The following is a 286,827-nucleotide window of genomic DNA, read 5'->3' as shown; positions in this document are numbered from 1 at the left end:
GCCGGGCGCGGTGGCTCACGTCTATAATCCCAGCACTTTGGGAGGCCGAGGTGGGCGGATCACGAGGTCAGGAGATCGAGACCATCCTGGCTAACACGGTGAAACCCCGTCTCTACTAAATACAAAAAATTAGCCGGGCGTGGTGGCAGGCGTGCCTGTAGTCCCAGCTACTCGGGAGGCTGAGGCAGGAGAATGGCGTGAACCCAGGAGGCGGAGCTTGCAGTGAGCCAAGATGATGCCACTGCACTCCAGCCTGGGTGACACAGCGAGACTCCGTCTCAAAAAAAAAAAAAAAACACAAAAAACTCACTAGAAAGATACAGGGGAGGGGGCGCCCACTAAACAACTAAAGAGACAGGAGGTGGGGAGCTGTAGGACCAGGTTTGGGAACCTGCAAGAATCAAGACCAGAGCCCCTGAAATAGCAAGAAGCTGGAAGCACAACAACTGTCAGAGCCAGATGGCTGTCATGCAGTCAGCGCCTCTGATTGTTTGTTTGTTTTTGAGATGGAGTCTCGCTCTGTTGCCCAGGCTGGAGTGCAGTGGCATGATCTCGGCTCACTGCAACCTCCACCTCCTGGGTTCAAGCAATTCTCCTGCCTCAGCCTCCCGAGTAACTGGGACTACAGGAGCCTGCCACCATGCCCGACTAGTTCTTTATATTTTTAATAGAGACGGGGTTTCACCATGTTGGTCAGGGTGGTCTCGAACTCCTGACCCCAGGTGATCCACTTGCCTTGGCCTCCCAAAGTGCTGGGATTACAGGCGTAAGCCACCATGCCTGGCCAGTTTTTGTATATTTAGTAGAGACTGGTTTTGCCATGTTGGCCAGGCTGGTCTCAAACTCCTGACCTCAAGTGATCCATCCACCTCCGCCTCCCAAAGTGCTGGGATTACAGGCATGAACCACTGTGCCCAGCCACCTCTGACAGTTTTCATCATCCTCGGGCCACTTGCTCCCAAATCACCGTTCCAGACAAAAGCTTACAAGTAGTCCAGCTTTGGCCAGGCTCCGTGTGATGGTTAATACTGAGTGTCAACTTGATTGGATTGAAGGATACAAAGTATTGATCTTGGGTGTGTCCATGAGGGTGTTCCCAAAGGAGATTAACATTTGAGTCAGTGGGCTGAGAAAGGCAGACCCACCCTTAATCTGGGTGGGCACAAGGTAATCAGCTGCCAGCAAGGCTAGAATATAAGCAGGCAGAAAACTGTGAGAGACTGGCTTAGCCTCCCAGCCAACATCTTTCTCCCATGCTGGATGCTTCCTACCCTCCAACATCGGACTCCAAGTTCTTCAGTTTTGGAACTCAGACTGGCTCTCCTTGCTCCTCAGCCTGCAGACGGCCTATTGTGGGACCTTGTGATCCTGTGAGTTAATACTTAATAAACTCCTATATATATTCCATTAATTCTGTCCCTCTAGAGAACCCTGACTAATATGCTCAGTGACTCACACCTGTAATCCAGTACTTTGGGAGGCTCAGGCAGGAGGATGGCTTGAGCCCCAGTCTTCTTCTTCTTCTCCTTCTCCTTGTCCTTCTCTTCCCTTCCCCTTCCTCCTCTTCCTCTTCCTCTTCTTCCTCTTCCTCCTCTTCCTCTCCTTCCTCTTCCTCTTCTTCCTCTTGTTTGTTTGAGAAAGGTTCCCACTCTGTTGCCAAGGCTGGATTGTAGTGGCACAATTGTGACTCACTGCTTCTCAGCCTCCTGAGAGCCCAGGAGCTTGAGGCTGCAGTGAGCTATGATCACACCACCACACTACTGCCTGGGTGACAGAGCAAGACCCTGTCTCAAAAAACAAACAAAAAACTCTGGTATGATAGAGGTGAATGGTCTGTTTTATCCTGATAATTCTGCTTACTTTAGTCCCGTGGTTCTCAACTGGGCCAATTTTGCTCCCCAAGTGACATTTGGCAATATCTGGGCAGAGGTCAAGGACGCTGCTTAACATCTTTTTTTTTTTTTTTTTTTTTGAGACACAGTTTTGCTCTTGTTGCCCAGGCTGGAGTGCAACGACACGATCTTGCCTCACTGCAACCTCTGTCTCCTGGGTTCAAGCGATTCTCCTGCCTCAGCCTCCCAACTAGCTGGGATTATGGGCATGCACCACCACGCCTGGCTAATTTTGTATTTTTAGTAGAGACGGCGTTTCTCCATGTTGGTCAGGCTGGTCTCAAACTCCTGACCTCAGGCGATCAGCCCGCCTCAGTCTCCCAAAGTGCTGGGATTACAGGTGTGAGCCACCTCACCCGGCCTGCTTAACGTCTTAAAACACACAGGACAGTTCCCTCACAAAAAAAATGATGAACCAGCCGAAAATGTCAACAGTATCAAGGTGAAGAAATTGCCATAAAGGCTTGGTAAACAGGGATGGTATGACATTATTGATAGGCCACATTAAAATACTTAGGGCCATATCCATTATCCCTGTTTTTATGATTTCTTCTTTGTCCCCATGCAGTTTCAGGGGGAAAATAAGGGAGTAAATCAAAGGTGGTTCCAAATAGACATCTGGGAATCTTAGGGTGTAATATGGCCCTCATGGAGGCCCTTGCTGAGCTCAGGGCCTGATTCTGGAATCCCAGCATTGCCAAGAGAGGCAGGCTGGCAGTTGAGAAGACAAATAATGGGAGAGCCCACATATGCTGGAATTCATTTGATGGTATCTAAGCTGGGGTGATTGTCCCCACTAGCATTACATGACTATGGATCCAGTTATTTGGAGAAATCCATTTCCTCCACAGGGAATATATACTACATTAGAACCAAAGATGGAATCCTTAGTAAATGGAATCATTTGGCAAAATTCAGTTGTCTGAAATTTTTGCATAAAATTCTCTTTTTTATTTTCATTGAGCCAAATAAGGTATCAGGTATTTACTAGGGTCACCATTCATTGATTTATTGATTTTTTTTTTCAGACAGGATCTCGCTCTGTCACCCACGTTGGAGTGCAGTGGCATAATCTCAGTTCACTGCAACCTCCACTTCCTGGGCTTAAGTGATTCTCCCACCTCAGCCTCCCAAGTAGCTGAAAATACAGGTGTGTGCCAACATGCCCGGCTAATTTTTGTATTTTTTGTAGAGATGGGATTTCATCATGTTTCCCAGGCTGCGTTTTTTTTTTTTTTTTTCAAATGTCTTAGGGTTTTTGCTTTATTATTTCCTTGATATCCACAGCAGAACTTCAACATTAACAGGTGAAAAGTTCTACAATGACTTGTTGCACTCCATCACATTAGAATAATTGAACTATAATTTCCATACAACACAAGAAAACTACAGTATTTAGTGACAACTGAAAGATACCTGATAAATAAATATATCAACTTACTATTCATGAAAAGAATAGAGCTGGTTATTTCAGCTATAAAAGGGCAAAGCAAAAAGACCATTTTCTAGCCATTTAAAAGTTACTCAAAAAATTGATACAATGGAGTGGAAACGAAAACAAAAAACATCGTAAGCATCTTTAACAATGTTCTTGCATTCTACTGATACACAAACCTCTAGGGTTTCAGTTGACACAATCAAATTCAACTTGTACTGACAGAAAATATTAAAAACCTTCCTATTGAGTTTTTAATATCAAACATGGAGGTTAGTAAATTGTTTTCCGATTCTTCTACAAAAAAAAAGTCTAGAAGAGGGCCAGGGAAGGTAGTGTGCACCACTTATTATTATTCTAAGTAATAATTTTTACTTACGAGATCATCACGAGTGCAAAGGGCTTAGTGGTGCATCTTATTCTTTACTTTTGGACAGTAACACCCTCAGATGGTATTTTTATTGGTTTGTTTTATATCCCCCTTTTCCATTTGCCCTTCTGTTTTGAAGTGCTCTTTCTTAAAACTTAAGTTCTTTGCCTCTATTTTCTTATAAACTCAATTTCCTCTTTAGTGCAACTCTACCATTGGAAAGGAACCTTTCTATTGTAATTTACAAGCTGTGAATAACAGCTATGTAATTCTTTCCAAGGATTAATAAACAGAGATGATTTGAACCAACAGAGGTAGGGGAGGATTAGAAGGGGGATGCAAGTGGCCACAGATCTTAGAGGCGGCCAGCAGAGGGCGCTGCTCCAAGGTGAAGGTCGCACCCTGAGAAGCCATCCTTTTTTGTAGGACCAGCCTGGGGTGTGAAGACAGTGCCTCATCCTCACTACGACAGACCCGTGTTCTGGGTGTGGATTTGCCTCCCTTGCCTGCGGGACTTCTGCTAACACTGCCGTTCCTAGACTTAGACAATGCTAGAATGACTTCAGGAACCGAGGAGAGGAGATGGGAGTGGCTCCTCTCACTGTGGCCCCTAATAATTCACATGAAGAATTTCTGCTTTCCTTGCCAGGGACCCGGGACTCAGTGGGTCCAGAGGTCCTAGTGCCAAAGGAAGAAATGTGTAGATTAGGAAATACTATTATGGAGGCTGGCCATTTATTATCAGGAGGCTGGCCATTTATTTTATTGTATGTATGTATGTATGTATGTATGTATGTATTTATTTTGAGACAGAATCTCACTCTTGTTTCCCAGGCTCCCAGGCTCAAGCGATCCTCCTACCTTAGCCTCCTGAGTAGCTGCAGTCGCATGCCACCTTGCCCAGCTAATTTTTTTTTCTTTTTTTTTTTTTTTTGAGACGCAGTTTCATTTTGTTGCCCAGGCTAGAGTGCAGTGGCACGGTCGTGGCTCACTGCAACCTCCACCTCCTGGGTTGAAGCGATTCTCCTGTCTCAGCCTCGGAGTAGCTGGGATTACAGGCATGTGCCACCACGCCTGGCAATTTTTTTTTTTTTTTAGTAGAGGCGGGGTTTCACCATGTTGGCCAGGCTGGTCTCAACTCCTGACCTTGTGATCCGCCTGCCTCAGCCTCCCAAAGCGCTGGGATTGCAGACATAAGCCACCGCGCCTGTTTTTTTTGTTTGTTTGTTTTGTTTTCTGACAGAGTCTCTGTCACCCAGGCTGGAGTGCAGTGGCGCCATCTCAGCTCACTGCAACCTCTGCCTCCTGGGTTCAAGCGATTCTCCTGCCTCAGCCTCCCAAGTAGCTGGGATTATAGGCACACGCCACTATGCCCAGCTAATTTTTGTATTTTTAGTAGAGGTGGGGTTTCACCATGTTGGCCAGGCTGGTCTCAAACTCCTGACTTCAGGTGATCCGCCCACCTCGGCCTCCCAAACTGCTGGGATTATAGCTGTGAGCCATCAAGACCAGCCCTGCCCAGCTAATTTTTACACTATGGGCAAGTATGTTGCTCAAGGGTGCTCTGGAACTCCTGGGCTCAAGTGATCTTCCTTCCTCGGCCTCCCAATGTGCTTGGATTACAAGCATGAGCCACCTTGCCCAGCCGAAGCTGGCCATTTAAAGTTCCTCATGCTGCTGAATCAATAAGGATGGAAGGCGGCTACTATTATGGGCTAAGTGTTTGCATCCTCCTCAAATTCTCTTTTTTTTTTTTTTTTTTTTGAGATGGAGTTTTGCTGTTGTTGCCCAGGCTAGAGTGCAGTGGCATGATCTCTGCTCATGCAACCTCCACCTCCCAGGTTCAAGTGATTCTCCCGCCTCAGCCTCCCGAGTAGCTGGGATTACAAGCATACACCACCACACCTGGCTAATTTTGTATTTTTAGTAGAGATGGGGTTTCTCCATGTTGGTCAGGCTGGTCTCAAACTCCCGACCTCAGGTGATCTGCTGACCTCGGCCTCCCAAAGTGGTGGGATTACAGGCATGAGCCACCGTGCCTGGCCCCCAAATTGTTGTTTTTTTTTTTTTTTTTTCAGATGGAGTCTTGCTCTGTCACCCAGGCTGGAGTGCAGTGGCATGATCTGGGCTCACTGCAAGCTCCGTTTCCCGGGTTCACGCCATTCTCCTGCCTCAGCCTCCCGAGTAGCTGGGACTACAGGCGCCCGCCACCACGCCTGGCTAATTTTTTGTATTTTTAGTAGAGACGGGGTTTCACCAAGTTCGCCAGGATGGTCTCGATCTCCTGACCTCGTGATCTGCCCGCCTTGGCCTCCCAAAGTGCTGGGATTACAGGCGTGAGCCACCGCGCCCAGCCTCAGCCCCCAAATTCTTACGTTGAAGTCCTCACTTCCGTGTGATGGTATTAGAAGGTAGGGCCTTTGGGACGTAATTAGGCTTGGAGGAGATCATGCAGACAGTGCCCCACGACGGGATGAGTGTCTTTAAAAGAAAAGACCAGGTGGTCTGGCTAGTGGCTCACCCCTGAAATCTCAACACTTTGGGAGGCCAAGGTGGGTGGATCACTTGAGGTCAGGAGTTTGAGACCAGCCTGGGCAATATGGTGAAAAGCCATCTCTACTAAAAATAAAAAAATTAGCTGGGCGTGGTGGCACAAGTCTGTAATCCCAGCTACTTGGGAGGCTGAGGTGGGAGAATCGCTTGAACCCAGGAGATGGAGGTTGCAGTGAGCCCAGATCATGTCATTGCACTCCAGCCTCCAGCCTGGACAGAGAGAGCATCTGAGAGTCTCTGTCTCAAAACAAAAAGAAAAAAAAAAGAAGAGACCAGAGAGCCTTTCTTCTCTTTGTCCACCAAGTGAGGATATAGCAAGAAGGCAGCCATCTGCAAGCTAGGAAAAGAGCCCTTGCCAGCACCCAATCGTGCTATCACCCTGATATGGGACTTCCCAGCCTCCAGAACTGTGAGAAATCAATGTCTGTTGTTTAAGCCACCCAGTATGTAATAGCAGCCTGAGCTGACTAAAACCATCACTGAACTACCCTCTTTACGTATGATTAGCAAGAGGAAAATGGCTCTGTTACTTAGTAGAGGAAGGAGGCTATGTCTGAAAGCCAAAAATTCACTGGGGACACATCTTAGCAGGCCCTTGACCCTAAGACCTGGTTAATGGAAAAGTAGAGTAACCCAATAAAAACAAGACCACCAAGAAGTCAGGTCTTATGGGAATAAAGTATTGAGTGTCCCTATGAGGCACAGAACCCTTCGAAAGGGGATTGGAGGAAGTGGTGGAAGAAGGTGGCTATGATTACCAACTTAGACTTCATGGCCATTTGTAGAAGGAGGCTTCTAACAGCTATGTTTTATGTTAATTGGCTCTTTTCTCTTCTTTTTTCTTTCAACCTTATATTAAGGGCACTGGCAGAAGCTAGCGGTTTTGGTATCCTGTAATTATTAGTTGTATAACCTTGGCCAAGTAACTCAACCTTTCTGTGCCTCAGTTACTCATCTGTAAAACAGAGTAATAAGTCTCAACCTCGTACTTATGTTGTTATAAAGATTTAACACTAGGCTGTGCATGGTGGCTCACACCTGTAATCCCAGCACTTTGGGAGGCTGAGGTGGGTGGATCACCTGAGGTCAGGAGTTCAAGACCAGACTGGCCAACATGGCAAAACCCTGTCTCTACTAAAAATACAAAAAATTAGCTGGGTGTGGTGGCACGTGGTTGTAATCCCAGTTACTCGGGAGGCTGAGACAGGAGAATTGCTTGAACTAAACCTGGGAGGCAGAGGTTGCAGTGAGCCGAGATCATGCCACTGCACTCCAGCCCAGGCAACAGAGTTAGACTCTGTCTCAAAAAAAAAAAAAAAAAAAAAAAATTAACGCTTTGAACAAAAAAGAAAAAAATAATAAAATTTAAAAAAGATTTAACAATTGGGCCAGGCATGGTGGCTCATGCCTGTAATACCAGCACTTTGGGAGCCTGAAGAGGGAGGATTACTTGAGCCCAGGAGTTCCAAACCAGCCTGGACAACAAAACAAGACTTTATTTCTACTTAAAACAAACAAACAAACAAAGTCAGGTGTGATGGTACACACCTGTGATCCCAGCTACTTGGGAGGCTGAGATGGGAGGATCCCTTGAGCCTGGGAGGTTGAGGCTGCAATGAGCCATGATCATATCACTGCACTCCAGCCTAGGCGGAGTGAGGCCCATCTCAAAAAAAAAAAATTATCCCCAACATTTAGCAGCTTAAAACAAAAAACATTTATTATATCACACTTTCTGTGGGCCAGGAATCTGGGAGGGACTTTAGCTGGGTGGTTCTCCTCAGTTCTCTTGGGATGTTTCAGTCAAGCAGTGGCCTGGGGCTGCACTCTTATCTGAAGACTCAACTGGGAGAAAATATGCATTCAAGGTCACTCATTGGTTGTTGGCAGGCTGTAGTTCCTTACTGAATATTGGTTGAAGACTTCATTGGCTTACTACCTGGACTTCTCCATAGACTGCTTGAATGTCCTCCCCACATAGCTAGAATGAATGAACTAAAAGAGAGAGAGAATACACACAGCCCAGGTAAGAGTTCAGTCTTTCTAAGTCATTATATGAAAAAGATTCTTGCACACGCATGTTTATAGTAGCACCATTCACAATTGTAAAAATGTGGAACCAGCCCAAATGCCCATCAATCAATGAGTGGCTAAAGAAACTGTGGTACAGATATACAGTGGAATACTACTCAGTCATAAAAAGGAATGAATTAATGGCATTTGCAGCAACCTGGACAGGATTGGAGACTATTATTCTTTTTTTTTTTTTTTTTTTGAGATAGAGTCTCGCTCGGTCACCCAGGCTGGAGTGCAGTTGAGCAATCTTGGCTCACTGCAAGCTCTGCCTCCTGGGTTCACACCATTCTCCTGCCTCAGCCTCTCAAGTAGCTGGGACTACAGGCGCCTGCCACCATGCCCGGCTAATTTTTTTTTTTTTTAATTTTTAGTAGAGACAGGGTTTCACCGTGTTAGCCAGGATGGTCTCAATCTCCTGACCTCGTGATCCGCCCGTCTCAGCCTCCCAAAGTCCTGGGATTACAGGCTTGAGCCACCACACCCGGCCTATTCTCTTTTTTTTTTTTTTTTTTTTTTTTTTTTACTAACCAGGGGTTGAATATAAATACAACCAGCATAGAAAGACCCAAAACTATACAGAAACCAAAATCAGAATGCCATGTGGTGGAGGCAAAGGGCAGAATTTCTGACCCCTTTGGCTCAGCTGCCCTTCCCCACAAATAAAAACCAACAAAGCGGACAAATCAGGACAATAAAGAAGATTCATGCTAAGCTGTGGCAGAGGGGGGAAGGTATGATCGGGTGGGGGTGGGACAAGGAATGGCCATGGAAGATCACTGGGTCAGGTTGGACCCTGGGCTGGGATGGGGAGGGCAAGGCCCCTCACCACAACTTAAGCCAAACCTAAGCTGCCCCCAGCTGCCATAGGTCCCTGTCCCAGCAAGGAGGCTGATGGGCCTGGGCCCATGCCCCTCCCCACCTTTGGGGGTCAGATAGTGGCCACCCAGGCCTGCTGGGTTGGGGCCTGACACAGGCTCTGCATGCCCATTCGGGCTGCCTGTGGAGAGAGAATGGAGTCACTGTTTAACCATGGTACCTGCCTCAGCCCCAGCAGACCACAGGAGGTTGGCCCCAGACTCACTGAGTGCCTGCAGCAGCCGTACAGACACAGCATCCTTGGCTACCTCATGTCCATCCCGGCCATCTAGGGTCAGCACAACCCAGATGAGGCCGCTGAAGGGCACCGGATGCCCAGGAATCACCACCTAGTACCAGAAGCAGTGCCAGCCAGCAGGTCCTGTGCCCAAACACTTGGTGAGGAACACAGGGCTGCCCAGCTTCATTCGTTGGCACAGCAACTACAGGGTAGCCCGAGCCACTTGGGACCCTAACTTGTCCCTTGCCAAGGCCAACTGGCTGCCCTCTGGCTGTGGGGACCGCAAGGAGGGACCCACAAGCTGCTGGCGAAGTCGCTGCTTCAGGTCTGGCTTGAGCCACTCCACAGCCACCTGCTCTCCACAGAGGTGTGACTGCCCTTCCTCCAGGGCCTTTTTGGCCATGGCAGCGGCCTGGTGCGAGCTGAATTTGAGCAGAGCGATCTGCCCGGGCGCCGGTCCGGGGCTGGGCAGCAGCCGCGCCTCCTGCAGGCCGGGACCCAGCGGCTGCAGCGCGAGCAGCAGCGCTCTGCGGGTCAGATTCGGCGGCAGGCCGTCAACGCTCAGCTCACATTTTTCGGTGCTGCGGCACACGAGCAGCGGGCACGACGGCCGCAGCGGGTGGTTGTGCAGCGTGGCGATGGCGGCCTGCGCGCCGCGTCGCGAGCTGTAGCCGGCATAGGCGAAGCCGCGGTTCAGGCCGCTGAAGGTCATCATCAGGCGGAACTCGTAGAGGCGGCCCACGCGCTGGAACAGCGGGATAAGCTGGTGCTCGTACACGTCCTGAGGCAGCTGCCCCATGAACACCTCTGACCTAGCTGGCGGCGGGCTGCCCACGCAGCCTGGGGGAGGCCCGCCATACTTCCTCTGCCCATTCACTTGCACCAGGCGGATGCCTGTCTCCCTGACCCACGCCTCCAGCGCCGCCTTGTTCTCTGGCTTCACCCTCTCACACCACAGCTCACAATCCCGTTTGGACTGCATGGCTCTCTATTCTCTTTTTTTTTGAAACGGAGTTTCACTCTTGTTCCCCAGGCTGGTGTGCAATGGCGGGAAATTGGCTCACCGCAACCTCCGCCTCCCGGGTTCAAGCGATTCTCCTGCCTCAGCCTCCCAAGTAGCTGGGATTACAGGCATGCGCCACCATGCCTGGCTAATTTTGTATTTTTAATAGAGACGGGGTTTCTCCCTGTTGGTCAGGCTGGTCTCAAACTCCCGACCTCAGGTGATCCACCCACCTCGGCCTCCCAATAGTGCTGGGATTACAGGCATGAGCCACCGTGCCCCGTCTATGGAGACTATTATTCTCAGCGAAGTAACTCAAGAATGGGAAACCAAACATCGTACGTTCTCACTCATAAATGGGAGCTAAGCTAGGAGGATGCAAAGGCATAAGAATGACACAATGGACTTTGGGGAATCAGGGGGAAAGGATGGGAAGGGGGTGAGGGATAAAAGACTATTAACTGGGTGCAGTCTATATTGCTTGGGTGATGGGTGCACAAAAATTTCACAAATCACCACTAAAGAACTTACTCATGTAACCAAACACCAGCTGTTCCCCAATATCCTATGGAAATAAAATTTTTTAAAAAAAAAAGAGTTCAGTCTTTCTGTAACCTAATCTTGGAAGTGTATATTATCACTTCTTCCATATGCTATCAGTCTCCCAGACCAACCCTGCTACAGGGTAGGGGAGACTACATGGGATGTGAATACCAGAAAGTGGGGGCCATTGGGGACTGGCTATTTGGAGGATGGTTACTACAAACTATATTTGTAATTTTTTTTTTTTTTTCTTGAGACAGAGTCTTGCTCTGTTGCCCAGGCTGGAGTGCAATGGCACGATCTCAGCTCGCTGCAACATCCACCTCCTGCGTTCAAGTGATTCTCCTGCCTCAGCCTCCCAAGTAGCTGGGATTATACGCCTGCACCACCACACCCAGCTAATTTTTCGTATTTTTAGTAGAGATGGGGTTTCTCCATGTTGGTCAGGCTGGTCTCAAACTCCTGACCTCAGGTGATCTGCCCGCCTCGGCCTCCCAGAGTGCTGGGATTACAGGCCTGAGCCACGGTGCCTGGCTATATTTGTAATTTTTTAACCACTAAAAAAAAAAAAAAAAGAAGAAAGAAAAAGAAACAAGTATGGGAAAATATTAAGATCTGATAAAACTGGGTTATACTTATGCAGGTATTCATTACATTATTCTCCATAACTTTTTAATGTTTAATAATAAAAGTAAAAATATTTTCCCCTTAAAAATGTGCAGAGCATACCTCAAATAATGTTGACAAAGAATCCTAAAGACAATTATTATTATTACTATTTTTTGAGACAGGGTCTTGCTCTGTCACCAAGGCTGGAGTGTAGTGGTGCCACCTGAGCTCACTGTAACCTCCGTCTCCCGAGTTTAATCAGTTCTCCTGTCTCAGCCTCCTGAGCAGCTGGGACTACAGGCGAGCACCATCATGCCTGGTTAATTTGTATATTTTCAGTAGAGATAGGGTTTCATCATATTGCACAAGCTGGTCTTGAACTCAAGTGATCCACCCACCTTGGCCTCCCAAAGTGCTAGCATTACAGGCATGAGCCACTGCGCCGGGCCTCTCAAACTCCTGACCTCAGGTGATCCACCTGCCTTGGCCTCCCAAAGTGCTGGCATTACAGGCGTGAGCCACTGCGCCTGGCCGATCTTCCTTCCTTTCTCCCTTCCCCTCTTCTTCTTCTTCTTTTTTTTTTAATTAATAGAGATGGGATTTCGCCATGTTGCTTAGGCTGGTTTCAAACTCCTGGGCTCAAGCTATCTGCCCGCTTTAGCTTCCCAAAGTCACGGGATTAAGGGCATGAGCTATTGCACCTGGCCCCAGTAAGGATTCAAAAGCTCAGGAATTATTAGTCAGCTTCCTTTTTTGTTCATCCTGTTGTTTGTTCATTTCAGTCTATTCGCTTTTTATAATTTCCTTCTTCATAAGGACTATTTCTCCTTGTACTTTTGTGAGAATTCCTGTAACTTGTAATCCCAGCTACTTGGGAGGCTGAGGCAGGAGAATCACTTGAACCGGGAGGCGGAGGTTGCAGTGAGCCGAGATCAAGCCATTGCACTCCAGCCTGGGCAACAAGAGCAAAACTCGGTCTCGGAAAAAAAGAAAAGAAAAAAGAAAGGAAGGAAGATCTTTATTGGACAGAGCAAAAAGCAGAATTGATGGCACTGAAAATGAAATCAGCGGCTGATGTATAAGTTCCAGAATGTCTCCTAGAGTAACAAGGAAATCCGGGTGTGGTAGTTTATGCCTGTAATCCCAGCACTTTGGGAGGCCAAGGAGGTTAGTTAGCTTGAGCCCAGGAGTTGGAGACCAGCCTGGCCAACATGGTGAAACTCCATCTCTACAGAAAATATAAAAGTTAGCTGGGTTTGGTGGTGGGTACCTGTAGTCCCAGCTACTTTGGAGGCGAAGGAGGGAGGATCACCTGAGTCCCGGGAGGTCAAGGCCACAGTGAGCCTTGATAGAGTTTTGCCACTGCACTCCAGCCTAAGCAACAGTGAGACCCTGTCTCAATAAACAAACAAGCAAATACATAATTGTAGAGATAGAAGATAAAATGGGACCCGGTGCGGTGGCTCATGCCTATAGTCCCAGAACTTTGGGAGGCTGAGGCGGGCAGATTACTTGGCCCAGGAGTTTGAGACCAGTCTGTCCAACATGGTGAAACCCCATCTCTACTAAAAATACACAAATTAGCCAGGCATGGTGGTGTGTGCCTATAATCCAAGCTACTTGAGAGGCTGAGACAGGAGAATTGATTGAACCCAGGAGGTGGAAGTTGCAGTGAGCTGAGATCACACCACTGCACTCCAGCCTGGGTGACAAAGCCAGACTCTGTCTCAAAAAAAAAAAAAAAAAAAAACACAGGCCGAGCACGGTGGCTCACGCCTGTAATCCCAGCACTTTGAGAGGCTGAGCCAGGCAGATCACCTGAGGTCAGGAGTTTGAGACTAGCCTGACCAACATGGAGAAACCCCGTCTCTGCCAAAAATACAATATTAGCAGGTCATGGTGGTGCATGCCTGTAATCCCAGCTACTTGGGAGGCTGAGGCAGGAGAATCACTTGAACCTGGGAAGTGGAGGTTGCAGTGAGCCGAGATTGTGCCACTGCACTCCAGACTGGGCAACAAGAGTGAGACTCTGTCTCAAAAAAAAAAAAAAAAAAAAAGAGAGACAGGGTTTCATCAGGTTAGCCAGGCTGGTCTTGGACTCCTGACCTCAAGAGATCTGCCCGCCTCAGCCTCCCAAAGTGCTGGGATTACTGGTGTGAGCCACTGCATCTGGCTCCCACCATCTCTATTAAAATAAGATAAAATAAACATAAAATAATGAACCGACAAAATAATAATACAATTCATTGTAAGTAAAATGCTATCCTGAGTTCTGTGAGTCATTCTCGATAATTCAAATTCTCTAGAATTACCACCTCAGCTGGCTTTTTTTTTTTTTTTTTTTTTGTAGAGACCAGGCTGGTCTTGAATTCTTGAGCTCAAGTGATCCGCTTGCCTCAGCCTCCCAAAGTGCCAGGATTACATGTGTGAGCCACTGAGCCTGGCCTACAAATTCTTTATTATACAACACACAGTAGATGCTCAGTAAATATTTGCTAAGCAGAAACATACACTCAAAATACCAGAAATTACCAAGGAAGTTGCCAGTTGGTCTCTTGGGTTCTTGCTCCCAACAGGTGTACACACCTATTGTAAAGATGAACACTTAGGCTGTGAGAAACCAATATTGTTAAACATTCCAATCAGGTGACAAACTCCCTGGGCTCTGGTTTATATTACCAAGCATGCTGATGATAACTTGGCTTCCTGTGTGGCTTGTTTATAGAAAGAGAATGCTACCCAGGCTGACATGAGTTGCATTTCTGAGTTGATTTCTCATTGTAAATTAATAAACTGGCATTCTGGCTACATAGATCAGTCTCTTTGAACTCTTTGTACTTTCCACCATTAGTGTGATTTCTAAGGCTGCAAGCCAGACACTGCCCAAGACCCAGCACTGGACTCTGGTGAGTTCTTCCAGCTGTTGCCACCCCAGGAGCCTCTGGGAGCCCCTGGGAACCATCCAGCTTGCTCTCTGTCTCTACATTTCAGGGTGTGGGTTTCAGGGCATTCACAACATTCCTGCAACAGAAGAGTTTTGGGAACACCCTCAGCAGGATGTGGGTGATTTGAATGTAATCTTAAGAAGGTAGGTCAGAGATGTGGTTGTAACTGAGAAATCTTAAGCCTAGTGAATTTTATTCCACTTGACTTAAAGAAAGAGCACGTGAAAGAAGGGGATCTGAGGACATCTATAAACAGGGCCCCGAGGGCATGAACTTACTAGTGTTTATCTGACTAGTGTTTATCTGGGCCTGTCTAGTCTGGAGAATGCAGTGGCTGTAGAGGTTTACTCTTTTGGAGGGAGAAGATAATTCACTCCTCCAACACTTGAATGAGGGAAGATTAGCCCACCTCCTTCAGCTGCAATTTGGCAAATTTCTTTTCTTTGATTTAATGCTCAACGGACAAACTTCTTTTCTTCTTCTTCCTCTTCCTCTTCTTCTTCTTCTTCTTCTTCTTCTTCTTCTTCTTCTTCTTCTTCTTCTTCTCTCTTCCTTCTCCTCCTCCTCCTCCTCTTCCTCCACCTCCTCCTCCTCCTCTTCCTTCTTCTTCCTTTTTTTTTTTTTTTTTTTGGTTTTGAGACAGGGTCTCCATCACCCAGGCTGGAGTGCAGTGGCACGATCTCGGCTCACTGCAACCTTCACCTCCTAGGCTCAAGCGATCCTCCCACCTCAGCTTCCCAAGTGGCTGGGACCACAGGCGTGAGCCACCATGCCTGGCTAATTTTTGTAATTTTTGTAGAGGCAGGGTCTCTCCATGTTGCTCAGGCTGGTCTTGAACTCCTGAGCTCAAGAGATCCTCCTGTCTCAGGCTCCCAAAGTCCTGGGATTACAGGCATGAGCCACCATGCCCGGCCTCAACAGGCAAGCTTCTGATTAATAATTAGACCTCTGGGCCGGCCGTGGTGGCTGATGCCTGTAATTCCAGCACTTTGGAAGGCCAAGGCGGGTGGATCGCTTGAGGTCGGGCGTTTGAGACCAGCCTGGCCAACACGGTGAAACCCCATCTCTGCTAAAAATGCAAAAATTAGCCTGGCATGGTGGCGTATGCCTGTAATCCCAGCTACCTGGGAGGCTGAGGCACGAGAATCGCTTGAACCCGGGAGGCAGAGGTTACGGTGAGCTGTCATATATAATGAAACAGTTTTACTAAACTTAGGAAGCAGTGACTTGGTTTCTCTAGAAATTGCCTAACACACACATTCCAGGATACATTCTCTGTCATCTGGAATCTCCTCCCTTCCACAAACCCACGCCGTCTTAAGCACTATTTTCCTATTTGTTGTTGCCCTAATCTAGAAAAAAGCGGCCATCACTCTTTCTCCCCCACTCAGTCCCTCAGTCCCGAAACACCCTTATTCTCCGCACTTGTCACCCCACCCTCTGCTGCCCCCACCGCAGCGCGCAAACGCACACGAGTTTAAAGTTTAGGCTGTGATGCTATCCTCGCCCGCAGATCACAGGACAGACATTCTCGGGGACAACTTTGCGAGGCCATGTGCTCGTCCCCCTTAGGAAGGACGAGGGAGAAATCCCTGCGGCTCGGTTTTGTTCCAATGGTCTGCTCAGTGAGTGATTCCCGTTTCCCCAAAGGTTGCCCCTCATTAGCATGAACGGGGATGCGGGTGTGGAGAAGGGGTTAGGGGAGAGAAAGCAAGCAAAAGCCCAGGCTCACTTTTAGAGCCTGGGAACCCTGTCTGCAAAAATGACAGCTAGAGCTTTCTGGCTCCTCTGTTTAATCGTCGGATCATCCCCCGAAGCTCCGGTGGAGAGAAAAAGTAAGATCGGTGTAGTGCGGAGCCCTGGGAGCGGAGCGGGGATCTGGGGAGGGGGCGCCGAGGCCTCAGCCGCCGGCCGACAACGGGCCACCTTCCGTGAGGCAGCACACGCGCCCACAGGCCCGCGCCTGGCGCAAGCCGAGAACCGCGCGTCGCCGCGCCGCGGGCCCGCGTCGGAGGAAGCCCCGAGACGCGCGCGCTCACGGGCCCCACGCTTCCCCGCCGCCCGGCCGCTCGCGCGCGCCGCCAAGGGCCCCGCCGGCCCTGCCCACCCCAACCCGCCGCGCGCCGTCGTGCCGGCCCCGGGCTCACCGTCGGCGCCGCCGCCGCGCCTCAGCCTCAGCTTCGGCCTCAGCCAGCCGCGGAGGGACGCGGAGCCCGGCGCTGAGCCCTGCGCTTGCGCCTGCCGGGCGGGCATGGACGGGCGCGAGGCGTTCTGCAAGTGCGAAATCGGTGAGCCCGGCCGCCGCGCCGCCGCCCCGCGAGCGTTTCCGAGTCCCGGAGAATCCTGCACGCGAGATCCCAGGGCGCCCGACCCATGCGGGCCGTTTCGCTGTTGCTAAAAACCAACGCCCGGGGACTGGGAGAGGAACTGGGGTTTCCAAACTGTTTTTTGGAAGCCGCGATGAACGGGATCGTGCATGACGTGGACGTGCTGGGCGCGGGCATCCGGCTGGTGACCCTGCTGGTGGATCGGGACGGGCTGTACAAGATGAACCGCCTGTACCTCACTCACCCCCGACGGCTTCTTCCGAGTCCACATGTTAGTCCTCGACTCCTCCAGCTGCAATAAGCCGTGTCCAGAGTTTAAACCTGGTATTGAAACTGAGCTGAATGACGCTGCATACGTACTTTATACCACCGTTTGTAACGTGGGTGCCGCAGCTCGGGCTGTGGGTCGCCCAGACTTTTTTTGGGAGGGATGGGGGACAGTATTGTAACATGATTAGGGTTTAGACGACAGGTATTATTTCTGCCACTGCGATGTAAGTACCGTCAGCCCCACCCCCACGGGTGAGAACAGCAGCTGCTGGCACAAAGCAGGCTGTCAATAAATAGATGTTGACAAATGGAATGAGCGACCACCAGACACCATTGCCAGAAGGGACTGTACAGAACTGAGTTTAGAAAAGCTGCTTTTTTGGGGGAGTGGTTTTTTTTTTTTTTAGACAGAGTCTCGCTCTGTTGCCCAGGCTGGAGTGCAATGGCGCCATCTCAGCTCACTGCAACCTCGGTCCCCCAGGTTCAAGCCATTCTCCTGCCCTCAGCCTCCCAAGTAGCTGGGATTACAGGCTGAGCCACTGCGCCCAGCCCCACTCCCACATCTTTCTAGGCATGTGCTCTGGGAAATCCTGATACAATGTGATAAGGACCTTTGTTCTGTAATGTGAGCTGGTTACATATTGCTTTCCCTTCACCCCACCCCGTGCTACTTTTTGTATTTTTAGTACAGATGGGGTTTCACCATGTTGGCTAGGCAGGTCTCAAACTCCTGACCTCAAGTAATCTGCCCGCCTCGCCTCCCAAAGTGCTGGGATTAAAGGCGTGAGCCACTGCACCGGCCTGGTTGGGTTGGTTATCTTCTAAAGGTCGCTAGACTGTTTCCACCTTGCCTGTAGACTAAATATCAGTTTCAGCTTGTGCGGCAAGATAGTAGATTACAGCTTAGGCATTTCTTAAAGGCCTTATATTTGTCTGTTCATGGCATTTAAAAGACACTATGAATTAATGTTCTGGTTATTTTGTCCAGGCAGCAGGTATATTGTGATGGGCCACATCTACCATAAGAGAGGGCAGCTTCCTACAGCTCTGCTCCAGGTCCTGAGAGGCCACCTCTGTCCAGAGGATGGACTGCTGAGGAGCAGCAACAGCTATGTGAAAAGGTTTAACCCAAAAAGGGAAGGGCAAGTTCAAGGTGCAATTCATACCCAATGCATTTGAAACAACCATCCTGGCATTTCTGGATCACAAGAGACATCGGCAACAAGACATGAAAGTTCCATCTTCATGTAATGGGTCCTCCTTTAGAAGAGAGCCCAAAGCTACTCTATGAATGACTTGCATAGTTACAACTGTAATCTCGAAGGTATCACTTTGTTATTTACAAGATGCTTCTTAAATGGGCTCCTCCTGAGCTCAGTGTCAAGGTGATTCAACTGTTGTGCCAGACAGTGATTTACACAGCTCAGATAACTGACCTGTCTAGTTAACAGATCACTGCTTCATGTTTTTAAATATTTTAATTTAATACATTCTTTAGTAGAAATAGTCCACAAAACATTTTCTTGAACTTAAATATACAACTTTTATATCATGTATCAAACCAGATTTTATATTCAAACTATCACATTTTAAATTCTTTACATAACAGTAAGCGCACTAGTCAAAAGACATTTACCTATGAAACGTCATTTAGATCAAACACAAGGGTCAAAGCCCAGGGCAAGTATTAAAATTTTACACTTAAAGAGTACCAAGCTGGGCGTGGTGGCTCACACCTGTAATCCCAGCACTTTGGGAGGCCGAGGCGGGCGGATCACCTGGGGTCAGGAGTTCGAGACCAGCCTGACCAACATGGAGAAACCCTGTCTCTACTAAAAATACAAAAATTAGCCGAGTGTGGTGGCACATGCCTGTAATCCCAGCTGAGGGAGGCTGAGGCAGGAGAATCACTTGAACCCAGGAGGCAGAGGTTGTGGTGAGCCGAGATCGCGCCAGCCTGGGCAACAAGAGCAAAACTCCGTCTCAAAAACAAAGAGTACAAAAGGGCCAGTGTGCAGATGGATGGATTAAAAAAAAAATGTAAAAAAAGTGCTAAAGGGCTTACTTCAGGCAAAAGTGTTCGTGATGTACCAAAAAGTAAGATATAGTTTATTTTCATGCCTCCCTGCTCCTAATAATGTATGTTTTGTGCTGAACTGGCAGCTATCCCAATGTGAACTGTATGCTGGGTGTATCTGATGTCATTTTTCTATTAAGACAAAGTATAATGTTTGCTTGTAAAGCAATAAATTTTGCCTTGAAATCAGATCTTGGATGCACCTGTTTGTTTTTGTTTTGTTTTGTTTTAGCCTTTGAGCCCTAAAGGTTTGAGAAAAAGCCTTTCTCAAATTCATTCCCCAAACCTTGGAACCAATATTAACCAATGACAGCTCATAAGCAAGTGAATTCTAAACATTTTTCAGTTGGTTTTAAAAAGGTTTAATCACTAGCTAAATTAAATATCGATTTTATACCTGAGTCCACAAAGACATGAGAGTATTTTTTTGGAAGATCAGGCTGTACTTCAGTTTATAAGAAGTACGGTGAACAGAGACACCACTAATGCATAGATGAAGATGACTGCCTAGACACAGGAGAAGGAATTTCACTAGAGAGACAGCAGCCTATTTGGCCTCACGGTGATGCACTCAGGAAGGTCAGAACGTGTCCTGACGCTGTCCATGGCACCCAGTAGTAGCACTGTACACATAAAGGACATCCAGGATGGGATGCTAGGGAATCACAGGAGCCAAGAGGCAACAGCCTAACATTACAATACCTGATACTATTATTTGTTCCAATTATGGGTCAGACAGGTAATAAAGAGTTGAGAGGTTCTGAGTGTTCTATGGTAAAGCACTACTGAGGGATTTCTAGAGTATTTTCCAAAAATGAGTTTTGTCCAAATTTATTATAAATTTTACCAGAATTGCTTTTTGGGAGTCAGATGCATTATTGCATGATAGAGTATATAGCTAATGAAGAGCTTCTGAGCTAGTTTTCTTTAAGATAAAAAAAACATTAACTCAGGCATAACTCAGGCCAGTCAAATCAAAGTTGAATTTTTAAATATCAAAAGGCTAGGCCGGGAGCTGTGACTCACGCCTGTAATCCCAGCACTTTGGGAGACCAAGGCGGGTGGATCACAAGGTCAGGAGTTTGAGACCAGCTTGGCCAACATGGCGAAACTCTGTCTCTACTAAAAATACAAAAATTAGCTGGTCATGATGGTGCATGCCTGCAATCCCAGCTATTTGGGGGGCAGGAGGATCACTTGAACCTAGTAGGCTGAGGTTGCAGTGAGCCGAGATCGTGCCACTGCACTCCAGCCTGGGCAACAGAGCGAGACTCTGTCTCAAACAACAACAAAAAGTATATATATATGGCTAATTTCTTTAGTTGAATTTGGTTCAAATTGGATCAAGTGGTATAATCTTCTAAGAAAAGTCTTTTAGTATCTTGCTCCAAGTATCTAGAAGTACCTCAGAATGTTTCAAATTATTAAAAATACTTCTCAGTTGGCTCTTCCCCCCACCTCCTCAAGTACTTCATTATTTTATCCATGAAATATCCCCATTCTTACATTAAGGGCAAGAAATCTGAGACCTATGGTAACAGTTTCTTTTCTTTTCTTTTCTTTTCTTTTTTTTTTGAGAAGGAGTTTCGCTCTTGTTGCCCAGGCTGGAGTGTAATGGCATGATCTCGACTCACCGCAACCTCTGCCTCCTGGGTTCAAGCGATTCTCCTGCTCTAGCCTCCCAAGCAGCTGGGATTACAGGCATGCGCCACTTTGCCCAGCTAATATTTTTTTTTTTTTTTTTTTTTTTTTTTTTTTAGTAGAGATGGGGTTTCTCTATGTTCGTCAGGCTGGTTTCGAACTCCCAACCTCAGGTGATCCGCCTGCCTTGGCCTCCCAAAGTGCTGGGATTACAGGTGTGAGCCACCACGCCCAGCCAGATCATAATAGTTTCAATCATGAAGAGTGAATGCTGAAATAACCATGTAACTGTCTAACTAAGTGTGCAGAGATCTGAAAGGCCACCAGGTTGGCTCTTTAACATAAAGAAGTAGGGAGTTTGCCTAAAGGAATTAACAGAAATAGGGAAATAACTTTTATTTGCAGATCCTAGGAAGGTAGATTACAAACAACAGCAAATCTTAGTGTCTCTAAATAACACTCTAGGCCATTTGGAATATAAAAAGGTAATTATTTTACTTCAGAAAATATCTCCAAAAGTTCACTTTTTTTTCGAGCCGGAGTCTTGCTGTGTCGCCCAGGCTGGAGTGCAGTGGCACAATCTCAACTCACTGCAACCTCTGCCTCCCCAGTTCAAGCCATCCTCCCATCTCAGCCTCCTGAGTAGCTGGGACTACAGGTGCGTGCCACTCGTCCAGCTAAATTGTTGTATTTTTAGTAGAAACAGGGTTTCACCATGTTGGTCAGGCAGGTCTCTAACTCCTGACCTTGTGATCTGCCCGCTTCAGCCTCCCAGAGTGCTGGGATTATAGGCATGAGCCACCATGCCCAGCCACAATTTTATTTAAACCTCCTGTAGAATTTGGATAGGAGAATAAAAGCTTTACCAATAGGAAAATACTGTTCATGAAATGGTTTCAAGGATTGTGAACTTGGCAGGTGAAGCATAACAGTTGTTGAAAATACTTTTAGCCAAGAAAATCTATTGATGCAAATTAAATATATTTACAAGCCCAAGTCCTGTGGTAGAAACATCCTAAGAGTATCACAAATGTACAGTTTACTGCCTGGATTATTGAAAGCAAAATAGCTGTGTTATATAGATCTTAATAGCAGAAGCTTGTCAAAAATTACTCACAGAAAAGCAGCTTTTGGAACTCATTATGTTCTATAAAAATGTATGTTTTTCTTTCTTTTTTTTTTTTGAGATGAAGTCTCACTCTTGTCCCCTGGGCTGGAGTGCAATGGCGTGATCTCGGCTCACTGCAACCTCCGCCTCCCGGGTTCAAGTGATTCTCCTGCCTCAGCCTCCCGAGTAGCTGGGATTTCAGGTGTCTGCCACCATGCCTGGCTAATTTTTGTACTTTTAGTAGAGATGGGGTTTCACCATGTTGGCCAGGCTGGTCTCAAATTCCTGACCTCAAGTGATCCCCCCTGCCTCGGCTTCCCAAAGTGCTGCGGTTACAGGCGTGGGCCACCACACCTGGCCAGGAATGTATGTTTTTCAAAAATTACTTTTGAAAGACTAAAGCTCTGTAGTTGATAAAACTATAAAATGTCTTTATGTATTTGTATGGTAATAGAAACTGTAAAACACTTTATACCGTTAAATACACATATGAAATTAATATCTTCCTGGTCTCAGGATTTCCATAAAATTTACCCTTTTTGTATAATTTGGCAATGCTAACAGCTACAGAAAACATATTAACCAACCAACCGTTGCTTCATTAGAAACTGCACCAAATCCAATGTCAAAAACATTACTTTATTTTTCTAGTATGAAATGTCCTATTACATACAAAAGAATTGCTGTTTAGAATTTGCCACAATTTGTTGAAAACATAGCAATCTATTGCCTGCAGGTAGGAAAGTTCTTGCTGCAACAAATTTTAAATGATTAAGCCCACATATATTTATATATATATATGAATAAATAGTGCAGAAATACTGTGACATGATGAGATGCAGAATAATTTTATAATTCATTAAAATGTAGAATTCTTGCATCAGCACAGTGCATACAATATGTAACATTTTTTAAAAAGTAAAAGGACAAAATAATGCATATTTAACTATTTCCATCTTAATATTTTAAGCAAAAATGTTTTCATGTTTTCATATTGAGTGATTAGTCTCTTCAGTTTGTAAACATAGGTTTAAGTGACATCTTCATGTACAAAAAGGAATGGGCTTCATTAGATAAAATTAAGCCAGAATAACCTGCACACCTGAGCCTGTAATAAGAAAGAATTGGGAACTGTGGAAACATCTTTCTTTTAAGAAACCAAGGTCTGGGAAAGGTTTTGCGTAGCAGGGAAACATTAAAAGGAAGGAAACTTTTAAAAGCAATAATTAGATAAATTCCAGAAGTTGATAGGACAAAGCTAATATGAGTTAGAATCAAATCTAGTAAAATTTTTGCAAAGCTGCATAATCCAGCTATGGCACATTTTATAGAAGCTATTACCACAATGCAGTAATACAATGTGTAAGAACATTGAAAGGAAGAACATGCAAAATGCATCTTCCTCATTTTCTTGCTACTGCTTACACTAATTTTCCTTACATGGAAGAAACAAACAAACAAACCAACAAGCAAAAAACAAACCCAATCAACAAATAACACAGAGGATGAGATCATCTAAAAAAAATGTCCCTCATAAAATATAAGTAGCTGTCTGTAATTGGTAATTTGCCTGGTATCACAGAATGTACAGATGAAGGCAATGTGTATCTTGTCGCATTACCTTTTTCGTTAGTATGATCAACTGATGTGACAGGATTAGCACCCCTGAAGATTTTTCTCTGACGTGATGACAATTGACTGGGAATGATAAAACGAGGGGCCACTGCTGTCCGGGAGAATTCCAGGTACAATTAGATTCTTTTGCCTTTCATGACCTTGCAGCCCTCCCTCCCCACAGAGGCTTACAGATAATCATTAGCGCGCATTCAAAGACACCTCTGTCTGTGGGAGAAAAACTATCTCCATTTATTTTGTTTCACATACATCCATAGTTGAATTTTAATACAAAAAGAAAAATTAGAATCTGACAAATGTTTACAAAGAAGATACCTTCAAATAGATTTTACTCATTTTAACCTGGTGTGGAGTAATTGACAAATTGTACTGTTATATTCAAGGCAACAGAGTCTGTAGTCCAGGACCACTTAGCCCAACCTTTATGCAAGCTTGATTTTTTTTTTTTTTTTTGAGACAGAGTCTCACTGGAGTGAAATGATGTGATCTTGGCTCACTGCAACCTCCGCCTCCCAGGTTCAAGTGATTCTCCTCCCTCAGCCTCCTGAGTAGCTGGGATTACAGGTGCATGCCACCACGCCTGACTGATTTTTGTATTTTTGGTAGAGACAGGGTTTCACCATGTTGGTCAGGCTGGTCTCGAACTCCTGACCTCGTGATCCACCTACCTCGGCCTCCCAAAGTGCTGGGATTACAGGCGTGAGCCACTGCGCCTGGCTATGCAAGTTTGATTTTAATCTACCATGAACAATAAACTCATTGCTGATTTGCAGTTGTGTGTGTGTGCACACGTGTACATAGCAGCTCCTTTCATAGAAAGAAAAGACATCTAGAGGTTGTCTTGTACTTTTATGTACAGGAATCATGATAAGATACGGATGGATTATATGTAACCGTGGCTGGATTTTATAAGAAAAAATAATTAGTTGACAAATGAGGGCAGCAATAAAAAAGCATCTTTTTTGCAACAATAAATAAATACAGTCAAAAGTTTTCTTTGAGACTCTAAACCAGCTTCTTCACTGAAGAGCAGACGTGGCATTTCCATGGAGTCATACTTTACCCCACAGTATAATTTTTTCTTGCTTTCTTTTTCTTTTATTTTTAATAAACAAAGTTTTCTCGCTTCTGCCACAATAATAAAACCATTTGATCTTAACAAGATAATGGTTTCGTTGACTTTTCTTTTTTTCTTTTTCTTTTCTTCCTTTTTTTGTTTTTGAGATGGAGTTTTGCTCTTGTCACCCAGGCTGGAGTGCAATGGCTCAATCTCGGCTCAATACAACCTCTGCCTCCCGGGTTCAAGCGATTCTCCTGCCTCAGCCTCCCAAGTAGCTGGGATTACAGGCATAGGCCACCATGCACAGCTAATTTTGTATTTTTAGTAGCGATGGGGTTTCTCCATATTGGTTAGGTTGGTCTCGAACTCCCGACCTCAGATGATCCGCCCGCCTTGGCCTCCCAAAGTGCTGGGATTACAGGCATGAGCCACCGCACCTGGCGACTTTGCTTTTTTCCTGTCCATTGGACAAAATTGGCCAATAATATAATTGGACTGTTATGACCAATAAAAACAAAGTTTAGGTCAAGTCTTGTCAGGATAGCCTGACTAAACATCTGGCCCCTTAATTTAAAATAGTTCAGGCAACAAGATTCTTGCTGTGTTTTATGTTAGGTTAACATGCTGAACTTTAGGAAGCTGTAGACTGCAGTTTGTTGTTGTGAGACCTAGAGAATATAGAAAAAAGGGAACAATTGAGCACCTTTCATTTTTGAAAATGATGCTTTATGCGGATGCCAAAGTAAATCAGTCTGGGAGAAGAAGCCATGTTCTTTCATTCACCCTTGGCAAGTGAATAGAAAAGAACGATTAAGAAATTTTTAACCTATAATATTAAAACTTTTCACTGTACACTAAGCATAATAGCTCACTGGAAAAAGCCAATATTTAAAATATGTATGTATATATATTTGTCTAATAAAGATTACAACATTTTCAGGCAACTGGACAAATAGAGACATTTACAGAAGCATTACCATTGTGGGGAAAGGTGTGTGTGTGTGTGTATGTATGTGTTCATTTACATGGATGAGGGGAATATAAAGGGAAAAATTATGCTAAAACAAAAGAAAAAGCAATTTTAAAGTCACATTTTTCTATTAAAGTCCAGAAAGTCTCCCAGTTTCACACAGTTTTATTCACAACTTTTTTCTTTTGAGACCAAGTCTTGCTTTTGTCCCCAGGCTGTAGTGCAAAGGTGCGATCTTGGCTCACTGCAACCTCTGCCTCCCAGATTCAAGCGATTCTCCTGCCTCAGCCTCCTGAGTAGCTGGGATTACAGGTGCCTGCCACCACGCCTGGCTAATTCTTGTACTTTTTGTAGAGACGAGGTTTCACCATGTTGGCCAGGCTGGTTGCAAACTCCTGACCTCAGGTGATCCACCTGCCTTGGCCTCCCAAAGTGCTGGGATTACAGGTGTGAGCCACCGAGCCTGGCCTCACAACTTTTGTCAGTAAACCAAATTACTGTACAGTTACCAGGACTAAGTCAAAGGACTTTATATTGCAATAGCAGATAAATACAGTATTCCAATAGTTTACAATTTTTAAATACATTGTTTCACGTGGCTGCTAGAATAAATTTTTTACCACTATACATCTTTAACATTAAAAAATTATATTAGCTAACCTGACTTTTTGGGGGGCAATTTTGGATTAGGTAATCACAAGGTACAATAAAACAGTGACCCCAACATCCGGTTCTGATTCCAATTAAAAATTCAGACTAAAGATATCACAATCTGTAAGAAAAGAAAGAATATGGATGGTATAAATGATGAATTATAACAAAGTGCAGTAATGAAAACAATGTGCAAACAATGCTGGAGATCATAAATTAAAATGGGAAAATATGGCAAAGGAAATTCTGGAAATCCATAATAAAATCAAGTTTCAATAACTGGCTAGTTATGTTTCATTCTGCCTTAGATCTGGAAAGCAATAGAAATTCCCTAAAAATGCAACAGCAAGTTGTCTTTATACAATTCTTTGCATTGTAATTTTTTCTTTTTTTTTTTTGATTTGTTTGTTTTGAGACAGGGTCTCACTCTGTAGCCCGGTCTGGAGTGCAGTGGCACAATCATGGCTCACTACAGCCTCAACCTCCAGGGCTCAGGTAATCCTCCTACCTCAGCCTCCTGCGTAGCTGGGGCTACAGGCACGTGCCACCATGCTCAGCTAATTTTTTGTATTTTTTGTAGAGATGGGGTTTCCCCATGTTGCCCAGGCTGGTCTCAAACTCCTGGGCTCAAGTGAGCTGCCTGCCTTGGCTTCTCAAAGTGTTGAGATCACAGGCATGAGCCACTGAACACAGCCTAATTTGTTTATTTAAGCAGAATTGAGTAAATGTCTCCATTCAGCTCCCATGTGCTTTGTTGAAAATTATGTCAACTCGAGTATATTAAAAAGCTACATAAAATAACCAGGTGGCAAGAAGACATCCTAAGTGGCCCCTTCACTGTGCGGGCCCAGCCTAGGTCTCCTTTGCTCCTTTACCAAATTCCCTTTGTCTTGCCACAGGCCCCAGGACCTCCAGGCAATTTCCTCTCCTTCATCAGCAGTTGCCAGCAGTCATCCTCTGGGCTCTGCCAGCAAGCTGGCAGCAGGGTAGGACTCACACCCCTTGGCTTCTACCTCACAGTTACCACCACAGGCCTTTCCAATTCAAAAAAGCAATTTTAGAAATTGAACCAGAGGAATAACCACCATGTACAAATCAAAAAGCATAGAGGGGCTTATAATGAGAAGTTGTGCTCCTCTGTCCTACCTTAACTCCATCTGAAATCCAGGCTCCCTATGATCAATCCCCTTGACTTTTCAGTTCTCTGGGTAGATTTCTTTTCTTTTCTTTCTTTCTTTCTTTTTTTTTTTTTTTTGAGACAGAGTCTTGCTGTTGCCCAGGTTGGAGTGCAGTGGTGGGATCTCAGCTCACTGCAACCTCCTCCTCCCGGGTTCAAATTATTTTCCTGCCTCAGCCTCCCAAGTAGCTGAGATTACTGGTGCTCGCCCTTACGCCCAGCTAATTTTTGTATTTTTAGTAGAGACAAGGTTTTACCATGTTGGCCAGGCTGATCTTGAACTCCTGACCTAACTGCCCACCTCAGCCTCTCAAAAGTGCTAGGATTACAGACATGAGCCACCATGCCCGGTCTGGGTAGATTTTTTTCTTTTGAGACGAAGTCTCGCTCTTGTCGCCCAGGCTGGAGTGTAGTAGTGTGATCTCCACTCACTGCAACCTCCGCCTCCCAGGTTCAAGTGATTCTTCTGCCTCAGCCTCCCGAGTAGCTGGGACTTACAGGCGTGCACCACCACGCCTGGCTAATTTTTGTATTATTAGTGGAGATGGGGTTTCACCATGTTGGCCAGCTGGTCTCGAACTCCTGACCTCAGATGATCCACCCGCCTTGGCCTTCCCAAGTGTTGGGATTACAGGCATAAGCCACCATGCCCAGCCTGGGTAGCTTTCTTGTACTGCTATTTCTTGTTTTATCAACTTTCATTTAAGCCCTGCCATGGCAAATGAGAACCAAGCTCACTTAACTATTTTCCCACCTCCCTTTTTGAGTCTGAATCTTTTTTGTTTTGTTTTGTTTTATTTTGTTTTGAGATGGTGTCTTGCTCTGTCACCCGGGCTAGAGTGCAGTGGCATGATCTCAGCTCACTGCAACCTCCACCTCCTGGGTTCAAGCGATTTTCCACCTCAGCCTCCTGAGTAGCTGGGATTACAGGCGCTCACCACTGCGACCGGCTAATTTTTGTATTTTTAGTAGAGACGAGGTTTCACCATCTTGGCCAGGCTGGTCTCGAACTCCTGACCTCTTGATACACCCTCCTCAGCCTCCCAAAGTGCTGAGATTATAGGTGTGAGCCACCGCACCTGGCTGAGTCCAAGTTTTATTTCCCTATAATTTAAAAATTATGTCATTCCATGCTTTGTCTGTAGGCTGATTCTAAAAGTTGAAAATCAATGTCATTATTTTTATTATTTTTATTTTTATTTTTTTTGACATGGAATTTTGCTCTTGTGGCCCAGGCTGGAGTGCAATGGCATGGTTTTGGCTCACTGCTACCTCTGCCTCCTGGGTTCAAGTGATTCTCCTGCCTCAGCCTCCTGAGTAGCTGGGATTACAGGTGCCTGCCACCACACCTAGCTAATTTTTGTATTTTTAGTACAGATGAGGTTTCACCGTGTTGGTCAGGCTGGTCTCAAACTCCTGAGCTCAGGTGATCCACATGCCTTGGCCTCCCAAAGTGTTGGGATTATAGGCATAAGCCACTGTTCCTGGCCCAATGTCATTATTTACATTATTACGACAATGTAAACATTTTTCTCTGTACCACCTAGTCCTTTGCTAATAAAGCATTCTTTTTTTTTTTTTTTTTTTTTTTGATTTAGAGTCTCGCTCTGTCGCCTAGGCTGGAGTGCAGTGGCACAATCTTGGCTCACTGCAACCTCCATGTCCCGGGTTTGAGCGATTCACTTGCCTCAGCCTCCCAAGTAGTGAGGATTATAGGCACCCACCACAACGCCCGGCTAATTTTTGTATTTTTAATAGACACGAGGTTTCACCATGTTGTCCAGGCTGGTCTTGAACTCCCGACGTCAGGTGATCCGTCCACCTTGGCCCTCCAAAGTGCTGGGATTACATGAGTCACCACACCTGGCCCTTTTTTTCTTTTTTTTTTTCTTTTTTTTTGAGACGGGGTCTTGTGTCGTCCAGGCTGGAGTGTAGTGGCATGAACATGGCTCACTGCGGCATCTACCTCCTGGGCTCAATCCTCCCACCTCAGCCTCTGGAGTAGCTGGGATCATGGGTGAACATCAACATGCCTGGCTAATTTTTGTATTTTGTAAAGATGGGGTTTCCTCATGTTGCCCAGGCTGGTGTAGAATTCCTGGGCTCAAGCATCCTCCTGCCTCAGCCTCTCAACCTGTTGGGATTACAGGCATGAGCCACCATGCCCGGCCAACAGGCCCTCTTACACAACTTTCTGTTTTTAGTGGTGTTTCTAATTGCCTTTCATTTTTATCCCTGACATTCTTTGGCTTAATCATAGCCTTATGTTTTTCTGTCTTAAACAAATTATCTAATGCATGAGTTATTTTCTTGCCCTACTGACCCTGTGGGGAGTGCTCCATTCTCCTGCTAGGATTTGGACTGATTACCACACAGTCTGCTGTACAAATGTCACCTTGAGTCAGAGTAATTCTCATTGATTTCCTGAACCTCTTGTTTTCTGAACCCAAATAAATAAAAATGTCTGGCCAGGCATGGTGGCTAACATCTGTAATCCCAGCACTTTGGGAGGCCAGGGCAGGTGGATCACTTGAGGTCAGGAGCTTGAGACCAGCTTGGCCAACATGGCAAAACCCCATCTCTACTAAAAACACAAAAATTAGCCGGGTGTGGTGGGCGCCTGTAATCCCAGCTACTTGGGAGGCTGAGGCAGGAGAATCACTTGAACCCGGGAGGCAGAAGTTGCAGTGAGGTGAGATCGCACCACTGCACTCCAGCCTGGGCAACAGAGTGAGACTCTGTCTCAAAATCACAAAACAACAGAAAAATTTCTAGCCCAGTGCAGTGGCTCACGGCTGTAATCCCAGCACTTTGGGAGGCCAAGGCTGGCGGGAGGATCGCTTGAGCTCAGTTCAAGACTAGCTTGGGTCATATAGCAAGACCCTGTCCCTAATTAAAAAGATATATTATTAAAAAGGAAAAAATTTCCTTATTTTTGATAGCACACCTTTTTTTTTTTTTTTTTCTGAGCAGAGTCTCACTCTGACACACAGGCTGGAGTGCAGTGGTGTGATCTTGGCTCACTGCAGCCTCTGCCTCCCAGTTTCAAGTGATTCTCATGCCTCAGCCTCCTGTGTGGCTGGGACTACAGGCCTGCGCCACTATGCCCGCCTAAGTTTTGTATTTTTAGTAGAGATGAGGTTTTGCCATGTTGGCCAGGATGGTCTCGAAATGCTGACCTCAAGTGTTCCATCTGTCTTTGCTTTCCAAAGTGCTAGGACTACAGGCATAAACCATTTCGTGCCTGGCCAATAGCACATGCTTTTAAAAAATACCTGCCAAGAAAGGGTACCCTGAGTCCTTACATGACTGAAAATGTATTTATTCTGACTCTATACTTGACTGTTTGGCTGCACATAGACTTCTAGGTTGAAAATCATTTTTTCTTAAACTTTTAGATTTATTTTTCCATAATCTTCCAGCACTAAATGTTGTAGCAGAAAAATCTGACACCAATCTAATTCTTGTTTCATAGATTGTCTGTTTTATCTAAAAGTTTCTTTTATTCTTAGTGTTTGGAAATTTTATAGTGATGTATGTAGGAGTGAGTGTTTTTCCATTTGTCCACCTGGTTTATAATGTTTATCAACTGACCCCTTGCTCCCCCCACCCCTCATAGAGTGCAGGGGCTTTAATTTATTCACTGCTAAATTCCCTGTGTCTTGCTCAGTGAATGAATTTATTCTGCTAGAATTTAAAGTCCTGTGACTCGCATCAGCTCAGAAAATTTTTCTTTCATTCTTGTCTTTTTTTTTTTTTGAGACAGGGTCTCACTCTGTCATTCAGGCTGGAGAGCGGTGGTGTAATCACAGCTCACTGCAGCCTTGAACTCCTGGGCACAAGTGATCACAGCTCACTGCAGCCTTGAATTCCTGGGCACAAGTGATCTTCCTGTCATAGCCTCCTGAGTAGCTAGGACTACGGGTGAACGCCACTATGCCTGGTTAATTTTAAAAATTTTTGTAGAGACACGGTCTTGTTATGTTGGTAAGGTTGGGAATTTTTTTCTTCTTCTTTTGTGAGAGTCTCACTGTCACCCAGGCTGGAGTGCAGTGGTGTGATCTTGGCACACTGCAACCTCTGCCTCCTGAGTTCAAGCAATTCTCGTGCCTCAGCCACCTGAGTAGCTGGGATTACAGGTGTGCATCACCATACCTGGCTAATTTTTGTATTTTTAGTAGAGATGGGGTTTTGCCATGTTGGCCAGGCTGGTCTCAAACTCCTGACCTCAGGTGATCCACCCACCTCGGCCTCCCAAAGTGCTGGGATTACAGGCATGAGCCATCACGCCTGGCCCAGTTTTACAGATTTCGTAGTTTCTTGTTTTTGGTCTATATCCTGCTGCCTACTTTTCTTGCTTCCTTGCCTATATATATATTCATTTATTTTTTAATTCCTCTGCTGAGAATAAAAATTGGATACTTTAGCTGGGCTTGTCCTTCAGTTTTTTTTTTTTTTTTTTGAGATGGAGTCTCGCTCTGTCTCCCAGGCTGGAGTGCAGTGGCGCAATCTCGGCTCACTGCAAGCTCTGTCTCCCGGGTTCACGCCATTCTCCTGCCTCAGCCTCCCGAGTAGCTGGGACTACAGGCATCTGCCACCACGCCCGGCTAATTTTTTGTTATTTTTAGTAGAGACGGGGTTTCACCATGTTAGCCAGGATGGTCTCGATCTCCTGACCTCGTGATCCGCCCGCCTCAGCCTCCCAAAGTGCTGGGATTACAGGCGTTGATCCACTGTGCCTGCCTCATTTTTTTTTTTTTTTTTTTAAAGAATCAAGGTCTTGCTGTGTCACCCAGGCTGGGGTGGAGTGGCTCAAACATAGTTCACTGCAGCCTCAAACTCCTGTACTCAAGTGATTCTCCTGCCTCAGCCTCCCAAGTAGCTGGGACTATAGGCTTTCATCACCAAGCCTGGTTAATTTTTTTTTCTTTTTTGTAGTAGAGACAAGGTCTCACATTGTGGCCCAGGCTGGTCTTGAACTCCTGGCTTCAAGCGATTCTCCCCACTCGGCTTCCCAAAGTACTGGGATTACAGGCATAAATCACCTTGCCTGGACTTTCACTTTTATTTTAGGTAAACTGCCTTTAAAATACCCTCTTAGTAATCATCTTCCTTGCTACAGAAGAGAGAAAGCACCCCATGGCTTTTCCTCAAAGGAAGATCACTGGGGGGCCGGGCACGGTGGCTCATGCCTGTAATCCCAGCATTTTGGGAGGCTGAGGCGGGCAGATCACCTGAGGTCAGGAGTTTGAGACCATCCTGGCCAACATAGCGAAACCTCATCTCTACTAAAAATACAAAAATTAGTCGAGTGTGGTGGCACGTGCCTGTAGTCCCAACTATGTGGGAGGCTGAGGCAGGAGAATCGCTTGAACCTGGGAGGCAGAGGTTGTATTGAGGTGAGATCACACCACTGCATTCCAGCCTGGCAACAGGGTGAGACTCCATCTCAAAAAAATAAAATAAAATAACCGAGTATGCACAATTCAACTGTAATGGATACTACCAATTTACCCTCCAAAGTGACCATAACAATTTATACCCCCTCCAGACTTGCTAAAAGTATTCTAAGATATTAATTTTATGGGTAATAAAATATCCACTGAGACTTCTGAAAAAACTTCAAATTCAACTCATGTGTACCCATAGGTTCCTTAATAACACCATAATAATCTGGTGCATCATTAGGGTCTACTGGTTCAAGGAAAGGCCGGGCCATCTTATGGGCCTATAATGAAAAAGTAGGCATTCTTATTGTCAGTGAAAACACTAATTCCATTTAAGATTCCCAGTTGAGTCACTACATCAATGAACCCAAAAGTCAGTTTTAAATGCGATACATGAAATACTTTATATTAGGTGATTTCTGCTTTAGTAATAAGTTACCTAAGATGAGCTTCCTCTGCAATAATGGTACTCAAAGGCTGGTCAGAAGACCTTGGTGTGGTGAAGGGGTGGGTTGCCCCTCCACACCTGTGGGTGTTTCTCGTTAAGTGGAACGAGAGACTTGGAAAAGAAAAAGACACAGAGACAAAGTATAGAGAAAGAAATAAGGGGGCCCAGGGGACCAGCGTTCAGCATATGGAGGATCCTGCCGGCCTCTGAGTTCCCTTCGTATTTATTGATCATTCTTGGGTGTTTCTCGGAGAGGGGGATGTGTCAGGGTCACAGGATAATAGTGGAGAGAAGGTCAGCAGATAAACACATGAACAAAGGTCTCTGCATCATAGACAAGGTAAAGAATTAAGTGCTGTGCTTTAGATATGCATACACACAAACATCTCAGTGCCTTACAGAGCAGTATTGTTGCCCGCATGTCCCACCTCCAGCCCTAAGGCGGTTTTCCCCTATCTCAGTAGGTGGAACATACAATCGGGTTTTATACTGAGACATTCCATTGCCCAGGGACGGGCAGGAGACAGATGCCTTCCTCTTGTCTCAACTGCAAAGAGGCATTCCTTCCTCTTATACTAATCCTCCTCAGCACAGGCCCTTTACGGGTGTCGGGCTGGGGGACGGTCAGGTCTTTCCCTTCCCACGAGGCCATATTTCAGACTATCACATGGGGAGAAACCTTGGACAATACCTGGCTTTCCTAGGCAGAGGTCCCTGCGGTCTTCTGCAGTGTTTGTGTCCCTGGGTACTTGAGATTAGGGAGTGGTGATGACTCTTAACGAGCATGCTGCCTTCAAGCATCTGTTTAAAAAAGCACATCTTGCACAGCCCTTAATCCATTTAACCCTGAGTTGACACAGCACATGTTTCAGAGAGCACGGGGTTGGGAGTAAGGTTATAGATTAACAGCATCTCAAGGCAGAAGAATTTTTCTTAGTACAGAACAAAATGGAGTCTCCTATGTCTACTTCTTTCTACACAGACACAGTAACAATCTGATTTCTCTTTCTTTTCCTCACAGTGTGGGAGGTGGAACACAAGCTTAGAAGTCACAAAATCAGTATTCTGGGCCCTACATGATGAGCTGTCACCGAGTGATGCTGGCATTGCAATTGCTTCTGTAAACAGGTGGGATGGGTTCAAAGTGTGGAATCATTACCACAGCTGGTTAATGATGAGGTGGCAGAGATGTGATGTTAAATAACATTCAACCACACATTGAGACTATGATTCCCTTTTTAGTTTCTTCAGTTCTTGTGATTATGATAAAAATAGGAGAAAGTTTCAATCCAATGCACTATATCCTTTTATTTCCCCCCATTGTTTTGAGACAGAGTCTTGCTCTGTCATCCAGGCTGGAGTGGAGTGGCATGATCATAGCTCACTGTAGCCTCCTGTGCTCAAGTGATCCTCTCACCTCAGCCTCCTGAGTAGCTGGATAAACAAGTGCATGCCGACATGCCCAGCTAATTTTTTATTTTTATTTTTTGTAGAGATGGGGTCTCACTCTGTTGCCCAGATTGGTCTCTAACTAATTGACTCAAGTGATCCTCCTGCCTTGGCCTCCCAAAGTGCTGGCATTATAGGTGTGAGCAACCACACTGGCCTTCTATGTCTTCAATACATCTGTATCACTTGCTAATCCTGCAAACCATACCTACCCTGTTTTTCTTTTCTTTTTCTTTTTTTTTTGAGACGGAGTCTCGCACTGTCACCTGAGCTGGAGTGCCATGGCTCAATCTTGGCTCACTGCAACCTCTGCTTCCTGTGTTCAAGCGATTCTCCTGCCTCAGCCTCCCTAGTAGCTGGAATTACAGGCTCACACCACCACCACACCCGGCTAGTTTTTTGTATTTTTAGTAGAGATGGGGTTTCACCATGTTGGCCAGTCTGGTCTCAAACTCCTGATTTCATGATTTGCCCACCTCAGCCTCCCAAAGTGCTGGTATTACAGGTGTGAGCCCCCACACCCAGCCCCCTTTCTGTCTTTCATAAGGAAAATAATAACTATAATCTAATCATACTGTTTCTCAATCCATGGGAGTGAGAGGAAGTTTCTTTAAAATAAAATGTATAAAGAAGTGAGTCATGTTAGATTATCTGAGTGTTAGATAAGCTAAGGTGGTGTGGGGATATGTTAAAGCCCATGACACTGGTATGTGAAGGACTGAAGTTTGTCAAGCACTTCACTAGACTAGCTGAGAGTCAGTAAATAATCACTCTAAGATTGGAAACTTGAAATCCTAACATTGGAAACTTGAAATCCTAGAAATGCTTCCAAAATTATGCTGGCTGATTTCATATTCAAATGCTGCACAAAGAGGGGCTCTCATCTGTAAGGAATGGAGCACCCTCTTCAACCCCTCATAATCCTTCTCTGTTAGTGGTGTGAGCACTGTCATGGCATCCTCTGTTGACTGGCACTGTGGACAGACATACTCATCAATGAGCTCTGCCTCACTCTGCAAGATGCCAATGCAGCACCCATGGTACCAATTCTGACACTGATCACAGCCAATAAAAAATCTGCAAGATCCGAAATGGAAATGTGAGTTCAAAACAGATGGGATGATGTTACTTATAATAAAGCATGCACCTGAAAATTTGCTAAACCCTGGGATATAAAATAGTTTTAGTATTATGGTTTTAATACTTTCAAGATCGACATTCCAGTACATTAATTTAGTATTTTTGATGTTAAGAACAAGCAGTAAAAAAATTTATAAGAACACTGTAATTTTGGAGAAACAATTTAAAGATAAATATGAAACATTCCATTGATTTTAAAGCTGAAAACAAAGTAATAAATCTTTCAACTAGTACTGTACCATATGGGAGTTCAAAATCCTATAAGGTAATAACAGAGTCTCAGAGCTTATACCCAAATTAGTGTTTTTCTAACCTACAATAAAGCACCATTTCAAACACTGATAAAGTCCAAACAAGTCAGGCTATTTTAATCTCATTAATTTCTATGTTACATATTGAAGAATCAAATTTACCATTAAACCATATTTTCCCCAATGTGTCTCAAACATTCACTATGAAGCAAGATAAATTTCGAAGGGTAGGTAAAAAGGGAAAAAGAGAAAAAAAAAAAGAAAAGCAATTTGTAACGTAAGTGTATAACAAATGTAGAAAAAAATCTGCTTTTTATTTTAAAATAAATAAGTAACCAGTCAGAGCAATTTGGCTTCCTAAATTATTAAATATGATGCTCTTATTAGAACTCACTGTGACTGCAGGTGTTCTGCAGATACAGTACAATTCCTCACTGCTGTCCTCTTGTGCCTGTTTACAATCATTACAGATGTACACATCCATTTTCTTAGCCTCTTTTTCTGTGATGCCAACACATTCTCCATGATACCAGTTAGTGCAAAGATCACAGCCAATATAGAACCTAACAGTATTCACAATGAAAATGACAATGTAATTGTCATTTTGAGCTGCATGGTACTTAAATCTGTCTTCCCTGCCTTGTTTCATTTTTTTACAGGATAACTTCCTGCTATGAGTCAGCTAAACATTCCTGAATCCAACCATGCTACCCCTGGCAAACACCAGTATCTGATGCTCTATCACATGTGGAAACAAAGTCACTCGCGTCGGTTTCAACAAGTACACTGCTTAGTGAAATATGGGTCTTTAAAAACATTCTGGAATTTGAAAAAATAAACCACACACTGATGGTAATGTCTTCCTCTGAATGAATGTGTGTAAAACTGTAACAGGCACAAAAACCAAAGCCAAAGAATCAAAGACTTACATCTGTCAAACCTATTCCACAGAAGCCATTTCAATATCAGGGCTATTTCTTAGATAGGTTTGAAAATGTATCTCACAATTTAAATTTGAAAACAAAGCAAAGAGCAAACACCAAGTAGAAGTTACACTACAAGGAACATGCAGGTCAGCCAGGTGTAGAAGATAAATGGTCAAAATATGCTATGAAGAAGAAAACTAAGAAAGGTACATAGAGCAATTCAATCTCTACCAGGTTTTCTGAATAAACGTTGGAATTTAATCGAATTAAAAATAATTTCTCATAATGGAATATGGCATGGGCCAGTTTTTCAGTTAATATGTTTGTGACAATGTGGGCAGTGGCCTGGCTAACTAACGGGAAGGGAACTTGGAAGGAGCTGCTTCAGTTCAACATCTGGGACATGGTGTGGGGAACGATGCAAGGATAGTTATCCAGAATCTGTCTACACTGCTTGGCAGGGTCTACACTGCTTGGCAAGGCGGAGCTGTATAAGTGTGTGATTGTGGAGTGCACAGTGGCCTCTGTAATAAAAGACCTAATGACAAAAGGAAAAGTAAATGTAACAAACGCTTATACAGTGTGTCTACAAGTGTTGATAGGCACTGTGTAGGAACACCATGTCAAAGTCATAGTGAGAATTACTATGAATCACAGGGAACCAGGCTGGCCTTGCTGATACCATTGGCACTCCTAGTTCTACCAAGGCATTTCTTGGTAGATTCACCTAGAGGAATGGAAGTCGTCCTCAAGCTTCAAATTGACCTGCTTCATGAATGTGAAGGAATAATATATGGTTATGTAGTTTATCCTGTTACCACTAACTTTTTTCTTTTTTCTTTTGTCTCGCTGTATAACCCAGGCTGCAGGGCAGGGGCAGGATCACGGCCCCCTGCAGCCTGGACCTCCCAGGCTCACATGATCCTCCCACCTCAGCCTCCTGAGTAGCTGAGACTACACCAGCTGCACCACCAGGCCCGGCTTTTTTTTTTTTTTTTTTTTTTTTTTTGACGGAGCCTTGCTCTGTCTCCCAGGCTGGAGTACAGCGGCATGATCTCGGCTCACTGCAACCTCTGTCTCCTGGCTTCAAGCAATTCTCTTGCCTCAGCTTCCCAAGTAGCTAGGATTACAGGTGTGTGCCACCACATCTGGCTAATTTTTGCATTTTTGGTTTTGCCATGTTGGCCAGGCTGGTCTCAAACTCCTGACTTCGGGCGATCCACGTGCCTTGGCCTCCCAAAGTCCTGAGATTACAGGTGTGAGCCACAGGGCCCAGCCTCTTTTCATATTTTTTTAAAAAAAGTTTAAATGAGCAGTGAGGACGACCAGAGGTCACTTTCATCACCATCTTGGTTTTGGTCAGCTTCTTTACTGCATCTTGTTTTTTCTCTCTCTCTTTTTTTTTTTTTTTTTTTTTTGAGACTGGGTCTCACTCTGTCACCCAGGTTAGAGTGCAGTGGCACAATCTCGGCTCAGTGTACCCTGCATCTCCCAGGCTCAAGTGATCCTCCACCTCAGCCTCCCAAGTACCTAGGACCACAAGCACGTGCCACCAAGCTCAGCTAATTTTTTGTATTTTTGTTAGAGACAGGGTTTCACCATGTTGGCCAGGCTGGCCTTGAACTCCTGACCTCAGGTGACCCACCTCGGCCTCCCAAAGTGCTGGGATTACAAGCGTGAGACTCTGTGTCTGGCCAACATACTATTTTCTCAATATGCATTTTGCCATACTTTTTAAGCACATCTCTTCTGCTATCCTGTAGTACAACTTACTCTTGGAAATGATCAAAGCAAACTATATTACCCTAGGGACAAACCCATTGTGATTGGCATCCACAAACAAACTTGCTGTAAAGAAATCATATCTATGACCAAGAGGATTTCTTTCTTATTTGGAGATAAGAGTCTCACTTTGTCACCCTGCCTGGACTGCAGTGACATAAACACGGCTTGCTGTAGCCTTGACCTGCCAGGCTCAAGTGATCCTCCTGCCTTAACCCCTTCAAGTAGCTACAGGTGCTCACCACCATGCCCAGCTAATTTTTTTTGTAGAGATGGAGTCTTGCTGTGTTGCCCAGGTAACTTACCTCCTGAGCTCAAGTGATCTGCCTGCCTTTGCCTCCCAAAGTGCTGGGATGACAGTTATGAGCCACTTGTACCCGGCCATAAGAATATTTCTTAAAATCTGACTTAAAATTTTTTTAAAAAATTCTTTTAGAGATAGGGTTTCACCATGTTGGCTAGGCTGGTCTTGAACTCCTGACCTCAGGTGGTCTGCCCACCTTGGCCTCCCAAAGTGCTTGGATTACAAGTGTGAGCCACTGTGCCCAGCCAAAATCTGACACATTTATAAATTTCTACAATAATTTTAAATACCAAAAATATTCCCAAAACGTTTCATCATGATTATTTTTCTTCTTAAATCTTATAGTCTCTCAGAAAAATAACTTAGCCCACATTTCCTTTAAAGAGTTTTTAATTTTTTTAATGAAGGGCCGAATTAATTTTATTTTTCCTTCTTTAAAAAAATTCATCCAGCACAGTGGCTCACACCTGTAATCCCAGCACTTTGGGAGGCCAAGGCCGGAAGATCACTTGCGTCCAGGAGCTCAAGACCAGCCTGGCCACATGGTGAAACCCCATCTCTACTAAAAATAGAAAAATTAGCCAGGTGTGGTGGTGCATGCCTGTAGTGCCAACTACTTGGAAGGCTGAGGTTGGAGGCTCCCTTAAGCCTGAGAGGTGAAGACTTCAGTGAGCTGTGATGGCACCACTGTGCTCCAATGTAGATGACAAAGTGAGATCCTGTCTTAAAACAAAACAAAACAAAACTTTTTTTTGGAGATAGGGCCTCACTTGATCACCCCAGCTAGAGTACAGTAGTGCTATCATGGCTCACTGCAGGGTTGACCTCCTGGGCTCAAGCAGTCCCCTGGCCTCAGCCTCGCCAAGTAGCTGAGACTATAGGTGTGCATCACAACACCCAGCAAATTCCTTTTTGTAGAAACAGGGTTTTGCCATGTTGCCCAGGCTGGTCTCAAAATCCTGGCCTCAAGTGATCCACCCACCCCAGCCTTTTAGAATGCTGGGATTACAGGCTGTGAGCCACAACTCTCCTGGCCTATAAATGATAATTTAAGTGAATCTCTGAAGCTACAGTTTTTTCTTTCGAGTTGGTGTCTCGCTCTGTCGTGCAGTGGCATGATCTCGGCTCACTGCAACCTCCGCCTTCCGGGTTCAAGTGATTCTCCTCCCTCAGCCTCTCAAGCAGCTGGGATTACAGGTGCCTGCCACCACACCTGGCTAATTTTTGCATTTTTAGTATAGACGGGATTTCGCCCTGTTAGCCAGGCTGGTCTCGAACTCCTGACCTCAAGTGATCCTTTCACCTCAGCCTCCCAAAGTGCTGGGATTATAGGCATGAGCCATCGTGCCCAGCCTCTGAAGCTATAGTTTTATAGATTCTAAAGCAGAGACTTCATATAGACGTCTATGAAAAGCCGAAAACAAACAAAAAACCCACAGGAAAACCTGATTCCCCCAGCCAAAATTTCAAGGATTTGCCTAAAGGTAAGGTCCATCTGTACCTGAAATAAAGTTTGCCACTTTTTTTGCAGGGTCACCAAACCCTATGCACCAATTATACTAGTAACAATCATTACATGAGCACCTCAGGAACCTTTTAAATATATCACAAATATTTTACTAAATAAGCCTGAATGGCCCTGGTTTAATGAATCTGTTTTTCTGTCTATAGACTATCCAGTCTTATAAAGTCAAAAGAGAAGCAATGTGACAAATTATTCAACAGCCCTTCTCTATTTATAGAGAAAGACTGAACTTCTTCCTTCTTGGTTAGAAAGAAAACCTTGAGTTTCATTTCCTAGTTCATATATTTTTATAACATCATGGGACGGATTTTGGGAAAACCAAGATGGTATAGTGGGCACACACTTTGATCCTCCCTCTCCCTTCAAGAAGATACAAGTGAGAGTAAAATATAAAAAAGAGAAATTGAAAAGACATAGTCGTGCTTAAATAAGTTACAACAATCTCAATGGAACAGACACAAAACTGTGAGCAGGACTAAAACTGCAGGCCTTCTAGACTCCAGATTCAGAAGGAGGAAGTGGTGGCTGAACACTAACAGTAAGAGTTTCTCGGGGGTAAGGGAGACTAACATGCTGTATGTGAGGCAGTGATAAGCGCTGGCTCCCTGTTGGAAGTTAAGAGTTGATTGGGCTACACTGGGCTTCAGGAGAGAAGAAAACAAAACTCCTCTCACTCAAAATAAGCTTGCAAAATTCAAATGTTTGAAAATGAAAATGTGTAATATGAAAAAAAGACAACCAGGGCCCATACGGTGGCCCATGCCTATAATCCCAACACTTGGGGAGGTTGAGGAAGAAGGATCACTTGCTTGAGCCCAGGAGTTTGAGACCAGCCTGGGCAACATGGCAAAACCTTGTCTCTACAAAAAAAAATGACAACAACAATAACGACAAAAAACACCCCAAAATTAGCCAGACATGGTGGCATGGCACACGCCTGTAGTCCCAGCTACTTGGGAGGCTGAGGCAGAAGGACTTCCTGATCTGGGTAGGTGGAGGCTGCGATGGGGTGTGATTGCACCACTGCACTCCAGCCTGGGGAAAAAAAAAAAAAGGAAAAAAAAAGACCAATAAAATCAATGGTCTAATCTGAATTCACTCCAAATGAAATTATAGAGCAATTTGACATGCCGGGCACGGTGGCTCACACTTGTAATCCCAGCACTTTGAGAGGCCGAGGAGGGAGGATCACTTGAGGTCAGGAGTTCAAGACCAGCTTGGCTAACATGGTGAAACCCCGTCTCTACTAAAAATGCAAAAAAGGCTGGGCATGGTGGCAGGTGCCTGTAATCCCAGATACTCAGGAGGCTGAGGCAGGAGAATTGCTTGAACCCGGGAAGTGGAGACTGTAGTGAGCAGAGGCAGCCCTACGCCCTCCAGCCTGGGCAACAGAGCAAGACTCCATTAAAAAAAAATTAACCCTATTTTAAAAAAGAGGCAGAAATAAAAATAGGTAGATGTAAAGAAGCAATCACATATCTTCTAAATTAAAAAGAAAATAAAATATATTTTTAAAATATGCCAGTACTTATACATATTTGAAACTTTAGCAGAGACAGAGTTTCCTCATGTTGGTCAGGCTGGTCTCGAACTCAAAAGCAAATTACCTTAGCAATAATGTGTTTTTTTTTTTTTTTTTTTTTTGAGACAGAGTCTTGCTCTGTCACCCAGGCTGGAATGTAGTGGCGCGATCTCGCCTCACTGCAACCTCTGCCTTTTGGGTTCAAGCGATTCTCTTGCCTGAGTCTCCAGAGTAGCTGGGACTACAGGTGTGCGCCACCACGCCCAGCTAATTTTTGTATTTTTGTAGAGATGGGGTTTCACTATGTCAGCCAGGCTGGTCTCGAACTCCTGGTGCCATGTGATTCACCTCCCTTGGCCTCCCAAAGTGCTGGGATTACAGACGTGAACCATTGCACCCGGCTCCTTCTTTCCCAAAGTATAATTTTTCTTCCTCATTAGATTGTTTTTGTATAAAATGTGTTTATATATGAACACATGCATTAAAACAATATATACAAGATATATTCTAAAGTTGTTTAAAAATGATTGTCTTTGGGGTTTAGATTTAGAGATCACTTTTATTTGTTGGCTTTGAAGTGCAACTGACCTATTTATTTACATATAAAGGATATAAACTACAAATATTTTCCCAGTCTGTACAGAATGTGGAATGGAAACAGTGCATGGCACACCTTAAGTGTTAAATAAACATTTGCTGAGCAAATTGAATGGATACATCATACTATATATACAGTAGTCTGTAATTTGGATTTTTTGTTCAAGCACTTGTCATTGGCAATTTCCTCCAAATAATTAAAAAACGAAAAACACCAATCCCACGTTATTTTCTTAAAATGGAAGTACATTTTTTGGATATTCCAAAATGTATTCCAGTGGTTCTCAGCCGGAAGTGGTTCTGACACCTCCTAGAGAGTGTTTGGGAATGTATGGGGAGCGGGGAAGGTTATCTTTTTGGTTGTAAAAATGATGAGGCTGGTACTAGCCTTTGGTATCCAGGCCCAGAGATGCTAAACTTCTTCCTACAGTGTGTAAACTGGCTTGTCCAAAAGGCCAAAATGCTTCTGTTGAGAAACACTGATGACCAATCTCCTCTTTGTGGTCCTGTGAGACTATGAAACACATATTTGATCTTCCTCCCTGTTTCCTGGCATACAATTCCTAAAACCATCAGAATCTGCAAAATAAGTCTTTTTTTTATGCTAATGATTGACTGATTAGGCTCTCCCAGAGAGCCTCAGGGTTGGGGCTGGTGGTCAGGGCTTTCAGTGCCACTCTCAACCTCTGAGAAAGAGAGAGAGGCTGAAGGTTAAGCTGACCACCAACGGCCAACGGTGTAATCATTAATGACTCTGTAATGAAGCTTCCATAAAAACCCAAATTGAGGCTGGGCACAGTGGCTCACGCTTGTAATCCCAGCACTTTGGAAGACTGAGGTGGGTGGATTACTTGAGGTCAGGAGTTGGAGGCCAGTCTGACCAACATGGTGAAACACCGTCTGTACTAAAAATACAAAAAATTAGCCAGGCATGGGGGCACACGCCTGTAATCTCAGCAACTCGGGAGGCTGAGTCATGAGAATCGCTCGAACCTGGGAGGCAGTTTCAATGTTTATCTTGTAACTGACTATGTTACTGAATTATAACTTTTTTTTGAGACCTAGTCTCATTCTGTCACCCAGGCTGGAGTGCAGTGGCGTGATCTTAGTTCATCGCAACCTCTGCCACCCAGGTTCAAGCGATTCTCGTGCCTCAGCTTCCCGAGTAGCTGGGATTACAGGCATGCACCACCACGTCCGGCTAATTTTTTTGTAATTGTAGAAAAGACAGGGTTTCACCATGTTGCCCAGACTGGTTTGAACGCCTGGCCTCAAGTGATCTGCCCGCCTCGGTCTCCAAAGTACTGGGATTAGAGGTGCGAGCCACTCAGTCCAGACATTTATTTCTTTATTCATTTCACCAGGTGGCATGGTTTCCAGACTTTTCTTGATTTATTTTATTTTATTTTTTGAGAAGGAATCTCACTCTTGCCGCCCAGGCTGGAGTACAATGGCGCAATCTTGGCTTACTGCAACCTCCACCTCAGCGGTTCAGGCGATTCTTCTGCCTCAGCCTCCTGAGTAGTTGGGATTACAGGCATCCGTCACCATGCCCAAGTAATTTTTGTATTTTTAGTAGAATTTAGGAGTTTCCTAAATTCTGGGGGCTTGTCTCCCTGTTCCCCCACCCCAACTAATTTCCCTCGGTCGCTGGCGCTGCCCCGTCCCTTAGATCGCTCGGGCCGCCCCACTCCGAGACTTTTTTTTTCTTTCGCTGGCTCTTTCAGCCTCAGTTTCCCTAGGGGGCGGGAGGGGAATATCTGGGGGCTCTCCTGCCTTCCTCTCCGAGCCGCGGAAGGGGAGACGCAGGGAGGAGGTCCGGCCGGCTTTGGGCTCCAGCCAGGGGTCCGCGGAGACTGTGGTCTCCGAAGGCCTTAGACGTGGGACATTTCGCGAGCTGCGCGTCTCTCTCAGCCGCGCCACCGCGCCCGGAGTCCAGCCGCGCCGCGCTGCGCCCCGCCCAGGCGCCCCAGGCTCTCCGCCCCCGACTCAATGCTCCCGCGCTCCCCCTAACGGCCGCCGCGCCACCTCGCCCAGTCCCAGGCTCGTCGGCGGCGCAGCTCACGTGACCGTGCTCCGGTAGACGACAGAAACAAGATGGCGGGTGAAGGCGATCCGGAGTGGGACCCCAGCCATTTGGATTGAGCCTTCTCCCTCCAACCGCTTCCGCAGGCCGGGCCCCTCCTGCCCGGCCCCTCGGGCCTCCCCACCCGGCCCCGGCCGCCCCCACTGCGCCCATTGCGCCCGCCCCTCCCCGACCGCTTTCCCTTCTCCCTCCGCCTCGGCTCCAACATGAGGGGCCGGCGGGGCAGGCAGACCGGGCAGGCAGACCAAGCAGCTTGCGGCTCCCTCTGCGGAGCGCTGCGCCCCGGCCCCGCCGCCGCCGTCGCCGCTGCCGCAGGCCACGTCCGGACCCATCCGGGGTTCCGCTCGCGGCAACGCGGTAGCAGGTGGGGCAGGTGGGCCGCCGCTGAGCTCGCCCAGGGTGGGCAGCAGTAGCCGGAGAAAGCTGCCGCCGCCGGCCCCACCCCAGCACCAGTGCCCCGGCCCGGGGGAGGCGGGGGCAGCCACTTGGCCCGGAGGGCCGTCAACAAAGTGGTGTACGAGGATGTCAGTTACTCGACGGAAAGCAGCTTCAGGAGCCATAGTACCTACAGCAGCACTCCAGGTACCCACCCAGTCCAATTGCTGCAGACTCCTTCCCCACCTTCTCTGCCCTCACCCCTTGCTCACTCATGTGCTGTGCATCCTGCTCCGATCTCCCCCCAACCCCGCCGACCCCCAGAGGGGAAATGCGAGGGCACATCAAGTGGCAAAAACCAGATTTATAAGAGGAAAGAGGCGCATTGTTCAAAATGGAGATTGCATAGTTGCAGTTTGCAGGCCACACACTCTCTCTCTTCCCGCCCTCCGCCAACCTCTTTTTCCTCCCCAGAATTTGTGCCAGTGTAGTGTCTCCACCGGGCAAGATTGAAACTTGGGCAAAAACATATCCATTGCTTTCATTTTTCTCCCCTTGTTTTGGTATGGTTTTCTGGCATGAAAGAAGCCTCTTGTTTTGCAAACCTCTTTTCATTTCTAATGTGGTTCTTTTCGGATTTTTATTATCTATCTGTTCTTTAAAAGGGAATTAAGGATTTGGACAGATTGTGGCACACAATCTGTCCTGTTTTCACACCCCTAGCTGTGGTTTTAAGATTATGTTAAGGAAACGGATCATATGGGTTAGTAGGGGAACCTTATCTGGTCCTGTGTGTTTGTTTTTAATCTTCGAGTGCTAATGGGCCTGAGCAACAGTTTCTGGTAAATGGCTGATTAAAAAGCAAAGCAGAAAGCCAAACAAGACTTAACCAAATTTGGTAATTCATCTGATTCAAAATTGTTTTGGTTAAATCAAAAATAAAAGTACAAGACCGCAGGAACGCGGGTCTTAACTCATTTGATCGCTTTGCCTTGCTTGGGAAATGCAGTTTCGTGTCACCTGTTGCAGAAGATGTGTAGTTGATCATCTAGGCATAATTGCCTAAGATGAACTTTTGGACCAACTTCTAAGTCACACAGCGTCAGTATCAGATTTATTACACAACGACTTTTTCTTTTCACTCTATTTCTGAGGAAAAAGCCCTCCCGAAATCCGTAATGAATTTCTCCATGGTAACCCCTCTTCTGTTTACACACAGAAAAGTTTCTCTAGGCTGGTGCTGAGATGTATTTTGTTAAACACCCCCCGGCACCGCCCCGCCCCGCCCAAAGGCTGCTTTGTATTAAATACGTAGTTGCAGTGTACTAAATTGTGAAATTAACATAACCGAAGCAACAACCGGCAATACTTTTCCTTTATAATTTTGCAAATCTAGATTAATTAAATTAGAATCTGGTTTTAAAAGCATTTTAAAAATAAAGTTTATGAGGAAGTATTTGTGAGGAAAAAGGACCCTTTTTTGCTTGAAGTGAGGTGTGTCATGTCTTAGAGAGACTAGGGTAGTAGGAGTGGTTAAATTGAAAAGTTTCTGTTTTTTTAATAAATGCTTAAATACTTATTGGAGAAGTAGGGTAGTATTATATTAAGCCAAATGTAAACCCACGTAGGTTGTCCTAACATAAACTGAAAAAAGGTAATTTCTTTTGCCCGATGGTCAGAATCCTTGCCAGACTTGCCCTGGGAGGCTGGCTGGAGAATGAAGGGAATGAATCAAGTGTCAGATATTTATGTCTTATATGTAAAAAGGAGTACATGTAAATTCTTGCCTACTTAATTTTGGTGCTTTTTTTTTTTTTTTTTTTTTAAAGGAGTCTTGCTCTGTCGCCTAGGCTGGAGTGCAATGGCGCAATCTTGGCTCACTGCAACCTCCACCTCCCGGACTCAAGCGATTCTCCTGCCTCAGCCTCCTGAGCAGCTGGGATTACAGGCGCCCACCAGCGCGCCTGGCTAATGTTTGTATTTTTAGTAGAGATAGGGTTTCACCATGTTGGCCAGGCTGGTCTCGAACCCCTGACCTCGTGATCCGCCCACCTCAGCTTCCCAAAGTGCTGGGACTAAAGGCATGAGCCACCGTGCCCGGCCTAGTACATCTTTTATAGTAATAATTTTTACCTTAAGAAATCACTTGTTGGTCTTTGTACCCAGAGCTGGTAATTGAAACATGGAGACTGGATTGCATACACCCCTGGAGGAAGTTTTTTCTGGTTAGACAGAGCTGAGACATTTTGGCAGGGCAGTTCAGCTCACTTTAAGTCGTATTTGAAGGCCTAGCGAATAATATTTAGGATTGATGGCTGTGCATATGCTGACTTAAATTACAATTTGTAGCTAGGTGTTCTTTAAAAAAATGTGTTTACTTTTGATACTTTTGTGACATTTTGTTTTTCTTTTTTTGAGAAGGAGCTTTGCTCTTGGTGCCCAGGCTGGAGTGCAATGGTATGATCTCGATCTTGGCTCACTGCAACCTCTGCCTCCCAAGTTCAAGCAATTCTCCTGCCTCAGCCTCCCAAGTAGCTGAGATTACAGGCATGCACCACCACGCCTGGCTAATTTTGTATTTTTAGTAGAGACGGGGTTTCTCCACGTTGGTCAGGCTGGTCTCAAACTCCCAACCTCAGGCGATCCGTCTGCCTCAGCCTCCCAAAGTGCTGGGCTTACAAGCGTGAGCCACCATGCCTGGCCTGACATTTTGATTTTCTTAATGACACCTGTAGCCTACTGTGTGTCTACTTGTCCTATCCTTATATGAAATTATTAACTCTGTAGAGATTAGGTATTGAGCTTATTCCCCCTGCAGCTCCTGTAACACTGTTTTGCACATAGCAGGTGCTCATCAAAGATTGGTTGGATAAATTATTGTTAGTAGATGAGAACTTGTAATACATGAAGTTTTGATAATTCTGCAGTGGGTGTCATAACCCCTAAATATTTTGGATTTAGGAAACTAAAAATTGTCCTAATTGGTTTTTTGTTGTTGTTGTTCTTTTCTAATTGGATTTTGATGGACAATTTGATCAGTGAATGTCTTGCTCTGTTGTCCAGGGTGGAGTGCAATGGCACTCACAATCTCGGCTCACTGTAACCTCCGCCTCCCGGATTCAAGCAATTCTCCTGCCTCAGCCTCCTGAGTAGCTGGGACTACAGGTGCACGCTGCCATGCTCAGCTAATTTTTTGTATTTTAGTAGAGATGGGGTTTCACCGTGTTGCCCAGGCTGTTCTTTGAACTACTGAACTCAGGCAATCCGCCCACCTCAGCCTCCCAAAGTGCTAGGATTACAGGCATGAGCCACCTGGCCTGGCCCAGTGAATGTTTTTCATTGCAAGAGTTACTTTGTTTTTGAGTTGCTATTTCATATTGCTTGCCAGGCATTTTCCTTGATTGGCTGTGATGTTAATTTGGATGTTTTACCTTTTGCAACACATTATTTCTTAAGATTATGGTAAAATGGATGTGACTTTTTTTTTCCTTATTTCTTCTAAAAACAAAATGGGGTACATGTGCAGAACGTGCAGGTTTGTTGCATAGGTATACGTGTGCCATGGTGGATTGCTGCACCTACTGACCCGCCCTCTAAGTTCCCTCCCCTCGCCCCCCACCCCCCAGATGTGAGTGACATTTTGAGTTCCAAACTTTTAGAACATGCCCACTTGCCTTGAATGAGTAGCAACGCATGACAGTGAGTTGTTTAGGCTAAGTACTAGTTTCATTGGTTTTATAGTCTGTACTTCCTGGGTGGAAGGCTGTCAGGTAAATGTATAGATGGAAGAAAAAAATTTTAGAACTGGTTTAAGATATCTGAATAACACATAAAGAAGTATGATTGATGAACTTGAATCCTGTTGTACTGCGAAGGCTGAAAGAGGAATTTACTTTATTGGTAATTTAGAGTAATTTGATTAATTTTTATAGTTTACAGCGTTGGCTTAATTACTGACGTGACATTCCTAACATAAGAAATAACTCCTAATATAAGAAATAACTCAGTATTTTGTAGGTAATATAACTTAGCAAAGACATTAGTTGATATTACTAAAATCATGAAAGGTTTATTTATTGAAGATTGTTTTCCTTTTATGGAAAAAATGTAAGGATGACAACTTTTTAGTATAAAATTGAAACCACCTAGTTTTGCTTTAGCTGAAGGCATATGGCTGAATAATGCTTTAATTTATTTTTACTTTTTAAATTTAGAATTACTTCAGCCTATAGATTTTATGACATTGCTGATATAATGAGAAGGATTGTATAGGAAGTGTTTTCAATAGGCATTTGGTAAAGTTCTGACAGCACTTTGAAATTAAGCATTTGCTAATTTTAAGAAATTGTATGTAAAACAGAATGGTTCTTGTGTTGCAGTCTCAGTCTTGTGTGAGACTTCTGAGAATACTTACCTGGAATTTTAAAACTTGGAACCTCTGATGACTTCATAAAACAAAAGCCCTGGTGTTATCCTGGGACAGTTAGTGATTTATGTCCTCTAAGGATTGTGACAGTGGAGATCAGTGGCAGAGATGCCATCAATGAACCACAGATTTACCTCAAACAGAATTTGTCACTGGTTTGACAATATTATTCCCACCAGGGTCAACTTAATATCTTTTCAGTATAATTTCTGATCGTTACAAGCGAGGTACAAAGTGCAGTGGGCATTTAAAGGAGGGCGAGATTATATACCCTGTTTAAGGGGATTGGTGTGGGCGCAGGCTTCCTGGATGGGCATGTGGAGAGTAAGGACAGGCAGATGGAGGGAGGGAAGGGGAGACAGCGGGAGGGAGCGACAGGCACTGATAGTAAAGTGTGGTCAGTCTCAAGTAACTCGGTTTAACAAGAGCCTGAGTGTGTGAATAGGAAATAAACCAAAGCTCCCTTGTATGTTGTGTTGGGCAGTACTTAGAGGATCAGGCTATAGCAACTGTACTTTCCCCCTCTTCTGTAGAATAAGGATTGGGCTGGATCGTGATCCTCAGGCCTTTTTCACTCCTGACACCCCGAGAAGATATGCTGTATTCCCAGCAGCACCATGCACAAACATGAAACAGAACCACAGGTGTAGCCCTCTCTCTCAAATCTATTTCAAATCTGTTTAATTTTGGGTATTGGGATGATCAGAAGATCTTGAAGCATAGCTTCTGTTCTGCAGGATGGATTGACAAGGACAAGATAGCTGGTGGGTTTTGTAGTCCTGAATGGAAGATCAGTCCAGGAGGTGCTTTAGAGTTCTTCTGGCCTTGACACATAGAATGTAGAGAGAGGAATGCATCACCTTTGCCTCCCTAAGAATGGTAGTACTTTCAGTAACAACAGGGAGGTCAAGATTATAAGGGAAATTAATGACATCTGTTTTTAGGTATCAGTACCTCAAGAGATTAAACATGAGAATTAAAGTGAGAGCCAGAAGGGTTTTGAAAAAGTTGGGCAACATGATTTGTGAGTAGTGGAGAGGCATGTCCTAGTTACGCAGTAGTAGTAATAGTCTTGCATACAGTTCGTGCTTTTCTATTCTGCTCACCCATGGGCGTGTTTGGAAGTTTATGTTGAAACATGCATATAACAGGACTGGGGATGTTAAGACCAGGAGCTCTGGTCTCTTCTGTTAGGTCCTCCTTTCCTCAGTCCTCAAGACCCTGTGTCTTCCCTTTGACTAAAGACCCTTAATGGTGGAGACATGGGGGTGAGAGAGTGGTAGTCATGGTGAGCAAGTGGTAACCTGGGTGACACAGGAACAAATCCTAGCTGATGCCCTTTTCCCTTCCTGCTCCTTAGCCAGGCTCGAATCCCTCTTCCTGGGAGATCTTCCCTGAGTCCTGTTGCGCACCTTGTTCTTCCTTCTCTTTGAGTGCCTGTTGACAGTGGTTATGATCTCAGCACTAGCTTAACACTGACACTAATTATTCTATTTTTTTTTTTCTTTTGAGACGGAGTCTCACTCTGTCGCCCAGGCTAGGGTGCAGTGACACAATTTCAGCTCACTGCAACCTCCACCTCCCGGGTTCAAGCGATTCTCCTGCCTCAGCCTTCTGAGTGGCTGGGACTACAGGTGCCCACCACCACACCCGGCTAATGTTTGTACTTTTTAATAGAGACTTGAACTCCTGACCTCATGATCCACCTGCCTCGGCTTCCCAAAGTGCTGGGATTACAGGCCTGAGCCACCACGCCCGGCCTCTAATTTTTTTTCATGCTTTTGGTTCTTTAACATAAGTATCAGGAGGCAGCATGTTTCTTAACTTAAAAAAAAATTATACATTAAAATGCACTTTACAAGATCGAAAGTGACCATATAGAAAGAATTAAAGTGCGCGTAATTAAATATATTGTTTCACTTGTTTTGTCTGCTGGTATGTATCTACAATTTTTATGTTTTTCTAGATATCTTCAAATATTATTTTGAGATTGTCACATTTTAAAAATAGTGACAGTAATAGTTAACATTTATTGAACATCTTTTAAATTGCAGAATGATTTTCAAGCAATATTTATGAAAATTCAGTTTTTAAAAGGTAACAGCTTTATGGAGATATAATTTACATACTATAAAATATACCCTTGTAAAGTATGTAATTTAGTGGTTTTTTTTAGTATATTGACAGAGTTGTGCAACCATTAACACTACCTAATTCCAGCTCGTTTTTACGCCCCTGCAAAAGAAGCCCATGCCTATGGCATCACTCCCTGTTCTTCACCTCCCTCCTGCTCATCCCCTGGCAGCCAGTAATCTACTTCCATTCGCTGTTGATTTGCCTCTTACGGACATTTCTTATTAAGTGGAATCATATAATGTATGGCTTCTGCCATTTAGCCTAATGTTTTCAAGGTTTATGCATATCTTAGCATGTATCAGTACTATATTTGAATAACACTTCATTGTATGGCTATACCACTGTTTTTTTTTAAATGGAGACAGGGTCTTGCAATGTTGCCCAGGCCGACCTGAAACTCCTGGGCTCAGGCTTCCTGCATTAGCCTTCCAGCCTCCAGAGTAGCTAGAGTTACAGGCACACACCTCTGTGCCCAGAGACCACGTTTTGCTTATCCATTTCGTAAGTTCATGGACATTTGAACTGTTTCCACTTTTTGGCTATTATGAGTAATGCTGCTGAGCACATTCATGTGCATGTTTTTATCTATACATATATTTTCATTTCTCTTAGGTATATAAATAGGATTATTTGCTGGATTATTGCAAATTCAATTTTAATTTCTTTTCTTTTTTTCTTTTTTTGGACACAGAGTCTTACTCTGTCGCCCAGGCTGGAGTACAGTGGCATGACCTTGGCTCACTGCAACCTCTGCCTCGGTTCAAGTGGCCAGGCTGGTCTCGAACTTCTGACCTCAAGTGATCCACCTGCCTTGGCCTCCCAAAGTGCTGGGATTACAGGTGTGAGCCACAGCACCTGGCAGAAAATAATTCAGGCGTTAGAATGAATCCTTAATGAGATAGATTGGTTAGGCTGGGATGTGGTGAGTGGGAGAAAAGGAGTCAAGGATGACCTGACTTCTAAATCTCCTGTTTGAAATGCTTGTTCCCCGGTGCCGTGAAGAAACAGCACTTGAACATAAATTTAATTTACTTAGTAAGGCCATTTTTACTTCCTGCAGAAAGGGTACACTCACCAGCAGTTTTGCCGTGAGAGTACACCCAACAAAGGAGGCAGGGTCATTTATAACCTGACGCGTCTACCCTACTGCTGTTTCCGGTTTCCTTTGGCTGGAACGGGACCTCACATTCTGTATTTGTCCCGATTGGCTAGTAACTTAGAACTTTTTAAAAGAGGCAAAGGTAGAGGGGAACAAAGGAAGGAGGAAATAACTTGTGGAATGTTGAGAAAGGTAAAAACACTTTTAAATAAGGAAGAGGAACAGGCTATGACCTAATGCTTGCTTGGACCAGTCTAAGGATGCCAGGGCAAATATTTAGGCTAAATTGTGGGAGCTAAGAACATAAAGTACATTGATTTCTTTATTACGGCTAGCAGATATTTAAGAATGTTAGCACAGGTCTTTGAATAAATTTTGCTTCTAAGAGAAGTTACTATTTATTCTTAATTAGGAAAGTCTTGAAGAGGAGCCTCTACTTTTTACATCTCCCTTATTTCTCTTTTCCTTGTTCACTCCTTATTTCTTCTTTTCATCTCAAATTGATCTAGTAATACTTATTTCTTTGTAGTTCTTACAGACCCAACTCCTAGTCACCCATCCATCACCTTCTCCAGCCTGCCTTCTCTGATCACCATTCCCTTTACCCCCAGGTGAGGCTAAGTTCCTTTGTTTCCCACCCCTTTAACCTCCGGGACCTTGTACATTAATTGTTTTAGCCAAATATTTGGGGATTTTTTTTTTAGGTATTTTTCAGTTACTGGTTTCTAATTTAATTTCATTTTGTTCAGACAGCATACTTTGTATGACTTTAATTTTGTAAAACATTTTTAGAGGTTTGTTTTGCACCCCAAAATTTTGTCAGTCTAAGTGAATATGTACTTGAAAAGAATTTTGTATTCTGCTCTTGTTGGGTGGAGTATTGCGTAAATATCAATTAGGTCAAGTTTGTTGATAGTGTTATTAAGATCTGTCTGACTTTCTACTTGTTCTGTTGATTACTGAGAGAAGTGTTGAAGTCTACAGCTATTGTGAAGGATTTGTCTGTTTCTCCTTGAAGTTCTAGCAATCTTCATGTATTTTGAGGCTCTGTATTCATGTATTTTGAGGCTCCTTCCTAAAGTCCATAAACCTTTAGGAAGGATTGTTTTATCCTCTTAATTATTTAACCCCTTTATCTATATCTTTATCTGTTAAGAGGTGGAACTGAAATGGCCTGTTAATGATCTGGCCCTTCCTTCATTACAACCTACTTTGGGCAGGGAAAGTTCCATTCAGTCTCTGGAGTGCCTGGTTAAATCTCTTGAACGCAGTAGGCAGCAGAGGTAATTGCGGAACTGAACATTGAGTCAAAGAAAGCCTGTGGGTTGTTTTCACCCTCTGTACTGTCCAGTATGGTAGCTACTAGCCACATGTGGAGGGTTAAATTAATTAAAACTAAGTAGGCCAGGCGTGGTGGCTCACACGTGTAGTCTCAATACTTTGGGAGGCTGAGGTGGGAAATCACTTGAGGCATCAGTTAAAGACCAGCCTGAGCAACAGGGTTTTGTAAAAACCCTGTCTTCACAAAAGAATTAAAATAGTTGGGCATAGGATGGCATGCCTGTAGTCCTACCTATTTGGGAGGCTGAGGTGGGAGGATTGCTTGAGCCCAGGAGTTTGAGGCTCTAGTCAGCTATGGACTGTGCCACCACACTTCAGACTGGGTGACAGAATGAGAACCCATCTCTTAAAAAAAAAAAAATTAAGTAAAATGAAAAATTCAGTTTCTCCAGTGGCACTAACTGTTATACATTCATTTCAAGTGCTCTATAGCCACGTGTATTGCACCACACAAATGTAGAGCATTTGGGGCATTTCATATCATTGCAGAAAGTTCTCCTGGACTCATTGTAGTCAGTCTGCCTCTGTTAGACCAGTGAGAATTTACCTAACATCTCCTTTTCTAGCCTTTTATTTGCCCTAAATCCTGCACAGCTTGGGTAGCCCCAGCGGTCTGGCTGAGTGAGGTCCTCCTTTGTGGAGACTCTGGGCCCAGCATTATTTGTGTATGTGATGGTATTGCATTTCTGCAATAAGATTTGGGGTCATGTGTGAGATGACTTTCCATTATTTGTTGTTCTTGGTGGTAGGGTGAAGAGGCAGTCAGTTAACACGTAATTAGAAAATCTGCCACAGTCCTGGTAAAAGTAAGCTAAGAGTCATATATGTAGGGCAGAAGGGAAGGAAGGATTAGGATTCAGAAACTTTTGGTTGAGAAATTAAATTTGATAACTCATAGAATTTCAGTGTTATAAAAGTGTAAATGTTGATATGCAAACTGAATTGTGAGATGTTAGTATGTCCTAGTATGTCTGGGTTCTCCTATATAAAACCTCTTTCTCAGGAGTCACTGGCCAAATTATTTGTCTATGGAACCCCCCTGAGATTTGCTAAGAACGTTATGCTTAGACTCCTCTCTACTCATGGATATGTTCTGTAATTCCCACACTTGGGAAACGGCATGGCCATGTGATTCATACCAAATGGCAACATTCAGTGGGTGCAGTTTATATATTTTACTAGAAATATGGTTTCTTGCTCGATTTCACTATGTTCATAGTGCCTCTTTTGAGGTCTGTGTGTATATTCTATTTATGGAAGTTAAAAAGTATTTCAGAAATGCATATATTATTAATCTATGTGGAATTTCTCTTATCGTTTTTCCTTTAATTCTTGCTTGGATGTTTGTCTCAAGAGATGGTCCAACATTTAAAATAGTGAATAATATCTTAGCCCATCCTAAAATAATCCTTCCTAAAGGTTTATGAACTTAATAACATAGCCTCAAAATACATGAGGACTCGTAGAACTCCAAGGAGAAACAGACACATCCTTTACAATATTGTAGACTTCAACACTCTTCTCACAGTAATCAAGAGAACAAGTAGACAGAAAGAAAGTGCAGTTTTCCCTGTTTTTGTAGATATCAAAACTATTTCACACACTTCTGAAAGTCTTATTCAGTAAGTTACTCATTTCTCCACCTTATGACTGTACTGTGCTTTCAAAGTTCTGTGCAAAGCATAAAAAGTTTTAAAGTGGCTTTACTGTAATTTCAGATAAATATTTGAACTTTTGAGTCTGAATTATCCAGGTGAAATGCATTGGATTTCTGATCCTCTGTAACTTGGAAGATTACTGTCTTCCAGGTATATTGGTTGTCCTTAACTGCCTTAATGGCGTAAGTTGTGAATCTTCTCTGTCTCGGAAGAAACCTAACAGTGGAGATTGTTTATGGCAAGGGTCACAAATTTACATGCGCAGAAGGTTAGGACCCTCTGTAAGGTAAAGGCATGAAGTGCCCCCTTCTTTATTAACATATAACTGCATTTGCCGATAATAGTTATTTGCCTAGAATTCAGGCCCTTTTTGCTTTTACAGACAGTGCTGTCCTAAATGTGCTAGAGATGTTTATTTAGTCACTTAAGCTGGTGTTTCTGTAGGGTAGGTTCCTAGGTGTGGGATTGGATTGTTGGGTTACAGTGTGTGCTATTTAAAAGACTGAACCAGATTATACTCTCAGCATCTGTTTGTTTTTAAACCTTTCCTAGTCTGTGCTTATGTGTTTTGTTTGTTTGTTTTTTGTTTGTTTGTTTTTTGAGATGGAGTCTCCCTCTGTCACCCAGGCTGGAATACAGTGGTGTGATCTCAGCTCACTGCAACCTCCACCTCCCTGGTTCAAGCAGTTCTCCTGCCTCAGCCTCTCAAGTAGCTGGGATTACAGGCGCATGCCACCATACCCGGCTTATTTTTTTGTATTTTTAGTAGAGACAGGGTTTCACCATGTTGGCCAGACTGGTCTCAAACTCCTGACCTCAGGCAATCCGCCTGCCTAGGCCTCCCAAAGTGCTGGGATTACAGGCGTGAGCCACTGCGCCCAGCCTATGTGGTTTTAAATTAACTTTTTCTAGTCTACTAAGGTTTACTCAGACCCTTAGCAGGTGTTCTTGGTTACTGACTAGGCCCAAAGTCCTCTTCTCATCAATGTATTGGCAAATACACTCACTTGCGATGTGATATGAGACCCTGAGTTTTACCTCCCAAACAACAGGATGTCTGTTTTGAGAGTTTCCTGGCCAAGTGGTGGAAAGTACCATGGAAATGGAGTCTTCCTTGCTTCTTACTTAGCTTGAGTTTGGACCATAGAGAAGTCATTCTTGTGTGGACCTCAGTTTACTCACCTGTACAGTATAGGATGGACTAGATGATCTAATGGTCAGGGGATTGGCAAACTTGTTCTTAGGTCACCAATTAGTAAATATTTTAGGTTTTGCAGGCCACCTGGCTATGTCACAGCTGCTCAGCTCTGCCCTTGTAGGATGAAAGCAGCCATAGACAATAAGTAAACAAATGAGTGTGGCTGTGTTCCAATAAAACTTTATTTATAAAAACAGGCTGTGGCCAGCCATAGTTTGTTCACCCCATTTTTGAGCTCTTGACATTCATTAGTCTGTGATTTCAGTAATTAGTTTAGGAAAAAAGCTTTGACTTTCATAAATAATGCTTCTGGAAATCTAGTAAAACCTTTAAATTTTGGCCAGGCGTGGTAGCTCACACCTGTAATCCCAGCACTTTGGGAGGCCGAGGCGGGTGGATTGCCTGAGCTCGAGAGTTGGAGACCAGCCTGGCCAACATGGCAAAACCTCGTCTCTACTAAAAATACAAAAAATTAGCCGGACGTGGTGGTAGGCGCCTGTAGTCCCAGCTACTTGGAAGGCTGAGGCAGGAGAATCGCTTAAACTCGGGAGGTGGAGGTTGTGGTGAGCCGGTATCGTGCCACTGCACTCCAGCCTGGGTGACAGAGTGAGACTTCGTCTCAGAAAAAAAAAAACAAAAAACTACATTTTATTTTTGCTTTTTCCCTTTATCAGGAAAGTAATGTACAAAATTTAGAAAACCCAGAACATTAATATTTTGGTTCCTCTCATTAGGTAACCATCTTTGGGTGGACATGTGTATATACATACTTTTTTTTTTCTTTTGAGCAAAAAAATACATACTTTTTCTTTTTTTCTCTTCTGTCACCCAGGCTGGAGTGCAGTGACGCGATCTCGGCTCACTGCAACCTCCACCTCCCGGGTTCAAGCGATTCTCCTGCCTCAGCCTCCCGAGTAGCTGGGACTACAGGTGCTCGCTGCCACACCCAGCTAATTTTTTGTATTTTTTAGTAGAGATGGGGTTTCACTGTGTTGCCCAGGCTGGTGTCGAACTCCTGAGCTCAAGCGACCCGCCCGCCTCAGCCTCCCAAAGTGTTGGGATTATAGGTGTGAGCTACTGCACCCGGCACATGTGTATGTTCATACTTTTTACAAAATTGGGTGAAGTATAATTTATTTGCTAAATATTTTCACTTATGCCATGATACCTTATTTAATCTTTAATTTGTCTATAAAAATACCTACTCTCCTAGGGGGCTTCTAGTTGAAAACTCATTAATTTAAAAAATTAATTTTGAATTCAGCCACCTATTCTTTTTTCTAATTGTTTCTTGTAGCTTTTGCTTTGATTGGAATAACTTTATTCTAGAAATAAAGTTGTGTCATCTGCAAACATGAATCATGTACACATCTGATTTTCTTATATTTATATCTCCTTTTTCTCTTCAAATTACATTGCCTTTACCATTGATGGGAACCTGGGTAATAAAGAAAAAGAAAAAAATTGCATTCCCTACCACCTCCTCCAAAACAATGTCAAATGTTAGTTATAATGATAGGCATCTTAGTATGCTATCCCAATTTAATGGAACTGATGCAGATATTTAATGGTTAACTGTTGGTTTGAGACCTTTAATGTGTTGAGTGTATTCACCTATTTCAATTTTTTTTCTGTTTAAGTTTTTTTTTTTTTTAATCAGATATGGCTATTATATTTTGTCAAATGACATCTTAGCATCTTTTAAGATGATCATATAGTTTTCCTCCTGCATGCTACATATTAATTACAGTAGTGTATATTCATAGAATTATATTAGTAGATCTTATATTGATTCACCCTTACATTCTTGCAGTGAGCCTGTCTTGATCATATTATTTTTTCATGTACTGTTTGACTTTATTTATTTAGTTTTGAGATGGAGTTTCGCTCTTGTTGCCCAGGGTGGAGTGCAATGGCGCGATCTCAGCTCACCACAACCTCCGCTTCCCGGGTTCAAGTGATTCTCCTGTCTCAGCCTCCTGAGTGGCTGGGATTACAGGTGCCCGCCACTACACCTGGCTAATTTTTGGTATTTTTAGTAGAGACAGGGTTTCACCATGTTGGCCAGGCTGGTCTTGAACTCCTGACCTCAGGTAATCCGCCGGCCTCGGCCTCCCAAAGTGCTGGGATTACAGGTGTGAGCCATCGCGCCCGGCCTGTTTGACTTTTAAAAAGGTATTTTAATTTTTTAGTTTATACGTGTACAGTGCATAATGTATTTGAGATTCATCTATGTTGTATCAGTAGTTTCTTTATTGCTGAGTAGCAGTCCCTTATATGAGTGTATCACAGTGCATTTATGTGTTCAATAGTTGAATATTTCAATTATTTCTAGTTTTTGGCAGCTATGAATAAAGCTGCCCTAAACATTTCCATAATGTTTTTTGTATGAACACAATACTTGTTTCTCTTGAGTAAATACCTAGGAGTATGATTTCTGGGTTGTATGTTTATAAGAAGCTGCTAAAACTGTTTTCCAAAGTAGCTGTACCGTTTTACATTCTTACCTGCAAATGTATGAAGAGTTCCGGTTGCCCTGTATCCTCCCTAGCACTTGATATTGTCAGTTTTTTGTGTTTTTTTTTGAGATGGAGTCTGGCTCTGTCACCCAGGCTGGAGTGCAGTGGCTCGATCTCGGCTCACTGCAAGCTCCGCCTCCTGGGCTCACGCCATTCTCCTGCCTCAGCCTCCCGTGTAGCTGGGACTACAGGCACCTGCCGCCATGCCCGGCTAATTTTTTTGTATTTTTAGTAGAGACGAGTTTTCACCATGTTAGCGAGGATGGTCTCAATCTCCTGACCTCGTGATCTGCCTGCCTCGGCCTTCCAAAGTGCCGGGATTACAGGTGTGAGCCACCGCGACCGGCCTCAAGTTTTTTTTTTTGCCACCTTAATAAGTATATGGTGGTAGCTTCTTCTGGTTTTAATTTGTTTGTCCCTAATGACTAATGGTTCTGAGCCTCTTTTTATGTGCATCTTTTTATTTGCCATCTGTATATCATTGTTTATGGAAAAATACTAAAATCTTTTTTTTTTTTTTTTTTTGAGATAGAGTCTTGCTCTGTTGCCCAGGCTGGAGAGCAGTGGCACAGTCACCACTCACTGCAGCCTCCACCTTCTGGATTCAAGCCATCATCCCACCTCTTGGCCTCCCAAGTAGCTGGGATTGCAAGTGCGCACCACCACACCTGGCTAGTTTTTTTTTTTTGATAGAGATGGGGTTTTGATATGTTGCCCAAACTGATTTCGAATCCTGGGCTCAAGCAGTCTGCCTGCCTCGGCCTCCCAAAGTGCAGAGATTACAGGCATGAGCCGCCATGCCTGGCCAAGATACCAGAATCTTTATTTAAGATGTTTAATTGGGTTGCTTTCTTTAGTATTATTCTTCTTTTATTTATTTATTTATTTATTTATTGAGACGGAGTCTCACTGTGTCGCCCAGGCTGGAGTGCAGTGGCGCGATCTTGGCTCACTGCAAGCTCCCCCTCCCGGGTTCACACCATTCTCCTGCCTCAGACTCCCAAGTAGCTGGGACTACAGGTACCCGCCACCCCGCCCGGCTAATTTTTTGTGTTTTTAGTAGAGACAGGGTTTCACCATGTTAGCCAGGATGGTCTCGATCTCCTGACCTCGTGATCCACCTGCCTTGGCCTCCCAAAGTGCTGGGATTACAGGCGTGAGCCACCACGCCAGGCCTCTTTTATTTTTTTAGACAGAGTCTCGTTCTTTCACCCATGCTGGAGTGCAGTGGCATGATCTTGGCTCACTGCAGCCTGTCATTCCCCTCGACTCCGGGTTCAAGGTGATCCTCCCACCACCTCAGCCTCCGAAGTAGTTGGGACCACAGATGCATGCCACCATGTGTGGCTAATTTTTGTATTTTTAATAGAGATGGGGTTTCGCTATGTTGCCCACGCTGGTCTTGAACTCCTGAGCTCAAGCAATCTGCCTACCTTGGCCTCCCAAAGTGCTGGGATTACAGGCATGAGCCACCATGCCTGGCCAATTTCTTACTATTGGGTAATAAGAGTTCTTTATGTATTTTGGATATAAGTGCTTTGTTACGCTGTGTGATGTTCATATATTTTCTCACCATCTGTGCCTTGTGTTTCATTGTCTTAGCAGTGTCTTTTTCCCAGAGCATAAGTTTTAAATTTTGGTGAAGTCTGATTTACCACATTTTTTCTTTTACACATTTGGTGTTCATCTAACAACTCTGCCTAACCCAGACCTTGCCAGACTTTTTCTGTAAAAGGTCAGATAGTAAATATTTCAGCCTTGCTGTCCCTGTTGCAGCTCTGCCATTGTAGCAATGAAAGCAGTCATAGACAATATGTAAATGAATGAGAATAGCTGTTCCAATAAAACTTTATGAGCACTGCAGTTTGAATTTCACATAATTTACAAATTATCAATTATATTGTTTTGATTATTACAAAAACAGGTAGTGGATTGGCCATGGTTTGCTGATTCCTGGCCTGACTAACCCAAGTTCACAAAGATTTTCCTCTTTGATTTTGTTGTGGTCATTGTTGTTCCATACCTTCTTTTTTCACTGTTTCCTTAAGGTAGAGTGTACATATTTATAAGGGTACATGTAATATTTTGATAGGTTCATACAATGTGTAATGATCAAATCAGGTTAATTAGGGTATCTATCATTTGAGATGTTTATCCTTTTTTTTGTATTGGGAAGATAACAAATGTTCTAGCTATTTTAAAATATACACTGAGTTATTGTTGACTCTAGTCACCCTACTGTGCAATCAAAAACTAAAATGTATTCTTTCTATCTGACTGAGTTTTTATGCCCATGAATCAACTTGTCTTCATCCCTACCTGCTTCCCAGCCTCCGGTAACCATCATTCTACTGCCTGTCTCCATGAAATCAACTTCTTAATCTCTCATATATGAAAGAGAATATGTGATACTTGTCTTTCTGCCCTTGGCCTATTTCACTTAACATAATGTCCTCCAGTTCTATCCATGTTGCTGCAAACAGGTTTTATTTTCCAAACCTCAAGCTTTATAGATGATTTCACTTTTTAAATGGCTGAATAATATCCTCTTGCGCATATATACCTCATTTTCTTTGATTTTTCTTTCTTTCTTTTTAAATAGAGATGAGTTCTCACTATACTGCCCAGTCTGGTCTTGAATTTTTTTGCTCAAGCAATCCTCCTGCCTTGGCCTCCCAAAGTGCTGGGATTCCAGGCTAAACCACTGTGCTCCTTTATGCGTGTTTTTGTTTTTGTTTTTAAAGACAAAATCTTGCTCTGTTGCCCAGGCTGGAGTGCAGTGGTGCGATCTTGGCTCACTGCAGCCTCCACCTCCCAGGTTGAAATTATTCTCGTGCCTCAGCCTCCCAAGTAGCTGGGATTACAGGCGCCCACCACCACGCCCAGCTAATTTTTGTATTTTTAGTAGAGATGAGGTTTCACTATGTTGGCCAGGCTGGTCTTGAACTCCTGATCTCAGGTGATTCACCTGCCTTGGCCTCCCAAAGTGATGGGACTACAGGCATGAGCCACTGCGCCAAGCCCCTTTTTGCACTTTTAAAAACATACCTTCAATTTGTGATATATGTTTTATTTTCATTTTCATTTGGTTCACAATATTGTAAAATTTCTACTATGACTTACTCTTTGACCCATGATTTGTTTTAAAACGTATTGTTTAATTTTCAAACATTTAGGGATTTCCCAGACATCTTTGTTGTTGGTTTCTAATTTAATTCCATTATGGTTAGGGAACATACTCGTTATGATGAATTAAAAAAAATGTAGAGGTTTGTATATGGCCTGAAACATTGTTTGTTTAGGTGAATGTTCAGTTTGTAATAGGAAAGATGTGTTCTGCTGCCGTTAGGTAAAGTGTTTCATAAATAATAATCAGGTCAAGTTGGTTGATTGTGTTAAAGTCTTCCCTATCCTTGCTGATTTCCTGTCTGCTTGTTCTAGTGATTACTGAGAAAGGAGTGTTGAAGTCTGCAACGATTGTTATGGGTTTGTTCTCTTTCTCCTTGAAATTCTGTTTATGCTTTCTGTATTTTGAGGCACTGTTATTAGATGCAGAAACATTTACAGTTTTGTCCTCTTGATTATTTGACCCCTTTATCACTCTGAAATAACCTTTATTTCTGGTAATAATCATTATATTAAAAACCATTATTTGGCCAGGCATGGTGGCTCATGCCTGTAATCCCAGCGCTTTGGGAGGCCGAGGCGGGTGGATCACCTGAGGTCAGGAGTTCGAGTTCAGACCGGACAACATGGCGAAACCCCATCTCTACTAAAAAGAGAAAAATAGCCTAGTGTGGTGGCACACGTCTGTAGTCCCAGCTACTCAGAAGGTTGAGGCAAGAGAATCACTTGAATCCAGGAGTTGGATATTGCAGTGAGCCGAGATCACGCCACTGCACCCCAGCCTGGGAAGCAGAGCAAGACTCCACCTCAAAAGAAAAAATAAATAAATAAACAAAAACAGGCCCAGTGCAGTGGCTCATGCCTGTAAACCCAGCATTTTGGAAGGCCGAGGCAGGTGAATCACCTGAGGTCGGGAGTTCGAGACCAGCCTGGCTAAGATGGTGAAACCCCGTCTCTAGTAAAAATACAAAAATTAGCCAGGCGCGGTGGCAGGTGCCTGTAATCCCAAGTGCTTGGGAGGCTGAGGCAAGAGAATTGCTTGAAGCCGGGAGGCAGAGGTTGCAGTAAGCCGAGATCATGCCATTGCACTCTAGCCTGGGTAACAGAGCAAGACTCCATCTCGGGAAAAAAAAAAAAAAAAATTATTTAATATTAATAAAAAATTAGTGTTTTATATTAGTAGTATAATACTGTTTTTGACTAGTGTTAAAATGACATATCTTTCTCTGCCCTTTTGCTTTTAACCTAGATATCATGATATTCATTTATTTTTTAATTTGTAAAAATGGAGATGGGGTTTCGCCATGTTGCCCAGGCTGGTCTTGAATTCCTGGGCTCAAGCCACCTGCCCACCTCAGCCTCCCAAAATGCTGGGATTATAGGCATGAGCCACCATACTTGGCCATATCATTATATTTTCAAATGGTTTCTTGTTTTTTCGTTTTTCTTTTAAATGTAATCTGACAGTGTCTTTTAATTAAAGTGTTTTGGACCATTTACATTTAATATGATTGATAATGATTGGATTTAGGTTTCCTTTTTATTATTTGTTTTCTGATTTTTTTTGGGGGGGGTTTCTTCTGTTTCTTTTTTCTGCCTACTTTTGGATTAATTGAATATTTTTTAGTGTTATGTTTTGTTAATTGGCTTTTGGTTATATCTGTGCTATGTTTTTGCTGTAGGAATTACAAAATATATACCTAACCTACCTACTTAGAGTTAGCATTTTACTTCTAAATAAAATGTAAAAGTATTGCAAACATATAGGTTTCTTTATTCTAGCCCCCCACATATGTGTGTGTGTGTGTGTATGTGTGTATATATCTATATACACTTTCAATATATGTAGATATATAGATATGTATCTATACTTTCAATGTATATTATATCTACATGCATACATTTTGTATGTATGTAGACATATATTTATATACATTGAAAGATATATATCTACATACATACACAATGCATGTATGATACCTTTGGCTACTACATCCTTCTTAAATTTCCTGTTGCCACTTATGACCCGATTTCCTTGACCAGTTATTCCTCCTTCAGACATCCCTCTTACATGTGATAGTCCTCAGCATTTAGTTTCCCCAACTTTCCCCTAATCATCAGTTGACTCAATTACCACCAAAATATCAATGACTTTTTTGAGACAGAGTCTCACTCTGTCACCAGGCTGGAGTGCAGTGGCACGATCTTGGCTCACTGCAACCTCTGCCTCCTGAATCCAAGTGATTCTCCTCCCTCAGCCTCCTGAGTAGCTGGGACTACAGGTGTGTGCCCACACACCCAGCTAATTTTTGTATTTTTAGTAGAAACGGGGTTTCACCATGTTGGCCAGGATGGTTTCAATCTCTTGACCTTGTGATCCGCCTGCCTCAGCCTCCCAAAGTGCTGGGATTACAGGCATGAGCCACCGCGCCTGGCCAAAATATCAATGACTTCTAGATCCATTTTCCTACCTAGACCTCTCTTCTAAACTCCAGATATGTATTTCCAACTGCCTGTGCTGTCTGCCATAAACTCCACCTTGTAGGAAATAGAAAGGAGTTATAAAAGTTTAGGTTCAAAGCAAAATTTAAAAACTCATAAATGAGACAAAATTTTGTGATGATAAAGGCTATGGTCCACAATGAAGATATGAAAGTAATGAACCTTTCTATAAAACGTGTATGTGATAGAGCCGGTCCCCAACTTTAAGCCTTTCCGCGATTCGAGTAACTACAGAACATCGTTAAAGTACTGAGAGAAATGTCAATCCAGAATTCTATATCCAGCAAAAATACCCTTCAACAATTAAGGCAAAAAGAAAAAGAAGAAAGACATTTTGGGTGAAGAAAATCTAAGAGAATGTGTTGGCAGAAGTTCTGCTCTAAAATAAAAGTAAAAGAAGGTCTTTAGGCCAAAGGAAAATTATACCAGTGGTAATACTAGAACTTCAGAGATAAAGAGCGGCAGAAATGGTATCTGGGAAAATTTAAAAACGCAAATGGTTGTTTCTCATCTTAAACTCTTTAAAATATGTATAGTGGTTGAAAGCAAAAGTTAAAACACTGGTGAGACTTTCAATGTATGTAGATATATGTATATATAGATACATATATCTATATACATGTAGAGGTAATAATGGTAGCTATTTTATGGAGCTGATCTGAGGATAAAATGAAATAATGCATTTTAAAGTGCTCAGCACAATGTCTGGCAAATAGAAAGCACTCTATAGGCCAGGCATGGTGGCTCACGCCTGTAATCCCAGCACTTTGGGAGGCCTAGGCAGGTGGATCACTTGAGGTCAGGAATTTGAGACCAGCCTGGCCAACATGGTGAGACCCCGTCTCTACTAAAAATATAAAAATTAGCTGGGTGTGGTGGTGGGCTCCTGTAATCCCAGCTACTTGAAGTGAGGCAGGCGAGTGGCTTGAACCTGGGAGGTGGAGGTTGCAGGGAGCCAAGATTGCACCACTGCACTCCAGCCTGGTCGACAGAGCAAGACTCCAGCTCAAAAGAAAAAAAAAAAGGGGGTGGGGGGACAATGTTACACTTCTTCCTTCTAGAAACATACATTTTATAGAGAGTTGTTTTTTGAAGTCTAGAAGTCTGAAAACGTAGGAGTCAACTCTGAAAAATCTACAGTGGTTTCTGGGATTTAATCTTGGCATGACTTTACCCCTGCATCTCTGCCCTTGGCAGGTAGTTTTGTTTATGGGTGTCATTGGTTGAACAAATAATTGTTTTAGTTGCTACAATAAATAAAACATGATCTGTGCTCTAAAGGAGTCAACAAATGAGCCAGGGGGGCATGAGTAATTGCCTGTAATATAATTGTGCTCACGCTGTCATGGAAGACCGTACAAAGTGTCAGAAGCACAGTGCCAGGAGGCACAGCAAAGGGTAGTAGAGGTGACATTTGAGCCCAGCCTTGAAAACTGTCTAGGATTTCTCAGAATTTCAGCTAAGGCAATTTCTGTCTAAAATATATAGTCAAAGTTTTTATTAAAAATACAAGAAATTAATTAAATAACAGATTATGACCACAATGCAGATTTAAAAACCAAGGTATGATGAGTGCCGTTGACCAGTTCATCCAGACAGTTCAGAGAACAGAACTTCCATGTAGATCTTTCTTGTATTACAGAATACAAAGGAGCGGAAAATTTTGCCTCAATAACTGCCAGGTCATTCTAATTAAAGTACCTATACATTGTAATATAATTCCTCCATTAAGGTAACAACCAATCAGGTGGTACAGAGTCTGTGTCATTCAGTCAAGAAATTCACTCCCTTAACCTAGACTGTGCTGGAAATTCATTGACAAATTTTGTTCTTTGGTTCTCCATTTTTCTTCAGAATTCATGCAGACCACTTGACTTCCTTAGCATTTTCTTTTGTGGGCGTATATTAATGTCTTTGGTTAAGCTTCAGCTTCTGTTTGCATCAATCCTGTTGTAATCGTGCCTCCTGAGGCATCTTTTTGCTTCCCTTGCATCAGTTTCCAAAATCCTACTTTCTGCTTGGTAAGGGGAGTATCCATTTTCTTTAAAGCAGTGGTTTCCAAACTGGCCTGCACATCAGAATTATTTGGGGAGAAGGATAAAAATACAGATTACTGAGCTTCACCTGGGATTCTGTAGATTTGGGTTGCTTTTGGGATTACTTTAAACAATTTACCAGATGATTTTTGTGGCACCTCCACTTCAGTTTTAGGAAGGACTGTTTCAAGGCAGCTTTTCAAACTTTAATGACCATAGAAATCACCTGAAGACTGTGAGAAACTGCAGATCCTAATTTAGTAGGCCTGGGTTTAAGCCTGAGATTCTGAATTTCTCTGAAACGTGATAATAGCAAATCACTTGTTGAGTAGCAAGGTTGTTTTTTGTTTTTTTCTTTTTTTTCCAATGTCTTCATGACATTCAATGAGTAGCAAAGTTTGAAGATAACTTCTAGAATTTCATCTAATGTGTATTAATTTTTACTTATCTGGATCTTAGGGGAAATAACCTATCAGGTTATAGGGAGGTGTTTCTCAAAGTATGGTTCCCCAAACAGCACAACCTGGGAATTGTTAGAAATGCAAGTTCTCGGCTGGGTACTGTGGCTCATGCCTGTAATCCCAGCACTTTGGGAGGCTGAAGCGGGTGGATCACCTGAGGTGAGGCGTTTGAGACCAGCCTGGCTAACATGGTGAGACCCCATCTCTACTAAAAATACAAAACAAATTAGCTGGGCGTGGTGGTGGTACTTTTTAAATTTTTTTAGAGACAGAATATCCCTGTGTTGCCCAGGCTGGTCTCTAAATCCTGACCTCAAGCAATCCTCCTGCCTCAGCCTCTTAAGTAGCTAGATACAAGCCACCATGCCCAGCTATATTTACTTGTTTTTGAGACGGAGTCTCTGTTGCCTAGGCTGGAGGGCAGTGGTGCGATCTTGGCTCACTGCAACCTCCGCCTCCCGGGTTCACGCGATTCTCCTGCCTCAGCCTCCTGAGTAGCTGGGACTACAGGCATGCACCACCATGCCTGGCTAATTTTTGTATTTTAGTAGAGATGGAGTTTCACCATGTTGGCCAGACTGGTCTCGAACTCCTGACCTCAAATGATCCACCTGCCTTCACCTCCCAAAGTGCTGAGACTACAGGTGTGGGCCACCACGCCTGACCATATATTTACCTTTATGTGAATTTAAAATGTGTGGGTGTGACGAAGTCTTCTGCCAGCTGTTATATAAAGGAGACTTTTATCATCAACATGCTCATCATCAGTCACAAACTGCCTATTTGGAACTCCCTTCAGTTCTCAGAGGATGGAAACATTCTTTAAGCGGCCTTGTAGAAATCCTATTCCATGTTAACATGCCAACCAATTTTACTTTCCCAGAGCCACAGAATGATATCTCATTGTATGCCTCAATTCAATCACCTTTCCATTTTCAAGGACCGATTTCAATTCCTGATTGGCTACTTGATCTGACTGCTTCCTGCTAATCTTGCTGCCTGTTGTCTATATTCCATTCCTCATTGAATTAACCTTGATCAAATCTGAGAACTCTGCTTAGTAATGACTCCAGGTATAATATACCCACTTTTGTAGCTTATTCAACACCCTCTTCAATCCTGGTTCCACTTCCTGTGACTGAAATGATTACCTGTGAGATATTATTCAACTTTTGGACTATGATGTGTTTCTAACCTGTGACCATTTCACATAGCCACTCAAATATGGTAAAGGTACGGTAAAGATGATGAAACAGTTACTTGGTATCATTTTGTAAGTAATGAGTTTTTAGTGCGCTTTGGACCTTGAGACCACTTCATAAGCTTTAGATTTTGAGAATTTCACAGCATAAAGCTCATCGCTGATGCAGTAATGAAGGAAATGTTCTACGAGTTAATAGATGAGTGAGAGGAGAGGGCATTCATAATAGATTTATTTACTTACTGAACTCAGAGCCTTGGGTTACTACTTGACCCCCACTGTTATGTAGTTTAAGGTTCGTTTTCTTTTTTGTTTTTTGAGACGGAGTTTCACTCTTGTTCCCCAGGCTAGAGTGCAATGGCCCGGTCTCCGCTCACTGCAATCTCCACCTCCCAGATTCTCCTGTCTCAGCCTCCCAAGTAGCTGGGATTACAGGCACCCACCACCACGCCCGGCTAGTTTTTGTATTTTTAGTAGAGACAGGGTTTCACCATATTGGTCAGGCTGGTCTCGAACTCCTGACCTCAGGCAGTCTGCCCACCTCAGCCTCCCAAAGTGCTGGGATTACAGGCATGAGCCACTGCTCCTGGCCTTAAGTGTTCTTTTCTACTTTAGCGCATACACCTAGTTCCTGTCTTTTTTGCTTTTTATAAATACAGAAAAGAGAATAAGGTTTTAAAATCAAGGAAAGGCCTAAGGCACCTGTGAGGGTTTTTTGTTTTTGTTTTTGTTTCAGTGAAATGAAGGGAAATGGTTGCCAGCAAGAACTGTGGCAACGTTATCCAAGGTGACAACTGTCTGTACCACCCAGGGGCTCAGAGCCCTTCTGAAGTTTCCTAGATGTCCTGAAAGTCTCCACTGTGACTCATGATACAGGCTGGTCTCCGCGGTAGCACTCAACATTTAAAAATTAGTCTTCATTGCCAGGCGTGGTGGCTCACGCCTGTAATCCAGCACTTTGGGAGGCTGAGGTGGGTAAATCCCGATGTCAGGAGATGGAGATCATCCTGGCTGACACGGTGAAACCCCGTCTCTACTAAAAATACAAAAAATTAGCCGGCAGTGGTAGGGGGCACCTGTAGTCCCAGCTACTCAGGAGGCTGAGGCAGGAGAATGGCGTGAAGCCGGGAGGCGGAGCTTGCAGTGAGCCGAGGTCGTGCCACTGCACTCCAGCCTGGGCGACAGAGGGAGACTCTGTCTCAAAAAAAAAAAAATAGTCTTCATTTCTCCTTCCCAACAAGTGTTTCTCTTTCTCTTCAGTGGGAAAAAGTAATTTCATTTTTTACTTGCTCATTGTTTTATTCATTCACTCAATCAACAGATCATCTATACTGTATTATATGCCAAGAACTGTGCTTGGTTCTGGGAATGAAAAAAGAATAAGATATGTTTTCCTCTGGCACTTATGGAGCTTATAAACCAGTGACAGAGGAAGGTGCATAAACAAGTCAACAAAGAATTAACTTTATTATTAATTCTTATTAATTTTTAATACAATAAATTTGACTTTATTTGTATCATTTGAGTTTCATGAATATAATCATATACTGCACTTACAAAATGAAATAGACATATAAGAAAGAACTGATGATGTAAGAAATTCACAGAAATGTGTAAAATATTTCAAGAATTAACACTCAGTAGATATTTACATTGTCAAAGAAGCTTATAAATGCAGATGAACCTCTAGTTGTTTTAGTTGCTTGTAAAATGTATAGAGGTATGTGTATTTCCTCTTTAAACAGGGGTTAGTAACTTGGGGCGGGGGATGGGTGGGTTCATCTTATCTATTCTTCAGGTCATGTTCTCAAGAAGGAGCTACTGAATGGGAAGACTGACAATTTCTTTTCTTTGCACAGTTGGTATTGATAAATCTCAGGTGTATCCAAAATAAAATCTCTGGCAGGCTGTGATATTTATGGGTCTATCTCTTGTGACTTTAGGTTCCTCTTGGCACCAGACATAAGAGGCCCTTGCCTGAAACAGCTCCTGATGCCAAGAACTGGTGAATTACTACTTTGGTTTCAATGGATGGTCAGAAAGGATCATCAGGATAAACTTTGTAGATTTTCTCTCACTAACCACGCTCTCCTTTCAACATTGAAATTCTAGACTTTAGACAGAAGTATTGAACTGGGTTACATGGAGGGGATGTGAGAGGCCTCCTGCCATTGAGGATAAGTGGACATGTCTGAATTGGCCTGCTACCTAAAATTAATAATCTCAATCACTTGGATGGTGGTGTCCATAATTTTCTCCACTGTTTGTGTGGCATGTAATAAAAAATGGTTGTATCTAGCAATTCATTTGCAAATCTTACTTGATTTTGAAGCCATAGAACACCTCAACTGTTAACTTGAATGACTGGAGTTTAGTTTTTATTTCTGAGAACAAAACAGTTTGAAGCCTAATTAACATCCTCGGAAGGAACTTAACACTAAAACTCCTAACAGCTTCAGTTTTCTGACCTTGAAGAAAGGGAAAATGAAGAGACCGTGGTGCCACTTCCGAAGCAAAGCCTGAAGTTCTGTGCTTTAGAGGTGGTGTTGCCATCCTATGATTGCGGGAGTCTGGCGTTGGCTTGGTGGAGGAGCCAGTGGATAAGGCGGAGGAAGGTCTGTTTTCATTGGGGGTGGAGGAGGGTAAGGAGTTGAAATGGGAAGGATCTCTCTCTTTTTTTTTGCTGTCTAAAACTCGTCTTTTCAGACACATATCAAGCCCTTCCCTCTCTGAACTACTGAAGTCCTGGGCAGAGGTTTTCTGTCTTACAATATAGACTTTTACCTTAGGCAATACCTGACAGAGCCTTTAAATAAATAAATAAATAAATAAATAAATTTATTTAATAAATTTATTTAATAAATTGATTAATAAATTTATTTAATAAATTGATTAATTAATTTATTTTGAGACAGAGTCTTGTTCTGTCACCAGGCTGGAGTGCAGTGGCATGATCTTGGCTCACTGCAACCTCCGCCTCCCGGGTTCAAGCCATTCTCCTGCCTCAGCCTCCAAAACAGCTGGAATTACAGGCGCCCACCACCACGCCCAGCTAATTTTTGTATTTTTAGTAGAGATGGGGTTTCACCATGTTGGCCAGGATGGTCTCGATCTCCTGACCTCGTGATCTGCCTGTCTTGGCCTCCCAAAGTGCTGGGATTACAGGTGTGAGCCACCCCACCCAGCCAGAACCTTTAAATTTAAAATTGTACAGTGTACTTCCTGCCAAGAAGCGGAGGAGGAAGAAGGAAGTAATGTTTTTCCAGTTTTTGGTTAAGAACTTGCTTTGTATTAAAATAGTCCTTCAAATATGTATCTCTTATAGCCTTCAGTTATCCCAACAAAATTATCTAAAGATTTATTTATCTATTTATTATTATTTTTTAGAGACAGGGTCTTGCTCTGTTGCCCAGGCTAGAGTGCAGTAGCATGATCATAGCTCATTGCAACCTCAAACTGCTGGGCTCAAGGGATCCTCCCACCTCAGCCTCCTGAGTAGCCAGGACTACAGGCATGCACCACCGCATGTAGCTAATTATTTTTTCTGGAGATGGGGTCTTGCTGTGTTATCCTGCCTGGTCTCAAACTCCTGGCCTCAAGTGATCCTCTTGCCTCAGGATCCCAAGGTGCTGGAGTTATAAGCATGAGCCACCCACCATGCCAAGTCATCATGTAAAGATTTGTAGAAAGTTTTGTGTAAACATTGTCTTTTTTTTTTTTTTTTTTTTTTTTTTTTTTTTGAAGCAGAGTCTTGCCCTGTCGCGCAGGCTGGAGTACAGTGGTGCGATCTCGGCTCACTGCAACCTCCACCTCCCAGGTTCAAGTGATTCTCCTGCCTGACACTGCTGGGTAGCTGTGATTACAGGCATGCACCACCATGCCTGGCTAATCTTTGTATTTTTAGTAGAGATGGGGTTTCACTGTGTTGGTCAGGCTGGTCTCAAACTCCTGACCTCGTGATCCACCTGCCTCAGCCTCCGAAAGTGCTAGGATTACAGGCATGAGCAACCGTGCCCGGCCCATTCAGCCTTTTTTTTTACTCATAGAAGGGCTTCAGTGGAAAAAGAGTCTACTATAGATACCTAGAAAGGATACTCAATTGATATTGACGTTGAGATTTTTTTCTAGTATTCATGGCCCTCAGGCTTAGGGTTTGAAGTCAGAGGCAGGGCTGTAGGCTAATGGAGGGGAGTAGGCTTTCATGGATGATGCCCAGGGAGGAGCCAGATTATCTGTACCAAACCTTTTTTGTTTTTTTGAGACGGAGTCTCGCTCTGTCGCCCAGGCTGGAGTGCACCGGTGTGATCTCGACTCACTGCAGCCTCCACCTCCCAGGTTCAAGCAGTTCACCTGCCTCCTGCCCACCACCACACTCAGCCAATTTTTAATTTTAAAAAAATTTTTCAGTAGATACAGGGTTTCACCATGTTGCTCAGGCTGGTCTCAAATTCCTGACCTCGAGTGATCTGCCCATCTTGGCCTCTCAAAGTACTGGGATTACAGATGTGAGCCACTGTGCCCAGCCTCTTTTTGAAAATAGTCTCACTCTGTCACCCAGGCTGGAGTGCAGTGGAATGATCTCGGCTCACTGCAACCTCCGCCTCCCGGTTCAAGCTATTCTTGTGCCTCAGACTCCCAGGTAGCTGGGATTACAGGTGTGTGCCACCACACTCGGCTAATTTTTGTATTTTTAGGAGAGATGGGGTTTCACCATGTTGGCTAGGCTGTTCTTGAACTCCTGGCCTCAACCTGCCTTGGCCTCCTAAAGTGCTGGGATTACAGGCATGGGCCACCGTGTCTAGCCAACAAAACTTTTTTTCAGTGAGTGATTCCAGCCCTTGATGCATAGGAGGGTGGGGTCCATAGGAGTGTAGCCTTAACTGATGAATTTGAAATCTCTGGGTGATGTGAGATATGTGCCAGGTTCTTGGATTGTGTCTCCCTCTAGTACTTCAGGAACTTCCCAACTAGATGGAGGCAGTAAAAATGGGCCTTGCCAGGATGTACCTATAACAGAGACATTCAACCATACCCTTGTGCTGTCTGCCTTTAATCACGAAGATTATGAGCTAAGATTCGTGGATGCATTTTTATTTTTTAACCAACATGTAGCAATTATCACTCAGATAGGCATCTTAAATCCATTAGTTTTGGTTGGATTTAAGACCGTTGTCATTCCTATGAAAGGGAAGATAGCCCAGATTGCTATTCAGAAGGCTTTGTCAGATGCATTCCAGAAATTGTTGATTGTGGTTCTAGGTAAAACTTTCTTAATCGTCGTTGAAGTACTTCAGTTTCAATGAGCAAATAAACTCATTTTGAAAAGTTAATTGGATAAAAATATCGATATCTAAAACACTCCCTAGTATGCTTTCATTTGCTAAATTCTTTCACAGCAACAGGCTCAAATTTGTTGTGACATTTGTAGAAAAAATGACAGCAAATATTGTCCCTAGCTTATAGATATAAAAGGACTTGCCTCAGGTCACACAGAAAATGTTTGAGGCAGGTCTTCTTTAATTGCATGCCTATCATACAGAATAGTGATTATAAACCCTGGACACATGGATTTGAGTCCTAACTGTGTCTCTTAGATTTTTGTATGCAGTTTTAGGTCTTATAGCCAGAGAGATTTGAAGATATTTAATATCTCTAAGCTGCAATCTTTATCTGCAAACTGGGGTTAGTAATCCAATCAACCTTATCACGGATATTGTAAGAAAAAATGAGATGACAAGTGTAAAAACTCAGAACTATACTTACAAGGCAAGCAGACAAAATATGCTATTGTTGTCATTGTTTTCTCTCTAAATAAACTCTCTGCTGAAGAATTTATTAGATTATGTTTCTTGAATCGAGAATTCAGTTCCAGCTCTCATTTCTGGCACTGACATTTTGGCCAAATATGATTTTTATACAATAATCAGCTGCTTTGCTGTGAGCCTTGGAAGTGGTCATGCTGTTGAATGGCATTGCTTGTATTCCCTATTCAGTTCTACAGTGGCACAAATGTCATAGCCTGTGCCCAAAGGAAACCTGGTGTTTAGCAAAGAGTCCCTGAACAGAGTTGCCCTTCTGCTTCACAACCCTGAAGGCTTAGAGACTGAGATTCTAATTAAGTTACTACAGACCTTTATTTGCTTGTAAGAGGTGGCCCTGATTGCTCTCAGCTTTCCAACCTGGGCAGCCCTTCTAGTGAAAGTCTTACTTCCTTGGTCATCAACTGTCAAGTCTGAGTAATGACATTTAATAACCAAGCTAAATGTGTGGGTGGTCTACCCCTCCCTAGTATGCAAAGGTATCCCTTGCACACACTCAAAACTACTTAGACCAAAAGCCTTATAGTTCTAGTTTGCCTTGAAGGAAATTGTATTGTCTATAGAGTATGTGGGCCATTTTCTGCCCATAAAATGTTCAAATGTTTTCTCTCTCTAAAGCTTTGTTCATTGTATCTGGTGGAATTTTGGTTCTCAGGGAGTGGACACCTAGCCGTGCTTCTAATGTGAAGTGTCTACTAGCCCAGTGGTCTCTATTTTGGGTTTTAACTTACTTCGACCCCCAACCTGGTGCCTTACCATTTAATCATATTATGATTGAACATTTTTATTTCCACATTTTTTATTTCTTATGTTATTATTCCTTAGTTCCTATCTGTAAGATCATAAAGTCCTTTGAACCAAACACAGTTGATATTTCATACATATGTTAAAAACTGAGCTGTGAGACCAGACATGATGACTCACGCTTGAAATCTCAGCATTTTGGGAGGCCAAGACAGAAGGATCACTTCAAGCCAGGAGTTCGAGACCAGCCTGGAAAACAAAGCGGGACCATGTCTCTAAAAAAGAGAATTAGCTGGGCACAGTGGTGTAGTGCCTGCTACTCTGGAGGCTGAAGCAGGAGGATGACTTGAGCCCAGGAATTCCAGGCTACAGTGAGCTATGATAGTGCTACTGTACTCCAGCCTGGGTGACAGAGTGAGACCCTGTCTCAAAAAAAAGAAAAAAGAAAAACAAAAATCGAAGTGTATGATAAGGAGATGAGGAAACTTCCAGGAAAATGCTTATTTTCTGCTTTTAGAAACCAAAAGAATGTCTGTCTCATTGTGGGTTGCTACCATTATATGCAGGCAGTCTTAGAATGAAAAAGATTCTGAATTCATCCTTGCTAACTTTATTTCAGAAAGTGGTAAAATAGCTGTGGAGTACAGACCCACTGAAGAGATTATAGATGTCAGATGGGAAGAAGAACTACACGGTTTAATATAAGTATGTGGAGATAAAAACTCAAAGGTAACAGGGCCGGGCACAGTGGCTCACACCTGTAATGCCAGTGCTTTGGGAGGCCGAGGGAGGTGGATCACCTGAGGTCAGGAGTTCAAGATCAGACTGACCAACATGGAGAAATGGTGGTGCATGCCTGTAATCCCAGCTACTCGGGAGGCTGAGGCAGGAGAATCGCTTGAACCCGGGAGGCGGAGGTTCTGGTGAGCCGAGATCACACCATTGCACTCCAGCCTGGGCAACAAGAGTGAAACTCCATCTCAAAAAACAAACTAACAGGCCAGGTGCTGTGGCTCACACCTGTAATGCCAGCACTTTGGGAGGTCGAGGTGAGCGGATCATGAGGTCAGGAGTTCAAGACCAGCCTGGCCAATATGATGAAACCCTGTCTCTACTAAAAATACAAAATAGGCTGGGTGTGGTGGTGCGCACCTGTAAGCCTAGCTACTTGGGAAGCTGAGGCATGAAAACCACTTGAACCCAGGAGGCGGAGGTTGCAGTGAGCCGAGATCATGCCACTGCATTCCAGCCTGGGTGACAGAGCAAGACACTCTCTCGAGGAAAAAAAAAGAAAAGAAAAACAACTCAAGGGTCGGATAACATAGCCAGTATAACCATAATTCAAAACAAGCAGCAGAATTTGGAGGATAATTTGTTTCATTCTTAGGAAAATGTGAAACTCTGAAACTGCTTTTTGAGTGCAGGGTATTTCTGGGGCTTTTCCTAAAGTCTTGACCCTTGGCTCTGACCCCTTATTTGAAGTTTGGAGAGCAGAACTGAGGATTGTATTACTACAGTTGTGGACACAGGAGAGGGGTTAGTCTCCTCCCGCTCCAGGAGTAAGGGATGCTGGGCTGCTCGAACACAGGCCTTTTTATAACCCCCTTCAAACAGGATCCCGGAGATGTGGGGAGAAGGTAACTGGCCTTAAGAATGATTGCTCTACAGCTTTCGAAAACTATAATGCCTTTCAAATATGGCTTATTACTTGGATCTCAATATCTGTCATGTATCTTGGGTGGAATATTTTGCTGAAGATCTTTCTGTCAATCATTTACAATCATGTGCTGCAAAATGAAGTTTGGGTCAACAATAGACCACATATATGTTGGTGGTTCCATAAGAGTATAATGGAGCTATCCCTATATAGGTATACCATTTTTATCTTTTTTTTTTTTTGAAATGGAGTCTCACTCTGTTGCCCAGGCTGGAGTGCAGTGGTGCAATCTCAGCTCACTGCCACCTCCACCTTCCGGGTTCAAGTGATTATCCTTCCTCAGCCTCCTGAGTAGCTGGGATTATAGGCACGTGCCACCACACTCAGCTAATTTTTGTATTTTTAGTAGAGACTGGTCTTTGCCATGTTGGCCAGGCTGGTCTCAAACTCCTGACCTCAGGTGATCTACCCACCTCGGCCTCCCAAAGTGCTGGGATTACAGGCATGAGCCACTGCGTCCGGGCCCCATTTTTATCTTTTATACAGTATTTTAACTATACCTTTTCCATGTTTACATACACAAATACCTGCCATTGTGTGACAGCTGCCTTTAGTATTCAGTACAGTAACATACAGTACAGGTTTGTAGCCTAGGAGTCCTAGGCCATACTGTGTACCCTAGGTGTGCTGTAGGCTACACCACCTAGGTTTGTGTAAGTATATGCTATGATGTTAGCACAGTGGTGAAGTCACCTAATGACACATTTCTCAAGCTCCTCACATGGCAAGAAATGCATGACTGCATATGAAAGCTCTTAAATAGGGACTGTTTCTAAAGTAATCTCAAAACAGTCATTATTTACTATTTATGGATTTTTTTTTTTTAAAGGAGCAAAAGTATCATTTCAGTGGGAACTTAACTTGGGGCTACAGTGTTTTATTTAACTTTCACCCCAAAGTTGCAAGGTGTTTTGAAGTTTTTCCCTGTAAAATAATTATTTTAATTCAGTTTAAATTAAATCCACCAAGGAAACTTCAAGCTTTAAGAAGTCTAGCTTCCTGTGAAATGTGAGAGGAAGTCAGCACTGATTTCAGAAATCTGATTATAACAATAGATCCATCCCTAAATGAGATGAATCTTGGAATCTCTTCTATTTTATTTTATTTTTTGAGACAGAGTTTCTCTCTTGTTGCCCAGGCTGGAGTGCAATGTTGCGATCTCGGCTCACAGCAACCTTTGCCTCCCAGGTTCAAGCGATTCTCCTGCTTCAGCCTCCTGAGTAGCTGGGATTGCAGGTATGCACCACCACACCTGGCTAATTTTGTATTTTTAGTAGAGATGGAGTTTCACCATGTTGGTCAGGCTGGTCTCGAACTTCTGACCTCAGTGATCCCCCCACCTCGGCCTCCCAAAGTTCTGGGATTATGGGTGTGAGCCACCACACCCAGCTCCCCTTCAATTTTAAAACCCTCACTGTGTACCCTATGCCTATGCTAGGCACTGGAATAAGATGAAGCACCTTCTTGGAGTTTACATGCTGGTAATTATGCCAGACAGTAATAAAATAAGTAAGAATGGCTGTGGGGGAAGTCAGCTGGGTTCTAGTTACAGTCGCATTTCAGGAAATTATTTAACATGCTGACTTTAACAACCTAAGCCTCTTCCCCATGTGTGCACACAGGGTAGATCTCTGAAGGGTGACGCTGTAACTTCTAGGGTAATGGCTGTGTTGAGTCAAGGCAGGATGACAGTTCAGCCTCCTCCCAGCCTAGTGCAAAGGGCTCTTCACTCGGATTAAAACCTTCTCTCCCAGACCGAATTGCCAATTCCCAACACCCCTCCTACAGAAAATTTGGAGTCCTAGCTTATTCCCTGGCAGCCCCTACCTAATAGGGTGGTGAATTAATTATCAAACATGCAACAGTTTAGCAAAAATGGCAACACTTTGGAATAAATGACTGTAATGTGCTTCCTGCCTGCCACCCTAACTGGCGCCCATTTTGCAGGTCGGTTGCTCTCCCTGGAAGGAAGAGTATTCTCAGATTTCACCTTGAAGGAGGAAGGTTGCCAGAACTGGACTAGCACTTCTGAATATCCCGAGGTGAGGTCCCGTGACTTCCTTGGGAAGCTCTGCCGCACCCCCACCCCAACCTACCCCACCCTACCCCACCCTACCCCACCGCAGCAGGCCACTGGAGTCCTGGGACCACCCGGGTCTGCAGCCCAAATCCTTCCTAAGGGGAGGGGAGGGGTGTTCCCGTGGGGCGGGGTGGAACAGAGTGCTTGCGCAGCGTTGTGATATAAGAGTGCCCTGGTGACATGGAGCAGATCTGTGGCATAAATAAAGGTGTCATAAAGACAGGGCGGGGCACACGCTTATAAGGGGCACAGGCGTCTCGGGGCTGCCAGAATGGCTCCCACTCAGTGCGCGGCACTAGCGTGTCATGTCCCGGCTGCATTTCTGGGGCCCATGGCCCCTCCTTACGTGGCAACTATTATGGCTACTAGTCAAGGAGGCTCAGCCTCTGGAGCGGGGACATTCTACAGCCCTGGAGAAGACTACAGCTCCTCATCCAGATCAGGTTCAGACTCTGCATCGAAAACTGACTGAAGTCACAGGTCCCCCTACTGAGCTAGAACCTACTCAGGATTCATTGGTGCAGTCTGAAAGTCACGCCCAAAATAAGGCTTTAACTGCACCAGAGGAACAGAAGGCCTCCACAAGCATCAACATATGTGAGCTCTGTACCTGTGAAGAGAACATGCTGTCATGTATTGATCTCAACCCAGAGCAGAGGCTCCGCCAAGTGCCTGTACCAGAGCCCAACACCTACAATAGCACCTTCACCATCTTGTAAGAATCACCTTTCCTCAATTGTCCTCTGTGTCCTGCCTGACATGGCAGCCTTTTCTTGGAGGCCTTCCTGGGCCTTCTTTATCTCCCCAAGCCATACGGACAACTGACTTTCTGCTTTCACCTTTGCTTGTCAACTCTCCCTTCTCCTCATTCTCCTTTAATGTTAGGCCCCTTCTCCAGTCTTTTACTTTTACTCTAGTCTTTTACTCGTTTTCATATCCATTTTTATTTAGCCCCATCACATCATTGCTTAACCGCTGCTCTCCTCCCATTTTCGCTTCACCCTCTTTACAGCATCCTGTCCCTCTCCTGATCTCAGTGATGATGCTCTAAGTGGTTAAGAGTTGATTCCGGAGCCAGGCTGCCTGGGTTTGAACCCAGGTCTATTTATTAGCTTGGTGACCCAGAGCAAGTTATTCTGCTCTGTGACTCAATTTCCTCGCCTTTAAACTGGGGATTATGCTAGTTACCATTTCATAGGATTTTTGTGAAATTTAGGTGAGTGAATATATCAAACACTTCATCAGTGCCTAGCGTATGTAGGAGTGTTGGCTGTTCACATGATTACTCAGTCCTTTAGTTTTGCCCAGAACTCATCTTTGTCCCTAGCTTTCTATATGTAGAACTCGTTTTGTGTCAAACCCAGGGCCAAGTATGCTACTGTCTCCAGAACACGAAAATAATAGGAGGGAAGAGGCTGGGCGCGGTGGCTCACGCCTGTAATCCCAGCACTTTGGGAGGCCGAGGTGGGCAGATCACGAGGTCAGGAGATGGAGACCATTCTGGCTAACATGGTGAAACCCCGTCTCTACTAAAAATACAAAAAAAAAGTAGCCGGGCGTGGTGGCGGGTGCCTGGAGTCCCAGCTACTCGGGAGGCTGAGGCAGGAGAATGGTGTGAACCCAGGAGGCAGATCTTGCAGTAAGCCGAGATCGCGCTACTGCACTCCAGCCTGGGTGACAGAACAAGACTCCGTCTCCAAAAAAAAAAAAAAAAATGATAGGAGGGAAGAAAGAGAATAGGCATAAAAAGGGGGGTATATATAATTAAGTTCTAAAAGATAATGCAGACCATTGGTGCTAGAATTTGCCAGAATCTGTGATCCTTGAGGTGTGGAGATCAGGGAAAGCTACATGGGTAAGCTAAAACTTTACTTGGGTCTTAAAGAGTAGCTATAATTTGTTAAATAGAAAAAAAATGGGTGTACAGTCTAGGCAAAGGCATGGCTACAGGTGTGGTTGGAATTCAGTAGACCAATGTGGCTACAAAGAATTAGGTGAGGGAGCAATGAAGATACGATTCTGTAAAACCTTGATTATCAGCAATAGGAGTTTGAAAGTTACACAATGAGGTATGAAAAGCCATTGAAAGTTTCCAAGCAAGAGAGATTAAATGATTAAAACAGGAAGATTATTTATTTTATTTTGTTTTTTGCGTTATGTGCAAGTGTAGACATGCAGAGGATTATTTTAGAATCCATATATAAAGTGCCCAAAAGGAAAAGCTTAATTCAGAGAGACAAAATAGAAAGGTCTAGCAAAATCTAGGAGTGAAGTGTGAAGGGGCCAGATCAGATCAGTTGTAATAGGAGTGGAAAGAAAAAGCCTAGGATGTTTCAACAGAGGGCACTGGGCCAAAGATTTGGTGTTACCTGGCATAGGGTTTCTTTCTTCTCATTTGTTGATAATGATAAGCTTTTGCCCATATTTCTGTGGAATTATTTACCATTTTGGTATTGATTTGTAGGAGTCTGTTTAGACACATAAGTGCTTTTAGATAAAATACTTACATTCAAAGTAATTAACTGGCATCATCTGTCGAAGAGATGGGATGGATAGGAAGTTAAGCTTCCGGGAGATGCCTCACCATTTGTGCCAGTGGCCCCGCATAATTTCTTGATGAATTGTGCAAACTGGGAAGCTGATAGCTCTGGAAATGAGAAAGCAGGTGTTACTTTCTGTTTCTGAATATCCCCGACAAGGTTGCAATGATTCTTTTACTTATCGTGTTCATTGTTTTCCTACCTATTCAAGGATATAAACTGTGTTTCTTCACAGAAATTTCCAAGGAAACTATATTTCTTACATTGATGGAAATGTATGGAAAGCATACAGTTGGACCGAGAAACTGTGAGTATATTCTCTCCAAATATGACAAAAACTAACTGCATTGTAAGATCCTTTTTGGTCCAGAATTTTGAGGTCAGTACCTCTGAGGAAAGATATTTCTCCTCCATACCCCAAATCAACCACTGTTGATTGCAATCGTATGGTTATTTTAAAATTAAATTTGGTAGGCTCTCTTTAAGAGGCAATTTAGATTTATTTTTTATCATACAAATAATACATTGTTGTATTCCTTTTTGTTCTCTTTTTTTTTTTTTTTTTTTTTTTTTTCAGAGACAGGGTCTTACTTTGTCAAACTCCGGGCTGCAGTGCAGTGGCACAATCACAGCTCACTGCAGCCTTCTCCTCCCAGGCACAAGTGATCCTCTCACCTCAGCCTCCCAAGTAGCTGGGACCACAGGTGCATGCCACCACGCCCACCTAATTTCGTATTTTTGTAGAGACAGGGTCTTCCTATGCTGCTTAGGCTGGTCTTGAACTCCTGGGCTCAAGTGATCCTCCCACCTTGGCCTGTTAAAGTGCTCATATTACAGGCATGAGCCACCACCCGCAGCCCATGATTCTATTTTCAATGTATAAAAATGCAATAACAGATAGAACAAAAACCCTCCTTGTGCCCTACTCCCTCATCCCTGAGGTAATGCTACTCTGCATTTAGTATACATGCTTCCAGACTTTTCCCCATTTACCTACATACATATTTACATAAAGCAAAAGGTTTTTAAAATTTTTTCTTTACATAAATGGTAACATCTTGCAACTTGATTCTTTCACTTCATGATTGCCTTAGATTTCTTTCCTTCCCAGTACTTAGAGGGTCACCCCATTCATTTAAACTCCTGCATAATCCATAGTATCGATGCATCATAGTTTATTGAATAATTTCCCCATTGATGAATATTTAGATTATGCTTAGTTTTCTTGTTACATGCATTGCTGCAATGAAATCCCTGTACATGCTTCTTTGTGAACATGGGCAAGTATTCCTGTAGCATAGATATCTAGAAATGGAATTGCTGGGGTGAAGACTATGTAGATATAAAATTTTAATTGCCTTCAAAAATGTTGTGCCGACTTACTCTATTATCAGCAGAATATGACAGCATTCATTTCCCAACACCTTTTCTCCACTGGGTATTCTCCAACTTTTTGCTGAGTTTATGAATGAATAAAAGGGATTCCATCTAAATTTGAATTTTTCTGATTACTCATGAATTTAATTAAATATCTTTATACGTTTATTGAACATTTGTGTTTCCTCTCTGAATTTTCTGGCCTTTGTTCATTTTCCTGTTGAATTGTTTTATCATTTTCTTACTGATTTATAGAAGGAATTGGTTTAGACACATAAGTGATTTTGGAAAAAATGCTTACATTAGAAGTAACTGACATTTTTCACAACAGTTTGTGTGTCACATCATTAGTTCAATGTATATAGACAAGTCATGATGAATTCTAAATTAAAAATAAAACACATGCTAGGCGTGGTGGCTCATGCCTTTAATCCCAGCACCTTGGGAGGTAGGCAGATCACCTGAGGTCAGGAGTTTGAGACCAGCCTGGCCGATAGGGCGAAACCCCGTCTCTACTAAAAATACAAAAAGTAGCCAGGCATGGTGGTGGGTGCCTGTAATCCCACCTACTTGGGAAGCTGAGGCAGGAGAATTGCTTTATTTATTTTTTCAGATGGAATTTTGTTCTTGTTGCCCAGGATGGAGTGCAATGGCACGATCTTGGCTCACTGCAACCTCCACCTCCCGGGTTCAAGAGATTCTCCTGCCTCAGCCTCCCGGGTAGCTGGAATTACAGGTGCCCTCCATCACACCCAGCTAATTTTTATATTTTTAGTAGAGACAGGGTTTCACCATGTTGGCCAGGCTGGTCTCAAACTCATGACCTTAGGTGATTCACCCACCTTGGCTTTCCAGAGTGCTGGGATTACAGGCATGAGCCACCACTCCAGGCCAGAACTACATTTTAAAAACAAGAAAATTATTACAAAGGTCAGGATAGTGGTTACCTGTTAGGGTTAGAGAGAGGGATGTGATTGGAAAGGGGCACACTGGGGCTTCTGGCATGCTAGCAATGATCTTTTGTAACGATGTTTACATGGGTATCTGCTTCATAATTATTAAACTGAATATTTGGCCAGGTGAGGTGGCTCATGTCTGCAGTCACAGCACTTTGGGGGGCAGAGACAGGAGGATCACTTGAGCCAGGAGTTTGAGACCAGTCTGGGAACAGAGTGAGACCCTGTCTCAAAAATTAAATTAAATTAAATATAAACAACATTTATGTTATGTGCACTTTATGCACATTGTAGTTTTCAAATTTTTTTGATGGGTGAAAAAGGTTGAATGGCTTCACTTGCAGCCCTGACATGGTTCCATGTGGGGCTTTCATAATAAGGTTTGGGAAAAGAGAGGAGGAAATGGAGGTTCTGCTGATCTTGGTGCCACCCAGAGTTGGATTCTAAAAGGGATTTTGTGATCTAGAGAAGAGGCATGAAATAATACAATTTGGTGGGAAGAGTGGGTAGGGGTGTGCTTGTGTCTGTGTGTGTGTGTGTGTGTGTGTGTTTGTGGTGGTGGTGAAGAGAGATGGACACAAAAAGGAAAATGCAAGAACAGGTTTGAATGAAAGCAGAGCAGATCCCACCATCTTGAAGTGACCATGACCCAGCTTTCCTCCACATGCAGGAGACAGTCCTGTGTAGCAAATAGTTGTAGTTTGCATTTTAATCTAGAAATAACTTCTTCATTTTCCAGAATTCTCAGTGAAAATAACTTGACTGAATTACATAAGGATTCATTTGAAGGCCTGCTATCCCTCCAGTATTTGTAAGTTAGTTAATTATATTTATGAGTTTTTAGTCATAAAACTAAAAACTATTGAAACTTTGTTTCAATAGTATACAAAAACTTTGCTTCTCTAAAGCTCCACTCTCACCCCCTCCTTTATACTGTTATTGTCACACATTACATCTTTATATACTTCATGTTCATCAACTAGATTTATAATTATTGCGTTATGTAAGTATCTTTTTCTTTTTTTTTTTTTCTTTATTTTGGGACAGAGTCTCGCTCTGTTGCCTGGGCTGGAGTGCAGTGGCACAATCTTGACTCGCTGCAACCTCTGCCTCTCAGGTTCAAGCAATTCTAGTGCCTCAGCCTCCTGAGTAGCTGGGACTGCAGGCATGTAACACCACACCCAGCTAATTTTTGTATTTTTAGTAGAGACAGGGTTTCACCATGTTTGCCAGGCTGGTCTCAACCTCTTGACCTCAAGTGATCCTCCAGCTTCAGCCTCCCAAAGTGCTGGGATTACAGGCCTAAGCCACTGTGCCCGGCCAGTGCTTTTTATTTCTTTGTGCAGATTCACGTTAGTACTTCTTATAGGGCAGGTCTTCTAGCAACAAAGTCTCTCAGTTTTTATTTATCTAGAATATCTTAATTTCTCTTCAATTTCAAAGGTAGTTTTGCCAGGTATAGAATTATTGGTTGACAGTTTCTTCAGCACTTTGAATATGCCATTTCATTGCCTTTTGTCCTCCACTGTTGTGTGTGGTTGCTTTGTTTTTAGACAGGGTCTTGCTCTGTTTCCCAGGCTGGTGTGCAGTGGTGCAACCACTCACCTCGTTGCAGCCTCCACCTCCCAGGCTTAAGCAATGCTGTCACCTCAGCCTCCTGGGTAGCTGGGACTACAGGCATGCACCACCACGCCCAGTTATTTTTAAATTTTTTGTAGAGACAGGGTTTTACTATATTGCCAGTGCTGGTATCCAACCCCTGGCTTCAAGCAATTCTTGAGCCTCAAGCCTCCCAAGGTACTGGGAGTACAGGTGTGAGCAGCCATGCCCAGCACCTCCATTGTTTTTGAAGAGAAATCAGCTATTAATCTTATTGAGGATCCCTTGTACGTGATGAGTTGCTTTTCTCTTGCTGCTTTCAAAATATTCTGTCTTTGGCTTCTGTCAGTTTGATTACAGTATGTTTAGATGTGGATCCCTCAGTTTTTCCTACTTGTAGTTCCTTGAGCTTCTTGAATATGCAGATTGTTTTTCATCATATTTGGGAAGTTTGGGGCCATTATTTCTTCAAATATTCTTTCTCCTTTTTTCTGTTTTTCTTCTCCTGGGACTCTCATTATGTGTATGTTAGTAAGCTTGATGATGTGTTCCACAAACAGGTCTCTGAGATTCCATTCACTTTCATTCATTTTTATTTCTGTTCCTCAGAGTCAACAATCTCAATTAACCTTCAAGTTCCCAATTCTTTCTTCTGCCTGCTGTAATGTGCCATTGAGAACCTCTAATAATTTTTCCATTTCAGTTACCTTACTTTTCAACTCTAGAATTTCTATTTTGCTCTTTTTTATGGTTTCTATCTCTTTATTGATATTCTCTATTTGATGAGACATTGCTTTCATACTTTCCTTTAGTTCTCTAGTCTACAGAACTGAATCGTTTCTCTTATCTCTTTGAACATATTTTAAATAGCTGAATTAAATCTTTCTCTAGGCCAGGCATGGTGGCTCGTGCCTATAATCCCAGCACTTTGGGAGGCTGAGACTGAGGTTGAGGCTGAGGCCAGGAGTTCAAGACCACCCTGGGCAACTTAGCAAGACCCCACCTATAAAAAATTAAAAAATCTTTGTCTAGTAAGTCTAACATCTGGTCTTTCTCAGGGACAATTTCTGCTTATTTCTCCCCCCACCACGTGTTTGGGCCATACTTTGTTTCCTTGCATCTTTCATAAATTTTTTTAAAAATTGAATATTTTAAATAATATAATGTAGCAATTCTGAAAATCATATCCATGCTGCCAGGGTTTGGTGTTACTGCTGCTTGTGTTAGTAGTTGCTATTTATTTAGTGACTTTTCTGAACTTCTTCTGTAAAGTCTTGCATTATATGTCATGTGTTCCCACAAAAGTCTCTCCTCGGTTAGCTTACCGATCAGCTAATGATTACATGAAGATTTACTTAAATTCTTGGAACTGATAAGTCTCCTAGTTTTTGCCAAGGGGCTCTGTGTACATGTTGGGGCATACCTTCAGCACTCAGCAGACAATTTACAGCCATGCCTTAGCTTTCACTTCTTGTTTGTGCAGAACCTCAAGATCAGCCAGGGGTGAGAGTTTATGAACTTAGTAGGTCTTTCCTGACCATGCTGACAGCCTGCCCTATGCATGTGCATGACATTCCAAATTGCCAGGAATATGTCTTATGGACTTCTAGTTTCCCAAGCATATATCAGAGTGTTTCAAAATTCCTGTGGACATCTCATTCCTCAGCTTTTCCTATTAAGCTTTTTGATTAGGCTTTTTTTCCCCAAACTGTTATTCATTGCCCAATACAGTTGCCGTGTTAAAACACTTGTCTGTAATTGTTTTCCAAAACACCCTCTGTGGAGAGGCTTTAGCACTAGACAGCTTTCATTCTGGTCAAATAAAGACAAACCTTTCAAATGAGGTCTTCCAGGGAACCACCAGACAGATGACGTCATGACAGTTAACTGAGAATAAGGCTTTGAAGGAGCTCCAGCTCCATTCTGCTCCCTCTGGTTGGGGATGTGGGCTGTTTTTCAAGGCGACTACTGAGCTAGAGAGTGAGGAATGGTCTAAGGCAAGTTAACACAAATCTCACTGTTCTTACAGAAATTTTTCTTGAATAAATGCTCCTTGGGTTGCTGTAAGACTTTGGTTACATTTCTAGAGTTCTGAAAAAGTTTATTCTGGTCAATTTTTTTTTTGTTTTGCCGTTTTTTTGGTGTTTGTTGCTTTTATGAAGGGATGAATTTTTGGATGTCTTTTTTTTTTTTTTGAGACAGAGTCTCGCTCTGTTGCCCAGGCTGGAGTGCAGTGGCGCAATCTCGTCTCACTGCAAGCTCCGCCTCCTGGGTTCACACAATTCTCCTGCCTCAGCCTCCTGAGTAGCTGGGACTACAGGCGCCTGCCACCACGCCCGGCTAATTTTTGTATATTTAGTAGAGATGGGGTTTCACCTTGTTAGCCAAGATGGTCTCGATCCCCTGACCTCGTGATCCGCCCACCTCGGCCTCCCAAAGTGCTGGGATTACAGGTGTGAGCCACTGCGCCCAGCCTGGATGTCTTTATTCCACCATTTTCACTGATGTCACTTACAACATGGTTTTAAATCTCTGAAAGCTCACCGGGCACATGCCTGTAGTCCCAGATACTCGGGAGGCAAAGGAAGAAGGATCCTTTGAGTCCAGGAATTCTGGGCTGTAACATGCTATGCTGATTGGGTGTCCGCACTAAGTTCAGCATCAGTATGGTGACCTCCCCAGAACAGGAGACCACCAGGTGGCCTAAAAAGGGGTATACCAGCCCATTTCAGGAATGGAGCAGGTCAAAACTCCCATGCTGATCACTAGTGGGATCGTGGCTGTGAATAGCCACTGCTCTCCAGCCTGAGCAACACAGTGAGTGAGAATGTGTCTCTTAAAAAAAAAAGTCTCATTGACCATAGACTAATTAACTATTTAATCATGGGAAATGATTAGGGGAAAGACATAAAAAGAGAAACTGTAATCCACTTTTTTTTGCTCTATCGCCCAGGCTGGAGTGCAGTGGCTTGATCTTGGCTCACTGCAACCTCCGCCTCCTGGGTTCAAGCAATTCTCCTGCCTCAGCCTCCAAAACAGCTGGAATTACAGGCAAGCGCTGCCATGCCCTGCTAATGAGAAATTGTAATTCTCACAGAGGTCCTCCCAGAGGAGTAGAAGAAGGTTGAAAGGCACTTCTGTATTTAGTTTTCTCAAAATTAAGTCTGGGCCCAGTGGCTCACACCAGCACTTTGGGAGGCCAAGGCAGGCGGATCAGTTGAGATCAGGAGTTCAAGACCAGCCTGGCAAACATGGTGAAACTCCCATCTCTACTAAAAACACAAAAAATAGCCAGGCGTGGTGGTGCGTGCCTATAGTCCCAGCTATTTGGGAGACTGAGGAAGGAGGATTACCTGAGCTTGGGAAGTGGAGGTTGCAGTGAGCCAAGATCACGCCACTGCACTCCAGCCTGGTCAATGGAGCGAGACCCTGTTTGGGTGGGGAGGGGAGGGGAGTGGAGGGGAGAGGAGAAAGGAAAGAAAGGAAAGGAAAGAAAATGGAAGGGGGAGGGAAGGAAGGAAGGAAAAAGAGAAAGAAAAAGAATGAATGAAGAACGAAAATAAAAATTTAAAAAAAACCTAAGGTTAAAGTAAACCCTTTTTCTTCATACAGATTAAACACATGAGTTCAAATTACAGCTTTGCTGCTTAATAGCTTGGTGACCTAAGACAAGTTATATAACCTCTCTGTGCCTCAGTTTCCTCATTTAAAAATAGGGCAATCATAATATCTACCACGTAAGGTATTTGCTGATCACAAATACCTGGCAACCCAGTAGATACTCACTGTAATAATTATTATTTTTATAATTTCTGCAGAAGTAGAAAGATGATGCTTGGGTTAACCTAAAGGCAGATTTTCTTTTATTTCTTCCTGTTTCTTTTTCTTGTTCACCTTAAAGAATTAAAAAGAAAATCGATTCCAGCATTTTGGAATAAAAATTTGCATCAAAATCAATTTATTCATTTTATTGACATATAAACAAAATGTCATTTGTTTATTCAATAAACATTTGTTAAATGCCTAATACATTTCAGACATCATTGCCAGGCACAGGGATGACAGGGCATGGTGGCGGGCACCTGTAATCCCAGCTACTCGGGAGGCTAAGGCAGGAGAATTGCTTGAACCTGGGAGGCGGAGATTGCAGTGAGCCAAGATTGCGCCACTGCACTCCAGCCTGGGCGACAGAGTGAGACTCCGTCTCAGAAAAAAAAAAAAAAAAAAATTGTGGTCTCTGCCCTCAAGGCGCTCATAGTCCAGGAGCCTGACAAGTGGACAGGTGATTACATGCAATGTAAGAAAGGCTGTGATGTCACACAAGAAGACAAGGGGGAGTATGGTTTTCACCAGTTCCTCCCTTAGATTTATTCCTTCTTTGGCTATAAAGCAAAATAATTGGTCCTATTTTTTTTTTAACTGTGCAAATTAAACCATAAATTTTAAAAACTTTATAAAGATAAAACACAAGCAGCCAGCCACAGTGGCTCACCTCGGTAATCCTATCAGTTTGGGAGGCTGAGGCAGGTAGATCACCTGAGGTCAGGAGTTCAAAACCAGCCTGGCCAACATGGTAAAACCCCGTCTCTACTAAAAATACAAAAATTAGCTGGGCGTGGTGGTGGGTGCCTGTAATTCCAGCTACTCGGAAGGCTGAGGCAGAACAGGAGAATCGCTTGAACCTGGGAGGCGGAGGTTGCAGTGAGCCAAGATGGAGCCATTACACTCCAGCCTGGGCAACAAGAGCGAGACTCCATCTCAAAAAAAAAAAAAAAAAAAAATAGATGAATAACTTGAATTATGATGAGCAACTTGAATTATGGAGGACGCTAGAAATAGTGTTTCCTCCACAGTCAGGGCTTCCTACCAACATAGTCACTTTTAGGGTTTTTGACCTGAAAATTTCTGTGGCATATTTTTTCTTTGCTATCCACTTTTTTTCCTTGTAGTTCTTCCCCGTGTTCTATCCTTTATCTTCTAGAGACCTCGGTAGTTCCCAGAGGAATAGTGCTTTATAGAGTCTAATGGTGATTTCTTAGGTAAAAACAGGAAACATTTTTTTCTTTTTTACCTACAAGTTCCATACCAAAAAATGAATATAAACTTTTCATGCAGTTTTACACGTTGAAAATGCAGGTTATTTTAATTCCATTCCATTTTTCAGAATTCTCAATTGCAATCCTCTGACAACTGTTGAAGATCCATATCTCTTCAAATTGCCAGCATTAAAATATCTGTAAGTACTATAGTACTCTCATGAGTCATGAGATGATTTATGCTTTTTAAATTTTTCATCAAAGCTTAAGTATTTTGCATTTAGGCTAAAATGTCATAATTTAAATTTTAACTGAGTTATTGAAAAAAAGTTATTGGCAAAGAAAAAAATTAAAAGGATGTATAATGGTCAAGACAGCCAGCAGGGGAAGAGAACAGCACTGAAGAACCCATATAGATTTGGAACATGTAGACACATGGAGGAATATTATTTAACCAAGAAAGCAAAGGAGAAAAGGTGTTCGTTATTCTAAAAATGAAGAAAAGAGTAAATAAGATGGTGAGTGCAATATGAAAATGAGAAGATAATGGTAAAAAAAAAAAAAAGGTGTAAGTTCTGCTCTTGAGTATCATTAATTTGATGATGCAAATCAACTTTAATTTCTTTAATAAGAGCTCCCTGGAATTCTACAGCAAATAAACTCTTGAGCTGGCTTGTTTAATAGAGAAGCCAAAATTGAATTGTTAAGTACAGAATTTTTTATTGGGGTTCATGTCATGAATGTTTCAGCTTCTTCAGAGACATGGGAACAATGCTAGTCCCACTTACAACACTTAAGAACATTCTCATGATGACTGTTGAACTGGAAAAACTGTAAGTTATTTTTTCTGAGATTTATTTTTACTTAGTTGGTTCTTTAGGTTTGTTTTTATTATTTTTTTTTAAGTCAGGTTTATTGAGGTATAATTTTCATATAATAACATTCATGTTTTTTAAGTGTACAGTTTGATGAGTCTGACAAATGTATAGTTACATAACCACCACCACATTCCCAATATAAGGCATTTCTGATGCCTCAAAAAGGCCCCTCCTGTCCCTTTGTAGGCAATCCCATCCTCCCACCATCAGCCCGTTAGCTACTAATCTGATTTCTGTTCCTATACTTTTGCCTTTTCCAGAATGTCTGATAAATGAAATCATATAGCATGTAGCCTCTTGTGTTTGCCTCCTTGCACAAAACCTATTTTTTTTTTTTTTTTTTTGAGACGGTATCTCACTCTGTTGCCCAGGCTGCAGTGCAGCGGCATGACCTAGGCTCACTGCAACCTCCACCTCCCAGGTTCAAGTGGTTCTCCTGCCTCAGCCTTCCGAGTAGCTGGGATTACAGGCGCATGCTACCATGCCTGGCTAGTTTTTGTATTTTTAGTAGAGACAAGGTTTCACCATGTTGGCCAAGGTGGTTTCGAACCCCTGACCTCAAGTGATCCGCCCGCCTCAGCCTCCCAAAGTGCTAGGATTACAGATATGATCCACCTTGCTTGGCCTCACTCAGCAGAAATTTTTTTGAGATTATGCTACCATCCATGTTGTTGCACCTATTACTACAGCTGGCCCTCCATATCTGCAGGTTCCTCATCCATAGATTCAACGAACCATGGATGGAGAATATTTGGAAAAAATAAAATATATAAAACAACAATACAACAGTAAAAACAGTAGAAAATTTAAAATACAGTATAATTGTGTACATACCATTTACACTGTATTAGGTATTTAAAGTATACCTGAGGCTATATACAAACATTATGTCATTTCATAAAAAAGACTTCAGCATCTGTGGACTTCGGTATCTGCAGGGGGTCCTGGAGCCAATCCCCTGCAGACACCGAGGGACAACTCTTCACTCCTTTTTATTGCTGAGTAGTATTCTGGTTGTGTGGAAATGCCGTCTCTACTAAAAATGCACAAATTAGGCAGGTGTGGTGGCACACGCCTGTAATCCCAGCTACTCAGGAGGCTGAGGCACAAGAAGTGCTTGAACTTGAGAGGTGGAGGTTGCAGTGAGTCGAGATTGCACCACTGTACTCCAACCTGGGCGACAGAGTGGGACTCTGTCTAAAAAAAAAGTAAAAAATAAAAATGTTTTCTGAAGACCAGAAGTTTTTAATTTTGATCAGCTTTAAGTTAGCATTTTTTTCTTAAATGACTTGTGATTTTTTTGTTTCTTACCTGAGAAATCTTTAAGAACCTGTTGTCTAATCCAACATCTAAAAGATTTTCTTGTATGTCTTCTCCCAGAAATTATATACATTTAGGTCTATGATCCATTTTGAGTTAATTTGCATATATGGTGTATCTTTTTTTTTCATCTTTATTTTTATTTTTTATTTTTTTGTAGAAATGAGGTCTCAGTATGTTGCCCAGGGTGGTCTCGGACTCCTGGTCTCAAGTGATCCTCCTGCCTCACCCTCCCAGAGTGCTGAAGTTTATATATATATATAAACTTCTTTGCAGTTTATATATATATATATCAGCCAGGTGTGGTGGCACACACCTGTAGTCCCAGCTACTAGGGAACCTGAGTCAGGAGGATCACTTGAACCCAGGAGGTGGAGGTTGCAGTGAGCCAAGATGGCACCACTGCACTCCAGCTTGGGTGACAGAGCAAGACCCTGTCTAAAAAAAAAATATATATATATATATATACACACACACACATATATACACGTATATATATATATAAAATATATATACATACATATATAATATATATAATATATGTATGTATATATGTGTATATATGTATGTATATATATTTTTATATACATATATGTATGTGTATATATACATATATGTATATATACACATGTGTATGTATGTATATATGTATATATGTGTGTGTGTACATATATATATACCCATATATGTTCATTATTGGAAGTCTTCAGGAGTTTACATATTTATGTACAAAGTAAGTAGGCCAGCTCATTTGAGTCTTGGCTCATGTGTAATGATCTTTAATGCGTATTGAAAAATTATTCTCAAGTATACCTCAGGTCATTTACAGTCTCAAAGGTTTGTCAGTATACTTTAAAACAATCCTGGGAAGAGTTCTAGATTGAAGGAGACTAAAGAATCATGTACTAAGTGTAACGTCTGATGTTTGATTGGATGCTGAATTTTTTAAGCCATGTTATGATTGGGACAATTGTGAAAATGTGTATATGGACTGCATAGTAGACAATGATAATATGAAGTTCCATTGGGTGATGATAGTCCTCTGGTTATGTCGGAGAATGCCTTGGTTCTTAGGGACTGCACACTGAAGTCTTCAATGGTTAAGGGTCATTATGTCTGCACCTGATTCTCAAATGGTTTTGTCCAGAAAATGTATAGACATACACACACGGAAAGCAAATGTGGCAAAGTATTAGCAACTATTGATTCCAGATGAAAGTTATACAGGTGTTCATTATACCATTTGAAAATGTTTCCCAGCCATCCTAAGGCTTAAAGGAAAAAAAGAAAATGTTTAAAATAAAAAGTTGGGGGCAGAAAAAGAATAACAAAAATTTTGGGCTCATGCATGTAATCCCAGCACTTTGGGAGGCCAAAGAGAGAGGGTTGCTTGAGCTCAGGAGTTCGAGACCAGCCTGGACAACATAATGAAACCCCATTTCTACAAAATATACAAAAATTAGCCAGGCATGGTGGCGCGCATCTGTAGTTCTAGCTACTCAGGAGGCTGAGGTGGGAGGATCACTTGAGCACAGGAGGCAGAGGCTGCAGTGAGCCAAGATTGCACCACTGCACTCAGCCTGTGTAACAGAGTGAGACCCGGCCTCAAAACAAAGAAACACCTTTGTGTCAGAGTTAAGGTTGCTATATAATAAAATGCTGGGTTACGGTTCCGGGTCCATTCCATATGAAGATCAGAGGCTTCCACTGGACCCAAAGGAATAATACTAGTCACTTGTGAGTATTCCTCTATAGATTTGAAAGATGTGTCAGGCCAACTTATTGGATGCAGTTTTAATCTAAAACTCTATACATTGTACCCCCAACTCATAGACTTCTTGTATCCATGAAACCCTCTTCTGTTTTCACAGTCTTAATGTGGCCCTAATAAAGCCATCCTTTTGGAGGACTCAGAAAAGGCCCCCCACAAGCTCTGCAACATAATAATTATAGTAGTTAACTATTATTGAGCACTCACTGTGCACCAGGCATTTTTCAGGTATTGACTCATTTCATCCTCAAAATTTATTAGAGGTAGGTACTATTATAATGACAAGGCCAAGGAACAGAGATTAAGCAATTTGCCCAAATTCACATTATTAGCGGAGCTGAGATTTAAGCATAGTCTGGCTGTGGAATCTGTATTCTTAATGACCATGCTATACTGCGTTAAGATTAACCTTTTACTTCAGTTACAGGGATTGTTTTTATCTCTCTGAAAGTGCCCCCAATAAGCCATAACAATAAATTAATCAATTGTCTTGGTTATCTCTTTTGCCCAAATTTACGTATTGAAAAAAATTCAAACAAGCCAGAAAGATGAAAGAATAGTACAGAATCCAATCAAAGATCAGGCACTGCATGTCATGTCTTCATTTCCTTTAATCTAAAACATGCCTCTACTTTCTTTGATCTTTCATGACATTGGCATTTTTTAAGAGTCAAAGATAGTTGTCTTGTAAATTGTCCCACAATCTGGATTTGTCTGTTTCCTCATGATGAAATTCAAGTTAAGCATTTTTGGGAAAAATACTGCATAGGTGATGTATCCTTCCTGCCTCGTAACCGCAGGTGGCCTGTAATACTAAGTTTGATCACTTGACTAAGGTGATTTTCCAGATCTCTCCATTGTAATTATTTTGCTGGGTGCAGTGGCTCCCGCTTGTAATCCCAGCACTTTGGAAGGCTGAGGTGGGAGGATTGCTTGAGCCCAGGAGTTCTACACCAGCCTGAGCAACATGGGGAAACCCTGTCACTACTGAAAATACAAAAGTACAAAAAAAAAAAAAAAAAAAATTAGCTGGGCATGGTGGTGCAAGCCTATACTCCCAGCTACTCAGGGGGCTGAATTTGGAGGATCCCTTGAGCCCAGGGGGGTTGAGGCTGCAATGAGGTGTAATTTTGCCACTGTATTTCAGCCTGGGTGACAAAAATAAAAATAAAAAATAATAATTTTCCCTTTGGTAATGAATAAATAATCTGTGGGTTGTTACTTTGAGTTCAGTGAAGATCCTGTTCTCAAATGTCTTTTCACTCAAATGTGCATCAGTGATAATCCTTGTCTGAATGAATTTGTATTACACTGATGGTTGCAAAGTGACACTTTTTAAAATTCTGCCATTCCTTCTACATTTAGTAGCTGGCATTATTTCATTGAAGAAGAACTCCCCCTCTTTCTTTTTCAATATCACTCTTCGTGGATTCTTCTTTATATTAAATATGTTGTAACTTATTGTTGTTATTCTTTTGAATGCTCAAATGGTCCAGATTTGGCCAATGCAATCTTTGTTATTTTTTAACCCCACAATCCAGGTTAAACTAAGCTATTTTTAATGCCCAGAGTAATTTATAATATTTCCCACTCCCAACAGGAATTGAGAAAGGGACTCCAGAAGTTGGGGGCTTATTCAGACTTCTTAAAAGTCTACCTTCTTCCACTGTACTTTCAGCCCAAAGTGAGACTTTTGAGTTGGGAAGAGATACTTCTGAATTAAACTACTAATCACTGTCACCCAATTCTAATCCCAACCACCTTTATTCTAGGCATACCATATTCACTGCCATGCTTACCCTTCAGTTGGGTACCTTTGCCCTCCTTCCTATTGGCCTTCTGGTTCCTAGCCAACTGTCCAGTCCATAGGCTTCAATGACACCTTTTCCCCACCCCTGTGGTAGCGTTGGCTGCCTCCTTTACCTACTCAAGTAACCGCTTTACCACTAATTTATTGCTCTCTGTTTTCATCTATAGGATCTTACCTAGCCATATGGCCTGCTGCCTCTGCCAATTTAAAAACAGCATTGAGGCTGTCTGCAAGACAGTCAAGCTGCATTGCAACAGTGCATGTCTGACAAACACCATACCTTGTCGTGAGTCCAAATTGCCTGGTGATAAATTATTACATTATTTTAAGTATTTGTTTTTAAACTTTTTATTTTTAATGATGATAAAATTTTAAGCTAATGATACAATTGCCTTATTTTTATTTACTCATTCAGAGTTAAACTCCCTCAATTTCTGAACTACTCCCTTGCTGAGAGTCAGGTTCTCAGTTATTATTACAAAATTTAATAATAGAACTGTTCCATACACACAAAGGACCAAGACAAAGGAGTGGGAAGGCTAGGGAATAACATTAACATCCACACACTGTGTACTGTGCTCTCTGCTTGATGCTTTGCCCACAGTGATAATTTCTTCATATAGTGCAATGTAGTTTGTAAGCTGGTTTTAAATCCATGAGGTCTCAAGTACTCTCTGCCTTATAGGACAGATGTAGATCCGGTTTTGGTTTTTTCTGTTTTTACAGTTTTATAAGAGTACAAGTGATGCTGTTTTATTTGAAGCCTGAGAGCTTCTGGTTCCATAACCAGAAATTGCTACCTGGCTCTTCTAATGGAATGGAGGGCTTTTCCATTCTTAGACCATCCAATTCTGAACATGCTCTGAATCTTAAACCTTTCTGTTCACAGAACAAACGCTCAAGGGCTTTCAAGAGTGTTTCTGTAGATTAGGTTTATTAGCACCAACTTCATGACTTCTAAAATGTGACTGCTTTCATGTCCAGATAGCTTGAATACAGGTATCTACCAGTGATATGGGGTGGATAATTAATAATGCTTGGTTACATAAAGTCAGTGTTGCTTATTTTTAAAAACTTTTTTTTTTTTTTTTTTTTTACCAATTATATTATTCCCTTCTCCCCAAGAAGTGGACAGAAAAGCTTTGTTAACCTCCTTTTGCAGATGAGGAAAAACAAGATCAGAGGTGCTAAGTGCTGTAGCCTAGTGCCAGGTCTTCTGGCCCCAATTCTGGATTCTCCGCAAGCCCATGTTTCTTCCCCTTTCTCACAATCTTTACTTCTTCCTCTGACCCTCACCACCACCTAAAATACTTTTAATTCTGGAAAAGAAACCCAGCTGCACACTGGCACACTTGACCTTCACACAGTCAGAAGCTTTGGATGATTCCCTATCCAAAATATTAGAGATGAAATGAAAGCAAAGTAGGCATCTGACAAAAATTGCTTTTTCCCTTCTGCATTTTAGGACCTCAAGTAATGTTTATCCAGAAACTGCTATCATACCAGAGATTCATTGTGTATTTAACAACATAGGGATACTATCTGGCAAATTTAAAAAACTCTTAACCTACACCCCAAATCCCTGCCCAAATTTAAGAACTAGGGTGGACACAGTGCTTTTTTTCCATGTCGCATCTTCTGTGATGGGGCTACGATGTGTGGGAGCAGAGAATGGGGTGGGCTGGTGGAGCGCATGCCAGATGAGGATCTATCAGCAATGGGAGGGGGCCTCCACTTTAGCATCTCCACCCTGCTCCTCTCAGAGGACCGCCTTTCATTGCATTCAGTTGTGATGGTAGCAAGAACACAGGCGCACCGAGGACGAGGAGAGCGGGAGCCTTGTGCTCTCTCTGCATCTGAGGCAGGACAGCACAGGGTACGGAGCAGTCTGCAGAGAGGCCAGTTCATCAGCTCATCAGGGAAGCACTTGTCTTCCACCTTGGGCTTTGACTGAGCACTGGGCAATTGGCCCCTGGGGATCAACGAAATAATCCTAAGCAGAGTTACTCTATGTCACACTATGGAATGTTCCAAGTAGGTGGCCATGTTTTCAAAAGATTTATTTTCTCCTTTTGTTGTTGCCATTTCATAGGTTTAGGATTGGGTGTGTGTTTCTCCTCTCTGAATGGCACTCGAATGTTTGCTGACTCCTACTCTGTATGACTGGGGTGTACAGCTATGGACTGATGCATCCCGTCCCATCATCTTTCATGATCAAAGCAGTCTCTTCTTTTTTCACAGCTGAAGAAGCATCTGTAGGGAATCCAGAAGGAGCGTTCATGAAGGTGTTACAAGCCCGGAAGAATCACACAAGCACTGAGCTGACTGTTGAGCCGGAGGTGCCCTCAGACAGCAGCGGCACCAACTTGTCAGGCTTTGGGAGTGAGCAGCTAGACACCAATGACGAGAGTGATGTTATCAGTGCACTAAGTTACATCTTGCCTTATTTCTCAGTGGTAAACCCAGATGTGAAATCAATGTTATTACCGTTCATTAAACTGCCAACCACAGGAAACAGCCTGGCAAAGATTGAAAGTGTTGGAGGCAAAAACTGGCAGAGAGTGAACAGAGTCCTCATGGGCCCAAGGAGCATGCAGAAAAGGCCCTTCAAAGAGGTGGGAAGGCAGAGCATCAGGAGGGAACAGGGTGCCCAGGCATCTGTGGAGAATGCTGCCGAAGAAAAAAGGCTCGGGAGTCCAGCCCCAAGGGAGCTGGAACAGCTTCACATACAGCAGGGGCCTGAGAAGTTAGCGGGAAACACCGTCTACACCAAGCCTTCGTTCACCCAAGAGCATAAAAGGCAGCAGGCTCTGTGCTGAAACCCTTCTCCAAGGGCGCGCCTTCTACCTCCAGCTTTGCAAAAGCCCTACCTCAGGTGAGAGACAGATCGAAAGTCTTAACCCACGCTATTTCCATTTTAGCAAGTGCAAAGGCTAGAGTTACAAATATGAAGGCTTCTAAACCAGTCGTACATTGCAGAAAAAAATACCGCTTTCCCAAAACTCGCTCCCGCATGACCCACAGAACACCCAAGGTCAAAAAGAGTCCAAAGTTCAGAAAGAAAAGTTATCTTAATAGATTGATGCTCGCAAACAGGCCTCCATTCTCTGCAGCGAAGAGCCTCATAAATTCCCCTTCACAAGGGGCTTTTTCATCCTTAGGAGACCTGAGGCCTCAAGAAAACCCTTTTCTGGAAGTATCTGCTCCTTCAGAACGTTTTATAGAAAACACTAATATAAAAGACACAACTGCAAGAAATGCTTTGAAGAAAACGTTTTTATGGAAAATACTAACATGCCAGAAGGTACCATCTCTGAAAACACAAACTACAATCATCCTCCTGAGGCAGATTCCGCTGGGACTGCATTCAACTTAGGGCCAACTGTTAAATAAACTGAGACAAAATGGGAATACAACAATGTGGGCACTGACCTGTCCCCCGAGCCCAAAAGCTTCAATTACCCATTGCTCTCATCCCCAGGTGATCAGTTTGAAATTCAGCTAACCCAGCAGCTACAGTCTCTTAGCTGCAACAACAATGTGAGAAGGCTCATTTCTCATGTTATCCGGACCTTGAAGATGGACTGCTCTGGGGCCCATGTGCAAGTGACCTGTGCCAAGCTCATCTCCAGGACAGGCCTCCTGATGAAGCTTCTCAGTGAGCAGCAGGAAGTAAAGGCGTCCAAAGTAGAATGGGATACGGACCAATGGAAGACTGATAACTATATTAATGAGAACATGGAAGCCCAGAGTGAACAGAAAGAGCAGCAGTCGCTTGAGGTGAGGACCACACAGAAACATGAGACCCAGATTTCCCATCATTTAGCATATCCCAGGAAATTGCCCACACAGGAGAACCTGGGACTCCCAGGCCATAGCTTTTCTTGGCCATGTAACTTTGGCTATGACAGTGATCTCCCACTTTGCTCATGTAGAGAGTGAAATAGATTAGGGCACAAGATGAACTGTAGGCCGGGGGTGGTAGCTCACGCCTGTAATCTCAGCACTTTGGGAGGCCAAGGTGGGTGGATTACTTGAAGTCAGGAGTTTGAGACCAGCTTGGCCAACATAATCAAACCCTGTCTCCACAAAAAATAAAAAAATTAGCTGGGGTGATGACACGTGCCTGTAGTCCCAGCTACTCGGGAGGCTGAGGTGGGAGGATCACCTGAGCCCAGGGATGTCGAGCCTAGTGAACCGTGATTGCACCACTGTACCCCAGCCTGGGTGACAGAGTGAGACCCTGTTTCAAAAAAATAAAAATGAACCTGTAAGCTACTCACCTGGAATACTGGGTTTTGAATAGTTAGCTCTCATTCTTTTTTTTGTTTTTTTTCTTTTTTTTTTTTTTTTAGCTCACAAAAGAAGTTCCAGGATATAACTTTGACAACAAACTCATCCTGGCATTATGTGTGATCATTACACGAATGAAATTGTTTGCGATTTTCCACTTCATTTGGGTAAAGACAATAATTAATTCAGGTTTTCAGAATGCAGTCCTGTCTTTGTGTGGATTCAGAGCTCACAAACTGAAAACCAAAGCCACTTTCCCACCTGCTACTACTTGACATACTTCTTCAGTCATTTAAGGCTGAGGTGTATGCTTTGTTCTTTTACTGCAGTGTATATTTCAGGATTTTTAAAGGATCCTCGCTTCCAGATCTCTGTGAATTGAAACCAAGTTAATCCCACTAGACTATTTTAAGAAGTCGATATAATAGCAAAATTTCTCCCGTCCAAAACTATGTCAACAATTGGATGTACTCACCAAGTCACCCTTACTCTGCCACTAATTTATTTCCTTGTTGCTGAAATGATGAGAGAGGTGTAATCTCCACCCTCACGGAGTTGTCATCACCCTGGAGAGGAAGGAGAGAGCCAAAAGAGAGAAGTATTGTCTTGTAGACTTATTAGATTTACACAGTATCGTCCTCCAGTGTGTAAGGCGTTGTCTAAACAGGTCCAGTTAAAGCACTACAGAGTAGCCATCTTTTAAAAAAATTGTTGGCCACATTTTGAAGTTCACAGGAGAGGGGGAACGTCTCATACTACAGCCCTCCTGAGCCTAGACCCTCTGTGAGATGTGACACCATTTCTTGGACACCATGTGAGACATTCCCCCTCAGATTAGAGATGCTCAACCTGCATCAACTTATCTACAGCCTACATCTGGCTACTCTGGGGCAAGTCCTGTTTACAGTGCCCATTCCTGGAGCTTGCCTCTGTTTGTCTTTTGTTCGATTACATGGTGTATTACTTTTCCCAACAGGCCAGTGCTAGCATATTGGAAGAGTGATTTAATAAGCTGGCAACCTTGACGCTATGCTACCAGTCCAACCTTACTTGCCTCATTTACCATTTCCATTATTGTGGCAGCCCTCCATTCCAGCCAGAGCAGCCCCTCACCATACCCCAGTCACACCACCCGCATTTCTGCTTTTGTCTGTGTGTTTGTCCATCTAAAATGCCCTTATTTCACTCTGCCTGTGGGAGTCCTATGAATCTCTCAAAAGCCAACTCAAGTTCATCTTTCTTCTTGACACCTTCCCTGAATATTCCAGCCCTGCTGAGCCTAGTCCCTTTGTGAGATTTGTCACCATTTCTTAGACACCATATGAGAGACTTCAGAGGCTGGAGTGGGAGGATTGCTTGAGCCTGGGAGGTCCTCAAAGGGCTCCTAGACTGGGGGGAGGGCTGGACATCTGAATACATCCTGAGGAGACAGTGTGGAATGGCATGGTGGCAGTGGAGCCAGCCGTGGTTCTGCTCTTGGTCGACTGGAAAGGAGTAGGTGTAAGGGATGGTTTAGAAGAAGGGAAGTGGAAGAAAAGTTTTCTGAGCTGACAAGAGGAAGGAAAGGCCTTCTAGACAGGACATTACAAAGGCAGAGAAGCCCTAAGCAGAGTGAGCACCAGACTCCACAAGTTAAGGGCTCAGTCACACAGGACCACCCCCACGTCAGACCCCAGATGGAAGGCCAAGCATCACCTATGCATCTGACCAACTGGCTATAAATTGGAGGTCCCCACAACTCCCTCCTCAGGTTTGAACATTTGCTAGAATAGCTCATGGAACCCGGGAAAACAGTTTTCTTACTATTGCTGATTTATTACAAACGATATTTTAAAGGACACAAATGAACAGCCAGATGAAGAGATACACAGGGTGAGGTCTGGAAGGGTCCTTGTGGAGTTGGGGTGCACCACTCTCCCGGAACATGGATGTGTTCGCCAACCTGGAAGCTCCCCAAGTCCTGTCTTTTTAGGATTATTCTGGAGGCTTTGTCACGTAGGCATGATCAAGCTTCAGCTCCACTCCCCACCCCAGAGGATGGGGAATTGGGCTGATAGTACAATGCTTCCAACCATAGTTAGGTCTTTTTGGTGACCAGTCTCCAAATAAGGAGCCCACCAAGAGTCACCTCATGAGAACAAAGGATGCTTCTATCACCCAGAAAATTCCAAGGGATTTAGGAGCTCTGTATCAGGAACCAGGTTTAAGGACCAAATGTTAGAACAAAAGATGTGCAACCATAAAAAAACAGCGAGATCATGTCTTTCACAGGAACACGGATGGAGCTAGAGGCCATTATCCTCAGCAAACTAAGACAGGAACAGAAAACCAAATACTGCATGTTTTTATAAGTGGGAGCAAAATGATGAGAACTCATAAACAATAGACACTGGGCCCTACCTGAGGGTGGAGGGTGGGAGGAGCGAGAGGAGCAGAAAATACTATTGGGTACTAGGCTTAGTACCTGGGTGATGAAATAATCTGTACAGCAAGCCCCCATGACACAAGTTTAGCTATATAACAAACGTGCATATGTACCCCCTAACCTAAAAGAAAAGTTTAAAAAGGAAAAAACACGTAGGAGAAAAGAAAAATGATAACAAAAAAAGAAGACAGTGCTCTTAGCACCATCATTCAGGAATTTCCAACGGTTTTAGGAGCTTTGTGTTAGGAACTGTGGGCAGAGACCAAATATATATTTCTTATGTTACAGTACCCCAGATAGGAAAACAGAAATTACTCTAGATATTTCAAACAAAAAAGGGTTGTATGTAGGCAATTAGTGCTTATCACTGGAGGGGCTAGAGGTGGTGAAGGTTGTGGGGATGGGGTTGCACCACTGGCTTTCAGGCTACTTTACCACAGCTGATTTCCGGAGGATGGAAGAAGTCAGGAAACTTGGGAAACTGCTGCTGAGGTCCTTGCAGCCCCACGGTCCCCAGGCTGGTGACTGGTGGGGGAGTATGGAGTCCAGCTGACCACCAGAGCCTGCACACCTGCTGCTACGGAGGAGGAAAGGATGACTTCTACCTCCTTTCCACATTCCAAATTCCACGTGACTACATTTTATTGGCAGCACCCCACTGGCAAGCGAGCCTTGATGTGTGCTTCCTGGGCTTCTGGCACCTCACAGAAAGGGGTGAAATGAGTGTCATGAGCAGCCACCACTCTGCATCACACCTCCACGTCCAGGCGTGCTGGAGAGCCCCACTTATACTTGGAGGTGTCCTGGCACCTTACTCACTTTTGGTAGGTGTTTGGGTGTCCGAGGCTTTGCAAAAGAAGAAGGCGTGGAGTCTACGGTGGAGTCACATGGTGGAGACCTAGCTAAGTCAGAGGCCTGGAGAGGTGTCACTCTAGCTGGGCAGCAGGTGACACACAATCATGCCCTGAGTTGATTGGAGAAACACTTGGAATTGATTCAGAGTTTTTTCTGGAATGTTTTCACTGGAATGAAAGCTGAGTGGTCTGCAGGCCATATAGTATTGGAGAAAACATGGCCCTCATTGAAAAAGGCTGCCAGAGAAAAGGTATCCACAGGGAAATTCAGGAGTTTTGTTTTTTCTTTTGAGATGGAGTTTTGCTCTTGTTGCTCAATCTGGAATGCAATGGTACGATCTCAGCTCACTGCATCCTCTGCCTCCTGGGTTCGAGCAAGTTTGCCTCAGCCTCCCTAGTAGCTGGGGTTACAGGCATGCACCACCATGCCTGGCTAATTTTTGTATTTTTAGTAGAGACAGGGTTTCACCATGTTGGTCAGGCTGGTCTCGAACTCCTGACCTCAGGTAGTCCACCCGCCCTGGCCTCCCAAAGGGCTGGGATTACAGGTGCGAGCTACCATGCCTGGCTTGTTTTGGCTTTTGGGGTTTTTTGTTTTTTGGATACAGTCTCACTCTGTCACCTAGGCTGGAGTACAGTAGCATGATATCGGTTGACCGCAACCTTGCCTTCCGGGTTCAAGTGATTCTGCCTCAGCCTCCCGAATAGCTGTGATTACAGGCGCCTATCACCACGCCCGGCCAATTTTTATTTTTTTCTAAAATCAGTTTCACCATGTTGGCCAGGCTAGTCCTGAACTCCTGACCTCAAGTGATCTGCTCACCTTGGCCTCCCAAAGTGCTGGGATTACAGGCATGAGTCACTGTGCCCCGCCAGGAAATTCAATTTCTGAAAATACACCTGTGGATCTCTAGCCTTGAACATCCTTGGATGCTGCTTTAAATGACTGATCCTCGATGCCTTCCTTCTAACTCACACTCCCCTACATCAATCTCCCAGAAAAAGGGACCTCTTTTATTCTTTTTTTTTTTTTTTTCCCAGAGATGGGCCTCACTTTGTTGCCCAGGCTGGTTTTGAACTCCTGGCCTCAAGTGATCCTCCCGCCTTGGTCTCTCAAGGTACTGGGATTACAGGTGGGAGTCCTCGCGCACGGCGAAGCCTATATTAAGCCCTTTTATGCTCACTCGGCGGTACTGCAGAGAGGGGAGGGAGGAAGCAGAGGTGCCTTGGCATCTTCAGCTGGAGGTGGGCAGGGCGCTGAGGGTGGGAGAGGCCGGGCGCCGGGGGATGGGAGGCAGGACCGCACCTTCACAGGGACGCTGCCACCCTACCCCGGAGGTCAGGGCCTCTCGCCCAGCTCTGGCTCTGAGGTCCTAGAGGGAGGGAGATGCTGTTGCGACTCAGAAGATTGGGGGAGGGCCACCCCCATTCGAGAAGAGTGAAAATCCTGAACCTGAAGAAGTGGAACCGGTTGGAGCCGAGGCTTTGGAGGATGGCGTTCGGAAGAGGGTCTGGCGCCGCCCTGTGGACTGTTCGGGCTCGCAGGGCTGAAGGCTCTGAAGACTGAGACCTGTGAACCATGGGCTCCATGCGGATGGGGGCTACAGCCCCCGCCGGAGCCCCCACACTAGCCCTGGACTTCTCCACTGGCTTAGGACATGAGAGCTCAATAAGCTCCTTATTTAACGCACTGTTGTATCAGGTTCCTGTGGGAGCCACTGGCTCTATAGCCTAATAAAGGAGCGGGTGCACGCATTGGATTGGTGAGCTACCGCCACAGCAATGCGTCCTAATCAACCATCCTAAACGGCGGCTGGAACAAGGTTCTGGCAGGCCTGTGCTTGGGCTTGAACGCTGGACCAGCCGCTGCGCTCTGTGGCTCCCTGTAGGCCTGCGGATTGGCCAGGGGGCTCCGTTCCTTTTGGGCGGAGACTGAAGAAGCGGCTGCACCAGAGAAGGCCCTCTGGGTGAAGGTGGGAGCGCACGGGGCCCGCGGAACCACCTAAAGCGACTTCAGACGTGGACTCGGAACTGGCAGCCTTTCGTTTCTGCTTCATTCCATGGCCAGAGCAAGCCACGTGGGCAAACCCAAAGCCAGGGGGCAGGAAAGTACCCTCCACCCACAACGAAACCATGGCAAGTGGTGGGTGCAGGTAGGGCCAATAGTCTATCCCGGTGAGTGAGGAGAACTGCTTTGGGGGTTGCACAACCTGGGTGTGCTTTTACAGTAGTGCCTGTCACTATGAAGACTCCACCATGGGTCGCCATCAGGTCAGGGACCCTGACAAGGCAAGAACTGCATCTTCCTCTGCACACAGCTCTGCTCCCTTCCCCGCCATGCCTAACACCAAGCCCAGCCCTGAGGAATGACTCAGCAATATTACTGAGAGCATTTTAGGCCATTCCTTCATTACCCTCATGTGACTTGTTATGAAATATAGACTGACTTCCTGAAGATCAGCACATAGTGCTAAGTATTTGGCTTGTAATCTGTAGACTCTGCCATTTGGAGCTGGGATCTGTCCCCAGATCTGTCAGACACCAAATCCCGCATCTACTGCCACCCAAAGGGACCTCCAGAAGAAAGGGGTTATACAGGGTCAAACACCAAGGCAGGTTAGTGAAATTTCTCTAGAGGCCATTTAAAGCTGGAGTCTCACCACCTGAATTGTCCTCAGAGGAAGGCTGTCTAGGACACAAACCTAGTCAGGGGTCCACATGGACTTAAGGACAATTTTTTTTTTTTTTTTTTTTTTTTTTTGAGACAGTCTCATTCTGTCGTCAAGGCTCGAGTGCAGTGGTGTGAACTCAGCTCACTGCAAGTATTAACCTCCTGGGCTCAGGTGATCCTCCCACCTCAGCCTCTCGAGTAGCAGGGACCACAGGCTCGTGCCACCATGCCCAATTAATTTTCTTTTAAATTTTTTGTAGAGATGAGGTCTCCCCATTTTGCTCAGTCTAATCTTGAACTCCTGGACTCAAACGATCCTCCTGCCTCTGCTCCTCAAAGTCCTGGGACTACAGGTGTGAGCCAACACACCTGGCCTCTTAAGAATAATTTTAAAAACAATGAGGTTCACCGTCAGAGCCCCTGCTGCTCTACCAAGTCCCTTGGCCCCTCTCAACAGGGCAAAAGCAAGATGAGCCCCAAATGTTCTGCTTAATGACCACCTTTCCCAGGAGACTTTGCTCTTTAAAGGAGAACCACTTAGAGATATGAGCAACCTTAAAGAATGCCACCAGCACTAGTGAATGCCAGGCATGGGCCACGTGGGTGGAGAGTATATTTTAGGGCAGTCACTCATGGTAAATTATTTCCGCCAGCCCCCAAAAGTGACTATTCAATGTCCAACTATGTCAGGCCCAGGCTGATAAAAGTAGAGGCATGAGGAACCTAGGGTTGTTTTGAAGTGCCTTGGTTATGGTATATGTGGAAGATTTTAGAGCTTGTAAAAAGTGATGACCCATGGCCCCCCAGGCTGGGTCTGGGATTGCCTTTGTGGATTACAAGAGGATATTATGCAGCAGTTTTTAAAAATGAGGCAGACTGGGACAATCTATCTCCAAGATGCATAGGTGCAGTTAAGGGAGCAAAGCAAGATTTAGTAGGGCGTGTATAGTATGCTACTGTGTACTGTGCATTATCTGTACAGAACTGTGAGGTCTGATACAGTAGCCACTAGCCACATATGGCTATTTACATATAAATTTAGGTTGGCCACAGTGGCTCATGCCTGTAATCCCAGCACTTTGGGAGGCCAAGTGGGAGGATAGCTTGAGGCCAATAGTTCAAGACCACCCTGGGCAACATAGTGAAACCCCTTTTCTACAAAAAATTTATTTATTTTTATTTTTTTTGAGACGGGTCTCACTCTGTCACCCAGGCTGGAGTGCAGTGGCGCAGTCTCAGCTTATTACAACATCTGCCTCCTGGGTTCAAGTGATTCTCGTGCCTCAGCCTCCAAGTAGCTGGGACTACAGGCACGTACCACCATACCCAGCAAATTTTTGTATTTTTGGTAGAGACAAGGTTTTGCCATGTTGGCCAGCCTGGTCTCGAACTCCTGACCTCAGGTGATCTGCCCGCCTCAGCCTCCCAAAGTGCTGAGATTACAGGCATGAACCACTGCGCCCAGGCAAAAAATTTAAAATTGTAAAAATCAGCCAAACATGGTGGCATGCATCTGTAGTCCCAGCAACTTAGGAGGCTGAGGTGGGAGGATTTCTTGAGCCCAGGAGGTCAAGGTTGCAGTGAGCTATGACTGCACCACCGCACTCCAGCCTGGACAACAGTGAGGCCCTGTCTCAAAAAATAAATAAATAAGAGTTTGAGGCCATGTTCACACACCGCTGCAGTCCAGTCTGGTAAACAGAGCAAGACGCTGAGTCTTTAAAAAAAAAAAAATTTTTTTTTAAAGTCAGCTCCTAAGACACACTAGCCACATATCAAGTGCTGAACTGCCCCGTGTGGCTAATGGCTACCAAACTGGGCAGCACAGGCAACTGTTTTCATCATTGAAGTTCTGTTGGACAAGAATACCTCTGGAAGCACACATGAGAAACTGGTAATGGTGGTTGCCTTCAGGGAGGGAAACAGAGGGTGCAGGGCTGTATGCCCTTTTGTACCTCTTGAATTTCATATCATGTGTTTGTACTAGGTGTTTACAAATTATTTTAAAAACAAACTGGGAATTAGGAATCCCCATATGGAATAACTGCAGTGGGACACTGATTCCCAAAAAATTACTTTGCAATTTGCCTAAAACAAATTAAGCTAATAGCTATTATGATTTCATATTTAATATTTTTTCACAGCTTAGAGTTTTTTAGCTCCTGTTGCTATCTCTCTGCTCTTATGAGCTCACAGGGTGACAAAGTGAATTAGTAAGTAGCAGGAAAACATTAAAGGAAAAATTCCTGGGCAACATGGCAAAACCCCGGCTCTACAGAAAATACAAAACATTAGCCAGGCATGGTGGCATGCGCCTGTGGTCTTAGAGACTTGGGAGGCTGAGGTGGGAGGATCACTTGAGCTTGGAAGGCGGTAACTCAATCCCAGCAGAATCCCAGGGAGCGAAGGTGGCTCATCTCAAAAGAAAAACAAGAAGGAAATTCTATTACCAGAAGACAAAGGGATGAAATGAGGGATGGAGAATCAAAGACTGAAGCTACTAGGGTTTGTTTTTATTAATATTTAATTTTCTCAGAGGGGAGGGTCTCACTATGTTGCCCAGGCTGGTCTTGAACTCCTGGCCTCAAGCAATCCTCCTGCCTGAGCCTTCCGAGTTGTTGGGATTACAGATGTGAGCCACTGCATCCAACTTTAGTTCTTGTTTGTTTGGTTGGTTTTGTTTTGTTTTTTTGACAGAGTTTTGCTGTGCCACCCAGGCTGGAGTGCAGTGACTCAGCCTCGGCTCACTGCAGCCTTGACCTTCTGGCCTCAAGTGATCCTCCCGCCTCAGCGCCACCCCCCACTGCCCTCCAATATCTGGGACTACAGGTGCGCGTGACAGCGCACAGCTAATTTTTAAATTTTTTGTAGAGATCGGGTTTCGCTATGTGGCTCAGGTTGGTCTCCAACTCCTGGACTAAGCGATCTGCCTGCCTTGGCCTCCCAAAGTGTGAGCCGCCGCACCCACCCATTGAACATTGAAGCTAGACTGGGCAAACCCTTAAGCCTAAACCAGTAACAGTTTTTCACAAGTTCATAAATGTTGCTGTGGTTAATAACACACAAATTCATTTAAAAGCACGTGTGTCCGCATGGTAATTTTTGGTCCTTATTTTTATTTTTCAGTTAATGGATATTAAAGATACAACGTTTTTTTCTTTTTTTTTGAGACAGGGTCTCACTCTGTCGCCCAGGCTGGAGTGCAGTGGCATGATCAGAGATCATTGCAACCTCCACCTCCTGGGTTCAAGAGATTCTCCTCCCTCAGCTTCCTGAGTAGCTGGGATTGCAGGTATGTGCAACCACACCTGGCTAATTTTTGTACTTTTTGTAGAGATAGGGTTTTACCATGTTGTTCAGGCTGGTCTTGAACTCCTGAGCTCAAGTGATCCACCTGCCTTGGCCTCCCAAACTGCTGGGATTACACACGTAAGCCACCACGCCCAGCCTAAAGATATAACTTCTATCATGAGGAGGTCCAAGAACTATTCTCTTTTTCTTTTTTTAATGTTAGAAAGGGATTCTTAACTGAGTATGTGCTGCAGCAAAGGGAGGGGAAATTAAGCAAGAAGAGAAGGGAGCCAAGAAATAAAGGCCCCAACCCAGGAAGCACTTAAGCAAAGTTCCAGGATGACCACATGTGACAAGTTTAGGGGATGACTTGAGCACATGGAGGACAGAACTTGGAGAGGGCACTGTGGGCATGGGCCCCACCTGCTCCGCCAGAGCACTAGAAGAGAACGAGGGCACGATAATGGCAGATGGCACTGAAAGAAAAGGAGAGAGCATGAGGCACCCTTGGGGGAAGCAGGCATCATCAGAGTGTATTTTATTTTTATTTTATTATATTTTGAGATGGAGTCTCTGTTGCCCAGGCTGGAGTGCAGTGGCATGATCTCGGCTCACTGCAACCTCCGCCTCCCAGGTTCAAGTGATTCTCTGCCTCACCCTCCCAAGTAGCTGGGACTACAGGGGGGCACCACCACACCCAGCTAATTTTTGTATTTTTAGTAGAGATGGGGTTTCTCCATGTTGGCCAGGTTGGTCTTGAACTCCCGACCTCAGGTGATCTGCCCACCTTGGCTTCCCAAAGTGCTGGGATTACAGGCATGAGCCACCGTGCCTGACCTCACAGCACATTATTAAGCTCTGTGGTGAATACTATTTATATAGTCACAATTCTGTAAACACGGTTAATTTTCTACAAATTGTGGCATAACCAAACCTCAAGAATGGACAGGGCTGGGGTGTGAAAGAGCTAAGTCCTTGCCTGGTTTACTAGGAAGGCAACAGACAGTGTCTAAAACTATGAGACAGCTGGGCGCGGTGGCTCACGCCTGTAATCCCAGCACTTTGGGAGGCCAAGGCGGGTGGATCACATGAGGTCAGGAGTTTGAGATCAGCCTTGACAACATGGTGAAACCCCGTGTCTACTAAAAATACAAAATCAGCTGGGCGTGGTGGCACATGCCTGTAATCCCAGCTAGTAGGGAGGCTGAGGCAGGAGCATTGCTTGAACCCAGGAGGCGGAGGTTGCAGTGAGCCAAGATGGCGCCACTGCACTCCAGCCTGGGTGACAGAGCGAGACTGTGTCTCAAAAAAATAATAAAATACAAACAATGAGACGTGCAGGAGATGTGGGGAGAAGCACCAGAAGATTCCGCTGAAAGCCTGTTCCCCAGAAGGGTGGGAACAGTGGGGACAATGAACTGCTGTTGTTCGTTATGTTTCATCCCCATTCCGTTTCATTTTATTGAATTGTAAACTGTGTGTATAACAACACTTTTTAATCAATTTTTTTAAAAAGAGAGAGTGGAAAGAAACAGCTTCCTACAACAGAACTGAAGAGCACACCAGTGATTCCAGTGTCCAGAGAGGAGGGTGCATTAACGCTAGTTTTATGATTTCAATCAGATGCCAAGCAAGAATATATCTGGGGTTCAGACAAGAAAGGCTCTCATTCAAGTGCTTACAAGAGCAATGGAAGGCAAGGACCTGCCCAATTGGCAGGGTGAAAAAATTAGCCAGAACTAGAATAGTAACAGCTGTTCATCTTTGAGCACTTACTACAGGCCAGAACTTGTATTAAGGATATCATCTTTTTCTTTTCTTTCTTTCTTTCTTTTTTTTTTTTTTTTGTTGTTGTTTTGGAACAAAGTCTCACTCTGTCATGTAGGCTGCAGTGCAGTGGCGCAATCTCAGCTCACTGCAACCTCAGCCTCCCAGGTTCAAGCGATTCTTGTGCTCCAGCCTCACAAGTACCTGGGACTACAGGCATGAACCACCACGCCTGGCTAATTTTTGTATCTTTGGTAGAGATGGGGTTTCACCATGTTAGCCAGACTGGTTTCAAACTCCTGGCCTCAAGTAATCCACCCACCTCAGCCTCCAAAATTATGGGATTACAGGCGTGAGCCACTGTGCCCAGCCAGGATATCATATTTAATTCTCACATCAACTGACATTAGCCCCTATTTACAGATGAGGAACTGAGGCTCAGAGAGGTTTTGGCACTTGCCTGAGGTCACACACTCTGGGCTCTCTGCTTGGGGCTGAGGGCCAAGGGGTGTTGTGACTTACTTCTCTTTCCTGAATATCAATAAAATTCAATTTAGAAATTTCTGTCTTCAGTGCTATCTCAAGGGGCCTGTGAAAAATGCTGACTCGGTGGCAGCTGTCAGCTATCTTAGCCCCATACTCATTGGGTTGCCCTGGGCCCCACACTGTTTTAAGGAAGTCCCAGCAAACAATATGGGATAGAGGTGAGATTCAAACCTAAGCAGCCCTGGCTCTAAAACCCACTGAACAAAGCTGAAACTAGAATCAGAAAGAACTAGGTAAGAACCCTACTTTAGCACTTACTACTTCTGTGGCTGTGGCCCCCCCAAGTTACTTAACCTCTTTTTTTTTTTTTTCTTTTTTTAGAGATGAAGTCTCGCTCTGTCACCAGGCTGGAGTGCAGTGGCTTGATATCGGCTCACTGCAACCTCTGCCTCCTGGGTTCAAGCGATTCTCCTGCTTCAGCCTCTCGAGTAGCTGGGACTACAGATGCGTGCTACCACGCCCAGCTAATTCTTTGTATTTTTAGTAGAGACAGGGTTTCACCATGTTGGCCAGGATGGTCTGGATCTCTTGATCTCATGATCCACCCACCTCAGCCTCCCAAAGTGCTGGGATTACAGGCGTGAGCCACCACGCCTGGCCACTTAACCTCTTTTAAGCCTATTTTCTCATCCATGCAATGGAGATAATGGCAGCACCCGCCTTTCAGGTGGCTGGTAAGGAATATAAGGTGAACACAGGTGCCTATGTGGGTTCCTCCATTTTCCATAAATGTTAATTCCCTTACCCCTCATCTCCTAGGTTAGTCCCGGAGGACAGACTTGAACTTTGAAAACAGAAAGTAACTGCCAAAAGAGATTATTTAGGGCACAGATTCCCCCCTTTCATTATCCTTTAGGTCCTCAGTGATGAGGGCAGGGGACAGGAGAGGTGGGGTCAAGCCCAAATTCTTGGACCTCATCCTAGAGTGACTCTTTAGGGTTAGTGTGGGGCTTAGGAATCTGCATTTTGGACCTGTCCCCAGGGCATTCTGATGCCTGCAGTTCTCCTGTCTGGCTTTGAATAACTCTGGGTAGTGCTTTAAATCTAAGCTGACAGACCAGTGGGATGTGAACCATCCTTGCAAATGGTTTGAGCCCTTCCTGCACTGGCCTCCAACTTTGCCTTGCTCAATCTTCAGCTCCCCTTCCATTCTGGCCCTCTCCCCTTACCCTTTCCTTTTTCACTTCCTTTTATTTTTATTTTTTATTTTATTATTATTAAAAAAATTTTTTTTTTGAGACAGGATCTCACTCTGTCGCCCAGGCTGGAGTGCAATGGCATTATCTTGGCTCACGGCAATCTCTGCCTCCCGGGTTCAAGCAGTTCTCATACTCAGCCTCCCTAGTAGCTGGGAATACAGACGCACACAACGACACCTGGCTAATTTTTGTATTTTTAGTAGAGATGGGGTTTCACCATGTTGGCCAGGCTGGTCTCGAACTCCTGACCTCAAGTGATCCACCCGCCTCGGCCACCCAAAGTGCTGGGATTACAGGCATGACCCACCGCACCCAGCCTCCTTTTTCACTTCCAACTTCCTCCCCACCTCTGGGTGCACCCTCCCCTGAGCTCAGCCTGTATTCCTATCTGCTGGCCACTTACCAGCCAGTCCCTTCACCTGTGATGCCCTTTACTCACCTAGAAAGCTCATATCAAAATTCACCTCCTCCAGGATACCTCTCGAGTTCTCCTCTCTGGTCCCTTGGCCCTTTGCAGGTACCTTTTTTCTTGTGCAAGTCACATGATAATGTAAGGGTTTTTTAATCCCATCCGGAGCCTGCCTGCTGGGCTTATGGTCCATTTGTGGAAACATGCATTTCCCTCTCCTCCACCCCCCTCCTTCATGATCCATGCTTTAAGAGCTTCCCCAAGGCATGCAGAGCAAGCTGAGAAGAGGTAGACAAGCCTGCAGACCTTTCAAAGAAGCGGGGTGGCTTGGGAAGTAAGAGAAGTCCTGGAGATAGGGGCTCCTAAAAAGCAGACAAGAGATTACCGAGGGGTTCCCCACAGCTCCAGCACACAGCAGCTGCACAAAAATGCAGTGGAATTACTGAGGGACATGTGCTTGATGGGGGACAGGGAATGCTTGTGTCAAGCCACCAAGGATCATGCTGTGCCAGTTGTATACTATCCTTTTGCCAAGGTGAAAGGATTTCCCTACTAAATCCCTTACTTTCCACTTTGTTTAAAATGAGTTTAACACCAAGAGAATAGTTTGTCTCTATGTCCTTATTTCTAATCTTCCTGCTCAACCATGAACTGCACTAAACACACTCAGACCCATCTAGTCTAAAATTGAGAAGGGGAGGTTCTCACTCCTGGAGAGAGAATTACTGAAAGGGCGGCCCTCATACAGCTCAGGGTCATACCCCCAAGTGCTGGTTTTATACTTGAAAGCAGACAGTGGGACTCTGACCTTTGCAGAGATAGGAGGGACACCTTCCTACCCAAAGAAGCCAAAAGAGCACAGGACGCCCAGGCCGAGGGCAGTGAAGCTTGCTTCCAAGAACTGGCCCATTTCCCAGCCAACCCCTGTGCCCACTTAGGACTGGCATGTAGCAGTACCTCCCCTCATCTACACTCAGGCCCTAGGCTCCCAATTGACCAAAGCCTGCAAGTATAAAGTGTCCAGAGCATGGGTCCCTGCGAACACTCCCTGCCCTGCTCTTCACTAGCTGTGGTCACCACTTATGACATTTTGTTCCGAGTTCATCTGAAAGAGAAATGTCACTTTTGCATTAGAAAGACGACATACAGGCCAGGTGTGGTGGTTCATGCCTGTAATCCCAGCACTTTGGGAGGCCGAGTCAGGAGGATCGCCTGAGGCCAGGAGTTGGAGACCAGGCTAGGCAACACAGAGAGACCCCTGTCTCTACAAAATAAATAAATTTTTAAAAAATGAAAAAATTAGCTGGGCGTGGTGGTACATGCCTGTAGTCCCAGCTACTTGAAGGCTGAAGTGGGAGAACCACTTAGTCTGTGAGGTCAAAGCTGTGGTGAGCCGTGATCGTGCCACAGCACCCCAGTCTGGGCGACAGAGTGAGATCTTGTCTCAAAAACAGAAACAGGAAGAAAGAAATCCTCTACACGGGCTAGAAGAGAATAACCAGGCCCCTAAGCTTCAAGCCAGGCGGTGCTAATGGGCGAGTTACACACGGGAGATTGCCCAAGGGGACTTCAAGGCGTTCCCTTGGGATAAAGTCTGGTCAAAACAACTATGTTTATCCTGAAAGCGCAAGGCGGAGGCTCCAACTTGGGCCCGGGCTCCGCCCCACGGGCTGCACTGCTGCCCTCGGGGAGGCAAAGATAGGCCAGGCGTTATTAGTCCCACTCACAAGTGGGAACTCTTCAACTGAGGGAGGCGAAGTGACAGCCCCAATGTTGCACAGATGGTTCTGAGGCCAAACGAGGTCAGGAACCCAGAAGCCAGGATCTAGTTTGACGCAGACCTGCGGGAGGCGGGCGGTAACGAATGCGTTCTCCCTGACACCGGTGCCTTCGCCTCTCTGCGCCCGGCAGGCGCCCACAGTTCCCCAGCCTCCAAGACCTCGCTTCTTGCCCCGGGGCTCAGCTCCCAGGGACTTCCGGGAGCAGCTGGCCCCGCCCCCAAGGCTCCTTCGGGCAGCGCGATTGGTGCCGCGGGCCGGGGGCAGGGCCGGAGCGCCGAGCCAACGTGATGGCGTCAGGGGCCGGGGCGCCGCTTCCTGTTGTCAGTGGCCGAGAGACCGCATCGTCGGCTCGGAGGCTGAGGGGCTGCAGCGGCCGGGAGCGCCCCTCGCCTCGCTTCTCGCCCCGCTTGGTGAGTTAGGGGGTCAAGATGCGAGGAGGGCCGCGGAGGGGTGGCAGGGCTGAGGCGCGAACGGGCGGTGGGCCTCCCGCTCCCTCCGCGATTCCCAGCCCCTGGTTACCCTGAGACTGCCCGGCTTCAGAGCCATCAGCCCTGCCTAGCCCGCGCCCGCCCCACTCCGACCCAGCCTTCCCCCTGCACCGCCGCTGTGGCCCGGTCCCCTCCGTCTGTCCAGCCCCCAGCCCGCGCACGCATCCCCTCACCAGCGGTCTTGCTTAAATGCAGCTTCTCTCGTGACCCCACTTTACCCCAGTTCCAACCCCGATCTCGGCCACGTCCGTTCGCCCCGCCCTGACACACCTCATCCTCTCTGCGCACCCCTCTGGTAATCCCGATGCTCCGCGCTCACCTCCCAGAGATCCACCATTCAGGTTTCCCCTTTTCTGTCTCAGCTTTCTTATCCCAGTCACCCCCATCCCCTGTCCAGCTCCCCAAGATCTGCTCATCCCAAACATTCTACCTCTGCCCTCTCATCTAAGACCCACCCCCAAAGTAGGTGCCCTGTTGAGCTCACCGCTTTCTTCTGGATAACTCCGATCTCAGCCTTATTCCAAGTCTTAACTGTGTCTTCTCGTCCTTAGTCTCCTAGCCACTGTATACCTTCCTTTGCGTCTCCTGCCGTACTGAGGACAACCCATCCCTAAGTCTTTGCTAAACTGTCCCGAACTCTTGCTGCCTCCTTTCCGACCACCCTCACCCAATCTTGTTAAAAATGACATCTCCATGTCCTTTCACCCCCGCTGGCCCACCGCAACTCTTCACCCCAACTCTGCGTCCATTCCTTCCCTCGACTCAACTCCCATTCAACCTGAAAACTTAGTGCAGAGTCGCCTGCCAACTCCACCAGCTGCCCCTCAACAGCCAAATGTAGGTGCTCACTCAGACCCGCAGTTAGAGACTGAGCAGCATGATTGGCGGGTGCAGGGCCTCAGGTGGTAAATAAGGGTGGAGGAGCAGTGGGCTCTCCCCAACTCTTGGGTCGGCCGGGGTTTTTCCTGGCATCTGGTCTCCTGTACCTGTCCTCAGGGATTGTGTTTCTGGCATTCATATTAAATGAGTTGTGCTGGCTGCTGGAATGGTAGGTATCATTCAAATATCTGGAAGGTGAGAGATGGCCACTCACTCAGCTCACTGATGGAAGCTGTCACTTCCTTCTGGCTGGTGTTCTGGCCCTGGAGAGCCTCTGAGAAGTTCTGTGTGGTGTTGGCTGTGGTCACAGAATATTGTTCATGTTCCTTTTCCTGGCACTTGTAAGGGCCTCTCCCTGCCAGAGCTGATGGCAGATCAATCCTGATGCTGAATTCAGGGGATATGATGGGTGCCAGAGGCAATGTTACCTGTTGTGAAGAGTATAGGTGAGTAGGTCCTGGGGAGGCTGAGGCCTAGGTGGGTACAGAGGCTCTTGAATCGCTTTCTTTTCTTGTAAATGCTGGATCGTTGACTTTTGGCCATTTGGGTTCCATGAACACAGGGAACCATGATATCTCAGAGTAGCTGAGGCAGAAGGACATTCCAGAGGCACCCAAGTCCCATGCTCAGCGTTTAGTTTCCTGGGGGCTTTTGGTACACATTTTCTCTGAATCCTGAGGACCCGGCATCAGATGGGTGGGCCATTTGATTACAGGTTTTTTTTTCTTTCTTTTTTTTTTTTCGACGGAGGTTACTCTTGTTGCCCAGGCTGGAGTGCAGTGGCACGATCTCGGCTCACCGCAACCTCTGCCTCCCAGGTTCAAGCGATTCTCCTGCCTCAGTCTCCCGAGTAGCTGGGATTACAGGCATACACCACCATGCCCAGCTAGTTTTGTATTTTTAGTAGAGATGGGGGTTTCTCTGTGTTGATCAGGCTGGTCTCCAACTCCTGACCTCAGGTGATCCACCCACCTCGGCCTCCCAAAGTGCTGGGATTACAGGCGTGAGCTGCCGCGCCTGGCTGATTGCAGTTTTAAAGGGCCCCAAAGAACATTGTCTCTGCTTGCCATTTATAGTCGTATTCCTTTGAAAAGTGAATGCTGTTTACCTTCAATGTCCTCCCATTAATATGCCGTATATTTAAGTTGTTTTCAGCCTTATTGGCAGCTTGGCTTAATGACAGGAGCTCCACAGTTGCCCCAGCACTTAAGAGTTATATACCCCCACTTTCCACAGTGTATGAAGTGGAGGTACTTGCCCTGTGCCTTGTTTTTATTTTATTAATCAATTCATTCAACAGCTTATTTTTTGAGCGCCAGTGTGTGCCAAGCACTGTTCTAGGTACTAGAAATACAATGGTGAATGGGTCAGGCAATGGTCCTGTTTTCATTCATTCAGAGTTTGGTCCTTGTTAGAATCCTCTGGGATATGGGACAAGAATACAGGGAAGCTGGGTGATATTGGATGGAAGGAAGGAGGGAGGAAAGAAAGATAGCCAGTGTTCACTGACTCCACAATTCTGCCCTCATCCACTAGCCCTGAGTCTGGGAATCACAGGCTAGAAGTTTCTCACCCTTCATCTGGTATTTAATTGCTTCAAAGCTCCAACCCCCACCATCCCACCCATCACAGAAATCCAACTTTCCTCAGGTGGACAGAGGTGCAGTTTCCTCAGTCAGCACTCACATGCCTGAAAGATCAGCTGCCTTTCTGAATCAGAGGATAACTTTGTCATTCTTTTCCAATTGAAAAAACATGACTCATCAATTGGTACAGCAGTTGGATGGCTTAAAGCCAGGCTGTGGCTCTGAACAGCCAGTTACACAATTCAGCCAGTGGAGAGAAGGCCGTGGGGAGTGGCTGAGGAGTCCCTCAAGAGAAGAGGTTGCTGTTCACTGATGGTGGAGTGTTTTGAGAGTGGTGAAACCAGGTTATCCCTTTCTTCTTTTAACGTAAGTCTCATCCAAGTCATTCTCTTTTTTTGCTTCCTTGATCTCTGGAGGAAGTGAAATTGGACATATAGAGAAGGCCAGGCAGCATAATGCAGGAAACCAACTGGAACTGTTCCTTCCTAACTATGTTGGAACATTTAAGAAAGTATAGCTCTGAGACTTTAGGAGCATTGGTAGGACCTGGGCTCAGCTGGTTGGGGCTATAAACCTGACTGGCAGAACTATTTCTTGTTGGTTTTAGACCTTCTGTAACGAAATGGAGCTTCCGAGTACCTCTAAAGAAGAAGTAATAGTTTGCCTGAATTTGAGCCAAAGACCTGAGGCCTTTTGTTCCAGGGAAAGATGCAGGAGTTGGGACGAAGAAACCAGAGAGTTCTGTCCCTTACCCAAGGCCAATTGCTACTGAGCCTCAGTTTTGTCCTCTGTAAAACAGGGATAATCACTCTGTCACGGGATTGCTGTAAGAATTAAATGAGGTTAGAGAGAGACATCGGAGAAGCTTGCTTTCTGCACTCTGGAGAGCTATGTGAGGGTGAATGAATACACAGGGTGGCAGTAGACTTGGTGTGGTTTGGGGCTTCCTAAATGGCACCAGTCACCTTTCCCCTGCTAAGCTTTCACCAGTCATGTTCAAGAGCCCTTTGGTACTGTTGCCCAGCTTTGCCTTACTCCCTTCAGGTAGGTCTCCTTGAAGCCACACCTCTCTTCACTTTGGTTCTTTGTGTCAATGAAGAGCGTTTTGAGGACAGAAAGTGGAACCAGTTCCATAGGATGGTAGATTCAGAATCTGGGCCACCAGGGTGGGTGACGCAGTGCTGTCCCCACAGTCAAGAGACACAAAGCCTCCTTCCGATTCCCGCCATGGGTTCTTATGTCACTGACCATCTGAGCCCTGCCTCCCTGAGCATGATGGAACAGATGCGGATAGGTGGGGTGCTATGGCTGCCTACAAACAGAGGTGTCCTGCATTGTGGCCGGAACCCCAGAGGCCCAGTCCTATCTTGTGAATTTTCAAGTGGCTCTTCTGCTGGATTTCTCTGAGCTCTTGTCAGTCATTTTGTGGCATTTCTGACTCTGTTTTAGGCCAAGTGACCCTTTTCTTGTCTGGCCCTGTCTCTCTTAGCTTCAGTTTATTATTATTAATTTTTTTTTTTTTTTTGAGATGGAGTCTCGCTCTGTCGCCCAAGCTGGGGTGCAGTGGCACGATCTCGGCTCAATGCAAGCTCTGCCTCCTGGGTCCACGCCATTCTCCTGCCTCAGCCTCCCGAGTAGCTGGGACTACCACGCCCGGCTAATTTTTTTGTATTTTTAGTAGAGATGGGGTTTCACCATGTTAGCCAGGATGGTCTCGATCTCCTGACCTCGTGATCCACCCGCCTCGGCCTCCCAAAGTGCTGGGATTACAGGCGTGAGCCACCGCGCCCAGCCAGCTTCAGTTTATTATTTATTTATTTATTTATTTTGAGACATAAATAATTTATTTATTTATTTATTCTTGCTTTGCTGCCCCAGCTGGAGTGCAGTGGCACGATCTCGACTCACTGCAAACTCCGCCTCCTGGGTTCAAGTGGTTCTCCTGCCTCAGCCGGTATGGTAGCTGGTATTACAGGCATGGGCCACCATGCCCGGCTAATTTTTGTTTTTTTTTTAAATTAGAGACAGGGTTTCACCATGTTGGCCAGGCTGGTCTCAAACTCCTGACCTCAAGTGATCCTCCTGCCTCAGCCTCCCAAAGTGCTGGGATTACAGGTGTGGGCCACGGCACTTGGCCTATTTTGTTTTCTTAGCATACTGTTACTTGGCCAGAGCACTCACTTACCAATGGCCTGCTCCTCCCAGTGAATACTCTGTGAATACTCTATTACTCTCAGCTAATTAGTTAATGAGGTCTTAATGGGCCTGGGCTATAATTCAAATTACTGGGTCTAAGTCCTTAGGGTCCCCGCCCTGTAGCTGGTTAAGGGAAGGGCAACTTTGGGGCTTTGGGTTCTGTCTAGAAGGGTGGGCCTGAGGGCCTCAGGCCACTGGAAATTGTGGATTGGGATTGGAGCCCAGGGTTTCGGAGCCAGAGAAGCTGGACGTGGCCTGCTGAGCTGCAAAAGGGTAGCCTTGATGGAGCCTGACCTCAAGACCAGGCCTGTTTCTGGAAGTGACCCTAGATGCAGAGTCACTGCAGCATACAACCCCCTTTTCCTGTCATCCCGTGGCCAGAATGTGGAACTGGTCTCCGGAGGAGGGCCCTGAGAATCCCTGGGTAGCTGGGAGCAGACTATGGTGAAGGGTGAGGCAGTCAGATGGGGCTGTAGTCAGGACTGAGGGCTCTTCTGGCCATCTGCAGCACCCGGCCTGTTACTGGGTCTGCAGGAACCATCCTCCATACACGCCTGCTTCCTCCTGAGGGGCCTGACTTAGGGAGGTTGGCTCTGGGTCCTAACTCCCTGTGTCCTGTTTGCCCTCTGCTATCCCCAGAAGCCAGAGATCCAATCAGAGCACCTTCCACCATTTAGGGCCAGCCTGCCTGTCTGCTTTCCAAACCTCATGCTGCTCCAGGGCTGTCCAGGAAACCTTTCCTGCCACACTGGCCTTAATGTTCTCCTGCACCCCCTGTTCCCGGCCCCCAGTGAAAGGGTCTTCCCAGACCACCCCTGGAATCCTAGCTCTGAGGTGATGGCACTGTTGATGAAAAAGCCAAACTCTGTTAAATATTCGAAGAGGTTTATTCTGAGCCAAATGTGAGGGCCATGACCCATGACATAGTCCTGGGAGGTCCTGAGAACATGTGCCCAAGGTGATTGGGGTACAGCTTGATTTTTATCCAAGTTACAGGCAGAAGTTACAGGCAAAGACATAAATTAATACATGTAAGGTATACATTGGTGGGGACAGGGTAAGGTGGATGAAAACATTTCCTGGTTGGCAATTGGCTGAAAAGGTTAAACTTTGCCTAAAGAGTTAAAGTCAGCAGAAGAAAAGCTTGGGGTTAAGATAAGGTGGGTTGTGAAAGCCAAGGTTCATGTTAAGTAGATGAAGCCTTCAAAAGAATAGATGGTAAATGTCTCTAAGGTGTCAGACTCTTAGTTAAATCTCCCCTAAATCAGGAAAAGACCTAGAAAGGGAAGGGAATCTCTGCAGGATATAAATTTTCCCCACAAGAGATGGCTTTGCAGGGCCATTCCAAACTATGTCAAAAATATACTTGGGGGTAAGATACTTTGATTTCCTTAGGGCCTGTCATCTCCCATGTGATGTTAGACCAGCGTCAGGTTGGAGTTGGTGTCTTAACTGCTGAGAGTCTGTTCTGTCAGTCTTAGGATTCTGTTTTAATGTTAACAGAATCGGTTATGTCTAAGCTGGTCGGTTGTGTCTAAGCTCCAAAAGGGAAAGGCCAGGATGAGGCATGGCCCACGCCCCACTTCCTGTCATGGCCTGAACTCAGTTTTCAGTTTTTTCGAAATCCCTTTGGCCAAGAGGGGGTTCATTCAGGCAGTTGGGGGGCTTAGAATTTATTTTTGGTTTACAGCACTCACTCAGGAGTCCGGTTTTCCTAGAGCTGGGGTTTGCTTCCTCCTGGGGGCTGGTGGTGGAGTCAGGCTGCTTATCAGCCCTAGGACCTCAGGAACTTCCTTGACCTGGGTCAGCTGCCATTTCCTTATCTGTCAAGTGGAGACAATAAAACAGAACTCCTAGCGCTATAAATTAGGCAATATATGTAAAGAGAATCGAGCCCATTTAACTTTTCTTGGTTTTGTTAACTTTGTGTGGCGATTGTTTGAGAGCCGAGACAGCCATCACCTTTCCCGGTGTTCCCCTGATGCTCAGCCAGGAGTTGGCTAGAGATTTGTTTATGTGTGAATGTGCCTGCCTGGTCCAGGTCTGTCCAAGTTGCTGTGGTGGGGCCAAGCCAGTCAGCAGTCCCCTCAGGCTCAGGCTGAAGTCCCCACCCCACCCCACCCCACCCCACCCCACCCCACCCCACCCACTCCCAGGAGGAAGCCAGCAGCCCTGAGGGATTTAACCACTCACTGACTTCAACTCTTCCTGCATACTCATTTAGGCGATGACATTCTTGGTCTGTAAGTTTAGCTGGCCACATCCACTGGGATGACAGATACCAAGTACAACATATCAGGTACAGGTACATATCAGGCCCCGTGACAGGCATTTACAAATTCTCCATCTGAGAGGTCTGAGCATGCCTACCTGGTTAGTGGCAAACTGCGATGAGACCTCGTGGTCGTCCCGGTTAGAGAAGTCCCCCTGTCTGTGCTGCTCAAGCCAGACCCTCAAAGCCCAAATGAGGAGCAGAAGTGTAGCAAGGGAGCCCTTTCCTTTTGAAGCCATTCCAGTTGTACTTTTTACTGCTGAGCTGCCAGACGTTGGACTGGGACAGTAGTGAGGGGTGGGGGCAGGGTGTTGCAGGACCCAGTACCTGAATGTGATGTGTAAGCCTGTGAGCCTCTGCTTCCTGGTCCCAGTGGGTTCCTGCCACCTTCAGCTGCAGCCTCCCTCTCGAACCTGCAGCTCCGTATCTGAATCAGCGTGTTGTTCCCTGCCTACAGATTTCGATCCTACAGGGCCTTGGCTTTCTGGGCAGCATTTGATGTGAAGCGCCCTTACCACCCACTCCTTGGGGTGGACCCACCCCTGGCACCCAGGACTCCTTGCCTCCCAAGTACTGAGCCCCCTGGGCTTTCCTTCCTTGTTTCTTTCCTTCAAATCTATTATCAGTTTTTACTTTTGTGTTCTTCAAAGGCCTTTTTGGTTGCAGTTTGAGTAAGAGAGGCTGACCTCCTACTGCTTGCTGGGAATGGACTCTGGCTGGGGGAAAGTTGCCTGCCCATTCATCTGGCTGCCATCTGTCTCTTCAGGTGTCATGTGATTCTCTGAGGGAGCAGCTGCGTGAGTGGAGATGCTTTCAGTGGTGGAGGATGGACTGGACCCCCAGGCTGCCATCCCGGTAGGTGGGCGAGGGAGGATCAAGGGCGGGGAAGGGCTGCAGGGGACAGTCGTATCATCAGCTTGCCTCACTTCAAGCTGTCCTTTCGAGTCCAACACCTTAACCACTCGGCCATCACAGCCCGCTAGACCCTGTCCTTTCTAGATCACCTTATTGGTGATAAGATGGAGATTTATGAAAAGCAGTGGGAATTTAAGATCAGTAACCTGAAGACCAAGGATTTCCATTCAGCCCTTCAGCCCTCTGCCCTTAGGCCATGATTTGGTCACAGTCTGATCAAAGCACTGAATGGGTGGGAAACAGATATTCCCAGGCACTGGTTTGTTGTTTCAGTAATGGGGGTAAATTGGTAACTTACATGTATCTGAACACTTACCATTTTCTAGGATATTCTAAATGTAATGATTTGTGAGCAGTTCACTGGAGCCCCCTAGGACCTTTTCTTAGACAGCCCTTTGCACCCTCCTGGGCTATCTTGGGTACTCTGGATGGAGCTCTCTGTTCTCTTGGAGAGGCAGGAAGTCAGGTAGCTTTGGGGCTGGTCCCTTAGCAGCATCCTGAGATGGCTTTCGGGGAGAAGCCAGGATTTCCCTTTCCTCCCCACTGCTGCTTCCCAGCTCAGAGAACTCTCTGCTTGAAAGAAACTGTAGCCCTCAGAGACATGCCTTTCCCCGTCCTGGCCACAGGAGAGTCCAGCTCTACCTGTTTCCCAGCTGGCTTTCATGCAGAGGCTCTTCCCTCCCCTCTGCACTCCCACTCTCCCACCCCCAGTGCCTGCCGAATCCCACCCCAGGACCCTCCAGAGCTAGGGCAGAACCCTGGCCAACTCAGCCTTCTAACAACAGCTGCACAAACTGACTCCATGAGGGTATGCCTTTCTTGAGGGTATGCCTTATTTCTCCCTGTATACCCTAACCCAACACCTAGTTAGGTGTTCAATTGAACAAAGTATGTATGTACTTTTAAAATATAATATACTAATAACATCTTGCGTTTAAAAGAACATTTAAAATTAGACTATTTCAAGATTAAAAACTTTTGAGCCTCAAAGGATACTATCAAGAAAATGAAAAGACAACCCACAGAATGGGAGAAAATACTTGCAAATCAAATATCTGATAAGGGTCTGGTATCCAGAACATATAAAGAACACTTATAACTCAACAATAAAAAGACAGATAATCCAGTTATAAAATGGGTAAAGGATTTGAATAGACACTTCTCCAAAGAAGATACACACATGGCCAATAAAGATGGTTGTTATCATTAGACATCAGGGAAATGTGCATCGAAACCACAGTGAGATACTACTTCACGTCCCCTAGTATGTCTGTGATAAAAAAGGCAATAACTAGTGCTGGCAAAAGTGTGGAGAGATTGGAACTCATATATTGCTGGTGGGAATGTAAAATAGTGCAGCCACTTTGGCACACAGTTTGGCAGTTCCTCGATAAGTTAAACGTAGGGTTATGTATACAATTCCACTCCTAGATATATACCCAAGAGAACTAGAAATATAAGTCCACTCAAAAACTTGTACATGGATGTTCATAGCAGCATTATTGATAATAGCGAAAGAGTAGAAACAACCCAAATGTCTATTAACTGATGAATGGATGAATAAAATGTGGTATATCTATGCAGCGGAATATTTTCTGGCAATAAAAAGGGATGAAGTCCTGATACATGCTACAACATGATGGAAAATATGCTAAGTGAAATAAGTCAAAGGGTCCTATATTGTATTGATATCTATTCATGTGAGATGTACAAAATATGCAAAGCCACAGAAACAGAAAATAGATTAGTGACTGCATTCACTTCGTATTCCCTTTTCTCCCAGCCCCTGGCAATCACTAATATACAGTATTTCCTTTTGGGGTGATGAAAGTCGTTTTTGTTTTGTTTTGTTTTGTTTTGTTTGTTTGTTTGTTTTTGAGACAGAGTCTCACTCTGCTGCCCAGGCTGGAGTGCAGTGGCACTATCTTGACTCACCACAAACTCCACCTCCCAGGTTCAAGCGATTCTCATGCCTCTGCCTCCCAAGTAGCTGGGATTACGGGTGTGCACCACCATGCCCGCCTAATTTTTGTATTTTTGGTGGAGCTGGGGGTTTCACCATGTTGGCTGGGCTGGTCTTGAACTCCTGACCTCAGGTGATCCACTCATCTTGGCCTCCCGAAGTGCTGGGATTATAGGCGTGAGCCACCGTGCCCAGCCAGAAAATCTTCTAAAATTAGATAGTGGTGATGGTTGCACAATTGTGTGAATATACTAGAAACAATTGAACTGTATACTTTAAATGGGTGTATTTTATGGTGTATGAATTATATCTCATTAAAACTGTTACCTTTTTTCAAATTTAACTTTTCAAAGAATGTTAACATTTATTGTTTTGGCTGAAATCAAAATAAAAGATTAAAATATGTATCCATAATCCTATCACCCAACAATTCAAACCAGTTTTTCTTTAATCCCTTCCAGTCCTTTTCCACTTATGTGATTTTCACATACTTATAATTATGCTCATTTTTTTTTTTTTTTTTTTTTTTTTTTGAGACGAAGTCTTGCTCTGTCGCCCAGGCTGGAGTGCAGTGGCGCGATCTCGGCCTCACTGCAAGCTCCGCCTCCCAGGTTCACGCCATTCTCCTGCCTCAGCCTCCCGAGTAGCTGGGACTACAGGCGCTGCCACCACGCCTGGCTAATTTTTTTGTATTTTTAGTAGAGACAGGGTTTCACCGTGTTAGCCAGGATGGTCTCGATCTCCCGACCTCGTGATCCGCCCGCTTCGGCCTCCCAAAGTGCTGGGATTACAGGTGTGAGCCACGGCGCCCGGCCTAATTATACTCAATTTTTACTCTATATTTCCAAAAGACTCTATGTACATTTTGTGGTGTATTCATTTAACAAACATTTATTGAGTATTTCTATGTGCCAGGCACAGTGTCAAGTGTCGACACAAGGATGAATAAAACACTAGTCTTAGTGCCACACTCAGCTCTTTTATATATATGTGTTTTGTTTTGTTTTGTTTTGTTTTGTTTTTTTGAGATGGAGTCTCACTCTGCCACCCAGGTTGGAATGCAGTGGCATGATTTTGGCTCAGTACAACCCCCACCTCCCGGGTTTAAGTGATTCTCCTGCCTCAACCTCCTAAGTAGCTGGGATTACAGGCACTCACCACCACACCTGGCTAATTTTTTTTTTTTTTTTTTTTTTGAGGCGGAGTCTCGCTCTGTCGCCCAGGCTGGAGTGCAGTGGCGCGATCTCGGCTCACTGCAAACTCCGCCTCACGGGTTCACGCTATTCTCCTGCCTCAGCCTCCCGACTAGCTGGGACTACAGGTGCCTGCCACCACGCCCGGCTATTTTTTTGCATTTTTAGTAGAGACGGGGTTTCACTGTGTTATCCAGGATGGTCTCGATCTTCTGACCTCGTGATCCGCCCGCCTTGGCCTCCCAAAGTGCTGGGGTTACAGGTGTGAGCCACCGCGCCCGGCCCACACCTGGCTAATTTTTGCATTTTTAGTAGAGACAGGGTTTCATCATGTTTGCCAGGCTGATCTCAAACTCCTGACCTCAAATGATCTGCCTGCATTGGCCTCCCAAAGTGTTGGGATTACAGGCATGAGCCACCACACCCAGCCTCTTTTTAGAATTTATCTAGTACGTTTTCTGGTTTTCACCAGAAACCACTTCCCTAAAAAAAAAAAAAAAAAAAAAAAGGTAGTCCTGTCCTCAGGAGAATCCTCATAGTACTATAGATCAGAAAGTATTATTTCCACTTTAACAGATAAGGAAATTGAGGCTCAAAGAGGTTAAGTGGAATGTCTGAGGAGGCCCGTTTGGTTACTGACAGCTAGGACTGAGCCTAGTCCTCTGGCTTCCAGGCCTAGGATCTTTCTTCTTTTGAGACAAGGTCTTGCTATGTTGCCCAGGCTGGAATACAGTGGTGTGATCACAGCTCACTGCAGCCTTGAACTCCTGGACTCAAGCAGTCCTCCTGCCTCTGACCTCCCAAAGTTCTGGGATTACAGATTTGAGCCACCACGCCCAGCCTAGGATCTTTCTTAAAGTAAACCATGTTCCTGTTCTCCTCATGTTTTTATTGTTCTAAAGCAGTGTGGGTGTTTTTTGTTTGTTGGTTTTTGCCTCGTAGCTTATTGATTCTCTACAGAAGCTTGTCGGTGTAAAAAAGGTGGGAAGCCCCCCACCTTGTCCTAGATGGATTTACCCAAGCTCCCATCACTGCAGCTATGATGGGGCCAATATTTAAACACAAGATTATATGGCTCTAAGTTCACTTAAGTTTGGTCTAAAAAACAAAAAGTATCTACACTAAAGGACATATGAAACAACAGTAACAGTAATTATCTCTGGGTAGTGTGTGTGATTTTCCTTTTCTTCTCTATGCTTTATCTTTCTTTGCTATAGTTAACAATGTGCTAATTTTGCAGAAGGAATCTACAGACACACCCATAGATGTGTGTGCATGTGGTTGCATATGTATTTGGCACCAGCTAAAGGATTACACTCTAGGGACTCTCCATAGGATTTTCCGCTAAAGGCCTGTGTTCTGTGTGGTGCTGCCTAGGTCATCAAGAAGAAGCTGGTGGGATCCGTGAAAGCCTTGCAGAAGCAGTACGTGTCCCTGGACACAGTGGTCACTAGTGAAGACGGAGATGCCAACACCATGTGCAGTGCCCTGGAGGCCGTATTTATCCATGGCCTGCACGCCAAGCACATCCGAGCTGAGGCCGGAGGAAAAAGGAAGAAAAGTGCCCACCAGAAGCCTCTGCCCCAGCCTGTCTTCTGGTCCCTCCTGAAAGCTGTCACTCACAAGTGAGATTTAGCTGGAGAGGTTTTGCTTTGCGGAGGAGCAGCAGAGTATGGGACACTTGGCTTTTCCTCCCCAGCTGTTCAGGAAGCCAACAGAGGTGCCCTGTGTTCTAGCATAGAGATAGGGTGAGGTAGGGGTTGAAAGTGTCTTCTAGAAAGGCTTATCTCTAGACCAAGCTTCCCAGCCAGTGTGCCAGCAGATCTTGAGACCCTCAGCACTCAGGCAAGAGCCTGTGGCTGCTTTGAGACTGGTCACAAAAAGCAGGTGAGACTGGTCACCTTTAGCAGGAACCACCTTTTTTGCCACACTGGGGCAGAGTTACATAGTTACAACAGAGGTTGTGTGGCCTGGAAAGCCTAAAGAATTTACTATCTGGCCCTTTACAGAAGACGTTTGCTGACCCTGCCTTAGATTATTCGAACATCCGAATTGTAAATCTTTTTTTTTTTTTTTGGGACGGAGTTTCGCTCTGTCACCCAGGCTGGAGTGCAATGGCATGATCTCGGTTCACTGGCACCTCCGCCTCCCAGGTTCAAGCAATTCTCCTGCCTCAGCCTCCTGAGTAACTGGGACAATAGGCACGCACCATCACACCCAGCTAATTTTTGTATTTTTAGTAGAGATGGGGTTTTGCTATGTTGGTCAGGCTGCTCTCAAACTCCTGACCTTGTGATCCGCCCACCTCCGCCTCCCAAAGTGCTGGGATTATAGGCATGAGCCACCGCGCCCAGCCATTAATGTTATCTCTTAAGGAGGTATGGGGTTATTTTTATTAACAAGTGGAATCAGGAAAAGCATATGAATATTCACCCTGAGACACTTATCTCTTTGGCCCCTAACTGTCTGGGCTTTTGAGCAAGTAGCTGGCACTGTGCCTCTAAGGACTACTAAATGCCACCTTCAGCCCAAAAGAAGCCTTGTCAGTCTCTAATCTTCCTTTCCATGCTGACTGCCACTGCCTTGTCTCACGTTCTTTCTTCTTTCCTGAGTGACACTGGCTTTCTATTTGTCCCGCTTATCTCACTCTGTCTTTCCTTGAGTCCATCATCTGGTCAACATTTACTGAGCTGAAGCTCCCTGGAGCTTACTCACTGAGCCTAGTAGAGTGCGGTCTACGTTCCCATGGAGGAGATAAACCCGCGCCAGGGACTGTGGTACCTCAGAGGGGCATGTACATCAGACCGAGGCATTCCGGGACTGAGTTTGGTACACCTGGGGTCTGATCGCCTTATGCAGAACATCTACCCTGCAGTCTGCATGACTATGGTCAAGTCACTTTTCTAAACAAAAATCTGTAGCCCACAGGCTCCCAGATGCTAGCCTGGAGACTGATTCACTAGGTTGGGGTCCCAGAACTTGTATCCTGCTCAAGTTCCCCAGGGGATTCTGGTGCATGGCTGGGTGTGGGGCCATTACTCCCTGTTGCCTTATTGATTTGATATTTAAGACCCTCTCTTTCCTGGCCTTGCAACCAAACCACCCACTCTTCCGCCATATGCTGTAATTGGAGCGCTCCCCAATCCTCTTACAGGGTTGTTGATTTCCTACCCTTTATGGCTTTTTTCATCAGTCCCTTGTGCCTGAGGGCAGGGACCATGTCTTTACCCTGCGTCTTCATTGCTCCAAGGACTTTGCACTTAAGGAGCTCTGACAGCATGCCTTGGATGAGCAGATATGTCAGGGGCCCAGTGGTAGTTGGAATGAACATGGAAATTATCTTTCACAATTCCAATCTCAAAAAATATATATATATATAATATATAAATATATATATATATTGCCTAGGCTGGAGTGCAGTGGTGCAATCTCCACTCACTGTGACCTTTGCTTCCCAGGCTCAAGCTATCCTTCCACCTCAACCTCCCCAGTAGCTGGGTAGCTGGGACTACATGTGCAAGCCACCACATCTGGCTATGTTGTTGTTGTAGAGACAGAGTTTCGTCCTGTTGCCCAGGCTGGTCACGAACTCCTGAGCTCAAGTGATCCGCCTGCCTTGGCCTCCCAAAGTGCTGGGATTACAGGCGTGAGCCACCACATCTGGCCTAAAACACTATTACCCAATATTTTTTCATGGCTGTATCTATTTGCAGTGGTTATTCCTGGTTCCTGCTAACAAGTAGATAAAAGCACATCTCTGTGATTTGGGGTAGTTTCTTGAAACACGTCTGTTCTCCCTTCCCAGACACATCATCTCAGAGTTGGAGCACCTGACGTTTGTCAACACGGATGTGGGCCGCTGCCGGGCATGGCTGCGGCTGGCCCTGAACGACGGCCTGATGGAGTGCTACCTGAAGCTGCTGCTGCAGGAGCAGGCCCGCCTGCATGAGTACTACCAGCCCACCGCCCTGCTCCGGGATGCTGAGGAGGGCGAGTTCCTCCTTAGCTTCCTGCAGGGCCTCACGTCCTTGTCCTTCGAACTCTCCTACAAGTCTGCCATCTTAAATGAGTGGACGCTCACCCCACTGGCCCTGTCTGGGCTTTGCCCGCTTTCTGAGCTGGACCCTCTCTCTACCTCTGGTGCAGAACTACAGCGGAAGGAATCTCTGGATTCCATTTCCCATTCTTCAGGCTCTGAGGACATCGAAGTCCATCACTCGGGCCATAAGATACGGAGGAACCAGAAGCTGACTGCCTCCTCCCTCAGCCTGGACACGGCCAGTTCATCCCAGCTGTCCTGCAGCCTAAACTCTGATAGCTGCTTACTCCAAGAGAATGGCTCCAAGAGTCCAGACCATTGCGAGGAACCCATGTCCTACGACTCAGACCTGGGCACAGCAAATGCTGAGGACTCAGACCGGTCTCTGCAAGAGTGAGTACCCTGCCCCCACTCCTTCCCATCTTCTCTTCTCCCTCCTTTCTTTCCTCTCCTCCTCCCTTTCTTCCCACAGCATGTGATTGTCTGTTACTGAACTCTATTAGTAATTAAAGAAAGCCAAGGGAGTCATCATCGACTTCTCCAGGGACTGGAGTCGCTGGGAACTGTAGCAGGCAATACAGGCATAGTGGAGAAAGTGGACTTAGAACAGCTTAGAGCTGGTTTGGGCTCCAGCTCTGCCCCGGTGACTTTTAGCAGGTTACTTGGCCGGGTGCGGTGGCGCATGCCTGAAATCCCAGCACTTGGGAAGCTGAGGCAGGAGGATTGCTTGAGCCCAGGAGTTCGAGGCCAGCCTGGGCAATGTAGCAAGATCCCGCCTCTAAATTAAAAAAATAAGATAAAATAAAATAAAACAAAAACTGAAAACAAACAATAACAACAAAAAAACAAGATACTTAGTCTCTACAAGGCACAGTGTAAAATATTGTTGTCTTCTTCTAGAAGGAAGGAAACTAATAGGTCAAGGTACATTTAAAACTTCCAACAAATAGATGAAACATAACGCGTAAGAGTGTGACTTCACAGGATACCTCCTGGGGGACACAGGACCTGAGTGCTGCATGCAGGAGGTGGTGGACAGGTGGGGACAGACAGATGTGTGGAAGAGTATGAGGGGCAGATGAACTAGGCTGAAGAGAGAACTGGGCAGAGCCTTCTTCACACAGCCTTTTAAACATTTTTTTGCAGCCGGGCACGGTGGCTCACGCCTATAATCCCAGCACTTTGGGAGGCCAAGGCAGGTAGATCTTGAGGTCAGGAGATTGAGACCATCCTGACTAACATGGTGAAACCCTGTCTCTACTAAAAATACAAAAAATTAGCCGGGCGTGGTGGCGGGCGCCTGTAGTCCCAGCTACTCGGGAGGCTGAGGCAGGAGAATGGTGTGAACCCGGGAGGTGGAGCTTGCAGTGAGCTGAGACCGTGCCTCTGCACTCCAGCCTGGGTGACAGAGCGAGACTCTGTCTCAAAAAAAAAAAAAAAAAAAAAAAAATTTGCATAGATAATCTTTTTATGGTTAAAAAAAAAATCTAAAACATATACAGTGAAAGCCTTTCCCATTCCTGTTCTCCCTCTACTCTGTTCTTTCCTCCCACCTCTAAAACCATAATAATCAATTTCCTGTATATTCTTCCAAATTTCTAAATGCATCTACAACAAATACCAGTATAAAGATTTTCAGCTGAGCGCAGTGGCTCACGCCTGTAATCCCAGCACTTTGGGAGGCCAAGACGGGCGGATCACAAAGTCAAGAGATCGAGACCTTTCTGGCTAACACGGTGAAACCCCATCTCTACTAAAAATACAAAAAATTAGCCGGGTGTGGTGGCAGGCACCTGAAGTCCCAGCTACTCAGGAGGCTGAGGCAGGAGAATGGTGTGGACCCGGGAGGCGGAGCTTGCAGTGAGCCGAGATTGTGCCACTGCGCTCCAGCCTGGGCGACAGAGCGAGACTCTGTCCTCAAAAAAAAAAAATAAAAGATTTTTAAAATTTCTTCCTTATTTATTACTTTCTCGCCTACAAAGGCAGTATATACACACTGTTCTATATCTTGTTTTGGAGAAGATCTTTTCATATCAGAGCTTCTTCATTCTTTTATTTTTATTTTTATTTTTATTTTTTATAGAGACAGGGTTCTCACTGTGTTGCCCAGGCTGGTCTTGAACTCCTGGGCTCAAGAGATCTTCCTGCCTCAGGCTCCCAAAGTGCTGGGGATTACAGGCGTGAGCCACCGTGCCCAGCCTCATTCTTTTTTTTCCATTGCATATTGTTCTAGTGTATGAATGTACCTTAGTTTACTTAATCAGCCCAGTATTTAATGGGTGCTGGGGCCTGTGTTTTCATAAATAACCTTGTGTATGTGGTCTTTTAGTTCTGCATAGCTATCTCTGTTGAGTAAACTCCCGGAAGCAAAATTGCCGAGCAAAAGGATAGACTAATATGGAATATTCACAGATTATTGCCCATTTACACTCCACCAGGAATGTCCTTGTTTCTTAGCCTTGCCAGCTGATGGTATTAGTGAACTTTTGGATATTTGCTCATCTGATAGGTGGAAAATGGGAACTTCTTATTAAAAGCCTCCTTCAGCTGGATCCATGTTGCATCAGCGGAAAAGAAGGTCCCACGTGTTTGGGACCTTCTTTCCACTCATCCTGTGCCCTCGCCTTGGTTCAGGTCCCTCCAGGGTTCTCACCCAGCATGGAAAGAGCACCCACATTGGGTGGTGTTACGGACTGGGGTTGGAGCAGACCTAGTTTCAAGTCCTGTTCTACCACTTACAAGCCCAGGAAGGTCAGGCACATTGCCTGTTAGTCAAACACATATAGGAGATTGTCTCGTAGGCCCAGAAATGGCTTCTGAGCACATTAGGTGGAGTTTTCAAATGTTAAATGGAGGAATTTAGATAGAATACATTGGGGAGGAGCAGTCTCTGCCTCCCGTGACCACTGGGACCATGGCATGACAGGCCTGCAGTGTGACCCGGGCACAGGGCATGACCTAAGTTCACTCACCTGTCTTAGCCCTTCCTGTGTGTCTGCCTCCTCTGCAGACCAGCCAGCCATCCCCTTGTCATATGTCTCTCCTTTATCTCATGTGTCTTGTGATTGGAAAATTCCAGCTTAAGGTCACTGAATCAGTAACCATCCTCTCTGTGCAGGAAGTGTTGTCCTGGCTATTATGGGGAAACTGGAGGGGCAAGGGTCAGGATGTATAGACAAATGCCGGACAGTGGTGTGAGTAACTGGCAAATGTAAGACATACAGATGCACCAACACACAGGCAGCACCAGCATTCGTAGAGCTGGGCCTTGAAGTTAGTCCTTGAGCATCCACAGAGACCAGCATTTCTTGAAGTGTATATTTCAAGGGTAAAATGTTCTCACCGACACTTAGAGTTCATCAAAGTTATTACATTATTTAAATATTTGTAACTTTAAATTAGACATAAATTCCTTGTGCTTATCATTACACATATAAAATCAAAACATCCACAAATTAAACATAAAGAAAAGCATAAAAGACACAACACTCAAAATGAAATTTATTAATATAAAGCGGTTCTGTTTGGCAGAAACCAAATTGCAGTTGGTCTAGTGAATTGACTGTCCTGAATAGCTTCTTCCGTGTAGATTGGATCTGTATTATAATCATCACTGAGTGGCATAGATATAGTCTGGAGGGTTTAAGTACTTAGATTTAAGTACTTAGAATGGCCCCTGGCACAGAGGCATCAATAGTGCTCAATTGATGGTATTGTTGTATTTTATTTTATTCTATATTTTATTTATTTTTTGAAACGGAGTCTCGCTCTGTCCCCCAGGCTGGAGTGCAGTAGCGTGATCTCGGCTCACTGCAACCTCCGCCTCCTGGGTTCAAGCGATTCTCCTGCCTCAGCCTCCCGAGTAGCTGGGATTATAGGGGCCTGCCACCACACCAGCTAATTTTTGTATTTGTTGTAGAGAAAGGGTTTCACTATGTTGGCCAGGTGAACTCCTGACCTCAGGTGATCCGCCTGCCTCAGCCTCTCAAAGTGCTGGGATTACAGGCATGAGCCACCATGCCCAGCCTGGGTAGACATGTTTTTAATTCTCTTAGTTACATACCTAGGGGTGGAATTGCTGGGTCATATGTAACTCTATGTTTAACTTCTTGAGGAACTACCAAATTGTTTTCTGCAGTAGTTGCGTCATTTTACATCCCCACCACTAATATATACGAGCTTTAATTTCTCTACATCTTTGCCCACCGTTATTATTTTCTATCTTTTTTATTATGATCAACCCAGTGGGTATAAAGTGGTATTTCATTGTAGTTTTGATTTGCATTTCTCTGATGACTAATGATGTTGAGTGTCTTTTCATGTGCTTATCAAACATTTGGATATCTTCTTTGGAGAAATGTCTGTTCAGATCATTTGCCCATTTAAACATTTAGTTATTTGTCTTTTTATTGTTGATTTATAAGTGTTCTGTATCCTTTAAAACACAAACGTTTTGGCCAGGCACGGTGGCTCACTCCTATAATCCCATCACTTTGTGAGGTCAAAGTGGGCGGATCACGAGGTCAGGAGATCGAGACCATCCTGGTTAATATGGTGAAACCCCATCTCTACTAAAAAAAAAAATTCAAAAAATTAGTTGGGCATTGTGGCGGGCGTCTGTAGTCCTAGCTAATCGGGAGTCTGAGGCAGGAGAATGGCATGAACCCGGGAGGCGGAGCTTGCAGTGAGCCGAGATGGCACCACTGCACTCCAGCCTGGGCGATGGAGTGAGACTCAGTCTGAAAAAAAAAAAAACCACACAAACGTTTTTTATTTTTGTTTTTTGAAACAGAGTTTCACTTTGTTGCCCAGGCTGGAGTGCGGTGGTGTGATCTTGGCTCACTGCAGCCTCCCCCTCCCGGGTTCAAGTGATTCTCCTGCCTCAGCCCCCCAAGTAGCTGGGATTACAGGTACACACCACCATGCCCAACTAATTTTTGTATTTTTATTAGAAACAGGGTTTCGCTATGTTGGCCAGGCTGATCTCGAACTCCTGGCCTCAGATGATCCACCCGCCTTGGCCTCCAAAGTGCTGGGATTACAATTTATTTTTTATTGCTTTCTTATGCTGTAGATCTCACATCTAAGAAACCATTGCCTAATCCAAAGACATGAAGTTTATACCTCTCTTTCCTTCCAAGAGTTTTACAGTTTTAACTCTTACCTTTAGGTCTTTAATCCACTTTGAGTTAATTTTTGTGTACAATGTGAGATAGCAGTCCAGCTTTTTTCTTTTGCATGTGATTATCCACTTATCTCAGCACAATTGTTGAAAAGACTATTCCCTCCCCATTAAAATGTGTTGGTGTCTATGTTGAAAATCAGTTACTTTTTTTTTTTTTTGAGATGGAGTCTCGCTCTTTCACCCAGGCTGGATTGCAGTGGCACAATCTCAGCTCACTGCAACCTCCACCTCCCGGGTTCAAGCAATTCTCTGCCTCAGCCTCCCGAGTAGCTGGGATTACAGGCGCCTGCCACCAAGCCTGGCTAATTTTTGTATTTTTAGTAGAGACGGGGTTTTACCATCTTGGCCATGCTAGTCTTGAACTCCTGATCTTGTGATTCTACCCGCCTCAGCCTCCCAAAGTGCTGGGATTGCAGATGTGAGCCACCACACTCGGCCAAAATCAGTTGCTTATACATGTATGAATTGGCCACCTATTCTTGACTATAAAGTCTTGAAATGTTGTTTGGGGTTAAGATGGTGCAGAGCTCACTGGGAAGACAATCAGGTAAGCAACTTGAATTCTAAAGTCCTCATTTCCATAAGCCCAAATTAAGCAGAGCTTCATGTATCTTCTGGACCCAGTCCAAGCCATCAGGGCAGATGCATGGAGGCTTTGGGGCCTTAGACAGCCTGTGGCCACCTGAACCTGGCTTTGCCCATGACATGCTCCACTGGTTTTATAAGCAGAAGAGATAGCAAACGGGTTTATTTTCAAAATGGAGCTTGGATCCTCAGAAGAAGCCTCAGGAGAGGGAGGAGCAGTTGCTAGTCAGTGCACATTCCAGAGGTCCCAGGGCATGTTTCTGTGCAATGTGTATGTGTGAGTGTGTGTGTGCACGCACGTGTACCAAGGCAGTAACATTTGCTCCCTGTGGCCCCAGGAAGCAGCACGGAGGAGACAGGGAGTGGCAGTCCCACCATGGAGAGTGAGCAGGGGCACATCTCGTGTGTACTCATATCCACCCTCACACACCTGGTATACACTGAGCTCCAGCAGCAGTTTCTGGGGATGTGAGGCTTCACTGTCTCCACATCCAGTCCAGCTCTGAGGGGACCAGCCCTTGTACCTCCCCTTGCTGTCCCAGTGCCTGCACAGGAACAAAGTATGACCTCGCTTAGGAAACCTGCCTAGCCCTCGCTTCTCCTAGTCCCTGCCCCAGGGCACAGAGGCCTGGCATCTCTACTTCCTGTGCTGTGGAGGAGGAGGCTCTGCTGCATACCATGTTTGGGGAAACGATTGCCCACACAACCATGTGTTTGGCTGAGCAAGCTCTCCAGGCCCACAGCTAGCCTGCTCAGAATGCCAGTAAGTCCTCATTCACACCAAGTCCTCTTTCTCTGCTGGGGAGCTTTTTCGCCTGAGATCCCAGGCTCCACAAATCACCTGTCCACCCAGTCTGCCTAAATACTGGCCAGGAAAAACGTGGTGGGAGTGTCAGAGGAGGACTGTGTGAGGGGGAGTGCAGTGGATCATTTAGAGGGTGTGGGTTGTTTTAAATCATAAAACAGCAGTTTTGCATTCTTCCCTCTGCCCCAGTTGCCTTGCGCATTATCGCAGACAACCTGTCACACAGGTTTCTTTGTTTAAAACTTCTAGGGTATTGTTGGAATTCAGCAAAGCCCAGGTAAACTCTGTGCCAACCAACGGACTGAGCCAAGAAATGGAGATCCCCATACCACAGGCCTCGCTGTCCCTCCATGGCCTCAACACCAGCACACACCTGCACTGTGAGGCACCTGCAGAGCCCCTTCCTGCCCAGGCAGCCTCTGGAACTCAAGATGGTGTCCACGTGCAGGAGCCGCATCCCTGGGCGCCCAGCGCCCTGGACTTACAGCAGCCTGTGGAGAGCACCTCAGGCCAGCAGCCTTCTAGTACTGTCAGCGCGACAGCCAGAGAAATGGGCCAAGGGAATGGCCTGCAGAAGGCCCGGGCTCTTGACGGAGCTGGTCTGAAGCTGGTAGTTTCCTCACCCACCAGTCCGGTGAGTGGTGCAAGCCGTTCAGGGGGCAGTCTTGGGAAATGTCAGCTGACACAGGGTTTCCCCAGCTAGTGACCCTGAGTGGTCTCTGCCTTCTCCCTGTTAGCCTTCCTCTCCCTGCATAGTGATAGTGTTAATAGCATCATGATGATGGGGCTCATGTTTCTTGGCATGTGAGCTGTAGATATAAGCCTGGCACTGTGCTGATCACTTCCCGTGTGTATCTCCTGTCATTTTCATGTCACTTTGTGAAGGTCGTTCTCATCTGACCGCAGTCTCAGCTCTTTAACCACTACCACTCACCAGCATAAGGCCTTGGGCAAGTCACTTCAGCTCTCTGAACCTTCATTTCCTCCTTAGTACTTGTTATTATTAAATTAATATTTTTTTATTTTTGGTTTTTGGTATTTTTTTCAGATGGAGTCTTGCTGTGTTGCCCAGGCTGGAGTGCAGTGGCACAATCTCTGCTCACTGCCACCTTCGCCTTCCGGGTTCAAGCAATTCTCCTGCCTCAGCCTCCCGAGTAGCTGGGATTACAGGTGCCCACCTCCATGCCGGGCTAATTTTTGTATTTTTAGTAGAGATGGGGTTTCACCATGTTGGCCAGGCTGGTCTCGATCTTCTTGCCTCGGCCTCCTGAAGTGCTGGGATTACAGGCATGAGCCAGTGTACTCAGCCTATTAAATTAATATTTTTAGAAAATACTAGGCCTTGAACATACTCACTTTGCAACATGACCCAGGTTTTAGAGCTGTGCTGTCTAATATGGCAGCTACAAGCCACGTGTGGCTGTTGAACACTTAAAATGTGGCAAGTCCAAATGGAGATGTGCCATGTGAAATAAGCGCTGGATTTCAACAACTTAGTATGATGAAAGAATAGAAAATCTCATTTTTATGGATTACAAGTTAAAATGAAAATATTTGGGGGCTGGGCATGGTGGCTCACACCTGTAACCCCAGCACTTTGGGAGGCCAAGAGGGAGGATTGCTTGAGCCCAGGAGTTGGAGACCAACCTGGGCAACAAAGTGAGACCCCATCTGTACAAAAAATACAGAAATTAGCTGGGCATGGTGGTGTGTGGCTGTACATATAGCATGAGGCTGTAGTTCATTCTTTTCCATTGTTCTGCAGTATTCCATTGTAAAAATATATCACAACCTATTATCCATTCTCCTGTTAATGGACATTTGGGTTGTTTCCAGGTTTTGACTATTATGAAGAAAGCTGTAGCGAACATTCTCGTACATGCTTTTGGAGAACCTCGGTGCTTATTTCTGTGGGTATATATACCTGGGAATGGAATTGCTAGGTCCTTGGGTGGCTTATGTTTAGCTTTAATAGATACCACCACCAAACAGTTGTCTAAAGTGTTTGTGCTAATTTATACTCATATTGGCAACAAATGAGCATTCTAGTTGCTCGTTATCCTGGCCAATGGTGTTACCAATCTTTTTAATTTTAGCCACTCTGCTAGATGTGTAGTGGTTTTAATTTTCATATCCTTGATGACTAAAGATGATACCTTTTCATTTGCTTATTGGCCAGTCAATCCTCTTTTATAGAATGTCTGTCCAAGTTGTCATTCCGGTCTTAAATTGAGTTGTATGTGTATGTGTTGATTTGTAGGAGCTCTTTATATATTATATATATAAGTCTTTTATTGGACAAAAACAGTATATATATCAAGTATCTTTTTCTAGTCTATAGAGCTTGACTTTTAAACCTCCTAATGGTATTTTTATTGAACAGAGATTCTTTTAATGATGTGCAGTTTATCAGTCTTTTTGTTTATGGTTTGCTTGGTTTTTGTCCCATTTAAGAGATATTCATCTCCCCCAAGGATCTGAAGGTATTTGCCTATATTATCTTCTAGAAGCTTTAGTGATTTATTTTTCACAGTTAGGTTTATGATCTTTCTGGGATTAATTTTTGTGTGTGGTGTTAGAGGTCAAACCTCATATTTTTCCATATGGATATCTGATTGGCCTTGGTCTGTTTCTTGAATATGACCATGTAAATCACAAAACTGTCAGTGTGGGTCAGTCTTCAAATTTGCTGTTCTGAAGATGCTTCAGTACATCCTGAAGATTTACTTCCTGAAAATGAATGCTCTAGGACCCTGAAGGTTGTGACTGTGCACCTCCCAACTCAAGCTGAAGGCTGAAGAGGAAAGCTCTGCAGCCCCTTCCTCGAGCTGGAGGCAGAGTGACGTCTGCTGGGGATGCAGGCTGTGTGCCCCACAGGACTCCAGAGTGGCACTAACCATGTTGAGTTCACTCCTGCCCAAGGTCTAGCTTCTGCTTTACAGGCTCAGGCATCTTATCTTGCCAGGGCCTCAAAGCTGATGGGACAGAATAGCATCTTTGCTCACTAAGCTCTGACCCACCGGCCTCCTTGCAGCTCTGTAGTCCAAGCGAACTCCTTCCAACATCAGGCTTCTTTTAAAAAAAAATTTTTCTGAGGCAGAGTCTCACTCTGTCACCCAGGCTGAAGTATAGTGGTGCAATCTCAGCTCACTGAAACCTCCGCCTCCTAGGTTCAACTGATTCTCATGCCTCAGCCTCCCGAGTAGCTGGGATTACAGATGCCTACCACCACGCCCAGCTAATTTTTGTATTTTTAGTAGAGACGGGGTTTCACCATGTTGGCCAGGCTGGTCTCAAACTCCTGGCCTCAAGTGATCTGCCCACTTTGGCCTCCCAAAGTGCTGGGATTACGGGCATGAGCCACCGTGCCCAGCCCAGCCTCAGGGTTTTACATTTGCTGTTCCTTCTCGACTCACTTCTTTGTTGTCTCAGCCTTCCCTGACTGGACCCCCATAGCTCAAAAGCACCATCCCCAGTGACTCTGTCCCATTCATCTGCTTGACTTCACTTATAACACTCATCACTATGTGCAATTACAGTATATTATCTCTTTGTCTCCTTGTTTATTTTCTGTCTTCCTTACTAGAATATTAGCTCTATGATACAGAGCACCAGGCCTGTTCACTTCTGTATTGTCAGCACCAAGCACTGTACCTGGGAGAAAGTAGGCATTGATGAATAGTTCTTGAACTCCCAAGAGACTCTTGAGATGCCAATTCCTAAGTTTATTTTGTTCCCCCATCCTAGCTATAAGGCTGTTTGGAATGGTTGTTTTTCTTGGTATCTCCAGCAAGTACCTGGCCCAGAATCATACAAGATGTGTGAATAAATCATGACCATCCCAATGTCTTTAATATAAAATAACAAAGATAAGTCAAGGGGACTGGAAGGAAGGAGACAAATGTGAAATTTAAGATTGTGGACATTCAGGCTGGGCGTGATAGTTCACGCCTCTAATCCTAGCAATTTGGGAGGCCAAAGCGTGTCATTGAAGTGTACCATCAAGTGGACACGGTGGTCAGGTTGGTGTGATCATGGCAGGCTCTGCCTCTGTGCCAGCTACAGGGGACTCTGATTGCTGGAAGGTTGCTTAGGGAATGTGACATCTAAGTGCTTGGTGCTGAGTCTGATGTGAGAATCTCGGATCCTGCCCCCGTCCTGTGTCTGTCTCATAGGGAAGTTGTGGATTCATTCACTGCTTATTCAGTAGGTAGTTACCAGGTGCCACTGAATAGCCTGCCAGCTCATGTGGGCCTGCTGGGCTCCTGGCCTGTGGACAGTGCCAGGCTGTGCCCTGCATGTCTGCCCCTGTGGTCCTCATCTATCTATACTTCTATCAGTTAGCCACGTGCTTTTTATTTGATGTTATTTTAGGAGAGATGTTGGGGTCACTGTCAAGTTTTATAGTGTAGAGACCCATTCAGTCTTTCTTTTAAAAACATTTATTTTTAATTCATTGAACCCAAAGCACCTACCATAAGCCAAGCACCATGTTAGGTGCTAGGGGTAGAGTGATACAACAGGACAGACAAAGGCCCTTTGGGGACAGACATTAAATTAGACAAATGATTATCCACATCATAATTACACTTGTGCTAAGCACTAGGAAGGAGAGGTGCAGGGAATAGGGGTCTCTCAAGGGTGACGCATGTCTGGGATCTGGGGGTTGTGGGTTCGTTTCAGTTTAACTCCCAAAAGGCAGTGTGAGTTCTAGGACTTGCTCTTAATCACCGTCCCCATGGACCATCTTCCCATGGTATGTGGTTCCTCTTCCACAGTTATGAGTACAGGCAGTTCCTTTGCCTGGCATAATGAGGACAGGCTGGACAAAGTCTCATCCTTCTGAAAGTGTCCCAGAGACCTTTGTCTCACTCCTCAGCCACACTTCTCTCGGGGATTCAGCTGTTGTATATGGCATCATGAGCCCTTTAGTAACGCAAGGTGGCATTTCTCTGTCTTGGGTCCCTGGTGGCAGTTGCAGCTCTGATATAGATCCTTAGTCGGTGATGGTTTCTCTCCACTGTTAAAGGGCAGGGTGCTGGCCAGACATGGACCCTGAGTGAGCAGGTTGTCGGAAGGTGGTGGGAAAAAAGGAGAGAAGGGGGCCGGGTGCAGTGGCTCACGCCTGTAATCCCAGCACTTTGGGAGGCCGAGGCAGGCAGATCACCTGAAGTCGGGAGTTTGAGACCAGCCTGACCAATATGGTGAAACCCCGTCTGTACTAAAAATACAAAAATTAGCCAGGCATGATGGCGTGAGCCTGTTATCCCGGCTACTCAGGAGGCTGAGGCAGGAGAATCACTTGAACCTGGGAGGCAAAGGTTGCAGTGAGCTGAGATCACTCTACTGCGACCCAGCCTGGGCGACAGAGTAAGACTCCATCTCTAAAAGAAAAAAAGGAGAGAAGAGAGAAACAGTGGTGTTCATGCGTGCACTCTCTCTCACACCCTCTCCCTGCTCCCCACCTGCCTGGGGCCAGGGGCACACAGCCTCAGAGCTCTGTCCAGGCCCATGTGCAGAAGCTCTGAGGAACCTGCATTTCCACTGTTTTTTCCCGGTTGCTTAAGAGAGTAAAAGATGTTCCCTAGTTTCATTTTCTGGCAGCTGTGCTCAATGGACTGTGTCTGAACATTTCCTAGTAGTCTCTTCCCTCAAAGGAGAGAGAATTCCTCCCCAGTGAATGTCCATAAACTTTTTTTTTTTTTTTTGAGACAGATTCTTGCGCTGTTGCCCAGGTTGGAGTGCAATAGCTCCATCCATCTCGGCTCACTGCAACCTCTGCCTCCAAGGCTCAAGCAATTCTTGTGCCTCAGCCTCCTGAGTAGCTGAGATTACAGGCATGCACCACCACGTCCAGCTAATTTTTGTATTTTTAGTAGAGACGGGGTTTCTCCATGTTGGCCAAGCTGGTCTCAAACTTCTGGCCTCAAGCAATTTTCCTGCCTCGGCCTCCCAAAGTGCTGGGATTACAGGCATGATCCATCACGCCCATTCTGAATGTCCATAATCTTAAAATTTACATTTGTCTCCTTCCTTCCAGTCCACTTGACCCACCTTTGTTATTTTATGTTAAAGACATTGGGATGTTCATGATTTATTCCCTCATCTTGTATGACTCTGGGGCAGGCACTTGCTGGAGATATCAAGAAAACCATTCCAAACAGCCTTATAGATGCTAGAATGAGGGTAAGCACAGAATATTGTGGGATCCCAGTAGGGGCCCTAACCCAGCTAGGGGGTGGGAAGGGGTGGAGGCTGGGGAAGGGTGAGAGAAGCTTCCAGGCAGAGGTGATGGATGTCTTCTGAGCTGAGTCTTCAGGGACAGTGCCCTCTCCCACCAGGCGCTGGAGATCACATAACTTCCCAGGTATATGTGAGGCTGCCAGGACAGCCACATGGTTGCCGGGGAGCTGTTTCTTCCACCCATTTTCCTCAGGGAGGTCCCCCAGGTCTTGATGACCTAGGCAGGCTTTGCTCAGAATCTAGTGTTGTGGATGGTCCCCAGTGGCTGCCCTGACTGACACATCATCTGTCACTGGCAGGGGGAAGCACCTGCCAATTCTGAAGGCCCCATGGAGGAGTCTCTGGGGACCTAGTTCTGTGAGCCACCCCCCAAGTCACCTGAGTCAGAACTTGCCACCCTTGGCTTGAGGAGTCGTGTAGCATCTGAATGGATCCAACTGTCCAAACCAACCCTTCCCTGTTTACAAAGCAGGGAGTGCAGTCTTGATTCAGGGACTGGAAATAGCGATGTCAGGGTGAGGTTAGTGGCACTTAACAAAACAGCGGGGCTGGTCCCACTGCTTGTGTGACTCATTTCCTCTGTGTACACAGCCACTTAGCGTGGCCCAGCCAGCTTCCTTGCCTCTGCCCTTCCATGTTGAGGCACAGAATGCCAGGGAGGACTTGAAATACTGGAGAAAAGGAACCAGAATCCATTCCCACAAGCCCACTCACCCCAGATGCTCCCCGCAATCCCATCTTCCCCAGCCAGTGAGCAGCTTCAGATTCAAAAGAGAACAATGAAGGGAAGGGGCAGGGCCTGGCTGCCTGGGGTCGCAGGGGCCTGCACAGAAGCGGGCGGCAGAGAGAGAGGCGGCCAATGAGGACCCTGAGGCCTGCTCGTCAGGACTCCCTCATCTCAAACCCAAAAGCAGGACTGAGAAACCCTACATGCTGGGACAGCTGAATACCCACATGCAAAATAATAACACCCCTTCCTTACACCTTACACAAAAACTAACTCAAAATGGATCAGAAACCTAAATGTAAGAGCTAAAACTATACAGCTCTTGGCAGAAAACACAGAAGTAAATCTTTGTGATACTGACTTAGGCAATGGTTTTTTAAGATACAACACCAGAAGCACAAAAACAACAACAAAAATAGATAAACTAGACTTTATCAAAACTAACAACTTATGTGCTCCAGAGGGCACACCATCTGGAAAATGAAAAGACACCTCACAGAATGGGAGAAATTATTTGCAAATCATAAATCTGATAAGGGTCTCATATTCAGAATATATAAAGCACCTTACAACTTGAATTAGTTCCTAGGGCCGCCATAACAAAGTACCATACACAGGATGGTTTAAAACAACAGACATTGGCTGGGCGCTATCGCTCATGCCTGTAATCCCAGCACTTTGGGAGGCCGAGGCGGGTGGATCATGAGGTCAGGAGATCGAGACCATCCTGGCTAACATGGTGAAACATCGTCTCTACTAAAAATACAAAACAAAATTAGCAGTGCATAGTGGCAGGCACCTATAGTCCCAGCTACTCAGGAGGCTGAGGCAGGAGAATGGCGTGAACCCAGGAGGCGGAGCTTGCAGTGAGCCAGGATTGTGCCACTGCACTCCAGCCTGGGCGACAGAGCAAGACTGTGTCTCAACAACAATAACAACAACAACAAAACAAAAAACAAAAACAGACATTGCTGGGCAGGTGGCTCATGCCTGTGACCTCAGCACTTTGGGAGGCAAAGGTGGGCGGATCACTTGAGTCCAGGAGTTCAAGACCAGCCTGGCCAACATGGTGAAACCCCATCTCTACTAAAAATATAAAAAATTTGCTGGGCGTGCTGGTGCATGCCTGTAGTCTCAGCTATTCAGTGGGGCTAAAGCAGGAGGATTGCTTGAGCCTGGGCAGTCGAGGCTGCAATGAGCCCTGATTGTGCCACTGTACTCCAGCCTGGGCAAAGAGCGAGACCTTGCCTCAAAACAAAACAAAATAGGCCAGGCACAGTGGCTCACGCCTGTAATCCCAGCACTTTAGAAGGCTGAGGCAAGTGGGTCACCTGAGGTCAGGAGTTCAAGACCAGCCTGGCCGACAAGGTTTTGTCTCTACTAGAAATACAAAAATTGGCCAGGCGTGGTGGCAAGCATCTGTAATCCCAGCTACTCGGGAGGCCGAGGCAGCAGAATTGCTTGAACCTGGGAGGCGGGGGTTGCAGTGAGCTTAGATTGCAACCATTGCACTCCAGCCTGGGTGACAGAGTGAGGTTCTGTCTCAAAAACAAAACAAAACTGATATTTATTCTCTGATAGTTGTGGAGGCTCCTTCTGGAGAATCTAAGGAAGAATCTGTTCCCGCCTTTCTCCTGGGTTTTGGCGTTACAGGTGCTCGTTTGCATTCCTTGGCTTGTAGACATGTCACTCCAGTCTCCCCTCTGCTGTCACACATGTTCTTCCTCTGTATCTCTGTCTTTACTTGGTGTTCTCCTCTCTTTGTGTATCTTTTCTCCTCCTCTTATAAGGACATCAGTCATACTGGATGAACAGCCCATTCTACTCCAGCATGACCTCATCTTCACTAATTACTTCTGCAAAGACTCTATTTCCAAAAAAGGTCACATTCTGAGGTACTGCGGGGTAGGGTTTCAACATGTCCTTTTGGTGGGGGGGGGGTCACAATTCAACCCACAACACAACTCAGCAACAAAAAGCCCCATTTTAAGACAGACAATGGATTTGAGTAGATTCCAATGGATTTGGATAGATTTCCCAAGGAGAGAAATTGGAACCCTCGTACATTGCTGGTGGGAATATAAAATGGTGCAGCCACTTTGGAAAACAGCTTGGTGGTTCCTCAAGAAGGGAAACATAGAGTTACACATGACCCAGCAAGTCTACTCCTAAGTATATACCCAAGACAATGAAACATGTCTACACAAAAACTTGTGTATAAGTGATCATAGCAGCACTATTCATAATAGACAAAAAGTAGAAACAACCCAAATGTCCATCAGCTGAGGAGTGGATAAGCCAAATGTGGTGGATCGAGACAATGGAATATTATTTGGCAATAAAAAGGAATGAACACTTAAACATGTTTATATAACATGGATGCACCTTGAAAACCTTCCACTAAGAGAAAGAAGCCAGGCACAAAAGGTCACGTATTGTATGGTTCCATCTATATGAGATGTCCAGAACAGGCAGGTGTGTAGGGACTGAAAGTAGATAAGTAGGTGCCTAGAGTTGAGAGTGGCCAGGGGAAATGGGGATGACGGCTAATGGGTGTGGGTTTTCCTTTTTAGGTGAGGAAAATTTGCTAAACTTAGATGGTGGCGACAATTGCCCAACTCTGTGACTAAGCCAAAATGATTGAATTGGACACTTTACTTATTTATTTTTTTAGGGATGGGGTCTCATTCTGTTGCCTAGGCTGCAACCAGGCTGGAGGGCAGTGGCGCAATCACAGCTCAGTGCAGTCTTGACCTCCCCGGCTCAAGTGATTCTCCCGCTTCGGCCTCCTCAGTAGCTGAGACTACAGGTGTGTGCCATCACACCCAGCTAGTTATTTTTTGTAGAGATGGGTTCTCACTGTGTTGCCCAGGTTGGTCTCAAACTCCTGGGCTCAGGTGATCCTCTCAAAGTGCTGGGATTAGAGGTGTGAGCCACCATGGCTGGCCGAATTACATACTTTAAGTGGGTTAATTTTATGATATATGAGCCATATCTAGATAAAGACTTTAAAAAAAAACAAAAACTTCAAGCTGGGCACAGTGGCTCACACCTGTAATCCCAACACTTTGGGAGGCCGAGGCAGGTGGCTCACCTGAAGTCAGGAGTTCTAGACCAGCCTGGCCAAGATGGTGAAACCCCGTCTCTACTAAAAATACAAAAATTAGCTGGGCATGGTGGTGGGCGCCTGTAATCCCAGCTACTCAGGAGACTGAGGCAGGAGAATCGCTTGAACCCAGGAGTCAGAGGTTGCAGTGGGCTGAGGTTGTGCGATTGCACTCCAGCCTGGGCAACAGAGCGAGACTCCACCTCAAAACAAAAAAACAAAAAAAACTTTAAAACAAACAACTGTTGTCTTCTTTCCCAACAGAAAAACAAGAGCTGGATCTCAGAAGATGACTTCTACCGGCCTTCCCACGAGCAACCCCTGGAGAGTGCTTCAGACCACCCAATAGCTTCTTCCAGGGGGACTCCAGAGTCAAGGCCTGGTCTCCACAGGCGTTTTTCTCAAGGACCAAGAAAAAACTGCTCCCTAGGGGCGTTAGACCAAGCATGTGTACCTTCCCCAGGAAGAAGGCAAGCCCAGGCAGCCCCATCCCAGGGGCATAAGAGCTTCCGGGTGGTACACCGGAGGCAGATGGGTAGGTGACCAGGAGGGTCCCAGGTGGGTCCCATCTGCAGGGACCAGGCCTTTCAGAAGGCAGCTCTGAAGTTCTGTTTTCCATTGCTAAAGGGGTAGTGTGTTCCCACAAGTGTTATAAAACCTCATTCCAGAATGCCATCATAATCATGTTCATTCAGGGAAGCATTTCAGGAAAAGTAGTATATTGTCTCAGAACTGCCTACAGAGGACAAAAATACTGTTTCACCAGTCAAATAGGAAAATATTTTCCCTGAAAACTATGCAATTTATGATTATAGAAAACTCTTGATTCCACCTGTAACTCAGAGCACATCTGGCCCCATGAAGCCCCAGGTGTTTTAAATGGTCCTTCCAAACGTGTTTACCCTCAGTAGTTGGTTTATGTAACAGCTCTGGGGAGCTTGATCAAATCTGCTATTTGTTTTGTTTGTTTGTTTGTTTGTTTTGAGATGGAGTCTCCCTTTATCGCCCAGGCTGGAGTGCCGTGGCATGATCTCTGCTCACTGCAACCTCAGCCTCCTGGGTTCAAGCAAATCTCCTGTCTCAGCCTCCCAAATAGCTGGGATTACAGGCACCTGCCATCACACCTGGCTAATTTTTGCTTTTTTTTTTTTTTTTTTTTTTTTTTTTGAGGTGGAGTTTCCCTCTTGTTGCCCAGGCTGGAGTGCAATCATGTGATCTCAGCTCACCACAACCTCCGCCTCCCGGGTTCAAGCAATTCTTCTGCTTTAGCCACCCGAGTAGTTAGGATTACAGGCATGAGCCACCATGCCTGGCTCATTTTGTATTTTTAGTAGAGACGGGGTTTCTCCAAATTGGTTAGGCTGGTCTCCAACTCCCGACCTCCGGTGATCCACCCGCCTCGGCCTCCTAAAGTGCTGGGATTACAGGCATGAGCCACCGTGCCCGGCCAATTTTTGCATTTTTAATAAAGATGGTGTTTTGCTGTGTTGGCCAGGCTGGAGGATCTGCTATTTGTTTAAGGTCCTCCAGTGCTGCTTCTTTTTTTTTTTTTTTTTTTCTGAGACAGAGTCTTGCTCTGTCACCCAGGCTGGAGTACAGTGGTATGATCTCAGCTCACTGCAGCCTTTGCCTCCCAGCTCAAGTGCCTCAGTCTCCCCAGGAGCTGGGATTACAGACATGCACTGCCACACCCAGGTGATTCTTGTATTTCCAGTGGAGATAGGATTTTGCCATGTTGGCCACGCTGGTCTGAACTCTTGGCCTCATGTGATCCACCCACCTTGACCTCCCAAAGCGCTCGGATTACAGGTGTGAGCCACCACACCCGACTTCCCCAGTGCTTTTTACAGCAAGGTCAGCTTGATCTCCACACCCTGTGAAATTACAGAAAGCCTTAAATAACCATAACCAAATTTTTCGGTAACCCTCATGATGGATTTCCTCTTCAAAACAAACAAAAAAAGTATGCTCTAGAATTGGTCTCTTTCTCTCCTCATTTTCTGTTTGCAGTGACCCGGCAGAGAATCCTGCCCAGCTCAGGGGGCCTTGCTGTGGGTAGCCCTGGCATGGGCTGTGTGGGTAGAGCCCAGTCTCTGGTCTGGCTTCTGTTAGGTTTGTCTGTCGGCCCGTGTGATGGCTGTGGTCTCTAAACCTGCCAGCAAAGCTGTGCTTCAGGTCTAGGCCATCAGGTTTCTTGAGGGGCAGGGAGCCCCTATACAATAGTGTGAAATCTCCAAGGCTATTCCAGGCTGGCAGAGAGAGAATTATGTGTCCTTTGGACACCCTGGTTGTTGTCACACCCCAGGGAGCAGGGAGCTTTGGGCAACATGTGATACATAGGCACTCACCTGCTCATTCATTCAGCAAATATTATTGAGCCTCTGTGATGTGCCAGGCACTGTTCTAAGTGCTGGGGACATAGCAGGAAGCAAAGCAGTGTCTCTGTCTTCATGGGATTTAGATTCTAGTAGAGGAGACGGGAAATAAAATTAACAAGTAAGCATAGTGTGTGGTCAGGTGGTAATAAGTGCTATGGAGGACAGTAAATCTCTACCTGTCTACAGAGGTAGAGAGTGGACCATTGCATATAGGATGGCCAGAAAAGCCCTCACCAATAAGGGGATGTTTGAGGAGATGCGAGGGGAGAGAGGGAAGGAGGCATGAGGCGATGTACGTGTTTCAAGCAAGGAGAACAAATGCAAAGACCCTGCGCTGGGGCTGCGCTTGACACATCCAGGGACAGTGGAGACCAGAGTGGCAGGAGAGAGGAGATGGGGGCGTGGCCGCGAGCCATGAGGTCAACCTGACGAGGCCTGTGGGCCACTGGAAGCACTTTGGCTTCTGCTAAGGGAGATGGCAGCCACTGTGGAGTTTTGGGGCAGAGGGACATGCTCTGACTTCCCTTTAAATGGGTCATCATGGCGCCTACGTTGAGGGACTACGGGGGAGAAGGGGAGAAAGACCAGTTAGGAGGTTGTCATCACAAGCCAGGCCAGAGATGACAGTGGGTGGGGTGTGGCTGGGGAGAGGCGAGGATTCCGGATGTGTGGAAGGCAGAGCCAATGGGATTTGCTGATGTAGGCTGGGAAAGAGAAAACCTGGGGTAACACCAAGATTTTTAGCCCAAGCATCTGGAAGCATGAATTTTGCTATTTGGTGAGATGAGGATCATTCAGGAGGAAGCAGGCTGGCAGCAGGAATTCATCCTGGACATGTCAGCTGAGATCCTAGTGGACATGTATGGCACAGGTGGATATATGAATGTGGATTTCAAGAACAAGGTCCAGGCTGGTGATAAAAATTGGGAGCTAAAGCCTGCGAGCAGGTAGAGTGGTGAGAAAGTGGCATCTACAGAGAGGAGACAAGGACCCAGGACTGACATCTGGGCATTCTAATGTGAGAGGCCACGGGGAGGACCAAGCCAGAGAGAAGGGTTGGGGCGAGGGCTGAGGAGTGGCCTGGGGGTTGGCAATGAGGAGGGCATTGGCCATCTCAGAAGCAGTGTCAGTGGAATGAGGGGAGAGAAGCCTACTTGGAGCAGGTTCGAGAAGGAATGGGAGCAGGGAAACTAGAGACCAAGAGGTTTTTTCTTTTGTTTGAGATGGAGTCTCACTCCTCTGTCGCCCAGGCTGAAGTGCAGTAGAGTGACCTCAGCTCACTGCAACCCCGTGCCTCCCGGGTTCAAGCCATTCTCCTGCCTCAGCCTCCCTAGTAGCTGGGATTACAGGTGCTCACCACCACACTTGGCTAATTTTTGTATTTTTAGTAGAGATGGGGTTTCACCATGTTGACCAAGCTGGTCTCAAACTCCTGACCTCAAGTGATCCACCCACCTCAGCCTCCCAAAGTGCTAGGATTACAGGCGTGAGCCAGCGCTTCTGGCCAAAACCAACAGTTTTGATGCCTCTTCAAACAGGTTTTCTGTAAAGGGGCCTGAGAAACATGGTGGTCATTAGGGAAGTGCGTGGAGACGAGAGGTGTTTCTAAAGATGGGAGAAATGACAGCGTGCATGTGTGCCGATGGGAGTCACCCCATAGAGAAGGAAGAAAGCAGCGACAGAGGAGAGAAGGACTGCTCCTTGTCCTTGAGTAGCTGGCCAAGGGAGAGACCTCCTGCACAAAGGGAGGGTTTGGCCTCACACAGAAAGAAGCACACTTGGTTCGTCTCTGGCAACGGAAGGGAAGGTGTGGGTGTAGGGAACAGGGCGTGTGGAGGTGATCTTTTGGGTGCTCTTATTTTCTCAGTGAAATACAGGACACAAGAGCAGCAGTGGACGGTGAGAATGGGGATGTTCCCATCCAGCTTTCAGGGTCCCATGTGATAGTGCCCCATGGCTGGCCTGTGTTCTGGGGACAGTCACTGGCCACACGCACTGCAGGGCACCAGGCAGCAGAGGCTGCCTTGGGCAGGACAGAGACAGACCCGTCAACTAATGTGCCCATTTTTGCCTCTGCCTCCAGGACTGTCCAACCCATTCCGGGGTCTCATGAAGCTGGGCACCGTGGAGCGGCGGGGGGCAATGGGCATCTGGAAGGAGCTCTTCTGCGAGCTCTCCCCGCTGGAGTTCCGCCTCTACCTGAGCAACGAGGAGCGCACCTGTGTGGAGAACTGCTCCCTGCTTCGCTGTGAGTCTGTGGGGCCAGCCCATAGTGACGGGCGCTTTGAGCTGGTCTTCTCTGGCAAGAAGCTGGCCCTGCGCGCCTCCTCCCAGGACGAAGCTGAGGACTGGCTGGACCGGGTGCGGGAGGCCCTGCAGAAGGTCCGGCCTCAGCAGGAGGATGAGTGGGTGAACGTGCAGTACCCAGACCAGCCTGAGGAACCCCCCGAGGCGCCCCAGGGCTGCCCCTCTCCCTCAGACCTGCTCTTGGAGCCCGCGGCTCTCCAGGTCACACAGTTTGACTGGTCGTCCGCCCAGGTTCCAGAGCCAGATGCCATCAAGGAGTCCCTGCTGTACTTGTACATGGACAGGACCTGGATGCCCTATATATTTTCTCTGTCCTTGGAGGCTCTAAAATGTTTCCGCATCAGGAACAATGAGAAGATGCTGAGTGACAGCCACGGCGTGGAGACCATCCGGGACATCCTGCCAGACACAAGCCTTGGGGGCCCGTCCTTCTTCAAAATCATCACGGCCAAGGCTGTCCTGAAGCTGCAGGCCGGGAACGCCGAGGAGGCCGCCCTGTGGAGGGATCTGGTCCGCAAAGTCCTGGCATCCTACTTGGAGACGGCCGAGGAGGCAGTGACCCTAGGTGGGAGCCTGGATGAAAACTGTCAGGAGGTGCTGAAATTTGCCACCCGGGAGAACGGCTTCCTGCTGCAGTACCTGGTGGCCATCCCCATGGAGAAAGGCCTTGACTCCCAAGGCTGCTTCTGTGCAGGTGCCGACTTGCTCTGCTGCCACCCCCAGCCTGCCAGCCTCACTCCGCCTCCTGCGGGTTCCTGATTTAGGCTCCCCACCCTTCTGCCTCCCCGCAAATGCCCCCATCCTTCCCCTAGGGATGAGGCCACAGATCAGGCTTGCCCTACAGCTTCTGCTCCTCCCCAGCCCCGGCTGGGGCCAGTGCCCTGTTCATAGGCAGTGGGCCCTGCTCACCCGTCCCTCTCCTGCCACCTCCCACTGATGGGCAGCAGGCTGGCTACTCACTGCGCTGCGCAGGGAGTCCCAGCCTGCTTCATTTTCTTCTTGCTCTACTGTCCTGTTCTTTCAGAGCAGGGGCATGGTTTCCTTCCAAATATTTCTGCTGCTTTTGTAAGTGTACACCCTTTTTTTTTTAATTACAAAAATGGGCTCGTGCTATTCAGTGCTGTCCAATAGAACTTTCTGTGATGATGAAAATGTCCTAGATCTGTGTGTCCAGTGCCATAGCTGCAAGCCACGTAGTGCTACCAGGTGCTTAAAGTGTGGCTAGTGTGGTTAAGCAACTGAATTTTCCATTTAAATTCATTTACATTTAAAGGGGACACATGGGGTTTTTGGCTGCTGTGTTGAATGCTGGATATATTGTTCCACAACTTGGTTTTTTCCTACACTGTGGATGTTATTCCAAGTCAGTACATCTGCTATGTCTTCCTCATCATCAAATCTAATACTTCTGTGCTGGGTACTGGGCCAGCTGCTTTATTTGGATTATCTCATTTAAGTTTCATAACAACCCTGTAGAGATAGGCGCTACTATTATCATCTCTGTTGATAGGGGAGGAAACTGAAGCACAGAGCTGGTAAGTACCTGGTTGGTGTCTGCTACTGAGCTCACACAGCTAGTAAGTGGCAGAGGCAGAATTTTCCTTTGTTTGTTTGTTTGTTTGTTTGTTTGTTTTAGTAGAGATGGGGTCTCCCCCTGTTGCTCAAGCTAGTCTTGAACTCCTAGGCTCAAGTGATCCTCCTGCTTCAGCCTCCCAAAGTGCTGGGATTACAGGTATCAGCAACCATGCCTGGCCAGAGGCAGAAATGGGACCCTGACGGTCAGGCCCCAGAGCCTGTGCTCTTAGGCAGGACCCTAGAGGACATTCCTCTAGGGTCTTATTCAAGGTTGAGTGACATCTCCCTGCCCATGTTCCATTGTTAGCTCCTCCCACTCCCCCCACCATCCGGGGCAGATGGCATCCCATCACCGTGGGACCCTTAGGTGACCTGTGAAGGGGTTGCCCTGCTGCAGAAGGCCAGAGCAAGAAGCTGAGCCTTGGTTTGGGAGCTGTCCTGTTGGCACAGACTGGAGGGAAGCCTGTTTCAAGCGTCTGAAAGGAAGCGGTCTGCGGTTGGCCCCGGGAGGATGGGAGAAGCTAGGCAGAACAGAGCTTCCTGCAGAAAACACCTGCAAGCCTCGCTTGGCCTCTCCCCCGCCTGCCCCAGCACACTTTGCTCTTCAGCCGTGGAGGCCAGGCTCTGAGGGGGCTGGGACTCCAGGGCTTGCAAGAAAGGGTTCCTCGCCTGTGGGTGTAAATGCTGCGGGGGCAACTCTCACCATGGCTGCCACCCACCAGCGGGTGGGACTGTGCCACCAGGGAGTTTGGGTTTCCTTTCTACCCAGCAGGCCTGGCTCAGTGGCAGACACCAACCACTGGCATCTGGGTTGTATCTCATAATTTGCAGGATACTTGCAGAACCTTGTCTCATTTAAGCTTTGTAATAACCCCACAAAATAGCTGGTAGTAGCTGAATTTTACAGTCACTGAAATGGAACCTTGAAGAAATTAGGTGAAGGTCAGGGTGAGGCAGCTGGTGAGCAGCAGAGCCCGCCCTCTGGTCCCAAGGCCCGGGGACCCTTCTGCCTGCCCCTGGAGGAGTTAGGGCACATGTTCAGGGTTTGAGTCAGGGCCTCTGCTTTTTGCCCAGGGCATATCCCACTCCTATTCCCACTGGCCGCGGCTGTGGAGACACCTCCAACCAAGTGGGCTGAAACCAGCCCTGCCCCACAGTCCCGAGGCATCAGACACTGTGCAGACTCCCCTGCCCACTGCTGGCTGCCCATCCGCTCCCTGTTGCCTGCCCCGACCCCAGTCCCTGTCCCCCAGCTACTTTGCTGCTTGCCACAGCCCCTACTCTGCTGCTTCCATTCTGGGGCCCGAGTGGAGGGGTAGACCTAGAGGAGGCTGGCATTGCCAAGCCAGCAGTGGGGACACTGGACACAGACAGCAAGGGGTAGTGGAGCAGAACTCAGGCTCTGGAACCAGCCAAACCCAGATATGAATGCCAGCCATGCCACTTCATCGCTATGTGACCAGACAGATTTCCTGGTCTGGTCTCTGAGCTCTCTGAGCATCCATTGCTCTCTGAGCATCCATTTCTTCAGTTGTAAAATAATGATAGTTCTTACAGTGTGTTGTTGTAAGGATTAATTAGTAGCGGAGTTCTGAGTGATGGAAATACGAGTGGTGGTTATTCTTGTGTTTGTGCCTACCTTAAAAAAAAATCAACTAGCAGATCCTTTCCACCACAGCAGCTCCCAAGTTACTAGGAGCTGACTCTGGCCACACCACTCACTCTCCACCCATCTCCCCAGGCTGCTCCCGGCAGATCGGCTTCTCCTTTGTACGACCCAAGCTCTGTGCCTTCTCTGGCCTCTATTACTGTGACATCTGCCACCAAGACGATGCCTCAGTGATTCCGGCCAGGATCATCCACAACTGGGACCTCACCAAGCGCCCGGTAAGTCTTGAGCCCAGCCTGTCACAGCCACTCAGGGCTGCTGAGGGACAGAGGGGTGTTCACTCCTCTTTGCTGCTGCTGTTCATCTGTTTAGAGGAGTTTGGCTCCTCTAAACAAGGGAAGCCAGGGTCACTGGTTCAGGCACTGTGACGTTGGGGAGCTAACCAAGAGAAAAGCTTGGTGCCTGTCCACAGCCCTGGGCAGAGCTCTATCGGTGGCTGTCTTGGTCCCCAGGAGGAAAGAGTTTGAGGATGGTTTCCTGCAGCTACAAACATAACTGCTTAAGGCACCAGCAGATAAATGATAAATAGAGAAATAGATAAAATAGATAGATAAAATAGAGAGATAGATAAAATAGATTTGATAGATTAGATAGATGGATGGATGGTGGATGGGCAGGTAGGTAGGTGGATGAGCAGGTGGTGGCTAGGTGGATGGTTAGGTGGATGAGCAGGTGGCTAGGTGGATGGTTAGGTGGATGAATAGGTAGGTAGGTGAATGAGCAGGTGGTAGCTAGGTGGATGGGTTGGTAGATGGGTAGGTGGATGGGCAGGTAGGTAGGTGGATGAGCAGGTGGTAGCTAGGTGGATGGGTTGGTGGATGGGTAGGTGGATGGTTAGGTGGATGAATAGGTAGGTAGGTGAATGAGCAGGTGATAGCTAGGTGGATGGGTTGGTGGATGGGTAGGTGGATGGGCAGGTAGGTAGGTGGATGAGCAGGTGGCTAGGTGGATGGTTAGGTGGCTGGGTAGGTAGGTAGGTGAATGAGCAGGTGGTGGCTAGGTGGATGGGTTGGTGGATGGGTGGATGGGTAGGTGGTTGGGTAGATTGGTGAATGGGTGGATAGGTAGGTAGATGGATGCCTAGATAGGCAGATGGTTAAATGGTTAGGTGGATGAGTGGATGGGTTGGTGGGTAGGTGGATGGGTAGGTAGATGGGTAGATGGGTGGGTGAATGGGCAGATGGCTAGATGGGTAGATGGTTAGGTGAATGGGTAGATGGGTAGGTAGATGGGTAAATGGGTGGACGGTGGGTAGATGGTTGGGTGGATGGGTGAATATGTAGGTGGATGGGTAGATGGGCTGGCCAGCAAGCTGGCTATACCTTGGAGCAGTCATCCTTGCCTTTGCCAACCCTGTGAGGCCCAGGTGACTGCACTCCCCTGTAGGCCCTACATGGGCTTATTTATTTCATGTTTTTGAAAAGCACTTTTTCTGTGGCTCCCCCCATTATTAAGATAATACACGGTTATTGTTTAACATTTTAAAGTTACAGAAAAGCCCAAAGACCAATCAAAATTCTGTGTCATAACCGAGAGATCACCATTATTAACATTTCGGGGTATACCCTTTTCTGTGCATTTATTGACATATACATCTACTTTTTATAAAGTTGGGATCACACAGGACTCATACTGCTTTATAAGAAGCTTGGTTCTTAATATTATGCCTTGGGTACTTTTTTATGTTCACCAAATGCTTTTGAATAAGATATATCCTAAAGTCTTTCAGAATTTTCCTTTTCGCCAGCTGGACTTAGCCACTTTCCTAGCTGTGTTACCACGAGCAAATTAGCTTCAGTTTGCTCATCTGTAAAAGGAGGGTTAACAACAGTGTCTGTGTCGGGGTTGTTGGGAGGGCAGGTGTGGCAGTGTGTGCCTGTCAGAACAATATCCTTTCCCTCCCAGCGGCCTGTCACACCTCCTGCCTATATTCACCCACCCATCCACCCATCTACCTAATTCACTTGGTCAGTGTCTGCCTCAAGGGGTGCAAATTTGGTTTTCTTCCAAGGGCACAGATTTCTACTAAGATAGACACAGAAACACAATGAAGAAGCTGTTTGCTCCTCTGGAGAGCCAGGGCCTGCCAGCTATGTAGTCCTGATGTGTGGATGTGTCTTCGTCATAGTGCAGGGTGATTCTCTCAGTCAGTTCTACCTCAGCCTCCACCTCCCTGGGGCAGGGAAACCCCACAGAAGTTGGCTTCATTTTGATTTTTTTGTTGTTTGCCTTGTCCCCACCCTCGCTCTCAGTGTTAAATATTTAACTAACTACGTAGAGGAAATTAAGCCTCAAAATCACCAAAAATGCAAAGAACCCTTTGATCATAAAACACGTTAACTATTTACAGGACCCTGATACTTCCGTTGAGCCATCTCCTTATTCACTGCCCTCATCCTTGTGCCACTTCCTTTTCTAACTAGAAAAGTACAGTCCTAGCTGGGCACGGTGGCTCACGCCTGTAATCCGAGCACTTTGGGAGGCTAAGGTGGGCAGAACACCTGAGGTCGGGAGTTCGAGACCAGCCTGACCAACATGGAGAAACCCTGTCTCTACTAAAAAATACAAAAATTAGCTGGGCGTGGTGGCACATGTTTATAATCCAGCTAATCTGGAGGCTGAGGTAGGAGGATCACTTGAACCTGGGAGGCGGATGTTGCAGTGAGCCGAGATTGCGCCATTGCACTCCAGCCTGGGCAACAAGAGTGAAACTCCATCTCAAAGAAAAAAAAAAGAAAAGTACAATCCTTCTCTAGGCATATCTGAGATCAGGAAATCCTCAGCTCGCTCTCCCTCTCAAAGATTGCTGGCCTAGGAAACACAGGGAAATTCAAGATAGAAAGTGGCTGGCCCACGGGTTTGGAGCCTTATTATTCACCGTTGCTATTCTGGCTGACCCACTTATGCTGAGGCCTGGCTGGCACTGACAGGGTGTCAGCCCAGGAGTGGGGCTTCTTTCTGTCTGTCTCCTCCATTCCCGCAGGATAGGAACAGTCGCTGGGGAGCACAAAGCCCCTGCCCATCTGCAGTGCTTGGCAGTGTTCAGCACACATTCCTGTGTGTTATTTCATTGGAGCCTCACCCCAAGGCCTGGGGCCAAGTCATGGGAATAGCTGAGTTAGGGTTAGAGAACAGCAGCTTGACCCAAGTCACCAGGAGTTTGCCATTGGGCTGTCCCTAGGCTGGGGGGCTGGTACCTCATGGCCCCAGGCTACGGGAAAAGAAGAGGTTGTCCATTGCTGGGGGAGGTGAGAGATGCTGGTGGAGCTGGGAGACAAAAGGTCAGAGGCCCCCTCAGCCCCCAAATACAGGGGCAGGTCTCCTGAGGGCCAGTTTAGTCCCCCAACCCTCAAGGGGACAACAGGGCCACACCAGGCACTCACACAGCAGCTGAGAGCAGCTCACATTTACTGGGGATGTGCCACCTGCCAGGCCCTGTGCCAGGAGCTCTCCTGGAATACCTCTTTTAATCTGAATTCAAAATAATCCCATGAAAAAGAAGCCCCAGTCCTGGGCTAACATCCTGCCGAGTGCCGGGCCTCAGCATTAAAGCAGCAGCAGCAAACGAAAAGGCCCCAAACCCGTGAGCCTTAATTGCTCTCATTTTCCCCATTTTACAGATGAAGAAACTGAGTCACAGAGAAGGATAAGTTTCACCAATTCATATAGATATAAAGTGGTGGAGGCAGGATTCAATTCCATTCTGACTCCGAAGCCAGACTTTTTTTTCCCTACACAATTTATTAGAATTTGAAAAGGTTGCTGGATACGACAGTCAAATAAATCAATTTCATTTCTATGTATCAGCAAACAAATTACTATTTTAAAAGATAATCATTTATAATAGTATCAAAAACAAAGCCACCAGAAATAAAATATGTAACGAGAGGACTAGTTAAGATGTTAAAGATCTGAGCCAGGCCAAAGCCAGACTTCTAATCACTATGCACTTGTCAGCTGTGGAGACAACGGCTCCTCCGTCCTTATGATGCAGGGAGGCCGCTGCAGGGGAGGGGGCTTCTGGTTAGTGCAGCAGCCTGGTGTTCAGAGATGACACCTCAGCTCAGACCTGGCAGGTTCTGCAGGCAGGTTGTATAAGCTACGTTAGCCCCTTTAAGCCTCCGTTTCCTCATTTAGAAAACGGGGACAGGGACACCCTCCCTAACAGGCTGTTCTGAGAATGACGGGAGGATGTGGTCAAGTTCCTGACCCGGTGTTTTGCCAATAGTAGGCGCTCGATTATTGGCGTTGGTGTTAGGATCAGGGCCAAGGGTAGAACCTTCAACAAACACCCTGTCAGCCAGGAGAGACTGAGATGGATCACTCAGCTGCACACGGAGTCCCGGTGTTGCTACTGGTGTGAGCCGAGGGAGCTCAGGGAAGCCTGTTGGTGAGCTGTGTCTGATCTGTAGCTTCCTGTGGCTGGAGCCTGACTCAACCCGTCACCTGGTTCCTGAGTCAGGGCACAGAAGGGAGTGCCTGTTTCCTTTAGTCGGGGGAAATAGGGGCTGGGAGGACAGGAAAGAGTGGGAAGGATCTGTGAGGCCCAGAGGGAGGGGGCGTTACCAGAGCAGTCCCTCCCTCATCTCAGCATGATTGGGGAGGGGGCAGTGACCCTTGCCATTAGAGGGAGAGTGGGTTTGGGAGTTAGATAAACTGGGTTCAGAGCTTGACTATACCATTTACAAGCTGGGTGACCCTAGCCAAATCTCTTCATCTCCTTGAGCCTCAGTTTCCCCATCTGTAAAATGAAGATAGCCCCTCAGGTAAGTGAGCAGGTCATGTGGCACCTGGCCAGGCAGTGCTGACTGAACAGCCATTCCTTCCCATCCCCAATGCCTGGTGGTACCCCCAGATCTGCCGGCAGGCCCTGAAGTTTCTGACACAGATCCGGGCCCAGCCCCTCATCAACCTGCAGTTGGTGAACGCGTCTCTGTACGAGCATGTGGAGCGGATGCACCTCATTGGGAGGAGCCGGGAGCAGCTGAAGCTCCTGGGGGATTACCTGGGCCTGTGCCGGAGCGGTGCCCTGAAGGAGCTCAGCAAGAGGTGAGCAACCTCTGCGTGTATGCGTGTGAGTACACGTACACACGCACATGCATGCAAACACACATACTTATATGCACATGTACACACAGACACACATACACATGTGCACACACACCCACACACATAAATTTATACACAAATGCATAGACATCCACACCCATGCACATATGCACAAATGTACACACATGCAGGCACTCTTGCACACGCACACACACATGGGGGCAGTGCCCAGGGCAAGGCATCCACCTGGAGGAAACCTGGGCAGAGATCTTCCCATTGGGCCTGGGAAATGATCACATCTTTTGGGGGTGATTTTGGGGTTTTGTTCATGTATCCATTTGTTCACTCAAAAACAGGGACTGAGAACATACTAAGCACTGCACACCTGGCGAGGCATGTGGGCTCCAACACTGAGCAGGGCAGAGCCAGGGCCGACCCGCTGGAAGCCTCTGGCCTGACAGGGAAGACAAGTAGGAAAGCCAGCAACTCCATCCGGGGGTGAGGGTGAGAGGGAGACAGGTGGGAATGCCAGCAACTCCATCCGGGGATGAGGGTGAGAGGGAGACAGGTGGGAATGCCAGCAACTCCATCCGGGGATGAGGGTGAGAGGGAGACAGGTGGGAATGCCAACAACTCCATCCGGGGGTGAGGGTGAGAGGGAGACAGGTGGGAAAGCCAGCAACTCCATCTGGGGGTGAGGGTGAGAGGCAGGACGTCCTGGAACCACAGAGGCTTGACATCCAGCCCAGATCAGAGGAGGACAAAGCAGGAAGGACTTCCTGGAGGAAGTGACTTCTAAGGTAAGACTTGAAAAATTAGGAAGAATCAGAAAGGAGAAGCAAAGGGGGAAAGAGCGTTCTAGACAGAAGGAATGGCATGCACCGGCCATGAAGGAAGGCACCGTTGGTGGAGAGCCCAGGGAGAACTTTGGCTACAGTGAGGAGGGAAGTGGGGAGTGTGGCGAGAGGCAGGCGAGGGCCAGATGTTCCCGCCTCTTCCCTGTCCAGCCAGTCTGGCCCATGCCAGCATCCCTCCTGAAATTCTCCAAAGAAGACGTGATCGGGGCGGGGCCCTCAGGACGCCCTTCAGGAAGCTTCTCTTACCCAGGGCCTGGGGTCTTTGGTGCTCAGGAATGGGATGTGGTGCTGGACTTCAACAGGGACTTAGGCCTCTCCATGCCTGTTATAAACGCTTCCTAGTCCTCAGGTCACGCCCAGGCTGCAGTCTTCCCAGGGCTGTACTCTCCCAGCACCCTCAGGAGGGCAGACCTCAGGCAGAGAAGCCTGCCGGTGCCTACTGCCCAGAATGGGTTTCGAGTCCACCTCTGCTGGGTTTCTGGGGGCAGGGACCAGTTCACAAGCCCCTCCAGGTTCCCCCGTCTGGCCTTCCCTCCCCACAGGGCTGGGCCAGAGAGCGCCTCTCTGAAGACTGCCTCCTCCATCCTGGCTGCAGTGCTCCCAGAGCCGGGCCTCCTCAGGGCCAGGGTGTGCCTCAAGCAGGTCCCCAGGGGCTCTCAAGGGGTGCTGCAGGGGGCTCTCCCCTAGGCAAAGAGAATTTGGCCCCACAGCTGCCAGCTGAGCCTTGGTCTCCTCTGCAGGGCCTGGAAGAACAGAAAGCCCTCCAGGGACCACCATGTGGGACCCTAGATACTAGAAGGCTTCACCCCAGGAGGCTCTGCCCATTCCAAGTATCGCGGGTGACTGGGTCTCCACCTCTTGGCAAGCACTCACTCCCTCCCTACCTCTGAGAGTCCATGACCCAGGGCTCCAGAGAGACTATCCTCCTGCCCACCTAACCAGGTGGTGAAATCTCTGGGGTCAGGTGGGGCCTCATCACCCTCCTTGGTCAAGGAGCCAGGTACCTGCACAGGCCTGCAGACCTGTGTAGACCAGATGTCTGTGGGGTGGGTTGTGGACCCCAGCCCCATTCACCCATCCCCGCCCTGCTGAGAGAGTTTGCTCATAGGCTTTACTGACCTGTCTCTGTGGGCACCAGGGGCAGCCCTGTCTCTCTCTCCCTGGCCCTCCTGCTCCATCCCTGGGCAGCAGCGCTGTACTCCTGCTATGCGCTCAGCCTGCTTCCCGTGCCTGTGGAAGTCCCATGGAAACAGCATGGGGCGGGAAAGAGCGTGGGAGGCCCTCACCCACTGTGAGTCAGGAAAGTTGCTTCACTTCTCTGGGTCCAGCTTTCCCATCTATAAAATGGGCCAGTGATTCCTCCGTTCCTGTGGCATCCTGAGCAGTGGTGAGGGCTGCATGAGGGACCCAGAGTCTGGGCCACAGATGGCCCTGGGTCTGCATCGTGTGTGCCCTGAGGGCACCTGATCCAGCCTTGGCAGGGGCCAGAGGAGCTCCCAGAGGAGATGACATCTGAGCTGACGGCGTGCAGAGATCTTTTCCTTTTTTCTTCTAAAATGTTTTTCTTCTTTACAAAGGTCAATCTTCCAAGTGAGGAAAACTTGTGAAAGGGAATAAAGGAGACCATTCAATCAGCCCTTCTCAGAGCCCACCACCACCTGCTCCTGCACCTCACTCCATCCACACACACGTGTTGCCACACCAGTGGCATTGTGTGTCTGTTGAACTGGGGCTTAGAAAAATGAGAAAAGAGTAGAAAGGGCAGGGGAGATCCTGGCTTTCCTGGCTAAGAGACCGGTAGCAAGAGGCTGGCAGGAGCACAGCTCACTGACACCCTTGAGGGGCTCTGGGCAGCTGGGCTTCAGGTGTAGGGCCCAGAACTCAAGGGCCCTCGAGGCCTTTGGATTTGGTCTGCCACCTGTGGGGAACCATTGAAGGGTTTTGAGCACAGGGTTGTCACTTCCGGTCAGCGGCTCAGAAAAGACCACTCTGAAAAGACCAGGTGCGGTGGCTCATGCCTGTAATCCCAGCACTTTGGGAGGCCAAGGCAGGTGGCTCACCTACGGTCAGGAGTTCGAGACCAGCCTGGCCAACATAGCGAAACCCCGTCTCTACTAAAAATACAAAATTAGCCGGGCGTGGTGGCAGGCACCTGTAATACCAGCTACTAGGGAGGCTGAGGCAGGAGAATCACTTGAACCCAGGAGGCAGAGGTTGCAGTGACCCAAGATCACGCCACTGCACTCCAGGCTGGGAGACAGAGCGAGACTCTGTCTCAAAAACACAGAACAAACACACAAAAAGACCATTCTGGCCCCAGTGGAGTACAGTTTGTGAAGGGGAGAGCCCTGGGTGGCAGCTGGTGTTAGTAATTAGCCCAGGGAGCTGGGCCTGGACTGAGTCAGCCAGAGGGAAGGTTGAGAGGAGAGGGCTGAGGCATGGGCAGGTCTTGGATGTCAGGGAGTCAGGGAGGAGCTGTCCTGCACTAGTGGCAGCTGCCTGGCCAGGTTCTCTCCAGCAGACCTGGGACATGTCTCCAAGGGCCAGAGAAGCCCCTGAGAGTGTCCTCTCCAGCCCTTGGGAGGAAGCCATCACGGAAATGCCCCACACCCAGTCCACCCACCAGACCTCATTGTCCCTCCCGACAGCCAGGGAGGGGTGAGCAGAGGAGGAGCCAGGGCTCAGGAGACAGGTGACACCCAGGCCCCCCACCCATGTCCCCCCAATCTTCCAGCCCTTGCCTGGCCCTTTCCTTCCCCATCACTTCATCGGTTCCAGAAGCTAAGATTTGACCTTTCCCCTCATCTTCCTCTCTCCCAGAGAGCCCTCCAGATTCCTCTGGTCTCTTTCCCAGGTAGCCAGCCTCACACCAGAGGACAAAGAGGGTTCTCCTCATTGTGTGGGTGGAGAAACTGAGGCCCCAAGTAGGCCTGGCTGTGCCCCAGTGCATGAGAGTTTCTCTCCTGGAGGCCAGGAGAAGTGGCCTCTCACCCCGGGTCAGTGCCCTCTCCCCTCTGGCCTTGACTGAGCACTGCGAAGAAGCCACTTGCAAGTCCTTGCTGAGAGGGTGACAGGCCCAGGGCACAGGGGCTCCCAGGGCTTCCACAACTGTGGTCAGAAGACAGATGGCATAGCTAATTCTCCATCCAGATCAGCCTACCCTCCTGCCAGCTGAGGGCCAACCTGTGTCCCCCCAGCCCGCTGTGTCCCATGTTTTCTTGGTGACAAATGGCAGCTTCCCTTCCTAGAGTGCAGGAAGTTTACTGGGGACACCAGCATGGTAAACTGAGGTGCCAGTTGGCATCTTGGCCTGTGTGGCTGCTTGGTGAGACTCACCCTCTCTACCCCGGATTGGGCTTCCCTGGACCACAGCTGAGGCCACCAGCTGGGACAAGGCCAAGTCCCCATTCCAGATGCTCCACAGCTTGCACCCCGGAGGCCCAGACCCAGGGCTGGCACCATCCTGTCCCCAGATGTCTGGGGCATCCTGGGGCAGGTTCCCAAGCATCCTCTGACTTGGAGTAACCTCCCACCCCCAGTACCCATGTAAACACACACAGCCAGGCCAGGCAGGTTTTGCACTAAGGGACTTTCTGCAGGTGTTTCCTCCCTATCAGGATGGGGCCCGTTGGATCCCTCCCATTGGTGTGGTGGAAACTAGAGCTGCGTTGGTGGCTGAGCCCTTGTTCTCTGCTCCCCCGGCCACCTCTGAAATGGGATCTGCTGTGCTTAGGACACGTCTCAGTTGCTTTCGTGTAGCACTGAAACCAGACACTTGAATGTCTGTCCCTCGGCCAAACCAGGGGTCACAGGAGGGCAGAGGCCATATCCTGTGCATTGCTGTCCCCAGCACTGTCCCTGGTATGTAATGGTGGCAATAATGACAACAGCCTGCATCTCTAGGCATTTGCCAGGTGGACAGGGGTGCAGGCTCTGGAGCCAGGCTCCTGTGTTCAAACTCCAGCTCTCCCACTAGCTGTGTGACCTCAGGCAAGTGATTTAACCTCTCTGTTTCCTCTTCTCAAAGTTGGGATTGGGATAGTACCAGCCTCACAGGATTATTGTGAGGATCAAATGAATGAATGCGTATGAAGCTCTTAGCCCAGTTCCTGGTCCCAGGTGTTTGCACCCATCCTCCTCCTCATGATTAATTACGTGTTTACTGTGAGCTTGGCACCAAGCCAAATGCTTTAAATAAGTTACTTAATCCAGACAACTCCATTTCCCAGAGAGGGAAACCCAAGGTTCAGAGAGGTTAAGTAACATGCCCAAGGTCCCACCAGCTAGTTAGTTACCTTGAAGACCAGGCCCCAAGCCCAGGCAGGCAGAATTACACTCCTAGCGCCTGCCCCACCCAGGCTGGGGGTGTCTGCCTGGTGAGCAGCGCCAGGGGAGTGTAAACAACACAGGTTGGCCGGGTCGTGGAAACCTTTCTAAAGAATCGCTTGTGTTTTGTTTGAAGGCTCAACCACAGGAATTATCTCTTGGAGTCTCCGCATAGGTTCAGTGTTGCTGACCTCCAGCAGGTGAGAGGATCATGCTTCCCCCACCCAGACCTCTAGAGAGATTTCATTCCCAGAGAAGTCAGCAAGGAAGATGGAAGAGGGGGTGTCTGTAGTTTACTGAAGAAGACAGCAGTCTGTAGCTTTTCTGCAGCTCAGGGTGGGTTGCCCTGCTGCCCCAGCTTCCTGGGCAGGGACGGATTCCCCCAGCACCCCTGGAATAAACAAGCACTCCAGCAACCCCAGGATCACAGGGAAGAGAGTTTGGAATACTCCTTTCCCCAAGGGGAGGGTACAGTGAATTTGGGTCTCATCTATAAATCCCATTAGCCCCCAGTGACCTCAGTGCCCACGGGCTGGACGCTGGCATTGCTCAGCCTGATTCAGGGAGGTTTTCTTTTCTTGCCCGTGTGGAAACTGGGGGTAGAAGTTCTCCAGGCAGGGTGCCATGGCGCCTCAGTGCAGCTGCTTGAAAGGCCTGGGGCCTCAGTTTACCAGCCCTCCGCATATCGCAGACAGGGTGTATGAGGGATTCCTACTTGCCCTCCGCAGATCGCAGACGGGGTGTATGAAGGATTCCTCAAGGCCCTGATTGAATTTGCCTCCCAGCATGTCTACCACTGCGACCTGTGCACCCAGCGCGGCTTCATCTGCCAGATCTGCCAGCACCACGACATCATCTTCCCTTTTGAGTTTGACACCACAGTCAGGTATGCGGGACACCCAGCCAGCTGCCTCCCAGCCCCACCCTTCCCCACACCCACAGCCTGGCCCAAGCACGCAGGGCAGCAGGCTTCGCTCTGTGGGCAGGAACGTATTGAACATCCACTTTGTACTGTGCCAAGGGGTGGTACAGTTGTTGGGGCAGCCCATACTCTGGGCAGTCATGGCCAGCTCCAGTCCAGCTCAGGGGACAAGACAAGCTTTCCCAGGACTCCTCTGCCTCTAAGGAACCATCTGTCTTCCTAAAGAAGAGGTGGCTACCGGCTCTCTGAGTGGAGCCTCCTGGCGCCTCAGTGTATGCATGGGTTGAGGAGGGTTGTATGAGTTACCACCCTGCACTATTGGGCACAAAGTGGGCACCTGGTGGGTGGTACCTGCCACTGCCACTGTGTCGCTGAAATGATCACTCTTGTTCCCAGTTATTGCTCATTATCCGCAACCTCTCAATGGAAAAATTTGTCCAGACCTTCCTGCAACCCATGTGGGAGCAGAAAACTGAACTGGGAACATTAGTTCTTTTTCTGTCGGTGTCCACTGGTCGGAATTCAGCCCTGAATGGGCCTGGGGCTGAGTTTTTAAAATTATACCATCTTGGCCAGGCGTGGTGGCTCACGCCTGTAATCTCAGCACTTTGGGAGGCCAAGGCAGGTGGATCACTTGAGGTCAGGAGTTCAAGACCAGCCTGGCCAACATGGTGAAACCCCGTCTCCACTAAAAACACAAAAGTAAGGCAGGTGTGGTGGTGGGCACCTGTAATCCCAGCTACTTGGGAGGCTGAGGCAGGGGAATCACTTGAATTCGGGAGGCAGAGGTTGCAGTGAGCCGAGATCGTGCCACTGCACTCCAGCCTGGGCAACAGAGCAAGACTCTGAAAAATAAATAAATAAAATAAGTAAAATTTTCTTTTTTTCTTTTTGAGATGGAGTCTCGCTCTGTCGCCCAGGCTGGAGTGCAGTGGCGCAGTCTCGGTTCACTGCAAGCTCTGCCTCCCGGGTTCACGCCATTCTCCTGCCTCAGCCTCCCCAGCAGCTGGGGCTACAGGCGCACGCCGCCACGCCTGGATAATTTTTGTATTTTTAGTAGAGACGGGGTTTCACCGTGTTAGCCAGGATGGTCTCAATCTCCTGACTTTGTGACCCACCCGCCTCGGCCTCCCAAAGTGCTGGGATTAAAGGCATGAGCCACCGCGCCTGGCCGTAAATATTTTTTAAATATAGGCAAGAGATCTTTAATGAATCTCAAGCAGCATTTATAAAAAATGCAGTAGGACAGAGAATATCAGTGTGCATTATGTGACGTATGGGTAAGCACTGTTTAGAGAATCTCCTGTTCCGGGATGGAGAGGCATGGCGTGTGTGCATGGGTTACACAGTACGTCACAGCCGTATCGTGGGTTCTGGTCAAAAGGGCTGGCCAGCGTGGCCACAGGGCAACCTCCAGCCCAGCCGGCACCAGCAGGCGTGCTGCTCTCTCCCCAGGTGTGCCGAGTGCAAGACCGTCTTCCACCAGAGCTGCCAGGCTGTGGTGAAGAAGGGCTGCCCCCGCTGTGCCCGCCGGCGCAAGTACCAGGAACAGAACATTTTTGCCTGATGCCCACCTGCTGACCCCGCTCTGAAGGCCGGGGGTGAGTGTGGCTCAGCCATCCCAGCTGGGTTTGCCATCAGCCCAGGATACTCACCGTGTCACAGCTCTGTCCCCTTGTCAGGAAGACCCTCAGATGTGACCAGAGCACCGGCCTCCCAGAGAAAGCCCAGGAAGTCCCTGTGATGTCCCCGGCCCTCCCCCTACCCCTCTGCTGCAGGAGGCATGGCCACCACCAGATGCTCTCTGTCTGGGGTCAGACAGGGCCTTTTACTTACCAGGCCCTGGCTCACCAGCGTCCTGGCACCTCCGTTAGGGCTGCCCAAACACTGTGGAAAGGGGACTTGGGGAGCATTTTCAATTCCACATTCCTGATTAAAAGGTCTAGTTTTTTAAGGTGGGTTTTTCCCATTCATATTTCAACAGAAAGTATTTTTTTATTCTTGACCCTACGTGAGTCACCCATGAAATCCAGACATTCTCACCCCCAGCGGATGCACAGGAGCCACTCAGGCCTGGCCTAGAGGCAGTGGGTGGCTGGCGGGCAGGCCACTGCTGGGACAGGGCCTGCGGGCCCACCCGGTGCCTTTCCTTGGCCCTCACTGCCAGTGCCAAACCGCCCCCCGGCAGGGCAGGGCCAGTCCTGGTGACCCCACTTCCTGTCTCCTCTTTACTCCCCACCCCAGTGCGCCTCACCTGCTGAGCCCACCCCTTTCTCAGCGTCAGAGCCCCTAGCTCTTCTCTAGCCTGGGGCCTCGGCCCCATTAAGAGAAGGAGAAATGACTGGAAACCAGCACTGTCAGCACTTTGAGCCCTCCTCAGTTTAGGGAGGGTCGCCGTCTTGCCCACCCCCGATCCCCGTGTGCTCCTCACCCCTCTACAGACAGGGCACTGCTGCAGATGTTCCAGGCCCACCTTGGTGGGTGCCCGGGGTCACACTCTCTGCCTGACTGACCCCTGCCAGTGCACAGATAGGCAGGACCCCAGAGAGGGCAGGCAGCCGCGCCCTGCACTGTGGAGAAGTGACCCGGTCCTTCGCTCTAAGCTGTGCAGGGCGTGCGGGGGAGCTGCCCTGTGGATGCAGCCGCCGCCTCACAAAGCCATGAATTCCCACAGCATCAGTGAACTTGCCCAGCCAGGACACGGGAGACTGAAGAACTTCCCCGGAGCAGGACTGCCTTTGAAGGGGCCTTGGGGCTGGGGTGGGAGCCTGGAATTGTTTTCAAAGTGATGGTCAGACCCTCCAGGTTTCGGGGAAATGTGGGTTTGCTGGTCTCTCTGTAGCCTTCCCCCACCTCTTCTGGACCTAGCAGGCCCTCAGTCCTAGCTGTCTTACCTGCGCTCAGCTTGGAGTCTGAGGCCTCAGGTGGAGATGCGCCTGTCACTGTCAGAGATGAGCCCACCCCCACCCTTCCCTGGGGGCGATTAGCTGCTGAGTCACCCACCCAGCCTTGGAGCTGGATGCCTGTGCAGCAGAACAGAGGCGACGGTGGCAGGCAGGTGGAGGCTGTGCACAGCTTCTCCCGGTCATGGCGCACACCTGTGCCCAGATGCCAATGCCTCCTAAGCCGGGAGCTGGGTTATGCACCCCATGGCCCACATTAACGCTCCACCACAAGCCTGGCCTAGTCAGAGCCCTCATTGCCCCATCCCTGAGTGGGCAGGAGCCTGGCCTGGGGAGGGCTTGGGCCTGTGAGGATTCTCCCTGAAGGTGCCCTCAGAGGCAGCAGGGTTGAGGCCCTGGGGGGCCCGTTCCCCAGAAGCTGCCAGTGCTTTCTGATGCATTGACTCTTCCCGCCTCTCCTCCCTCAGAAAGGTAGTGCCCACACTATTTTTAAAATGTTATTTTATGCAATACACTGTTCCTAGTGAGCGGGGCTCTGGCCCTGAGGAGTCTTTGCAATGTATTGAAGGAATTGCTGCCGTGTGAGTTTTGAATGATTTTGCAGTAAAGACCTGATCTTTCTCATCACTGGTCTGGCTTCTGAATTCTAACACTGCCACTGCCTGGGGGGAGACCACCAGCCATCCGTTACCATCTGTCAGGGTCCCCTACGCTCATGTTAGTCCCTGGCACGGGGGAAGGCTTGGGAGGTCCGTGGCAAACACTTGTAGGCAGAGGGCTTGCATGCCAGGAGTGGGCGGGGAGAAGAGAGTAGGCAAACCACCTTGCCAAGCCCAGCAGTCAGGCTCTTCCTGGGGTAGGATCTCAGGGTCTCTGGGGAGGTGTATCCACACTTGTGTAACAACTCAAGCTGATCCCATGCCGGTGGCTTCTTTTCCTGCGACTTAAATGTCAAAGCACAGACCCTTGACACTGGATCATGTGAAACCCCAGGATACAGGGGACATTTCTCAGAGGAGAAATAAAGGAGAGATGGGGCTCAGGAAAGATGGGTTATTTAAGCGGAGCCCCCGATTCAGGGCTCATGGTTTTAGGGCTCAAAATGACTTTTACTTGGCTGCTGACCTTCCTCAGAAGTTCCAGGAGAAGCCCAGGGGACCCCTCCAAGGGGAGGCCCACACCACTGTCCATTTTAAGAACAGGAGCAGGAAACAGACTTAATTCTTAGGGAAATCAGGTTGCAGTAAAATGGGATGGAAACAGACAACATTCAGGTCTGAGATTTCCTGTCCTTAAAGGCCCCTTTCAAGATTACAAGGTGGCACCCTCTGCCAATCTAGGTGCCCCAGCTTCCCCCAAGGGCCTCACCTCCCTCCAGGATAGTAGATGGTAGGCCCGGAGAAGAGAAGAGAAACTGGGAGAGGGAGGCCCAGTGGAGGGCCACAGCACGTGACCTGGTGCTGCCCTGCCGGTGGGTTCAGGCCCTCTCCAGCCTCAGCAAAGCACCCCTGAGGCCCTGAGGGCACTTGTTTCCCCTTCTCCCCTCCCTTTTTTTTTTTTTTTTTTGGATGCAGTCTCACTCCAATGCCCAGGCTGGAGTGCAATGGCGTGATCTTGGCTCACTGCAACCTCTACTTCCCGGGTTCAAGCAATTCTCCTGCCTCAGCCTCCTGAGTAGCTGAGACTTCCCCTTCTCTTCTCCCTGAAGGAGGACAGGTGGTTTGGAGATTCCAATCCAACCCCCAAGAGATTATCACATAATATAAGTAGTCATAATAGCTGATATAGCCCAGCATGGTGGCTCACACCTGTAATCCCAGCATTTTGGGAGGCCGAGGAGGTTGGATCATCTGAGGTCAGGAGTTCAAGACCAGCCTGGCCAACATGGTGAAACCCCGTCTCTACAAAAATACAAAAATTAACTGGGCATGATGGCGGGTGCCTGTAATCCCAGCTACTCAGGAAGCTGAGGCAGGAGAACCACTTGAACCCGGAGGCGGAGGTTGCAGTGAGCCAAGATCGTGCCGCTGCTCTTCGGCCTGCGAGACAGAGTGAGACTCCGTCTTAAAAAAAATAGCTGATATATTGTGTGCACTGGGCATGTGGTAAGCACTGCTTAGTGGACCTCATTTAATCTTCCCAATAATCCAGTGAAGTGGGTGTTACTATCCCATTGACAGGAAAGAAATCTGAGCTGCAGAGATAAGGCAGAACTCCCAAGGCCTACCAGCCACCAAGCAGCAGAGTGGGGCATCAAACCTGCCTGACCCCACGCAAAGACCATCACCACTGCCAGCAGCGGCTGTGCTGCAGGTGGAGAGGGACCTAAAAGGTAGGGAGGGAGAGAGGATTCCTTCAGCCACGATTTTCTTTTTTTCTTTTTGGTTGTTGTTTTTTGAGACGGAGTCTTGCTCTGTCGCTCAGGCTGGAGTGCAGTGGCACGATCTTGGCTCACTGCAAGCTCCGCCTCCTGGGTTCATACCATTCTCCTGCCTCAGCCTCTGGAGTAGCTGGGACTACAGGCTCCCGCCACCACGCCTGGCTAATGTTTTATATTTTTAGTAGAGACGGGGTTTCACCGTGTTAGCCAGGGTTTCTCCATCTCCTGACCTCATGATCCACCCACCTCAGCCTCCCAAAGTGCTGGGATTACAGGCATGAGCCACCGTGACCGGCACCAGCCACTATTTTCTAAACATGTCGGGCACCGAAGACCAATGCTGAGTTCTGCTGTGTGCCCACCCTGGAGGGTCCCAAGGTGCCACCAAGGCTCAGACACACTGAGATTCTCAGAGGAAGTGTGGACTCACAGGTGGGCAATGCCTAGCAGAGGCAAAGATATAGAGGTAAGGGAGTTCCAGAACGAGTGTGGCCAGATTCAGCTTCCCACCCAACCCTGGGTCCCCAGGAGGTGGTGTCAAGAGAGGCCATGGCCTGGGATGCAGGCCCTTCTTCCTCCCAGAACACTGGCCTGAATCAGCCAGCTCTTGGCACACACAGCCAGGTCCACAGGCACAACTGTTCCCTGGGGCCCCTGGGGGCAGGTGGTGTGCTGGGGCTGTGGCTTGTAATGTCTGGAGTGAGTGCAGGCTCAGATCAGGGCGAGGCTGCTTGTCCAGAGAGGCAGAAAATTCCCAAACAGAAGACCCCCAAGGCGGAGGGCCCTGCGGCTGGACTCCTGGAGGTTGTTCTGAGCTTACCCTGTGGACGGATTGGAGGGTGGCCCTCCTTCCCCACAAGGATCAAGAAGGGGTGGAGGATGGTGGGAGGGCAATCTGGCCGGGAGAAGCTGCGGGGGAGGCTCCCGCCCTCCCCAGTCCCACCATCTCAGCCTCGCAGCCTCTTTCTCCCTGGAGACAGCCAGGTGTGGCCCAGGATCCCGGGAAGTGCAGGGGAGGGGGTGGCGTCTTCGCTCCTCAGGCGCTGGCCCGGCCCAGAGGGTACAGGAAGCCAGGACACCGGGGATTGTCTCTCGCAACCGCAGCCCAGCCCCAGTCCGGGAGGAAGTTCTGTCGGGCGCTCTCCGCCGGTGCCTCCCTGGTCATATTGTTGAACAGGAAACCGGGCAGCGCGGGAGCCGCACAGTCGAGGAGGGAGCGCGGGACGCCGAGCCCACGCGCGCCTGCCGGGGCAAGTGGAGGCGAAGCCGGAGAGCGGACGCCCCGAGGTGCCCGGGCAGGCAGGGTCGGGATTGGGGCGCCGAGCGGGGGTTGGGGGTGGGAAGTGGGGTGGGGGTGGGGAAAGGGCAGGGTGGGGGAGGGAAGGGTGCGGCAGGTGGCGGGTCCGCACCCGGGAGCTCCGCGCGCCTGCTCCCCTTGTCTCCGCGCTGGGGCGGGAGCTGCGCGGGCCGCATCCCACGGGGAGAAGGTAGGCGAAGGGCTGCCCTCCATCTGGGCGCTGGAGGGGAGCAGGCCCAGGCCCCCAGCGCCGACCCAGGCGTTGACGCCGCTGTAGCTTGAGTCGCCTGGGCAGTGGACGCAGGGGACCTCTTGGCGACTGGTGCGCTCTCGCGCTCCAGGGATCCTCCCGGCTTCCCCAATCCCTCCCCTTCTCTGCGTTTCCCCAGGGTCGGGGAAGGAACCGAGGCCGGGTCCCCTTCTTATCCAGCCCGAGACATTGAGCTCCGGTGGGCGTCCCTACGCTGGGAATCCCGCTCGGAGTTTTTCCAGGCCCGGCCGGGCTGCGCCGGGAAAGGCCCTGGTGAGGGAGGAGGTGGGCCCGGAGCGGGCGGGTTTGCAATCCGGTTGGAAGGGCTCGCAGTGGGTGATTCAGGGTGCAAATGACCTACCCGGGAACGGGAACGCCCGCACGAGACAACCAGCCCTAGCCCGGCATTCCCAGAGCCGCGCACGGGAGGGACGCAGGGACTCCCGGACAGCAAATCCCGGGGGGGGGGGAATGGAGGGGGAAGGCGGAGCAGGGGCGGTCCCATCCTCCTTGGGCTCCGCTCGCGACCCGCCAGTGCCCCTTCAGACGCAGCCGTCCCGGCTCCAGGTGCCGGCCTTCTGCTCTGGGCTTCGTCCCAATGCCCCCCAAGGTCCCCAGCAGAGGCATTCAGGCTCCTCCTCGCCCCACCCAGATACGGCTGCTTTGGGTATCGGTGACAGCACTCCTGAGCGTCCCTGTCCCTCTTCGCTCTGCTTGCCAGCTCCTGTTCCGCGCAGCCTCTCCGGCCTCGCCCCTGGAAACCCCGCCCAGGGCGATGGTAGGGGCCTAACCTGCAGCCACCGCCGGCTCCGCCCACCCAGCCCATGGGCTCCCTGAGGCCCGCCCAGCCGACGTGAGTGCGCTGCGGGGTCCAAGGGGAAGGGGCGCCGGGGGAGTGTCCTGCTTGGGGTTTGTTGGGTCAGCACTGGGCAGCTCGATGACCCCGCCTCCGGGGCCCAATGTACTTAGTGACTCAGTTTACACCCTTTCCTCGTCGAGGAACGCTTGACAAAGTGGCGGAGGAGCCCTGCTGGGGCCCCCGTTGGAACCTGCTCCTCTGCCTCGGCAAGCGGCGGTCTCCTGGCCCCGGGTCCGGGCCACCTTAGGGAGCAGGAGGAGGTGTGGTCAGTGTGGGAGTTTGGAGGGGCCATGCACTTCCGGAGAAAACCACCGACTCATGGCTTTGGTGGAGGGGCGCAGGCAGATTTAGTTAGGCTCTCCCCCATCCCTGACACCCCGAAGCCCGGGTGGGAGCGGGGCTTATGACCACCACTGCGGAGAGCTTTGGGTGGCCCTGCTCTGGGACTCCGCACTTATAGTCACTGTCTCAGAGTGTATTCTCCAGGAGCCACTCGTGGGGACACTGTAGGGTCACAGGGCAGGTGGGCAGGCCACAGGGGCAGAGCCTTTCTCGGGGGGCGGCGTGAGAGCCGGAGAGCAGGGGGCGGTGCGGGCCGGGCTGGGCGGGCTGGGCTCGGGCTCACGTCTGCGGTGATGCAGCTGGGGAAGGAAAGAGAAACCGAGAGAACCGGTTCCCCCGCATTGGCAGCGGAGGCCTCTACATCAAGGCCCTTGGACTAAGCGGGGCAGGGTCAGCCCCCAGGTAGAGCTGTTCGCTGGGCCCCTTACAGAGCCCGCATTCCAACTCTGACCAGGGGGTCTGGGCGCAAGCTCCTGGAGGGAAGCAGTGCTATGAGACCCTCTGCGGATTCTCTGCGGGCAGGAGGCTTCGGGACAGAGCCGGGGAGCGGCAGTAAATGGGGTGTTCTTCCTACTTGACTGACGGGAAAACTAAGGCGCAGTCAACTATTAAGCAAGCTTGGTGTCGACCTTAGAGCGGGCAATCACCCCTCGTTTTCAAGCCAAGGCTTCCCTCGCAGTCGATTTGGACCAAGACTACCCACAATCTCCCCACCGCAGGACTGAAGCAAGGGTCAAATCTTATAATCAACCCCACAGAACGAAGGGTTGTCCTAATTCCAGCACTGAGTGTAAGAATGGAAGCCTTAGATGTGATTTTATGCAAGTTGCCATTTTAGAGATGGGAAAACTGAGGCCCGAAGGCGAACGGCGAGTGCAGGATCGGGACTCGAACCCAAGTCTGTCCCCGAGTGCGGGGCTATTCCAGGCTCGGTGGTCTTGACCTCCCCGGCCCTCTTTGTTGCCCGCAGGAAAACGCCGCGGCCGCGATGGCGGCGGACGTGGAGGGGGACGTGTACGTGCTGGTGGAGCACCCCTTCGAGTACACCGGCAAGGACGGGCGCCGCGTGGCCATCAGGCCGAATGAGCGCTATCGGCTGCTGCGGCGCAGCACCGAGCACTGGTGGCACGTGCGGCGTGAGCCCGGCGGCCGCCCCTTCTACCTGCCTGCGCAGTACGTGCGCGAGCTGCCCGCGCTGGGCAACCCTGCCGCCGCCCCGCTGCCAGGTCCCCACCCGAGCCCCGCGGCCCCTGAGCCGCTCGCCTACGACTACCGGTTTGTGAGCGCGGCGGCGGCCGCGGGCCCCGACGGCGCCCCCGCGGAGTCCGGAGGCCGAGCCAGCTCCCTGTGCGGCCCTGCGCTACGCGGCGCCGCGACCCAGCGCAGCAGCCCGGCGCCGGGCCTGCCAGCCTGCCTGTACCTGCGGCCCGCGGCGCCCGTGCGGCCCGCGCAGTCCCTGGACGACCTGGCCTGCACCGCCGTCTTGCCTCCCGCCGGCCTCCTAGGAAGCAGCGGCAGCTTCAAGGCCTGCAGCGTGGCGGGCTCCTGGGTGTGCCCGCGGCCCCTGGCGCGCAGCGACTCAGAGAACGTCTACGAGGTCATCCAGGACTTGCACGTCCAGCCGCGGGAGGAGAGCGCAGAGCAGGTACCTCCCCCGGCGCGGGGGCGCGGAGGCGGGTGGCGCGCTAGGGACCGCGCCGGCACGGAGCCGGGGCGCTAGGAGACCCGCTCCGCTCAGCGTCGGGCACTACGCCCACCTCCGTCCGAAGACTTCGGATGAGCTCCCTCTCCCCAACGCGAAACGTGAGGGGTGCAGGCCCGCAGTCCCTCATCAGCAATTCCCAAGCTCCAAAGCTCCCTGGAAGCCCAGAGGTTTTTCGTAATCCAATTGGTGGCAAAATTGCGCTTGAACTGATGTGAGGCTGCTGATGGTCTTTATTTATCGCACTTGTGTGAATATTCATGTTTCGCTGCAGAAATGCAAATGAGCTCGATGGTCGGCTGCTGCCCCAAGCCCTGCTGGGAGGTTATATAACCTACTGCAGGTGTGTGCCCCATATTATCTTTCCAAGTCCCAGCTGTTCTGTATTCCGAAGCGCATCTGGGCACGGAACCGGGGATTGCGGGCCTGCCCCGGCTCAACCGCCTTGCCGGTCTCCCAGGATCCTGGGGTCAGATGAGAGGGTGGATGTGAAAGTCAGGCGTCTTCTTCCCTTTGAGGGTGCTTCCAGCATTTCAGTTCCTTTTTTTTAAAGAACTCTTGATGGGTTTGTTTCAGAAAGACGTCCGGTTAAGTGAGGTTGTTTTTTTTTTTCCCCTCTTCAGAGTCCAATTGTGTTAATCTGGGAAATCGAAAATAGAGCACGTTTTAAAAACAGGTCTTACATCCTCAGAACACTCTGGGCGACCCTGACATTTTGAACTTTAGGAACTTTTCAGAGAGGGGCAGCCCAAGGGGGAAAAAAAGATGCTCAGAACCGTTCTGCCATCTGCCACCGGCCGTGTGACGATCTAGGGGCAGTTCTTTTCCTCTCTTAGGGTCTCGGTTTGTTCTTTAGCTCAAAGGAAGGGGTTGGACAGATGACCTCTGATCCCTGGGAGCCTCTGATTTCTTTCGCTGTGCCTGATGTCATTACCATGAACATTGATGCCCACCATGTGCCAGGACTGAGTCCGGAATGCCCAGACGAAGGAGACACGCCTCCGTAGGCCCGCTGCTGGGTGTTCCCTCCGCCCGACTCGTTACAATGCAGAGCTCAGGTTTTGAGACTAGGGAAAGGGGAACTGGATTCTGCTGGGTCACCTGCCAGCTGCTGACAGCCACTTAACTTACACGCGAGGACGCTCCCCCAGGTCCAGCGTCCTCCGGTGTAAGCACAATACTTAAGGATTAGGGTTGTGAGCCTTAAACAAGGTAAGGCTTCGAAGCGCTTGGCAGCAGCAGGGGGTCCACCCAGGCCGTCTGGGTAGTCCTCGGTTGGCTTCCCTGGGTCTCCGCCGCCTTCACTCGGGCTTCTGCAGCGGCAGCCCGCCGCCTTGTGGCCAGGTTGGAGAATGGCACCCGGCGGGCGGGGCTGGGCACCGCGGCGTGTTCCTGTCTCGCGCCCCTGCCAGCCGGCCAGGCAGCTTCTCTGGGATGGGTGGTTGGATCCCAGCGCTCTTTCCCCCCAGCGCCCCTCCGGTTCCTGAGCAGGTTCCTGGCGGCGCACTTCTGGGCCTCTCCACATTCTCTGTGCTGGTGACGGTGGGAGGGTGCCTGCCCATCTGAGCGGAAGCCCTGGAGGTGGGGGAATGGCCTTGCTCTTTGAACCTCGCATCTGGCCCAGGGTCTGGCTCAGACAGAGTGCACAGAGAGTGTGTGTTGAGGAGCGCAGAGGTGCGGCAGCCCTTTACCTATGAGCCAGGGCTCTGTAGGTCTGCAAGGGCCAACACCCCAGGCCCCAGGACCAAAGAGGAAGGAGACTGCCCAGGTCCTGACATCTCCTGAGAAGACAGATCACCCCGGCTGCCAGGGCGCCTGCCAGGTGGCCTCTTCTGTCCATCCTTCCTCCAGCTCCCAGCAGGTTCCCAGTTGCAGTGGCATATGGGGGGAGGGGCACAGGTGATGGGGGTAGGGGACTTACCCGGGGGGGGGGGGGAATCTAGGACATTGGCCAGAGACAGGCTGCTCCCTGGCCCCACTTGTGGTCCTAATTCACTGTGTGACCTCCACAAGTCACTTTGCATCTCGGGTCCTGTTTCCTCCCCTGTGCGATGGGTGCAATAATACCACGTTCCCTGCCACGGAGCTTTATTGAAGAGGTAGCTGTGGGTCTCCCTGGCGCTCCACCCCCAACAAAGTCCAGGGTAGGGAGTTGGCCCTGCCCCCCGAAAGGGAACCCCACCCCTGCCCTTAGTTGTCCCAGGCGGAGTTTCCCCACCATGATCCTCCAGGCCCATTCACTCGTTCATTAGGCATGAACTAGCCGAATACCTGCCAAGCCCTGGTGAGCCTTCAGATCTAGAGAGGACTGAGGCACAGCCACGGTCCTGGGGGACTCACCCTCTTGGATAGGAGGCCAGCAAGAGAAGACATGGGGCCGGGGCTCAGAGTGGAGCATGGGGTTGAGAGTGGGTGCCCACCCGGGCGGGGCCTCATGGGCCCTTGCCAGGAATGTGCACGTTATCCTGCAGCCGCTGTGAGGCTTTTAGCAGAGACAGGAGTGGGATTGAGAAAAAAATCCCTGTGGCCAGGGCTTCAAGAATGGCCGAAGCTCTCGGTGGTCTTGTGGGCATGTGGTGGAAACAGAGGTTTGGGAGGTGGATGGGCAGGGTCTGGGGGCCGAGGGAGGTGGGAGGGAAATCGGGTTGAGTTCAGCTGGCACTCGTGGGCAGACAGTGGTGCTGCTTACTGAGGGGGGGATGACTTGGGGAGGAGCAGGGTGGAGAAAAGATGGGGCCCGCCTGGATTTAGGTGCCAGACAAAGGGAAGAGAAGCATGAGAGTGCTGGCTCAGAGGCCAAGAAGTGTCCAGAAGAAGGACGCACAGGAAGGGCATGTGAGAGAAAGGCCACATAACACTTATCCGAAGTGGCCACTAGAAGCTCAGCTGGTCAGGGGGTGCTGAAGGCAGAGGGCAGTGGTCAGTAGTGAAGTGAGGGTGCGAATTGAGCGTGTACACAATAGGCAGAAGGAGAGACGGAGACACAGTGTGGCCAGAGGGGGTGTAGGTCATGGATGGAACCATCCCCAGGTTCAGGTGGGTGGGCAGGAGATGGGGAGGCTGAAGATGGGGAGGAGGTTGTTGCTGAGAAGGGATCTCGGAAGAAAGTGGGTGCAGAACAGAGGGGACAGGATGTGGGGATGGCATGGCACGGGGGCACTGGGGAGTGTGGGATGTGGGGATGCCCTTCTGTCAGGCAGCAGCTCAGGGCTTAGGGCAGGCTACCGGGCAGAGCCAGGGACCCCCAGAACAGAGGAGCTCCTGCCATGGATGGTGTTTTACAGCCTTGTCACTCCCCATGCACTCTAATCGCACATATTGAGCACTGGGGGTGGGCTGGTCACCGTGCTGGACACTGGGGACAAAGTGTGGTAAGACGCAGTCCCAAAGGGGCTAACAGTCCTGTGGGCTCTTGCTCAAAGGCTTGTAACCCAGGGTTAAGTTCCAGCAGCTTGGAAGGCAGGTGTAGGTACCTCCATTTGCCCTGAGTACAAACAGAGGTTCAGAGAGGTTTAGTGACAGGACGAAGCTCACACAGCCAGGAAGTGGCTGTGTTCAGGACAATTCCAGGCCCCCTGATCCCAAGCCCCACCCTGGCCACCAGGTTCAGTTTCAGCCAGGTGGCCTTTAGGGTTGGCCACCCTGTTCCCCGCAACAAGAACAGTACAAGCCAAAGGCGGGCACGCGCTCCTTCTTCTGAGCATCCCGTGTGCCCAGCCCTGTTGTGGAAGAGTTGATGTCCCAGGAGAGGGACATCTCTTGTTCTTTTGCTGCCCAGGAGAGGGCAGAAGCAAACCCTTCTGAGAGGGGAGAGAGGGAGACAGGGGAGGTCAGCAGGGATGACTCCTCTCCCCCAAAGAGGCCACTCAGGGAGCCCTGGGAAGCCAGGCCAAAGCCGGTGCAATAAAGGGGCCTCTGAGACTCTTCCCGTGGCTGTGGTCCTGGCTCTGGGATCTCAGGGTGCGGTCACCATCCCCGCCCAGAGGTGGGAAGGCCCAGGCAGGTGGAGCTGGCCTGGAGCCCGCCCCTGCTGCTGGGGCATTGGCCGCTGGGAGGGAAGTTCCAGCAGGGCCGCTACACCTTCTTATACAAGCAGCCCTGGAGGCGCCGCACCTGAGCAGGCAGCCCCGACTGGAAGGAGCCCGGGGCCCTCATTCCTCCTCCTTCGCTGGGAACTGAGTGAGTCCTCGCCCCTGGGGGACTAGGGGGCGGCCACAGCAGTTTCCCCACTCTCTCCCCTCCCTTTCCCGAATCCTAAAACCCACCTAGGGGCCCCTCCCCTCTGGATCCAGGCCCAGCACCCACTTCCTAGGACAAACTCCAAGGGCAGCCCGAGGCCACTGTGATTGAGAGAAAGGAACTGGCTTCAGGACAGACCCTCCTGTCCCCCTTCGGGGCCAGCTAGGGGGACTTTGGCAAGGGGCATTGGTAACAGCAGGAAGCTGAGGCCAAGTTGAGGGGACTCCAGCTAGCCCCTTGCTTGTACTCCCTCCTCCGGCAACCGCCACACCAACCCCCAGGTGGGGCAGCCGCCCTGGGGTGGCCCTGCTGGTTTCTTTACACCTGACCCAGTTCCCTCCCAGTGACTCACCTGCAGCCCCAGGCTGTCCCAGGAGCCCCTCTGCCTGCCCAGGACCTGACTTAGGAGAGAGCAGCTTCTTGGATCTCCCTCCCACCCTCACCCCACATTGCTGTCCCCCCAGAGATCTCCCTGCACACCACCCGCACCCCCCAGCTCTCCTGCAGGCCCCATGATCTCTTCAGGTCTCGCTGGAGCCTGTGCCTGGCTCTCACCTCTTAGTCCCTGGCTCCCTTCAGTGCCCAGGGGCCTGAGATGGGCCCCAGGACAAGCCCACCTGCCCCCTCACTTTCTTCCCAGGCCTCAGCAGTTGACCTCACTCTAGACCTATTTTTTGTAATGTTTATTTCAATGGTTTTGCAGAGCAGGTGGTGTTTGGTTACGTGAATAAGTTCTTTCGTGGCTATTTCTGAGATTTTGGTGCACCTGTCACCCGAGTGGTGTGCACTGTACGCAATGTGTAGTCTTTTATCCCTCACCCCGCTCCCACCCTTCTCCCACTTCCAAGTCCCCAAAGTCCATTATATCATTCTTAGGCCTTTGCGTCCTCATAGCTTAGCTCCCATAGACCTATTTTCTCTGCTCTTCTTAGAGCTGACTGCGTCCAGTACAGGGAGGGGTGGGCATCAGTACTGAATGCCAGCCTGGATGGGTGGTCAGTGCCAGGCCCTGGGGAATGGGAAAGTCCATGATCGTGACTAGGGCGTAGCTGATGACCAGGGATGTGGTCGAGACTCCATGCCTGAATGTTAGGGAGATTGGGCGCTGGATCTGTACCGGGGAGTGAGAGGTCAGTGGCTGTTGGTTCATATTGAAGGGGAAACAGGGCTGCCAGGACTAGGGCTCTGGGGCACAGGGGCACAGGTGCTCATGCTAAAATTTGGGAAGCTCTGTTTCCAGATTGCAAAAGGATTCTGGTGTTGAGGGAACTTCCAGAGCTGTTGCCTGAGCCGGGTGAGGCCCGCAGAACCCTTCTGTCCAGCTGAGGCTGCTGTGGGTGCCCACCCTGCCTCCTCGCCTTCTCCTGGCTGGGGGTCCCCTGTGAGGCATGAAAGGAAGGGGGCAGGGGCCCCTGCCCAGGCCTCCATGTCTGTCTAGGGGCTGGGCCAGAGAGAGGAAGCAGAGGTAGCAGAAGGGCCTGCCTGCAGAATCCTCCCAGCTTCCCCCTTCTTTCTCCTCCTTGGCCCAGTTAGATGTGTCAATTACTTTCCCTCCCTATAAAAATAGCTTCACTCCATTACAAATATTTGAATAACAGGAGGAAATCTCAATCGAATGACTGTGAGCATGTTGGTTTCTTCCCATTTATTCTGCCTTCTTATGCATATGTCTTGGGCAGTTCCCATAGAGACATTACAACGTAATGACGATTGTGCCTTCTGCTTTTTCACTTACCATATTCACCTAGTCAGTGAATGTCAGCCGCTGTACTGGGGGCTAGGGAGCAATGAAAAATAAACGACAGCTCCTGTCCTCAGGTAGCTTACTGTCCAGGAGAAATTGAACAGCAGATCCAGTTATGATATTGTATGGCATGGCAGTTATGGTATGGAAGATATGATATGATATGATATGATATGATGTGATATGTCTGCAAAGAACTGTGGGGAGCATGTTGGAGTAGCTGCCCTCCCAGAATCTTGTTGGCAAGAGGGAAATCCAGGAGTGCTTCCTGGAGGAGGAAGGTGTTGGCAGAGATGAATTCAAAAGGTTTCTACAGTTCCCTCTCATGAAACCCTCTGGACCGGGTGCCTTTTTCAGTGGCAGATTTTTTTTCTCATCAGTGGTAATTAGTTTATTTAAGTTTCTACTCACCTTCTAGTTAATTTTGGCCATTTTATATTTTACTAGGAAAGCATTCGTTTTCTCCAGATGTATAAACTTTCCACTTTTAAAATTTATTATGAATTTCTTTGTGACCAAGTAAATGATTTTGCTAAGTTTTTCACAGACATATAAGAAAAATGCATATTTTCTTTTTTTATTTTTATTTTATTTTTTTGAGATGGAGTCTTACTGTGTCGCCCAGGCTGGAGAGCAGTGGTGTGGTCTCGGCTCACCGCAACCTCCACCTCCTGGGTTCAAGTGATTCTCCTGCCTCAGCCTCCTGAGTAGCTGAGTAGCTACTGCTAGTAGCTAAGTAGCTGTGCGCCACCACGCCGGGCTAATTTTTGTATTTTTAGTACGGAGGTGATTTTGCCATGTTGGCTAGGCTGGTCTGGAACTCCTGACCTCAAGTGATCCACCCACCTCAGCCTCCCAAAGTGCTGGGATTACAGGTGTGAGCCACCATGCCTGGCTGGAAAAATGCATATTTTCTATTTAAGGGATATAAGGTACTATCTGCATCAAATCATGTTTATTGATTATATTATTCAAACTTTCATTTCCTTTGTATCGTTTGCTTGGGGGCAGGGGTCTTTTACTCTAATTCTGATAGAGATGTGTTATGTTAAACCTTCCACTCAAATTTTCTCTATAAAGCTCTTCTGGTGCTTTTCCTAGTTTTTGCTTTTTATATTTAACTATGATGCTGTCGGGAGGATGCAGATTTCGAGTGTTCTGTCATTACAAATTGTGCTTTTCTATCATTACGTGGTGTCCCTCTTTACCCTATTATAGTGCTTAACCTTAAATTTCACCCTTCTATTGTTAATATGACCACTCCTTATTTTACTTTATCTTTTTTTTGTACTTGCTTAGCATTCTTTTATTTCCTACTATTATCATTTTTTGAAACTACTAATTTCTTGCGTACGTCACGTCACTGTTTTGTTTTGTTTGAGACAGGGTCTCCCTCTGTTGCCCAGGCTGGAGTGCAGTGGTGTGATCATGGCTCCCTGCAGCCTCAGCCTCCCTGGCTGAGGCAATTCTCCTGCCTCAGCACCCCTAGAACCTGGGACCACAGGCCCGTGTGCCACCATGCCCAGCTAATTTTTTTTTTTTTTGGTATTTTTTTGTAGTGATGGGGTTTCTTCATGTTGCCTGTCGCCACTGTATTTTTATTATTTTCATGGATTTTTGTTTGTTTTTTGAGATGGAGTCTTGCTCTGTCACTCAGGCTGGTGTGCAGTGGTGCGATTTCGGCTCACTGCAACCTCTGCCTCCCAGGTTCAAGTGATTCTCCTGCCTCAACCTCCTGATTAACTGGGATTACAGGCACACGCCACCACATCCAACTAATTTTTGTATTTTTAGTAGAGACAGGGTTTCACCACATTGGTCAGGCTGGTCTCAAACTCCTGACCTCAAGTGATCCACCTGCCTCACCCTCCCAAAATGCTGGGATTACAGGTGTGAGCCACTGCACCCAGCCTATCACTGTATTTTTAAACCCAAGCTGACTCTTTGTCTTTTAGTGGGAGAATTCAATCTGTTCACATTTCATTTAACAATTGATCTATTGTACTTGATTTGATTACCTTTGGCTTATTTTACAGTTATTAGTTTACCTTGCAGTTTTTTCCCTCTGATCTGGTTATCGATTTCCTTTTTCTTCCCGTTACACTTTCCATTTCATTATTGGCAGCTGTCCCTTCTCTGGGGTTCCTAATCAAACACATATTCTTTAGCACATGCCTCACTGGGGATTCTTTTCTCAGCACCCTCATCTGGAGCTTACAGGACCTGTCACTCTGTAGACTCCGGTCTTTTTTCAGCTTAGGAACATCTATTTGTTGCTTGATTTGATTATTGTTTCTTTATTTTTTATTTTTTTGAGACAGGGTCTTACTATGCCATCCAGGCTGGAGTGCTATGGCACGATCACGGCTCACTGCAGCCTCGACTTCCTGGGTTCAAGTGATCCTCCCACCTCAGCCTCCTGAGAAGCTGGGAATACAGGCACACGCCACCACGCCCAGCTAATTTTGTTTGTATTTTCTGGAGAGACAAGGTTTCACTATGTTGCCCAGGCTGATCTTAAATTTCTGGGCTCAAGCAATCTGCCTGCCTCGGCCTCTCAAAGTTCTGGGATTACAGGCGTGAGCCACTGCCCCGGACTGTTGCTTGATTATTGCTTCTTTTACCTTTTCTTTCCTTTGCATGTGAGTGCTCCTGATGGGTCCCCCCCAGTTTATCTTTGGCCTCTTTATTTCATTCTTGTTGTACTTTTGCTCTGAGGTTTGATATTTCTTCTTGACCTTCCAGGCTGCAAATTTGAATCTCAAGAGTGAATTTCTTCTCCTTCAAGTAGTACAATAACATATTTTAAGTTCTAAAAATCAGTCCTTTTTTTTTTTTTTTTTTGAGATGGGGTCTTGCTCCGTCGCCCAGGCTAGAGTGCAGTGGCAGTGGCGCAATCTCGGCTCACTGCAAGCTCCGCTTCCCGGGTTCACGCCATTCTGCCTCAGACTCCTGAGTAGCTGGGACTACAGGTCCCCCCCAATACGCCCAGCTAATTCTTTGTATTTTTAGTAGAGACGGGGTTTCACTGTGTTAGCCAGGATGGTCTCAATCTCCTGACTTCGTGATCCGCCCGCCTCATCCTCCCAAAGTGCTGGGATTACAGGTGTGAGCCATCGCGCCCGGCCAAAATCAGTCCTTTTTAAAAACTCTGCTTGATTTGAGTCTCCTTAAGAGTTTGTATTCAAGTTGTAATTGCATTCTCCAGCCCCTCTATTTTGCCAATAGCCTTGAATTTATTTTACTAGATAGTATATTTACAGGGTTTTTTAAAAATCAAAGCAATATTTTAAAGTCTATAGTAAAAATCTCCCATGTACACCGTTTCCCTGCTCTGTTCTCCATCAACTCAAAAGTCACCCCTTTCATTCATTCTTTCTTCATTCTTCCAAAGTTTCTGAGTACAAACTAGTATAACTATGTATCTGATTACTTAATTTTCTCTCTCTCTCTTAAGCAACACCATCCTGTGTGTAAAACAAGGTAAAAAACAAAACAAAAACCTTGTTTACTTTTTGTTTTATTTCTTTGACAATGTAGCTTGGAGATTGTACCTAGAGAGGTTCTGTCTCCTTCCCTACAACTACAAATAATCCATTTTACCAGTCTCCTGTTGACGGGCATTTGGAATGTTTCCCATTTTTTGCTGTTACAACAATGTCATAATGAATACTCTTTTATATACTCTTTTATATATGTACAGGTAGAAGTAGGAAAAATTCCAGAAGTGGGATTTTGGGGTCAAAAGGTAAATAATAGATATCTGATGAGTATGTCCCATGAGGCGTATACCAATGTGCCCTCACCAACACAAATTAGAGCGTCTGGTCCCCAAAGCCTTGCCAACTGACTGTTGTCAAACTTTTGTTTTCTGCCAACCTGACCATAAAATGTATTATCTTAAGGTACTTTAAATTTGCATTTCTCTTTCCAGTAAGATTATCTTTTCATACATTTAAAGGATGTTTGTTCCCCCCCTTTTTTTTTTCTGTGAATGGTCTATTTATATCCTTTGCCTGTTTCTGTATTGGGTTGTTGGGCTTTTTTCTTATTGAGTTCTAGTAGCTTTTTCTATACTAGGGAAAATAATCCTTTGTCTATTATTACATGAGTTGTAATTCCCTCCCCCACCATGAGTTGTCTTTTGACTCTGCTAATAGCATTATTTTGCTACACAAGTTTTCTTAAAATATACTTAGGTAGTCCAATGTATCACTCATTTATTTTATGGCTTTTATATTTTGAGACTTTGTTACAAAGTCATATATATATATATATATATATATATATACACACACACACACACACGCACAGCATATTTAAGTCTTTTATATATATACACACACAGCATAGTATATATTATATATATTTATATGTACATACAGCATATTGAAGTCTTTTATCTATATAAAGAGACACATATATAAAATATATAGGTTTATATATATGTATATACATACAGCATATTAGATTTTGTTTTCTTCTTTGATTGTATTTATGGCTTCATTTTTAAAAATTTAAATCTTTAATCCTTTGAGGGTTATTGTGCATGGACAGAGTGGGATGTGGACTCTCCCTTACTTATATACTTGTTTATTTATGTTTATCTCTGGATGGGCAGCCAGTTGTCCTGTGACCTTTCACTGACAAGTTTGTCTTTCCCCATGACCTGTGATGGCATCTTTAGTGCGTCCTGGGTCCCGGCTGTGCTGGGGTCTGGTAGCGGCGGCTGGTTTAGTGCGTCCTGGGTCCCGGCTGTGCTGGGGTCTGGTGGCGGCAGCTGGTTTAGTGCGTCCTGGGTCCCGGCTGTGCTGGGGTCTGGTAGCGGCGGCTGGTTTAGTGTGTGTCCTGGGTCCCGGCTGTGCTGGGGTCTGGTGGCGGCAGCTGGTTTGATGGTTCTCTCTGTTCCCCCTGCTGAGCTGTCACAGAGTGAGCTTATATGACTTTGCTCCCCAGAGCTGGGGTCGAGCTGCAGGAGTACCCCACTTGGTGGGGGGGCCCTAGAGTGGAGAAGGGATGGTGGTCTCTGCCACTGGGCCTGTGGGCATGGGACATCCGTGATGTCAAAACGCCAGCAGGAATTCTCCCTGTCTCCTTGGTGCCCTGGCCTTATGGGTGGAGACTACCTGGCCCACCTGTTTGGCCCCCCTCAGCTCCTGGGCGCAAGGGTACGAAAGCCACCCTGCCTTCTCCCCGGGGTCCCATGATGGGCCAGCCTGCCCCAAGGTTCCCCTGGGAGCCTCCACCTCGGACACAGCCTCTCACCTGTGCCAGCCAGGTTCCACCCACCCACTGCCCCAGCCTCTGCTTGACTCAGGCAGTAGCAGGTCGCAGTTGGCAGCAGAGGGGAAACAGGGTGTGTTTAAGTGGCCTTATTCCCAGAATCCCGGCTCCAGAGCTGTGTCTGAAAGGGAGAGGAACTACTTTGTAACACTTTGGGGGCAGGGGGAGCTGAAAGGGCAAGTCTGTTTCCAGGTGAGAAATAATGAACAACTTTCTTTTCTTTTCTTTTTTGAGACAGGGTCTCGCTCTGTCACCCAGGCTGGAGTGCAGTGGTGCGATCACGGCTCACAGCAGCCTCAACCTCCTGGGCTCAAGCAGTCCTCCCACTTCGTCCTCCCAAATAGCCGAGACCACACACTTATATGGTAGTGACAGTGAGGATGGAGAATAGTAAAAAAGTTTAAGGGATTTTTTTTTTTTTTTTTACTTTTTATTATGATAATGTCCAAATAGGCTGGGCCTGGTGGCTCACACCTGTAATCTTAGCACTTTGGGAGCCGAAGCGGGAGGATTGCTTGAACTCAAGAGTTCGAGACCAGCCTGAAAAACGCAGTGAGACCTCGCCTCTATATTAAAAATAAGTAAATAAATTTAAAACTAAAAAAAAAGAAAATGTCCAACATGAAAAAAGTAAAAAAAAATTTTTTTTTTTTTTGAGACAGAGTCTCGCTTTGTTGCCCAGGCTGGAGTGCAGTGGCACGATCTCGGCTCCTGAGTTTACGCCATTCTCCTGCCTCAGCCTCCCAAGTAGCTGGGACTATAGGCGCCTGCTACTGTGCCCGGCTAATTTTTTATATTTTTAGTAGAGACGGGGTTTCACCACATTAGTCATGATGGTCTCGATATCCTGACCTTGTGATCCTCCTGCCTTGGCCTCCCAAAGTGCTGGGATTACAGGCATGAGCCACCGCACCCGGGCAAAAAAATTTTTTTTTTTTGAGACAGAATCTTGCTCTGTCACCCAGGCTGGAGGGCTGTGGCACAATCTCAGCTCACTGCAGTCTCTACCTTCCAGGTTCAAGCGATTCTCATGTCTCAGCCTCCCGAGTAGCTGGAATTACAGGCGCGTGCCACCACGCCTGGCTAATTTTTGTATTTTTAGTAGAGACGGGGTTTCACCATTTTGGCCAAGCTGGTCTCGAACTCCTGATCTCAGATGATCCACCTACATCTGCCTCCCAAGGTGCTGGGATTACAGGTGTGAGCCACCATGCCCGGACAAAAAGAATTTTTTTTTGATACTGAGTTTTGCTCTGTTGCCCAGCCTGGAGTGCAATGGCACAATCTTGTCTTATTGCAACCTCTGCCTCCCGGGTTCAAGTGATACTCCTGCCTCAGCCTCCCAAGTAGCTGGGATTACAGGCATATGCCACCATGCCCCGCTAATTTTTGTATTTTTAGTAGAGGAGGGGTTTCGCCATGTTAGCCAGGCTGGTCTTGAAAGTCTGACCTCAGGTGATCTGCCTGCCTCGGCCTCCCAAACTGCTGGGATTACAGGCATAAGCCACCACGCCCAGCCAAAAATAATTTTTTTTTTTTTTTTGAGACAGAGTTTAGCTTTTGTTGCCCAGACTGGAGTGCAATGGCTCGATCTCGGCTCACCACAACCTCCGCCTCCTGGGTTCAAGTGATTCTCTGCCTCAGCCTCCCAAGTAGCTGGGATTACAAGCATGGGCTACCATGCCCAGCTAATTTTTTTGTATTTTTAGTAGAGACGGGGTTTCTCCATGTTGGTCAGGCTGGTCTCAAACTCTCGACCTCAGGTGATCTGCCTGCCTCAGCCTCCCAAAGTGCTGGGATTACACACGTGAGCCACCGCGCCCAGCCAATAATATTTTTAAGACATGGATACAGGCCGGGCGCAGTGGCTCACGCCTGTAATCCCAGCACTTTGAGAGGCCAAGGTGGGTGAATCACAAGGTCAGGAGTTTGAGACCAGCCTGGCCAAGATTGTGAAACCCTGTCTCTACTAAAAATACAAAAAATTAGCTGAGTGTGGTAGTGGGTGCCTGTAATCCCACCTACTCAGGAGGCAGAGGCAGAGAATTGCTTGAACCTGGGAGGCAGATGTTGCAGTGAGTCAAGATTGCGCCACTGTGCTCCAGCCTGAGCGACAGAGCTAGACTCCGTCTCAAAAAAAAATTGAAAAAAGAATATAGTTACTTATTGCCTAGATTTAACAATAGCAAGGAGCCAGCTCCTTGCTGGCTGCTCTACTAGAAAAAAAAAAAAAAAAAAAAAGAGAAAAGAGAAAAAACAATATTTGCCATGTTTATTTTTATTTATTTATTGGTGATGAATTATAAATTCTAGACATCATATTTCACCCCTAAAAACTTCAGCATGAGGCTGGGCACAGTGGCTAACGCCTGTAATCCCAGCACTTTGGGAGGCGGAGGTGGGCAGATCACGAGGTCAGGAGATCGAGACCATCCTGGCTAACACGGTGAAACCCCGTCTCTACTAAAAAAAAAAAAAAATACCAAAAAAATTAGCCGGGCGTGGTGGCGGGTGCCTGTAGTCCCAGCTACTCGGGAAGCTGAGGCAGGAGAATGGCGTGAACCCGGGAGGCGGACCCTGCAGTGAGCCGAGATCGTGCCACTGTACTCCAGCCTGGGCAACAGAGCCAGACTCCATCTCAAAACAAAACAAAACAAAACAAAAAACAAAAAAAACTTCAGCATGCATCTCTGAAAAGTGATGTCTTTCTCCCTAAACACCTACCATTATTATATCTGAGAAAATTAACAATAATTCCTTAGTGTCATCTATGACCTAAGCCATCGTCAGATTTCTGCCTTATCCTAAAACATCTCTTTCACAGCTGGTTTGTTTGGTTCAGGATCCTGTCCAAGTCCATGCCTTGTATCTGGCTGTCTCTTCAATCTCCCTTGAAGAGCCCTACCCTTTCCTTCTGCCTGGACATTGACTCATCGCCCTGCCTGCAAAGTGTCTGTTTGCTTCCTTGCAGTAGTTTCCGTCTTCCTCTAACCCTGTGTTACCTGAGAACTAGGAGGCAGGTCTGCAAGGCTTAGGCTGGTCGGATCAACGGGGCTCAGCGTCAGATGAGGCATAGCTAGCAGGAGGCAAGGATGATTCTACCTTGAGTGACAGAGGTAGATGTCACTCAGATGCTGAGATCGGGGAAGGAGGAGGAAGAGGACAAATTTGATTTGAGGCACACAGTTTTCGACATGTACAAAGGACATCCAGATGGCAGTGGGATATGTGAGCCTGGAGACTTTGCTGTGAGTTGTCGATCTACAGCCGGTGGGGCTGGGCTCTCCCAAGGCGGTGGAGTGAGAAGCCAGGTGAGACACCAAGCATGAGGCCGTGGCAGAGGAGGTGGAGCCTGGGGGCCTATTGCTGAGCAGTAGCAGAGAAAAAGAAATAAAACCAGGAGGCCTGGCCTGAGGAAGCCCAAGAAGGAGAGAATTTTAAAGAGCAAACACTGGAGAGAAGTCAGGCCAGAGGAGGACCAGATCTGTCATCAAGGAAGTGGTGGAAGGCCTCTAAGCAGTGGGCTGGTTATCTAAGTGAGGGGACAGAGAAGCTGGCTCAAAAAGGAGGAAGGGAAAAAGGAATTAGTTGTTAAAAGGGGATGCAGAGCTGGGTCCAGGGAACAAAACTTTTTTTTTTTTTTTTTACAGATGGACTCTCCGTCTGTCACCCAGGCTGGAGAGCAATGGTATGATCTCTACTCACTGCAGCCTCTGGGGTTCAAGTGGTTCTCCTGCTTCAGCCTCCCAAGCAGCTGGGACTACAGGCACCTGCCACCACGCCTGACTATTATTATTTTTTTTTTTTGGTATTTTTAGTAGAGATGGGGTTTCACCATGTTGGCCAGGCTGGTCTTGAACTCCTGACCTCAAGCGATCCGCCTGCCTCAGCCTCCCAAAGTGCTGGGATTTCAGGCGTGAGCCACTGGGCCTAGTCAACATTTTCTTTTTAAGTTGGAGAGACCAACTGGGTGCAGTGGCTCACGCCTGTAATCCTAGCACTTTGGGAGGCTGAGGTGGGAGGATTTCTTGAGCTCAGGAGATCAAGACCAGCCTGGGCAACATAGTCAGACCCTATCTCTAAAAAAAAGAAAAGAAAAGAAAAAAAAAATTAGCCGGGCGTGGTGGTGTGGGCCTGTACTGCCAGCTACCTGGGAGGCTGAGGCAGAAGGATTGCTTGAGTCCAGGAAGTCAAAGCTGCAGTGAACTGTGATCGTGCCACTGCCCTCCAGCCTGGGCGACAGAGCAAGACGCTGTCTAAAAAAAAAAAAAAAAAACATGGAGAGGCCTTGAGTTTGTTGAAATGAGAAAGGGACAAAGGTAGTCAGCAGGGAAGGGTTGGAAATTTGAGGTGAGGCCACTTCCAAGCAAGTGGGAGGCTATGGGGTCCTTCAGGACTGGGCTGGAAAGGTTGGCTTGGACAGCAGGCCCCTGTGCCTTCCACTGGGGGAGGGGGAAGGAATGGTGGGTGCAAACACAGGTACGTTTGAGGGGGAGGGCAGAAGGTGACCACTCCTTGGTCTCATTTTCCCACCTCCCTAGTCTAGCTCATCCCTACAGCCTTTGCTGGCTGGGAGGTTCCCTCATGGACCATTTCTTTTTTTTTTTTGAGATGGAGTCTCGCTCTGTCGCCCAGGCTGGAGTGCAGTGGTGCGATCTTGGTTCCCTGCAACCTCTGCCTCCCAGGTTCAAGCAATTCTCCTGCCTCAGCCTCCCAAGTAGCTGGAATTACAGGCGCACGCCACCGCGCCCAGCTAATTTTTGTATTTTTAGTAGAGACAAGGTTTCGCTATGTTGGCTAGGCTGGTCTGAAACTCCTGACCTCAAGTGATCCTCCTGCCTCGGCCTCCCAAAGTGCTGGGATTACAGGCCTGAGCCACCGCGCCCAGCCCCTCATGGACCATTTCTGATCCCTCCTGGCCCCAGTGGCCCTGCTGGGTCTCTGCCAGCCTTAGAGCACAAGCGGTGTGAGCCTTGTGGAGGCCCCACCCTAGCTCCCACCCCGCCCTGGAGGAGCAGGCCAGGCAAGCAGCCCCATGAGGTCACCCAGAGGCTGGGGACAGAGTCCAGAGCCGAGGGCACCCAATCGAAACCCGAAGCCAGAAACGCAGAAGTGCAGGCCTGCTTTCCCCTAATCCCAATGGGTGTGGGAACCTAGGGCCTGCTTGGTTCTTTCATAGAACCAGCCCTGTGACGGAGTAGGGTTGACAGCTCTGTTCTACACATGAAGAAACTGAGGCCCAGAAATTCAAGCAGCTGCTCAGCAAGAAGCTGAAGTAGAGTCTAGACAAGAGTCCAAGTCTCTGGACTCCGACTCCACTCTTTTTCCCTCTGAATCAATGGAAGCTTCTGCCCCAAGTCCAAGAAGAGGGTCTCACCTGAAACCGTTACATTTGGAATCTCACCCCACATCCATGCAATAAGATTACACTGAGTCAGCCAGGCTGCTCATGCCTGTAATCCCAGCATTTTGGGAGACCAAGGCGGCAGATCACTTGAGGTCAGGAGTTTGAGATCAGCCTGGCCAACACGATGAAACCCCATCTCTACTAAAAGTACAAAAATTAGCTGGGCATGGTGGCAGACACCTGTAATCCTAGCTACTCAGGAAGCTGAGGCAGGAGAATCACTTGAGCCTGGGAGGCAGAGATTGCAGTGAGCTGAGATCGAGCCACTGCATCCCAGCCTGGGTGACAGAGTGAGACTCCATAAAAAAAAAAAAAAAAAAAAAAAAAAAAGATTATACTGAGCCGTGGCACCACACCTGGGAGGCACAGTCAAATCACCCAAGGAGGCTTAAAATTAAACGCTTTCCCCAGGTCCCGGCCCAAACCACTTCCACTGGAATCTCAGAGGGCTGAGCTAGGCATGGTTCCCCAAAGCCTAGTGAGGTCTGAGGCCCAGGACCCTGTGGGGTCACCCCCAGCTCCCCTGATCCTGCCCCTGAACATGTAGCTCTGGGCCAGGCCGGGATGGTTAAAGGGAGACCCAGTTTCTGTCCTGGAGAACATGTGTTTGGGGGAGGGACCTGTTGTGTGGACATGGCTGAGCTCCTTGAGGCAAAGATCACCATTCCTTCCGGCTCTCCCTCCACCTGGCCTGGGTGGCATAGAGCAGACTCACTGAGTCAACAAAGGACACCATGTCCCCTCGCCAGCCCCTGAGCCAGTTCCTGGGCCAAGTCCTCATTTGGAGGCGTTCATTTTGCCTCTAGCCCCAGAGGACTGGGTCGTCCTAGTGCACCTGCTCCTGCCCCAGCACTTCCTATGAGGGTTTGGGAGGGAAGAGTGAGGTCAGAGTGGGGAAAGGAGGGGTGTTGTGCAGCTGGTTTGTTCTAGAACCTCTCGTGACCCTCCCTCTTGTGCCTCTCAGAGGCGTGAGGGTGTGGTGGAGGGAGGCGGACCCCTCTGGGGAGTCACTGTGGTCATCACCTCTTCTCGCTGGGGGAAGAGAAGCCCAGACAGGGCCTGAGAGCCAACTTCTGTGGCCAAGAGCAGGCAGGAACTGTGTGAGTTTGTTCACTCCCTACAGTTTGGGGCTGGAGCCCCCTGGGAGACCCCCATCATGGGGGCCCAGCTTCCTACTGGGGAACATAAGCAGGTGAGATGCCAGGTGAGTTGCTGGCTGCCCATTCTGCAGTCCCAGCCCTGACACTGACACTCCTGGCCCCTGCCATAGGGAGTCCCTGCCCCCCATTCTACCTGCAGGGCAGTAGTTCGCACCTGTCCTCTTCTCTCCCCTCTCCACCCAGCTCCTCCCTGGTGGCTCAGAGCTTCTGGCCTCTCTGGAATTTACAGAGGCTCTTCCTGTCTCTGGGGCCTGTTGCATATCCCTTGGTGACCTGTCATATGCACGCACACGTGTGTAGTGTGTGTGTGTGTGTGTGTGTGTGTGTGTGAGTCTGCATCCCTGGCCTCAGGGTGGGGACAGAGAGATGGGTCAGGTGTGTGATAAGCATGAGGCCTCCAGCCTTCTGTGATTCCCGCTGTCCTCCACCCTGGTAGGGAGGAGGTGATTAGTCTACCCCTGGGGTCTGGGCTTCTGAGTCAGGCGCAGGGGATGGGACACTGGTATGAGAGCTTTTGCGGGCAGAGCAGGGCATGGGGCCCAGTCTTGCTCCTAGTGTGATCTTTCCATGTGTCTCGTGCCCCACATTCACGCTGCGCCTGGCTCTGCTTAGGTTCCTTGTCCCCAGCCCACAGTGGGTACAGGAGAGGAGGGGCTGAGAGACATGGCAGGGGAGAAAAAGACAGCCTCCTTCCGGAGGAGGAAGGATGGGCCTAGAGTGGGAGGGTGGGGGTCAGAGCCTGACCAGGAAGGGAGGTGGCCTTAGCAGGGGTGGGCTGGTGGGCTTAGTGCTGCCTGGCCCTTAAGCCTGGGGAGGAAGCACTTCTAAGGGAGGAGGGAAGACAAGATGGACCCATGGGCTCAGAGGCGGGGCTGTAACTTCTGACTCAGGGCGTGTGTCCACTGTGCGTGGCTGGGGTCTGTCACCCCCACACGATGGGGGGAAGGAAGAGAGGCCAGGAGGAAGATCTAGCCTTCCTCCTGGAAGAAGCTGGTGCCTGGCCCTCTTCTCTGGGTCCTTAGAGAGGAGGGGACAGGCACGGGCATACTTGTGCACGTATATGTGGACACGCAAGTGGGAGTGGGCGCATGTGGGCATGCAGGCGTGGGAGGGCACATGCATCTTGGTGACCGAGTCTGGAGGAAACAGACCCAGGTGGTCAGGTGGGCAGATAGTGGTATGGTCAGAATCCTTCCTGTCCTCCTCGGGGCTGGCACAGTCCAGACGCCAGCTCCCTGTGATATCACATCTGCCCAGACCCCTTCCTCTTTGGGAACCCTTCCCCTTCCCCCCACAAGCTTCCTCTTTCCCATCACGCCCTCCCTGGGCCTAGAGGGAGTGGACAGCCACTCATTGTCCTGTTTCCGCCCCAGGAGCCACTCCAGGCCAGCCCAGGCCCCCAGCACTCAGCGCCCCCTCTGCCCGCCCTGTCTGTGCAAGCGCGCCCCTCCCCCACAGGCTCAGCCGTGATTCTCTGTGTGCAGTTCATGCTGTGGCTGGGTCTGGCCGTGATCTTCCCCTGTGCAGCCCACACCATGGCTATGTCTGGGCCTGGGATGCGGCTCACTGGTCATTAGAGCACTGAGTGTGGCAGCCAGCAGTGTTTCTAGAAGCATAAAAAAACCCTCAACCTGAGGCCCCTCCACCCCACCCGCCCCAACTTAGGCAGCACTTCCGCAGCCCTGACAGGAAATGGGCTGGAGTCTCAGCCTCCCGCCATCTCGGCAACTTCTTGTTTCCCTGTTGCCCTGTGCCAGCACTGGGGTAGTGCCCCTGGGCTTCACCCCCAAAAACTTCCCAGGGCTCTGTCCCAGCAGCTCAGAGGGGCCAGGATGGTGGACGTGATCGCCAAAGTGACCAGGAGGCAGAGTCGAGCATTGCGGGCACAGGTAGGGGACGCTGGGGTCAAGGGGTGCCCAGTGGGCCTCTACCCCAAGCCCTGTTAGGAGGTGGGTGAGCTGGGGTTCAGAGCAGGCAGCCTCTTAGAAGTTGGGGCTCATACTTCCTTTTCTCTTTCCTTCTCGGAGGCCCTGCCCATCCAAGAGGTGGTCAGCTTGGGGCAAGAATGGCAGGGCTGCCACCCGCTTGTGGACAGGGGAGGGAACTGGAGACAAGGGGTGAACCACTGTAAGGAAGTGCCAGGGGCCTGGGCCGCCTGGAACCTGAGAGCCGGGTCCCTCTTGGCTCCTCCTCTGGCCTGAGGTGGGAAGGCCACTTCTTGTCTCTAGGATGCGACCCAAGAGCCATTGATCCCGTAGTCAGGCCCCTGCTTATGAGCTGCGTCTGGGTCTTGTCTGGGCCTCCATGAACAGGAGCAAGGAGGAGGGTAGGGGTGGCAGGCGCTGCTGTAACTCCTTGAAGGCCAGAGGATGTGGAGGGCATGACTGCACCTGGCCCCAGGAGCTGGTTAGAACCCAGCTGAGGCTCTGCCAGGAGAGGAGAGCATCTCTATCTCAGCACTGTGCAGGGTCTGCCAAGAGTTCTAGAGTTTGAAGGGGCCTGAAGGACACTGCAGTTCAACACCCACCACAGGGCTGTGCCTTCCCTAACAGGGAGTAGACTCTGCTCAGTCACCTCCAGTGAGGGCCCCTTACTACCTCCAGAAGCAGCCTGTGTCTCTGGCAGCCCCAGTCCTCAGAATGCCTCCTTCAGTGGAATGCTGCTGTGCCCCTGCAGCGTGATACCACATCTTCTCTTCCTTGTGACAGCCCTGTCATGCTGGGGACCTAAACTTCTACTTCCCAAATCTCCTCTGTACCTGCTGGGGACATTCCTTCGTGTGAGGACTCCATCAGCCTCACTGGCCTGGGACTCCTCGTGGACTCAGAACCATGGCCCACAGCCTGCCGAGTAGAAATTCCTGCTCCAAAGAGCCTGCTCCTTATCAGCTCATCCACCCCTGGTGGAGCCTTTCAACCCCTGCCCCAGTGGGTTCAGCTGGGAGGATGGGAGGTGTGTCTGGTCCCTCTGCCTTCCTCTCCCCGCTGCTTCCATCCTGCCCTCCCCAGGAATCTCCTGTCTGTGGCTCCAGCCCTCCTCCTCAGAAAGCTCAAGCTCATTCCAGGCTCTCCTGTCATGTCAGGCATGTTTGTTGCTGAAACTGGGCATGGGTTAGACTTGTGTACTCAAGCAGTTTGTGGCAGACCTGCTGTGTGCTTCAGGGCATTGGCCCAGCTGCTGGGGGGCAAATGGAATCAGCTACATTATCCTTAGTCTTGCTCTCAAGAAAATCCTGCCTTTTGGGGCAGAGGAGGTGGGCAGGTGGTTGGACAACTGGCTGCCCACCAAGGCAGAACGCCATTGGGCCTCAACAGAGCAGTGAGCAGAGTGCCAGCAGGTTTGACCTCTCCCTGGAGAGGCTTGTCAGCTGAGCACCGTGAGAGAGCAGGATTTGGGTAGGCAGAGAACCAGAGAAGGGAATTCCAGGCTGCGGGAACAGCTGGAGCAAACGCATCGAGTTGAGAGGATGCCTTTTCTGTTGGGGGCCAGTGAGAGGCCTGTTGTGGTTGGACTACAGGATGCCACATCGGAGCTATGGTGGGGGCAGAGAAAGGACAAGTGGGGTGGAGGTCCCCTCTCAGCCACACAGGAGCCTGGAGGAAGCGGAGAGGAGCAAAGAACTGATGGGCTGGGATCCCCAGCTCTCCCTGCCCCCCCGGCGCCTGGGGACCAGCACCCTGTCTAAAACTGTAACATCCTCTTCTTTGACAGTGTTTTCATTTCTTGCTTAGCAGTGATCAGCACTGACATGCTGTCCATTTGCTCATCACCCCCATCATTTACACACAGGTGCACTTGAGTGCCAGCTCTGCCAGGGAGGGATTTGTGTCCCTTTCTTCCCTGCTGTATTCCCCGTGACTCAAACAGTGCCTGGCACAGAGCAGGCGAATCTTTGTTGGGTAAACAAATGTTCTTCTTTTCCTTCTTCTTTTCATTGTTTTGGTTTGGTTTGCTTTTTTGGCATCAGTTTGGTGAAAAATGAATTTTTTTTTTTTGGCATCTGCCTAAGGCTCAGGGAGAGGCCACCCTGAACAGGTGCTTCCTCTTTCGAGGAGTTTACAGCTTAGTGACGGTGTCACAGTCAGCAGAGGAACCTCTGTGAATTTTTTTAAGTTTTAAAAGTTTTGCAGTACAAAATTTTGAGGCTGCAGGAAAGTTCAAAGAAAACAAAACAAAAACAAACCCCTATAATCACAGTGCTCAGAAGGGACCTCTGTTAGCATTTTGGAAAGTTTCCAAAAACACAAAATTGAAATGTGGAAATCTGCTTTCCCCTGAAGTATTGTGAATGCCTAGAAAATAGTAGTAATCGACCGGGTGCGGTGGCTCATGCCTGTAATCCCAGCACTTTGGGAGGCCCTGGTGGGCGGATCACCTGAGGTCAGGAGTTCAAGACCAGCCTGGCCAACAGGGCAAAACCCCATCTCTACTAAAATACAAAAATTAGCCAGGCATGGTGGTGCGTGCCTGCAGTGCCAGCTACTCGGGAGGCTGAGGCACGAGAATCGCTTGAACCCAGGAGGTGGAGGTTGCAGTGAGCCGAGATCACACCATTCCATTCCAGTCTGGACGACAGAGCGAGACTCCGTCTCAAAAAAAAAAAAAAAAAAGAAAAGAAAATAGTAGTAATTTCCGTATGCCATGCTGCTGCCTGGGGTTTGAGAATGTAGTCATCTGTCCCTCTGTGGGGCCGAGGGTGCTGGGGTGAATGTGGGGGCACGGGGATGGGGGGAATCTCGGGAAAAAGCTGGAACCGGGCACCTGAGCTGAATCCTGAAGAAGGAATTGGAGTCAGCCAGGCAAAAAAAGGGGTAGAGATGGGCCTGGGCAGGCTGCAAATGAGCCTAGGCCTGGAGGAAACACAGCAGGGAAGGTGGGGACCTCTAGCAACTGGTGCTACTGGAGCTTAAAGTTCAAGGCAAGGGGCAAGGAGTGGCAGGAAATAATAGTGGAAGCACAGGCCGGTGAGGGACTGTCTCTTGTGCCTGGTTAAGGGCTTAGACTTTGCCCTGCAGCCAGCAGGGAGCTCTGAGGTGTGAATCAGGAGAGCCTCTGTTCCGGGAGGCTTACGCATGGCTAGGTTTATGTTCTCTGTGATTGAACCCCCAGCTGCCCTCACTCTCCTTTGGGGTGGAGTAAAACAATTCACCTCTCTTTGCTCCTCCATTCTCCAGCCCATCTGGCTGTCCTGTCTCCCTCTCTTGTCTGGAATTGGTTCTGACACCTGTAAACTTCACCTTGGAAAGTTCAGTCCTCAAATCCAGACAGGGTACTGATTCCAATCCCAGAGCTTTCTGGGCTGGGAGTGGGGTGGGGTGGGAGCTCTCAATGGAGCTGTAAGAATGCAGCTTGAATCCAGGAGGCGGCGGTTGCAGTGAGCCAAGATTGTGCCACCGCACTCCAGCCTGGGTGACAGAGCTAGACCCCGTCTCAAAAAGAAGAATGCAGCAAGGCCCTGAATGGGCACCATAAACAGGGGCACGCCCCAGGCCACTTCTCAGTTCCTGCCCAGCCTCTGAGTTGCCTCTGTGAGTGCACAGTTGTGAGAACTGGGTTATCGATGTTTTATTATTATTGATAAATATAATTAATGTAATTGACCCACCCGTCTGGGGCACTAAATACTTCACAAAGTACTTTCAAGAGCATTTCCTCATTCAGTCTTCACTACAATTTCCGGAATGGACAGAGCAGACATTTTACACCCAGGAAACTGAGGCAGAGAGGTAGTGTGACTTTCTGAAGGTCGCCCAAGGGGCTAAAGCTCAAGAAGAGGCCACTTCTAACAGGTACTTCCCCTTTCAAGGAGTTTACGGCTTAGTGATGGTGTCACAGTCGGCAGAACTTACGTGATTTTTAAAAATCTTTGTTGTACAAAATTTTGAGGCTGCAGAAAAGTTTAAAGAAAGTAAAACAAAAACAAATAAACCCCTATAATCGCACTGCCCAGAGGGGACCTCTGTTACCATTTTGGAAGGTTTCTGAAAACACAAAATTCCTCCTTTCTCCTCCCGCAGGTGGACGACCCCCCGGAGCCCGTGTACGCGAACATAGAGAGGCAGCCCCGGGCCACTTCACCGGGTGCCGCTGCAGCCCCCCTTCCCAGCCCGGTGTGGGAGACGCACACGGACGCGGGCACCGGGCGCCCCTACTACTACAACCCAGACACGGGAGTTACCACCTGGGAGTCGCCCTTTGAGGCTGCCGAGGGTGCCGCCAGCCCAGCCACCTCCCCTGCCTCGGTGGACAGCCACGTGAGCCTTGAGACCGAGTGGGGCCAGTACTGGGATGAGGAGAGCCGCAGGGTGTTCTTCTACAACCCGCTGACGGGCGAGACGGCCTGGGAGGACGAGGCCGAGAACGATCCCGAGGAGGAGTTGGAGATGCAGCCGGGCCTGAGCCCTGGCAGCCCCGGGGACCCGCGGGTGAGGGGCAGGGCCAGAGTGGGCGGTTCTACCTCGGAGCGCCTCTGATCCCGCCTCCTGCTCCCAGAGGCCCAGGGACACACGGGTGAGGGGTGGTGATGGGTGGGCGGGGCTACCTCTGAGAGCCTTTGACCCCTTCTCCTGCTCCCACAGACCCAGGGAACCCAGGGTGAAGGGCGGGGCTGGAGTGGGCGGGGCTACCTCTGAGCGCCTCTGACCCCACCTCCTGCTCCCACAGACCTAAGGACCAGAGGGTGAGGGGTGGGGCAGGATGGGTGGGGCTACCTCTAAGCGCTTCTGACCCCTCCTCCTGTTTCTGCAGACCCAGGGACCAGAAGGTGAGGGGCAGGGCTGGAGTGGGCGGGGCTACCTCTGACCCCGCCTGCTCCCGCAGCCCCAGGGACCAGAGGGTGAGGGGCGGGGCCAGGGTGGGCGGGGCTACCTATGAGTATCTCTGACTCCACCTCCTGCTCCCACAGCCCCAGGGACCAGAGGGTGAGGTGCAGAGCAACCTCTGAGCGCTTCTGACCCCGCCTCCTGCTCCCACGGCCTCAGGGACCAGAGGGCAAGGGGGTGGGCCTGGTCCAAAACTGCGGGGCTGGCAGGCAGTACTGGCACTCAAAGCCTCTGACTCCACCTTATGTTCCCCGCAGCCCCCCACTCCCGAGACGGACTACCCCGAGTCACTGACCAGTTACCCCGAGGAGGATTATTCTCCCGTGGGCTCTTTCGGTGAGCCCGGCCCTACCTCTCCCTTGACTACACCCCCCGGCTGGTCTTGTCATGTCAGCCAGGACAAGCAGATGCTCTACACCAACCACTTCACCCAGGAGCAGGTAGGGGCAGGGGGCAGATGGGCCCGGACAGCCTCAGAGTCCTCCCCACAATCTTCCTCACTAATAGGTCGCCTCAGTGCTCTAAATTGCAGCTCCCACACAGAGCCTAAACGAGCCAAACGCAGTCACCTGCACCTGCCCCTCCAGACTCCCTGGTGCTGTCTTGGAACCTGGTTAGAGGGAACCTTTTCCTCCCCTCTCATGAGCTGGGCTGGAGGCCCTGACCGTTCCTCTCCCCACAGTGGGTGAGGCTGGAGGACCCCCACGGGAAGCCATACTTCTACAATCCAGAGGACTCCTCTGTTCGATGGGAGCTGCCCCAGGTAACAACCTGGGGAAAGAGGGGTGTTGGGGAGAGAGGAAGAGATTACATACGGCTGTGTCTTTCTCCCCAGGTCCCTGTCCCTGCCCCTCGAAGCATCCATAAAGCCAGCCAGGATGGTGACACCCCAGCCCAGGCCAGCCCTCCAGAGGAGAAGGTAGGGGAGGAGCCATTGAGGTCCTGGCAGGACCACCACATAAGCAGTGGGGGGCTTCTGGAGGTCCTGGGAGGAGGGACTTGGTGGGATATATCTGTCTCCCCCATAGGTCCCAGCAGAGCTGGATGAGGTTGGGAGCTGGGAGGAAGTCTCTCCTGCCACAGCTGCTGTGAGGGTAGGCATCACCCCCTACCCCCAGCCAGGTGGTGGGGCTGGCGAGGAGGGTTCAGTGGAGACACGGGCCCAGACCATAGAGAGTGGCAGCTGAGCAGGTGACCAGCCTCTACTCCCCATAGCTCACCCCTTAACTACCCACTCTTGCACCTGCTCTCTCTTCTCTCTCTTAGACCAAGACCTTGGACAAGGCAGGGGTGCTCCATCGCACCAAGACGGCAGACAAGGGAAAGCGGCTCCGGTGAGAGCCCATCTACACTCAGGCCGGGGCAGGGTGGACCTTGGTGACGATGTTCACTGAGCACTTCCTGTATGCGAGGCTCTTATTAATCCTCACAACAACTTCGTGAGTGGTCCTCAGTGGACCCTGAGACACTGTGAGATAAAGTGACTTGCTCAAGATCCCTCGGCTGCTAGGTGTTAGAGTCGGGATTCCAGCCCTCATAATGGGGTACCCTAGCCTGTGTTCCTAAGCTCTGACTTGTTCCTGGGGTAGGAGGGGCCCTCAGCCCAGGACCAAATCTAAGTCCTGCCACCCCCACTTCCCCACCCCTACCTAGGAAGAAGCACTGGAGTGCCTCCTGGACTGTGCTGGAGGGTGGCGTCCTGACATTCTTCAAGGACTCAAAGACCTCGGCTGCAGGCGGCCTGGTAAGGCCAGGCCCTCAGGGCAGGGACCACCCCATCTGCTTTTTTTTATTTTTATTTTTATTTTTTTTGAGACGCAGTCTCGCTCTGTCACCCAGGCTGGAGTGCAGTGGTGTAATCTCGGCTCACTGCAAGCTCTGCCTCCTGAGTGCTCCTGCCTCAGCCTCTCGAGTAGCTGGGACTACAGGCATGTGCTACCATGTGCAGCTACTTTTTGTGTTTTTAGTAGAGATGGGGTTTCACTATGTTGGCCAGACTGGTCTTGGACTCTTGACCTCAGGTGATCCACCCACCTCAACCTCCCCAAGTGCTGAGATTACAGGCGTGAGCCACTGTGCCCAGCCCCCATCTGCTCTATCTAATCTGGCTTGGAGATGACCAGGTCTGAGAGAGTGGTCCATGAGTGTCAGAGGAGCTGGGCCTTGGCAGGAAGGGGTTGATACTGGCAGATTCACTCCAAGACAAGTAGTTTTAGCCCATTGGAGATGGGGAACAGTCTTGAGGGTGGCCAGCTCCAGCCTGGAGGGCAGGGAGGCTGGGGGCGGGCGCACCTGCTTGCAGGGATGCAGACTGCACTCCTTTCCTGTCCTCCCCTGGGTGGGTGGGCAGCAGTGGACATGCCAGCCAGCAGGCTCCATGGTTAAGAAGCATCAGGGTCTCCGCATTCAGGAACCCTTGGGGCTTTTTTCCCCAGAGTTGTTTCCTGGCCATGCCAGTGACCCCATCCTATTCCTAGGGTCGGAGTGCCACAGCAGACACATCTGAGCTGAGGGCTCCCTGTGACCTTCCTCCCTCTCCCACAGAGGCAGCCTTCCAAGTTTTCCACCCCTGAATACACAGTGGAGCTGAGGGGGGCCATTCTCTCCTGGGCCCCCAAAGACAAATCCAGTAGGAAGAATGTGCTGGAGGTGAGTGGCAGAGTTGGGGAGAAGGGGGAAGGGGCTTAGTGATGCCTGCCAGCCCTCTGACAACTATTGACCTGGAAATGACCTGGGGGTTTTTGACCCTTAATTCCCTATGAGCCAACACTGAGTGCAGCTTTTGGCTGTATTATAGATGTAGGAATCTAGAGCCAGAGAGGTGATACTGGTGCAGTTGTTGGCAGTGCTCTGGGACCCTTACTGTAGGCAAGCCCCAAGAAGGAGGACCTGGGAAGAATTGGGGCTACCATTCTCAGGGCTCAAGGCCAACACTGCACCCCCGCCCCAGGGGACCTGTCCTGTATTTCTAACATCACAGATTCTGCAGTTCCCTCTCCAGGAGCTGAGTTAATAATAATCCTTGCCCTGGAGGGTAGTGAGGAGTAGGGCCTCCGGGAGAGGAAATTCTCATGACTAGAATGGCAGCCCTCGTCCCAGCCTGAGAGAGACAGGAGGCTCCCTGTCCCTGGCTGCTTACTGTGACAGGCCTGGTTGGGAAACATTTTTCTACCCAGATCTCCTTCCCTGCCCCTGAGCCAGAGCCCCATTTCCGACTGGACTGCATCCCCAGTGAATAAACTGGGGCAGTGGAGAGGACTACCATGCTACCCCCGCAGGAAGGGAGAGAAGACCCAGAAAGGGTACTCCCAATGCCACATCCTTCACTGTCCACGTGTTGTCTTGTTTTTAAACTACTCTTACCCTGACCTCAGTCCCTAGAAGGTTTGAGGCAGAGCACAACAGAAACACATGTGGTGAACTGGCAAATTCACTGAAAAGCCAGGACCACGAAAAACAAGTAAGAGATGGGACTCAAGATGGAGAGGAATTAGGGGGCAGATGATGTATGGGTGCTAAGGTGGTGGTTACTGAAGAAAATTTAGCTCCGACTTTCCTGCTAGGTAAGGTGAAAAGAGAGGGGCTATCAGGTGCATGTCTCTTTGTTTTTGAACAAATAATAAAACCCACCCAGATGTTGAGGGAATCAAAGCTTTTTCCTAACTCTTCACTCTTAAATTTCATGTGTGTAGCTCCATGAACATGGGATCTGGAAGCACAAGGCAGGTACCCTGCAAAACAGCTCCAGGGAGGTTTAATTCAGGATCCGGGGCTGCTTCAGGTAGCATCATTATGATGAGGGCCAAGAGCATGACCTCATGTCTAAGCTTGGAAAAAACAATTCTGCAAGGAACCTGAGTGTGTAGTTTCCTGATTATTCACCAAGCTCCATTCAGTTCTGGAGCCAGGATATCTACAAAGCGAAGTTGGAAAACTGGTTTCATCTCATGAGCTACTCTGATGAGTAGGTCTGGAGTCTTGTGGGATTTTGTTTTTGTTTTTATTTTTTGTTTTTGTTTTTAGAGACAAGGTCTTGCTCTGTTGCCCAGGCTGAAGTGCAGTGGCACGGTCATAGCTCACTGAAACCACAAGCCCCTGGGCTCAAGCGATCTTCCCACCTAAGGCTTCCAAGTAGCTAGGACTACAGGCGCGTTCCATCACATCTGGCTAATTTTAGTTTTTATAGAGATGGGGGCTCACTATGTTGCCCAGGCAGGTCTCAAACTCATGGCCTCAAGTGATCCTCCAGCCTCAGCCTCCCAAAGGGTTGGGATTATGGGTGTGAGCCACTGTGCCTAGCCTGGAGCCTTCTTGAGAAGAATTCTGAAGCCTTCTATGGGCTTGGCAGGATAGAGTTCTGTGATCAACTAACAATATCTGCTATGGTGTTAAATTGAGGAGAGACATCACCTTTATTATTATTATTATTATTATTATTATTATTATTATCCAGAGTCTCACTCTGTTGCCCAGGCTGAAGTGCAGTGGTGCAATCTTGGCTCACTGCAACCTCTGCCTCTCGGATTCAAGTGATTCTCCTGCCTCAGCGTCCCGAGTAGCTGAGACTACAGGTGCCTGCCACCATGCCTGGCTAATTTTTTTGTATTTAGTAAAGACAGGGTTTCACCATGTTGGCCAGGATGGTCTCAAACTACTGGCCTCAGGTGATTTACCTGCCTTGGCCTCCCAAAGTGCTGGGATTACAGGTGTGAGCCACCATGCCCGGTCTGAGACATCACCTTTGCTAGTCATGTTTCTCCCCTGACTTTGAGGGATAGGGATATCTTTCAAACAGTTCTCAATGAAGGTCATCACTGATGGACTTTTGATGACAGTTTCAGAATAGGGCTTTTTGAGTTGTCTTTGCTGGCAAGGACTGGAAGGCAGGTGCTGCTCAGGCCAGTGGGAAGGTGGGCAGGCCTGAATGGAAATCACAAGCCCCTGCCTCCTGGTTGACTGCTGACCATCCTCCCTCCATGCAGGGTGGCCTGTAGGCAGCTCCAGGGTTTTCCTCAAGAGACAGCCCCAAATTTTATATCATTGAGGATGGATGGCTTTGTTGGGCCCAGGAAATTTTCACAGCAGGTCTTCCTAGTTACCCCAAGTTACAGAAAACTTCAGCAACAGTCCCCTGAAAGCTGCTAGCATTTGCCTATGCAGTCAGCAGGATAAATGTTTTGTTTATTTGTTTGTTCTTAGAGATAGGGTCTTACTGTGTTGCCCAGGCTGGAGTGCAGTGGCTTGATCATAGCTCACTGCAGCTTCCAACTCCTGGGCTGAAGCGATGCTGTCGCTTCAGCCTCCCGAGTAGCTGGAAGTATAGGTGCACACCAGCATGCCTGGCTAATTTTTAAAAATTTTTCTAGATATAGGGTCTCACAATATTGCCCAGGATTGAACTCCTGATCTCAAGGACTCCTCCCATCTTGCCCTTCCAAAGCACTAGGATTATGGGCATGAGCCGTTGTGCCTGGCTGGGGGTGAATATTTTGTGAAATACATTGCTATGTAACGATACAGCTTTGCCCTCTATATGAAACTTGCAAATACGAACTGATTATGTTTTGAGAGAGCTGCCAAAAGTCATGGCTGTTGTTTTAGAAGTGTTGTCAAGCCATTCTTTGGGATAATCTTGAGCAGGGCTCTTGTCTGCTTTGATTAGAGTGAGGCTGTGTTATCTGCCTCTTGAAGGTGCTCTATCCTTTGCAGGGGAGGGCTAGGGGATGGGATATGCCATTTTCTTTTCTTTGAGACAGAGTGTTTCTCTGTTGCCCTGGCTGGAGTGCAGTGGCGCGATCTCGGCTCTCTGCAATCTCTGCCTCCTGGCTTCAAGCGATTCTCCTGCCTCAGCCTCCCGAGTAGCTGGGACTACAGGTGCGTGCCACCAGGCCCAGCTAATTTTTTGCATTTTTAGTAGAGGCGGGGTTTCACTGTGTTAACCAGGATGGTCTCCAACTCCTGACCTCATGATCCACCCGCCTCAGCCTCCCAAAGTGCTGGGATTACAGGCATGAGCCACCGCGCCCAGCCTCTTTTCATTTTAAAAAGCAGTTTAAATAGTCTGCAAGTATAAGTTTAAAAGGACAGCCGAAGATAGTCCATTCCAATTCTAGAAGTTGTGTCCTGGGGTCTGAGACAGTTTCTGTTGTCTCTGACTCTCGCTGAACCGAAAGGGCAGGGTTGGTGTGAGCTGTTGCCGCCAAACATTCACATTAACCTGGAACACTGGGTCCTCAGAGCCAGAGGCTGATAAGGAATCCATCTAAGCTGCCATCCAACTCAGAAAGGGCTTTGAGCATCAGTCCTGCGGTGGCAAGTTTCCCTCTGGTGTTTTGTTTGATTTCTGCTTCATGATGAAGCAGGCTAACAGAAGATGTGTTGCCCAGGCTGGAGTGTGGGAGGTGGTGGGGACTCCTGGCTGCAGAAGGTGGGACAACGTTTCTGAGTCCTCAGTGTGTGTATGGGGAGGGGCAAGGGGAGACCTTGCTTTTACTGGGATCAGCCATGATTGGCTTTCAAATCCTCTCTCCCTATATTCACTGTTGCTTCTAGTAGACAGGGGTCTCAACATAGGAAGCTTCTGGGTTTTTTTTTTTTTTTTTTTTTTGAGACGGAGTCTTGCTCTGTCGCCCAGGATGAAGTGCAGTGGCGTGATCTCGGCTCACTGTAACCTCCACCTCCCGGGTTCAAGCAATTCTTCTGCCTCAGCCTCCCAAGTAGCCGGGATTACAGGAGCCCCCCACCATGCCTGGCTAATTTTTGTATTTTTTAGTAGAGACGGGGTTTCACCATGTTGGCCAGGCTGGTCTCAAACTCTTGACCTCATGATCTGCCCTCCTCGGCCTCCCAAAGTGCTGGGATTACAGGTGTGAGCCATCGCGCCTGGCCTCACATAGGAAGTTTCTTTCACCTAGTTTGCAGGCCAGTGCTCTGCATGAGGCCTGCCATGTTCTGTGGCTTGCAGGGAGGCAGGATGGGGGAGGGAAGGTGTACCAGACAATTGAGCCATGTAGCTCTGTGCTCATCACTCACTAGCTGTGTGCCCATGAGGAAGCAGCTAAAACTTGCTGAGCCTCAGTTTGCTCATCTGTAACACAGAGATGCTGTCAGCCACTGCTTTATGTGAGGCAGAAGATCCAAGACTTGGCCTGGGGTGAGGCCCTTGCTCCATTAAGCTCTGAGTGCCTGGGGTCAGGGACAGGTCACCTCTATCTCTGTACCTACCCCCAACTAGGGCCGACCCCCAGGGCAGACCCAGGGTACCAGAGATGACCCACTGACTTGTGTCCCTCCAGCTGCGGAGCCGAGATGGCTCCGAGTACCTGATCCAGCATGACTCAGAGGCCATCATCAGCACCTGGCATAAGGCCATTGCTCAGGGCATCCAGGAGCTGGTAAGCAGAGCCCAGGGCCTCTAGGGGTGGTGGGGAGGGGGTGGCCATTATGAGTGGGGCCCTCTGCTCAGGCTCAGGGAGCGCTAAGGTACCAGTGGGTAATGCAAATGCAGTCCCCACTAATGGCTAGGATGGCAGGGTAGCCTGCTGAAGAAACTGCCTTCTGTAAGTCTGTGAATCCAGCTCTGGGGCTGGCCCTGCAGGAAGACTCTCCAGGTGAGGGTAGGGGCACATTCTAAAGGAATTTCCCATTTCACACGAGGCAGAAGGCCAAATAAATACTCTGCAAGCCAACCAATGGCAGGCTGAAACTAGCAGATACAATTTTAAAGGATTGATTTCAATAGTCGACCATTTTTTTAAGGCTCAAAATACCAATTGCATAAGTAGAGCTAGGACAGGGGCCCTCTGACAACTACTGACCTGGAAATGACCTGGGGCTTTTTGACCCTTAATTCCCTATGAGCCAACACTGAGTGCAGCTTTTGGCTGTATTAATAGAGGTAGGAATCCAGAGCCAGAGAGGTGATATTGGTGCAGTTGTTGGCAGTGCTCCGGCCACAGCTGGAGGTGCAGGCTCAGAACTGGGAGCCACGTATTGAGCAGAATGCTGACCTAGTTAGAGGAGCTGAGGAAAATAGAGAAAGAAGGTACCAGGTGGGTAGGAGTCGCCAGGATAGGAAGGGGTGTGGGAGAACAGGATGACTGTGTCTGCACCTTAAGGGCTCCATGCAGCTAAGGGAGGTGAATGTTCTCAGGCTCACTGGTGGAGGTAAGGAGAGTTAACCTGGTTAAGGGAAGAGAGGACTCTTCGCTGAGGGTCTCCAGGCCATGCCTGTTGGGAGTGCATTTCGGGTCCCTTGCCCCATCCTGGAAGGACCCGCAGCTGGCTCAAGGCCCCGCCTCTCTGAGGCTATGGGAATCCAGTCCGCAGAGCTGCCCCCAGAGGAGGAGAGCGAGAGCAGCAGAGCGGACTTCGGGTCGAGTGAGCGCCTGGGAAGCTGGCAGGAGAAAGAGGAGGACGCGCGACCGAATGCAGGTGTGCGCAAGGCAGGATGGGGTGGAGGCTCCAGGAGGCCTCTCCTGGGGAATGACGATTGCTGGGGCCTGCCTGGCCTGCCCTGGCGCTGCCTCCTGACTCAGTCCTGCCTTTCCCCGCGTCAGCCACGCCCGCCCTGAGCCCCGGGGGCCTGGAGAGCGACGTGAGCAAGGTCCGGCACAAGCTCCGCAAGTTCCTCCAGAGGCGGCCCACACTGCAGTCGCTGCGGGAGAAGGGCTACATCAAAGGTACCCGAGGCCTGCGGGGGGCGGGGACCCGGGGACCGGGACGGGGCGCAGGCTGGGCAGGAGCTGATGAGCCTCTGCCCTAGACCAGGTGTTCGGCTGCGCGCTGGCCACGCTGTGTGAGCGCGAGAGGAGCCGGGTGCCACGCTTCGTGCAGCAGTGCATCCGCGCCGTCGAGGCCCGCGGTACGTGCGCTGCGGGGGTGAGGGCGGCAGGCAGTGGGGTGCCCGCAGGCCTCCTGCCAGGACTGCAGGCTGGAGACCTCTGGATGGACGCACGGTCCAGGGGGAAAGTACGGGAGGCCCCGAGTGGGAGTCATAGCAGGGACCCGTAGCCCCACTCTACCCCCATCCTTGAACCCGGTATCAGCGCCTCCCTCTGGCCCAGGGCTGGACATCGACGGGCTGTACCGCATCAGTGGAAACCTAGCCACCATCCAGAAGCTACGCTATAAGGTGGACCACGGTGAGGCCCGTCCCCAACCCCTGCCCCAGTGCCTGAAGGCGCGAGGGGTACTGACTTCCCTCCGTCCTCCTCCTTTCCTCCGCCACAGATGAGCGCCTTGACCTGGACGATGGGCGCTGGGAGGACGTCCACGTTATCACCGGAGCCCTGAAGCTCTTCTTTCGGGAGCTGCCCGAGCCCCTCTTCCCCTTCTCGCACTTCCGCCAGTTCATTGCGGCCATCAGTGAGCACCTGGGGCAGGTGGGGCGGATGGGGTAGGGGCGTGGCGGGCCACCCCTTTAGCAGGCTCCCCTCGCCCAGCCGACACCCCCTACCTCCCATTCCGACTCCCTCCCTCTAAACCTTCCCTCACCCAGAGTTGCAGGACCAGGCCCAGCGCAGCCGCTGTGTGCGTGACTTGGTGCGCTCGCTGCCCGCCCCCAACCACGACACTCTGAGGATGCTCTTCCAGCATCTCTGCCGGTGAGCCGGGGGGGCCGCGCGGGAAGGGGGAGGCAGGTCCCGGCTGGAGCCCCCAGAGCCTCCCCGCAGTTCGGAGCCCTGAACCCACCCACCCCTGCCACAGGGTGATCGAGCACGGCGAGCAGAACCGCATGTCGGTGCAGAGCGTGGCCATTGTGTTCGGGCCCACGCTGCTGCGGCCCGAGGTGGAAGAGACCAGCATGCCCATGACCATGGTGTTCCAGAACCAGGTGGTGGAGCTCATCCTGCAGCAGTGCGCGGACATCTTCCCGCCGCACTGACTGCTGGCCTGTGACTGGGGCGGCGGCCGCGGTCCTGCCACACAAGCTGGGCTGCGGAGGCCACGCAGCCGGGCCTTCTCTCTGGGACCCTCCGCCAGTGCATAGCCGCAGGCCGGTGCGACTTCTGCACCCTCGGTTCTGAGGGTACGGTGACCCCTAGGGGGCAGTTTGCAAAATGTGATTCCTTCCCCCCAACTCCCCATCCCCCACTCCCCTCCCCGTTACGTCCTGTTTGGGGGTTAATTAGGTTTTTTCTCTGTTGCATCGCGCCTACTGTGCGTGTGCGATAGCGTGTGTGGGAGTGAGAGTTTGTTTTCTGGAATGGTAGGTGCTGGGAGGAGGAGTTTGATGGGGGGCTTCCTGGCTGCTTCTGGCCCTCACCTCGTGGAGGCCTTCACAGAGACCCTGTGGGCCCTGGCCCTGTGCTGGCACTGTGCCAGTCCTGAAGCAGCTGTGATCACTTCCCCACTGTGGAAACAGGACTGACCCAGCCTTCGGCGTGGGCGGCTGAAGCTATCCTCCTGAGGCCTCAGGGATGACCTCCTGCCTGAGCCTCTCACAGGCTGGCTGTGGGCCAGTTTCATCTGCTTTCCTGTTGGGGGTCCCGGGCCTCTGCTGTCCCTGACCCACTGGTGTTCTGTGCAAGGCTTCTTCCCATTCACCAAGTGCACACCTTGCGTCTGCCGCTCCGCGTGCAGCAGTTCCACACGCCATCCCATTTCACAGACAAGGACGCTGAGGCCTGCAGCAGCAGTGTGACTTGCTCAAGGTCTAGTGAGTGACCTCCTTCCCCAGAAAAGGCTCCTCCCACACCAGAGTATAGCCTGGGTAGGGGGGAAATCAGTTCTTTCAGCTACCACCCCTCCAACCTTTGGGCCTATGCGAAAAGAAAGGAACTAAGCTGGGTGTGTTCTGTCTGGACCTGGGGAGGCCCCTGAAGGCAAAGAGGGAACCTGTCCCAGCTGTTCTGTCCTAGGGGAGGGGGACATAGCCCTAGCAGGAGCTCCCAGCCCCTCTTGGCACTCTGACACACAAGTACGCCCATTTGGGGCCCGCTTTGCCATGAAGATCTGGGCAGGCCTGCAGGGTGTGGGGAAGGAGGACACAACCTCAAGAAAGGAAGCGTGAACCCCAGGGAACAGCGGGTCCCTTCCCTCCTCAGACACAAGCCATCTCAGCTTGTGGCTCTTGGCCCCCAGCCCCACCCACCCACCTGTTCATTTATTCAACAGACAATGACAGCTGATATTTATTGGACATTTGCACCATGCCAAGCATTCGGCTTGGATTATCCCATTTGTTTCTCACAGCCGGTATTTATTGTCTGCTCTTCTGTGCCAGGTGCTGTGGCTCTGGGCAGGGGCACTGCATGAGCTACCTGCCCTGGTGGAGCTTGTGGTCTGATGGGTGAGGCTGACCCCAGCCCACCCCATTGCCAGCAGGGCCAGGGCAAGAGTACACACAGGGGCTTCATACCATATGTCTAAATATTTAAAAGTTATCAATCAAGCTAACAACCTTTAAATAAAATATGTTCTATTCTCCTACTTTGACAAATGTGTCTTGATAATGACCTGGAAGGCCAGGTTCTAATTTAAACTCCTTTGACTTTTCCAAGTTCCATGCCCAAATGTGGTGGCCGAAGAAGGGCAGGCCCTGGGCTCAGCCTTCCCTCTCATCTTCCCCACCACAGAGCCCTCCTCCCCCAAGCAGAGGCTCACGGGCACATATGTGGACATCATAGTCCATGTGTCCAAACTGCCCATACCCCCTGCAGCCAGCTGCAACTTGGCTACCCCACTGGTGACGTAGTCCCCCTTGAGGGAATGGGCTTGGAGCTATTTGGGCAGGGCATGCTGGGGCCCCATGTATCAGAAGCACGTTCTAAAGGGCGGGTCCAGGCTTCAAGAGGGCTCCCCAGATTCCTCATCCTGTGGGGAGAGCCACAGACACAGGAGCCTTCTCCTGCAGAGGACCCATGGCAGGGACCCCTCTCATTTGAGTCCAAGGGTGAAACTAGACAGACAGTAAGCAGCTAATTACTTGGCTACCACATTTGCACAAGAGCTAGCGGAAGTGTAGAGTGCTCGGAAGGTGTGTCATGGGGTGTGAATGTTGCCCAGGGACCTGAGATGCTTCTGCAGAAGCCACATTTGAGAGAAGCAGTAAAGAATGAAGAGGAGTCGAGCAGGGGAGGGGTTAAGGGAAGGGTGCTAGTCAGTGGGAGTGGCACGTGTAAAGGCTCTGGGGCAGGAAAGCTTGTGGGGAGAACAAAATCTGAGAGAAAACCATTGTAACTGGAGCCCAGAAAACCAGGGAGCATGGGTACGAGGTGAGGCACTGGAGAGCTGTAAGGCACAGAGCGTGTGGGGCCTTAAGGCCAAGGACATTGGGTCCCCAAGACAAGGAGCTGAAAGGCAGGGAGATCTGGAAGGTGTCCGCTCACCATCTCCTTCACCACCCCAGGCTTCTGACCCTGCCAAGGCCTCAGTGGGCAAATAATACAGCAGCAGGCAGAGAGGTCCTAGAATTATCACATTTTTGTCATGAAGGGGAGCTTCAGAAATCACCCACCACCAATGAGGAAACCTCTAGAGAGAACATCATAAGTCACCTGCAGCCACATGGCAGGTTGGTGGCAGAACCTGGCCCAGAGCTTCATTTGCACAGTCTAGGGACCTACCGTGCCCCTCACTAGAAGTCCGAGGCTCAGTCATTCGTCCCCAGCCCTGAGCACAGGCATGGTGAGCACTGTAGGTGTGCATCGAATAGGTTTGGAATGAATTGGATTGTTCTGAAACACAAAGAATGTAGAAGTGGTGTCTTCCCTCTTGAAGCTCCGTCTGGTTGGGGAGAGCTATAAAAAGGAGCGACAGTGGCACAGCTGATAAGGGCTGCCACGGGGATCTCTCCCCAAGCCCACTGCCTCTCAGCAGATGCCCTTAAGTCCTCCTGCAGCCTATAGTCTGCCCCTGAAGCTACTCTCAGAAAGGCCATGGTGCCCACTTGGTTGCTAAGTCGGGGGACATGCCCAATCCTGTGCAAGTAAACACATGGACTGTCTGTTGTCCTTCTTGAGACATGGACTGTCTGTTCCTTTGCCTGCAGCAACATGGGGTTTCCTTTTTCTTTTTCTTTTTCTTTTTTTTTTTTTTTTGTTTGAGACAAGGTCTCACTCTGTTGCCCAGGCTGGAGTGCAGTGGTGCGATCATAGCTCACTGCAGCCTCAACCTCCCAGGCTCAAACCATCCTCTTGCCTCAGCCTCTCAAGCAGCTGGAACCACAGGCACACAGCACCATGCCTGACCTTTTGTAGAGATGGGATCTCACTATGTTACTCAGGCTGGTCTCAAATTCCTGGCCTCCAGTGATCCTCCTGCCTCAGCCTCCCAAAGCACTGAGATTACAGTATGAGTCACTGTGCCTGGCTTACATGAGTCTTCTCTACCACTCCACCCCTCCCTTCTCAGCTCCCTGTGTGCTCTGCTTGCCCTATAAATGGTGATGCCCCCACCCCCAGATTGTGCCCTTGGCCCGCTGCTCTCTCCCTTCCACCATCCCTCATCCATTCCACCCTGCAGACTCAGCCACCAAGCCTGCACCCGTGTCACCCAAATCTCTAGCACCAGCTTGGAGTCCCGTGTCACCCAAATCTCTAGCACCAGCTTGAAGTGCTCTCTCGCGAGTCCTGTGCAAAATCTACCTGCTCAGGAGACACTTCCATGTGGATGGCTGCCAGACACCCAAAGTGCAACCCATCTGCAACAAAGCTCAAACCACCCCTGCTCCCTGTCTCTGAGCATGGCACCCCCAGTCCCCAGAGTCCCAATCTTCTACTCCTAAATATGTCCCATCCTCCATCAGTCTCCCTCATCTGGGTGATCACAGCAGCCTCTGAATGGGCGCTCTCCTTCCCATTTAATCCTCCACCCAGCAGCCACCCCTCCCACCTATGCACACCAGCTGTGCCCATGCTGCCCCGGGACACTCCAGGCTGCTTCTTGCCTCGATACTTTTGGGCCAACAGTCTTCCTGCCTCCTTCCCTTTCCCCTGGCCAGTTCCTCCTCCTCCTCCACCAAACCTCAGCTCACACCTGCCCCTACACCCTCCTCAGATCTCACCCGTGTGTCTCTCTCATCACACTTAGCTCACTGGATACGACTGTGTTTCCGTGGCCAGGCCTTCCCACTGGGCTGTGGGCTGGCAGAAGTTTGCAAGGTTCATCCAGGTCATAGGCTGCATCATTACCGCATTCCTTTTTATTTTATTTATTTATTTATTTATTTTTGAGACAGAGTCTCACTCTGTCACCCAGGCTGGAGTGCAGTGGTGCAACCTTAGTTCACTGCAACCTCCACCTCCCAGGCTCAAGCAATCTTGCCATCTCAGCCTCCCAAGTAGCTGGGACTATAGGCGTGTACCACCACACCTAACTTTTGTATTGTTTGTAGAGACAAGGTCTTACCATGTTGCCCAGGCTGGTCCGATACTGCTGAGCTCAAACAATCCTCCGGCCTCTGCCTCTCAAAGTGCTGAGATTAGAGGCGTGAGCCACCACACCTGGCCCTCATTCTTTTTTATTGTCAAATAACATTCCATTGTATGGATATATCACATTTTGTTTATCCATGTGTCAATTGATGGACGTTTGGGTTGTTTCCACTTTTTTTTTTTTTTTTCTGAGATGGAGTCTCACTCTGTCTCCCAGGCTGAAGTGCAGTGGCATGATCTTGGCTCACTGCAACCTCCGCCTACCGGATTCAAGCAATTATCTGCCTCAGCTTCCCGAATAGCTGGGATTACAGGTGGCCGCCACCACACCCGACTAATTTTTTTTTTTAATTTTTTATTTTTAGTATTGACGGGGTTTCACCATCTTGGCCAGGCTGGTCTTGAACTCCTGACTTTGTGATCCACCTGCCTCGGCCTCCCAAAGTGCTGGGATTACAGATGTGAGCCACCGCACCCAGCCAGGTTGTTTCCACTTTTTGGCTAATATGAATAATGCTGCCATGAACACTCACGTACAAGTTTTTCTGTGGACGTATCATTTCGGTCAGGTAGGGCTACCGTAACAAAATAGCATAGACTGGGTGGCTAAAACAACAGACATTTATTTCTCACAGTTTTGGAGGCTGGAAGTTCGAGTAAGGGGCCAGTACAGTCAGGTTCTGATAAGGGCTCTCTTCCCGGCTTGCGGACAGCCACCTTCTCACTATGTCCTCATGTGGCACAAAGACAGCGAGCTCCAGTCACTTCCATTTATTACAAGGAAACTAATCTCACCTTTATGGTCTCACTTGAACCTAATCACCTCCCAAAGGCCCCACCTTGATACCATCACATTGAGCGTTAGGGCTTCAACATATTAACGGAGTGGGAGACACAAACACTCAGTCTATGACTCATGTTTTAATTCTCCTGTGGAATTTCCAGGAGTTTGCTGGATTAAATTGCTGCAATAAAAGGTAACTCTACCTTTAACCTTTTGAGGAACCATCAAATTGTTTTCTATAGCTGCACAATCTCCCACCAGCTGTGTTTGAGGGTTTCTCTTCCCTCTCGCCTTCTGCAACAATTGTTTCGGGTCTTCATTCCCTCCAACCCCTGGCCCTCCCGGCCTTCCCTCTCTCAACAGGTGACCCACCTCCACCTCCCGGAATGGTGGACACACTTAACATCCCACCACAAAGCTCAGCCCTCCCTCCCTCACCACGGCCTCGCTGGCCTCCTTTCCTCGGTACCTCAGAGCAGACATTTCTCCAGGGTACAGCTCATCTGTTTTTTCAGGAGATATCCACGATCACTGGCCCCTCTTCTTGCTGTTTAGCTGCTGTCTCAGGTTGAATGTCCCAGGAAACAGAGACGTTGGCAGGGGGCTTGCTGGGTGTGATCTCAGGACCAATGCCTGAGGGGTGGAGCCAGCAGGAGTGGCTGAGGGAGAAGCTGAGCTGGGGCGCAGGCCCATCTAAGGCCTCAGCCACCCCATGGGAAGCCCTGGAGCTGGGATAGCCTCAGCCTTGTGTCCGATTATGGCCAGGGGGCCAGGCCACTGGATATGGGCTGTCTTGTAAGGTAGGAGAAGGGAGGGCATGGATTTGGGCAGAGCAGCTCTCTTCAGCCCAGGACACATCCTGGAGAGAGGCTCAGATGAGTGCTATTGGCCGCTGACCCTCCCTGTCCTTTGGGAAATCCTCGCTCAGTCCTGGAGGAGGGCATCTGAGCAGCACCCACAGTATCCACTGCATCTACTGGCCACTTCCCCTTGCCACAGGAACACGCTGAAGTTCCTCTCTCTGAAACCCCCCACAACCCCACATCTCTCTGCAGCTGCCACCATCCTCCTCCTCCTCCCCTTTGCAGCCAAACTTCTCAGAAGTCATCTACACTCACGGTATCCATCCGCTTCTCTTGTTCGCTTCTCAACCCCACCCCTCCCCGCCCACATCACACCACTGAGTTTTTTCCCCTAAACTCACTGATGATTTCCCATTGATAGCTGCTGGATATTTGGGGGGTCTGTGTATTAATTGCCTTTTTAGGGGCACCCTATCCTCTGCTGACCACCCCATCCTTGGAAATGTTCCCTTTCTCTTGGCTTGCAAATTCCCCTGGTTTTCCCCCCGCCTGGGGCCATGCGTCTCATTCTCTGCGGCACAGCCAGTGCAAGCAGAGTCCTTGGGGTCCACCCCTCCTCTACTGTCCTCCCTCCCTGGATGAGACTGTCTACACCCACGGCATCAGCGACTCACCAATCCATAGTACCAGGCCTGACTGCTCTCTAAGCTCCCAATCCTGGTGTCCTCTGACCTGACATCTGCTCCTCTGGGACGGTCCTCAGGCCAAGACTGGATTTGTGATTTTCCCCAAACCTTGTACTCCTCCAGGGTTTTACCTGTCCCAGGCAAAGGCTCCATCATCCCCCAAGTCAGGTGAGCCAGAAACCTGGGAGTGTGGCCTACTCCCTCCATCTCAGCTGTCTCTCTTGCCTCCATACCCGATCTGTGTCTGTCAGTCCTTCCTGTCTGATCCACCCCTCTCTATCACTAAGGCCCCTTCCTGGTCTAAGGGGCTAATATCTCCGGCCTGGACCCTGCAGCAGCTCCCAGCCCCCTCCCCATCCTGCATCCAGCCTCATTTCAAAACACATGTCTGATTAAATTATCACCCTGCCTAAAAACCTTTCCACTCATCTAAGGAAAAGACCAAGCTTCAGCATGGCCTGCCTTCTCTCGTGAACCAGTGTGAGGCAGTGGCTCAGAGGGTGGGCTCTCGAGTCAGGCTCCCTGGATTCAAATGTGAGCTCCACATTGCCCCTGCCAGATGGTTCTGGATAACTGACTCATTCCTTTGTGTCCCAGTTTTTTCATCTGGAGAATGGGGATGCAATAGCAGCACCAGCCTCACAGGTGGTTGTGAAGATGCCATGAGACGATACTCACAAGGCTCTGAGAACACACTCTGGCTGCAGTGAACACTTGCTGGGTCCTGTGCCTTACATGCTCTTTGGTTTCCGGACAGCAGCTACACTGGCCTCCCATCGATTTCACAAATGTTTCACACTCCCCTCTGCCCCAGGACCTTTGCATGTGCTGTGTTCTCTTTGTAGTTCTCTTCTCCCTTTACTTAGTCATCTTTTAGCACTGTGCTCAGGTAACTTCCTTGGGCAGCTCCTTCCAATGCCCAGCTAGGTCAGCGTTGTTTGTTACACACCATCAAAGACCCATATGCTTCTCTTATCTAAGTTAGTCATTTTACACTCATATATCATGATTATTTATTGCTGTCTGGACCTCCCCGCCATGATACTATAAGCCCAGGATGGTGGGGACTCTGTCGTTGCTCACCATCGTATGCACAGTGCCTGGCACATATATAAAGTGTTTAAGAGGCCAGGTGCGGTGGCTCATGCCTGTAATTCCAGCACTTTTGGAGGCCGAGGCAGGCGGATCACGAGGTCAGGAGATCGAGACCATCCTGGCTAACGCGGTGAAACCTTGTCTCTACTAAAAATACAAAAAATTAGCCGGGCATGGTGGCGGGCGCCTGTAGTCCCAGCTACTCGGGAGGCTGAGGCAGGAGAATGGCGTGAACCCAGGAGGCGGAGCTTGCAGTGAGCTGAGATCGCACCACTGCACTCCAGCCTGGGTGGCAGAGCAAGACTCTGTCAAAAAAAAAAAAAAAAAAAGTGTTTAAAAGATACGCATTAATGAGCTGATACATGAAAAGGAAGACAGCTGGAGTTCAATCCCCAGCTCTACCATTTTCTATAAAGTGATCTTGGGCAAGCGGTTCACTTCAGTGTGCTCATCTGTAAAGTTGGGACATTCATGTCTACCTCAGAAACTTCTCACCATTATAAAATGACATGTGCAACACGCATGGCCCAGCACCTGGTGGTGGAACATTTGCACCTGGAACATTTGCAAAGTCTTGATAGTCTTTGTTCCTCAGGCCCAAGGATAGTCCTGGGTCCTGGGGTAAGACAGCCTCTGTGGTGGGACAAGACGTGGAAGGGCTGTAGAGGAGCCCCTGGAGTGCAGCCAGATCGCCTGGTGGACAGTAGAGCACAGTGAGCCAGTGACTCTTTGGTTTTCAGAGCACTGGAGCCATCCTTTCTGAAGTCTTCAGTCCAGCAGTGTTGTAGGGAAAGGTACTTTTGTCTGGTTTGGTCAAGAGCATCAGAAGCAGATGACTGTCTCCTCAGGCCAGTATAGGAGGGGACCCACTGGTATCAACAAGAGAGGCCCTGCCGGGTAGAACTGGAGATGTGAGTGAGGTACAGCCCCCTGTGTCCTCCAAGAGTGGGTATTCTTGTTTTGTTGCCAGTCTCAGAGCAGGGCTTGGTATATTAAGGGAGATGGCAAATGTCATTCCAGAAGAAAGGGCCAGCCCATGAAGGGTTCCTGTGCCCTGCTGGGAGAATGGACTTCATCCTTTATGGCCCAATGGGTGCCACTAGGTGATGACCAGGTGGACAATATGGCCAGGGATGCTTTTCCCTTTTTATAAACTTTTCATTTTGAAAGAATTATTGACTCACAAGAAGTTACATAAATAGTACAGAGAGGCCTGGTGCAGCCAGCACCTGACTTCCCCTGGTGGTGCCGTCTTACGTAACCATTGTGCCTTATCAAAACCAGGAAAGCGATGTAACTAACTATAGACTTTGCTTGATTTCACCATTCTTTGCATGCACTCATTTTTGTTTGTCTTTGTGTATAATTCCATGACATTTTATCACATGCACAGATTCATGTATAGCCAGCACTGCAGCAACCAAGATACACAATGTTCCATCATCTCAAAAGAAACTCCTTATGCTTCCCTTTCCACTGACATCCTCCTGCTCCTTCCCTAATCCCTGGCAACCTTGTCTTTATCCATCTCTATAATTTACTTCTTTTGAGAATGTTAATGGATGGAAATATACAGTATGCAACCTTGCAAGGCCGGCTTTTTGCACTCTGCATAATGCCCTTAGGATCCATTCAAGTCATTGTTGGGTATCAATAGTTCATTACTTGTTACTCCTGAGTGGTATCCTACAAATATGCTTTTAAAGAGATTTTCCCAGCTGTGGCTGAAGGGGGGAGGGAGGGGACCAATTAGGAAGCTGCTGGTGTTCAAGTAAATATCACAAGACTTCCATCCTGGCCCAGCCCCCACACCACCTCTCTGCAGCCTGGAATTGGCCCTAGAAATGTTCAGGCTGGACCTCACTTCAGATAGGGTTGAAGCCGAAGAAGGATTGGGAGTCTTGAAGCTGAGCTGCCAGTAGGGGGCGCTAGAGGCCTTTTGCCCAAGGGGCGATTCCGAGGCGGGAACAGCAGGGAGGGTTAGAGGGAGCTTTGGGCTGTTATGCATGGGGCCAAGAGAATCCTGAAGTCTTGGCCCTCTCTCGACCCCAGCCCCCATGTTTCCGGCCAATCCTGAGCTTCGAGGCTGGGGGATGAAGCTGATGACATGTAGTCGAGGAGGAGACAAGGTGAGGTGAGGCTTGGACCAGGAAGAGGCGGTCTGGGGTCAGGCAGAGGGAGGTCCCTGTGGGCCTGGGGTTCCCCATCAGAGGGCGGATCTGGGCTCAGGCCACCGGGCCGGGCATTGGCACCTCTGCCTCGCCCATCCTTCCCATCCTCAGCAACCAAGGATTCTTCCAAGAGAATCCCTCTCCCAAGAGAAGTCTCCCCAGACCCTGGAGCGTGTGCTAGCCCCTCTTTGCTCCCGTGCTCTATACCTGGCTCTTGCCTCCCTGAAGATGCCTTTCCAGATGCCCCACCGCCCCCCACTCAGTGCCTTACCCAGCATGCTCTGGGCTGCATGGATCCCGCACTTGTGCAGGGCGCAGAGTGGGCGCTTACTGAGCTCTGACACCTGCTAAGTGCTGAGGAGCCAGGAAGAGGTGCCCTGTCCCCAGTATCCCAGGGGCCTTGGCATTCAGCCGCCTCTGACTCCTGTCTGCTTGGTGGAACATTCCTGAGCAGCAGGTACTCTCCTCAAAACCCGCACGGGTCCTCCATGCCCTTCAGAGCTCAGCTCGCTCTCCCTGTGCGATCTTTGCCCCATCCTCGGCTCCTTGTCCTCTGGCTGACTCTCTCTGCTCTCACGCCTATGCCCAGCCTCCTGGGATGCCTCTGCTGTCCGTGCAAGCCCTGTGGGTCTCGCCGCCACACCCTCGCCCCCATTCTCTGCCTCCTGCCCCACCACCATGAAGCCTTCCCCAGGGCCTTGCACATATCAGGCTTAAAAAATGTGAGCCCCCATCCTCTTTGTCCCCACAATGCGTGGGCATGTGGACTTCATAACAGAATCTCCTTCATGTGGCCCGGTCTCCTCACTGGCACCCAACACACCTGTCGCCTCCAGAGGCTTCTCATTCATTTCTGATCACCCAGAGCCTGGCACACAGAAGGAGTCAAGTGAAGTTAGATTGAATAAATGCATGAATGTGCCAGTTGTCATATCTTTGAACCCTCCTCCTGTGACTGGTTGCCCCTCTGATTGCTCCTTGGTGGTTTTCCTTGTGGGCACTCCTTCCCCTGTAGCCTGTAAACGCTGGCAGGCCGCCCTCTCCTCTGCTCAGCTCACTCTGCCCCCTCCCTAGGCAAGCTCACCCATCCAGCCAGCTGTAACTGCTGCCCTTCTGCTGCCAGGCCCCATGTCCACTCCACAGCCTGGAGCCCTGAGCCCCAGGCATACCTCCTACCACTTCCTCTTTATTTGCTTGTCTTTATCTGTCCTTCCCCCTGTCTGTCTTTCCCACAAACGTTAAGCTCCATTAGAGCAGGAATTTTGTCTGTCTGATGGACAGCTGCATGCCTGGTGCCAGCACATGTTCGGTAAATATGAATGAATGAACGAATGAATGAATGAATGAATCTCCCTCTGAGATCCTGTAAACACTTCCAATTCAATGTATCCAGATTGATTTTGTCATCTCCTCTCTCCCCATAATTTCCGTCTCCTGTCTTTGCTACCTCCCTCCTCACGGTCCTCCAGTTTCGAAATCCCACTGTTGGCCGGGCGCGGTGGCTCACGCCTGTAATCCCAGCACTTCGAGAGGCCGAGGCAGGTGGATCACGAGGTCAGGAGATTGAGACCATCCTGGCTAACACGATGAAACCCCGTCTCTACTAAAAATACAAAAAATTAGCCGGGAGTGGTGGCGGGCGCCTGTAGTCCCAGCTACTCAGGAGGTTGAGGCAGGAGAATGGTGTGAACCCAGGAGGCGGAGCTTGCAGTGAGCGCCACTGCACTCCAGCCTGTGTGACAGAGTGAGACTCCATCTCAAAAAAAAAAAGGAAATCCCAGTGTCACTTAACACATCAACCCATCAACCAGTCACTGCTTTCCCAGATTCTACCTCCAGTCTTTCCCACCCCACCCCACTCCAGCCCCTGGCTCACTCCTGGCTTAGACCCTCCCCATTTGCCACCTGGATCTCCTCAACTGCTCCTCCGTCGGGCTCCCCTCCTCCACCTTTGCTTCTGTGCTCATTGCCACTTGATTTCTCTAAAACACCACTCTTATTATGTCAACCCCTGCTTAACAACCTCATTGCATCCATATCCCATACAGTTGTGTTTCCCTAAGTGGAGGACTCACAAAGTGAGTGGCACATGGCATGATTCTAGGAGGTTCAAGGACCCCCATACCATGTACCAAAGGTTCACTGCAGTGATCTTTTGTAGTTGCAAGATGAGGAACTTGTTTCTTCTCTAACTCTGTCCAGCCTTTTGCATACACCAAGGAGAGTCTCCCTGTTATCCTTCACATCTGTTTTTCTCTTGCTAATCTCTTGTTTTTGCAGGGATCAGGATCCCAGCCACAGCCACCAGCAGCAAGATATCAAGCTAGAATGGAAAGATAACATGGTCTTAATTTTATTTATTTTACAGTTACCTACTATATGTGACATGTGATATTGGGTCTTTAGTTATGGTAGTAATGGTCCATAAAATAAATTTATTTGGGAGACAATATTGCAAATTGCATATCTATCAAAGAAATAACATCCCAAATATATCAAGAACTCTTGGCGGAGTGCGGTGGCTCAGCCCTTTGGGAGGCTGAGGCTGACGGATCACTTGAGGCCAGGAGTTTGAGACTAGGCTGGCCAACATGGCAAAACCTGTCTCTACTAAAAATGCAAACATTAGCTGGGCATGGTGGTGCATGCCTGTAATTCCAGCTACTCAGGAGGCTGAGGCACGAGAATCACTTGAGCCCAGGAGGCGAAGGTTGCAGTGAGCCAAGATTGCATCACCGTACTCCAGCCTGGGTGACAGAGTGAAACTCTGTCTCGAAAAAAAAAAAAAAACTCTTACTTATCAATTTAAAAAATCAATAGAAATAAAAATGGGCAAAGGCCTTAAAACTTAACAAAAGAGGATATGTGAGTGGTCAATAAACATGAAAAGTGATCAGTTTCATTAGTCATCAGAGATATGCAAAACCACAGCATGATATCACTATACACCCACAGGGCTAAAGTGAAAAAGACAGTATCAAATGTTAGCAGGGGTGTGGAACAATTGGAATTCTGATTTACTTCTAGTGAAGATATAAACTGCAACAACTACTTTGGAAACTGGCCATATCTACTGAAGCTAAACATATCTACACTGCCCTATGACCCAGGAATTCAATGCCTAGGTATAATTCCAGGAGAAATGAGTACATGGCATTTACCAAAGTCATACACAAGCATGTTCACAGCAGCTTTATTCATCACAGCCAAAAATGAAAAATAACCTGTATGTTCATCAGTAGAATGGGTAACGTGGTATATTCACATAATAGAATACTGTATCAAGTGAAAATTAATTAAGCCACACAAATGTTGAGCAAAAGAAGTCAGGCACAAAAAAGAGCAGTTGTTATGGTTCCATTTATATAAAACTCAAAAGCAGGCAAAATTAATCTATGCTGTTAAAGCTTGGAGAGTGGTTACCCTGTGGAGTTGTTCCTGGGAGGGGGCTGCTGAAGACTCGTAATATTCTGTTTTTGACCTAGTGAAAAATTATTGTGTTCTTACACAAATGAAAAGTGACTGATTTGTGTACTCTTTCATATGTACATTATGTATCAAGAAAAAATTATTTAAATTTTTTTTGAGACAGAGTCTTGCTCTGTGGCCCAGGCTGGAGTGCAGTGGTGCTATCACAGCTCACTGCAGCCTTGACCTCCTGAGTTCAGGCGATCCTCGACCTCCTGAGCTCAGGTGATCCTCCTGGCTCAGCCTCCTATGTAGCTGGGACCAGAGGCGCACATCACCACACCCGGCAAATTATTTGATTCTGTATAGAGATAGGAGTCTCACTTGGTTGCCCAGGCTGGTCTTGAACTCCTGGCCTCAAGTAATCCTCCTGCCTTGGCCTCCCAAAGTTCTGGGTTTGCCACGGTGGTAAGCCACCGTGACCAACCAAAATTACTTAAATTTTGGGTTTTTGTTTGTTTGCTTTTTGTTTTTTAACGTGAAACATTTAAAGACAAACATTAAGAAAATGATGCCGGGTGCGGTGGCTCACGCCTGTAGTCCCAGCACTCTGGAAGGCCAAGGCAGGCAGATCACCTGAGGTCAGGAGTTCAAGACCAGGCTGCCCAACATAGCAAAACCCTGTCTCTACTAAAAATACAAAAAAAAAATAGCCAGGCGTGGTGGCGGGTGCCTATAATCCCAGCTACTCGGGAGGTTGAGGCAGGAGAATCTCTTGAAACAGCAAGGCGGAGGTTGCAGTGAGCTGAGATTGCGTCACTGCACTCCAGCCTGGAGCAACAAGAGTGAAACTCTGTCTCAAAACAAAAAAAAAAAAAAAAAAGAAAAGAAAGAAAGAAAATGAAAGTTCTAGGCTCTGACAGCTTTAACTTGAAGGTACAGTGCAAATAGCAGGTATTTGAGGGAACTTTGCCTTGGATCAAGTCCAAATTGCCATGCCTGGCTTATGAGGTCCTGCATCATATTGTGAAGGCAGTTCTGCATGGTAGCTCAGAGCACAGATTTGGGAAAGGGGAGCTTAAAAAAAAGAACACAGATTTGTGAAGTTGACAAACTTGACTTTGAATCTGAGCTGTGCCACTGGCTGTGGCACTCTAAGCAAGTTACCCAGCCTCTCTGAGCATCAGCTTCCTCACCTATAAATCACCTTAGAGGATGATGGACTTGCTAAGTGGGATGAAGGGGCCCGGCACTAAACACACTGGGTGAGTGGGATAGCTGCCTGCTGCTCCCTGAACCAGCCCTGCTGTTTCACACACACCTCCTTGCACCCCCAGCTGTTTGCACATGCCGTTCCTCTGTAATGCCTTTCCACCTGGCGATCACACTGCTCATCTTTCCATGTCTAGCTCAAGCGCCTCCTCCCATGTGATGCCAGCCCCAGGTGGGGGCTGCATCACCCTCTCTTCACCATTCCACCCATGACATGTGCACGTCCAACGCTAATTATATCCTATTTGGGCTATTTATATGGTTTGCTATTCCTGTAGCTGTTGGCACCGTACTCGGCTTCTAGGAGGAGGCTTTTAGTACCTACTTACTAGACAAATGAAAGAATGGACAACTCTTCAAATGATTCTAATTTCCCTACGGCTTCCTGGCAGGGAGGGCCTGGTTCCTTCTGCATGCTTATAAGAACATCAGACATGCAGCCCTGTGTTAAGGACCTTATCCATCTTATGGAGAACTGGCACCACAAGATGCGTTGTGGGTGAGTGGTTATCACCATGACGTCAGCCTCAAAGGTTAGGGATGTCCCCAAGTCATTCCAGTTCCCTTTAGCACCCTATATGGATAGGTCACCCATAAGAGCACCTCCAACTTCTACTTCATTGCAGAAGGGTAACAGGTTCCCTAAGCCAGGAACTTGCTGCATAAGAAAGGGATGCTTTTATTTTTTTTGAGATGGAGTCTTGTTCTGTCACCTTGGCTGGAGTGTAGTGGTGCCATCTCGGCTCACTGAAACCTCCGCTTTCCAGGTTCAAGCCATTCTCCTGCCTCAGCCTCCTGAATAGTTGGGACCACAGGTGCGCACCACCACACCCTGCAATTTTTGTATTTTTAGTAGAGACAGGGTTTCACCATATTGGCCAGGCTTGTCTTGAACTCCTGACCTTAAGTGATTCGCCCGCTTTGGCCTCCCAAAGTGCTGGGATTACAGGTGTCAGCCACCACACCCAGCGCTTTATTTTAAACTTTTATAAGTAATCAGCAGGTGCAGGGGGAAGAAAGGGGCATCTTGTTCTGATATGACTTTGCGTGTGACTGAGTTCACAGTTCCCTTTGTGGTTTGATAAATTGGGCCATATTCCTTTAACAAGAAAATTGCCATAGAACCCTTTTGAAACCTGTGCTGCCCTCCAAGATCTGGTGAGACAATGAGCATCTCACTTCACCCCACTCCCCTGCACTCCTTGCTCTCCCCAAATATGCAGGCACTTACACAGCACCTGGCCGTGGCCATGCCCATCCCTCAGCCCCACCTTTTCCACCAGTGGAAGTCAACCCACAGGTACAGTTACCACCAAGTGCTGGCCTTGTGCTGGTCAGAATAAGATGGAAACAGCAAGAATCCTGTCTTCTTATCTCCCAGGCGGAGTCAGATACAGGCAGAAATTCACAGTACAGGATGGTGCGTGTCGTGGGGGAGGGGCATGGGGCCTGAGGGAGACCAGAGATTTGGGGACAGGAGTAGGGAAGGCTTCCTGGAGGAGGCTGACATTTTGATTGCTGGTGAGTTTGCTCTGTCCCATTAGAATGTGAGCGGCATGAGGGCAGGGCCCTCCATCTTGTCATCAGCTGTTTCCCCAATTATGAATGCTCAGGACCATGGTGAACATACAGTAGCTGTTTAATCAACAACTGCAAAGGAATTGGGCAATTGCTGAGCTAGCTTGGGAGGGCTCCGTGAAAGCTGGCCCTTCTGAAGGCATTCTAGGATGGAGGTCCTTGGTGAACACAGGCCTGGCACGGGGAACCAGCAGGATGTGTGAGGGGGATGGGATGCAGTTGGAGTAGACAGGCAGAGGCTGGACTGCCCAGCAGGCAGGGCAGGGCCAGGCAGTGGGAGCCCTCACCCTCCCTCACCCCCTTCCTATTCTGAGACCCCACTGCCCCTGGCTCTTTTTGTATACTTCCTACACACCCTAAATCCCGCCTCGTGTGACACAAGTTCATTTATCAGCACTTATTGAGCACTTACTCTGTGTCAGGTGTGGTGCCAGGGCAAAACACCTACCATGTGCAGCATGAGGCAGTTTCCAGAGTGATATCCCATCCAGTACCAGCATCCCTAGAGAAAGGGATCCATCCATCCACACATCCCTTTATTCATGCAATCAATGACAGGCGGGGAACACAGCAGGTACAAAGGTCCTGGGTGGGACAGTGCTCAGGCACTGGAGGAGGAGAGGAAGGTGGTCGGTGTCTATGGAGAATGGGAATGTTTGATGGGGGTGAAGTGGGAAGTGGAAGGTTTGAGGTAGGAGCCAGCAGCCAGACTGGGAAAGGCTTGTAGACATCTGGATTAATTCTGCAGTGAGAAGCAAATCCACAGAAAGCCTCTACAGAGGTGAGGGATGCATTCTGGTTGACATTTTAACAAGACCATGGGGCCAAGCTAGAGTTAGAGGATGTAGAAAGACTGGCATTAGCTTAGGGTCTATGCAGGAGGTAAAACTGTGGAACCAACTGCGGAAGCCATTGTTTCTCTTCCAAACCTCTTTCTCCCCATCATTTCAGAAAATGGTACCACTAGAACCCTATTGCCCCAGCCAGAAATTTCTAATTTCTGCATCCTTTCTCTCTTTCACCTCTTACATTCGATCAGCTCTGTCAGTGTCCAGCAAGAAAGTGGAACAGCTTCCAGGCAGTGCCATGCATGCATTGCAGGTTAATGTGCACCATCAGGCAGCCTGGCTATGAGATGGGCTCAGCAACTTCGGCTTCCCTGGTGCAGCCGGGGGGAAAGTGCACAGTTGGCTTTGCCACAGTGAGGTTCTGCCAGCTGAAGATGACAAGGGGAGCAGGAAACAAGAGCTGGGACTGTTGCAAGACAATAATCAACATGGTAGACCACGGACCCCAAGGTAGGAAAGAAGGGAAAGAAGCAGGGGATGGCCGGAGAGAAAGTAGAACTTTAGAAGGAGCCTGCCCCAGAGAAAGGGAACTGGAAGGATAAGAGGTGTGGTCAGGGTAAAAATTCAGGGATGATGCTGTGAGAAAAGAGGACAAGGTCTAGGATGCGACCATGGGAGCGGACAGCTGGGTACAGTGGTGAAAGGAATGTCTGGAGGCAAGGAGGTCAGGATGCAGACGAGGCACCGTGTGGATGTTAGAGTCATTTTGAATCAGGCTGGGTGGACCACAGGCAGTGAGCCAGGAGTTAAAGCTGCCCCAGTGAGGGGGAGTGGCTGGGAGGTGGTGGACACCAGCACTGGCAGGGGCATGGGTGGTTGGTGTGTTCAAAGGAACCGAGGGGCTGGGCAAGGTGGCTTACACCTGTAATCCAGGCACTTTGAGAGGCGGAGGTGGAAGGATCGCTTGAGGCAGAAGTTCAAGACCAGCCTTAGCAACATAGTAAGACCCCCCGCCGTCTCTACACATAGTTTAAAAATTAGCTGTAGGCTGGGCGTGGTGGCTCCCGCCTGTAATCCCAGCACTTTGGGAGGCTGAGGCAGGCAGATCACGAGATCAGGAGATCAGGACCATCCTGGCTAACACGGTGAAACTCTGTCTCTACTAAGAATACAAAAATTAGCCAGGCGTGGTGGCACGCGCCCGTAGTCCCAGCTACTCGGGAGGCTGAGGCAGGAGAATCGCTTGAACCCAGGAGGTGGAGGTTGCAGTGAGCCAAGATTATGCCATTGCATGCCAGCCTGGGCGACACGGCGAGACTCCATCTAAAAAAAAAAAAAATTAGGTGAGTCTGGTGGCATGTGCCTGTAGTCCTAGCTATGCAGGAGGCTGAGGTAGGAGGATTGCTTGAGCCCAGGAGTTCAAGGCTGCAGTGAGCTTTGATCACCCCACTGCACTCCAGCCTGGGTGACAGAACAAGACCCCGCCTCTAAAAAAAAAAGAAAAGAAAAGAGCAGGAGCAGCCAAGGGTTGAAGGAAGAAGGGTTTGGAATTGGCCTACCTCCACGTCCTGGCAATGAGGTGCTTCCTCTGAACAGGGCTGCTGGGACGCTTCCCCCCAGGGCCAGGAGTGAAAGGTGGGGGTAAAATAAGGATGTGGGGATGGTGGGAGGATAACACTGGAGGGAGGGAGGGTCCCAAGGAGGGTGCAAAGTTAACTAGCTGTTAGCACAGGCTAGCTTTTCTAGGATGGCCTTTAACCCCTAAACTGCTCAAATTGAGTTTTGCCGAGGTCTTTCCAGGCCAACAACACTAGTCTCCCCCAGTTCACTCCCTTCCTCTACACTCCGGGGCAGACCCAGGTGTAAACAGCTGAAGGGCACAGGGGGCAGGCCCCATCCCTTCAGCCCTGCTCCTTTGTAGATAATCTCTGCAGGCGCCAGAGAGGTGCCACCTAACGGCACAGAAACTGCTCTTCGACCATCAGGAGAGTTGGGGGAGCTTGGGGCTCTGTATTAGCCACCAGGACCCCCTCATTCTCTGCTCTGTTTGAAGAGAAAGTAGGTGCCTCCCAGAGGGCCACCGCTACCTTGTCTGTGTGTGCAGGTGGGGCCTGTTTAACGTCAGCATTTCCTTTGTCCTGATAGGCTCAGCATGAGATTCCTACCTTCTGGGCAGGAAATGAGAAGACACTGGCCGTGTGATCCGTCGTCTTGGCTTTTTCTTTTTTTTTTTTCTTTTTCTTTTCCTTTCCTGTCGTTTCTTTCCTTCCTTTCTTTCTTTCATCAGGTGATCTCAGGGGACGCTCTGAACAACTCATTGTCCATTCTCCAGCGCTGGGCAGGAGTGGGGATAGACCCTGGGATAAAGGGGATGAGGCCTGGTTCTGAAACCCCAGGATTTCAACAAGTGATCAGTGGGCCAGAGCTGGAATTGGAGTACAAACAGGGAGGGAGTATGGGATCTCTAAGGAAGCTCACAGGTTGGGTGTCTTCATGGAGTCTGGGCCAGGGGCAACAGGAAGCCTGGATTTGTCCTTCCAGATGGAGGGACTCACCTAGTGGCCCTGTGACAACTGAGAAAGGCAACACTCCCAGCAATCCCCATCTGAGCATTAGCAACGTATTAGGTCACCCTCTCCAGTGACCTCACCACAACCCTGATAGGTAGGCAGTGCCGCAGCTTCCATTTCACAGAGGAGAGAGCAGTGCCCAGTCTACAGCTGGTTTTGGCCCCACAGTAGTGGGCATGTTATGCATCCATTCACTTATGCATTCAGGGAATGTTTATTAAGCACCTATTATGCGCTAGGCACTGTTGTAGGCATTAAGGATGCAGCAGATTACAATGCAAAGAAACCTCCCTGCCTTCATGGAGCTCATACTCTAATGGGGAGAGAGCTAAATAGTAAAAAGAGCTGACGTGGTTTAACATCACAGGCCACCAGGCACAGTGGCTCACGCCTGTAATCCCAGCACTTTGGGAGGCTGAGGCAAGAGGATCGCTTGAGCTCAGAAGTTCGAGATCAGCCTGGGTAACATAGTGAGACACCCCCCAATCTCTACAAAAAAAAATTTAAAAAATTAGCTGGATATGGTTACGCATACCTGTAGTCCCAGCAACTCCAGAGGCTGAGGTGGGAGGATCGCTTGAGCCCAGGAGCTCCAGGCTGCAGTGAGCTGTGATTCTGCCACTGCACTCTAGCCTGGGTAACAGAACAAGACCCTGTCTCAAAATAAATATAAATAGGCCAGGCACAGTGGCTCACCCCTATAACCCCAGCACTTTGGGAGACCAAGGTGGGCAGATCACTTGAAGTCAGGAGTTCAAGACCAGCCTGGCCAATATAGCAAAACCCCATCTCTCAAAAGTACAAAAATTAGCCAGTTGTGGTGGTGCACACCTGTAATCCCAGCTACTCAGGAGGCTGAGGCAGGAGAATTGCTTGAACCCAGGAGGCAAGGGTTGTAGTGAGCCAAGATCGCACCACTGCACTCCAGCCTGGGCAACAGAGCGCGACTGTCTCAAAAAACAAAAACGAAAACAACAACAAAAAGAAAAATCAATCAATAAATAATATAAATAAATAAATAAATGTCTTCCTAAAATGAAATATCTAAAGATACTGACTAAAATAGAAATACAACTCCCATGTAACTGCCAAACCCAAAAAATAAATAAATAAGATGACTCCACAAATGCTGACCGCCCTGAGGGAGTCTGAAGGCTTATAAAAAGCAAAGGGTTTGGGATTGAAGAGCCAGAGAGACCCAGGAGAAAAGGTCTTGTGCCGGCTTTGAGGAGAAAAGACAGACTTCAGTTTCTTTCTTTTTTTTTTTTTTTGAGACGAAGTCTCACTCTGTTACCCAGGCTGGAGTAGAATGGCGTGATCTTGGCTCACTGCAACCTCCACCTCCCAGGTTCAAGTGATTATCCTACCTTAGCCTCCCGAGTAGCTGGGATTACAGGCACAGGCTACCACACCCAGCTGGTTTTTGTATTTTTGGTTGAGATGGGGTTTCGACATGTTGGCCAGGCTGGTCTCAAACTCCTGACCTCAAGTGATCTGCCCGCCTCGGCCTCCCAAAGTGCCGGGATTACAGGAGTGAGCCACTGTGCCTGGCCAGACTTCAGTTCTTGATGGGGGGGAGTGCCAGATAATTTGCAGACATTTAGAACTGCCAAACAGTTAGGAGTGGTGGCATCAGAAGGTGAACATGGGGTGTCTGATGACAGAGTCTGCACACTAGGACTCCACACGCTGCCAGGCTGCAGGGAAAGAGAGGAGAGGGTCTCTGCTAAGGCGGTGGATGTGTGGATGGGGATGGAACAGAGAGGAGACATGCTAGGACGGTCAAAGTGTTGTCCTATCTGGCATGGACACCCCAGCTTGGGCATGCAGAGGCTGGCGAACTGCTGGGTTGGAAGGGGGGCTCTGTGGGCTGGAGATGTACATGCTCAGGAGGCCCCTTCTCCCCTGCTGGGGGCCTGGATCAGTGAAGGGAGAAGGAGGGTCCTGCATTCAGTGAGCCTGGCGGGGTTTTGCAAGGGCCTGGCGGGGTTTTGCAAGGAGCTGGCGAGAGAGCACTGGGGATGCCGCTGCCCAGATTGTAGCCACCACAGCCCTTGGGAAGTGAAACTTGTTCAAAGCCAGCTTTCTCATTTGTTTGAGGTTGGCGTTCAGTGGCTCTCCTGTTCAGGGAGGCAGACAGAAGCCTCATGGCCCCAGCTCAGGGCCTGAAACACACTGAAACTTGCGTGGGGGATGTGGGAGAAAGGAGGCCTCCCAGATGACCCCCGCTCCCAGTGGGGATTCCCAGTTGGGTAGGGGGGAGGGCTGTGAACTCCCAGGGCCTGAATTCACTGGATCCTTCTCCTTTAACACCATACCCAGGGGGTAGGGGTGGGGGTGGGGCAGGGACTCTGGACTGGCTGTTGGTAGCCGCTCCACCAGGAAAGATTTTTGTGACTTTCATAGGTCACTTTCCTCCTGAGTACTCAGTTTTCTCATCCACCAAATGTCAGGTCAGGCGACCTTGAAGGTCCTCTGCTCCCCCAGCATCACCAGAAAGATTATTCACCTCAAGCTCTTTCTCTTAACCCCCCAAAACGGTCAGCTGACTGGACGAATGCCCAGGAGGTGTTCTTAAAGATGAGGGTAGGGTCAGCCCTGATCCAGCATGACCTCAGTCTGGGCCTCACCGCAGCTAGACCTGCCACCTCCCAACTTGCTCCATTCACAAGCAAAATGGGGAGAGAATGTGGGTGGCTTGGGGTGGGCTCAGGCCCCCTTCATTTTTTTTTTTTTTTTGAGACAGAGTCTCACTCTGTCGCCCAGGCTGGAGGGCAATGTCACAATCTTGGCTCACTGGAACCTCTGCCTCCCAGGTTCAAGTGATTCTCCTGTCTCAGCCTCCAGAGTAGCTGGGATTACAGGCACGCGCCACCACACCCGGCTAATTTTTTGTATTTTTAGTAGAGACGGAGTTTCACCATGTTGGCCAGGCTAGTCTCGGACTCCTGACCTCAAGTGATCCTCCCGCCTTGGCCTCCCAAAATGTTGGGATTACAGGTGTGAGCCACCACGCCTGGCTGGGGGTATCATTATTATGTGCCTTTATGGATGCGGGAACTGAGGCACAGAAGGGCTAGGTAACCTGCCCAAGGTCACACAGCTGAAAAGTGGCCAAACCAAGGCTAGGGCCTGGGGAGCTGGAGCCCTGAGTCTGGGCTTAGTCACCGAGATTTCTTGTCTCCCAACAACTGCCTGTAACTGGTAGGCATTGGCTCTGTGACCCAAGAGGGGAAAGGTCGTTTGCCAAGAAGGATGATGTCTTTGGCTGTAGTGGACAAGGAGAGCTTCCCAGACGAAGGACAGGAGAGGGAGTGGGACAGACAGGGTAGGCAGAGCCTTGTGTGCAGCCCCGTGAGGAAGACTCGGGCTTAGATCCACTGGCTTGTTTCCGGCTGTGACTTGACCTCTCTGAGCCCGGGCTGCTCTGTAAAATGGGTATAACACAGACCCACAGTTTCTTACTTAAAACCTTGGGGCCAGATGTACTTTGGAATTCAGAATTCTTTAGATTTTAGAAACAAAATTTGGTGCGTGTATAGAATGGCACCCTCAGGGTACCTGGGACTGCATTCTTGTAATCAAACATGTACTTTTTTTTTTTTTTTCCATCAGCAAACATGTAAGTATTCACGTGCAGCCGGATAAGTGAAACTGCAACTTAATCTCAGGTTGGTTCAGGTCAGATTTCGCCATCGTGTAAGCTCGGTTTTCAGGCATTTGGGGATTCTGGAATTGAGAGCGGAACGTGGTTCCTTAGGAGATCAGGCCTGCGAATCCCCGCACAGAGAGAGAGGGCGCTTCTTCCGCAGGCTTCCCTGCAGGGAGGAGACCAGCTTGTTGGAAGCGGAGGCGTCTAAGGAGTTTCCAAATAGGAAAACCAGCGGCTGCAGGCCTCAGGACGTGGCCGGGCGAGCCGCAGCCTCATCCCGCGAGCGGGCGTTCCTGAGCTGCCTGCACCGTGAGTCACCCGGGCGGCCGCGGGCAGCGCGCAAGAATGCGGCCCGGCCAATCGGCGGGGAGCGGGTGGGCGGCGGGCAGGCGAGGGCACCTCCCGGCTGAGTCGCTGCGCATGACTCAGCAGGGACCCCGTGCGCGGGCGAGCCGGCTGCTGCCCTGAGGGGGACCAACCGCTGGGACCTTGGTAGGGGATATGGGAAGAAACTGTACACCTTCCATTTGTATTTATTTGTATTTCGTCCTTTTACGTTTAAATTTATTTTCAAATAGGTAGTACCTTCATATGCTTTAAAAATGTACAGCGGCCGGGAGCGGTGCCTCACATGCCTGTAACCCCGGCACGTTGGGAGGCTGAGGCAGGAGGACTGCCTGAGACCAGGAGTTCGAGGGCAGTCTGGGCAACAGAGGGAGACCCCCGTCTCGACAAATAAAATAAAATAAAGATACAAAGATCTGGAAGAGATATTTGTACACCCATGTTCACAGCAGCATTATTCACATTGGCCAAAAGGTGGAAGCAACCCAGATATCTATGGAGAGATGAATGGATAAACAAAATGTGGCCCACACATACATTATTCAGCCTTAAAAGGGAAGGCGCTTCTGTTACATGCTACGACATGGGTGAACCTTGAGGACATTGTGCTCCGTGAACTCAGCTTGTCACAGAAATACGAATACTGTGTGATTCCACTATATGAGGTGTCTGGAGCAGGCTTCTTCACAGAGAAACGGCGGTGCCAGGAACCTAGGGAGAGGGGAACTGGAGTTCTTTTACGGGTACAGAGTTTCACTTTCGCAAGATGAAAAGAGCTCTGGAAATGGATGGTGGTGATGGTTGTACCAAAAGGCGAATGTACTTAGCACCACTGAACTGTACACTTAAAAAATAGCTAAGATGGTAAACTTTGTTATGTGTATTTTACCAAAATTAGAAGGAAAAAATGTAAAGGTACAAAAGTCACTCTCCCAGTCGCTGGCCTGCAAGCCATCCACTTCCTCCACCCAAAACACCTAGTCTCACCAGTTTTCGTGTATCCTTCCAGAGCGTCTGTGCAAATCCGTATAGGCATGTGTAAGTATAAACATACAAATATAAATCTGCATAATAGTCTATATATACACACCTGTTCCTCTTTAAAAAACACAATGGGGCTGGGCGCGGTGGCTCACACCTGTAATCTCAGCACTTTGGGAGGCCGAGGCAGGCAGATCACTTGAGGTCAGGAGTTTGAGACCAGCCTGGCCAACATGGCGAAACCCTGTCTCTACTAAAAAATACAAAAAATTAGCCGGGTGTGGTGGCAGGTGCCTGTAGTCCCGGCTATTCAGGAGGCTGAGGCAGGAGAATGGCATGAACCCGGGAGGCGGAGCTTGCAGTGAGCAGATCATGCCACTGCACTCCAGCCTGGGCGACAGAGTAAGACTCCGTCTCACAAAAAAAAAAAAAAGAAAAGAAAAATTAGCCAGCGTGGTGGCAGGCACCGATAATCCCAGCTACTCGGGAGGCTGAGGCAGGAGAATCGCTTGAACTGGGAGGTGGAGGTTGCAGTGAGCCGAGATTGTGCCACTTCACTCCAGCCTGGGCAGAACAGCGAAACTCCATCACAAAAAAAAAAAAAAAAAAAAAACAATGGTAGTGTATTCTGCGCTTAATTTTTCCATTTAAAAATACACCTTGGAGGCCAGGCGTGGTGGCTCACACCTGTAATCCTAACACGCTGGAAGGCCGAAACAGGTGGATCACCTGAGGTGAGGAGTTCGAGACCAGCCTGACAAATATGTTGAAACCCTGTCTCTACTAAAAATACAAAAGTTAGATGGGCATGGTGGCAGATTCTTAAAAAGTTAAGCTTTTTAAGCTACTGGGGAGGCTAACGCAGGATAATCGCTTGAACCTGGGAGGCAGAGGTTGCAGTAAGCAGAGTTCATGCCACTGCACTCCAGCCTGGGTGACAGAGCAAGACTCTGTCTCAAAAAAAAAAAAAAAAAAAAAAATCTTGGAGACCTTTCTAAACCAGTACCTAACAAGCTTCCTCATTTTGTTTTTTTTTTTAAACAACTTCATTGAGATATGATATAATTTACATAAAACACATCCATTGTAAATGTACTATTCAACAGTTTTTTAAAAAATGTACAGAGTTGGGCAGCTATCACCACAAGCCAATTTTATAACATTGCCATCATCCCCCAAAGTTCTGTTGGATCCATCTGCAGTGAATCCTCACAGCCATCCCAGCTCCAGCAATGACGGATTTGCTTTCTCTACAGATTTGTCTTTTCTGGAAATTTCATATAAATGGAAGCATACAATATGTGGTCTTCTGTGTCTAGCTTCTTTCACTGAGCATAATATTTTTGAAGTTCATCTATGTCATAGCTCGTTTAAGAAGTTTGTTCCTTTTTTACTTTTTGTTTTTTGTTTTTTTGATACCGAGTCTCACTCTGTCGCCAAGGCTGGAGTGCAGTGGTACGATCTCGGCTCACTGCAACCTCCGCCTCCCAGGTTCAATCGATTCTCGTGCCTCAGCCTCCCAAGTAGTTGGGACGACAGGTATGTGCCACCATTCCCGGCTAATTTTTGTATTTTTAGTAGAGATGGTGTTTCACCATGTTGGCCAGGCTAGTCTCAAACTCCTGGCCTCAGGTGATTCACCTGCCTCGACCTCCCAAAGTGCTGAGATTACGAATGTGAGCCACTGCGCTTGGCCAGTTTGTTCCTTTTTATTGCTGAGTAGTATTACACTGAATGGATATTTCACATTTTGTTTATCCAGTGACCAGCTTTTGCATATTTGGATGATTTACAGGGTTTTTAAAATGCACAATGCTGCTATGAACATTCACGTACAAGTCTTTGTGTGGCCACATTTTTACTTCTCTTGGGTAGTTTCTGTTTAACTTTTTAAGAAACTGCCAAGCTGTTTTCCAAAGTGGCTGCATCATGTTGCATTCCCACCAGCAATGTAGGCTTCCACTTTCTCCACATTCTCCACCACACTTGTTATTATTATCTGTCTTTTTGATTATAGCCATCCTGGTGGGTCTGAAATGGTATCTCATTGTGGTTTTAATTTGCATTTTTCTAATCACAAATTGAAATTGAACATTTTTGTGTGCTTATTAACCATTCTTTTTTTATTATTATTAGGAGAGAGACAGGGTTTTCCTCTGTCACCCAGGCTGGAGTGCAGTGGCATGATCATAGCTCACTGCAGCCTTGAGCTCCTGAGCCCAAGAGATCCTCCTGCCTCAGCCTCCTGAGTAGCTGGGACTATAGATACACACCACTATATCGGCTATTTTTTTTTTTTTTTTTTTTGTAGAGATGGGGTTTTGCTATGTTGACCAGGCTGGTCTCGAACTCCTGACCTCAAGCAATCCTCCCGCCTCAGCTCCTGAAGTGCTGGGATTACAGGCATGTGCCACAATATCCTGAGCCATGCCAGCCCATATATTTTCTTTGAAAAAAATGTCTATTAGAGTCTTTCATCTTTTTTTTTTGCAGCGGAGTTTTGGGGTGGCGGGGGAGGGAGTCTTGCTCTGTTGCCCAGGCTGGAGGGTAGTGGCACAACCTTGACTCACCGCAACCTTGACTCACCGCAACCTCTGCCACCTGGGTTCAAGCGATTCTCCTGCATCAGCCTCCTAAGTAGCTGGGATTACAGGCGCCTGCCACCACACCTGGCTAGTTTTTGTAATTTTAATAGAGATGGGGTTTCACCTTGTTGCCCAGGCTGGTCTCGAACTCCTGGCCTCAAGCAATCCACTTGTCTCGGCCTCCCAAAGTGCTGGGATTACAGACATGAGCCACCACGCCTGGCCTGTTTTGGCCATCTTTACATTTAGTTTGTCTTCTTATTATCAAGTTATAAGATATCTTTTAAAAAAATAGGTCAGTCATAGTTGATTGTATGGATGGGACGTCATTTGTTTAACTTGTTTCCTATTGATATCTCTTAAATTTTTCGTTTTATACATATTTTTATAATGGGCATAATATATTACTGCAATAGTTTATGTTCCTGACATAAATAAGTAAATACAATTGGAATACATCCTCAAGTTAGTTTGCTGAGAGGGGATCATTAAAGCCTGGTGACCCCTGACCTGAGCCTTCCTCCCCCTCCCCCCTCTCCCCACCTGCCCCACCCCGTCCATCAGGCCCTTTCTAGCAATCTCAAGGTTTGTAGAAACCTTGTTAAAAGCCCTCTCCTCTGGCAGCCTCTGACCTCCAAAAAGCCTGATTGGGACCCCTAACTGATGAGGGAGGCTGAGGCTGAGGGAGTCCACCCAGGGTAACATCGGCACGGTCTGAATCGCAGGGCTTTCTGGAATGACCCAGAGGCCATCCCTTCCTTAATTTGGGAAGCTCCAGGCTAGAGGACATGATGAGTGTTCATGCTGAGGTTCTCCTGAGTCCAGCAGCGTGAGGCGAGCTCAGAGCCCACGAGTGTGGTTCAGGATGGTGCTGCCCTCAGCCCCCGTGCTGCGTCCTGACCCCTCGCCCATCCATCTGCCCAGCCTGTCAGGGTGGGCTCACTCACACCTGTGTCACCTCAGAGCAATCCAAAGGAAAAGACCCTGCTGGTCCAGGTCTCCCCTCCTGGTGATTCTTTCATCTCCATTATCTTCTTCTTCATCATCCTCATTGTCACCGCTTACTGCAGACATGTCGCATGCCTGTAAGTGACATCCGGGATCCTGTTTAATCTTCCAACAAATCCTGTGAGCTGGAGCTTATTAGTACTCTGTTGCAGAAGAAAAAACTGAGGCTCCGGGAGGCTATGGGACTTCTCTGTCCCATCTTAGCAACAGAGGTGGAATCCACAGTCCACACCTTTGACTGGGACATGGCCCTACCCACCCTTCAGGGGCTGAGAACTGGCGCAGACTCAGCCTTCAGCTGATTTTCACCTGATTCTTAGCAGACGTCTTGGAAAAACCTCGTGGTGACATAATAAGAGCAGTGTGGCTCCAGGGTCAAGGGGGGAATTTAGGGGGTGAGAATTGGGGGTGCCCCCCCCTTGCCCTGAGCCAGGGCAGCTGCAGAGAAAGTACTATTCAGGGCAGGGCAGGAATGGACCCTGGAGAGCCTGAGGGTCCCACAGGGAAAGCACGCTGTCTACCCCCATCACAGCCCCCACCTATTCTGGGGCTTAGCAGGCAGAGGGGAGGGGGCGGGTTAAGCCCAGAGAAGAGGGACTGTCACAGGTACCCAAGCTTGTCTACTTTGGCAGGAGAAAGCTAAGGTCTGTAATCACACTTTCTGTTTTCACTTTTCCTCCATTTCTGAGTAATCATTTCTATTGGAAAACTCCAGACTTGTCTGAGCTGAACGAAAGGAAAAGGGATCTGTGGGCACCCAGAGCAGGCCAGGGGTGGGGGTGGGGAGCCGGGCCCCTGAGTGGGTAGTATGCGTTTCCAGGGGCTCAGATCTGATGATCCCATCCTTGGCTTCGCAAATTCAATCCATGCCCCTTAGCTTGGCATTCGAGGCCTTTCCTTCATCCGGCTTCAGCCCCTGCTTCTCTCTGGGCTTACGTCCAGGTTTCTGCTCACGTTGTTCCCTGCGCCCACAGTGCCCTTTCCTCCCATCCTAAGAGATCCAATGCCCAAACTCTGGTCATCCTTCAAGGCCCAGCCCAGATGCCTCCTCCTCCATGAAGCCTTCCTTGACCCCCTCAGCTGGACATGACATCTCCCTCTTCTGAATTCCCACAGCCCTTGGTTCATACTTCTCCAAGGGCATATTCCATTCTCCCACCAGCAGCACGCCTTGGTTGTGACTCTACCCAGCATCCTTCCTCCTTCTGATCAAAACACTCCAATCTTCCATGAGAAACATCTGTCCCCCCACCTTCAGACATGTGGTCCAGAAGAAGCTGATTCCACCCCCCGGGATCCAGAGAGGCTCATGAGGCCCAGACCTCAAAGTCGGAGTAGCCCATTTTTTCTCCCACCCGCTCCACTCCCGAACCCTGTGCTTGCTATGGGATCAGTTCAGTTATGGGGCTGTGACTCAGTCAGAGCCAGAACTGTATCAGGGCTTTTCTTCTCTCTCTCTCTTTTCTTTCTTTCTTTCTTCCTTCCTTCCTTCCTTCCTTCCTTCCTTCTTTCTTTCTTTCTTTCCTTCCTTCTTTCTTTCTCTCTCTCTTTCTTTTTCTTTCCTCTTTCTTTCTCTCTTTCTTTCTTTTTCTTTCCTCTTTCTTTTTCTCTTTCTTTCTTTTTCCTTCTTTCTTTCCTTTCTTTCCTTTTTTTGTTTTTTTTTTGTTGTTGTTGTTTTGAGACAGAGTCACCCTCTGTCGCCCAGGCTGGAGTACAGTGGTGTGATCTCACTGCAACCTCCACCTCCCAGGTTCAAGTAATTCTTCTGCCTCAGCCTCCTGGGTAGCTGGGATTACAGGGGCACGCCACCACGCCCAGCTAATTTTTGTATTTTTAATAGAGACAGGGTTTCACCATGTTGGCCAGGCTGGTCATAAACTCCTGTCCTCAAGTAATCCGCCCACTTCAGCCTCCCAAAGTGCTGGGATTACAGACGTGAGCCACCGCGCCCAGCCTCTCTATAGATCTTACTCTGGCCCTGGGTTCACGTCACTTGCAAGTGAAAAATCCCTGACTGCTATTTGTTCCTTTGCTCTGTTTCTCTGCAGCTAATACCCTACTTGGGCCTGCAGGATGGAGGCTCCTGGAAGTCAGGTGCCACGATCTCTTGCCTTTGTGCTCCCACAGCACCAAGCACAGGGCCAGCCGCACAGTAAGTTTCCACGAGGGTTTGCAGAACCGTCTGTGGGAGGAGTGAACACGCAGGCTGTCCTGGCCCTTCCCACCCCACCCAGGAGCCCATCCCAAGCCTGGGACTCTCCACCTTCTGCCCAGACCTGACCTGGCAGTGGACAGCCCAGACTGGAGCTTCCTGCCTGCCACACTGGCTCTCCAGTCAGCAGAGGTCAGAAAGTGGTGATTTCCTGTATTGCAGGATCAGATGGCAGAATCGCAAGAGCTCTGCATCCCCAGGGACTCATTTGAAAGACAATGTGAAGCAAAGACAATGCGAGGTGTGGGGAGACTTCCAGGCACTTGGCGGCACCTGGGGAGGGGCCAGTGGTGTCTGAGCTTTAGCTTCTGGAAGCCGGCTGCTGGGGGTGGAGACAGAGGGGCTGTGCCAGAGGGGGAACAGCTGTAGAAACCAGCAACAGGGAGAAGTTTGATGCAGGGCAGAGGGGAACCTGGGATGGGAGGCTGGGCAAGGGACTCCTGCTCCCCAGGGGGCTGATGAAGACCCTTGCTTGGTGTTCTCCCACCTGCCTCTGGGAGCTTGTGATGTTTTTGTTGTTGTGTTTTGGTGTTTTGTCTTGTTTTGAGACTGGACTGAGTCTCACTTTGTCGCCCAGGCTGGAATGCAGTGGTGCAATCTTGGCTCACTGAAACCTCCGCCTCCCAGGTTCAAGTGATTCTCCTGCCTCAGCCTCCTGAGTAGCTGGGATTATAGCACCCACCACCACGCCCAGCTAATTTTTATATTTTTAGTAGAGATGGGGTTTCACCATATTGGCCAGGCTGGTCTTGAACTCCTGACCTCAAGTGACCCGCCCACCCTGGCCTCCCAAAGTGCTGGGATTACAGATGTGAGCCACCGCGCCCAGCTGGGAACTTGTGTTTTAGAAAGTCCGTCAGTTCCATCCTTACTCTGGAGCACTGTAAAGTTTATAAAACAAAAGTCTGAGAGCACCACCTTGTCAGTAACCAACTGAGTGGAACCCTATTCTATCTGGTGTCCTGTTCTGGTATATTGGTCAAGAGAGGCTATAGTGTGCTGAGGTAAACATTGACCTCCAAATCTTAGCGGCTTCTTGATGCAACAAAGGTGTATTTTTCTCGTTCACACAAAGCTGCTGCAGGTTGGGTAACTGTCGAGGTTAGCTGTCCCTTGTACAGGCTACTTCCTTCTAGCGGCTCTATCATTTCAAACCATGGCCTCTGTGGTTGCCACTAAAGGCCAAGAGAGAACAGGAGGGTTGGACGCCAGCACTTCAGTGTTTCGGTCCAGAAATGACACCTGTCACTTCCATTCACAGCCCGTTGGTCAGAGTTTGTCTCATGACCCCACTCTGACTGCACGGAAGGCTGGGAAGTGTGGAGGAGGATATGGGTAGTCAATGAGCATTGAGTGCCTCTGCCATGCTGGGTAACCCAGGGGAAGAGGAGACAGAGGCACAGAGGACTGGAGGACTTTGAGGCTGGATATCTAGGTTCAAACCCAAGCTCTTCTAGAATGACTAGAAGCTATGTGACCTTGGGAAAATTATTAAATGTCTCCGAGTCTTGCTTTTCTCCTGTGCCAAATGGGGATAAAATAAGAGTTCCTACCTCACTAGGTTGTTGGGAAGATAAATCAGACCATGCTTATAAAAAGAGCTAGTGGTGCCCAGCACAAGGTTGGCATTTGTAGTAGTCTGTTTTCATGCTGCTAATAAAGACATATCCAAGACTGGGTAATTTATAAAGAAAAAGAGGTTTAATGGACTCACAATTCTACATGGCTGGGGAGGCCTCACAATCATGATGGAAGGCGAAAGGCATGTCTTACACGGTGGCAGGCAAAAAGAGAATGAGAGAAGCAAGTGAAAGGGGTTTCCCCTTATACAACCATCAGATCTCATGAGACTTATTCACTGTCATTCGAACAGTATGGGAGAAACCCCCCCGTGATTCAATGATTTCCCACCGGGTCCCTCCCGAAACATGTGGGAATTATGGAAGCTACAATTCAAAATGAGATTTGGTTGGGGACACAGCCAAACCATATCAGCATTTAATAAGTGGACACTATTTGATTAGTCTGTTTAGAAAAAGTTGAAGATGCTCAACATATGACTGAAAACAGAGCTGATGGAAAAATATAGCTGAAGCCTCCCTTTCAATAGCTGACTCCCTTGTCTGCCCTTGCCCAGGGCCCCCTTGCTCTCCTTCCCTCCTTTCTGCAAGGACTTATAAGGATCCCCCAGTCAACCACTCGCCTGTGTGCAAGAAGATCTGCCCCCTCCCCCAGGGTGCATGTATCTGAAGTCTTATGTTGGGTACACGCATGTGAAGTCTTGGTGTTGATCGTGGGGAGAAAACCTTGGTGCTCTGTTGAAGAATACCAAACATTAGCAAGCAGATGGGAGAGGGGCATATATGTTCCCCAAACAGTGCTCCTACTTGTGTTTATGGCAAACAGGGTGCCCAGAGAATGGAAGATGCTGAGATCCTTGAAAAGTGTCTTGGAGGAGGTCAGGTTTAGGCAAGCGACTAGAAGGAGGGGGACCCCAGGTGGCCGAGGGAGGTGGGAAGGGCTGGAGAAGAGCCTGTAACAACCTCACCAATGGAGGAGACAGTAAGAAACCATGCTGGTGGTGGAGTGGGAGATAACTCTTACATCCAGAGAGCTCTGCACAGTTTAAAAGCAAGGCCACCTGACTGGTGAAAACTCAACAGAGCTCAGTGGCAGGGACAGCAACATCTGAACTCTCCTTTCCAGTGTTGCTGTCACTGGGAAGCAGTTGCCGAGCCAAAGACCACATTTCCCAGGCCCCCTTGGCCCCATGCCACGTTCTTGCCAATGGAATGGGAGCAGAAGTAACGTGTGTCACTTCCAGGCCAAGGCTTTTGAGGAGTGGTTATGCCTTTCATGGGGTCTCTTTCCCCTCCTATTAAATGAGTGTAGAAGACGATAGTTAGACCAGGGGGTGGTAGAGCCTCAAAATGGAAAAAGCCTGGTCTCTAAATCACTGCATGGGGGAAGGTCACCTGCAAACCAAGAACATCTGCAACGAACTGGTAAATAAGTGGGAAATAAACAAAATATATTTGGGGGTTTATTTGTTGTAGCAACTAGCATTGTCTTGAAGCATGGTGAGTACGTCTTTCTTTGAAGGGGCTTCTGGGGCACTGTGAGGGGTACGGAGGGATGAAAGCCCCCTTTGGCACTGCCACTGCTCCTCCCCCAATGGTCCTCTTGCTTCACAAGGGGGAAGCTCTCTTGCTCTCCTTCCCTCCTTCTCCACCCACATTCTTCCCAGCAAGACAGGGACAGGACCCAGCATGGGTGGAGTTTTGGACTGTCCAGTTTTCTATTTCTTAAGAATCCTTCCTCGGAGCATGAGTTGGAAGTTTTGGCACTTTTGAGAGATGTGGCCAGCTGACTCTATAACTGGGTGGGGCAACATGGGAAAACGGGATGGAGAGACCACCAAGGGAGGCAGTCAATGGAAAGGAGAGGAAAGGAAAGCCAGGCCAGGAGCTTGGATATGAATTTTTTTTTTTTTTGAGACGGAGTCTTGCACTGTTGCCCAGGCGGGAATCCAGTGATACAATCTCCACTCATTGCAATATCCGCCTCCCCAGTTTAAGCGATTCTCCTGCGTCAGCCTCCCAAGTAGCTGGGATTACAGGTGCCTGCCACCACAACCAGCTAATTTTTGTACTTTTAGTAGAGACAGGGTTTCGCCAGGGTTGACCAGGCTGGTCTCAAACTCCTGACCTCAAGTGATCCGCCCACCTTGGCCTCCCAAAGTGCTGGGATTACAGGCATGAGCCACTGCTCCTGTCCTGGCTATGATATTTTGAGTAGAGGGAAGTCCAGATGTTTCAGCCCCCATCTCCTCCCTGCAGGCTGAGCCAGCTAAGTAAGGATCAGGGGCCATTGTGGCTTCTTCTGGAGAGGGGAGAGTATACCACCTGTACCACTGAGGCCAGCTCATCTGTCCCCAGAGGACCATGCTCATCTCAGGCCATGGTGGCAACAGCCCCCACAGAGGGGTGGCTGCATGATGCAGCTCAGAAGGCTTGGGGGAACAGGAACACCTTCCCAAGACTCCTTGGCATTGTCCTGCCTTCACCTCCCAGGAGAGTGTTGAGGAAGAACATTCCTTCTTAGTAACAGGGCAGAGAAAGGAAGACAGTCTTCCCGGAAGTGTTATGCATCCAACTTCCCCCCATCACATGGGAACCTTTCTTTTCCACCCTCCCAGATCTTGCACAGCCATCTGCAAATAAGTGGTGTTCCTCCACCCCACTTCCCCACACCTAGGATATCCTGATGGACTGTCTTTTCTGGTGCTCACCTCTGCTGCTGTCAATAGAAAATGAAATTTTAAAAATTTCCTGGCCGGGCGCAGTGGCTCATGCCTGTAATCACAGCACTTTGGAAGGCAGAGGCAGGGGGATCACCTGAGGTCCAACCTGCCCAACATGGCGAAACCCTGTCTCTACTAAAAATTAAAAAAATTAGCCGGATATGGTGGTGGGCACCTATAATCCTAGCTACTCGGGAGGGTGAGGCAGGAGAATCGCTTGAACCTGGGAGGTGGAGATTGCAGTCTCGCTCTGTCGCCCAGGCTGGAGTGCAGTGGCGCGATCTCAGCTCACTGCAAGCTCTGCCTCCCGGGTTCATGCCGTTCTCTTGCCTCAGCCTCCCGAGTAGCTGGGACTACAGGCGCCCGCCACCATGCCCGGCTAATTTTTTGTATTTTTAGTAGAGACGGGGTTTCACCATGTTAGCCAGGATGGTCTCGATCTCCTGACCTCGTGATCTGCCCGCCTTGGCCTCCCAAAGTGCTGGGATTACAGGCGTGAGCCACCGCACCCGGCCAAAAATAATGTTTTTAAAATTCCATCTCTAATAGCTCTTTTTAAAACCATGAAATACTTAGGAATAAATTTCACAAAAGATATGTAAGACCTCTACATTGAAGATTACAAAATATTATTGAGATAAATTCAAGACCTAAATAAATGTTCATGGATTGGAAGACTCAATATTGCTGGGATGACTATTCTTTCCAAAATGATCTCTAGATTCAACTCAATTTCAGTCATAATCCTAGTAGACTCTTGTCAAAATTGAACGTGTTGATTCTAAAATTTTTATGGAAATGCAAAGGACCTAGAATATCCAAACCGCCTTGAAAACAAACAAAATTAGAGGATTTATCCTGTCTGACTTCATGACTTTTATGACTTTTTTTTTTTTTTTTTGAGGTAGGGTCTTGCTCTGTCACTCAAACAGGAGTGCAGTGGTGCAATGATAGCTCACGGCAGCCTGGACCTCCCAGACTCAAGCAATCCTCCTGCCTGAGCCTCCTGAGTAGCTAGGATTACAGGTTCACATGACACCTAGCTAATTGTTAAAATTTTTGTAGAGATGGGATCTCCCTATGTTGCATAGGCTGGTCTTGAACTCCTAGCCTCAAGCCATCCTCCCACCTCAGTCTACCAAAACACTAGGATTACAGGTGTGAGCCACTGTGCCCAGCCTTCATGACTTATTAATTATAAAGCTATAGTAATCAGAACATCGTGGTAGTAACATACAGTTAAACAAATAGATAAATGGAATGAAGACCTCAATAGACCCACAATTAAACAGTCATTTGATTATTGTATAAAGTCATCAAAGCAGTCCAATGTAAAGTCTATTTCACAAATGGTGCCAGAACAATTGAATATCCATATGGAAAAAAATAAACTTTTTTTTTTGAGACAGGGTCTCACTCTGTCACCCAGGCTGGAGTGCAGTGGCATGATCTCAGCTCACTGCAGCCTCTACCTCCCAGACTCAAGCAATTCTCCCACCTAAGCCTTTTGAGTAGATGGGACCACACGTGCTCACCAGCACACCTGGCTAATTTTTGTATTTTTTGAAGAGAAAGGGTTTTGCCATGTTGCTCAGTCTTGTCTCGAACTCCTGGGATCAAGCGATCCACCTGCTGTGGCCTCCCAAAGTGCTAGGATTACAGGCGTGAGCCACTGTGCCCGGCCTGGAAAAAAATAAACTTCAACCCCTCCTCCCTCACACTATTCATAAAAATTGATTTTAAATAGATCATAGAAATCAATCAAAAGCTAAAATTATTTTTTGAGTTAAAATGTTAAAATTTCTAGAAGCAAACAGGAGAATATCTTTGGGACTTGGGAATAGGTAAGGTATCTTAAAACAGATCACAGAAAGCAATATATATATTTTTAAGATTGATAAATTGAGTTAATCAAAATTAAAAATTTCTGTTCATCAAAAGACACTATTTACAAAATTATATGCAAGCCTCAGGGAGAAAATATTTGCAAAACACATCTGACAATGGATTTATATGCAGAATATATAAAGGATGCCTACAACTCAATAATAAAAAGATATATACCTCAATTTTTAAAATAGGCAAAATATTTGAATAGACACTTCACAAAAGAAGACACACAGATGGCCAAGAAACACATGAAAAAGTGCTCAACATCATTAGTCATCAAGAAAATATAAAATAAAACCATAATGAGACACCAACATACACCCACCAGGAAAGCTAAAATTAAAGATTGACAACATCAAATGTTGACAAGGATGTGGAACAACTGGAACTCTCATACATTATTAGTGAGAATGTAAAATGATGCAACCACCTTGGGTAAAAAGCTGGTAGTTTCTTATAAAATGAAACCTATCTACGACCCAGCAATTTCATGTTTAGGTATTTACCTAAGAGAACTGAAAGCATATGTCACAGAAAGACTCATAAAAGAATTTTCACAGCCGCTTTATTCATAATTGCTAAAAACTAGAAACAGCTCCAGTGACTATCAACAGACAAACAAATAATTCTTCTGTTATAATCGCCTAATACAATATCACTGAGCAACAAAGGATATTAACTACCAATATGTGCAACAACAACATGGATGAATCTCCCACTGCAGTAAGTGAAACTAGCTAGATCCAAGAGTACTTACAATTGGGACTCATATTGTAAGTCCCAAAATAGGCAAAAACTAATCTATGGTGATAAAAATAAGAATGACTGAGAAGTTGCATGAGGGGACTTCCTCAGGTGATGATAATGTTCTTGATATCTTTTTTTTTTTTTTTGAGACGGAGTTTCGTTCTTGTTGCCCAGGCTGGAGTGCAATGGTGCGATCTCAGCTCACTGCAACCTCTGCCTCCCAGGTTCAAGCAATTCTGCTGCCTCAGCCTCCCGAGTAGCTGGGATTACAGGTATGTGCCACCATACCCAGCTAATTTTGTATTTTTAGTGGAGAAGGGGTTTCTCCATGTTGGTCAGGCTGGTCTCGAACTTCCGACCTCAAATGATCCACCCACCTCGGGTGGCTCATGCCTGTAATCCCTGCTGTTGATATCTTGACAGGGGTTTGAGTGACACAGGTACAGGCATCTGTCAAAACTCACCTTAAACTCACTCATATTTAAGATCTGTGCATTTCCTGTATGTAAATTTTACCTAAAAAAGGCAAACAAATATTGAACTCTAGTTAACTATATGCATCCTGAACTGTTTGGGGTAAAATATACTGATGTCTGAAACTTTCTTTGAAATGCTTCAAAAAATAAATAAAAAGGCGGAAGGATGGGTGGATGGGTGGGTAGACGGATGGGTGGATGGAATGATGGACAGACAGATGGACAGATGGACGGATGGATAGATGGAGAGAGAGATGTACAGATATGTGATTAAGTAAATAGAGTAAAACGTTAATTGTAGAATCTATGTGGTAGTTATATGAATGCCACTGTATAATTCTTTCCAATTTCCTGTCTGTTTGAAATTTTTCATAATAAAATGTTTTGGAAAAAAGGCAAAACAAATCTTGGGCAGCACAGTCTGGACCATTTTTTCTCCTCTTAAGAGAACACTGGGTTGGGTGCAGTGGCTCACGCCTGTAATCCCAGCACTTTGGGAGGCCAAGGCGAGCAGATAACGAGGTCAGGAGTTCGAGACCAGCCTGACCAATATGGTGAAACCCTATATCTACTAAAAATAAAAAAATAAAAAATTAGCCAGGCGAGGTGGCACGCACCTGTAATCCCAGCTACTCAGGAGGCTGAGGCAGGAGAATCACTTGAACCTGGGAGGCAGAGGTTGCAGTGAGCCAAGATCGCGCCACTGCACTCCAGCCTAGGCAACAGAGTGAGACTCTGTCTCAAAAAAAAAAAAAAAAGCAAAAAAAAAAACAAAACAAAAAAGCAAACAAACAACAACAAAAAAACAGAAAACTGAAACTACCCCATCAGGCCTGCATCCTTGTTCACTGGAAGAAGCCACCATTGATCCACCATTACCAGACACTCATCCCAGGCTGCCCAAGCCTTCTTCTCATCTTCCCAAGCCCTCCCCCTGGGCTCTCTGGAACTCCCACTCTACCCTACTCTCAACCTCTTCTCGAAGTTTCTCCCTACTTCCTGGCCCTAATGGAAACGAAGCAAGTCCCTGAGATATACTTCCTCCTGGCTCAGAGGAAGCTATTGTTTCTCTCCTATTCCAAGATCCTCAGAGCTAGGAGGTGAGAGGGGCACGTGTTTTTCTTACTCCCTACTACTCTTTCCAAGTCCTTTTTCTTCCTTCCTCCTTCAAAAACTCTAGTTCTGGCCAGGCGCAGTGGCTCACACCTGTAATCCCAACACTGGAGGCAGAGGCGGGTGGATCACTTGAGGTCAGGAGTTCGAGACTGCCGGCCAACATGGTGAAACCCCCATCTCTACTAAAAATACAAAAATTAGCCGGGCAGGGTGGCACACACCTGTAATCTTAGCTACTCGGGAGGTTGAGGCACGAGAATTGCTTGAGCCTGGGAGGCGGAGGTTTCAGTGAGCCGAGATCACGCCACTGCTCACCAGGCAGCCTGGGTGACAGAGCAGGACTCTGTCTCAAAAAAACAAAAACAAAAACAAAAACAAAAAAACCCTAGTTCGTTTGAAGTGCACACTAACTGGCTAAACCACTCTGTACCTCTCCCCAGTGCATCCGTCTCCTGCCCAACCTCCTTGTTCATTGTGGACTTTAGCTCCAGGCAGTGTCTCCACTCCAGCCCCACACCCTGTCAACATCCTTGTGACCTCACCATCCACATGTGTGAACTTCAATACCCTGGCTTCTCAGTCACTTGACCTCCTCACCTCCAAAGACCTTTTGCTCCGCTCCAACTCTGCCACCCATTTGCGTAGCGCACTCTAGACCTTGTCCCGCCTCCAACATCCTGATTTCAGGATCCCACACTTAGACACCATCACCCATCCCTCTGGCCCTCTGGTTCTCATTCCCCACTGCACCAGTGTTCTGAGTGTGAGGAGAGCTGCAATCCCGCCACCCCACCGCTTTTCCTCCACAATCCTTCTCTTGTTCTCTTCTTCCCATCAAAATGCCCTACCTTCTTGGTGCTTTACTTTTCTCTGTAGCGTTGGCCATCTTCTAACATCGATAAAACTGACTTATTCATTTTATTAGTTGACACTCTCCACCCAACAGAATGTGTGCTCCAGGAAGATAGGGGATTTTGTCTGTTTATTTGCTGCTATAGTCTCAGTGTCTAGAGCAGTGCCGTGGCATGCAGTAGGTGCTTAATAAATGCTTGTTGAAGGAAAGAGTGAGAGAGGGAAGGCAGGAAGGCAGGCAGGCAGGAGGGAAAGCAGGAAGGCCATCTTTAATTAAAAAACAGAACCTGTCCCTCCTCAGGAATGCCCTTTCCTTCCCACCTCTCCATCAGTGCCATGTTCTCCTCCTTGTGACAATTGGAAGCATATCCCTGCTCCTCTCCAAGGCCATTTGCTCCACAAGTGCAGTAGACGCTGTCTCCTCTCACCTCCTTAAGAACTGATTGGACTCGTAAGACATTCTCCCTCCTCTGCCATCACCAGCCTCTGTCTCTGAATTACATCCTTTCAGTTGGGCGTGGTGGATCATGCCTGTAATCCCAGCACTTTGGGAGGCCGAGGCAGGTGGATTATTTCAGCTCAGGAGTTCCAGACCAGCTTGGCCAACATGGTGAAACCTTGTCTCTACTAAAAAATATATTAAAAAAATAAAAATAAAGTAAAAATGAGCCGGGCATGGTGAAGCGCGCCTGTAATCCCAGTTACCTGGGAAGCTGAGGCAGGAGAATTGCTTGAGCCTGGGAGGCGGAGGTTTCAGTGAGCTGAGATCGCACCACTGCGCTCCAGCCTGGGTGACAGAGTGAAACCCTGTCAAAAAAAAAAAAGATATTTCATTTGCCTCTACTATCTTCCATCTTTTAAAATTCCTCTCCTGACGCATGTGCACATGCAACTACTGTGCCATTGCTTTGCTCCCTCTGCCTCAATTTCCATTCATTATTATCACTATTTATTTATTGATTTATTTATTACTCTGTCTCCCAGGCTGCAGTGCAGTGGCATGATCTCGGCTGACTGCAACCTCTGCCTCCCAGGTTCAAGCAGTTCTCCTGCCTCAGCCTCCTGAGTAGCTGGGACTACAGGTGTGCGCCACCACCCCTGGCTAATTTTTTTTGTTTGTTTGTTTGTTTTTGTATTTTCTTTAGTAGAGATGGGGTTTCACCATGTTGGCCAGGCTGATCTCAAACTCCTGACCTCGTGATCTGCCCACCTTGGCCTCCCAAAGTGCTGGGATTACAGGCGTGAGCCACCATGCCCAGCCCCCATTCATTCTTCGACCCACTTCAACAGCCATCTCGGCTCAGGAAAATCACGTGCTAGGACGACACAGAGAGACATAAGAGCCTGAATTCCCAGTGATGCCAAGGAAATACAGAACCAGTCCAGGACTACCTACTTCCAGGCTTCTATTTTGTGTAAGTGAAATAAGTTCTATCTCATTTAAGCCATTGCTATTTGGGGTTTGCTCTTATGTCAACTGAATCTTCAATGATAGATCTTATCACTCCTACTAGGCTGAAAGCAACTTGAGGGCAATGGCTGTACTTATTTTCTTCAAGTGCTTTTAAGAACATAGGTTCTAAGTAAATGCTTGTTGGGGTGAATGAGATCTTAAAAATTGGCCAGACGCATCACCCTAGAAGACGGAGGACCCACGCTGAGCACCAGCCTAAGGTTAGCGGCCAGGATTCCTTTGTTCTGTGGATAAGTGTGGTCACGTGTGGGATGGGGAAGCCAAGGGGAAACACACTGAGGAGGGAAGAGGAAGCGAGAGGTGGAGGTAATGAGTCATGCTTGGTCTCCTCCTGGGTGAGAGGAGGCTGATGGGCTTTATTGGTCGGGGGTGCAACTGCAGTTCCATCCCTAGGTTTCTTTTCTTACAGTTTTATTGAGATATAATTTACATACCATACAATTCACCCATCTACAGTGTACAATTCGGCTGGGCACGGTGGCTCATGCCTGTAATCCCAGCACTTTGGGAGGCCGAGGTGGGTGGATCACTTGAGCTCAGGAGTTCAAGACCAGCCTGGCCAATATGGTGAAACCCCATCTCTGCTAAAAATACAAAAATTATCTGGGCATGGTCGGGGGCGCCTGTAGTCCCAGCTACTCGGGAAGGTGAGGCAGGAGAATCGCTTGAACCCAGGAGGTGGAGGTTGCAGTGAGCTGAGATTGTGCCACTGCACTCCCGCCTGGGCGACAGAGCGAGACTCCATCTCAAAAAAAACCATTTGAAACATTAGCCTGGTGTGGTGGCACATGCCTGTAGTCCCAGCTACTTGGGAGACTGAAGTGGGAGAATTGCTTGAGCCTAGGAGGTTGAAGCTGCAGTGAGTCATGATCACTCCGCTGCACTCCAACCTGGACAACAGAACAAGATCTCCCCAACAAAAAAATTAAAATTAAATCAAAAATAAAATAATAAGGTGTACAATTTAATGATTTTTAGTATAGTCACAGAGTTGGGCAACCATTGCTACAATCAGTTTTAGAACATTTTTATCACCTGAAAATGAAACCCCATACCCGTTAGCAGTCATCCCCCACTTCCCCAACCCTCATTTTAATCCTAAACAATCATTAATCTACTTTACATCTCTATGGATTTTTACTCCTTCTGAACACTTCAAATAAATGGGACTATACAGTACATGGCCTTTTGTGCCTGACTTCTTTCACTCAGCATGCTGTTTTCAAGGTTAACCCAGGTCGTACGTAGCATGTATCAAAACTTCATTCCTTTGCAAAACTAAAATAATAGCCTTGTATAGATATATCACATGTTATTCATCCATTCATCAGTTGATGGGCATTTGGGTTGTTTCCACCTTCTTTGGCTATGATGAATAATACTGCTATGAATATTCACATGCAAGCATTCTTGTGTCTGTATATTTGTAGTTATCTTGGGTAGGTACATAACTTGGAGCGGAATTGCTGGATCATACAACTCTGTGCTTAATCTTTTGAGGAGCTGCCAGTCTGTTTCCTAAAGCAGTTGCACTGTTCTATATTCCTATCATCATGTTTTCTCCCCCACATCCTTGCCAACAATTGTTATTGCCTGTTTTGGTCTTTTTAATCTCAGCCATCCTAGTAGGTGTGAAATGATATTTCATTATGGTTTTAATTTACATTTACTTGATGGCTAATGATAGTGAGCATCTTTTCACACGTTTATTGGCCCTTTGCATGTCTTCTTTGGGGAAATGTCTATTTAGATCCTTTACTCATTTTTAAATCAGGTTATTTTTTATTGAGTTGTAAGAGTTCTTTATATATCAGGCCCTTATCAGATACATGATTTGTAAATATTTTCTCCTATTCTGTGGATTGCCTTTCACTTTCTTGATGGTGTCCTTTGAAGCACTTAAGTTTTCAATTTTGATGAAGTCTATCTTATCTATTTTTTATCACTGTTGCTTGTGCTTTTATTATCATATCTAACAAACCATTGCCTAATCCAAGGTCATAAAGTTTAACCCCATGTTTTCTTCTAAAGAGTTTTATAGTTTTAGGTCTTTCATCCACTTGTAACTTTTTAAATATAATGTGAGGTAGAGAGGCAACTTAATTTTTTTGTGTTTGTGGCTATTCAGTTATCCCAACACCATTTCTTGAAATTCTTTCCCCATTGAATTGTTTTGGCATCCATGCCAAAAATTAGCCGATCATAAAGGTGAGAGTATTTCTGAATTCTTGATTCTATTTCACTGATCAATATGTCTATCCTTATGCCAGTACCATACTGTCTAGATTGCTGTAGCTTTGTAGTAAGTTTTGAAATTGGCAAGTATGAGTTCTTCAATTTTGTTCTTCTTTTTCAAAATTGTTTTGCCTATTCTGGATCCCTTGAATTTTCATATGAATTTCATAATCAGTTTATTGATTCCTGGAAAGAGGCCAGCTGAGATTTTGATATGGACTACATTGAAGGTATAGATACATTTTGGAAGTATTGCCATCTTAACAACATTAAGTCTTCCAATCCACAAATATGGGATGTCTTTGCATTTATTTAGATCTTCTTTAATTTCTATCAACAACATTTTGTATTTTTCAAAAGTATAAGGTTTGTACCTTTTTGTTAAATTTATTCCTAAGTACTTTATTATTTTTGATGTTCCTACAAGTAGGATCATTTTTAAATTTCATTTTCAGATTATTCAATGCAAGTGTATAGATGTACAACTGTATTTTTTTAATGCTACAACTTTGCTGAACTTGCTTATTAGTTCTAATAGTTTTTTTTAAATGGATTTTCTATATAAAAGACCACGTCATTTGAGAATATTGACAGTTTTACTTATTCCTTTCCAATCTGGATGCCTTTTATTGCATTTTCTTCCCTAATTGCCCTGGCTAGAACCTTCAGTACAATGGTGAATAGAAGCAGCAAGAGTGAATATCCTTGTTTTGTTCCTGATCTTAGGGGAAAAGCATCCAGTCTTTCACTATTAAATATGATGCTAGCTGTGAGTTTTTTGTCTATGCCCTTTATCAAACTGAGTTCTTTACTAGTCTTAGTTTGTCGATTATTTTTATCATAAAGGGGTGTTGGATTTTGTTAAATGCTTTTTCTGTGTGGATTGATATATGATGTTTGTCTTTTATTCTATTGATACAATGTATTATATTCATTTTTTTTTATTCAACCAACTTTGCATTCCTAAAATAAATCCCACTCTGTCATGGCGTATAATCCTTTGATATGCTGTTGGAATTGGTGGTTGGTATTTTGTTTTTATTTTTATATTTTAAATTTTTCTTATTTAAAAAAATTTCAATAGCTTTTACGGTACAAGTGTTTCAATAGCTTTTATGGTACAAGTGGTTACATGGATGACTTCTATAGTAGTGAATTTTGAGATTTTAGTGTACCCATCACTAAGTGTACACTAGTGTACAACCAAGTAGTGTACACTAGTGTACGACCAAGTAGTGTACGCTAGCGTACGACCAAGTAATGTACACTGTACCCAATATGTAGTCTTTTATCCCTCACCCTCCTCCCAATCTCTGCCTCCCGAGTTCCCAAGGTCCATTATATCATTTTGTATGTCTTTGCATCCTCATAGCTTAGCTCCCACTTATAAGTGAGAACCTGAATTACTGAATTACTTCCTGAATTACTTCACTTAGAATAATGGCCTCCAGCTCCATCCAAATTACTGCAAAACATATTATTTTGTTCCTTTTTATGGAGCAAAAAATATTAGTGCTTTTTAGTAGTAGTAGTCCATTGTGTATATATACCACATTTTCTTTATCCACTCATTGGTCGATAAGCACTTAGGTTGGTTCCATATGTTTGCAACTGTGAATCGTGCTGCTATAAACAGGCATATGTATGTGTCTTTTTCATATAATGATTTCTTTTCCTTTGGGTAGATAACCAGTAGTGGGATTGCTGGATCAAAAGGTAGATCTACTTTTAGTTCTTTAAGGAATCTCCATACTGTTCTCTATAGAAGTTGTACTAATTTACATTCCCACCAGCAGTGTAAAAGTGTTTCCTTTTCATCACATCCACACCAATATCTTTTGTTTTTTGACTTTTTAATTATGACCATTCTTGCTGAAGTGGTATCTTATTGTGGTTTTAATTTGCATTTCCCACTGATGTTGAGCATTTTTTCATATGTTTGTTGGCCATTTGTATATCTTCTTTTGAGAAATGTCTATTCATGTCCATTGCCCAATTTTTGATGAAATTATTTGATTTTTTTTCTTGCGGATTTGTTTGAGTTCCTTGTTGATTCTGGATATTAGTCCTTTGTTGGATGCATAGTTTGCAAATATTTCCCCCATTCTGTGGGTTGTCTGTTCACTCTGCTGATTATTTCCTTTGCTGTGTAGAAGGTTTTTAGTTTAATTAGGTTCCATTTATTTATTTTTGTTTTTGTTGCATTTGCTTTTGGAGTCTTGTCACGAATTCTTTGCCTAGGCCAACGTCTAGCAGAGTTTTTCCAATGTTATCTTCTAAAATTTTTATAGTTTTAGGTCTCAGATTTAAGTCTTTGATCCATCTTGAGTTGATTTTTGTATAAGGTGAGAGATGAGGATCCAGTTTCATTATTCTATATGTGGCTTGCCAGTTTTCCCAGCACTATTTATTGAATAGGGTGTCCTTTCCCCAGTTTATGTTTTTGTATGCTTTGTTGAAGATCAGTTGGCTGTATTTAGTTTTATGTCTGGGTTCTCTGTCTGTTCCATTGGTCTAAGTGCCTATTTTTATACCAGTACCATGCTGTTTTGGTAACTATAACCTTGTAGTATAATTTGAAGTCCAGTAATGTGATGCTTCCAGATTGTTTTTGCTTAGCATTGCTTTAGCTATTTGGGCTCTTTTTTGGTTCCATATGAATTTTAGGATAGTTTTTTCTAGTTCTGTGAAAAATGATGATGATGTTTTGATGGGAATTGCATTGAATCTGTAGATTGCTTTGGGTGGTATGGACATTTTCACAATATTGATTCTTCCCATCCATGAGCATAAGATGTGTTTCCATTTGTTTGTGTCATCTGTGATTTCTTTCAGCAATGTTCTGTAGTTTTCCTTGTAGAGATCTTTCACCTCCTTGGTTAAGTCTGTTCCTAGGTATTTTATTTATTTATTTATTTATTTATTTATTTATTGCAGCTGTTGAAAACAGGATTGATTTCTTGATTTGATTCTCAGCTTGGTCATTGTTAGTGTATAGCAGTGCTACTGATTTGTGCACATTGATTCTGTAACCTGAGGCTTTACTGAATTCGTTTATCAGATCTAAGAGCCTTTTCGATGAGTCTTTAGGGTTTACTGGGTATACGATCATATCACCAGAAAACAGTGATAGTTTGACTTTCTCTTTTCCAATTTGGATGCCCTTTCTTTCTCTTGCCTGATCGCTCTGGCTAGGACTTCCAGTATAAATTTTTCTTATTTTTAATTCGACAAAGCCTCATTCTGTACCATAGAATGCATCTATATTCATAATATATATAGGTCTGTAATTTTCTCTTTTTTGTGTTATCTTTGCCTGGTTTTGGTATCAGGCCTCAAAGAATGAGTTGGGAAGTGCCTAAGTTTCTTTTTGACTAAACTGTTGGTCAAGCTTATATCTTGATATTTACAACACTCAGAAAAAGCCAAGGCCCTGCAAAGTTTATCTGGTATTCTCAAATGGAACATACATCACCATCAACTGGGCACTGTTCAAAGCAAATTCCTGGTTCCTGGACTCCGGAGACTCTGATTTGGAAAGTCTGCAGCAGGGCTGGGTACTCTCTATTTCCTTTTTTTTTTTTTTTTTTTTTTGAGACAGAATCTCACTCTGTCGTCCAGGCTGGAGTGCAATGGCACAATCTTGGCTCACTGCAATCTCCGCCTCCCAGGTTCAAGGGATTCTCCTGCCTCAGCCTCCTGAGTATCACCATGCCCAGCTAATTTTTGTATTTTTAATAGAGACGGGGTTTTGCCGTGTTGGCCAGGCTGGTCTCAAACTCCTGACCTCAGGTGATCCATCCACCTCAGCCTCCCAAAGTGCTGGGATTATAGGCATGAGCCACCATGACCGGCCAGTACTCTCTAACAAGCACCCCTAAGAGATTCTGAGATGAGCACCCTCTCATTTCCCTTTAAGAAACATTGATAGAGTTGCCCAAGCTGACCCAGCTAAGCAGCCAAAGAGGATGGGCTAGAAAAGTGATGTTTCTTCACCCAGGAGTCTGAGCTTTTAGCGTGTTCGTGTCCATAATGAATATCTAAGGCAGAAGTTAGAGTATGCATTATTTCCCAAAATTATTTGTCCACAAAAATCTCTTATCTTTTGGATAAGCACCTCATAGGATTGATGTTTCACAGCATATACTTTGGGAAGCACTGCCCCAGAATTACGCAAATGTCCCTCTGGAATCTCATGGGGCTCTTTTTCTAAGCACTCACGCACTGTGGCTTGAAGCTGCTTTTGTATGTGTCGCCATCAGTCAGATGTTTGTTGGAGCCTCCATTAGGATTAGCTGATTTAGGCACTTGCCTCGAGAGCAAAATTTCAGGAGGTGCCAAAACTCCATAATCAAGAAAAATTATTATTTGGAGGCTGGGTCAACAAGACAGCGCATTGGCAGCCATTGGATACAATGGTGTAGTGTAGGGGGTGCTTAATACTCACCATGAGTGGAACCGAGAGCCAGGGTCTATCTCGGTGGGGCAGCAGGGCAGTCAGGCCAGGCATCTGGTCTGTCTCTCTTGTAGAAACTGCTCCAAAGGAGGGGCAGCCCTCTCTCACCTCTTAACTCCCATCCCAGCACAATACATGGAACACAGGATTATTCAACTCCCTTAGAGCACAGAGATGATGCCAAGTTGACTTACCTCCCAGCTCCTGCTCAAGTATCTAACCCACTGAGCACAAGGAGACTCAGTCAATGCCTGTGGGCAGACAAGGGGCTGGATCTCATCTGGAAAGCGTCCCTGGTCTTTGTGTGGGTGCCTTGCTTTGGATGTGCTCCCAAATCTGACTCGGAGGGAGGGAGGCTGGGTGCCAAAGAGTTTCTGGAAAAAGTTTGTCCTTTTCCGAATACCCTTCCTCTCTGTGTCCAACAGAACTTGACCTCAAATGTGCAAGTTCTAACATTCAAAAAAGTTGGGTTTGGGCCTGATTGGGCTAGTGCTAGATGTTTGTGATTTATGCAATCATCGGGGTCTGATTAAGCTCCACAGCTGGGAGGCCTTCAGCCATGACTTTGGGGGAAAAAAAAAAAAGAAAAGAAAAAAACACAAAACTCTGAAAGCCAAGAGTAAGAACAGCTTCCTGGGCCCACCCTTCAGGCTGGTTCCAGGACACTCCCTTACTCCACCACTACCCGCTCATGTATCTCATTAAAAGGGCTTTATAGGTCTGTCTCTTCTTTGGAATTTTCATTTCTTCTTTATTCCAAGAACTATAAAAGCCTCGTCAATTAATTGCTAACCACAGGAATCAGAACAGGGTTCCCTTTAAATAAGTGTGCAAAAGAGTTATTACAGAGGCTCCACGTTGATCTGCTCAAAAGAGGAAATGTTTTCTCTTAGACGACATCTAACTGAAGATAAGCCTCCAGCTGACTATAGAAGATTATTCTCTATGCAACAAAAAGCTGGTTCCCCACAGCCTCTACTTGTCAACACCTCATAAATTTACTTTGAGTTGCTTCATAAGCTCAAAAGTACAGTGATATCTTCTGGGAATTAAGCTTTGTAATAACTTGATTGTGTTAAACAAATAAACTTCAGAAGGCAGGGCAAGCTAGACCCCAGGGAAGCTACCCGGATGTGTGACCTTGAGGGTTGCTGGAAGGCAGGTTCTCAGGGACTATGTCCCTAGCTCTAGGATGCTGGCTCTCAAACAAATATCATTTCACAGAGCAGGACCTGAGACCTAGGGTGAAAGAGGGGGTGACTGGTCCATGTTCACACAGTGGCAAATCTGGGGTTAGGATCTGGGTGTTGTTGCCAGATCCTCTCTCTCTTTCCCTACCGACCCCCAGGGTCCAGCCCCTCCACTCTGCTCCCCACCCTCCTAGGAGGGCAGGAAAGAATCTGACAAGGCTGGGCACAGTGGCTCACACCTATAATCCCGGCACTTTGAGGGGCCAAGATGGGAGGATCACTTGAGGCCAGGAGTTCAAGACCAGCCTTGTCAACATAGTGAGACCCCATCTCTATTTTAAAAAAATAAAAAAAAGGGAAGGAATCTTACAGCTGCCCAATGGAACACGTGTAGGAATGAGATTCAGCCATTTTCTCTCCTCAATCAGTCTCTGCATTTTAAGTCATTTATCTTTATTGTGCTATGAAAGTCTTTGGGTTGTGTCAAATGGATTTCAGGCAGGGAGGGAGCAACTGGTGAGAAGTTAGGAGGCTGCTGAAGTCATACCTGGAGTAAAACAGAAGTTCTCACCCCAGACTACACAGTAGAATCACTGGGGGTCATTTTTTTCCGTGTGTGTGTGAGTGTGTGTATGTGAAGCACCTGTCTGCTATTGAAAGCGGGGGGGGGGGTCTTCTTTTTTTTTTTTTTTGAGACGGAGTCTCGCTCTGTCGCCCAGGCTGGAGTGCAGTGGCGTGATCTCGGCTCACTGCAAGCTCCGCCTCCTGGGTTCACGCCATTCTCCTGCCTCAGCCTCCCGAATAGCTGGGACTAAAGGTGCCCGCCACCACACCCGGCTAATTTTTTTGTATTTTTAGTAAAGATGGGGTTTCACCGTGTTGGCCAGGATGGTCTCAATCTCCTGACCTCGTGATCCGCCCACCTCGGCCTCCCAAAGTACTGAGATTACAGGCGTGAGCCACCATGCCCGGCCGAAAGGGGGGTCATTTTTAAAATCCCAAATGTGCAGACCACATCCCAGACCAATTACATATAAATCTCTGAGGTGGAGCCCCAGACTTCAGGCTGGAGGGCAGTGGCACTATCATAGCTCACTGCAGCCTTGACTTCCTGGGCTCAAGAGATCCTCCCATCTTAGCCTCCTGAGTAGCTGGGACTACAGGTACAAGCCACCACACCTGGCTAATTTGTTGTTGCTTTTTTTTTGTAGAGATGGGGTCTCACTATCTTGCCCAGTCTCAGGATTTCTTAAAGCTCCCTAGTGATTCCAACAAGCAGAACCATGGAGTAAAACCATTCTAGATCAGGCACGGTGGCTCTTGCCTGTAATTCCAGCACTTTGGGAGGCCAAGGCGGGCAGATCATGAGGTCAGGAGATCAAGACCAGCCTGACCAACATGCTGAAACCCCCTTCTCTACTAAAAATACAAAAATTAGCCAGGTGTGGTGGTGCGTGCCTGTAGTCCTAGCTACTTGGGAGGCTGAGGCAGGAGAATCACTTGAACCTGGGAGGCAGAGGTTGCAGTGAGCCAAGATCATGCCACTGCACTCCAGCCTGGGCAACAGAGTGAGACTCCGTCTCAAACAAACAAACAAACGAACAAACAAAAAATTCTAAACCAGATGAAGCCAAAAAGGGGTGGGACAGTTGCGGTTGTGGTGATGAATGCCCAACATTTATGTAGACAAAGCTGTGTGATCTTGGGCAAATCACTTAATCTCTTGGGGTCTCTGTTCCTCATCTGCAAAGTGAAGATGATTCTATAACCTTCCTCATAGGGTTATTATAGGGTTGAATGGGACAATGCTTGTAAGTTCTTGGCACAGTGCCTGGCACACAGAAAACACCCAGGAACTTTAGGATTTTGCCTATTATTTTAGAGTTTACAGTGATGTTTTCTATGCAATATCTCAAAATTACACCTTACTTCCTCAATTATAGGGGTGCACATTTTTGCATTTTAACATCTTTAAAAGTGTAATGCATCTGATCATAGACAGTGTCTTATATTCAGCGACATGACCCTCACCTGCGCCAAGCACTGTTCTAAGGGTTTTATGTTAATTACCTCCTTTAACTCTCACAATATTCCTATGAGAAGAGGATGATTATATCCATCCCCATTTAAGAGATTGGTAAACTGAGGCCCAGAGTGAAGTGCCTTGTCTGTGTTCCCATAGTCAGTGACAGAACAGGGATTAACCTTGGGTCGGGCTCTAGAGTCTGTGCTCCTAACCACTCTGCTATATAGCAGCTCATGGAAACTGAAAGGCAGGTGAGGTGAGCGGAGTCATCCAGCTGGGATTTGAATCCATGACACCAAAACCATCATGCTTGTTCCCTATCCTGCTTCTGACTGGAGGCCGATTCCCAGCTGCAGCTGGGGGAGAAGTCCACATGTGGCTGTCAGTGTGTCTGCACAGAGGGGCAGCTGAGACCTAGGGTGAGAAAGAGGGTGATTTGTCCATATTCACACAGTGGCAAAGCTGGGGTTAGGATCTGGGTGTAGATGCCAGAGCCTGTCTCTCTTTCCCTACCCACCCCCAGGGCCTAGCCCCTCTGCTCTGCTCCCCACCCTCCTAGGAAGGCAGGAAAGAATCTGAGAAGGCTGGGCACAGTGGCTCACAACTATAATCGCAGCACTTTGAGAGACCAAGATGGGAGGATTGCTTGATTTACCTACCCTGCCTGGTCTGCCTGGCTGGTGCCCCCTCTCCTCTTCTCCCCTCTTCCTGTGCTAGCTGCGTCTCCTCTCTCGCCAACCTCCACAGGCAACCACTAGTGTATATACTCTGGCCCATCTGACATGATTTTAGCCAGTGTCAACGGCAGGGATGAATTCTTTCCTGCCATCCCAAGGCACATTGGGCCCTCTGCCTCACACGTGTTCTGCTCACCATGCATCCACCTGTACGATGGATCCTGGGCCCTCGCCCTCACCATCCCAGCACAAGAGGGAGTCTCATCATAGCGGCTCCTATCCCTTCAGTGTGTACTCTGCCCCGCCCGGCATTCTGCTAATTGTTGCATGTGCACGCCTCAGTTTCCCCACAGCTGCCCCGTGAGCCCGGTGGAATAATTACCCCCACTTTGAAGGTAACAAGCCTGAGGGACTCAGGCTGAGCAGCTTGCTGAGATGGAACATGAACCCAGGTCCATGTGACTTCCACACCCATCTTCCAGGAAATATTTGTGGAATCCATCATTTTATTACATTACAATATTAATCCATACAATAACGGGTTCAACAAATATTTCCTGGGTTCCTCTCGTGGGCTGGCTGAGCTGGGCATAGCATGGTTAGCAGAGCAGGGTGAGTCTCAGCCTTCAGGGAACTTAGAACCCACTGGGCCAATGGACTCGATTTGAAGACTCGCACCCGGATGCGGTGCATCTTCAGATGCAGAGGGCCATGGAAGAGGCCAGCGGGAGGCTGGAGCCGGGAGGAACCATGGAGCCTGTTTCAGCAGAGTGGCAGGAAGTGAGGAAGGGAGGCCTGGAGAAGGAGCCAGCCTACCTTCAGGAGTCAAGGGGGCAGGACTTTGCTGGGATGGGGAGGGCCTCGAGCAAGCGTCCAGCCACGCCCCCTCCACCCCTACTGGGAGAGCCGCAGGATGCCCCAAGAGCGAGAGCGCAGGCAGAGCCCTGACGTGATCCAAGTCGAGTCATTAAGAGACTCTCCGCCTGGGTGGATCCACTGTCAGTCTCAGCACCCACCAGCTCCCATCCTCCTCTGGCAAAGGAGAGGTCATCCCCCAGGTCCATGGCTGACGGGGCAGAGGACCGTATTTGTCATCCAGCTCCAGCTCAGATTCTTAGGAAATAACAAAGTAACAAGAGATCAGAGAGGTCTAACTTGGTCAGAGGCGCTGGAAGATTTTAATCAAAAACAGCACAGAAGTTAAAACCTTAACCCAAACCATCCCTGCCAGATAGAAATTCAGTCTCTCCTGGAAGTTCTTTATAAAGGGTTCTCCATGCACTGCACAGTACACAGTCATCAGTTTCTGTGCTTAAATAATACTCATGGGCTGTGAATCCTTCTTCACCCTAAGCCTAAATCTTCTTTACTGGAATCTAACATGAATACCAGCTTCTCACTATATTTCTGTTTGTGAGATAATATATATTTGAAGATGGTAAATTGTTTTCCAATACAAACTTAAAAATTACACCAGTCGCAGTGGCTCACGTCTGTAATCCCAGCACTTTGGGAGGCTGAGGCAGGAGGATAGCTTGAGGCCAAGAGTTTGAGACCAGCCTGGGCAACATGGCAAAACCCCTTCTCTACTAAAAGTTTTAAAAATTAAAAAATCAGGGCATGGTGGCACACACCTGTAGTCCTATCTACTCAGGAGACTGAGGTGGGAGGATCACTTGAGCCCAAGAGGCCAAGGCTGCAGTGAGCTATAATCGGGCCATTACACTCCAGCCTGGGAAACAGAATGAGACCCTGTCTCAAACAAACAAACAAAAAACTTAAAAATGTTGTGGCTCACACCTACAATACAGCACTTTGGGGGGCCAAGGCAGGTGGATCATTTGAGGTCAGGAGTTCCAGACCAGCCTGGCCAACATGGTAAAACCCTGTCTCTACTAAAAATACAAAAAAAAAATTACCTGGGCATGGTGGTGTGCACCTGTAATCACAGCTAATGGGTAGACTGAGGCAGGAGAATCGCTTGAACCCAGGAGGCCGAGGTTGCAGTGAGCCGAGATCACACTACTCCACTCCAACCGGGGTGACAGAGTAAGATTCTTGTCTCCAAAAAAAAGTAAAAATTAAAGATGACCCTAGAGCTCTGATGTAAAATGGCAGGGTGATCTTAAGCCACTTTGCTCCTTTGGTTCTGTTGGCACTGAGACGGCCAGTGAGGAGGAGCGGGGCACAGGACGGAGGGTGCAACTGCAGCAGAGCCAAGGAGACAGGGACCAGGTCCCACCCCAACCCTAAGCAGGGCAAAGACAGGAGCCCAGATGCCCAGGGACCCCTGTGAACCACCAGTCAGCACATCCCAGAAAGGTCCTGAGGACTCCAGAGTCACTCCAGTCCTTCTCACCTACCTTGTCACAAGAACCATCACACACACACATACATACTGACTGGCATGAACATTTTGGGGTGTCAGATGTGACAGTGCCAACTGAGGGTAGGCTTGACAGATCTAAATGCTTGTCCCAACTCTGCCCTTTCTAGCTGTGTGATCTTGGACAGGTACCTAACCTCTCTGATGGTTGGTATCCTCTCTGGGAGAATGGGGTGAAGAATCACACAAGACAACCCTCATGGGGTAGTTGTGAGGACCGATGGAGTCATGGAGCCAAAGTGGCTTGTGAACTGGACTAACACGATGTATTAGATTCATGGTTGCCTTAGGTCTGACCCTGAGCAGGAGTCCAAGAGGGACAGGCAGGAGAGGAGAAAGAAGTGAAAGGTGTGGCAGCCCTGGAAATGTCCCTAAGCCCCAAAGCTAGGCACCTTGCTGCTGTTGGGGTCTCTGCCAGGGTCTGAGGTGAACATACATGGTGAGAACAGTCGGGGGTTATCTGGGTCAGGTCCTGGACCTGACACTTTTCATGGGATCATCTCAAAAGAGCACGACGGCTGGGCACAGTGGCTCATGCCTGTAATCCCAGCACTTCAGGAGGCCAAGGCAGGAGCTTCACTTGGGGTCAGGAGTTCAAGACCAGCTTGGCCAACATAGTGAAACCCCATCTCTACTAAAAGTACAAAATTTAGCTGGGCATGGTGGCATGTCCCTGTAGTCCCAGCTACTCGGGAGTCTGAGGCTGGAGAATCGCTTAAACTTGGGAGGTAGAGGTTGCAGTGAGCCAAGATCATGCCACTGCACTCCAGCCTGGGTGACAGAGGGATACTCCATCTCAAAACAAAACAAAACAAAACAAAACAAAAAAAAGCACCAGGAGGCAAGCATTTTCGTTCTCCCATTCTACAGAAGAGGAAACTGGGGCTTGGGGAGGTTCAGTTTTTAGGCTGGGCTGGCATTCCCCTGGGTGCTAATGGCCATGCTGCATGGCTGTGTGGGGGTACATGGCTTCTGCAGGACAGGAAAGCGTTAGAAGCTTCCCCCACGGGCCAAATTCTCCATTAGACACAGGAGGCACACTGACACTTTTGGGGCCCCATGAAAATGTTGGTGGTGGTGGTTTTTTTTGAGACAGGATCTCATTTTGTCACTCAGGCTGGAGTGGAGCAGTGCAATTGCAGCTCAGTGCACCCTCCAACACTCCGGGCTCTGGTGATCCTCCCACCTCAGCCTCCCAAGTCTGGGACTACAGGAGTGTGCCACCACACCTGGCTAAGTTTTGCATTTTCTTGTAGAGATGGGGTTTTGCCATGTTGCCCAGGCTGGTCTTGAATTCCTGGGCTCAAGCAATCCACCCGCCTCGGCCTCCCAAAGTGCTGGAATTACAGGCCTGGCTGAAAATGTTTTAATTTTATTTTATAATCAGAAGAAATGTTGAACAAAATAATAATCAATATATAATCATGAATCCAGCTTGGGTTATATTCATCTTTATACCAACACAGTTGTATAATATACTTTGTAATATTTTTCTGTGGAGGAAGGGACCCATGAACACAAAAGGCAGATGTGGCCCTGGTGCCCCAGGGCTCTGTCTCCACATGGGAGAGAAACGTCAGGAGCTCCTTCTTTGCCTCCCCACCTCACTGCTTCCTCCCAGCCCTTGGTCTGGCTCAGCAATGCCAGGCCAGACCAAGTCCGGCCAACTGAGCCAAAGCCAAAGCCCCAAGGGCAGCCCAGGTCACCCCGGCTTAGCCTGCGGAGTCCCCACCCCACACCCTGTCCCAGGTTCTTCTCCCAGAGCCCCCTGCCATCCCAGCATCCTTGCAGCCCAGAGCTGAGGAAGGGAGTGTTCCGATTCCTGGCAGTGCCCAGCTTCCTGTTTTTCTCCAAGTGGACGAGGTCAGGCTGCTGGAAAGGGACATGGGGGCCATTTGTGGGCCAATAGATCCCAGCCGTGTGGATGGACTCAGTGGCTGGGGGAGGAGCAGGGGAGCTGCACTGGGCCCCTGGGCCCCCCACTCTCCACCCAGAGGGCCCTCTCTTGCTGATACCCCCGCAGACTCCGGCAGATCCCCACACACCTCTGCAAGGCCTCCTTGTTCTCTCTGACCTCCTGAGCTTCAATTTGCTCATCTGTGACACAGTGAGGGGGCTTCTGCAAGTGCCTGCCTACCTGCTCCGGGGATCTAGGCCAGACTGAGAGTGGGGTGGGAAGGGCTCTGCCAGCCACCGAGCAGTGAGGCTGGTGACGGGAGCTGCAGGAATCACAACTGCGCCCGTTTACCGCACCCCTGCCCTGTGCCAGGCCCTCCCCCTGTGCAGTTTCAGCTTCACCGTGGCCTTATGAGGATGGACTTCTTATTTCTATTTTGTCACTGAGGAAAATGAGGCTAAATGCCTCACCTATGATCACAGGGATAGGAAATGACCGATATCAGGCCTGTGCCCACACCACAGCCACCTCCCTCCTCACACTGCTGCTGTGGACGGTGCTGTCTCAGAACCTGGTGAATATAGGTTTCCCTCTGGTGGGAATGATCATAGGTTCCTGACCCGAGTACATGAGAGGTTACTTCATGGGGAAGATAAGACGCTTCACCAGACAGGGCCAAAAGACACCAAGGATTACATCTGTAATCCCAGTGACTGGGGAGGCTGAGGTGCGAGGATCACTTGAGGCAGGAGTTCGAGGCTGCAGTGAGCTATGATCACACCACTGCACTCCCGCCTGGGTGACAGAGCAAGACCCTGACTCTTTTATTTTATTTTATTATTATTATTATTTTTTTTTTTTTTTTGAGACGGAGTCTCACTCTGTCGCCCAGGCTGGAGTGCAGTGGTACAATCTCGGCTCACTGCAACCTCCACCTCTCAGGTTCAAGTGATTCTCCTGCCTCAGCCTCCCAAGTAGCTGGGACTACAGGCCTGTGCTACCACACACGGCTACTTTTTTTATTTTAGTGGAGACAGGGTTTCACCATGTTGGCCAGGCTGGTTTCAAACTCCTGACCTCAAGTGATCTGCCCACCTTGGCTTCTCAAAGTGCTGGGATTACAGGCGTGAGCCACCACGCCCAGCCATGACACTGACTCTTAAGAAAAAAAAACAGCCAACTCAGAGCCTTCAGCCTCCCCCCGCCCCCCCAACACACACACACACACACACACACACACAACCCACCGTCCATCCAACACGATTCATTGCACACCTCGGGATGCCTTTTGAGAATTCTGCACCCTTCTGGGGTGGTGGAGTCAAACTATTCAAGTTCAAATTCCAGCTCTGCCAGTTACCAGCTCCAAGGCTTTGGGCAAGTTTCATAACCCACTTTGCCTCAGCCTCCACTGTAGAGTGGGGATAATAACAGCTCTGACCTCCTAGGAATTAAGGCATGCATTAATCAATCATGTCAGATGTCATCATCAGCATCCTCTCCTCCTCCTCCCTCTCAACCCCTCTTGCCTGACTTGGCCTCTCTCTTTTCTTCCACTTGCCTCTGCCCTCTTCTCTCTCCTGTGAACTCCTCCCTCATCCGTTCTAGGCCCTTCCCTGAGATGGAGAGCGGCCACCTAGAAAAAGGAGGCTCAGGCTAGGAGTACACCAGGCCATGGCCAAGGGAGGATCCACGTGGAGGAGGCACCCACGAGAGGGGGCAGGGCCCCACCCTGCAAAGGGCCCAAGTGAACCGCTCAGCCTCCTTTCCCGCTGAGCCCTCTGGGGTCTGAGAGGAGGGCCTAAGGGTCATTCTCATGCTCACTCTAAGCCCAAGGACTCAGACCCAGCAGCCAGAGATCCAAAAGGGAGAACAATAGGCAGCTGAGCCACACAGAAGCTGGCTTTTCATCTGGATGACCTTGAGCGTGAACAAGAAATGATGGGGAATGGAGCCTCCCCTGTGCAGCAGAAAGCAAGCCTAGGTCAGCCTGCTCTTAAGCTCAGCGACTTTTGGGATATAGGAAAGTAACACAAGAGTTCAATGCCTGATACATGAGCAGGCGCTCAAGAAATACTTGTTGAATGAATAAATGACTCCACATGGGGGTAAGGTGCTGGAGATGGGAGCAGACAAGGAGTGCTGACAGCCACCTTGGCCACACTGAATGTGGACCAAGATGGTAGCTCCCAGGGTAATACCTGCAGCTAACCCTGGCAGAGCACTGCTCTAAATACCTTACCCATGGTGACTGACTACTTCACCTAAAAGCCCCTATGATGGTTCTATTATCATCACCCCTGTTTTACAGACAAGGAAACTGAGGCATAGAGACATCAAGAAGCTGGCCCAAGGTTACAGAAACCCAGGCGCTCTGGCCCAGAGGCCATGCTGTTAACCCCTGTGCTCCCCTGTTCTCAATTTTGTTCTGAAGAGGGAATATCCTGAGCTTTCAGCTCATGTGCTTATCTCTCTGTTCAGATACCATGCTTTTGGCTTTCCTGGAGTTTTCTCAGTGTACGTGCTCTACCTGGGCCTCTGTCCGTGGTCTGTTTCCGCTGTTGTTTTACTGCTGTCATCTGCCTTCTCAGCAGATCCATGCTGTTGGCTACCTGGGCTCAAAATCAAAACAATGTCAGCAGTTAGGGGAGAGATGGTGGTGGTTTGCACCAAGATGGAGGTGTTGAAGACAGAGAAAGGGAATGATTGGGCTCTGTTTTGGAAGTAACAGGGAAAGGACTGCCTGATAGTTTGGATGTATGGGGTGAGAATAATAATTACACCCACCTCACCACAAATTAAAGAATAGAATGCATGGAAAATGGGTGATAGAATGATGTGAAGTAGGTGATATAGCATGTGATAGCCATGACTGGTTCTATAAAGCAAAGAAGCCAGGCATGGTGGTGCACACCTATAATCCCAGCACTTTGGGAAGCCGAGGCAGGAAGATCACTTGAGCCCAGGAGTTTGAGACCAGCCTGGGCAACAGAGTGAGATCCCGCCTCTACAAAAAATCAAAAAATTAGCTGGGCATGATGATGCACACCTGTAGTCCCAGCTACTCGGGAGGCTGAGGTGGGAGGATCCCTTGAACTCAGGAGTTTGAGGCTGCAGTGAGCCATGATGGCACCAATGTACTCCAGCCTGGGCAACAGAGCGAGAACCTGTCTAAAAAAAAAAAAAAAAAAGCAAAGGAAACAGGTGAGAGAAAGGAGAGATAGCCATGAAGAGGATGCAGGCTGAGCAAGCCCTGGGCTTGTTCCTATTGCTGGGAGCTTTCTGCCACCCCACATTTGTGCAGGATTCCAGCTGAAACTCCCAGCCAGGTGCTCTTGCTGTGGGTACTTGGGCCAGCCCTGCAAACGCCTATTATCTGGACATAATTATCAACAGTGCTTCTGTGGCAGATGCTGGGAAGTGCCACCCAAATCCTTGGCTATTGGCAATGGGAAGACGCCTTCAGCTGTCAGCCTTCTTTGAAGACTGTCTCAACTGAGAACAGCCTCGCCCAAGGTCATACCTCCTTCCAGAGGTAGCCAGTATCCAGTGACTTATCAACATAATGGTATGAAGGCCAGGCCTCCTCACTCCAACCGGAGATGAAGCTGAAGGGCCATCTCAGCCGAAGGTGCCCTGTGGGATTGGCTGAGGCCTTTGTTGAGACTCCATCACATCCCAACATCTCCCTCTCCTCAATCTTGCTTTGGTCCCTTCCTTTTCACAGGTGTTGATCCTCAAGGCCTCCTAATCAACTTTCTGCACACTAATCTCCATTTCAGAATCTGCTTCCTGGGGAACTCAACCGGCAACCATCACTTTTACTCTCAAAAGGTGTCCCAGTTAGGATAATAAGTTTTACCATCACCCTAGCTCTATGAGACCTACCAAGTCACAGTGTTTGTTACTACTCACTGTAATTACTTATTTAATGACACTAGACTAGGAGCTGGAGGAGGCAGGAAATGTGTAGGTTTCATTCCCAATCATGCAGAACCCAGGGCCTGTCACAGCAGGTGCTCAATAAACATTTGTTGAATGGATGAATAAACCACCTTATCTAAGCATTTAGAGACCAGGGCAGCTCCAGGGAGAGGAGGAGGAGGAGGAGGAAGCTATGAGCAGTGAAAACAAAGCAAGCAGCTGCCAGACAGGTGCATCCACACCTCCATCCCAATCAACTGCCCTTGCTTGTAGCTCCCCCTTGGTGGGCCTGGCATATGGGGAGGGCTCAGTCAGGCTCCTTCACTCGTTCATGTAATATCTATTGAGCCCTTCCCATGTGCCAAGCCCAGTGCAGGAGGCTGGTATCCAGAGGTGAGTCTAACCCAGGCCTCCATCCTCCAGGACCTCACAGGTTAGAAGGGGAGGCACATGTGCGAACAACGATTATGACATAGTATGAGAAGTCGACAGTATGCCAAGGCTACCCTTGATTTTTATTTTAGCAAGATTTCACCTGCACTAACAGTGGGTGGAGGGAGGAAATGGGATCCCTGGATTTGTCTGCAACCTCAGGAGTGGTTCCGACCCCAAGTCCGTAAGAATCCCACCCCTGCTGGTGTTCCCTGGCTCCCGCCTCCTGCTCCTGATTCCTTCTTCTCCTCCCTTCTACTGAAATTCATCAGTCCTGCAGCCCAGGCAAGGCTCACAGTGCCTTCCAAGGTGGCAACCACCTAATCATATTAATAAAAATGGCTGTGGGGCCAGTTGTTCCCTCCTATGTAAAGTTCACGTTTTAGAGATGGCTTTCTAGAGATCATGGCCTTGGTTTTGTTGCCTACTCCAGACCAAGTGGGCAGACACAGCTTGATCCTGGGTGGGAAGAGAACCTGACTTGTAGACTTGCCCAACCTCTGCTCAGCAGGCAGGCAGCCACTCACCCAAGTGGGTGAGATTCCCAGGAATCTCAGCTCAGTTCCTGGAGGAAATCTGGAGCCAGTCTGGGGAGCTGGCAGTGCCCAGGAGAGCTGGCAGGCCCAGCCACCTCTCTACCCACCCTCCTCACCTCCCATTCTCATCTCCTGTTAGTCAGAAGGGGCCTTGGCTGCCACGGGAAGCTCACCCACAAAGCAGAATTCCAGGAACTCCAGGCTGAGCAGACTCCTGGCTGCTTTCTCAGTTCCTTTTTGCTTCTTAAAGGTCTCTGGTGCCAGAGCTCAGCCCCCTGACCTTCCAGGCAGAACCCTAGCTGGTTGTCTCTGCACTGCTCCCTCCCTCCCCCACAATTACACTTCTCCCTTCTTGGGGCTTCTGAGACTCCTAGAAGGTCACCGCTGGAAAGGACCGTATAGATAGCAAAAGAGGAAGCTGCGAGGCCCTAAGAAGAGCCTCTGTCTAACTGCTCCCACCTGCCAGAGTCCCCAGCCTCCACAAGTGTAGTCATTAATTGGGCCCCAAGTGGTGTGGGCCACTCTTTTGTCCCTGGACCCTTTCTGTAGGTGATGACATAAAAAGATATAACTGCCTTAAAAAAGGGTAGTGGGGGTGGGTGCCAGTAACTCATCACATAGCCCAGGATATGAAGGGAAAAAGCAGAGCCCGCCATCTGTAAATTATATACCAATTATACAGTGGGGTAGTATGCAGTCTTTGCAAGGAATGAGGCAGCTCTATATGTACTACATGGACCTCTAGTGCACAGGGGATACAGAAGTTTCTAGAAGAATGAAGGTATACCTGGAGGGGCTGTTAACTCAAGCGTCTGAGTGCCAAGTAATGGGAACACTGAGTGGAGGAGACTCCAGGCAAGAATTTGTCCTGTAATTAGGATGACGCAGCAGGCTTGGGCAAGTGTATATAAGTGCCATTTGGGAGCAGGATCACTTTATCCCCTTTCCACTCCCCCACTGCCACTCTTCTCCCTCGAGCCACAGAGAAGAGCCCTAGGTAGGATGAACTGTGTCCTGCCTTCTTGCAAAATGTCTATCCATTTATTTCTCCACTTATTTCTTCAGCAAAGACTTTTGAAGACCTGCTGCAGACACTGATGGCACAAATGTAATCAAGATAGATGTGGTGTCTGTCCTCATGGGGTGCACACAATCTGATGGAGACAATTAATGCCACGTAGTGTGGGATAAAGTGTCAGGTGAGCAGAGAAAAAAAGAAGGTTCTAAGGGAGCACAGATGATGCCCCATCAGTGAGAGCTGGGTACAAGGGAGAAAGTCGAGTCCTGCCTAATCTAGGGGATGACAATGGGTTCATCAAATGACAGTACCTCAGGCTCAGAGAGGTTAATTGTCACCAAGATCACATATCTAATAAGTGATAGTCACCAACTCAACTGCCCATCTGTATAGACTGACTGGGTTGGAATCTTGACTTTGCCATTTTCTTTTCTTTTTTTTTTTTTGAGACAGAGTCACCCAGTCTGGAGTGCAATGGTGTCATCTCGGTTCACTGCAACCTCCCCCTCCCAGGTTCAAGAGATTCTCCTGCCTCAGCCTCCCAAGTAGCTGTGATTACAGGCACGCACCACCAAGCCTGGCTAATTTTTGTATTATTAGTAGAGACAGGGTTTCACCATGTTGCCCAGGCTGGTATTGAACTCCTGGCCTCAAGTGATCCACCCATCTTGGCCTTCCAAAGTGCTGGGATTACAGGCGTGAGCCACCGTGCCCAGCCACATTTTCTTTTTTGATTTATTTTATTTTAAATTTTTTGTAGAGACGAGGTCTCACTCTATTGCCCAGGCTGGTCTTGAACTCCTGGGCTCAAGCAATCCTCTCGCCTTAGCCTCCCAAAATGTTGGGATTACAGGTGCAAGGCACCATGTCTGGCTGACTTTGCCACTTTCTAGCTCAGTGCCCTTGGGTAAGTACTCTGTACCTCAATTTCCTCATTTGCAAAATGGTGATATAAGAAACCTGCCTCACTGGGCTCCTTGGAAAAAGTAAATGCATTAGTACAGCTATTCTCAAAGTGTGGTCCTGGGATGCCCTGGAAGTCCCCAGGACTCTTTCAGGGGGTCCATGAGGTCAAAACTATTTCCATAGTAATGCTAAGACATTATTTACCTTTAGTGCTCTTTTCTGGAGTTTTCCAAAGACCACGTGATATAGGACATCACAACTGATTGAATGGAGATCTATGAATGCCGCTGTCTTCCATTAAGCTAGATTAAAGGGATTTGCAAAATATAAAACAATGCCACTGTCTTCACTAATTATTTTTTATTTTTCTAAATAGTTATTTTCAAAAAGAATGTTTATATTCATATGTAATGGGTTATTATTAGTATTTTTAATAAAGGCACTTTTTTAAATTTATGAGTTTTAATTTCCAGTACTGTAAATATCAAAAAAATTCCAGTGGTGCACTGGAGTCCGCTTGCACTGGCTTCGGAAAGTTGACTGTACATATCTCTTCCCATTTCACATTCAGTGATGTTAGGTTGGTATCTTGAAATCGGCCATGGTGGGCCAGGCACGGTGGCTCATGCCTGTCATCCCAGCACTTTGGGAGGCCGAGGCGGGTGGATCACCTGAGGTCTGGGGTTCAAGATGCCTGTAGTTCCAACTACTCAGAAGGCTGAGGCAGGAGAATCTCTTGAACCCGGGAGGCAGAGGTTGCAGTGAGCCAAGATCACACCACTGCACTCCAGCCTGGGCAACAGAACAAGATTCCATCTCAAAAAAAAAAAAAAAAAAAAGGAAGAAAGAAAGAAAGAAAAAGAAATTGGCCGTGGTGGAAGTATTTACACTATGGAAATTGGTAAGAGCTACAAATTAGGACTTTTCAGCAGAGAACCAATTGTGAAACATGTACCATCACACCATTGGATATCATCTATAAAAACAAAAGCTCTTTGGAGTCCTCAAAAAAATTATGAACAAACCAAAAAGCTTGAGAACCACTGAGCTGGTACTTATAAAAATGTTTAAGTCAGGCCGGGCACGGTGGCTCATGCCTGTAATCCCAGCCCTTTGGGAGGCTGAGGCGGGCAGATCACGAGGTCAGGAGTTCAAGACCAGCCTGGCCAACATGGTGAAACCCCACTTCTACTAAAAATACAAAAAATTAGCTGGGCATGGTGGCAGGCGCCTGTAATCCCAGCTACTCGGGAGGCTGAGGCAGGAGAATCACTTGAACCCAAGAGGCGGAGGTTGCAGTGAGCCAAGACTATGCCACAGCACTCCAGCCTGGGCAACAGAGAGAGATTCCATCTCAAAAAAAAAAAAAAAAAAGTTTAAGTCAGGGCCTGGTACATGGTAGGTCCTCAGTCATTAATTGAGAGCTCCACTAGATTTCAAAACTCAAGGACTCGCCTTCTAATGGATGGCCTTACTTTTTGTTGTCTCTTATTTCTCAGGCTCCCAGGTGCTCCTTCAGTTGCCTTGGAGCCCTGCTTGCTCCCACCTACTCCCTCTCCATTCAGCTGTGGTCCCTCTTACTGCCCACCTCAAAGGTACTCTGCCCAGGGCCCAGAGGCACCACCCACTCTCCGACCTGTGCTGCAGAGAAAGCCAACAACCACAGCTAGAGACTTATAACCACCTAGTTGACCTAAAGAGCACATTTGTGAAATGCCCCTTGTTTACCTTTCCAACCACCAAGCTAATTGTTTGTGTCTTTAGCTAACAAGCTGTGGGTGATTACAGCCTCACTGGTGGTTGTGGGCACTGTTCAGAAGCTGCTGGCTTTGAGATCTCCTCGAAGGCTTACTTGGGCTTGGTTGTTTCATCATATTATATTTTTAGAGAATTACAGGGCAAGCCTCAGCCAGATTACGAAAACCTGACTAAGGGTGTTGCATCAAGGTCCCCAGCAGGAGCATCTCCAACCCCCTCCAGAGCCAGCAATGACAAACAGAGCGGCGGGGCCTTTGGGGGATTCAAAGTGAAAGAGATCTTCTAAGAGAATGCAAATTGGTGACAGTTCATGAAAGCAAAACAAAGCGCCCGGCGTGGTGGCTCACGCCTGTAATCCCAACACTTTGGGAGGCCAAGGCGGGTGGATCACAAGGTTAGGAGTTCGAGACTAGCCTGGTCAACATGGCGAAACCCCATCTCTACTAAAAATACAAAAATTAGCAAGGCTTGTGGCACGCACCTGTAATCCCAGCTACTCGGGAGGCTCAGGCAGGAGAATCGCTTGAACCTGGGAGGCAGAGATTGTGGTGAACCGAGATCACTCCGCTGCACTCCAGCCTGGTGACAGAGCAAGACTCCATCTCAAAAAAAAAAAAACCCACAAAGCCAAATTTTCATGACCAGGAACTCCAGGAAATCTAAGCATAAGAATCGCCAAACAAGTAGTAAACAATAATAAATGATAAGCAAATCAGCTGCCTAGGAAGAATTATGGAGGTGAGAACGTTTCAATATGAAAGATGAGTGAAGATACAAAAATAAACATCAAATACAATATAACGAGCCTAGCCTTTTCTCCTTGCTTTGTTTAATTTGATGATTTCCTAACCTCACTCATTTGACTATCACCTTTGCAGGGTTTTTCCACATCTGAATTCCACCTATGTTATTAATTTACTTAACATTCTTCTCTATATTAACTCCTTTTTTTTTAATTTAAATTATTTTGAGGCTGGGCACGGTGGTTCATGCCTGTAATCCCAGCACTGTGGGAGGTTGAGGTGGGAGGATTGCTTGAGTCCAGTTGTTGGAGACCAGCCTGGGCAACATAGTGAGACCCTGTCTCTACAAAAAATAAACAAAATTAGCCAGGCATGGTGGTGCATGCCTGTAGTCCCAGCTACTCGGGAGGCTGAGATGGGAGGATTGTTTGAGCCCAGGAAGTTGAGGCTGCAGTGAGCCATGATGGTGCCACTGCACTCCGGCCTGGGTGACAGAGAGAGACCTTGTCTCAAAAAAATAAAATAAAAAATAAGTTTAAAAAATTATTTTGAAAGGAACCTGCGTATTTTAAAGGGAACCTTCATATTTTGACTATAGATGGAAAATCAATAACATTTGCTATATAGAAATAAATCCAGTAACAATCAAACATTGTTATTCAACTCTAGCTAGTCTCTGTGGCCTGTCATACACTCTAAACCTAAGGCCAGCACTTTCTGTCTTAAAGAAATTTACAAGTGTCAGAGAGAGATACATTAAAGACATATTGGCACTCAGCCAGGTGCAGTGGCTCATGCCTGTAATCCCAGTACTTTGGGATGATGACGCCGGTGGATCACTTGAGGTAAGGAGTTCAAGACCAGCCTGGCCAAAATAGTGAAACCCCATCTCTACCAAAAATACAAAAATTAGCTAGGCTTGGTGGCACACATGCCTGTAATTCCAGCTACTCAGGAGGCGGAGGCAGGAGAATCACTTGAACCCGGGAAGGTGGAGGTTGTACTGAGCCGAGATTGCACCACTGTACTCCAGCCTGGACAACAGAGCAAGACTCAGTCTCAAAAAACAAAACAAACAAACAAAAAAGACATATTGGCACCAAAGTGAGACTTTCTACTTGATTTAATTAGAAGGACTGAAAGTGTGACTCACTTCTAGGAGTTAATCCTATGGCTATTCTCCACTACAGAATGGCAGCTCCGTGATGCAGGGACTCCATCTATTGTGTTCACTGCTCTGCCTCTGGTGCCTAGACCTGACCTGGTGCATAGTAGGTGTTCAGAAAATATTTGTTGAACGCATGGATTAACTAATATGCAAAATGAAATACGTATAAAGATATTTATTGCAACAATTCTTATAATGGTTGGAAATGGTTGGAAACAAGTCTATCAACAGTGAACTGGGTAAATTATATACCAGTCATACAGTTGAATAGCATGAGTCTTTATAAAAGAAGGAGGCAGTTCTATATGTATAATATGGAACTCACTGATAAGTGAGATAAGCAAGGTACAGGGCAGTTGTGGATAGTATGCTTCCATTAACTTTTTAGAAAGAGGCTATAGGAATGTATCGTTTGCACATGCTGAAGTACATCTGGAAAAATACATAAGGAACTGGTAAGAATGATTGCTTCATCTACTGCCATAACACCCTGAACACGCCCGATCTCATCTGATCTTGGAAGCTAAGCAGGGTCAGGCCTGGTTGGTACCTGGATGGGAGAATGGTTGCTTCAAAAGAGCCTGGGGGCCAAGCACAGTGGCTCACGCCTGTAATCCCAGCACTCTGGGAGGCCGAGATGGGCGGATCACCAGAAGTCAGGAGTTCAAGACCAGCCTGGCCAACATGGTGAAACCTCATCTCTACTAAAAATACAAAAATTAGTTGGGCCTGGTGGTGGGTGCCTGTAATCTCAGCTACTTGGGAGGCTGAGGCAGGAGAAGCACTTGAACCCGGGCGGCAGAGGTTGCAGTAAGCCAAGACTGAGCCACTGCACTCCAGCCTGGGCAACAGAGCAAGACTCCATCTCAAAAAAAAAAAAAAAAAAAAAGAAAAAGAAAAAGAAAAAGAAAAAAAGAGCATGGGGCCAGAAGTGGGAGAAGCATGCTCTTTTGGAATTTGTACAAACCGCATGCATCAATTATTCAAGAAATAGACAAATCTAAAAAAGAATTAGAGAATAACTAGCTCAGCATGAGATCCAATGTTTCTCAGAGCTGTGGGCCACCACACATCATCTAGTGCATCCCTGGGGAACCACATGCCTCCCTTTGGGGAACTGTGATTTATAGTAAAGCTCTGTCCAGATGGCACGGATTGCGTGAATGCATTCTTGTCTCTACAGACAGACATCTGCTCTAATCTCTGCATCTTAACACCTGGGTTTTCCCTCTACCTAATTTGAGCATCCTTTATCTGAATCAGGTGAAATATATCTTGGTCCTGATCAAGACTTCTTGTGATTAGCACAAGGAGTCATGTAATCCTTGACTGACATTTCCGGCATCCTCTCTAGCCCATGAAGTCACTCATCTCCTTCCACAGCTTTCCCAGGTGAGATTCCCTTTCTCAGAAAACAGGAGTAGCTCTCTCTACTCATGTAGGCTACAGACCTTCTTTACTGTTTCCATGTGTTACACAATCCCTAATGAGCATAAGCTTATTATATATATTTTTTTTTTTTGAGATGGAGTCTCACTCTGTCGCCCAGGCTGGAGTATAGTAGCGTGTGATCTCGGCTCACTGCAACCTCCATCTCCTGGGTTCAAGCGATTCTCCTGCCTCAGCCTCCCGAGTAGCTGGGATTACAGGCATGCGCCACCACACCCAGCTAATTTTTGTATTTTTAGTAGAGACGGTGTTTCAACATGTTGGCCAGGATGGTCTCGATCTCTTGACCTTGTGATCCGCCCGCCTCGGCCTCCCAAAGTGCTGAGATTACAGGTGTGAGCCACCGCACCTGGCCAGCTTATTATATTTAAGGCTTTTGCTGCAGTGTAATTTCATCCTGGGGCTACTTTTCGCTGTTGGGAATTCTCAAGCTGGCTAAATTTTACAGCTCTGAAGTGTACCGGTCAGTATTGCATGTCACAGAAACCCAGCTGCAGTGGCTTCATCACATGCCAGAAGCTGAAGGTCAGCAGTCCCCAGGAGGTGGGCAGTCCCTGGCTGCGTGATGGTTCCATAAGGCTTTTGGGGACTCAGAGCCTAGCTTTCTGCTCTGCCATCATAGAATTCTTATGCTCAAACGCTGGCTGCTACACCTCCAAGCACTGGGTGCGCATTCCAGACTAAAGAAAGGGGATAAGGCCAAGGGCAACAGACAAAAGGGCTTGTGCCAGCTAGGTCAGCCCCCCAGCTTTCCCAGAAGCTCCATCCAGAGACTTCCATGTACATCTCACTGGCCAGAATTACATCAAATAACCACCCTAGCTGTAAGAGAGTCGGGGAAGCATTTCACACGGGGCAGGTCACCACTATGAATAAAATCCAGGTTCTGATCATAAAAAAGGAGAGACTGGATATCCCCTTCTGAGCAAAATATATGATTTTATTTTATTGTTTTATTTTATTTTTTGAGACGGAGTGTTGCTCTGTCACCCCGGCTGGAGTGCAATGGCACGATCTTGGCTCACTGCAACCTCCGCCTCCCGGGTTCAAGCGATTCTCCTGCCTCAGCCTCCCAAGCAGCTGGGATTACAGATGCATGCCACCACGCCCAGCTAATTTTGTATTTTTAGTAGAGACAGGGTTTCACCATGTTGGCCAGGCTGGTCTCCAACTCCGGACCTCAAGTGATCCACCCGCCTCGGCCGCCCAAAGTGCTGGGATTACAGGCATGAGCCACTGCGCCTAGCTAAGATATGATTTTAAACCAATTCTATTAGCTGTTAGTATGCGTGGCTAATCCACCCTAGGAGAATGCATACTTCTGGAGGGCAGTAATGCCTTTTTTTCATGTTTATATCTTTCACGCTTCTACCAAAGGGTTGAAACTGAACATGAGACGTATTTGGAGGCAACAGTGGGGGAGTAAGGTTAGATACTAAGATGGAACAGGCTTCTGAAGTGGTCATCAAGGAGCCACAGCAGGTTCTTTTTTTATTTTTTATTTTTTGAGACAGAGTCTCACTCTGTCACCCAGGCTGGAGTGCAGTGGCACAATCTTGGCTCACTGCAACCTCTGCCTACCGGGTTCAAGCAATTCTCCCGCCTCAGCCTCCCAGGTAGCTAGGATTACAGGCACCCGCCACCACACCTGGCTAATTTTTGTACTTTTAGCAGAGATGGGGTTTCACCATGTTGGCCAGACTGGTCTCGAACTCCTGACCTCAAGTGATCTGCCCGCCTCAGCCTCCCAAAGTGCTGGGATTACAAGGGTGAACCACTGTGCCCAGCCCACAGGAGGTTCTTGATCTGAAGAATAGTTTTGGAGCCACTTCAGGTCAACATACATTTACTAAATACCAACTCACCATTTGGTGATTACAAGCTGCCATCAAGGTGCATACTGTCTGTTAAGAGAGATAAGGTAGGCAGATACATAGCTGGGCTAAGTGGTGCTTGGAGAGGAGGCGTTTCATCAGGAACTTGATGGATGGGTATGATCTGACAGGCAGAGGCAGAGGGGTGCATTTCAGTCCACAGGGCAGCCTTGGGTCAGGATGTACAGACAGGTGGTTTGGGTCAATGGTAAGTAGTACAGAGGGTGCCCACAGGGAAGTTGTGAAAAGTAAGACCAAAAGAGGTGAGTTGGGGCTAGACTATGAGGCCCTTGCGAGCCAGATAACAAGCTTATACTTCATCAGTAGGCAATGGGGAGCCATTGAAAGTTTTGGGCAAGGGAGTGACAGACAGTGTAGGAGGGATTGGAATATAAATGACAGGAAGCAAGAAGAAACGCTGACATACCACAAGGGCATCATCAGAAAGCGGAGACAAAGGGAAGCCACAGATACAGAGGTATCATGGAGAGAGAATCAACATGGCTTGGCATAAGACAGCAAGAAGAGGCGGGTGATGAAGACTCCCGGGGTTGGCGGTGAGGTCATTAACAGAGAGGGGTGGCCAAGGAACAGGTTTGGGGAACAATGCAAAACTGGAGATGCCAGGTGGCTAGAAGGTGGAAATACTCTATGGGCCCCTGGAAACTCTGGTTTGGAGCCCAAGATCACAGTCAGAACTGAAGGTGTTAATCTTGCAGTCAACAGCAAAGAGAGGACAATTGAGAGGGCCAGGGCAGCCCAGATACACTGTGTCCAAAGCTGGTGCTCCTCTTCTTCCAGAATCCTCTCTCCTCCTGTGGCTCCCAACCTCTGCAGCCTCATCCCAGGCTCGCCCTCCCCACCCATGTCCACATCGTGTCATCATACTTATTTTCTCAATACTGATTCTCTCCATATTTTGCTCATCTCTCCTGCTTCCCATCATCCTGCCACTGAGAGTCCAGTTCCCATCATTTCTCACCTGGTTCACTGCAAAGCCCCCCAACTGGCCTCTGGGTCTGCAGCCTGCACTCTTCACCACTGCAATCAGAGAAAGATTTCTAAATTCCATTCTAGCAATGTTATTTGTCTTTTCTCCAACCCAGTCTACTAAGAGTTGCCTACAAGGCCCTCCTCCACAATCCAGGTTGCAGACTGCAGGGCCAGCTACATCCCCCTCCCAGTTCCTTGCATCCCAGACCCAGTTCCTCAAACATGCCTTTACTGTCCCCTGTCTCCATGCCCTTGTACATGTTATTCCTTCTGCCTGAATGCTCTTCCCACCTCATTCACCTGGCTTACTGCTAGTGTAGCTGGCAGCAACCAATTCAAGTATGACCTCTTCCAGGAAGCCTTCTTTGATCTATTCTATGAGTTCTTACCTCACCCAGGGATTCCTTCTACCCTCCACATCTCCCCTGTTACCATGTCCATCTCCCCTATTGAGGCCAGGCCTTATGACTCATTCATCTCTCTCCAGCACCAGGGCTTAGTCAAGTGCCTGGCACCAAATAGGTGCTCAACTACTGTTTGTTGAATGATTCAATACAGCCAGTAGTGGATGAGGACTCCAAGGGAGAGAGTGTAGAGAAATGAGGGGCTTAGGCCTGAAACTTGGAGGGTCTCAATTTTTAAGAATTGGAGAGGGAGGCCAGGCGCAGTGGCTCATGCCTGTAATCCCAACACTTTGGGAGGCCAAGGCGGGCAGATCACTTGAGGTCAGGAGTTCGGGATCAGCCTGGCCAACATGGAGAAACCCTGTCTCTACTAAAAATACAAAATTAGCCAGGCGTGATGGCTGGCGCGTGTAATCCCAGCTACTCGGGAGGCTGAGGCAGGAGAATCGCTTGACCTGGGAGGTGGAGGTTGCAGTGAGCTGAGATTGCACCACTGCACTCCAGCCTGTGCGACACAGTGAGACTCTGTCTCAAAAAAAAAAAAAAAAATGGGAGAGGGAAACAGACAAAAAACACAGTATCTCAGAAACCCCGGAAAGAGGATTGGCCAAAAAAAATGCTGGTGATTGCTGCGAATACTTTCCCCTTTTTAACTGCCTTCATTTTTTAGGTTGCAGCTGAGTCCCTTCAGGAAGCCTTCTCTGAGCCTCTTCCACTAAGTTAGTCCCCCTTTATCCTCTCCCATCCCATACCTGCGCTGGTCCTGGGCTGTGTGCTTCCCCATCCAGCCCTCATCTGCTCTGCTCTGCATTGCAAGTGACTGACCCCTCTAGGCTCCCAGGCCAGTAAGAGGCTCTGGCAGGAAACCCAAAGGTAGAAGGAAAGGAGAATCCAGGGATTTCTCCCCATCCCTCTCAGTCTTAGTGGTATCTGTGGAAGTGGTTGTGTCTTCTCTATGGTTTCAACTTCTTCCAAGTGACCCCAGCCCCAGCCTTTGATTACACTGCCCCAGTCCAGTCCCTCCAACCCAGGGGTCGCAGCTGGATTCCTGGTTACTTCCCCCATTGTCTGAAGAACTTCTCCATCCTTTTATCCCCTATGTAACCAATTTCCTGCATTCAATTCTATGTTTATTCTATGTTTAAAAACTCAGAGGCCAGGCGAGGTGGCTCACACCTGTAATCCTAGCACTTTGGGAAGCCGAGGCGGGTGGATCACCTGAGGTCAAGAGTTCGAGACCAGCCTGGCCAACATGGTGAAACCCCGTCTCTACTAAAAATACAAAAAAATTAGCCGAGTGTGGTGGCAGGCGCCTGTAACCCCAGCTACTCAGGAGGCTGAGACAGGAGAATCACTTGAACCCGGGAGGTGGAGGTTGCAGTGAGTCAAGATCGTGCCACTGCACTCCAGCCTGGGTGACAGAGTGAGACTTCATCTCAAAAATAAATAAATAAATAAAATAAAAATAAAAATTCAGAATGAAGCTGGGCTTAGAGGCTCCTGCCTGTAATCCCAGTGCTTTGGGAGGCCAAGGCGGGAGAATCGTTTGAGGCCAGGAGATCGAGATCAGCCTGGGCAACATAGGGAGACTCCTACCTCTATCAAAATGAAAAAAAAAACAACCCTCAGAATGGGTTCTGTTTTCCTGGCTGGATCCTACCTGACACGATACAGTCTCCCCATCTTCTTGCCATCTTGCAGTGGCTTAAGTCCTCATCTGCTGCTACCTGTTCAAGGAAGCTCCCTAAGGGCAGGGACTGGTCTGGAGGTTCCATGCTTCCTACCCAGAGCCTGACACAGAGGATCTCAGTGCATCACGTTTGTGGCTGCCTGCAGATAAGAAACTGAGACAAGGTCATCTACTAGGAGGCAGTTCATGGAGAGAAGAGCTGGTGAGCAGAAACCAGGCTGCAAGGAGCACACTTGAGTGGGAGATGAAGCAGACTTTCAAGAAGTTTGGGAGTGAAGGGGGAAAGAAGGCTGGGCTAACAGTGCAGGGGAGAGCCAGGACTAGCAAGGTTTTGTTTGTTTGTTGTTTTTAGGGTGTCCTCAGCTTGATCTCATTTGTAGGTTGAAAGGAAGAAGAGAGAGGAGGGAGATATTGAAGGGCAGGAGATACTGGGACATTGGGAGTGGAATGACAGGACCTATGCGATCTCTTAGGAAGACTCAATTCACCAGAAGGCTTGAGGATAGTGTGGAGAGGAGACTAGAGGTAAGCAGGTGAGTCTGGAGGGGAAAATCTCCAAATCAGGAAGTGAGAAGAATTTGTGTCAAGCCAGGGCACCCTAAGAAGGCTCCAAAGTTGGGAGAAGAGGCTAGATCTCTGGAAGGTGTGCCCAGGACCTGTTCTTGTAAGGTCATCTTTGCCCAGTACCCTCCAGAAACCCCTACCAGCCCTCACCTCCATTCTTTGCTGAAATTGGCACTCCTCTCCCCCTCACCCACATCGCCATGGCCCCTCCTCTTCTCCAGCAGCTCTGTGGTTTGTGGTGCCCCCTGCCATCTCCCTATGTGGGGTGGGTTTGGTGGGCAGCAGGCACAGGCCAGAACTGGCACACAGTGGTGTGCCAGCAGGTGTTTAACAACCAACTCAGGATGGGTAGCCCTGATTTATACTGTTTGCCAACTTCCATGGTATAAATACTCCCAACATGTCCAATTTCAAGCTACCAATATGAGATCACTGATCACAAAATAGCTAGAGAGAATGGATCACACTTTTGCCTGCATCCATCTATCCATTTCCTCTCCTGCCTCGCTGGCCTCTCCATAGACCTCAGCTGACAGCAGCAGTAGCGCAGGTCCAAGCTGGGGAGGGCAGCAACAGCACTGTGGCTGCAACTTCAGGCAGTCCCGATAGGGAAAGGAAAACTGCTCTCCTCCAGGAACATCCACCCTACAGTCCCCAGTCATCTCCTATCTCAGCCTCACATCTGAATTCTCAAGTGTAACTTCAGAATCTCACAGTAATTTGGGGCCTGAAATCCACAGACATTCAGATGACTCATCAGCCACTTTCTCACTGGACATGGCTCAGCACCATAAACCGTGCTGACTAAGGCAATAAAAACCAGAATATAATTTCCTTTCTTCCAAGGCAAACAGAAAAGGAAAAATGATCCAAGGATAGCATTCCTTCACTGATTTACTCACTCTTCAGCACTCTCCTAGAGAACTGATGGGCAACTGGCTCCCTGAAGCCTGAAGTCTCTCTGCAGAGTCCGGCATGCAGGAGGGCAGGGGCTCTGGAGTCAGACATGGTTTGAATCCTGGGTCTCCTGTTACAGCAAAGTGACACTGGGCAAGTTACTTCTGTCCGAGCTTCGGTTTGCTCATCAGTGAAATGGGGACAGTAATACTACCTATTCAATGGGGTCAGACTGTAGGGGTTCTCAACTGGGGGCAATTTTGCTTCCTTGGTGACATCTAGCAATGTCCAGAGACATTTATTGTCACATTGGGTGGATGAGGGAGTGCTATAGGTATGTAGTAGACAGAGGCCAGGAAAGCTTTTAAACATCCTGCAATGCACAAGACAACCCTGATGTGGTTTGGCTGTGGCCCCACCCAAATCTCACATTGAGGCTAGGCGCAGTGGCTCATGCCTGTAATTCCAGCACTTTGGGAGGTTGAGGCGGGTGGATCACTTGAGTTCAAGACCTGCCTGGCTGACGTAGCAAAACCCCATCTGTACTAAAAATATAAAAATTAGCCGGGCATGGTGGTGCACACCTATAGTCCCAGCTACTCAGGAGGCTGAGGCACGAGAATCACTAGAACCCAAAAGGAGGAGGATGCAGTGAGCTGAGGTTGCGCCACTGCACTCCAGCCTGGGTGACACAGGGAGACTCCATCTCAAAAAAGAAAAAAAAAATCTCATCTTGTAGCTCCCACAATCCCGTGTTGTGCGAGGGACCCAGTGGGAGATAATTGAATCACTGGGGCAGTTTCTCCCATACTGTTCTCATGGTAGTGCGTAAGTCTCATGAAATCTGATGTTTTTGTAAGGGATTTCCCCTTTCGCTTGGCTCTCATCATTCTCTCTTGTCT

The 286,827-nt window shown here is 47.9% G+C and overlaps 5 protein-coding genes and 1 pseudogene across 13 annotated transcripts; 4 read left to right on the top strand and 2 right to left on the bottom strand.

Annotated features, from left to right (window-relative positions):
• Window positions 1-9,259: 9,259 nt before the first annotated feature.
• Window positions 9,260-10,404, bottom strand: LOC100435090 (dead end protein homolog 1-like; annotated as a pseudogene).
• A 5,641-nt stretch (window positions 10,405-16,045) lies between these two features.
• Window positions 16,046-19,336, top strand: LOC100435462 (UPF0450 protein C17orf58). Its single transcript, XM_054537147.2, is given in 4 exon segments — window positions 16,046-16,810; window positions 16,978-17,087; window positions 17,089-17,173; window positions 18,108-19,336. Coding segments are annotated over 4 exon segments (912 nt in total). The 5' UTR covers window positions 16,046-16,284; the 3' UTR covers window positions 18,299-19,336.
• Window positions 19,337-45,409: 26,073 nt separating this feature from the next.
• Window positions 45,410-101,411, top strand: LOC100441993 (leucine-rich repeat-containing protein 37A3-like). The gene is given in 11 exon segments (XM_009251634.4): window positions 45,410-45,497; window positions 79,221-80,068; window positions 82,129-82,200; window positions 84,966-85,037; window positions 90,990-91,061; window positions 91,611-91,694; window positions 96,808-96,926; window positions 98,882-99,435; window positions 99,438-99,897; window positions 99,900-100,420; window positions 100,996-101,411. Coding segments are annotated over 10 exon segments (2,577 nt in total). The 5' UTR covers window positions 45,410-45,497; window positions 79,221-79,658; the 3' UTR covers window positions 101,209-101,411.
• PLEKHM1 (pleckstrin homology and RUN domain containing M1) lies at window positions 100,272-172,329 on the top strand. Of its 9 annotated transcripts, XM_063717939.1 has the most exons (13): window positions 116,155-116,286; window positions 124,064-124,152; window positions 128,746-128,993; window positions 131,174-131,800; window positions 138,232-138,616; window positions 148,323-148,593; window positions 152,520-153,437; window positions 156,060-156,205; window positions 160,843-161,036; window positions 166,356-166,419; window positions 166,948-167,105; window positions 168,597-168,742; window positions 172,225-172,329. In XM_063717939.1, the coding sequence occupies exons 2-12, from the start codon at window positions 124,105-124,107 to the stop codon at window positions 168,706-168,708; spliced, it is 3,171 nt and encodes a 1,056-aa protein (XP_063574009.1). In that variant the 5' UTR covers window positions 116,155-116,286; window positions 124,064-124,104; the 3' UTR covers window positions 168,709-168,742; window positions 172,225-172,329.
• On the bottom strand, window positions 106,015-106,347 carry LOC100936463 (uncharacterized protein FAM215A-like). The gene has a single exon (XM_054537148.1). It carries the CDS (start codon window positions 106,345-106,347, stop codon window positions 106,015-106,017), a length of 333 nt encoding a protein of 110 aa, XP_054393123.1.
• An 8,646-nt stretch (window positions 172,330-180,975) lies between the features above and the next one.
• On the top strand, window positions 180,976-212,961 carry ARHGAP27 (Rho GTPase activating protein 27; the record flags this gene model as incomplete). The annotated part of the gene is given in 17 exon segments (NM_001132747.1): window positions 180,976-181,053; window positions 200,725-201,132; window positions 201,786-201,968; window positions 202,211-202,291; window positions 202,364-202,447; window positions 202,557-202,622; window positions 202,795-202,862; window positions 203,182-203,272; window positions 204,073-204,177; window positions 208,824-208,922; window positions 209,850-209,961; window positions 210,087-210,209; window positions 210,293-210,391; window positions 210,594-210,671; window positions 210,760-210,894; window positions 211,028-211,133; window positions 211,237-212,961. Coding segments are annotated over 16 exon segments (1,650 nt in total). The 3' UTR covers window positions 211,415-212,961.
• Window positions 212,962-286,827: the final 73,866 nt, after the last annotated feature.

Source organism: Pongo abelii, chromosome 19 (genome assembly GCF_028885655.2).
Source record: "Pongo abelii isolate AG06213 chromosome 19, NHGRI_mPonAbe1-v2.0_pri, whole genome shotgun sequence".
NCBI classification, from domain to species: domain Eukaryota; kingdom Metazoa; phylum Chordata; class Mammalia; order Primates; family Hominidae; genus Pongo; species Pongo abelii.
This window is presented reverse-complemented; position numbering and strand designations above follow the sequence as displayed.

Bases quoted from the DNA above. Each gene is read 5' to 3' on its own strand.
- LOC100936463 (XM_054537148.1), bottom strand. From the start codon at position 106,347: ATGGTTTCGTTGTGGGTGGAGGGTACTTTCCTGCCCCCTGGCTTTGGG.
- PLEKHM1 (XM_063717939.1), top strand. From the start codon at position 124,105: ATGCTTTCAGTGGTGGAGGATGGACTGGACCCCCAGGCTGCCATCCCG. The intron at 153,438-156,059 runs GTGCCGACTTGC...CCATCTCCCCAG, and splicing joins CCAAGGCTGCTTCTGTGCAG to GCTGCTCCCGGCAGATCGGC. The intron at 156,206-160,842 runs GTAAGTCTTGAG...TGGTACCCCCAG, and splicing joins GGGACCTCACCAAGCGCCCG to ATCTGCCGGCAGGCCCTGAA.